General features: G+C 43.3%; 1 protein-coding gene across 7 annotated transcripts; it reads right to left on the bottom strand.

Annotated features, from left to right (window-relative positions):
• Positions 1-16232: 16232 nt before the first annotated feature.
• Positions 16233-189432, bottom strand: SYNJ2 (synaptojanin 2). Of its 7 annotated transcripts, none has more exons than XM_037820455.1 (28): positions 189207-189432; positions 143222-143308; positions 133067-133337; positions 128983-129208; positions 119988-120071; positions 109673-109734; positions 93576-93672; positions 90017-90189; positions 89224-89305; positions 88266-88415; positions 88008-88173; positions 86282-86473; positions 83245-83326; positions 81847-81987; positions 79943-80135; positions 77573-77731; positions 75644-75800; positions 74502-74619; positions 38379-38597; positions 38198-38276; positions 37425-37593; positions 35758-35928; positions 33724-33858; positions 24294-24406; positions 20999-21107; positions 19251-19447; positions 18602-18752; positions 17195-17329 (listed from the first exon to the last, which is right to left on the bottom strand). In XM_037820455.1, exons 1-27 carry the CDS (start codon positions 189331-189333, stop codon positions 18630-18632), a joined length of 3882 nt encoding a protein of 1293 aa, XP_037676383.1. In that variant the 5' UTR covers positions 189334-189432; the 3' UTR covers positions 17195-17329; positions 18602-18629. The 7 variants fall into 7 exon arrangements, with proteins under 7 accessions (XP_037676349.1, XP_037676358.1, XP_037676366.1 ...); XM_037820464.1 differs by having other exon boundaries at positions 19251-19426; XM_037820421.1 differs by lacking the exon at positions 18602-18752 and having other exon boundaries at positions 16233-17329.
• Positions 189433-228890: the final 39458 nt, after the last annotated feature.

The following is a 228890-nucleotide window of genomic DNA, read 5'->3' as shown; positions in this document are numbered from 1 at the left end:
GGTCAACAAACTCATTGCCTTTTTGACAAATTTGCTTGTGGATTAAATTCAGGTATATAAAAAAAATGAATAGTACATGAATGGGCTTCTGCTTTCAGTAATAACTAGCTGGGTAATTTGAACCAACTTTGGTGAGAACTAAAAAAATCTGAATGATATTTTTAAAAAATTTAATTGATCTAATAAGAAAATTAAGGAATTATCAACAAATGTCTAGGAAAAGACAAGAAACCAGAGAGGAGACCAACAGTCAAAACTACCTTTGCTTGTGGCAGGGATGACAGCAACATTTTTGGCAGCCGCTCTATGCATGTTTTAGTTTGCTAAAGCTGATGGAACGCAATATACCAGAAATGGGTTGGCTTTCACCAGGGGGGTTTATTAACTTACAAGCTTACAGTTCTAATCAAGGCATCAAAAGGACAATACCTTCTCCCCGAAGACTGGCTACTGGCGATCCTCAGTTCCGTCATGTGGCCAGGCAATAACATCTGCTGGTCTCTCCCAGGTTTCATTCCTTCCAGCTTCTGCCTTCAGTGGCTTCCTCTGAGCTTCTGTGTATGTCTTCGTCTCTCGGCTTCTTTGGCTTTTCTCTTTTAGCTTCTCTGTACCTCATCTCTTAGCTCCTCTGGGGATTTTTTCTGTGTCTTCTCTCTGTCTTTTATCCTCCTATAAAGGACTCCAGTAAGAGGATTAAGACCCACCTGGGGCAGGCCTCAACTGAAATAACCTAATCAAAAGGTCCCACCCACAACAGACCTATACCCACAGGAATGGATTAAGAGAACATGATCTTTTCTGGGGTACATGCAGCGTCAACTCATCATAGCATACAGTTAAAAAAAGATGCCCCCATGGGCAGACAGTTTTTTAAAAAGGCCTCCCTTCCTTCAACACCACTGGCCTGGGGCATAGAGCAGAGGCTGCATTTCTGACCTTGCTTTCTCTCCTTAGCTGGCATCTCTGAGAGCCTTTAAGATCTAAAAGAAATAGAGAAATGGAGCTGTGGTTTTGGAAATTCCTCAGAAATCAAACCCAAGTCCAGTGCTTTTGCCAAGGGAGTCTAATAACCCCACATATCCATTAAGCTGGGACTGTAAAGGATAAAGGGTTACACATACAAAATAAGGGTGAATCAGAGGTAAACCGTCCTGAGTTTGTGACTCTTGGTCGATTCAGAGAATCTCAAGCCTACCACTTGAAGTAAGAGGATCCCAGACTGGAGTGTCCCAGGTACCCGACAAAAGCAAAAGAGGAAGGTACACTCAGGCTAGCCCTTATATCTTTCCTACAAACAGTTTTTCAAACATAATCAGTGTCAAAGATGACCAGGCATAAAGGAAAGAACAAACAAAAACAGCAAAATACAAAAGACTTCAGCTAATGGAACTATTGGACATAAACAATAAAACAGCTTGCTTGACATATCTTCAGAAACAGGAAACTATAAAGTGACTTAGGTTTTAGAAAGTACCAAAAGTAACTTCTAGAAAATAAAAGTAGCTGAAAAGTAACTTCTAGAAAATAAAAGTAGCTGAAATTAGATTAGAAAGAATTCCTAAAGAAAATTAGTGAACTAGAAGACAAGTCAAAACAATTATCCAGAATACAGCATTGAAGGACAAAAAGATGGAAAACCTCAAAGAGAGGTTAAGGACATAGACAAGAAAAAAGATAAGAAAGTCTATTATATGCTTGATTAGAGTCCTAGAAAGGGGGAGACAAAAAAGTCCCAGAGGCAATATTTGTAGTGGGAATGTTTGAGAAGTTTCTAGAACTGATGAAAGACATCAATCCACAGACTCCAGAAGTTCAGTTAGTTCAAAGCAGAACAAACAAAATAAACCCACAACTACACACAACAGTGAAACTGAAAACTAAAATGAGGAAAAATTTTAAAGTTTTCAGAGGAAAAAAGTTGAAAGGAACAACTTAATACCACAGAATGGAAAGAACACTACCTCTAATTAGAAATAAATCCTGTGGCTGATATCAAGAATACAGTTAAGTATCATCGTATCAAGGCTTCTATAAAAAAGAACTTTTTTGGAAGTCCCTCTAACATATCTGAGAAGTTACCAAAGGCACTGATTACAGAACGACAGTCATGGAATTTATCTGAAAGATTCAAAATGCTTTGAAACTTTCCTAATGGGCTTAGGGTTTCTGCTGGGGTGCTGGGAAAGTTCTAGTAACAGATGGAGAGTAGCACATTATCTTGAATGTGATTAATTCTGCTGAATGGTATGCTTGGAAGGAGTTGAGATGGAAAAGTATATGTTGTATACATGTTTCCAGAACTAAAAAAAAAAAAAAATTTTAAGAGCAACTAAAGAGATTATGACCATTAAATGCAGTATGTGATCTTGGACTGGACCTAATAATGGAAAAAAGGACCAAAAGGACGTTTTTGAGAGATCTGAAAAAACTGAATACAGACTGAAACCTTTCTATCAGTTCTGCATTAAACATTGAACTTGGTAAATTGATTAGCATTACTCATTATCATTGAACTTGATCATCTTGAACTTTATAAGTAGTTACAAAAATGAATATCCTTGTTCTCAGGCAACATACATGGAAGTATTATGTACTCAAGAAACGTATACAATTTAATCTCAAATGTTTTGAAAGCTGATAGATCAACAGACAAACAGATGGACAGACAGATTGATAGACTGATAGCAAATGTGGCAAAATGTTAAAATTGGTAGATCTGGGCATCTGAGTGGGGATATGTTAGAGTTGTGGTTTTTTGTTTTTGTATTATTTTTGCAAACATCCTGTAAGTTTGAAATTATTTCAAAATAAAGGTTTTTTTTTTTTTGTTTTTTTTTTAATGAGGACAAAATAGACATTCCCAGATAAACAAAAAAGAGAAATCATCGCTATCAGACCTTCCTGAAGTAGCTAAGGCAAAAATTAGTAGGGATATAGAAGTACTGACATATAAAACCAAATCTATCTTTATCTCCCCCCCACCCCACAAACATTTTATTTTATATTTGAAATCACTTCAAAGATCAATCTTAGACTTGGCCACAAAGCAAACCTTAACTTGAAAAAAGCAGATGATTTTCTAGGTCATATTCTCAAGTCACACTCCAGTAAAATTAGGAATAAATAATTTTAAAATGCCAAAAACCTCGACTAGTTGAAAATTACATATTCTTCTAAACAGCCCTTGGACCAAAAGAAAATGAAAGCAAATTACAATCTAGAAATTAGTAAAAGACTATTTCATACCAAAATGTATAGGATGCAGTTAAAGCTATATTCAGGGGAAAATGTATACACTTAAATCTCTATTGTTAAATGAGAAAGACTAAAAATAAACGAACCCAAGATCACTTTTAATTAAGAAAATAGAAGTTGAAAAATACAAATTAAAGATAAGTTGAAATTAATGAAAAATATTTAAACAACAGTAGAAAAAACCCATAGGACTATACAACATAGTGAACCCTATTGTAAACTATGGACTATAGCTAACAGTATAATTGCAATATTGCTTCATCAATTATGACAAAGGTACCACACTAATGCAAAGTGTTAAGAATAGGGAAAACTGTGTGTGATGGGCGGCAGTATATGGGAAAACTATTTTCTGCATGACTTTCCTGTAAACCTACAACTTCTCTAAAAACAAGAATTTTTTTAATAGAAAGGATATGTAAATCAACCCTGAAGTTATTTGAAAATGCCAATATAACTGAATATCCCCTTGGGAACCTAATTAATGAAATGAGAGCAATGGTTTATTATTTAATAAATAATACCAGAGTAACTACCGCTCAGGAAGAAACATTTAGACCCCATCTTATGCCATTTATAAACTATATCCCACCTGCATCCGAAGAGTTGCTATTAACCCAGACAATAGTAACCATCCTCCCATGCAGATTTATTTAGGTATTTCTACTACCCACTACTTCCATTATGTACAGAATAAAACCCTGAACATTTAAGGTTCTCTGAAATTATTTTTTCCCACACCATCAGCTGACATACTTTTTATGTACATAAATCCACTTTGTCACTTTTCAGTCCTCTTCTCCCAAATCTTCCCAGATCCCTTGTTCACAATCACTCTCTCAATTGCACTCTCATATCTCATGGAAATACACATGATGATATCAGCACGAACAGTTTGCTTCAATTCTAGCAAGTACTGCACCAGACTGTTTTCTCCCTCCCATCTAAACCCCAGGGAGGCTGAATCTACTGTAGTACTGACAGGGAAGGAATAACCTTATTTATGATGTTGAGATTGCTGTATATTCTTTTTTTTTTAAATATTCATTTTATTGAGATATATTCACATACCATGCAGTCATACAAAACAAACTGTACATTCAGTTGTTCACAGTACCATTACATAGTTGTGCATTCATCACCAAAATCAATCCGACACCTTCATTACAACACACACAAAAATAACAATAATAATAATTAAAGGGAAAAAGAACAATTAAAGTAAAAATTGTTCGTTTTTTTCCTTCCCCCATTTTTGTACTCATCCATCCATAAACTAGACAAAGGGGAGTGTGGTCCTTATGGCTTTCCCAATCCCATTGTCACCCCTCATAAGCTACATTTTTATACAATTGTCTTCAAGATTCATGGGTTCTGGGTTGTAGTTTGATAGTTTCAGGTATCTACTGCCAGCTACCCCAATTCATTAGAACCTAAAAACGGTTGTCTATATTGGGTGTAAGAGTGCCCACCAGAGTGACCTCTCGGCTCCTTTTGGAATCTCTCTGCCACTGAAGCTTATTTCATCTCCTTTCATTTCCGCTTTTTGGTCAAGAAGATGTTCTCCATCCCATGATGCCCAGTCTACATTCCTCCCCGGGAGTCACATTCCACGTTGCCAGGGAGATTCACTCCCTTGGGTGTCAGATCCCACACAGCGGGGAGGACAGTGATTTCACCTTTCAAGTTGGCTTACCTAGAGAGAGAGGGCCACATCTGAGCAACAAAGAGGCATTCGGGAGGAGGCTCTTAGGCACAGTTATAGGGAGGCCTAGCCTCTCCTTTGCAGCAACAGTCTTCCCAAGGGCAAGTCCCGTGGTAGAGGGCTCAGCCCATCAAACCACCAGTCCCCTATGTCTGTGAGCACATGAGCAACCATCGAGGTGAGGTAGGCCAATACCCCTGCATTCTCCACCGGCTCCTCAGGGGGGCTCTGCATATTTTTTCATTGTTTTCTTAATTAACCTTTTTTTGTATAAAAAAATTTTTTTTGTATAAAAAACAAAATTTTTTAAATTAAAAAAAAAACATACAATAAAAGAACATTTCAAACAGACCATAACAAGGGAGTAAGAAAAAGACAACTAACCTAAGATAACTACTTTATTTCCAACATGTTCCTACTCTACCCCAAGAAAGTAACCTAATATAGCAACATTTCTGTGAACTTGTGCCTACTATACCCATCAGAAATTAACAGACCATAGTCATTTCTTGGCATTCCCAGAATGTTAAATTTACCCACAATAGCTTATCTGTTCTTCTTGGATTATCTTTCCCCCTTCCTTAAGTGCTCTCTATCGCTAGTTCCCCTACATTCTATGTTACAAACCATTTGTTTTACATTTTTCAAAGTTCACATTAGTGGTAGCATTTCATATTTCTCTTTTTGTGCCTGGCTTGTTTCGCTCAGCATTATGTCTTCAGGGTTCATCCATGTTGTCATATGTTTCACGGCATCATTCCTTCTTACTGCCGTGTAGTATTCCATCGTGTGTATATACCACATTTTATTTATCCACTCATCTGTTGAAGGACATTTGGGTTGTTTCCATCTCTTGGCAATTGTGAATAATGTTGCTATGAACATTGGCGTGCAGATATCCGTTCATGTCACTGCTTTCAGATCTTGCGGATATACATAGAGAAGTGCAATTGCTGGATCGAAGGGTAACTCTATATCTAGTTTTCTAGGGAACTGCCAGACTGAATTCCAGAGTGGCTGAACGATTATACAGTCCCACCAACAATGAATGAGAGTTCCAATTTCTCTACATCCCCTCCAGCATTTTTAGTTTCCTGTCTGTTTAATGGCAGCCATTCTAATTGGTGTGAGGTGATATCTCATTGTGGTCTTAATTTGCATCTCTCTAATAGCTGGTTGTTCTAGTTTGCCAATGCTGCTGGAATGCAAAACACCAGAGATGGATTGGCTTTTATAAAAAGGGGGTTTATTTGGCTACACAGTTACAGTCTTAAGGCCATAAAGTGTCCAAGGTAACACATCAGTAATCGGGTACCTTCACTGGAGGATGGCCAATGGCGTCCGGAAAACTTCTGTTAGCTGGGAAGGCACGTGTCTGGCGTCTGCTCCAAAGTTCTGGTTTCAAAATGGCTTTCTCCCAAGATGTTCCTTTCTAGCAAGCTTGCTCCTCTTCAAAACGTCACTCACAGCTGCACTGAGTTCCTTCTCTTAGAGCCAGCTCATTTATATGGCTCCACTGATCAAGGCCCACCCTGAATGGGTGGGGCCATGCCTCCATGGGACTATCTCATTAGAGTCATCACCCACAGCTGGGTGGGGCACATTCCAAGCAAATCTAATCAGCACCAAAACGTCTGCCCCACAAGACTACATCAAAGATAATGGTGTTTGGGGGACACAATACATTCAAACTGGCACACTAGTGAAGCTCAACATTTTTTCATGTGTTTCTTGACCATTTGTATTTCCTCTTCACAAAAGTGCCTTTTAATATCTTTTGCCCATTTTATAATTGGGCTGTCTGTACTATCATCGAGTTGTAGGATTTCTTATATGTGCAAGATATCAGTCTTGTCAGATACGTGGTTTCCAAATATTTTTTCCCATTGAGTTGGCTGCCTCTTTACCTTTTTGACAAATTCCTTTGAGGTACAGAAACTTCTAAGCTTGAGGAGTTCCCATTTATCTATTTTTTCCTTTGTTGCTTGTGCTTTGGGTGTAAAGTCTAGGAAGTGGCCACCTAATACAAAGTCTTAAAGATGTTTCCCTACTTTATCTCCTAGGAGTTTTATGGTACTTTCTTTTACATTGAGATCTTTGATCCATTTTGAATTAATTTTTGTGTAGGGTGTGAGGTAGGGGTCCTCTTTCATTTTTTTGGATATGGATATCCAACTCTCCCAGCCCCATTTGTTGAAAAGATCGTTATGACCCAGTTCAGTGACTTTGGGGGCCTTATCAAAGATCAGTCGGCCATAGATCAGGGGGGTCTACCTCCAAATTCTCAATTCGATTCCATTGACCAATATGTCTATCTTTGTGCCAGTACCACGCTGTTATGAAAACTGTGGCTTTATAATAAGCTTCAAAGTCAGGGGGTGTAATTCCCCCCCACTTTGTTTTTCTTTTTTAGAGTGTCTTTAGCAATTCGAGGCATCTTCCCTTTCCAAATAAATTTGATAACTAGCTTTTCCAAGTCTGCAAAGTAGGTTGTTGGAATTTTGATTGGGATTGCATTGAATCTGTAGATGAGTTTGGGTAGAATTGACATCTTAATGACATTTAGCCTTCCTATCCATGAACATGGAATATTTTTCCATCTTTTAAGGTCCCCTTCTATTTCTTTTAGTAGAGTTATGTAGTTTTCTTTGTATAGGTCTTTTACATCTTTGGTTAAGTTTATTCCTAGGTACTTGATTTTTTTTAGTTGCTATTGAAAATGGCATCTTTTTCTTGAGTGTCTCTTCAGTTTGTTCATTTCTAGCATATAGAAACACTACTGACTTATGTGGATTAATCTTGTACCCTGCTACTTTGCTAAATTTGTTTATTAGCTCTAGTAGCTGTATCGTCGATTTCTCAGAGTTTTCCAAATACAAGATCATACCATCTGCAAACAACAGTTTTACTTCTTCCTTTCCAATTTGGATGCCTTTTATTTCTTTGTCTTGCCAGATTGCCCTGGCTAGCACTTCCAGCACAATGTTGAATAACAGTGGTGATAGCGGGCATCCTTGTCTTGTTCCTGATCTTAGAGGGAAGGCTTTCAGTCTCTCACCATTGAGTACTATGCTGGCTGTGGGTTTTTCATATATGCTCTTCATCATATTAAGGAAGTTTCCTTCAATTCCTACCTTTTGAAGTGTTCTTATCAAAAAGGGATGTTGGATTTTGTTGAATGCTTTTTCAGCATCTATTGAGATGATCATTTGATTTTCCCCTTTTGATTTGTTAATGTGTTGTAATACATTGATTGATTTTCTTATGCTGAACCATCCTTGCATGCCTGGAAGGAACCCCACTTGGTCATGATGTATGATTTTTTTAATGTGTCTTTGGATTCGATTTGCAAATATTTTGTTGAGAATTTTTGCATCTATGTTCATTAGAGAGATTGGCCGGTAGTTTTCCTTTTTTTGTAGCATCTTTGCCTGGTTTTTGTTATTAGATTGATGTTAGCGTCATAAAATGAGTTAGGTAGTGTTCCATTTTCTTCGATGTTTTCAAAGAGTTTAAGTAAGATTGGTGTCAGTTCTTTTTGGAAAGTTTGGTAGAATTTCCCAGTGAAGCCATCTGGCCCTGAGCATTTATTTGTGGGAAGCTTTTTGATGACTGATTGGATCTCTTTGCTTGTGATTGGTTGGTTGAGGTCTTCTGTTTCTTCTCTGGTCAGTCTAGGTTGTTCATATGTTTCCTGGAAATTGTCCATTTCCTCTACATTATCCAGTTTGTTGGCATATGGTTGTTCATAGTATCCTCTTATAATTTTTTTAATTTCTTCAGGATCCGCAGTAATGTCACCTTTCTCATTATTTTGTTTATATGGGTCTTCTCTCTTTTTTATTTTGTCAGTCTAGCTAGGGGCTTGTCAATCTTGTTGATCTTTTCAAAGAACCAACTTTTGGTGTTATTTATCCTATTTTTTTTTTTTTTTTGTTCTCTATGTCATTTATTTCTGCTTTAATCCTTGTTATTTCTTTTCTTCTACTTGGTTTAGGATTGGTTTGCTGTTCATTTTGTAGCTTCTTCAGTTGATCCATTAGTTCTTTGATTTTGGCTCTTTCTTCCTTTTTAATATATGTGTTTAGTGCTATAAATTCCCCTCTCAGTACCTCTTTGCTGCATCCCATAGGTTTTGCTATGTTGTGTTCTCATTTTCATTTGTCTCTATATATTTAGCAATTTCTCTATTTCTTCTTTAACCCACTGATTGTTTAGGAGCATGTTGTTCACCCTCCAGGTGTTTGTGAATTTTCTAAGTCTCTGATGGTTATTGACTTCTAACTGTATTTCATTGTGGTCAGAGAATGTGCTTTGAATAATTTCAATTTTTTTTTTTCATTTATTGAGGCTTATTTTATGTCCCAGCATATGATCTATTCTGGAGAAAGTTCCATGAGCACTAGAGGAGAATGTGTATCCTGGTGATTTGGGATGTAATGTTCCTATACATGTCTGTTAAATCCAATTCATTTATCAGATTGTTTAGGTTTTCAGTTTCCTTATTGGTCTTCTGTCTGGTTGATCTATCTATAGGAGAGAGTGATGTGCTGAAGTCTCCCACAATTATCGTGGAAACATCAGTTGCTTCCTTTAGTTTTGCCAGTGGTTGTCTCATGTATTTTGTGGCACCTTGATTGGGTGCGTAAACATTTATGATTGTTATTTCTTCTTGTTTAACTGCCCCTTTTATTAGTATGTAGTGGCCTTGTCTCTCATAACATCCTTGCATTTAAAGTCTGTTTTATCTGAGGTTAATATTGTTACTCCTGCTTTCTTTTGGCTGTAACTTGCATGAAATATTTTTTTCCATCCGTTCACTTTCAATTTCTTTGTGTCCCTGTGTCTAAGATGAGTCTCTTGTATGCAACATATTGATGGTTCATTTTTTTTTATAAATTCTGTGAATCTATCTTTTAATTGGGAGTTTAATCCATTTACATTCAACTTTATAACCGTGAAGGCATTTCTTGAATCAGCCATCTTATCCTTTGGTTTATGTTTGTCATATATATTTTTTCCATCTCTCTATTAATATCCTTTAATGTACCCATACCGAATCTCTTTAGTACTGAACCTTTCTCCATGTCTCTCTCTCCTTTCTTTGTTTCTGTCTGTAGGGCTCCCTTTGGTATCTCCAGTAGGGCAGGTCTCTTGTTAGCATATTATCTCAGCATTTGTCTGTCTGTGAAAAATTTAAGCTCTCCGTCAAATTTGAAGGAGAGCTTTGCTGGATAAAGTATTCTTGGTTGGAAATTTTTCTCGCTTAGAATTTTAAATATGTCATGCCACTGCCTTCTCGCCTGCATGGTGGCCATTGAGTAGTCACTACTTAGTCTTATGCCATTTCCTTTGTATGTGCTGAATTGCTTTTCTCTTGCTGCTTTCAGAACTTGCTCCTTCTCTTCTGTATTTGACAGTGTGATCAGAGTATGTCTCCGAGTGGGTTTATTTGGATTTATTCTATTTGGAGTTCGCAGGGCATTTATGATTTGTGTATTTATGGTGTTTAGAAGATTTGGGAAGTTTTCCCCAACAATTTCTTTGAATACTCTTCCTAGACCTTTACCCTTCTCTTTCCCTTCTGGAATACCAATGAGGCTTATATTTGGATGTTTTATATTATCTATCATATCCCTCAGGTGCATTTTGATTTTTTTGATTTTTTCCCCCATTCTTTCTTTTGTTCTTTCACTTTCCTTTCTGTCATCTTCCAGGTCACTGATTCGTTGTTCAACTTCCTTTAGTCTTGTACTATGAGTATCCAGAATCTTTTTAATTTGGTCAACAGTTTCTTTAATTTCCTTAAGATCATCTTGTTTTCATTTACTCTTGCAATTTCTTCTTTATGCTCTTCTAGGGTCTTCTTGATGTCCTTTATATCCTGTGCCATGCTCTTCTTCATGTCCTTTATATCCTGTGCCATGGTCCTGTTCATCTTTAGTTCTTTGCTTAATTGCTCCAGGCACTGTCTCTCCTCTGATCTTTTGATTTGAGTTCTTGGGCTTGGGTTATCCATATCATCTGGTTTTTTTAATATGCTGTAAAATTTTCTGTTGTTTTTAGCCTCTTGGCATTTGCTTAACTTGATAGTGTTCTTTTAGGATTTGGAGACCAATTAAAATCCTTATCTCTAATTTGTCAGATCTACAGCTTCGTGGAGTACACTTTCTCCAACTAACCAGCAGGTGGCAACCACAAGCCACCTATTCCCCTCAAGCCAGTTCTTCCCCGCTTTGTCTTTGTGGTGAATGGGGAGTAAATCTTGTGGGGTCCAATTGGTGTATCAAGCTTGTGTGTGTAGTTGGTGTTGCCCGCCCTATATATTGGATGTGTGTCTGGGCGGTTAGGGGAGGGGGGCAGCTCTAACAATCAAATCTCCCTGGTGTTCCTGGAAATTTAAAGCTGCTGCAATAGTCTAATCCTTCAGTTCAGTCTTGCCAGTTTGTCTCTGCCTGTGATCCACAAGTCGTTGGTATTGGTGTATGGCCCGAGACTTGCGAGTGGGTCCCTCTTCCAGGCCGTGTACCCCCGGGTCCTCTGTTGAGGGATGACTGTGCTATGTCACAGGTGAGTGCCGTCCCCCCAGGGCAGTTCTGGGCTGCTGGGCTGTGTAGGGAGGCTCCCAGTGTGCTGAAAGGATGGCTGAATTGGGTGTTAATTCACACTGTTCTGCTTTCCCAACTCAGGGACAACCAGCTGAGGGTGCAGGGAAGGCTAATGTCCAAGTCCGATTTTGTGGTGTGCGTGTGTTATTGGAAGCAGTTCCGTCACACTGGGTTGTCTTGGGCAGCTCTAGGCTATGGGGCCGGCGACAGGCAGGAGTGTTTCCTGTCGACCAGGATGATGGCTGTGAGCAGACACCCCCCTTTTGTTGGGAAGTTGTGGTGTTTAGTGAATTTTCTCAGCCTCTGGACTTACTGCCTTTTGTCTCCAAGCTCTCTTAGTTCTGCTCTTGTCTTGCCCTGCCCAAATTGCAAGTCTTTGAGGCTTTCTGTATCGGGCTTCTTGGAGTAATTGTTTTAGAAAAAGATTGGGAAAAAAAAAAAAAGGCCCTCCTTGCAGATGTAATGGGTTATTGAAACGCTAAGAGACAAAGCAATTAGGGCCATTAAGGAAAGGACCAGGAAGCAGAGAAACCGGTTTCTCTTCTGGATTTGCATATGAACTTGACACTGTCTGAGCTCTGCCCTTCCCCTGTGTTCCTCAGAACTCCAAAAAGCCTCCGCTTTTATTTTTGTTTTTTTTTCTTGTTGTTTTTGCTATCCCTATCTCCTCTCCGCTGGGCTGGCTGCTCCCGGATTCTCTGGTGTCTGGTCTCAGTCTATCTATGATTGCGGTTTGGATCAGTAGAATGAGTTTCCAATAAGAGCTGCAACTGCAGTTCTCCCTCCTCGTTCCCAGCGCTGACGGCCCCTCCTCCCACGGGACTGAGCCTGGCAGGGAGGGGCGCGGGTCCCCTGGCCACAAAAACTTACAGATTTTGCTGATCTCAGCAGTTCCACGATTTCATGAGTGTTGTATGAAGTATGCCCAAAGTCAAATTGCTCTGCGGTGTCCAGTCCACGCAGTACCTGGCTTTCTACCTACTTCCCTGGAGGAGTAACTAAAACATACACGTCACCAATCCACCATCTTATCCTGCCTCTGCCATATATTCTTATGCCTGAAAATCATCAGAGAGCATTAATGACCTATATTTTGTATATCAGCTTAGAGCAAACTTAGAAAGAACTTGGGAGATTGTTTATTCTCATCTTTTGCCTCTGTGCAGTGATACCCAAAGCACTGCTGTAAGTTTCCTATGGAAACTAGATCCCACAATCTCCCTAGTCTTATAGATATTGTACCATAAAGTACAGCAGCATTCAAATCATACATTCTTACCAGATTATTACTTTGCTATCTTTTCAACTGAACTTGATCAAAAAAGGTGAACAAAAACCACTCATACAGAAAAATAGCTAGTAGTAATCACATTTGATCTAGAACAGAAACCTAGCAAAAGAGGATATCCCAAGGTTCTCTTCAGATCTAGAAAGGAAATAAGTCAAATTTTAAAAAAAGATATAACATTTAATAGGTATTATTTACAACTTTAGTATAAACTTTCACTTCAAATAAACATTACAAGGTTTTTATTAATTGCTAATCACCGCCTAAGTGGTTTTTGCAGCTCTCCTTCCCAGTGAAATTACTTCATTGTAAAACAAATGTAATTAATACATTTTGCTTACACTAATACACACATCAGGTTGGAACATCCACAATTTTAAAGTTTTACAGGAATGGCTTGGGCAGATGTTCTCATTTCAATCCTTTACCAGAACAAATCAAAATAACTCACAAGTCTGAGAAGATTATGCTGTAAAAGGGAATAAAACTGGGGTCAGAGAAACAATGTTGAATTGTACAGTACCTAAAATACTGCACAGTGAAGTGTAGCATCTTACAGAACAGTGGTAATGAAATAAACTAGAGCATCACAATAAAAAAGCCTGGGGGAGGGCATCAAAAGCCTACAGAGAGAAGTCTCCAAGATGGCAGCTGTTTCTTGTGTACATCATCCAATCTGACTTTGCTGCTAATTTAGGAGACCTACCAACTACTAAGCATTGATCTAAGAAAATAACACAATTCCAATTATACTCTCTTTAAAAAGAGAACACTGGTATGAGAACTTTTCATATTATCAACTCAAAATTCAGTCTATGCTGTTTACTAAGTCTGAATAACAGAATGAAATAATATTTGTTCAATTCTTAATGCTCAACTTCTTGTAATTTTTATTGGGACCCACCTCCCCCCGCTCAACACAACACTGTGTATTAATACTTACTGTCTGATTCTTAAGAGCTACTTGTATGATGTGCACCCACCTTCATTGAAATTCTGTTCTCAGCACCCTTTATCTGCTATTGGCTGTCTAGAACAAAGAAGAAACTTAAAAATTAGGCCTATTCTCCAGCATTGCAAGCAACTTTTGTGGAGCTTACATTTTCCCTGCTTCTCCAACTGTTACACGTATTGGCTTTCAAATTCACCTCCTTGGTGGGAAAACAGTTGACAGGAAAAAGAGCATTTGAATTAAGGCGGCTTCAATTGCATTCCCAGCTGTGCCTTTTAGTAGTAAAGGCAAACTTGGCAAATCAACTTCTCCAGAACTATTATCTGTCTTGCTTTCTTTCTCCCCCCAACTCTTTTAAGGATTAGGCTGTTTACTTCTTGTATTTGTCACAGAGGTAAAAATGTGATAATGTATTTAACGTATTTAATGTAGAAAGTATCCTAACCAATAAGGCCTCAAATACTATCTTTTATCTGTTTCCCTCTGTGAGTCACTAACATTGTTTTCTTATTGGTTTTCAGAAGTAATGAGATAAATGTAATTTTGTGTTTTGAATGATAAATTTAATGTGCAAAGTATCTTGATAGTGGCAATAAATAATTCTGAAATCTCAGGGATTTGATAAAAAAATAGAGTGATATATTCTAGGCAAGATAATTATTGCCATCCTAGTCTTTAGCATTTAGTACAGGAATCCCGATAAAAGACATCACAGTATCACTGCTTTTCTAATTCTTAGACGTGAAAAACTCATGGTATGCAGCACATGAAGCTTTTCCAAAGAACTTACTAGCAAAAAAATATATTATCTGCTCCAAATGGATTCTGGGCTGTGCTGGTTTGAATCTATTATGTACCCCACAAAAGCCATGTTCTTTTAATCCAGTCTTGTGGGTGCAGACTTACTGTGGGTGGGATATTTCGATTAGGTTTGTTTCCATGGAGATGTGACCCACCCAATTGTGGATGAGACATTTTCATTAGATTATTTCCATGGAGATGTGACCCAGCCCATTCAAGGTGGATCTTAATTAGTTTACTGGAGTCCTTAAGAGAGCTCAGAGCCAACACAGACCCACACATTTGGAGATGGGCAAAGCTAAGAGATGAAGCCCAGAGTTTGCCTTGGAGAAGCTGAGTACCCACAGAGGCTTAAGGAGAAAGTCACTGGAATCATAAACTGAGAGCAACACAAACCGGGAACAAAGGACCAGCAGATGCCAGCCACGTGCCTTCCCAGCTAACAGAGGTATTCCAGACACCATTGGCCTTTTCCCTCAGACATGGTATCTATCTCTTGATGCTTTAATTTGGGCATTTTCATGGCCTTAGAACTGTAAAGTTGTGAACTAATAAACTCCTATTGTAAAAGCCAATCCATTTCTGGTATATTGCATTTCTGGCAGCTTTAGCAAAACAGAACAGGGCCTTATAACATTATTTTTTAAATGCAAAATAATATGGTAATGTCTTTTCAAAATGCTCAATAGGCAAGTAGTGGTGGACATGTGCAGGAAAAATACAGAGGAAAATAATAAACCTAATAAACACTTATATAAACAAACCAACACAGAAATGCTGCCCAGGGAATCTGTATGCACCAGAACATGTAGTACTTTCCTTCATAAAGCTACAGCCAGGCAAACCAGACTAAAACAAATATTCTTCACGTCGTAACCACGAGAATCAATATTATGTGCCATTATGGTTTTCATGTTTTGTGCTTTTGCAAGGTATGGAATATAAGGGGAAAAAAAAGAATCCATGAGGTTTCATATAAGGAATAGATATAAAAAGTTGGGTGAGGGGGAGAGGGAGTTATTGCTTAATGGGTGCAGAGTTTCTGTTTGAGGTGATGAAAAAGTTGGGGTAATGAATGTTGGTGATGGTAGTACAATATTGTGAATTGAGACCACTGAATTGTGCACTTGAAGAGTGGTTAAAATGGGAAATTTTGAGTTGTGTGTATGCTACTACAGTGAAATGTTTTTCTTAAAAAAAAAAGTCAGTTTAAGTGGCATACCAAGGATCAGGCCTGTAGCTGTTTGGAGAGTATGCAGTAACTGGCGTGGGACAGGCGTCTTAGCCAGTATAAGCTGAGGTTAACCTAACAGTATATCCTTCAGAACCAACACGGTGTATCTCCCACAGGATTCCCACATCATCAAGGTTTATACAACATGTACCTAAATAAACCCAAGGGGTCAATGGAATGTAGAGCCTAGTCACTGGTTAACCTACTTATTCGTTCCAAATTTGATTTTTTTAAAAACTTGGTTTACGTGGTCCAAGTACAGCTATTCATGGTCCCAACTACCTTTTAAAGTTATCTTTACTTCACGCATCAATGTTCAAGTGGTTTGCCAGAAAGTTATTCCAAATCTGTAAAATACAAACAAAACCAAAAAACACTCCATACATATATAAGTTGAACAACCATTTAAAATTCAATGGGGGAGCATTTCTTGGGCGTTATCAGTTTGATTTCCTGAAAGCCATACACTGACTCTAGCAGAGGGTTTCCCGCACCCTGAGAGAAAATGTAAAATTGCACAAGTGTGGAATAAAACATTTTGATGGCTGAATAATCATCTTATTAAATGAGAGACACAATTTTAGTCAACTACACAAGAGTGACAGAAGTCCAGTTGTGTTTTTCAGTATGCCTTTAAACACATGCCTCTTTGGCTGTTTTCCCCCTGCTAAAGTGATGCCTGTAAGAAAAGAAGATGCACATTCCACATGAGAGTGCTGTCAAAGTCCCTCAGTCATGTTTTTGCCAGTGGATCAAACAACTGCAGTGCCATCCTCTTGTCTTTGTCACTGATTGTCACCCAGTGACCAAAGTCCTTCTGCCCATGGCCCATTGGTGGCTCCACTTCAGCCTCTGAGGCAGGGGCTGGGGCTGGGTCTGTGTATGCCCTTTCAAGGCTCCTGGTCCCCGAGTCCAAAGGATCAGAGCTCTTGGAAAGCCAGGCATTATTTGACAGTTTAGGATGATGCAGAAGGTTCCAGAAGGGATCCTGACAGTCACCAAGAAGGGCGGCTGCCTCCGACTTCACCTCCTTGGTGCCATCAGTTTCAGGGCTGGTAGCAGACGAAGTGCTAAGGAAATCTGCCTCTGGAGAGAGCGAGCCAGCACCAGGCTGGGGTCCGGATGGACAGTCGCTGTGGCTGCAGCACGTGAGACCTTGGAGGAGGTGCCCATTGCTCTGCAGAACCTGTAGGTGGAAGGCCGCCGGGGCTGACTTCTTCCTCCGTGGGGGAGCCTTGGGTGCAAGAGGCAGAGTCTCCAAAGGCGGCGGCACGAGGGCTTCTGCCCCTGGGGGGGCCTCATTTGACGTGTCCTTTCCACAGCTTGGTCTCCGCTCGGCCCCTTTCCCAGGCTGAAATGTTCTCGGTTTGGGGACAGGAGGGACTCCAGGGGCTGTCGTCAGGGAAGGGGATTCAGTGCTGGTCTCTGGGGGCCCAACTGTAAAGCGGACAGTCTGTGGCTCCAACTGCTCCTCCGGCGATGCAGGCTGAGAAAAGGCAAGACAGAGAGTGTAAATGAAAAGCAAACACTTGGGAGGCTCAGAATGAGAGAAGACACAGATGGTGGTCGGCAAAGGAACACAGATGGCACTGAGCTGACATTCTAACAAATATAAGATCTGGGAATGTCTGGGATACCAGAAATGGTGACCAGAGAGAAGGACGGGGAGAGATGCACGTTTGTCAAGTAGAAGAGCAGGTCCAATGACACGTGAATGCAAATTTTAAAACCAGGGCCATGGTAAATAATTTGACACAAATTTTTGTTACCTTAGGAAGTAGGGGTATGCTCTTCCCTTAATAAAACTGAACCTCTCTGCAAACACTCTCCTCCCAGGCAGTAGCGGTGGCAGATAATTCACCGAGTGTGTAGTAGACTTATGCTACAGCGGTAAGCTAAGTGAAGGATGAATGGAAATGACTGTCTCCTTGAATCTTTTATGTTTCAGTCTAGGAGAATGGGAAATTTCTTAATTTAGGAAGTGATATTCTTAATAAATTATTAAAGTGTTAATTCAAGTATTAATTATAAGTTATTAAAAATAGATATAAATTAAGTATAGAAGGATGGGACTTCACTTGTTTCTGGTTCAAAACCATCACAAAGGAAAAAACTGCACAGTGCAGGGTGAAGCTTTTGTGCAAAAAATGGCTATCAGTTGCTTAGCACTGGCATTTCAGTATTTCCTTTGGTTCTTTAGAAAACAAACTGGAAAAAAATGTCTTCCTCAGGAGCCTTTTACAGTGACTCCTGTGCAGCAGGCTGGAAAACAAACCCATCACTTCTGCACCTGGCTATTAAATTTCTTTTCATCTGTTTTGTTTTGTTTTTTTTTTTTAATTGTGGTAACATCTATATGACATAACATTTCCCATTTTCACCACCTTCAGTGGTATTAACTACATCCACAATGCTGTGCTGCCCTCACTAGCATCTATTATCAAAATTTTTCATCACCCCAAACAGAAACTCTGCACCCAGTAAGCATGAGCTCCCTGTTCCTCACCGCATACCTGGTAAGCTGTGATCTTGCACCTGGCTTTTAAAAGAAAAAGTACAGGAGAAAAGAGGAGGAAAGTGATCAGTTTTGTAAAGGAGGAATGAAAAATGGGCAGATGGCCATGAGCTAAAGTGGGAAAGAATAACAACGCAGAAAATGCAAAGCAAGCTCTGTAAGAATGAAGCAGCAAAGCCACCTCTCACACTTTCTATGGGTGAAAAAGCAGCAATCACCCTCCGATGACAGGCAAGGGATTACCGAGTGTGCTGTTATTACAACACTGAGATCAAACGGAAGATCCAGATGTCTCTATAGGCGCCAGTCTTTGTGCCGCTACTGTCCTTACAAACTCATGTCTTTGAAGCAGCAAGCAAGGCTGAGAAGCTTGAGAGCCAGAGCAAAAGACAATCTGCAAGAAAAGTGGCAGAGAAGCTGTCGAACCTCCAATACACCTGGGTCATGCAAGAGTTTGTCAACAATTGCTAATCTAGGAATTGGCGTTGGTTCTCCTAATGAAATAAAATCTATACACGAAAACTCGGTGCACAGACCACACGCTAATGGGAACTATTAGAACATTTGCAGAAAAGCAACCCGCAATGGTTTGGTTTGAGGACTCCAATGGAACATTTTATGAAGCATAATAACTAAGCTGTTCCTATCCCAGTGAGGATCTGTGGAGAGGCGGTCAACTCCTTGTTTTCCTGCTCAGCTGGCACCAAGATACAGCAGGGACAGGAATGAGAAAGCAGTCATTACTTATTTTCCTCACAATGCGATTGTTGGGGAGTCATGAATGTGCGTGGAGACACTATATTCAACTAGATTTTTCTCTGTGAGACATGATTCTTCTCTAACAAGACGTATGAACGACTTAGGAGTAAGGAGTTTGCTGCCAGGCTCTTACTTTGCCCGTCCTTCTCAGTGCTGGCTTCTTGATGGCAGGAACCCTGGGGGCGGGCCGACGAGGCAGGAGCGGGGGCACCTGGGAGGACTCCAGTCTGGCCGCCCCAGGTCTGAGCTCTGGTTTGGGGGGCCCTGGGTCCCCTAGGACCATGGCATGCAAGACTTCTTCTGGGGTCCCTGGAACATAACAGTGCATGGCTAAAGAATAAAGAACAAGGTAATTTGCCACATGATTTCATTTCTGGACAGTCTACCATTTAGTAATACAATGTATTTTCTTTCTTCAAAGAATGTCAAGATTGACCAGCTAAGTTTGACCCCCTGCTGTTCACACTCACCTTCTTGTCAGGGATGGTGACCAGGGTCCGTGGGCCTGAGTGAAGCCCTGGGATCACATGCAGAGTTATGGATACATGTATTTCTCAAGGAGATGATCCCCAACTCAGCAAAATCTCAGTGGGGCTCATGACAAAGAAAATGTCAAGTTGGGACCCTGGGTAGATTTCAAACCTCAAACCTCTATTAACCTCTACATCTCTATAAGCATTTATAAAATAATTTTATTGAGATACCATTCACAAACCATAAAATTTACCCTTTTTGTGTGTACAGGGCAGCAGTTTTAGTCTATTCAGCATTGTGCAACCATCACCACCATCTAATTACAGGACATTTTCATCATCCCCAAAGGAACCCCATTTTCACCAGCAGCAATTCTTCATTCCTCCCCACAGCCCTTGGAAACCACTAATCAACTTTCTGTCTCTATGGATTTGTCTATTCTGGACCTTTCGTATAAATGAAATCATACAATATTTGTCCTTTTTGTGTCTGGCTCCTTGCATCTTGCCTAAGGTCTTCAAGGTTCATCCACACTGTTGCATGCATCAGTACTTAATTCCTTTTTATGGCTAAATAGTATTCCATTGTGTGAACATACTACATTTTCTTTCTCTGTTCATCAGTTATGGACATCTGGGTTGTAATATCCATAGAATTTTAGTTATTTTTTTTTTAAATAATGAAAGAAACTCTTTGCGGTGGTGTTACCCTACAGCAGTTTCTCTCAACCTCTTGACTCATGCCCTCTCTTAAATGTTCTTTGTGAATTCTAAATAAGTTAAACATGAGGACTAAAAGCAAATTAGGTCATTTGTAATTATAACTGCATCCGCCTTTGCAAATGCCTCTCTCCCCTCTCCAAAGAGATTCTGATACAAAATCAAAATCAAAACAAAAACAAAAACTTAGCTACCAGTGCTTTTGGGAGTCTGAGGGAGATTCCAAGTCAAGGTGTGATTGCTGCCAGTTAAGTGAAGCATGTGCATCAACGGGCAGTTGGCAGAGAAGAGTAAAGGACCCACCCCTGCTGGTGATTTTTAAAAGGGGCTTTTCTGCCTGAAATGGCACCCACCATAGGTGTCTTTTTTTACAGAGCCAGCCGAATGAGTTAGCTGCTGCATCATTAACCTTTTTTTAAAATTCATTTTTGTTGATTAAGGGCCACTCAATAATCCTGGAATTGTTTTTATATAATGACTGAATTGTGGACATGTAATTTTAAGTGGATAATAAATCTTAAGAGTGGGATTTTATAAAATGTTGCTAAAGGGTACTTTCATTTAGTACTGCTTCCAGAAAAACAAAAAAAAACTTATTTTCTTGTGCCACTTTTGGTAGGAAGACGAAAAGAAAAGGGGACTAAGTTCTTTTCCTCAGCCAGGGAGGAAAGACCCAAAGGACACCCACCTCCTTTGGCTTCCATGAGACAGCGGATGGCCGCTTCTGCCTCCTGAGCGTTGGTGGTTTTGATCTGCTTAACGTTGTACGGTTTACTGATTCCAGTCCTTGCTTTGGGCTGGAGGACAGAATCAGGGAGAGAGGTGGATTACAGGTAGGAAGACAGCCTCACACAGCACACTCACTCCCTACTGGTTTGAACCTGAGTGGAAAACTTAGGTGAGTGAAACAAAAACTCCAGCAGAAATCTCCTCCCTGAATACTTCTTGCCTTCATGCCGACAAGAAGGTGGCAACAACGTTTAGAGCAGATGACTCTAGGCTCCCAAACCAGGCAGTGTCAGGATTTTGCAATGTAGACAAACCATCATGTATGTTTATTTCAGTGACCATGTGTGATGGTTGACTTTGTGTGTCAAGTTGGCTAGATTGCTGCTTCCAGTTGTTTGGTAGCACACACTGGCCTAGTTGTCACTGTGGAGGTATTTTGTAGATGAGATTAGCATCTACAATCAGTTGATCTTAAGCAAAGGAGATGACCCTCCACGAGGTGGGTGGGCCTCATCCAGCCAGTTAGAGGTCTTTAGGAATCCTGAGATCACAAGGAATTTTGCCTCAAGACTACAACCTCCACTTCTTCCTGAGATTCCAGCCTAAGGAATTTGAACTCAAGAATTCAACATCCTTCTCACCAGAAATTCCAGCTTCTGGCCTGTCCTAAGGATTCAGACTTGAGTCGCGTGTGCCAATTCCTTATAATAAATCTCTTAAAAAGTACACACACACACACTGTTGGTTCCCTTTCTCGGAGAACCCTGACTGATCAGGTAACAGCCAGAAAGCATAATGAGGCCACTCAATTTGTATTGCGTGAATGGCCTTCAGAGGGCATCATTCTTTGACTCAACCTTCGTTGAGTCCAGCTGGAGTGGCATGGCAGGCAATATGTGCTAATAATATAATATGGCAAGGTGACAAAGCTCCATGGAACCCAGAAGCAGCTTAGGGAAGCTTGTGCATCTCAACTGGGAGACTTCCCAAGGCAGAAGGGATAGTGAGCACTCCAGAGGGGACCACATGCAGTCAGCCCACTGTGTCTGGACCAGATGTAGCCAGGGACAGGGGAGGGGAAGAACATCTGCAGATGAAATCCGTGTTGAGGCCTTGTAAGCTTGAACTTGACCCAACAGGTAACGCTGAAAAATGTCAAAATTAGATTGATATTTTCAAAAGCTTTCTCAGGCAACACTGAAGGATGAATAGGGCACAGAAGTAGGAATGCTGATGAGGAGGGTAGGGGTCACTATGAGCAAGGGTTCCCTCCACGGCTGAACTGAGTTATCAAAACACCTTCCAGATACATGTTTCCTCAAAAGTGCTTGTTCTTCCTCTTTACCCAAACTTCTGGTGGTCTCGCTGGCCTACCTTCATTGTTCTAGACTTTAAAGGCCCAGTCAATGCCCTGCCCCCACTGTGCAGGTGGGCATCAGGCTCAGCACACTATCTTGTGGGGTCCTCAGCCCGGCATCCACCCAGCACCTGCACCCTGCCTTCACCTCCCTCTCCCCTCACCTCTACTCATTGGCCTTCACCCACACACTTCTGCAGTTCACCGCCATCCCCAGGAACTCCCTGCCTCTACAATCCTACACAACCCCTATTCTTACTAGTGTTCTTTCTCCACTTATCTAGGCTCACTGCATTCTTGCATCCATTCAACACGATTAAAAGGCCTTCTGGGCACGTGGCACAGAACAAGACAGACCAAAGCCCTTGCCCTTGTGAAACTTACATTTTGTAAGAGAAGCAGGGTGAGGGGTAAACAATGTGGGTGGAATGGGGGCAGGGGGAGTTGCTACTTGAGACAGAGTGCCAAGAGGGCTTCTCTAACATGGCAACGTTTGAGCAGAGGCTGGAAGGAGAGAACACCATGCACTTTGCAGGTAGCCCAGGGAGGAGCAGAGGGAACAGTCTGTGCAGAGGCCCCAGGGGGATGGGGAGAGTGGAAGGGCGAGCGAGGGCAGGAGGAGATGGGGTGGGACATGGCCTGGACCAGGTCATGGGGGACCAGGAGGCCTTGTGAAGGTCTGGGGTTTTACTGGATAAGAGGGAAGCCACTGGAAGTTTTGAGCAGGGGAATGGCGTGATCTATGTTTCAAAGAATCCCTCTGGCTGCTGTGTTGAATGAATGAGCATGAAAGAAGCAAGGCCAACCAGGGGATCCTGTGGTGATCCCGCACCTGAGTGACGGTGGCAGAGAACGGAGCAATGCAAGGCAGGGTGTTTCACCCTACGCCTCTGCCTCAGATCCTGAGACAACCCAAACATGCCTGGGACTGAGAAATCTGTCCAGGTTCCCAGAGGTCCATACGTCTGGAGAACATTGGACACAGCCCCTGGCAGGGACACCTGTGAGCTGGACAAACTCACATACTCAGGCCCAGCCCAACAGACCCCGGCATTTCCTGAGCCACAATCTCAGCATCTGTCCCCACAGGGAAGAAAGAGGTTTTACCAAGAAGAGGCAGAAAGCCATGCTATATAACAAACGCAAACTGGAGACGAACTGGAATCAACTCTCATTTGGGGGCCTGCAGGCATTGAAGCTACTGGGAGTCTGGACAAGAAAAGCCAGCCCCTAATACCTGCTTCTTCTCACCTCACTCACCACTCCCACAGTGGTGACGAACAGCAGTTAGGATTCAAAGATATGTCGTCATGCGGAAAAGGAGAGCAAGCATTCATAGGGGATCCACAAATAATTCCAAACTCTCACTAAAATTTGAGTGCCACGAGGCACCAGGCAGAAAGATCAAGCAGTCAAGAAACCAAGAACAAGTCCCCGTCCCTTGTGGAATATTTATTTCAGTGGAGAAAATAATTTTTTAGTCTCTTCTCTCAACTAACTTTACACCAGAGTGATGATCATTTTGTCAAGATGACTGACCTCAATTTCTCCTTCGTTCCCTCCCACACACCCCTGTAAGCCAAGGGCAAAGACAAAAACCAGAAGGGAAGAGAAGCAGATGGGTCTGGAAACCAAAACTCCTGCCACACGGGGACATGGGATGTTTAATCAAAAGTGATTTTCCCTTCAGTACCCTGCAGGACCGTGTAAAAGCCCCATAAAGGGTCTGCTGGGCTCAATCACGGGGCTTGGGGATGAGGTGGTGGGCAGGGGAGAGATTTAAAGAGCTGTAAGTGTATATATTCGTTGAAAAGAGGCAAATCCCAAGTGCTCCTAGGGGCTGAGGCTGGACCCTGGTTTTGAGCTGTGGCGAATTTCAGAGGAATACAGAACTCACTGGCTGCTGAGGTGCTCCTGGCAGAAGTTTTGCCGTCTGCAGAATGGAATACTGCCCGTGGGTGCCGGAGGAGATGGACACATCGGAAGCCGACTTTTTCACCATTAAACCAGCTGTAGAAATCAACAAAGCAGAGTCTAAGTCTCGGCTGAAGTCGCTGCTGCTGCAGGGTGACACTCCAGTCAACTGAAAGCAGAGGCCCAGCTAGACAAGGCTAAGTACTTACGTGGTGCCTAGAGCAGTCGCAGAGGGGGACGCCTTACAACAACTTTTACCGAGTGTCTCTTTCGGTCAGTAACAGTGTGCCTATAATGTAGATTCACTGGAGAAGTATTATTGAATGCAAATTTTAACCTGCCATACTGGGGTTCGAATTTGATATAGAAGTCAACTGACTTTTTTGTGGTTTAAAATACGGTACTGAGGCGGGGCAAGATGGCAGACTGGTGAGCTGTGTGTTTTGGTTGCTCCTCCAGGAAAGTAGGTGGGAGGCCAGGGGCTGCGTGGACTGGACGCCGCAGAGCGGTCTGTCTTTGGGCATGCTTCATGCAGCACTCATGAAGGCGTGGAACTGCTGAGATCACCGAAATCTGTAAGTTTTTGCGGCCAGGGGACCCGCGCCCCTCCCTGCCAGGCTCAGTCCCGGGGGAGGAGGGGCTGTCAGCTCCAGGAAGGAGAAGGGAGAATTGCAGTGGCTGCTCTCATCGGAAACTCATTCTACTGATTCAAACTCCAACCATAGATAGACTGAGGCCAGACACCAGAGACTCTGAGAGCAGCCAGCCCAGCAGAGAGGAGACGGGCATAGAAGGAAAACAACACGAGAAGCTCCAAAGTAAAAGCAGAGGATTTTTGGAGTTCTGGTGAACACAGAAAGGGGAAGGGCGGAGATCAGGCCTTGAGGCGCATATGCAAATCCCGAAGCAAGGCTGATCTCTCTGCCCAGGGCACCTTTCCTTAATGGCCCTGGTTGCTTTGTCTATTAGCATTTCAATAACCCATTAGATCTCTGAGGAGGGCCGTTTTTTTTTTTTTTTTTTTTTTTTTTTTAAATCCTTTTTGCTTTTTCTAAAACAATTACTCTAAGAAGCTCAATACAGAAAGCTTCAAAGAATTGAAATTTGGGCACGTCAAGTCAAGAGCAGAAATAAGAGAGCTCTGAGACAAAAGGCAATAATCCAGTGGCTGAGAAAATTCACTAAACAACACAACTTCCCAAGAAAAGGGGGGTGTCCGCTCACAGCCACCATCCTGGTGGACAGGAAACACTCCTGCCCATCGCCAGCCCCATAGCCCAGAGCTGCCCCAGACAACCCAGTGTGACGGAAGTGCTTCAAATAACAGGCACACACCACAAAACTGGGCGTGGACATTAGCCTTCCCCGCAACCTCAGCTGAATGTCCCAGAGCTGGGAAGGGGGAGCAGTGTGAATTAACAGAGCCCCATTCAGCCATCATTTGAGCAGACTGGGAGCCTCCCAACACAGCCCAGCAGCCCAGAACTGCCCTGGGGGGACGGCACTCACCTGTGACATAGCACAGTCATCCCTCAACAGAGGACCCGGGGTGCACAGCCTGGAAGAGGGGCCCACTTGCAAGTCTCAGGAGCCATACGCCAATACCAAAGACTTGTGGGTCAGTGGCAGAGACAAACTGTGGCAGGACTGAACTGAAGGATTAGACTATTGCAGTAGCTTTAAAACTCTAGGATCATCAGGGAGATTTGATTGTTAGGGCCACCCCCCCTCCCCGACTGCCCAGAAACACGCCCCACATACAGGGCAGGCAACACCAACTACACACGCAAGCTTGGGACACCAATTGGGCCCCACAAGACTCACTCCCCCACTCACCAAAAAGGCTAAGCAGGGGAGATCTGGCTTGTGGAGAACAGGTGGCTCGTGGACGCCACCTGCTGGTTAGTTAGAGAAAGTGTACTCCACGAAGCTGTAGATCTGATAAATTAGAGATAAGGACTTCAACTGGTCTACAAACCCTAAAAGAACCCTATCAAGGACAGCAAATGCCACGAGGCCAAAAACAACAGAAAATTATAAAGCATATGAAAAAACCAGACGATATGGATAACCCAAGCCCAAGCACCCAAATCAAAAGACCAGAAGAGACACACCTAGAGCAGCTACTCAAAGAACTAAAGATGAACAATGAGACCCTAGTACGGGATATGAAGGAAATCAAGAAGACCCTAGAAGAGCATAAAGAAGACATTGCAAGACTAAATAAAAAAATGGATGATCTTATGGAAATTAAAGAAACTGTTGACCAAATTAAAAAGATTCTGGACACTCATAGTACAAGACTAGAGGAAGTTGAACAACGAATCAGTGACCTGGAAGATGACAGAATGGAAAATGAAAGCATAAAAGAAAGAATGGGGAAAAAAATTGAAAAAACTCGAAATGGACCTCAGGGATATGATAGATAATATGAAGCGTCCGAATATAAGACTCATTGGTGTCCCAGAAGGGGAAGAAAAGGGTAAAGGTCTAGGAAGAGTATTCAAAGAAATTGTTGGGGAAAACTTCCCAAATCTTCTAAACAACATAAATACACAAATCATAAATGCTCAGCGAACTCCAAATAGAATAAATCCAAAAAAACCCACTCCGAGACATATACTGATCACACTGTCAAACATAGAAGAGAAGGAGCAAGTTCTGAAAGCAGCAAGAGAAAAGCAATTCACCACATACAAAGGAAACAGCATAAGACTAAGTAGTGACTACTCAGCAGCCACCATGGAGGCGAGAAGGCAATGGCACGATATATTTAAAATTCTGAGAGAGAGGAATTTCCAGCCAAGAATACTTTATCCAGCAAAGCTCTCCTTCAAATTTGAGGGAGAGCTTAAATTTTTCACAGACAAAGAAATGCTGAGAGAATTTGCTAACAAGAGACCTGCCCTACTGGAGATACTAAAGGGAGCCCTACAGACAGAGAAACAAAGACAGGACAGAGAGACTTGGAGAAAGGTTCAGTACTAAAGAGATTCGGTACGGGTACAATAAAGGATATTAATAGAGAGAGGGAAAAATATGGCAAACATAATCCAAAGGATAAGATGGCCGATTCAAGAAATGCCTTCACGGTTTTAACGTTGAATGTAAATGGATTAAACTCCCCAATTAAAAGATATAGATTCGCAGAATGGATCAAAAAAAACGAACCATCAATATGTTGCATACAAGAGACTCATCTTAGACACAGGGACACAAAGAAATTGAAAGTGAAAGGATGGAAAAAAATATTTCATGGAAGCTACAGCCAAAAGAAAGCAGGTGTAGCAATATTAATCTCAGATAAAATAGACTTCAAATGCAGGGATGTTTTGAGAGACAAAGAAGGCCACTACATACTAATAAAAGGGGCAATTCAGCAAGAAGAAATAACAATCGTAAATGTCTATGCACCCAATCAAGGTGCCACAAAATACATGAGAGAAACATTGGCAAAACTAAAGGAAGCAATTGATGTTTCCACAATAATTGTGGGAGACTTCAACACATCACTCTCTCCTATAGATAGATCAACCAGACAGAAGACCAATAAGGAAATTGAAAACCTAAACAATCTGATAAATGAATTAGATTTAACAGACATCTACAGGACATTACATCCCAAATCACCAGGATACACATACTTTTCTAGTGCTCACGGAACTTTCTCCAGAATAGATCATATGCTGGGACATAAAACAAGCCTCAATAAATTTAAAAAGATTGAAATCATTCAAAGCACATTCTCTGACCACAATGGAATACAATTAGAAGTCAATAACCATCAGAGACTTAGAAAATTCACAAATACCTGGAGGTTAAACAACACACTCCTAAACAATCAGTGGGTTAAAGAAGAAATAGCAAGAGAAATTGCTAAATATATAGAGACGAATGAAAATGAGAACACAACATACCAAAACCTATGGGATGCAGCAAAAGCAGTGCTAAGGGGGAAATTTATAGCACTAAACGCATATATTAAAAAGGAAGAAAGAGCCAAAATCAAAGAACTAATGGATCAACTGAAGAAGCTAGAAAATGAACAGCAAACCAATCCTAAACCAAGTACAAGAAAAGAAATAACAAGGATTAAAGCAGAAATAAATGACATAGAGAACAAAAAAAACAATAGAAAGGATAAATATCACCAAAAGTTGGTTCTTTGAGAAGATCAACAAGATTGACAAGCCCCTAGCTAGACTGACAAAATCAAAAAGAGAGAAGACCCATATAAACAAAATAATGAATGAAAAAGGTGACATAACTGCAGATCCTGAAGAAATTAAAAAAATTATAAGAGGATATTATGAACAACTGTATGGCAACAAACTGGATAATGTAGAAGAAATGGACAATTTCCTGGAAACATATGAACAACCTAGACTGACCAGAGAAGAAATAGAAGACCTCAACCAACCCATCACAAGCAAAGAGATCCAATCAGTCATCAAAAATCTTCCCACAAATAAATGCCCAGGGCCAGATGGCTTCACAGGGGAATTCTACCAACTTTCCAGAAAGAACTGACACCAATCTTACTCAAACTCTTTCAAAACATTGAAAAAAATGGAACACTACCTAACTCATTTTATGAAGCTAACATCAATCTAATACCAAAACCAGGCAAAGATGCTACAAAAAAGGAAAACTACCGGCCAATCTCCCTAATGAATATAGATGCAAAAATCCTCAACAAAATACTTGCAAATCGAATCCAAAGACACATTAAAAAAATCATACACCATGACCAAGTGGGGTTCATTCCAGGCATGCAAGGATGGTTCAACATCAGAAAAACAATCAATGTATTACAACACATTAAAAACTCGAAAGGGAAAAATCAATTGATCATCTCAATAGATGCTGAAAAAGCATTTGACAAAATCCAACATCCCTTTTTGATAAAAACACTTCAAAAGGTAGGAATTGAAGGAAACTTCCTCAACATGATAAAGAGCATATATGAAAAACCCACAGCCAGCATAGTACTCAATGGTGAGAGACTGAAAGCCTTCCCTCTAAGATCAGGAACAAGACAAGGATGCCCGCTGTCACCACTGTTATTCAACATTGTGCTGGAAGTGCTAGCCAGGGCAATCCGGCAAGACAAAGAAATAAAAGGCATCCAAATTGGAAAAGAAGAAGTAAAACTGTCATTGTTTGCAGATGATATGATCTTATATCTAGAAAACCCTGAGAAATCAACGATACACCTACTAGAGCTAATAAACAAATTTAGCAAAGTAGCGGGATACAAGATTAATGCACATAAGTCAGTAATGTTTCTATATGCTAGAAATGAACAAACTGAAGAGACACTCAAGAAAAAGATACCATTTTCAATAGCAACTAAAAAAATCAAGTACCTAGGAATAAACTTAACCAAAGATGTAAAAGACCTATACAAAGAAAACTACATAACTCTACTAAAAGAAATAGAAGGGGGACCTTAAAAGATGGAAAAATATTCCATGTTCATGGATAGGAAGGCTAAATGTCATTAAGATGTCAATTCTACCCAAACTCATCTACAGATTCAATGCAATCCCAATCAAAATTCCAACAACCTACTTTGCAGACTTGGAAAAGCTAGTTATCAAATTTATTTGGAAAGGGAAGATGCCTCGAATTGCTAAAGACACTCTAAAAAAGAAAAACGAAGTGGGAGGACTTACATTCCCTGACTTTGAAGCTTATTATAAAGCCACAGTTGCCAAGACAGCATGGTACTGGCACAAAGATAGACATATAGATCAATGGAATCGAATTGAGAATTCAGAGATAGACCCTCAGATCTATGGCCGACTGATCTTTGATAAGGCCCCCAAAGTCACCGAACTGAGCCATAATGGTCTTTTCAACAAATGGGGCTGGGAGAGTTGGATATCCATATCCAAAAGAATGAAAGAGGACCCCTACCTCACCCCCTACACAAAAATTAACTCAAAATGGACCAAAGATCTCAATATAAAAGAAAGTACCATAAAACTCCTAGAAGATAATGTAGGAAAACATCTTCAAGACCTTGTATTAGGAGGCCACTTCCTAGACTTTACACCCAAAGCACAAGCAACAAAAGAGAAAATAGATAAATGGGAACTCCTCAAGCTTAGAAGTTTCTGCACCTCAAAGGAATTTCTCAAAAAGGTAAAGAGGCAGCCAACTCAATGGGAAAAAATTTTTGGAAACCATGTATCTGACAAAAGACTGATATCTTGCATACACAAAGAAATCCTACAACTCAATGACAATAGTACAGACAGCCCAATTATAAAATGGGCAAAAGATATGAAAAGACAGTTCTCTGAAGAGGAAATACAAATGACCAAGAAACACATGAAAAAATGTTCAGCTTCACTAGCTATTAGAGAGATGCAAATTAAGACCACAATGAGATACCATCTAACACCGGTTAGAATGGCTGCCATTAAACAAACAGGAAACTACAAATGCTGGAGGGGATGTGGAGAAATTGGAACTCTTATTCATTGTTGGTGGGACTGTATAATGGTTCAGCCACTCTGGAAGTCAGTCTGGCAGTTCCTTAGAAAACTAGATATAGAGCTACCATTCGATCCAGCGATTGCACTCCTCGGTATATACCCGGAAGATCGGAAAGCAGTGACACGAACAGATATCTGCACGCCAATGTTCATAGCAGCATTATTCACAATTGCCAAGAGATGGAAACAACCCAAATGTCCTTCAACAGATGAGTGGATAAATAAAATGTGGTATATACACACGATGGAATACTACGCGGCAGTAAGAAGGAACGATCTGGTGAAACATATGACAACATGGATGAACCTTGAAGACATAATGCTGAGCGAAATAAGCCAGGCACAAAAAGAGAAATATTATATGCTACCACTAATGTGAACTTTGAAAAATGTAAAACAAATGGTTTATAATGTAGAATGTAGGGGAACTAGCAGTAGAGAGCAATTAAGGAAGGGGGAACAATAATCCAGGAAGAACAGATAAGCTATTTAACGTTCTGGGGATGCCCAGAAATGACTATGGTCTGTTAATTTCTGATGGTTGTAGTAGGAACAAGTTCACTGAAATGTTGCTATATTATGTAACTTTCTTGGGGTAAAGTAGGAACATGTTGGAAGTTAAGCAGTTATCTTAGGTTAGTTGTCTTTTTCTTACTCCCTTGCTATGGTCTCTTTGAAATGCTCTTTTATTGTATGTTTGTTTTCTTTTTAACTTTTTTTTTCATACAGGTGATTGGAAAAAAGAAGGGAAAGTTAAAAAAAAAAAAAAAAAAAAAAAGAAAAAAGACAAACAAGGGGAAAAAAAAAAAAAAAAAAAGATGTAGTGCCCCCTTGAGGAGCCTGTGGAGAATGCAGGGGTATTCGCCTACCCCACCTCCATGGTTGCTAACATGACCACAGACATAGGGGACTGGTGGTTTGATGGGTTGAGCCCTCTACCATAAGTTTTACCCTTGGGAAGACGGTTGCTGCAAAGGAGAGGCTAGGCCTCCCTGTATTTGTGCCTAAGAGTCTCCTCCTGAATGCCTCTTTGTTGCTCAGATGTGGCCCTCTCTCTCTGGCTAAGCCAACTTGAAAGGTGAAATCACTGCCCTCCTCCCTACGTGGGATCAGACACCCAGGGAAGTGAATCTCCCTGGCAACGTGGAATATGACTCCCGGGGATGAATGTAGACCCGGCATCGTGGGACGGAGAACATCTTCTTGACCAAAAGGGGGATGTGAAAGGAAATGAAATAAGCTTCAGTGGCAGAGAGATTCCAAAAGGAGCCGAGAGGTCACTCTGGTGGGCACTCTTACGCACACTTTAGACAACCTTTTTTAGGTTCTAAAGAATTGGGGTAGCTGGTGGTGGATACCTGAAACTATTAAACTACAACCCAGAACCCATGAATCTCGAAGACAGTTGTATAAAAATGTAGCTTATGAGGGGTGACAGTGGGATTGGGAATGCCATAAGGACCAAACTCCACTTTGTCTAGTTTATGGATGGATGTGTAGAAAAGTAGGGGAAGGAAACAAACAGACAAAGGTACCCAGTGTTTTTACTTCAATTGCTCTTTTTCACTCTAATTATTATTCTTGTTATTTTTGTGTGTGTGCTAATGAAGGTGTCAGGGATTGATTTAGGTGATGAATGTACAACTATGTAATGGTACTGTAAACAATCGAAAGTACAATTTGTTTTGTATGACTGCGTGGTATGTGAATATATCTCAATAAAATGATGATTTATAAAAAAAAAAAAAAAATAAAATAAAATACGGTACTATTACCCTGACCACGATTTTTTTTAAGCGTTTTGGGAGAAATTCTTAAAATCCTAAAGCAGAGGAATAATCTATGTTAAAGTATACTTGCAGTCATTAACGCATCATGTTTTAGTATAATATTTAGTGACAGATGACACAGTAAATGAAAGACAAATTATCAAACAAAATGGATAGCAATTTCGTTAAGAAAAGTAAATTAAAATTGTGTGAAGAGATAGATATATGTAACCAAAAGCAAACAGACTGGAAATCTTTTTGTTAACAACTAATACTACTTCTAGGGAGTCAAGTGAATTTAAAAACTGTATTCTTTGTATTTCCCTATGTAAGTCTTCCACAATAATATATCACTTTTATACTCAGAAAAGCAAAAACATGTTTAACAAGGTATGTGTTTCTGCCTTGCCAGTAGGCTACCACTGTAATATAAATGTAAGCCAGTATGACCAAATTCAGAAAGTAAAGCCTTCGGAAAACCAGTATATCTGATTGTCACATCATCTGGGTGGAGTAAACGGAAAAGGTAAAATATAGATTGATGAAAAGCATGTCACAACTTTACTTCCAAGTTAAGGGAGACAGCCGGATAAAACATTGTTGGGAGCCAGGAAGAAACCCACCATTCTATGAGACCCAGGCCAAGGAAGAGCTTGTGGTCAGGGCCCCAGGATGGCCACAGCCAGCGAACACAGAGGGGTGACATCTGGGGTGCAGGGGCATGTGCAGTCACCTTGCTTATAGAAGGAACTGGGTTTACTAGATTTCTATAATAAAGAGAAGGCTGGTTGGGCAGGGGATCCTGCCTCCAAACAACTGGGGGACAGAGAGTGGGATGGAGACTGAGACAATCTCTCGCTTGGCTGTGACCCCAACTTTCCATTCCATAGGATTTGAGCTGAAAGCAGCTTAAAGCAAAAGCAGTTAGAGGAGGATGAAGAGCAGCTTTATAAATGAATCATTCCATGTGCCACAAGAAACACAACCATCTCCGTATCAAACATGCCCCAGATTTAAGACAAAAAGGAGCCCGAGAGAGGATAAAAAACACTGTGGGTAAAAGTGCTTTTTCAGTAGCAGGAATAGGCGGTTATTCCCAGCAGGCATCGTGGTTAGCCAAAAGCAAGTCAAGTCTTACTTGGAGGGGGGGGTCTCTGCGGAGGGTGAGGTGGCCGAGGCCTACCGGGAACCGACAGAGACCTGCTTGGAGAACGGTGGCGGAAATCCCCAACTGCTTCCAGTTCCTGCTTTAACTCCACCAGGTCAGCATCATCTGGAGGACATGGTGGAATGAGTCAGATGGGCTTTTCAAAATGCAAGAATGTCAGGCACAGCTCTGTGCCCAGGAAACCAGCTGAAGCAAGCAGGAACCTCTGCGGACAGCGGGCGTTTCTGTTCAGCTACCAGCATCCCTTCTGCTGGTGTGGGAGGGAGGAGGACACCCAATGCCTGCTTGGAACAGTCAGCGGACCACAGACAAGCTTGTTTTCCAGACTGGAGGCACTGACGTATTTTAAAGTGTAGGTGTGCTTCCTGCCTAAGTAATCAATGCCACTTACACACAGAGTAGAGGAGAAAGTTGAAAACCAGAGTCCCAAAGATTCACCAATCCCAGGGAAGACACGTTTCTAATTCCTTACTCGAAAACTTGACAGCTTTTTTGGAAGCTGAGAATATTCTCAATTCTCTGCCAATACAGCAGCCTGGTGTCCAGAAGCACGTTCCTAGCATGGACTGTTCCCACTCACTCATCAGGTCCACTTACTGTAGCCCACTGTTAGCCGTCTTACAGGCATCCACTCCCTTGACTCAGCCCACACAGACCTTCTCAGGCTGCGTGGCTCGAGTAGAGGCAACTGCTTCTGTCTTGCTGCAGCCTAGTTTGTAAATGCGGGGCAGTTTTGAGTCTTCTCTCCCACACCCCAGCACAGCCTGATCCATCTCACCCATCCCACCAATCCAGGTGGCGAGACAACCAGCAGTCCTATCTTGCTCCATCAATTCCTTCAGAGAGGCAATCACACCCCTGCCCGCCCTCAGGAGACTCCTGGATTACAGCCACCCCTGGAGAAAGTGGCTGCCTCTTCTCTGCAGAGCACACCCCTTCAGCCCTCCTATCCAGGACAGGAGCCCCTGTGGACAGGAATTCCACAGCCTACCTCAATGCTCTCTCAGAGACCACGTGTCTGGGTCAGGCAGCAGGTCCCAAACCTGCCTGTGCATCCAGATCACCCGGGGAACTTCATAAAATGCCAGATTTCCAGGTCCCACATCTCACTGACCAAATACAAATCTCGATGGCCGGGCTCAGGAATCTGTGTTTAAACACTCCTGAAGGTTCCATGCGGCTAGGCTGCAGAAAGTCAAAGTGGCTTGGCGAACCAGCTCCCTGGCAAGCACCTTCATCCACTCTCACCCCTGTTCTCCATTCTTTGCCCCATCTCAAAGGGCCCTGGCCCATGGCTGGGGCTCCTGCAACTGCTGGTCATACCTCTTCTCCAACTGGGGAGACGCCGGGGCAGCTCCTGGCTGCCCAGAGCCGTGTCACAGGACCCACTGCTGAGGCACGGACCACCTACTCTCCAGCCCACAGAACTCCGGTGGGTTTTAAACTTACTCCAAGGAATGATCACACTATTTAATCTAGGGATGTGCAGTTCAATCAAGATGACCTCTCAGTCCCCTTTTATGTCTAAAATGATACAAAGAGGCTAATGTCTACTATTACTGTATATTACATCAAACATGAAAATATATCAGCAACTCAGGACATAGATATTAAACGTGTCTTTTCTGGGATTAGATCAGAAAGTTTAGGGGAAAAAAATCACAACTGTAAAACTAGTTCAGAACTATAACCATTTGAATATACAGAAGAGATAAGGATTTTCATGAATCTGATGGTTTTTAGGGGTAGAAGTTGTTGTAAAAATAGAATGAAATAACTACAGAGAATCAGTGTGGTGGTTGGGCATTACCTTTCTAGAGACCAGTTTCTACCACCTACTGTGATGATCTCTTGTTTTATGTCCCTTTATGTCTTGTTTATGTCCCTTTCATGGAACCTGCTCACTTGACTAATGGCATTAAAAGAAAAAAAAAAAAAAAAAGTAGTCGGTCCTGAGTAGAACCACATGCCAGAGGCTATTTAGAAAAGGCAGGTCCCAGCTACCTTTGTAGGTTGGGTGCTGCTTCTTGCCCAGTGCTGGCGACTTGCTGGAAGGGGCCCCCAGTACCGGGCCAGGGACATCGGAAAGGCCGTCCGCCGAGAGCTCACTGTCTGAGACCACGGGCTGACTCAGCTCTTCCACCAGGTAGTCTTCATCGTCCTCAAGAATATCCCCTTGAAAAAGGAAGCGAATCACAGGAAACAATTAGGGTGAACACAGCATGCCCTCATCTGTGGGTTTCCTCACTGTCAAGGCCTGTGGTTCCTTCAGAACACATGCAGGGACAGCTCCAGCATCTCCCAGCACCCGCCTGAAGGGCACATGAGTCATCAGTGAGGGGCCACAGCTCTGTCCACTCCTAAGCTGCAGCAGCGGCCGAGGCTGCAGCCCTGACATGCTCCAGATGCCTTTCTTAGTGTGCTAGTGTAGACACCTCAGGATACCACATCACGTGTCATTCTTACACATGAACACTGCCTGGGTTTATCACACAAAGTGCCAGGCTTGCACTTCAACTATTCTTACAATGTCTACAAGGCAGGGCTTCCAGAGATCTTTAAAGCCTCATGCTTAGGGAAATGCAATGCAAAACCAGAGTGAGATACCACTTCATACCCACTAGGATGGCTACTATTAAAATGATGGAAAATAAGTGTTAGAGAGGATGTGGAGAAATAGGAAGATTAATTTATTGTTGGTAGGAAAGTAAAATGGTGCAAGTGTTGAGGAAAAAAGTTTGGCAGCTCTTCAGAAAGCTAAGTATAGAATTACCATATGACCCAACAATTCCACTTCTAGATATATGCCCAAAAGAATTAAAGGTATGAACTCAAAAAGATGTTTGCACACAGGAGTTCCTAGTGGCATTATTCACAATTGCCAAAAGATGGAGACAACCCAACTATCCATCAACCGACGAATGGCGGCTAAATACAATGTGCTGTATATATACGATGGATTATTAGTCAGCCATAAAAAGGAATAAAATTCTGGTACACGCAACAGCCTGGGCAAAGGCTGAAGACATCATGTTGAGTGAAATAAGTCAGACACAAAAGGACAAATATTGTATGAACTCATTGATATTTTATATTTAGACTAAGCAAAGTCAAAATGTCAGAATCTAGAATGTGGGTTTACCAGGGGCTGTGATGAGGGTAGGGTATGGAGAGTTAATGCTTAAATTGTTTGGGTTGATTGTAAAGTTTTGGTAAAGGATGGTGGTGATGGGAGCACAATATTGTGAGTGTAATTAACAGCAATGAATTATATATATGTGAATGTGGTTAAAAGGGGAAATTTTGGTTGTATATATGTTACTACAATAAAACAAAAAAAAAAAACAAAAAAAAACATAGAACTGTATGACACAGACTGAACGCTAAGGTAAATCATGGTCTATATTTAATAGTACAATTATAAAAGCACATTATCATCAATTGTAACAAATGTTCTACACCAAAGCAAGGTGTTAATAATAGGGCAATATATGGCAACTCTTATTCTGTGCATGACTTTTCTGTAAACTTACAACTTCACTACTACAACTATAAAAAATTAAAAAAAAAAAAAAAAAAAAAAGAGAAAACCCTCATGCTTATTGCTCAGAGACCCTCCTGCCTGGCCCACCCCAACTTACCAAAGGAGAAGCCGTCACAGGGTTACCCACCTTCTGACTCATAGTCCAAACTTGTGAAGTCAAAGTTTTCTTCTAGCAAACAGGAATTGGCTGTGGGAGACACAGAGGCCATGCTATCGCGTTTTCGGATGATTTCCTCTTGCAAACCCTTCAGCCAGTCCTGTGTCTTTGGTCTAATCTTCACTGCTCTGCCTTTCACCTACGAGGGCAGAGCAACCATCAAAAATGTAAATGGATGAATAAAAAGGATACCCTGTGATCACACACTGCTCTCACTCAAATGCACGCAATGGGGATCAGGCCAAACTTCAGGTTCCGCCGAAGTTCAGATAAAGGCGTGGTGCAGGCCTTGGGCAGGCTGCTGCCAGGCTGGCGCACATTTGGTCTAAACAGAAGTTGAACTATCATCTGCTTTTCTTTCCAGGTGAATTTTACACTGGGATATGATTGCATTGGAAGCTACAGGTGAGCCGCCCAATCTAAAATACACACTCTAAAGAGAAAAATGAGAACACTTTCCCACATGGCAGTAGAGTGCAGGCAGACCCAGTAACTCAGTGGGAACTATGCTCTAAAACTTGCTCTTTCTCCCAAATTCTGCACATAGCCAGAGCTGGACATGGGACACTGCAGAACCAGAAGGAAGAATCCTAGCTCCCTCCCTCATGTGGTTTCTACACATAAAGGCACAGGTTGGGTACAAGCCAAGGCCAAAAGAGAGGGGAGGACATGGCCACATAAAAGCAAAATGAAGCCATGGAGGTTAATCAGCCCCACCCCACGGCGCAACCCAGCAAGCCTACCTTCATGCCATCTATGTCCAGGACACTGAGAGCTGACTGGCTGTCTGCAAAAGTCACCAGCATCTGCCCGTGGTTGATCCTGGAATAAATAAGATATGGCACATCAACTTGGAGAATGACTCGGTGCTGCTCAGGAACTCACGCCTACTTGGGAACCCACGTCCGCCAGGGCAACAGTTACCTGACCAGCACAATGGTCCCATAATTCCCCAAGGTCTGCATGAGTTCAGCCCGCACATCTTCAGGAAACTCGTTTTTCTCTTCCAAGGTTGGTGACTGCAGATTCACGACGACGGTGGCATCCAGGGGGCCCTGGAAGGAGGACACTTCCTGGAAAACTCTCTCCCGAGCATCCACATCAACTTCTTGTACTTCTACCTCCACGACAGCCAGCACAGGTCTGTGTTAAGACACGAAAGGGAAACGGATGCCAACCTGGGATGGACAGGTACATAAAGGCTCAATAACTGCCCTCCCACCTACAGCCGCCCAGAGCCCTGCAGGAAAAGTCAATATCTTAGCCCGTAGGTGTGGCCCAAGCATTCGCCAGCTGTCCTGTCCTAAGGACTCTCACTTTTATCTTTGGCCAATCTTAGTATTATCTAGGCACTTTTACTAAAAGATGATGTGGGGGAAAAATACTGTCATGCTCCAAAGATTTAAACTAGTCCTTAGAAAATAGCCAGCCACCAGCGAAGATTTCTTTAAATGGCCATACCCAGTCTTGCTGAGGATGCAGCGAAGTCTTAGCTGTCACAGGTTCGATGTTTTGGAGGGCTATTTGGAAATTTGCACTAAGAGACCCAAAAATTGTTCCTCTGTTCCTCGATTTTGACCTAGTAATCTCATGCCTAGGACTTTATTCTAAGGAAACGGCCAGAGATTCAGACAAATTTTTATACAAGGTTCTTCATTACAGCATTGTTGACAAGAGAGGAAAAAAGAAAACGATCTGATTGTTCCATTATGGGGACACAGACGTGACACATCCATGTAATAATATGCCATGAAATCGTTATGAATAAGGCTGTAGAAATCTATTTGGCAGACACAGAAAATCAGATCAACAGGAAATAACTCAACGTGTTACTCCATTTTTCACGAATCTAGGTAATCCTTTATTGTGAAGACTACAGAAACTTACTGAAGACATTCCCAATACAATATTAAGTGGCATCAAAGCATAAGACAAAATAGGTATGATATGGCAGCATGATGGAGTGATATTAGTAGCACCACATACACACACACATACACACACACACACACATTTATATTACTATTGTCAGAGTTTTTTTTGCATCTAGAAGCAAAAAAGAAGTTTGAGGAAAATCTTACAGGAATATGCACTAAATGAATTATTTTTAAAAATTCCTTTTAGCAGAAAAATCTCTCAAAGAAGCCTGAAGTATTAAATGATAAAATGAGCATCTCTGAATGAAAGTGGGGGCAGGGACAGGCAGGCAGCTTCAATGCTATAGTGGAAACCACTGTCCTGGTTATGGGGGGAAAAAAACCACAACAGAAAACCACCACAAAAAACCTCTCATTACAGGACCTTCTTTACTCCATTCTATCACTATTAAGGGAATCCAGCCAAAGAAGTGGGAATCCTCAATTTATCTAGTCTAGGGTATTCACTGTAGTCTAGAGGGTTTTAAGTTGAACAGAATTCAGGAGTTCTATGAGCTGTATCTTCATTTTCACCCATCTCTAAATGAAATACAGCATTTCCTTTAATTACAATTGTAGGAAATTAAACAGAATTATTAGTAGTCTCTGTGACCAAAAGAAATCACAGGTATTTTTACAGCACATTACAGTTGTTGTAGATACCTTGCAATATCATTTACACTCACTCCGACATTGAAATTATGGTTGAAAACTGCTGCTAGATGGTATTTAATGTGTTAATTACAAAGCACATATATTACTTTATTGCAAATGTTGTAAATATTTTGATAATTATTTCAATACAATTGTTTTCTTTTGTAATTATATATATATTATTTTGTGCATTTAAAAATATTCTGAGAAGGAGTCCATAGGAGTCACCAGACTTCACAAGGGGTTCCATGCACAAAGTTAACAAACAAACAATCTTGTCTAAAGAAAGGCTGTGGCTGTCTTGTTTACTGCTGAATTCCAGAACCCAGCACAGAGTACAATTCAAATAGCCACTAATGAATGGATGGACTGGACACTAATCCTGCTATGTGACTTTGGTTCTTAAAATTGGATCTAAATGAAAAAAACATTTTAAATGAAAGCCTTAATAAATCTCTTTGGTAAAATTTTAAAAATCATTGCATTAAAATTTTTTTGTAGGCAGAAGACATCATAAAGTACTTATCTTCAGCTTTAAAAACCACAAGATACATTAAAATCATTAACTGAGACCACACTACTTCAAAATTTGTGTTAAATCTTACTTTACATTGAGCACTTTAATAGTTAAGATTTGAGGGAATTTTTAATTTGACAAGTATTTCTAACCACTTGTAAACCACATTCACATATCCATTTGTATTCAAATTAATATTTTATTTATAAACAGTCCTTATTAAAGCAGATTCAACAAGTGATACATTGCCACCACTTAAGGAGCAGTTTTATGTATGTGAAAATGATAAATGTAAACTTAACACACACAATAATTAAGTCCCCAGTAATTCAGATTGGCTTCTATAGGCATAACCAAAATAAAGGAGTATTTCCAAATAAGAAAACACAAATCCTCCCATTCTCAAGGCTATACCATCGTTTCATAATGCCTTAGAACCCTTCCTTCACACATTCCACAAATATCAACTTCTGCCTTTAGGTATACACTATGAAACTCCTACAAATACTGAAATGATCAAACATTCAAATTAAAGTCACAGAGGTCAGGGAACTGAAGTTCTGATATGGCCTTAAGCTGATTTCTCCTCCTTGGGGTGTCTCTTTTAAATATCAGGGTAGTTCATAGCTTCATCTTCCCTCCTCTTCCATTCTGTCTCTAAACCCTCTCCCTGGATGATCCCATGGTTGGGGCTTTGAATGCCACCCTTCTTCCTAGCCCTGACAGTATTTACTTCCAGGATCCATTTCTAGCCTTGATGGTGTGTCCAAATTCCAGCCTCTTATTTCCAGCTATCTGTAGACAACTCATTAGACATAAAACCAATCTTTCTCTCTCCAAACCTACTCTTCCTCTTACAGGCCACCTCTAGGTTGTCCTCAGGTATCCAAATTAAAAACTTGAACATTATCCTCAACGATGGCTAACAGGTCCAAGTTCTTCTGATCCTATATCAGAAACCACAAGTCCAGGGTCTCCACTCCATCTTCACTGCTATGAACTTAATCAATTACTGGTAAGACTTTTTCAACATCCTCTATGGTAGGTTAGATTATATACACACACACCCCCACACACGTTCTTAATCCATTCTTTGCTGTGAACCCATCATAAATAGAATCTTCTGAAGATGTTATTTTTAATTAAGGTGTGGCCAACTGAATTAGGATGAGTCTTAATCATATTACTGGAGGCCTTTTAGGAAAGAAAACCATAGGAAGGAACTAGAAGCCAAAAGGCAACAGAACCCAGAAGAGCAAGGAGAAGACCCTGCCACATGATGGGAAGCCAGGGAACCCAAGGATTGCCAGCCAGTCAGAACACTACTGATCCCGGGAGGAAGCAAGCCTTCTAGCCTCTGAAACCATGAGCCAATTCCCACTGTTTAAACCAACACACTGTGTGGTATTTGTCATAGCAGCTAGGTAACCGAGACGCTCTTCCCACTAGTGTCCTGCCTCTCAAGTCCACTGCCCACACTGCCAGCTTAAGTGTTCTTTAATTGCAAAGACTGATTGTGTAACTCCTCCCCTTAAAAAGGGATGATGGCTTTCCCTTGTTTACAAGGCAAAATGAAAAGTCCTTAGTAGGGCACGAGATCCTTTGCAGCAGTGCGACTCTGACTGACCTCTACAGCTTGCCCTCCATCACTCCCACAGACCCCTCCATGGGTCTTAACTCGGCCTCTCACTGTTCTGCATGCCATGTGGTCCCTTTCACCACGTTACAGGCACGCCTACTGACCTTGATGTCCTTCCCTTCCCTTTGCCTGGAAAAGTCCTAACAGCACTTGTGATGCAGCTCATTGTTTCAGGTCCCAGGAGATGAATTCTTGCCTCAGCAGTGCTTCCAAAGCGCTGACGTAAATTCCTCATGTGTTTTGATTTATCTGTGTATACATGTCAGTCTCCCCTAATAGAAAGAGTTTCTCAAGGGCAAGAATGCTGTTAAAAGCCTGGCTCATAACAGATGCTCAATATATGCTTGATGAATGAAAAAAAATGATGAGTGAAAAGAACAAACACACGGCAAGCATGTGGGAAAACAGGCACTTCATATACTACTGATGAAAGTATAAACTGGTATTGCCTTCTGGAAAGAAGTATGGCATATATATCATAAAACCTAAAAATGTACATACCCACTGACAAGGCAGTTTCACTGTAGTAATTTATCATGAAGAAATAATCAAAAATATTGAAAAAAGAAAACAGACTTTTCACTACTAAAATATCACAGCAGTGAAAAAGCACAAACAATTTACATGCCTAATATAGGCACTTGATTTAATAAGTCATCTTATAGTCACAAAGCAGAATACCACAAAAACATTAAAAACATTAATGTGTGAGACTTCCACTCCTAAGAAGATATGAGTTGTTTTCCCTATTCTTCCCTCCCAATATAACTAAAAACCCAGACATTACATATAAATAAACATAAGACAACACTGAAAAGTGGAGAGATAAAGACAGATCAGCTAGGGATCTTGTGACTTCTAGGAAATATAGAGTAATTGTAAGGTAGGGTATCTAAAATGGTTACATATTATGGGGGTGTAGTCACAGAACTTACATGGTATTTTTACAAGTTTCATTTAGACTTTACAATGGCTATATGTGGAAATAATAATTTTATAGATAAAGAAACAGGCAAGATAGATTAAATAATTTGCAACCTAGGTTTTATGACTTACTGGCAACTAGGGTTCAAGACAGCTCTTACTTGAACTACATGGTGAGTTCTCTGGAATTTCTTTTTGCCTCCTATATCCTAGAAGTCAACAAACTGGAAAATGGGAAATACCAATAATCACAGACCAAAAAAAAAAAAAAAAAAAAAAAGTCCCAACAGAGGACAGTGGAAGACGGTAAGAAGCTTCAAGAATCAGTCCCTCTATCAAAACAACTTGCCAATCAAATTTTCTGAAACTCTGGAGACTAGTGGAACACTGTGCAGCACCCAGGGAAGAGCTGGATGAAGAGGATGGTAAACTGAATTTTACCCTCTGAGCAGTGGCTGCCACCCCCACCCAACCATGTGGTAGGCAGCAGTGGGGACTACAGCCCAGGCTCTTAGTGCAGCTTGCTGGCACCAGGGTGGGCTATAAGGACCTAATTCCCCAAAATCCAGGTGTATGTGGCCTGACTGCTGATCACTGTTCTTGATCAACTACTTCAGAGAGCTGGGAACTGGCTCTGAAGACAGTCATCATTCCAACAAAATCAGGCAAAATCAGCAGAGGCGTCTTAAAGGGGCAGTACATGTTTTGTTGTTTTCTCTTTTCTTTCCAGTCCCCATTTGGGGGCAAAAATAGTTTGAAAAGGTCACAAATTGATGGCTCCAGCCATCAACAATAACAATCAAAACCCTGGCAATCCCAGAGGAATGAGAGAACTACATTTCCAGAGTTCTAGCAATATAATACTCAGAATGTCCAGTTCTCAACAAAAAAATACAAAACACACAAACAGGAAAGCATTGTCCATTCACAGGAAAAAAGAGTTTGCCAGATACTAACTCAGTTGAAGCTCATATACTGGAACTATTAGTCAAAGACATTAAAAGCCAAATGTCCTAAATATGTTCAATAAGCTAAGGAATCCATATACAAAGAACTAAAGAAAACACTGAGTGAGCAAAATAAAGCAATGGAAGTTATATAAAAGAAATCAAATTTTAGAGTTGCATTATTCAGTAATAGAAATGAAGAACTCATCAGGCAGATTCATCAGATTTGAACAGGTAGAAGAAAGGATCAGTGAACTTGAAGACAATTGAAATTACCCACTCTGAGCAGCAGAAAGAAAAATTAATGAAAAAAATTGAACAGAGCCTGCAGGACCAGTAGGAAACCATCAAAGATACCAACATATGCATTATTGGAGTCCAGAAAGACAAAAGAGAGAGAAAGGGACAGAAAAATAAGTGAATAAATAATGGCTGAAAACTTCCCCAACCTGATAAAAGACATGAATATATTCACTGAGGAAGCTTAACGAACTCTAAGCAGGACAGACTCTGAGATATATATACCAAGACACAGGATAGCAAATTTAATCTAAAGACAAAGAGAGGGACTTTAAAATCAGCAACAGAGAAGTGACTTGCAACATCCAAGGTATCCCCTATAAGATTAACAGTGGATTTTTCATCAGAAACCATGGGGGCCAGAAGACAGCAGGATGGCATATTTATAGTCCTTAAAGAAAAAAGTGTCAACTAAGAATTCTGTATCTTGCAAAATTATCTTTCAAAAATGAAGGAGAAATTAACACATTTATATATAAACAAACATGGAAAGAGTTCATTACCAGAAGACCTGCCCTATAAGAAATGCTACAGGGAGCCCTTCCAGCTGAAATAAAAGGACACCAAACAGTAACTCAAAGCCACAAAAAGAAAAAGAACACTGGTTAAGGTAAGCTATACAAGTAAATATGAAATTCTTTATTACTGTACCTTTGGCTTGCAACTGTTCTTTCTCCCTATAAGACTTAATGGGCAAATAGGTAAAAGAACATTTAAAATATAATCTTAATGAGCATACAATGTATAAAGATGTAATCTGAGACAACAAATAAAGGGGGAAGGATGAGATATGTATGAGTAGAGAGTTTGTATACTATGAAAACTAGGTTGATACTAGTCAAAACTAGATTGTAATTAGGTTAAGATGTTAATGGTAATTACAGAAGTAACCACTAAAAAGATAACTGAAAAAATAGAGATTAAAGAAAGAAGGGAATCAAAATGGTACACTACAAAAAAAAAAAACACAACTAAATATGAAAAAAGGCAGTAATGGGGTAACTGAGGAACAAAGAACATACAAGACATGCAGAAAACAAACAAAATGGCAGAAGTAAATCCTTCCTTCTCCTTTATTACCTTTATGTCAGTGGATTAAATTCCCCTATTAAAAGGCAGAGATTGGCAGACTGGATAAAAATGCCATGATCCATCTATATGCTGTGTATAAGAGACGCACTTTAGGTAAAAAGACACAAAGAAGTTGAAAGTAACAGGGTAGAAAAAGGCATTCCAGGCAAACAATAAACAAAAGAGAGCTGGAATGGCTATATCATTGTCACACAAAACAGACTTCAACCCAAAAAAGATTACAAGAGACAAAGAAGGATATTACACACTGATAAAAGGTTCAATCCAGCAAGAAGATATAATAATTATAAACAAATATGCACTTCACAGAGACCCAAAATATATCAAGTAAAAATTGTCAGAACTGAAAGGAAAAATAATTATACAATAATTAACGAATTCAATATGCCACTTTCAATAATTGATAGAACATCTAAACAAAAGATCAATAAGTAAATAGAGGACTTGAACAACACTACTAACCTGTTAGATGTAATGGACATATATAGAACACTCCACCCAACAACAGAATAGACATTCTTTTGAAGTGCACACAGAACATTTTCCAGGATAGACAACGCATTAGACAACACTTCACAAATAAAATCTTAATAAATTAAAAAATATTGAAATCATACAAACTATCTTCTCAGCCCACAGTAGAGTAAAACTGGAAATCGATAATGGAAGGAAAGCTGGAATATTTATAAACAAGGAAAGTAAACATTATACTATTAAACAACCAATGGGTCAAAGAAGAAATCATAAAGGAAATTAGAGAATGGTTTGAAATGAATGAAAATGAAAACACAATATACCCAAACCATGGGATGTATTGAAGGCAAGTTCAGAGGAAAATTTAGAGCACTTCATTAAAAAAGAAGAAAAGGTTACAAATTAATAACCTAACTTTACACCAAAAGAAATTGGAACAAGAAGAGCTAACGAATCCCAAAATTAGGAGAGGAATGAAACAGTAAAGATGAGGGCAGAGATAAATGAAATAGAGAACAGAAGAATAAAGATTTAAAAAACCCAAAAGTTAGTTCTTCGAAAAGATCAATAAAATCAACAAACTTTTAGCCAGACTTAAAAGACACAGAGAGACTATATGGATAACTAAAATCACGAAAGAAAGTGGTGACATTACTAGTGACCTTGCAGAAATAAAAAGGATTACAAGAGAGTACTATGAACAATTATATGCCAACAAATTAGAAAACCTAGATGGAAAGGATACATGCCTCAAAACAAATTACCCAATCTGATGCAAGAAGAAATAGAAATTTCAACAGACTTATTACAAGTAGAGAATGAATCAGTAATTAAAAGCTTCCCAATAAAGAAAAACCCAGGATCGGGTAGCTCCACTGCTGAATTCTACCAAACATTTTAAGAATATTTAACACCAATCCTTCTGATTAATTAACTCATTCTATGAGACTAGTATCACCCTGATACCAAACCAGATAAAGACACTCAAGAAAAGAAAATTAAAGAACATTTATCATGAATACAAATGCAAAAATCTTCAAAAAAACATTGTCCAAAGAACCTAAGATGGCAGCTAGGAGAGACAGGGCAAAAAAACACCTCCATGAAAAATACTAGATAAAAGTCAGAAAGTGAGCCAGAACACCAGTTCCAGAGGTGCACCAACTGAACAAGGTCTGCTAAATCCACAGGGATGGTGCACTTGGTGAAACCAGGAGTCTGTGTTCTGACACAAGTGAGCGAGCCTGCTGAACATCTGGCAGCCACGCTGCGGTGTGGGGAAACCATGGGTTGGCGTTTGGAGGCGGAGTATTCTTTTTTAAAAAAACCCAAAAGCGGCTGCAGATACAGCAGTGAGAACCACACAGTGAAGCACGGAAGGAATGGGATGTGTGAACGCCTCAAATCCTGACGTGGAAGATACCCTTTCGTGAACCCACTGCTAATTGTCTCAGAGTGAGGAGGGCAGAGGTGAGCCAAAAGCAGAAAAAAAATCACACCCCTTGCAGCCATCTTCCCAGTGGGCTGGGAACGCTCCTGCCCAGCGCCAGAGCCACAGCCCAGAGCCGCACCAAGGGATCCAGTGTGGCCACACAAACGCCACAATATTGGGCATGGACAATAGCCTTTCGTGTACCCACAGCTAATTGTCCTGAAGCTGGGAAGGCGGAGCTGTGCGAAAAGGGGGAAATTAACATGCCCCATTCGGCCATCTTCACCTTATGCCAATACCAAGGACTTGTGGGTCAGTGGCAGAGACAATCTGTGGCAACACTGAAATGAAGGTTTAGACTCTTGCAATAGCCTTAAATCTCCAGGAACACCTGGGAGGTTTGACTATTAAAGCTGCCCTGCCTCCCTAACCGCTCAGACACAAGCCTCAAACTCAGGGCAGACTGCACCAACAACACACCCAAACTTGGTGCACAAATTGGACCCCACAAGAACCAGACCCCCACACACCACAAAGACAAAGTTGGGGAGAACTGACTTGACGGGAATAGGTGACTCGTGGATGCCATCTGCTGGTTAGAGAAAGCGTATGCCACCAAGCTGTAGATCTGGCAAATTAGAGACTGGTGTCTGAATAATCCTTCATATCCTAAAAGAACCCTATCAAGCAAAGCAAATGCCAAGAGGCCAAAAACAACAGAAAAATTTAAAGCATATGATAAAACCAGACGATATGGATAACCCACACCCAAACACCCAAATCAAAAGATCAGAGGAGACACAGTACTTGGAACAATTGATCAAAGAACTAAAGACAAACAATGAGAGCATGGCACAGGATATAAAGGACATGAAGAAGAGCACGGCACAGGATATAAAGGACATGAAAAAGAGCATGGCACAAGATATAAAGGACATGAAGACCCTAGAAGAGCATAAAGAAGAAACTGCAAGAGTAAATAAAAAAAATAGATGACCCCATGGAAATAAAAGAAACTTTTGGCCAAATTAAAAAGATTCTGGATACTCATAGTACAAGACTAGAGGAAGCTGAACAACAAATCAGTGACCTCAAGAACCACAGAACAGAAAATGAAAGAACAAAAGAAAGAATGGGGGAAAAATAAAAAAAATCGAAATGGACCTCAGGGATATGATAGATAAAATAAAACGTCCAAATTTAAGACTCATTGGTGTACCAGAAGGGGAAGAGAAGGGTAAACGTCTAGAAAGAGTGTTCAAAGAAATTGTTGGGGAAAACTTCCCAAATCTTCTACACAATATAAATACACAAAGCATAAATGCCCAGCAAACTCCAAATAGAATAAATCCAAATAAACCCACTCCAAGACATATTCTGATCAGACTGTCAAATACTGAAGAGAAGAAGCAAGTTCTGAAAGCAGCAAGAGAAAAGCAATTCACCACATACAAAGGAAACAACATAAGACTAAGTAGTGACTACTCAATGGCCACCATGGAGGCGAGAAGGCAGTGGCATGACATATTTAAAATTCTGAGAGAGAAAAATTTCCAACCAAGAATACTTTACCCAGCAAAGCTCTCCTTCAAATTTGAGGGAGCGCTTCAATTTTTCACAGACAAACAAATACTGAGAGATTTTGCTAATAAAAGACCTGCCCTACTTCAGATACTAAAGAGAGCCCTACTGACAGAGAAACAAAGAAAGGAAAGAGAGATATAGAGAATTTAAACAGACATATGTAGAACATTGCAACCCAGATCACCAGGACACACAATCCTTTCTGTTGATCACAGATCTTTCTCCAGAATGGACCATGGGCTGGGACATAAAACAAGCCTCAATAAATTTAAAAAAATTGAGATTATTCAAGGCATGTTCTCTGACCACAGTGGAGTACAAATAGAAGTCAGTAACCCTCAGAGACTTGGAAAGTTCACAAACACCTGGAGGTTAAAAATGAGGGGGAGATGAAAACATTCCCAGATAATCAAAAGCTGAGGGACTTCATCACCAGATCAGTCCTATGAAAAACGCTAAAGGGAATTGTGCAGGCTGAAAGGAAGAGACACTGAACAACTGACTGAAACCACATGAAGAAATAAAGATTTCCAGTAAAGATCACATGGTAAATATAAATACCAATACTACAGTATTTTTTATTTGTAACTCCACTATTTACTTCCTACAGGATCTAAAATACATAAAGTACAATGATAAATCAGTGGTTTTGAACTCAATGTAAAATATGTAATTTTTGACAAGAACTACATAAAGGTGGGGGAATGGAGGAGTATAGGGACATAGTTTATGGGTCTTATTGAAGTTAAGCTGGTATCAAAGAAAACAAGATTGTTATAGACTTAAGATGTTAAATTTAAGCCCCACGGTAAACACAAAGTATTAGAGAATATGATCATAGAGATGAAAAGTGGAGTATGGGTTATGAGAAATGGGGGAAAGGGCAATGGGGAGTTAATAAGAAATGAGTGGAGGCGGGGCAAGATGGCAGACTGGTGAGCTGTATGTTTTAGTTACTCCTCCAGGAAAGTAGGTAAAAAGCCAGGAACTGCGTGGACTGGACACCACAGAGCAATCTGTCTTTGGGCATACTTCATACAACACCCATGAAAACGTGGAACTGCTGAGATCAGCGAAATCTGTAAGTTTTTGCGGCCAGGGGACCCGCGCCCCTCCCTGCCAGGCTCAGTCCCGGCGGAGGAGGGGCTGTCAGCTCCAGGAAGGAGAAGGGAGAATTGCAGTGGCTGCTCTTATCGGAAACTCATTCTACTGATTCAAACTCCAACCATAGATAGACTGAGACCAGACACCAGAGACTCTGAGAGCAGCCAGCCCAGCAGAGAGGAGACAGGCATAGAAAAAAAAACAACACGAAAAACTCCAAAATAAAAGCAGAGGATTTTTGGAGTTCTGGTGAACACAGAAAGGGGAAGGGCGGAGATCAGGCCTTGAGGCGCATATGCAAATCCCGAAGCAAGGCTGATCTCTCTGCCCTGTGCACCTTTCCTTAATGGCCCTGGTTGCTTTGTCTATTAGCATTTCAATAACCCATTAGATCTCTGAGGAGGGCCGTTTTTTTGTTTTTTTTTTTTTTTTTTAAATCCTTTTTGCTTTTTCTAAAACAATTACTCTAAGAAGCTCAATACAGAAAGCTTCAAAGAATTGAAATTTGGGCACGTCAAGTCAAGAGCAGAACTAAGAGAGCTCTGAGACAAAAGGCAATAATCCAGTGGCTGAGAAAATTCACTAAACAACACAACTTCCCAAGAAAAGGGGGGTGTCCGCTCACAGCCACCATCCTGGTGGACAGGAAACACTCCTGCCCATCACCAGCCCCATAGCCCAGAGCTGCCCCAGACAACCCAGTGTGACGGAAGTGCTTCAAATAACAGGCACACACCACAAAACTGGGCGTGGACATTAGCCTTCCCTGCAACCTCAGCTGAATGTCCCAGAGCTGGGAAGGGGGAGCAGTGTGAATTAACAGAGCCCCATTCAGGCATCATTTGAGCAGACTGGGAGCCTCCCAACACAGCCCAGCAGCCCAGAACTGCCCTGGGGGGACGGCACTCACCTGTGACATAGCACAGTCATCCCTCAACAGAGGACCCGGGGTGCACAGCCTGGAAGAGGGGCCCACTTGCAAGTCTCAGGAGCCATACGCCAATACCAAAGACTTGTGGGTCAGTGGCAGAGACAAACTGTGGCAGGACTGAACTGAAGGATTAGACTATTGCAGTAGCTTTAAAACTCTAGGATCATCAGGGAGATTTGATTGTTAGGGCCACCCCCCCTCCCCGACTGCCCAGAAACACGCCCCACATACAGGGCAGGCAACACCAACTACACACGCAAGCTTGGTACACCAATTGGGCCCACAAGACTCACTCCCCCACTCACCAAAAAGGCTAAGCAGGGGAGATCTGGCTTGTGGAGAACAGGTGGCTCGTGGACGCCACCTGCTGGTTAGTTAGAGAAAGTCTACTCCACGAAGCTGTAGATCTGATAAATTAGAGATAAGGACTTCAACTAGTCTACAAACCCTAAAAGAACCCTATCAAGTTCAGCAAATGCCACGAGGCCAAAAACAACAGAAAATTATAAAGCATATGAAAAAACCAGACGATATGGATAACCCAAGCCCAAGCACCCAAATCAAAAGACCAGAAGAGACACACCTAGAGCAGCTACTCAAAGAACTAAAGATGAACAATGAGACCCTAGTACGGGATATGAAGGAAATCAAGAAGACCCTAGAAGAGCATAAAGAAGACATTGCAAGACTAAATAAAAAAATGGATGATCTTATGGAAATTAAAGAAACTGTTGACCAAATTAAAAAGATTCTGGACACTCATAGTACAAGACTAGAGGAAGTTGAACAACGAATCAGTGACCTGGAAGATGACAGAATGGAAAATGAAAGCATAAAAGAAAGAATGGGGAAAAAAATTGAAAAACTCGAAATGGACCTCAGGGATATGATAGATAATATGAAACGTCCGAATATAAGACTCATTGGTGTCCCAGAAGGGGAAGAAAAGGGTAAAGGTCTAGGAAGAATATTCAAAGAAATTATTGGGGAAAACTTCCCAAATCTTCTAAACAACATAAATACACAAATCATAAATGCTCAGCGAACTCCAAATAGAATAAATCCAAAAAAACCCACTCCGAGACATATACTGATCACACTGTCAAACATAGAAGAGAAGGAGCAAGTTCTGAAAGCAGCAAGAGAAAAGCAATTCACCACATACAAAGGAAACAGCATAAGACTAAGTAGTGACTACTCAGCAGCCACCATGGAGGCGAGAAGGCAGTGGCACGATATATTTAAAATTCTGAGTGAGAGGAATTTCCAGCCAAGAATACTTTATCCAGCAAAGCTCTCCTTCAAATTTGAGGGAGAGCTTAAATTTTTCACAGACAAAGAAATGCTGAGAGAATTTGCTAACAAGAGACCTGCCCTACTGGAGATACTAAAGGGAGCCCTACAGACAGAGAAACAAAGACAGGACAGAGAGACTTGGAGAAAGGTTCAGTACTAAAGAGATTCGGTATGGGTACAATAAAGGATATTAATAGAGAGAGGGAAAAATATGGCAAACATAATCCAAAGGATAAGATGGCCGATTCAAGAAATGCCTTCACGGTTATAACGTTGAATGTAAATGGATTAAACTCCCCAATTAAAAGATATAGATTCGCAGAATGGATCAAAAAAAATGAACCATCAATATGTTGCATACAAGAGACTCATCTTAGACACAGGGACACAAAGAAACTGAAAGTGAAAGGATGGAAAAAAATATTTCATGCAAGCCACAGCCAAAAGAAAGCAGGTGTAGCAATATTAATCTCAGATAAAATAGACTTCAAATGCAGGGATGTTTTAAGAGACAAAGAAGGCCACTACGTACTAATAAAAGGGGCAATTCAGCAAGAAGAAATAACAATCGTAAATGTCTATGCACCCAATCAAGGTGCCACAAAATACATGAGAGAAACATTGGCAAAACTAAAGGAAGCAATTGATGTTTCCACAATAATTGTGGGAGACTTCAACACATCACTCTCTCCTATAGATAGATCAACCAGACAGAAGACCAATAAGGAAATTGAAAACCTAAACAATCTGATAAATGAATTAGATTTAACAGACATCTACAGGACATTACATCCCAAATCACCAGGATACACATACTTTTCTAGTGCTCACGGAACTTTCTCCAGAATAGATCATATGCTGGGACATAAAACAAGCCTCAATAAATTTAAAAAGATTGAAATTATTCAAAGCACATTCTCTGACCACAATGGAATACAATTAGAAGTCAATAACCATCAGAGACTTAGAAAATTCACAAATACCTGGAGGTTAAACAACACACTCCTAAACAATCAGTGGGTTAAAGAAGAAATAGCAAGAGAAATTGCTAAATATATAGAGACGAATGAAAATGAGAACACAACATACCAAAACCTATGGGATGCAGCAAAAGCAGTGCTAAGGGGGGAAATTTATAGCACTAAACGCATATATTAAAAAGGAAGAAAGAGCCAAAATCAAAGAACTAATGGATCAACTGAAGAAGCTAGAAAATGAACAGCAAACCAATCCTAAACCAAGTACAAGAAAAGAAATAACAAGGATTAAAGCAGAAATAAATGACATAGAGAACAAAAAAACAATAGAAAGGATAAATATCACCAAAAGTTGGTTCTTTGAGAAGATCAACAAGATTGACAAGCCCCTAGCTAGACTGACAAAATCAAAAAGAGAGAAGACCCATATAAACAAAATAATGAATGAAAAAGGTGACATAACTGCAGATCCTGAAGAAATTAAAAAAATTATAAGAGGATATTATGAACAACTGTATGGCAACAAACTGGATAATGTAGAAGAAATGGACAATTTCCTGGAAACATATGAACAACCTAGACTGACCAGAGAAGAAATAGAAGACCTCAACCAACCCATCACAAGCAAAGAGATCCAATCAGTCATCAAAAATCTTCCCACAAATAAATGCCCAGGGCCAGATGGCTTCACAGGGGAATTCTACCAAACTTTCCAGAAAGAACTGACACCAATCTTACTCAAACTCTTTCAAAACATTGAAAAAAATGGAACACTACCTAACTCATTTTATGAAGCTAACATCAATCTAATACCAAAACCAGGCAAAGATGCTACAAAAAAGGAAAACTACCGGCCAATCTCCCTAATGAATATAGATGCAAAAATCCTCAACAAAATACTTGCAAATCGAATCCAAAGACACATTAAAAAAATCATACACCATGACCAAGTGGGGTTCATTCCAGGCATGCAAGGATGGTTCAACATAAGAAAATCAATCAATGTATTACAACACATTAACAAGTCAAAGGGAAAAATCAATTGATCATCTCAATAGATGCTGAAAAAGCATTTGACAAAATCCAACATCCCTTTTTGATAAAAACACTTCAGAAGGTAGGAATTGAAGGAAACTTCCTCAACATGATAAAGAGCATATATGAAAAACCCACAGCCAGCATAGTACTCAATGGTGAGAGACTGAAAGCCTTCCCTCTAAGATCAGGAACAAGACAAGGATGCCCGCTGTCACCACTGTTATTCAACATTGTGCTGGAAGTGCTAGCCAGGGCAATCCGGCAAGACAAAGAAATAAAAGGCATCCAAATTGGAAAAGAAGAAGTAAAACTGTCATTGTTTGCAGATGATATGATCTTATATCTAGAAAACCCTGAGAAATCGACGATACAGCTACTAGAGCTAATAAACAAATTTCGCAAAATAGCGGGATACAAGATTAATGCACATAAGTCAGTAATGTTTCTATATGCTAGAAATGAACAAACTGAAGAGACACTCAAGAAAAAGATACCATTTTCAATAGCAACTAAAAAAATCAAGTACCTAGGAATAAACTTAACCAAAGATGTAAAAGACCTATACAAAGAAAACAACATAACTCTACTAAAAGAAATAGAAGGGGACCTTAAAAGATGGAAAAATATTCCATGTTCATGGATAGGAAGGCTAAATGTCATTAAGATGTCAATTCTACCCAAACTCATCTACAGATTCAATGCAATCCCAATCAAAATTCCAACAACCTACTTTGCAGACTTGGAAAAGCTAGTTATCAAATTTATTTGGAAAGGGAAGATGCCTCGAATTGCTAAAGACACTCTAAAAAAGAAAAACGAAGTGGGAGGACTTACACTCCCTGACTTTGAAGCCTATTATAAAGCCACAGTTGCCAAAACAGCATGGTACTGGCACAAAGATAGACATATAGATCAATGGAATCGAATTGAGAATTCAGAGATAGACCCTCAGATCTATGGCCGACTGATCTTTGATAAGGCCCCCAAAGTCACCGAACTGAGCCATAATGGTCTTTTCAACAAATGGGGCTGGGAGAGTTGGATATCCATATCCAAAAGAATGAAAGAGGACCCCTACCTCACCCCCTACACAAAAATTAACTCAAAATGGACCAAAGATCTCAATATAAAAGAAAGTACCATAAAACTCCTAGAAGATAATGTAGGAAAACATCTTCAAGACCTTGTATTAGGAGGCCACTTCCTAGACTTTACACCGAAAGCACAAGCAACAAAAGAGAAAATAGATAAATGGGAACTCCTCAAGCTTAGAAGTTTCTGCACCTCAAAGGAATTTCTCAAAAAGGTAAAGAGGCAGCCAACTCAATGGGAAAAAATTTTTGGAAACCATGTATCTGACAAAAGACTGATATCTTGCATATACAAAGAAATCCTACAACTCAATGACAATAGTACAGACAGCCCAATTATAAAATGGGCAAAAGATATGAAAAGACAGTTCTCTGAAGAGGAAATACAAATGGCCAAGAAACACATGAAAAAATGTTCAGCTTCACTAGCTATTAGAGAGATGCAAATTAAGACCACAATGAGATACCATCTAACACCGGTTAGAATGGCTGCCATTAAACAAACAGGAAACTACAAATGCTGGAGGGGATGTGGAGAAATTGGAACTCTTATTCATTGTTGGTGGGACTGTATAATGGTTCAGCCACTCTGGAAGTCAGTCTGGCAGTTCCTTAGAAAACTAGATATAGAGCTACCATTCGATCCAGCGATTGCACTTCTCGGTATATACCCGGAAGATCGGAAAGCAGTGACACGAACAGATATCTGCACGCCAATGTTCATAGCAGCATTATTCACAATTGCCAAGAGATGGAAACAACCCAAATGTCCTTCAACAGATGAGTGGATAAATAAAATGTGGTATATACACACGATGGAATACTACGCGGCAGTAAGAAGGAACGATCTGGTGAAACATATGACAACATGGATGAACCTTGAAGACATAATGCTGAGCGAAATAAGCCAGGCACAAAAAGAGAAATATTATATGCTACCACTAATGTGAACTTTGAAAAATGTAAAACAAATGGTTTATAATGTAGAATGTAGGGGAACTAGCAGTAGAGAGCAATTAAGGAAGGGGGAACAATAATCCAAGAAGAACAGATAAGCTATTTAACGTTCTGGGGATGCCCAGAAATGACTATGGTCTGTTAATTTCTGATGGATGTAGTAGGAACAAGTTCACTGAAATGTTCCTTTATTATGTAACTTTCTTGGGGTAAAGTAGGAACATGTTGGAAGTTAAGCAGTTATCTTAGGTTAATTGTCTTTTTCTTACTCCCTTGCTATGGTCTCTTTGAAATGTTCTTTTATTGTATGTTTGTTTTCTTTTTAACTTTTTTTTTCATACAGTTGATTTGAAAAAAGAAGGGAAAGTTAAAAAAAAAAAAAAAAAAAAGAAAAAAGACAAACAAGGAAAAAAAAAAAAAGATGTAGTGCCCCCTTGAGGAGCCTGTGGAGAATGCAGGGGTATTCGCCTACCCCACCTCCATGGTTGCTAACATGACCACAGACATAGGGGACTGGTGGTTTGATGGGTTGAGCCCTCTACCATAAGTTTTACCCTTGGGAAGACGGTTGCTGCAAAGGAGAGGCTAGGCCTCCCTGTATTTGTGCCTAAGAGTCTCCTCCTGAATGCCTCTTTGTTGCTCAGATGTGGCCCTCTCTCTCTGGCTAAGCCAACTTGAAAGGTGAAATCACTGCCCTCCCCCCTACGTGGGATCAGACACCCAGGGAAGTGAATCTCCCTGGCAACGTGGAATATGACTCCCGGGGAGGAATGTAGACCCGGCATCGTGGGATGGAGAACATCTTCTTGACCAAAAGGGGGATGTGAAAGGAAATGAAATAAGCTTCAGTGGCAGAGAGATTCCAAAACGAGCCGAGAGATCACTCTGGTGGGCACTCTTACGCACACTTTAGACAACCTTTTTTAGGTTCTAAAGAATTGGGGTAGCTGGTGGTGGATACCTGAAACTATTAAACTACAACCCAGAACCCATGAATCTCGAAGACAGTTGTATAAAAATGTAGCTTATGAGGGGTGACAGTGGGATTGGGAATGCCATAAGGACCAAACTCCACTTTGTCTAGTTTATGGATGGATGTGTAGAAAAGTAGGGGAAGCAAACAAACAGACAAAGGTACCTAGTGTTCTTTTTTACTTCAATTGCTCTTTTTCACTCTAATTATTATTCTTGTTATTTTTGTGTGTGTGCTAATGAAGGTGTCAGGGATTGATTTAGGTGATGAATGTACAACTATGTAACGGTACTGTAAACAATCGAAAGTACAATTTGTTTTGTATGACTGCGTGGTATGTGAATATATCTCAATAAAATGATGATAAAAAAAAAAAAAAAAGAAATGAGTGTAGGGTTTCTGTTTGGGGTGAAAGGAAATTTCTTGTAATGGATGGTGGGAAAGTGATGGCATTGCAACATTGTTAATGTGTTTAACCCCACTAAATGGAATGCTTGGGAGGGGTTGGAATGGGAAGATATATGCTATATATATGTTTCCACAATTGAAAAAAAATGTCTAAATAGATAATGACAATTAAATGCCATAGATGATCCTGGACGAGATCTAAGAATAGAGGAGAAAAGGCTCAAAAGGACACAATTAGGACATAAGAAAAAAATGAACTATAGAATGTAAGCTTTATATCAATGTTAAATTCCTTGAACTTCTTAACTACACTTAATGTGATTACATAGATGAATATTCTTGTTCATAGGAAATGTATATGTGAATTATATTATTTGTTCAAGGATGTGTGCAACTTGTTCTCAATGTTCAGAAGACAGAGCAATAGATGATGGATGATAGATAGGGAGGGAGGGAGGGAAAGAAAGAAATGGTAAAGTGACAAAGTATTAAAGTTGGTAGATCATGGTATTGGTAGAGGGACGTCGGGGTATGCTGGAGTTCTATGTATGAGGTTTGTGATATTTTTGCAACTGTTCCTGTAAGTTTGAATTTATTTCAAAATTAAAAATTAAAACCAAAAAACAAAAAAACATTGTCCAACTGAATCCAACAGAATATTAAAAGGACTATACAATATGACCAACTAGGATTTATTCCAGAAATGCAAGAATGATTATTTCAAGTAATAAACCACAATAAAAGGAAAGAAAAAAGCACGATCATCTCAACTGATACAGAAAAGGCATCTAACAAAACCCAACATCCTTTATAATAAAAGCACTCAGGAAGCTAGTAAGAGAAGGGAACTTTCTCAACATGATGAAGAGCTATTACAAAAAACCCACAACAAATATCACATTCACTGGTGAGAGACTGAAAGTTCTCCCCCTAAGATCAGGAACAAGACACGGATGCCCTGTGTCACCACTGTTATTCAACGTGGTATTAAAAGTTCTAGCAGAGCCATCAGGCAAGAGAAAGAAAAAGGTGTACAAATTGGAAAAGAAGAAGTCAAATTCTCCCTACTGCAGATGACATGATTCTATACATAAAAAACCCCACAGAATCCAAAAGAAAGCTACTGTAATGAATAAGTGAATTCAGCAAAGTTGCAGGATACAAGATAAACATGCAGAAGTCACCTGGGTCTCTGTTTACATCAGTAATGTAGCATCTGAAAAGTAAATCAGGAAAACAACCCCATTTACAATAGCATCTAAAAAATAAAATACCTAGGAATAAATTTAACAAAGGAGGTGAAAGATTTATACACTAAAAACCATAAAACACTGCTGAAAGAAATTAAAGATGACCTAAATAAAAGACATGCCATATTCATGGATTGGAAGACTTACTATCAATAAGATAGCAATACCAACTGCCTATAGTGATCTACAAATTCAAAGCGATCCCTATCAAAACTCCAGCAGCCTCGGATCCTTTGAAAGTAGGTACAGAATTACCATATGACCCAGCAATCCCACTTCTAGGTAAATGTCCAAAAGAATCGAAAGCAGGGACTCGCATAGATATTTGCACACTGATATTCACAGCAGCTTTACTCACAATTGCCAAAAGATGGAAGCAACTCAAATGTCCATCAGCTGATGAATGGATAAACAAAATGTGGTAAGTACATAGAATGGAATATTATTCAGCCATGAAAAGGAATGAAGTTCTGATACATGCAACATCAGTGAACCTTGAAGACATCAGGTTGCGTGAAATAAGGCAGACACAAAAGGACAAATATTGTATAATCTCACTGATTTGAAATAATTAGAACAAGCAAATTCACAGAGTTCTAATCTAGAAAATAGTTTACCAGGGGCTGGCCTGGGGGTAGGGAATGGGGAGTCAAGGCATGATTTGTAAAGAATTACTATTTAGGTTGATTTTAAAGTGTCTGAAATGGATGGTGGTGATGGTAGCACATTATTGTTGAGTGTAATTAACAGCACTGAATAATGTATGGGAATGTCATTATAAAGGGAAATTTTAGGTCATATATATGTACTAGAGTAACAATTAAAAAATAAAATACACAACTATATAACACAGTGAACCCTGATATAAATGATGGACCACAGTTAACAGTACAAGTATAAAAATGTTCTTTCATGAATTATAACAAATGTACCACACTAATGAAAGGTGTTAAAAAGAGTGTGGCATATGGAAAAAATATATACCTAATGTAAACTATGGATTATAGTTAATACTACAACTTTAATATTCTTTCATCAATTGTAACAAAAGTACCACATTAATGCAAAGTGTCAACAACAGGGAAGTATATGGGAATGCTGTGTTTTAAACACAATTTTTCTTTAAACCTACAACTTCTCTAATTTAAAAAATATTTTAAAAAATCTTGTTAAGCCAATCCATTGTAGGGTATTTGTTTTAACAGTTAGGAAACTAAAACACTAGACATCTGTTGAGGGTTGAATGTCCAGTATATATAAAAAACTTTTACAACTCAACAACCAGAGACAACCCAATTAATAAATGGGCCAAGGATTTGGACAGACATTTCTCCAACAAGGATAAGTCAAATGGCAATAAATATATGAAAAGATGCTCAAGATCATTAGCCATTAAAGAAATGGAAATTAAAACCACAATGAGATACCATTTCACACCCACTAGGATGGCTATTATTTTGAAAACTGAAAATAACAAGTACTGTAGAGGATGCAGAGATACAGAATCCTTCACCTGCACATTGTTGGTGGTTATGTGAAATGGTACAGCCACTCTGGAAGTAGTCTAGTGGTTCCTCAGAAAGTAAAGCATATAATTACCATATACCCAGCAATCCCACTTCTAGGTATATACCCAAAAGAAATGAAAGCAGGGATTCTAACAGGTATTTGCACATCAATGTTCATAGTGGCATTATTCACAATTGCCAAAAGATGGAAGCAACCCAAGTGTCCATCAACAGATGAATGAACAAAACATATATCCATACAATGGAATATTATTCAGCTGTAAAAAGAAGTGAAGTGTAGGTACATGCTACAAAACAAATGAACCTGAAGACAAGTGAAACAAGTCAGATGCAAAAAGATGAACACTATATGATTTCTCATATGAAATAGTTGGAATAAACAAGTTTGTACAGACAGACAGGAGAATAGTGGTTGCCAAGGGTGGTAGTGGGGGAATGGACAGTTATTGATAAGTAAGTATGGGTTTTGGTTTGGGGTGATGTGAACAGTTCGGAAATAGTGGTGAAAGTTACACATATTGTCAATGTACCTAGTATCAAATAATTTTCACTTAAAATGGTTCAAGTGATTTTTATGTTATATTTTACCCAATTAAAAGTCAATTAATTAAATATATTCTAAAAGCCTGCTCTCTCTAGGTAAAGAACCAGGGAATGGACAGCATAGCAAGACAGAAAATGTTTATACAACTGCCCTACTGCTAGCCAAGAATTCTTCATCCAATACTGCAAGAAAATTAAGAACCAATTTCTTTAATGAATGTAAATGCAAAAATCCTTAACAAAATACTCGCAAATTGAATCCTATTGCACATTAAAAGAATTATACACCATATGTATGCAAATACCAGGTATGCAAGGGTGGTTCAACACAAGAAAATCAAGTAATATAAAACACCACATTAACAAATGGAAGGGGGAAAAAACACATGATCATATCAATTGATGCAAAAAGACATTTGACAAAATCCAGCAACCTTTCTTGACAAAAATGCTTCCTAAGATAGGAATAGAAGGAAACTTCCTCAACACGATAAAGGGCAAATATGAAAAACCCACAGTTAACATCAGATTCAACAGTTAAACACTGAAAACTTCCCCTCTGAGATCTGGAACAAGTCAAGGATGCCCACTGTGACCACTGTTATTCAACATATAAGTTCTAACTAGAGATAATTAGGTTAGAAAAAGAAAGAAAAGGCATCCAAATTGAAAAGGAAGAAGTAAAACTTTCATGATTTGCTGATTACATGATTCTATATATAAAGTCCTGAGAAATCTACAACAATGCTACTAGAGCTAATAAACAAGTTAAGCAAAGTGGCAGGATACAAGATGAATGCAAAAAAATCAGTAACGTTTCTATACACTAGCAATGAGCAATCTGAGCAAAAATTCCACTTACAATAGCAACTAAAAGAATCAAATACCTAGGAATAAACTAACCAAGGACGTAAAGGACCTGTACACATAAAACTAAAAAACATTGCTAAAAGAAATAAAAAATGACCTAAATAAATGGAAGGATGTTCCGTGTTCATGGATTCGAAGACTAAATATCATCAAGATGTCAACTCTACCCAAACTGATTTACAGAATCAATGCAATCCCAATCAAAATTCCAATGGTCCACTCCGAAAAAAAAAAAAAAAATGGAAAAGCCAATCACCAAATTTATTTGGAAGGGTAAGGGGCCCTGAATAGCCAGAAACATCTTGAAAAAGAAGAAAGAACTTGGAGGACTCACACTTCCTGACTTTAAAGTGTATTACAATTGCTAAATATATAGAGACGAATGAAAATGAGAACACAACATACCAAAACCTATGGGATGCAGCAAAAGCAGTGCTAAGGGGGAAATTTATAGCACTAAACGCATATATTAAAAAGGAAGAAAGAGCCAAAATCAAAGAACTAATGGATCAACTGAAGAAGCTAGAAAATGAACAGCAAACCAATCCTAAACCAAGTAGAAGAAAAGAAATAACAAGGATTAAAGCAGAAATAAATGACATAGAGAACAAAAAAACAATAGAGAGGATAAATATCACCAAAAGTTGGTTCTTTGAGAAGATCAACAAGATTGACAAGCCCCTAGCTAGACTGACAAAATCAAAAAGAGAGAAGACCCATATAAACAAAATAATGAATGAAAAAGGTGACATAACTGCAGATCCTGAAGAAATTAAAAAATTATAAGAGGATATTATGAACAACTGTATGGCAACAAACTGGATAATGTAGAAGAAATGGACAATTTCCTGGAAACATATGAACAACCTAGACTGACCAGAGAAGAAATAGAAGACCTCAACCAACCCATCACAAGCAAAGAGATCCAATCAGTCATCAAAAATCTTCCCACAAATAAATGCCCAGGGCCAGATGGCTTCACAGGGGAATTCTACCAAACTTTCCAGAAAGAACTGACACCAATCTTACTCAAACTCTTTCAAAACATTGAAAAAAATGGAACACTACCTAACTCATTTTATGAAGCTAACATCAATCTAATACCAAAACCAGGCAAAGATGCTACAAAAAAGGAAAACTACCGGCCAATCTCCCTAATGAATATAGATGCAAAAATCCTCAACAAAATACTTGCAAATCGAATCCAAAGACACATTAAAAAAATCATACACCATGACCAAGTGGGGTTCATTCCAGGCATGCAAGGATGGTTCAACATAAGAAAATCAATCAATGTATTATAACACATTAACAAGTCAAAAGGGAAAAATCAATTGATCATCTCAATAGATGCTGAAAAAGCATTTGACAAAATCCAACATCCCTTTTTGATAAAAACACTTCAGAAGGTAGGAATTGAAGGAAACTTCCTCAACATGATAAAGAGCATATATGAAAAACCCACAGCCAGCATAGTACTCAATGGTGAGAGACTGAAAGCCTTCCCTCTAAGATCAGGAACAAGACAAGGATGCCCGCTGTCACCACTGTTATTCAACATTGTGCTGGAAGTGCTAGCCAGGGCAATCCGGCAAGACAAAGAAATAAAAGGCATCCAAATTGGAAAAGAAGAAGTAAAACTGTCATTGTTTGCAGATGATATGATCTTATATCTAGAAAACCCTGAGAAATCAACGATACACCTACTAGAGCTAATAAATTTAGCAAACTAGCGGGATACAAGATTAATGCACATAAGTCAGTAATGTTTCTATATGCTAGAAATGAACAAACTGAAGAGACACTCAAGAAAAAGATACCATTTTCAATAGCAACTAAAAAAATCAAGTACCTAGGAATAAACTTAACCAAGGATGTAAAAGACCTATACAAAGAAAACTACATAACTCTACTAAAAGAAATAGAAGGGGACCTTAAAAGATGGAAAAATATTCCATGTTCATGGATAGGAAGGCTAAATGTCATTAAGATGTCAATTCTACCCAAACTCATCTACAGATTCAATGCAGTCCCAATCAAAATTCCAACAACCTACTTTGCAGACTTGGAAAAGCTAGTTATCAAATTTATTTGGAAAGGGAAGATGCCTCGAATTGCTAAAGACACTCTAAAAAAGAAAAACGAAGTGGGAGGACTTACACTCCCTGACTTTGAAGCCTATTATAAAGCCACAGTTGCCAAAACAGCATGGTACTGGCACAAAGATAGACATATAGATCAATGGAATCGAATTGAGAATTCAGAGATAGACCCTCAGATCTATGGCCAACTGATCTTTGATAAGGCCCCCAAAGTCACCGAACTGAGCCATAATGGTCTTTTCAACAAATGGGGCTGGGAGAGTTGGATATCCATATCCAAAAGAATGAAAGAGGACCCCTACCTCACCCCCTACACAAAAATTAACTCAAAATGGACCAAAGATCTCAATATAAAAGAAAGTACCATAAAACTCCTAGAAGATAATGTAGGAAAACATCTTCAAGACCTTGTATTAGGAGGCCACTTCCTAGACTTTACACCCAAAGCACAAGCAACAAAAGAGAAAATAGATAAATGGGAACTCCTCAAGCTTAGAAGTTTCTGCACCTCAAAGGAATTTCTCAAAAAGGTAAAGAGGCAGCCAACTCAATGGGAAAAAATTTTTGGAAACCATGTATGTGACAAAAGACTGATATCTTGCATATACAAAGAAATCCTACAACTCAATGACAATAGTACAGACAGCCCAATTATAAAATGGGCAAAAGATATGAAAAGACAGTTCTCTGAAGAGGAAATACAAATGGCCAAGAAACACATGAAAAAATGTTCAGCTTCACTAGCTATTAGAGAGATGCAAATTAAGACCACAATGAGATACCATCTAACACCGGTTAGAATGGCTGCCATTAAACAAACAGGAAACTACAAATGCTGGAGGGGATGTGGAGAAATTGGAACTCTTATTCATTGTTGGTGGGACTGTATAATGGTTCAGCCACTCTGGAAGTCAGTCTGGCAGTTCCTTAGAAAACTAGATATAGAGCTACCATTCGATCCAGCGATTGCACTTCTGGGTATATACCCGGAAGATCGGAAAGCAGTGACACGAACAGATATCTGCACGCCAATGTTCATAGCAGCATTATTCACAATTGCCAAGAGATGGAAACAACCCAAATGTCCTTCAACAGATGAGTGGATAAATAAAATGTGGTATATACACACGATGGAATACTACGCGGCAGTAAGAAGGAACGATCTGGTGAAACATATGACAACATGGATGAACCTTGAAGACATAATGCTGAGCGAAATAAGCCAGGCACAAAAAGAGAAATATTACATGCTACCACTAATGTGAACTTTGAAAAATGTAAAACAAATGGTTTATAATGTAGAATGTAGGGGAACTAGCAGTAGAGAGCAATTAAGGAAGGGGGAACAATAATCCAAGAAGAACAGATAAGCTATTTAACGTTCTGGGGATGCCCAGAAATGACTATGGTCTGTTAATTTCTGATGGATGTAGTAGGAACAAGTTCACTGAAATGTTGCTATATTATGTAACTTTCTTGGGGTAAAGTAGGAACGTGTTGGAAGTTAAGCAGTTATCTTAGGTTAGTTGTCTTTTTCTTACTCCCTTGTTATGGTCTCTTTGAAATGTTCTTTTATTGTATGTTTGTTTTCTTTTTAACTTTTTTTTTCATACAGTTGATTTAAAAAAGAAGGGAAAGTTAAAAAAAAAAAAAAGAAAAAAGACAAACAAGGAAAAAAAAAAAAAAAAGATGTAGTGCCCCCTTGAGGAGCCTGTGGAGAATGCAGGGGTATTCGCCTACCCCACCTCCATGGTTGCTAACATGACCACAGACATAGGGGACTGGTGGTTTGATGGGTTGAGCCCTCTACCATAAGTTTTACCCTTGGGAAGATGGTTGCTGCAAAGGAGAGGCTAGGCCTCCCTGTATTTGTGCCTAAGAGTCTCCTCCTGAATGCCTCTTTGTTGCTCAGATGTGGCACTCTCTCTCTGGCTAAGCCAACTTGAAAGTTGAAATCACTGCCCTCCCCCCTACGTGGGATCAGACACCCAGGGAAGTGAATCTCCCTGGCAACGTGGAATGACTCCCGGGGAGGAATGTAGACCCGGCATCGTGGGATGGAGAACATCTTCTTGACCAAAAGGGGGATGTGAAAGGAAATGAAATAAGCTTCAGTGGCAGAGAGATTCCAAAACGAGCCGAGAGATCACTCTGGTGGGCACTCTTACGCACACTTTAGACAACCTTTTTTAGGTTCTAAAGAATTGGGGTAGCTGGTGGTGGATACCTGAAACTATTAAACTACAACCCAGAACCCATGAATCTCGAAGACAGTTGTATAAAAATGTAGCTTATGAGGGGTGCCAATGGGATTGGGAAAGCCATAAGGACCACACTCCCCTTTGTCTAGTTTATGGATGGATGTGTAGAAAAGTAGGGGAAGGAAACAAACAGACAAAGGTACCCAGTGTTCTTTTTTACTTCAATTGCTCTTTTTCACTCTAATTATTATTCTTGTTATTTTTGTGTGTGTGCTAATGAAGGTGTCAGGGATTGATTTAGGTGATGAATGTACAACTATGTAATGGTACTGTAAACAATCGAAAGTACAATTTGTTTTGTATGACTGCGTGGTATGTGAATATATCTCAATAAAATGATGATTAAAAAAAAAAAAAAAAAAAAAAGAGCATGATACTGGCATAAAGTGAGATACACCGATCGATGGAACCAAATTCAGAAACAGACTCGCATATTTATGGACAAATGATTTTTGACAAAGCTGCCAAGTCCACTCAACTGGAACAGAGAAATCTCTTCAATAAATGGTGCTGGAAGAACTGAAGATCCATATCTAAAAGAATGAGAGAGGACACCATCCCACACCTTATAGGAAAATTAACTCAAAATGGATCAAAGACCTAAATACAAGAGCCAGAACCATAAAACTCCTAAAAGAAAATGTAGGGAAGCATCTTCAGGATTTTTTGGCAGACAGTGGTTTCTTAGACTTTATACCCAATGCACAAGCAACATAAGAAAAAAATAAACAGGACCTCCTCAAAACTGAAGACTTCTGTGCTTCAAAGGACTTTGTCAAGAGGCTGAAAAGGAGGACTACTCAATGGGAGAAAATATTTGGAAACCACATATCTGATAAGGGTTTACTATTCAAAATATAAAAAGTGATCCGACAACTCAACAATAAAAAGACAACCCAATTTAAAATGAGCAAAAGACTTGAATAGACTTCTTTCCAGAAGAAAAACAAATGGCCAGAAAGCACATGAAAAGATGCTCAATATCATTAGCTACTAGGGAAATGCAAATCAAAACCACAATGAGATACCATTTCACATCCACTAGAATGGCTACTATTAAAAAGAAAAACAGAAAATTACAAGTTTTGGAGAGGATGTGGAGAAATGCAGACACTCATTCATTGCTGGTGGCAATGTAAAAATTGTTGCAGTTGCTGTGGAATACAGTTTGGCGGTTCCTTAGGAAGTTAAGTATAGAATTCCCATATGACCCGGAAATCCCACTTTTAGGTACATACCCCAAAGAACTGAAAGCAGGGGCTTGAACACTGTTGTTCACAGCTGCATTATTCACAATTGCCAAAAGATGGAAGCAACCCAAGTGTCTGTCAACTGATGAATGGATAAACGAGAAGTATATACACAGAATGAAATATTATACAGCCATAAAAAGGAATAAAGTTCTGATACATCCAACATGGATGAACCTTGAATACATCAGGTTGAGTGAAATAAGCCAGACACAAACATAACAAATATTGTATTATATAACAAGAAATAATTCAAATAAGCAAACTATTCTAGAATAGAATAAGAGACAAAAGCTAGATGGGGTGGGGACAAGGAATAAGGAGTTAAGGCTGAAAATTTACAGTTTCTATTTAGAACAGCAGAAATGTTTTGGTAATGGATCATGGTGGTGGTGATGGTAACACAACATTAGGAATGTAATTATTAGCAATGTAATATATGTATCTGAATGTGTTTAAAAGGGGAAATGTTAGGTTGTATATAAGGTAATAGAGTAAAAATTTTAAAAAATCCAAGAAACTGCACTACACAGTGAACCTTAAGTTAAAACACAGATTGTAGTTAATAGTACAATTTATAAAAATGTGCTTTCATCAACTGTACCACACCAATGGAAGGTGTTAATAATAGGGGAGCACATGGAAATCCTGTATTTTATGCATGAATAGTCTATATACCCACAACTTCTCTAATAAAAATTTTTTTAATGAAAGACAACAGAAAAATCTCTAACCATTTGGGAAAAAAAAAACATGCTACCATGGTTCAAAGAGAAAGTCTCGAGGAAAATTAAAAATATGTTGAACTAAGTGAAAAAAAAAGGTATCAAAACTTGAGGGACACAGTTTAAGTAATATTGAGAGGAAAAATTATTTCACTAAATGCAGAGAAAAAAGGAAAAGTCTCAAATCTGTAATCTAAGTTCCTACCTTAAGAACCTAGAAAGAGAACAGCAAAATGAACTCAAAGCAAGCAGAGTTCTTTTAGTAAAGATAAGATCAATGAAACTGAAAAGATAAACCACAGATAAAAATCTATGAAACAAAGATCTGGTTCTTTGAAAAGATCAATAAGATTGACAAACCTCTGGCCAGAATGACCAAGAAAATAAAAAAGAGAAAACACAGATTACCAAGAGTGAAACAGAGGATATCACTACAGACCCTGCAGACATCAAAAAGTTAATAAAGTAATACCATGAACAACTCTACACACACACAAACTTGACTATTTAGATTTCAAACTCTAACCTCCTTCAAAACCTCCAGGCCCAGACAGTTTCACTGGAGAATTCTACCAGATGTTTGATTTATTAACCCCCCAAAAGAATTAATACCAAATCTATACAATTTCTTCCAGAAAACAGAAGAGGAAGGAACTTCCCACAAAATTTTATGACACTAGCGTTAACTGATTCCAAAACCAGACAAAACGTACCAAAAAAAAAAAAAAAAAAAAAAAAAAAAAAAGCTCTAGGCCAATATCCCTCATGAATATAGGTAAAACAATTAGCAAATAGAATTCAGCAAAATACAGTCTTACACCATGACCAAGTGGGGTTTATTCCAGGGATGCAGGGCTAGCTTGACTTTTGAAAAATCAATGCAATCCACAATATTAACAGGTTAAAGAAAGGAAATCACATAACTGTATAAATTAATGCAGAAAAGGTCTTTAACAAAATTCCACACCCACACCCATTAGTGATAAAATTCTCAGAAAAATAAGAATAGAGGGGAATTTCCTCAACTTGATAAAGAACATCTACACAAAACCTACAGCTAGCATTATCCTTAATGGTCGTAGACAATACTTTTTCCCTAAGATTGAGAAAGAGGCAAGGATATAAACTCTCACCACTCTTACTCAAAGTTAACACTGGAATTTCTAGCCAGTGCAATAAGGCAAGAAAAGGATATAAGACCAACAGATTAGAAAGAACTGTCCATAATGGGAGATGTCATGATTGTCTATGTAGAAAATCCCAAGGACTCCCAGAACTAATGAGTTCAGAAAGTTCATAGGATATGAGATAAACATTCAAAAATTATTGTATTTCTATATACTGACAATGAACATATGGACACCAAAATTTAAAATATAATACCATTTACAATCACTTAAAAAAAAAACAGAAATACATACACATCTAACAAAACATGTACAGGACTTGCATGCTGAATACTCTACAACCAGATGAATGAAATCAAAGATCTAAATAAATGGAGAGACACACCATGTTTATGGAGCAAAAGACTCAGCAAGATATCAATTCTCCCCAAATTGATAAACAAGTTTAAGATAATTTCCATCAAAATTCAAGAAAGATTCTCTTTTGTAAATATAGACAATATTATTCTAAAATGCGTGTGGAAAAGCAAGGGACTAGAATAGCTAAAACAATTCTGAATAACAAGTGGTTAAATTATGACACATCCATACCACTGTATACTAGTTGGCAACAAAGAAGAACAAATTACTGACATATGCAACAACCTAGATGAATCTCAAGAGAATCACAACGAGTGAAAAAAAACCAATCTCGAAAGAATACATATTATACGATTCCATTTGTATAACATTATTGAAGTGACAAAACTATAGAAATGGAGAAAAGAATAGTAGTTGCCAGGGATTAATGAGGAGTTGGGAACAGGAGGCAAGTGGGTTTGCCTATAAAAAAAGGCAACGTGAGAGATGCTTGTAGTGATGGAACTGTTCTGTAGCTTGACTTCATCAATGTGAATATCCTAGTTGTGAACTTGTACTATGGTTTTGCAAGATGTCGCCATTGATAGTACTCAATGGAGAGAGACTGAAAGCCTTCCCTCTAAGATCAGGAATGAGACAAGGATGCCCGCTGTCACCACTGTTATTCAACATTCTGCTAGAAGTGCTAGCCAGAGCGATCTGGCAAAACAAAGAAATAAAAGGCATCCAAATTGGAAGGGAAGAACTAAAGCTGTCACTATTTGCAAATGATATGATCTTATATTTGGAAAACCCTAAGAAATCGATGACAGCTACTTGAGCTAATAAACAAATTCAGCAAAGGAGCAAGATACAAGATTAATGCACATAAGTCAGTAATGTTCCTATATACTAGAAATGACCTAATTGAAGAGACACTCAAGAGAAAGATTCCATTCTCAACAGCAACTAAAAAAATCAGGTACCTAGGAATAAACTTAACCAAGGATGTAAAATATCTATAGATAGAAAATTATATAACTTTACTATAAGAAATAGAAGGGTACCTAAAAAGATGGAAAAATATTCCGTGTTCATGGATAGGAAGGCTAAATGTCGTTAAGATGTCAATTCTACCCAAACTCATCTACAGATTCAATACAATTCCAATCAAAATTCCAACAACCTACTTTGCAGACTTGGAAAAGCTAGTTATCAAATTTATATGGAAGGGAAAGATGCCTCGAATTGCTAAAAACATTCTAAAAAAAAAAAATGAAGCAGAAGGACTTAACACTTCCTGACTTTGAAGCTTACTATAGAGTCACAGCATGGTACTGGCACAAAGACAGACATACTGATCAATGAAAACAAACTGAGAATTCGGAGACAGTCCTCCAGATCTATGGTCGACTGATTTTTGGTAAGGCCCCCAAATCCACTGAACTGGGACATAACAATGTCTTCAACATATGGGGCTGGGAGAGCCAGATATCCATATCCAAAAGAATGAAAGAGACCCTACCTCACACCCTACACAAAAATTAACTCAAAGTGGATTAAAGACCTCAATATAAGAGATACTACCATAAAACTCCTAGAAGATCATGTAGGGAAACATCTTCAAGACCTTGTATTAAGAGGTTGCTTCTTAGACCTTATACCCAAAGCACAAGCAATGAAAGAAAAAATAGATAAATGGGAACTCCTCAAAATCAAAAGCTTCTGTACCTCAAAGGAATTTGTCAAAAAGGTCAAGAGGCAGCAAACTCAATGGGTAAACAATATTTGGAAACCATGTGTCTGACAAAAGACTGGTATCTTGCATATATAAAGAACTCAACGACAATAGTACAAATAGCCCAATTATAAAATGGTCAAAAGATAAGAAAAGACATTTCTCTTAAGAGAAAATACAAATGGCTAGAAAATACATGAAAAAATGTTTATCTTCACTAGCTATTAGGGAGATGCAAATACAGACCACAATGAGATATCATCTCACACCAATTAGAACAGCTGCCATTAAACAAAAAAGAGACCACAAATGCTGGAGAGGATGTGGAGAAATGGGGACTCTTATTCACTGCTGGTTGGACTGTATAATGGTACAATCACTCTGGAGGACAGTCTGGCAGTTCCCTAGAAAACTGGATTCCGAGTTATCCTTCCATCCAGCCATTTCACTTCTTGGTGTATACCCAGAGAATCTGAAAGCACTGACATGAGCAGATATTTGCACACCAACATTCATAGTGGCATTGTTCACAATTGCCAAGAGATGGAAACAATCCATATGCCCTTCAACAGATGAGTGGATAAACAAAATGTGGTATATACACAGGATGGAATACTACGCGGCAGTAAGAAGGAACAAAGTCGTGAAATATATGATAATGTGGATGAACCTTGAAGACATAATGCTGAGTGAAATAAGCCAGACACAAGAGAGAGATACTGTATGTTACCTCTAATGTGAACTCTGAAAAATGTAAAATAAATGTTTTAGATTGCAGAATATAGGGGACATAGAGAAAGACAGCAAATAATGAAGGGGGAACAATGATCTAATAAGAACAGATAAGCTACTGAGGGTAATCTCAATGTTATGGGAATACTCAGGAATCATTATGGTTTGTAAATTTTCTTGGGTATGGTAGGAACATGTTGGAAGCAATGTAGTTATCTTAGGTTATTTGTTTTTCTTATTCCTTTGTTTTGTTTGAATTGGTTTTTTTTATTTTTTGATAAAGTTAAAAAAAAGCTATTGCATATATTAAAAAAATGATGTCATCATTGGGGGTAACTGGGTAAAGGGTACATGGGATCTCTGTTATTTCTTACAACTGCACATCAATCTACAACTATCTCAAAAAAGGTTTAGTTTAAAAATATTAAGGTAGCAAGTAAAAAAGCAAATGTTAAAACAACTCACATAGTATAATCCTAATTTTCTTATACACATTTGTACATTGATAAGCATGTGTGCACACATACACACAGGGTATCATTTTCAGGTAAAATCTAATATATACAGAAAATGCACTGGAAAGACACATAACAAACCATTACTAGACAATGTCATCTGGGTGGGATGACGGCTCCTTTTTTTTGTTTGTTTACATATATTCTTCTCTAACTGCCAATAATCAAAATAACCTACTTTTGCAATTAGAAAAAAATCAATAAATGTCTTAAGATGCACCTTAAACTCATATGTCTAAATATGAACCTTCCCAGTCTTCCACTTCTGAATAAAGGCTACTCCATCCTTCCAGTTCCTCAGGGGCAAAAACCTTGGAGTCATCCTCAGTTCCTCTTTCCCTTACACCCCATAGCCAATCTATCAAATCCAACCACTTACCATCACCTACTACCACCCTAGTCCAAGCCACCATTTGTTTCTTCCCTCAATTACCACCATAGCTTCCTCCCTGCTTCCACCTTTGCCCCACTACAGTCTGTTTGATTGAGTCCATTAAAACCTAAGTCAGACCTGCCACTCCTCAGCTCAGAGTAAAATCCCAAGTCCTTTAAATGGCTTACAGGCTTCCAAATAATTGGGTTTTCTTGTGCCTCTGAGCCCTTTGTATCTCTTCCCCTCACCCTTTCTGCTCCAGCCTCTGTTCTCTCTGATGTTTCCTGACATGCTCTCACCGCTGGGCCTTGGCATGCTTATTCCCTCTACAGGAAATGCTCTTTCCCCAGATAGCCACACGGCCTGTATTCTCATTTCCTTCTCAAAGGGCATCTCATTGGAGAGGTCTTCCCTGAACATTGTGTATAAAATAACATCAAGCCCTCGGTTGTCCCCCTGGCACTACATTTTTTGCATAGCACTTGCATTTACTTGCTGTCTCTTTCTCACCACTAGAAAGTAAGTTCAATGAGCATGGTCTTTATTTTGTTCAGTGCTTATTACCAGTGTCAACAACAGGGGCTGAAATATTAGGTCCCTCAATAAATATTTGTTGAATGAAATGTTTTAAAACATACTCATTCAAGTAGCAAACCTAGAAGTCATATATATATCTGAAGACTTCCCGAGTGTTACATCTAGGTATGTATTTGCAATAACATGGATCTAAAGAATTTAGATGTATCTAACTGTTCACCATCAGCTTTTTCTCAATTTCTTTCCTTGGAAAAGCCAAAAATGACACAATAGTTTCGATAGTAGCCTTAGGAAGACGATTAAGCACTTCCTTATCTACACCTCTCAAAGCCTCAGCAACCGTCTCATCTCCCTCTGTAGAGAGCCCCAGGGCACACCACCCTCCCTCCCTCCTGCTTACATTCCATCCCCAATGCAGGATGCAGGAGGCCAAACCAACAACCTGGAGCATTTAAAATCCCTGGATCCAAGATAAAAACACCCTATGACATTTCTAGTAACGAAATATTAGAAAAATTATTTGTCAACAGGTAATCAATTCCATAGACAGATTTAGTGAAACACTAGACAGCAATTACAAATGAATGAACTACATCTATAATCTCAGCATGACTGTATCTCAAAAATATTAAGGAAAAAAAAGCTGCAGAATGGCATTTATGAAAACTTTAAAGACAAAATGCTGTAAAGTTGGGTCTTAAATTTTCATAAATGGTGTCATTTACGATATGGAGCAGTGACAAAATGTTAAGATTTATTAATTCTTTGTTCTTTTACCGTATCTTACGTACACATGTGTGTGCAAATCTTTTTGGGAAGAGTGTGTCGGCTCCCTTTGGGCAAGGGGAGATCCTGCCTTCTTCAGCAGTGGAGGGCCTAAGCATCCCCAGGAGAAAACATACCTGTGATCAGATGCCTGCAGCTCTGCTCGGCCATAATACATGAGCACTCCAGGAGACCAGGTATGCTTCACTCTGGTGTCAGCGTTCAGGTCGCTCTCTAGAAGGTTGAGTTCTCCAGCTGCTCACAGGGGCGCCATTCAAGAGACCCACAGATAACGCAAAATTGTATCAATAGACATCACTGCCAATTATGAAACGTCTACTCACAAAACACCACACGCCTCAGTCTCATTCACTCCACCCCTCTGGGCTTGAAAACATGCTAATGTTGCTCTGGGGACTGGAGTTTTAAAAAGTCCTCAAATGTAGATTATCCAAAACAGGAAAAACCATCACTGCAATTAACCTCCCCAGCAGGCAACTATGGGCCTGGAACACAGAAATTGCTGCTGCCAGGTTTTCTGCTCCAAAGGCCACAGGAATTAGAGCTCTGCAGCCCTTTGTCCATTGAGAGGCAGACATGAAGAATTACACAGAATCCTTCTGGCCCCCAGCTCCCAGGGAAGTGGGCCATACAGAAGTTCACTGACTTATTAGAATGAAAATTCATTTTCATTATGTGGTTTCCACATTCGAAGAACAGTTGAAAACAATGGGTTGGATCAAGTACGTAAGTACCCGTAAGGGTGTGTGTGTGTGTGTGTGTGTGTGTGTGTGTGTGTGTGTGTGTCAGGAAGAAGAGGTGGGGGCTGAACAAAAGGCAGAGGGGACAGCTCTGATGCAGGGAAGAGGACAGCCAGGAGGGTGTGTGTGTGTGTGGGTGTGTGTGTGTGTGTCAGGAGGACGAGGTGGGGGCTGAACAAAAGGCAGAGGGGACAGCTCTGATGCAGGGAAGAGGACAGCCAGGAGGGGGTGGGTGGGTGGGTGTGTGTGTGTGTGTGTCAGGAGGACGAGGTGGGGGCTGAACAAAAGGCAGAGAGGACAGCTCTGAAGCAGGGAAGAGGACAGCCAGGAGGGGGACACCCCCAAAGCACAACTTCCAAAATTTAGGGGTTAACATGCGAGATGACTTTCAGTTTGAGGTTATCAGGAAGGTTGTCATCGCTACAGTAAAGAGCACTGAGCTGCCAACTGTGATTCTTTCCTCTGGGGTGTTTATCACTCGCCCTCCACCAGCTCTCAAAAGTGCACGTCTCGCTCACCAGTTTTATCAAAAGGGTGTTTCTTCCTCCACCACAGCACCCTGTCTGTCCAGGCCGGGGTTCGGCATTTGTCACTCGTATCGTAGGCGGCCGAGCCCACATCATACTTGTAGGTGGGTCCAAAATTAATGGCTCCTTCGTGGAAGTCTTTAAAAATCTGTTTAGAGAAAGAAGTCACAAGGTCATCTTAATTCTCTAGATTCTGTATGTTAGATGCAAAAATAAAATTAAGAAGGCACATTGCAGAATGTTCTGTTCTTCAAAAAGTTAACAGAATCTACATTTGCAAATATGTTTGAAACTGGACCTAGCTGTGCTTTTACATCAGCAAAACAGTAATAACTGCCTGTTCATCTACTGACCTACACTCACCTTCCTCCAGTACCCTATTCACACCCTCCATTCCTCGGTGCATGGCAGACAGAGAAAGGACTGAGTGTGACCTTCCCTGCATTCCCAGGACCTAGAGTGATGCCTGGCCCTGACCTAACAAGGGCTTCATGAATATTTATCAACTAAGTGAACTGGGTAAGCAAAAGCACATAATTCAAGTCCAGTTTTTCTCTCTGTTGAGCTCTGGATCTGGCCTTGGTACTAAGGGAAGGCCTGGAAACAAATCCTCACCAATTCTCAGAGTGCCTTGGTGAAAGGGTGTGAGAATATTGGCCAGGGGAAAGACAAACCTGTTTGGGGAAGATGGGGTCACTTCTCTACCCACTCATCCCTCAGGGAACCATGTTACTGGCAGGGGTTGAGGAGGGAGCACAGAAAAAACCTTTCAGGACATCCACATCTCCCTTTAGCAAAGCCCTAACTCCCTTATCCTCCTATTTAATCGGCTTCATTTTCTGAAGGTAAATGGAATCTTAGCACGCTTCTCCATCTCAGCCCTTCCTGCTAACCCAGCAGGCACTGGAGCAACACTCCAGATAAGCTGGAGAAGAAGGTAAGAGCAGGTCACCTGGAAGGAGGCTAACGTGACCTTGAATAACTGAGGACAGACCCCATAGTTGAATCTTTCCTATTTACAGCATGGTCTAAGAAGTCCTAAAAACATGCCCAGGGCTCACTGAGGAGGGGAAGTATGAGCTCTGTACACTTTGAGAGTTTGGACCGAATCATGGCTCTGTGTACTGAGTGTGTGACCTTGGATAAATTATTTGACCGTGGCCTCAGTTTTCTTGTCAATAAAATGGGTCTAGTACCTTATTTGTAGGTCAGTTTTAAGAATTACATGTACGGATTGGTATGTAATACATATTGAACATTATAATTTGTGTTTTACCAACAAGAAATATCACCAAAATAAAGTATTTTGAGCAGAATCGAAACTGTCACCCAGTGGTTTACTCTATCTGAAGTAAACAGTCCCTAAACAGTCTCTTAACGTGAGGAGCTGGGGTGGAGATATGTGTTGTGGACATGTATACCTCGGCATCAACAGCTGCACACAGCAACATGCTCAAGGGCTGACATCGGGCCCGTCAAAGCAGCTGTGACTCCAGCTGAAAACAGCTACTAAATGGTGAGACACAGAAACTGAGGGCTCAGCTTGAAGGAAAGAGGAGAAGACAGTGACCCCAGCCCTAACTGCAGGAGCACTTAGGTGGGGCAGGGAGGCTTCCGCTCTGAGCTCCCACAGCTGGTCTTGCTCCCCAGTGTTCTTTCACATAGGCACGGACCCCCAGCCACCAGAAGACACACGAATCCTGTCCATTGCCAGCTAAGGCCCACTGAAGGAGAAACAGGGAGTATGTGGGATGGACTTGTGTTTCTCTAAACTCACAGGTCACACATTTTCTACAATATCAGAAACATCACCAAATCTACCCGTGGAACTTAATTTACTGAAAACCAGCATATACACTTAATATTATTCTATTCTGTACTGGAGCAGCTGCTAAAAAATATTTTTAAAGTACCACTTACTTTTCCACTTGATTTCTGTAGCTGCAGCTGATCAAATTCCAGAAGTTTCTTCCAGTCTTGGCGTTTAACAAAATAGAAGACTTCTTCGTAAGTAAGGTCAATGCGGTAGTTGAAATCGCCGCACCAAAACACATAATCATGAGAAAAAACATTTCTCCCCTAAATTGTACAGAAAATCGATTATTATTACCTCACACATTGCAAGTAAGGTGGGAGAAGGGATAAAAACAAGCTCACCACATGGATGAGGAAAACCACATTTTTCTTAAAATGTTACTTAAAAACAAAAACAAAAAACACTTCCAATACAGCATTTCATTTTCCACTAATCCCATAAACCTATCTAGACATTTTTTCATGACTTATTTTTGAATTCCAAATAATTTTGTTGGGTGGTTTGGAGAAAGCCCCAACTCTAGCTAGGAAAGCAAGAGGGCAAATACTCTCCCAACTCAGATCATGAGGGTCAGGCTGTGCTCCTGCTTTTTGTTTACCCTCTCAGAAGACTTGCCCAAACAGTCAGCATTATGAGAATGAGGTTTATGAAAAGTGTGAATGCTCAGAACATGCAGCTTCATAAAACCATGGATTTTATACACTCTCATTCTGTGCCCGTCTCCTAGTCTTGCCTCCTCCTTCTCACCCTCCAGTCCTGCCCCGACACTGGGAGCCCATGATTCCCCTGGGATGCCAGTCCACCAGCTCAGCCCGAGAGCCTCAACCCTGCTCCTGCCAGAGCTGTCTCCCCCCGGGAAAAGCAGCAGCTCTGTAGTAGCTGTCTAGAAGGGCTGGTTCTGCCCCAGGTGCATTTCATCCTCATAGCAGCCCGGTGAAGCAGACACCACCAACTCTTTTAGATTTAAACAAAACAAAACAAAACAAAACAAAACAAAAAAAAAAAGCTTAAGTAACTCACTGCAGGTTACACAGCTAGTACATGATGGAGGCAAAATTTGAACTCAGACCCCCCTGGTTCCAAAACCCATTTCTGTTCTACTATACTATGTAGCATTCTTGCTCCCCCTACTGCACAAAAATGATCTGGATAGCAGGATTTAAATGATCACAACCAAATGTGTGCACAGTGCAGCACTGTTCAAAGGATGTTTCTACAACAGCCTGAGCTGTCTGATTCGGTAGCCACTAGCTTCATACAGCTAGCGAGCACTCTAAATAGGGCCACGTTATTCTAATTTTAATTAATTCTAATAAATTTACTATTTTAATTTAATTTTAATTGATTTAAGTTTATTTGAACTAAATTTAAGTAGCTTCTTGTGGCTGGCAGCCACCTTATTGGACAGCACAGGTCTAGAGAATTAACTTATACGAACCCTCAGTATTTCTGTTGTTGGAAGAAAGAGCTGTATTATGAGCCCTTAAATTATTTTGAATGTATCCCAAGTTTACTACTTCAAAATAGCTTTTTAAGTGAAAAAGTTGGACTTTTAAAAAAATCACACACACACATATATACAAAACATGCCTAGTGTCTTTCATAATCTAGAAAACTACAAATTGAAAAATTCCAAATTCATATACGTAGTTCTTCTTTAACACAAAGGGGGAAAGACAAGAATTATGGCATTTATTAATGAAAACTAAGGAATCTTTGCTTTGAGCACTGGCATAGCCCAATATATAACAGGAGGATGTCAGTTTTAAGGGATCCATTCTCACACAGAAGAACTCCATGACCCAACCAAACTTCTCTCTGGCACTGGAAGGACATGTGGCTAGAAAAGCTGAAGTCCCTCCTCACCACTGTGGAACAGCCGAAGCTCAGTGTGCACCAGTGAAGGTGTGCCCGGAAGGAGAACATTAAAATCTTAACTTGGAAAGAAAATCCTCAGGCTTCAGAACGAACACCTCCAGACCACCACCAGAGGACAGCATTGTGCACGTTAATGGCAACCTCGAGCTCACGGAAGGACACAGCCATGCTTGAACAGAATGTGTGTTAAGATTGTGAATCTCAAACTGAGTCTTGTACCACTTGGACTCACATGTTCTTCACCAATTTGGACAAAGCATGGACATATTGGTTTTCTTTCCCCATTCCATTCACTTCAACTAGAAAATTGGAAAGTGTACACGAGAAAATTCAGGGCACCTAGGACGCTTGGAACATGTACAGATGGGCTCCTCTGGCACACTTCTGTTATACAGGTGGATTCCAAGTCTCTTCCATGGGCAGACAGAGCTGTCTCCTCCACCCTAGTGTTAAGCCCTCGAGGGCAGGGACCCACTTGTGGTTTCATCCCTGAGGCCTGGCTCATATCAGAGGCTTAAACAATCATTTAAGGGACTCAATTGAGCAGGGAGGCCACGGCATCCACTCCCGCCATCCCCCAAACCCACGCGACTCACCGCTGGGAAACTCAGCTTCTGGGTGATCTCTTTGTAGTCCTCATTCCGCTCCTTCACCTGGGACTGCCCTGCTGTTAGGTGGCTGCATATGAAGCAGAAGCTGGTGCTGTGGATCTGGAAGCGGATGCCCACGGCACCTTTGTTCCCGGCTTTTCCGCCCATTCCTGTCTTTACTGTGTCAATTGCCACCTCCCTGGAACACAGGCAAGCATGCATTTGGTTAGTTTCTTAGTGGCTGCCAAAAAAAAAAATGCAAACTTGTTTTGCTACAGAGCAGAGCCCAGCAGCAGCAAGCAGGCTCACAGTGCTGAGAGCTCCGAAATCATCAGCCACAGAGGCTGCTGCATCACATCTGCAGCTGCCAAGCAACCCAGGGACCAGCAGGACTATCATCACCTCCCCTTCCTCTCACTGTTGCCAAGTTTCCTTCTGGGAAGTACAGCAGGTCTTCTAGATGATCCCAACTCTCAAGTGCCTTGTGCTCAGAAAAGAACCCAACAAAGCACCTAATGAAGCTGATGGCACAGCAATCCCTGCTTTCTGCTTTCCTAGTCTCGCTGCCAGCAGAAGCAGAAAGAACTTCACCATCCTGCCCCCACTCCCCATGTGACATTCATGCAAAGAACAGGAGGTACCACCTGGACAACCAACACATTTTAAGGACTAGAAACAACCGGTGTTTAGGCTGGGTGAGTGGTTTCAAACTGACTTTTTGTTCAATGCAGAGTCTTGCTTGAATTACAATGCCAACTTCTAATGAACACAGGTGAGTGGGGAGGTCCAGGGAACCATGGACTAAAACCAAATTTTTTAACATTTCAGTGGCAGTGCCACAGGCAGAGGCCTGCTAGCACGTGTGCTTGCTGGACTACCATTTCATAGACAATGCAAGAGCGCTTGGTGACAGGTGTGCTAGCTCAACAAGCTCAGGGCCAAAGAGGAGAGAAGTTGGGGACACGGGGATCCTAAGGCTATGTCTGGGAATCTGGAGAGCCTCGGCACTGTTCTCCTCGTTGTAATTTGTTTCTAACCCTTACCCTAACTTTACCTTTACCTTAACCCACTAACTCTAGACCCCACCAAACTGCCAAAATAATGCATTCACAGGGACACAGACCTAAAAGTTTCCCAAAAGTCAAGAAAGAGGATTTTGCACACAGCTATCTTGCTATCCGTGTGCTGCCAGGGGGCACACCTTAGTCTTCCAATATGCTGAGGTGTTCAACCAGGTACAAGCCTACTTGATTTAGGAGGAAAAGGCTAGCTGGAAGCCTGACATCAGCTACCAGAAAGACTGGAAGAATTCAAATGCTAAGCGTAAGACCACGCAGTAATATAAGGCTGTTAGAAAGTTGAGGGAAAAGGTGAGTCCCTCCAAAATCTTAAAACACAACACACAAAAACAGCACCTTTCCTAAAAGGGAACACATTCCCAGAGACTTCTGCTTTCTGACATATAGAAAGCTGTATGCCACCTTAGAGAAACAATATGGGGTGATAGTTATAGAGGCTTTCTGCCCACAAGTCCCATTCAGAATTCTTTTAAAAAGAAAAAAAAGAATTGGCATTTCCTGCTCAGTTATTCAACTCTTAATCAGGGAGTTTCCTGTCTGTAAAATTTCAACAAGGAATCCCTTTTCTTGTGCAAAACTGAGCTTGGGTGACAATCTAGTAACTGCTCTCTCCAAAAGTGTTCAGCTTCCTGAGTTCCATTATGCCTTAATAGCAAGACAATATTCTATTCAGCCTTGTTTTCACTTAGAGGTTTTGTTACATTTATCTAGAATAATAGCAGATCCTGATTCCTGATTCAGGGGGCCGGAGAAGGAGGAAGTCATAGAACAAAGCACAGAGACTAACCATCCCTCATTTCCCCCAGATGTTTGTAAAAGAAATGTTCTTACCTGATGAACGGGACATGGTATGGACGCACAAAGATATAAAGACAGACGCCCACCAGCTGTGCCGAGGTCAAGAGAATGTACCTATGGGAGCGTGAGATGGCTTTCTGAAGCTGCTCACCCCACATCTTCCTGTTGGTGGTACTGGAAAGAAAAGAACAGAACAGTGCTCTCTGCAGTGAGCTCTCCCCTCTGTACATCCCAGCCCTCAGTTTACTCTTTTTACAGAACTGATTTCACACCACTTGCCCCAACACTGGTGTCACACCTTCATTCCTGGAACGGATCAGAAATATCTTCTTGTTAGTTGTGTCTTACTCATCACGGTACCAAACTCTTCCACCCAGAAACCTAGCAAGGGCCTTGCTCATAGGCACTCAAGAGAATTCATTGTATTGAATATGTTCAGAAAGTTCCTTTAAATAAAGCTGGGCCAATTTAGGAGGAAAAAAAAAAAGTGGTTTTGATTCTTTCCTTTGTCCCTGGTACAGAGAAGAGAAGTATCAGCTCCTTGCACTCAGCTTTCCTACCTTTCAGCTGGGGAGCACGGCCCAGCCCCTCTCCCATCCCTGCCCCTCATCCCACACACTCCAGGCTTGAGGGCCAACTCCCCTAGTCCAGCCTGAATCAACCTCAGCTCGTGGCGCAGTGTAAGAAAGGGATAAGTTTAGTTTTCACATAGAGACAGCATGGAATAAGGAAAATGGAGGCAGAACCAGCTTAAACAAGCCCTATGGTAAAGGGAAGAAAGAAAATCTATGCTAGCTCCTTATATGGAAAAGTAACCATGGTTACTGGAATGTAAAGAGATATGAGGTAAAATCAGAGGCGGGAACTCACAGCAAAAAAAAAAAATTTTTTTTTTAAACTAAATGAACTCTGATAGGCTGATCAGTTCAAAATCTCAATAATGAGCTAGTTGGCTCTCTGGGATAGACTGTACAAATTAAAATCTCAAAAGATAAATTAGTTAGTGTTCTCGGATAGGCTGTAACCTCTGTAGTACCCAGTCAATGGGGAAACAGGGGAGGGACTTGCAAATTAGAAGTAGAAGATTTAAAGATCGCCATTCTCTTCCTCTGGCGCGCCAGCCTGCCACATGTTTGGCTGGACGCCCTATCTTGCAAGATTGTAAATAAATTCTTTTCTCCTCCAGAACCGAGTGAGCGTTTATTCCCTTACAGGTACCGCTTTATTTCCGACAGCAGGCAGTAGCACCTTGTAGAAGCCACAGCACTAGTCAGCCTTCCTTTAGTTCCTTGATTAAAATAGCTGTTAGCATGGGGAAGACATGAAATCAGAAAGACCAACCTGCCCTGATCCCAGGCCCAGCTGATGCACAAGCAGAAAGGTTCCAGAAAGCCAGGCCTTGCACAACACGACCCTACACTCCTCACTTACCTGGCATTGACGATATTCCCAGCACTCAGTTCCACCATCTCTTCAAATCCCACGGCAAAAATGTCAGCTGGGCTGCTATCATCTGGGAACAGACCGGAAATAAAAGAATCAGAATCCCCAAGCCCTGCATTACGCAATTCAGGTAACATTCCCTCTTCTTGGCCACATTGTCCCACGCTCACCCAGACCTCTCAGGACAGAAGAGCCACACGATGCTCTCCCTTCTCTGCAACTCCCGCTGTAAGTGTGGCCCACAACACCTAGCCTTTGCCTTGTACATATTCGGGCAAGTGATTAACCATTCTGAATCTGTCTCTTTATCTGCAAAAATAGACATGAGCCACCACCTCCCAAGGCAGCTGAAGTGTAAATTAGATAGCCCAGGTAAAGGATATAGCACTTGGCTGGTGTGTCCAGGAGTTCCATAATGTCCACTCCCTCTTCCTTCCTGGTAACTTCAGGCATTAGCACAACCGCCCCAACTTGGAGGCAGGACCACCTCCTGCTTCTGTTTGTGCCTCTTCGAGTACTTTAGCCTGAGCTGGGCTCAGTTAACACCGACTATTGCATTCTGCCTTAGGAGCCGTCATCTTGGGGTCAGAGAAGGGAAAATCCAGCCCGAGCCAAGTCTGTGAGCTATGCCAATGAGCTCTGCAACTGACATGCCTGGTTTAAGGATCCACAGCAAGACCCAGAGGTCTTATTTGCCTGTCCTTTGTTTCCTTTAAACAGGGAAGTTTACTATAATCCCTGCAGCAACTTGCTGAATGCCACCTCTCCATCCTGTGTTTCTAACACTCAGGTACGTGAGCCATCAAGCCCAGACGTGCTGGAGCTGCTCCAGATAAGGTGAAGTGACGCCAACTCCCATCTCCACAATGAAAGCCAGGCTGTCCACTTCCCTCTTACTGAGCCCCACGGCAACCTTAAGCTTCAACTTTGCTCCCTTAAAGCTTCTTTTTTAACATTGATTCCTTTTATTGTAGTAACATGTACCACATGAAAGTCTGCCATCTTAGCCATTTTCAGGTATAGAATTCAGTAACATTAACTTCATTTACAATATAATGCTACCATCACCACCACCCATTACCAAAATGTTTGCATCAACAAAACTCTATATCTATGAAGCAATAACTCCCCATCCCAACCCAGCCCTCAGGCCCTGGTATCCTGTAATCTGCTTTCTCTCTATGAATTCACATATTCTAGCTATTTCATAATAAGTGATATCACAGAATATCTGCCCTTTCATGGATGACTTATTTCACTTAGCAGGATGTCTTCAGTTTCATCCATGTAGTGGCATGTATCAAAACTTCATTCCTATTTACAGCTTAATACTCTTCCATTGTATGGGTATAACGCATTTTGTTTACTCGGTCATCTGTCAACGGACACTTCAGTTGCTTCTGCCTTTGTGAATAATGCCACGATGAGCACTGGAGTACCAGCATTTTTTTTTTTTTTTGAAGTAAACCACCCCTGCTCCTGATTGATCTGATTGGCAGGAGTAACTAGAAGTCAGTACTCCTGAGTCTGGCAGGTCTCCAGGGCGCACTAGTGATCCCACTAATCTCTACCCCAGTAGAAGCCCCCACCAAGCAACAATCAGCTTGCTACAACCACCCACCTAGTCCCTGTAGGCAAACGAAGAGGAGTCGTTTTAAGTATCAAGGAGGAAATTTTCTTCAACCAAACTCACTGGTTCAAAGGTCTTGCTAACTGTTCTCAGCATTCCTGAGGACATTCAAAATGGTGTCTGAATGTATCACATGCGCCTGCACAGGCACCACTTACGCTGAGAATCCTATTAAGTCTGAACTGTGGACTCAAGCTCCCCTCCTCTCTGCAGGCAGAAAAGAAGGGCTGAGGCAGGGAAGACGGGGTGCTGAGCAGGGCCCCGGGGATAGCAGTTGAGAATGTTAATAGGCACAGGCCAGGTTAAGTCAGCCGGACCACGAACCATTCAACAGGCAATGAACCAGATAATGAATCTCTTCTGGAATCAAGGAAGGGGGAGAGAAGAGGGGCAAGGCTCATGGCAAATGCTGAATGGACCAAACTAATTTACTCCTCAGATTCTGAGTTCTGAAGCTATTAAATATATTGCATTGGTCTCAGACAAAAGGTAAAGTGCCAAATTTGGAATTATTTTATTCTTAAAAAGTATGCAAATTCTTTCATGACTACCTAAAGCTGATGTACATAGCTAGTTTGCAGGAATGCAGGGATCACAGATGTTCCTGGTGAGTTTGTAATATTAAACGTGTATTTAGCTTAAGCTCCTACCAGTAATGCGGCTCTGTAAGCCACATCTTTCTGCTAATGACAAGAAGGTTCTAATTATGACACCTAAAACAGCAAAATCTCTATATGTGAAAAGAGAATTCTGCCACTCTGATAACTCTTCCAAGCATTCTGAAAGAGGAAGAAGTCAAATAGTCAATTTGTTAGGCAGTGTGGCAGACTGAATTATGTACCCCAGTTTACACATGTTCTTGGTCTTGATCTGATTCCTGTGGGTGTGAACCCACTGTAAATATGACCTCTTGACAATGATACTTTAGTGACGGTGTGGCCCAAATGAACGAGGGTAGGTCTTAATCCAGATTCCTGGAGCCCTCCTAAAGAGAAAGAATCTGGAAGCCAGAGTAAGAGAAAACTGCAGGAAAAAGCCAGAAGTCAAGGGAACCCAGATGAGGAAGGAGAGGACATCGCCATGTGACATGAGGCAGAGATACAAGCCAAGGAAGCCCCAAATCGCTGGCAGCCAGGACCAGAATGTTACAGACTTTGGGGAGAAAGCTTCGCCTTGCATACGCCTCGATTTTGGACTTCTCCCAGCCTCAGAACCATGGGGCAATAAACCCCTGTTGTTTACACCAATCCATCGTGTGGTATTTGTCATAGCAACCAGGCAAACTGAGAGTGAAAATGCCAAATACAAACTCCCACAAGGCAATGGCGATTAAAAAGGTAAAATGAGTATTAAGTGGAATTTGCATTTTGTTTTCACCAAAGAAACTGCTCTCACCCTGAAATTCGGCAAGTCCAGAAAGCTTGGGCGAATCAAGCAGCCAGTCGGTCAGTTCTCCAGTCCCAAGAAGATTGCTCCTGAACTGTTTCCCTCCATTGACATTCCAGGTTCCCATGGCAATTCGGATCCGTTTGAAATTTGTGAATTCAGACTGACGCTCTGACATAGCTTTCAGGATCCTGGGAGTCACTGTGAGGAGGAATAAAAAAGGAGGAACATTTCTCTGCAGTTCCAAACCGCATGCATCCACCAAAAATATGGAAGGGGCTACTGTCACAGAAAGATGAATTCATTAGCCAATAGATATGGACAAAAATATGGTCCTTACGAATATGACAAAAGGTGAAAAACCACAACAACCCTTTTATTTCTCTGATGGCATTTTAAAAAATAAAGTCTTGAAAACACAGGACCAGAAATTCACCCCTCCACACTCTTACTCAACTAGAGCCACAGAGGCTGTGTGACATCAGATTACAGGGAATTTCATAGACATAAGTGGAAAACATCTCACCCTCAGCATCCACTATATGATCTAGCAGAAGAACAAGGCACAGGAACTTCAGCAAAGGGACAATGGCATCTCACATAGTTTAAAATATTATATTTATATAACTTTAAATGTCTTACCAAAAACCCATCTTTGCATTTTCACCTTCCATACTGTATACTTGATTTTTTTGTTTTAACCTCAGACTTGAGGCTATTAAAAAATCATTACACTGAACCATGTCCTTCCTCTAGATATCCAATATATATTCTGTTTTTTAAACTAGTGATTTCACCCAAATCTAGTACCTTGCTACTAAATAGAACTTACTGTAATACTCAGAGCTGCTTTTAACTTTTACCGAGCCAGTGTTACTTCCACAGTAGAAAACAAACATCACCTTGGCTATTGATTGGAAGCCAAAAGAGAGTTCCCCAGTGATGGAAGAACAGATAGTAGGAAAAGGCTATGAAGCCATTTTAAAAGTGGGGAAATAAATTTATCAAAAGCACCAAAAAATTCTAAGATGAAACTTATGCATCCTACTAAGGAACAAATGCTAGTCTCCCCCTTCCCCTCCATTTGCTTTACAAAGTTCACCAGCTCTACAGAATAAGAAACCATTAAAATTTCCCCAAAGCAACTTCTAGGTATTGGGAGAATCTTGACAGTCTTGCCCCTGAGACCCGAGATGCCCTCATCCCCAGAAGACAGCAGCATTCTTCTTGTTCCTCTATTTCTGCAGGCTCCTTAGGAGCTGTAACAGAAACCATGGCCACCTTCATGTGGGAAACTCCTCCAAGAAACAGGAACCAAGAGCCCCCGAGGCTAAGAAAGAGTTTCTGAAAAGCACCAACATTCCAAGAAATCAATACTTTAGAAATGGTACACTTGCTATTTCAGAGCCCCCTCGATTTCTCCTCTCCTCTCAGCATGGACAAATAGAACAAGCCAAGAAAGGAGAAGAGTGGGCACTGGTCCCAGGCCAAAAAGCAAGGGCTCTCAGGAAATACTACAGTAACAACTAGAAATTGCTTAGGTAAACTGGTCAGACCACAAGGCTCTCCCTCTGCCCTATACCTGAAGAGAATGCCTGCCATTCGCCATCTTGGATTGCACAAGAAAGAGTGAGAATGTGTGGCTGGTTAATGTAACCCACCACCAACACCTATGCCTTCCCAGTAGAAGGACAACTAGATGCCTACAAGCAAGAAGAAAGGGGTGTCCTCTTACCCAGAAGGGCTGTGTTGTCCATAAGCATCCTTCCTTTGTCTGCCGACTCCTCATTGTAGACATCCCCAACCAACAGCAGCTTGATGGCCTCCTGCTTCACCCCATCAAAGAAGTTGGACTGGATGGTACGAGACACAGACCGAGCTCCATCCTTCAACTTCCCCACCTGCCACAAGCCAACAGCACAGGCCATGAGGGGGATTTTAGGCAGCCTTAACCCCACCCCACCCCACCCACCGCACCTAAGTCTGCTCCTACCTTGGCCTTCCCTTCCAGGGCCCTGCTGCCTGTGAACACTTTGCTCAGGCTGTGCCCATTCAGAGACCACATCGTTTTGAAGGATTCCACAAAGCGGTCAATGATGGGTTTTGAATTTAACCCCAGGCTCTCAAGCTGCAGATGAAGGACCTGGGTGAGAAAAAGGGACACAGGTTGGTGACTTCTCACATGGAGGCCCTCTATGGCCACCGGTGACCCTCCAGCCTTAGCATGGACATCGCTAAGAGCCATCCCAATGAGTTCCTTATTTCAGCATGTTGCAAAATGCTCTGCGCCCTGGAAGATTCTGCAGACCTCCAGAGGAAGACAAGGTCCGACAGCAGAGAAAGTTGCTTCCCCCCATAACTATACTGACTTTATTTATGCATTCCACCCAGCCCCTCCTCTGGCCCCCCTCCTCCCTTGGCACATCCCCACCCCCACCATCAGAGGGCAGGATGGCAAGTAGGGGCAGACCACAGGCAGGGCTGGCCCCACCTCCTCTCCTCCCAGCAATGAGCCAGGAGAGGTCAACCAGATGACCAGGGCCACACGGAAAAGTTTCAGATCTTCAGATTCCCTCCTAGGTTTAAAACTAGACACTCAAAACAGCCAGTCTCCTGCTACCTTTGCCAAATGGTATGTACAATCACTATTGTTTCTCAAGGTGGCACTGGGTACCTTTGGGCCACCATGTCTGAGACACATTCCAAAAAGGTGCACAAGTGTGCTTCTCTATTACAGGGAGAAAAGGTATGTTGTAGCACAGGCAAGCCAGCCACTCAGAGAAACCTATCTTTGAACACCTCAGCCCAACCCTGTCCCACCTCCCTCAGAGCTGACAGAGGAAGCTGGAAGAAACACCCCCCTCACCACGCCATCCAATGTCCTCAGCAGCCTACCCAGGCTGCAAGCGCAGGACATGACCCAGGTGGCCTGAGGGGCAGCGGGGACTCACCTCAAGTGCAATAAAGCCCTGCACGGTGTTGGTTCGGTCCAGGCAGTCGAGGCAGTTCATCCGCAAGGTGCCTTTCTGAAAACTTGGCACAATGACAAGAATGCCAACGTTACAGGTCATGTTTGAAGGCGCGGCAACTGGAGCACAATGGCGCATGTTTAGGCTACAGACCCCCAAGGAAACATGTCCCAAGAGTGAGCCCTTACCCTGTCACACATAGCCCACCAGCACCCCTGCCATGCATCCTGCCAGGCTCCAAGCCCTGCTGTGGTAGTGGGCAGACCCTGATGCTCCTATTGCAGCCTGCAGACCATGTCATTAGAAGTATTGGGATTTGGGGGAAATGGACTCTTTTCTCCTCTGCTCTGAACAGGGCAACCCCCTCCCAGGTTCTGGGGATGGTCCGTGTCTTTGCCAGCTGTCTCAGTATATTAGTCACATACCCCTCTTTTACCTTCACAAGTGTTTCAGTTTGGATGGTTTAATCGTATGGCCGCCCTAGCTCTGTACTTTCATACAGTCTACTTTGTTATCCTCTTTTGCTAGAAAACCATGCTTTACCATCTAGCTACAAAATTAAAACGCATGTTTCTGATTGCAGGAAAGGAAAGGAGAAAGCTGGAACCTGAAATACCTACTTTCGCCAAGCTTATGACCCAGGAAACTGTAAGTGTGACTTAACAGCAAGGGGAAAGAAACAGGCACGCGCCCTTGGGTCAGGGAAGGGAAGAGCCCCCTCATTTCTCTGCTACCTCCCCCAGCGGGAAAACGAAGCACACCAGAGGAAACTCACCGTGGACTTACATTCTCGCCCTTCGTGAACACATCAAATTCATCCCAGTGAAGCTTTAACTGAGGTCTCAACAAGTTCTCCAATTTCTCTAGCTTACCACCTTTGGCAAATTGATGGAAGTCAAAATTTATCATAGGCGTGTCGCTGGCGTGGCCAGAAGCCCAGAGTAACTTCTGCAAAGGAAAACAGGGAGAGTGTCGAGAGGGACAAAGAGAAGGCAAGACAGTGACTGCCAACTTCCTCTCCCACCTGGGATTCGGGTGGCTGCCCAATGCTTCTCAGCAGAGCCTCTAAGTTTATCAGTAAAACTTGTGGGGGATAGAGTGGCTTATTAGCCCTGACCCTGAAAAGAAGGCACAGGACAAAACTCCTGGCGGGGGGGTGGGGGGGTGGTAATAAACCACCACAAAGGGCATGTTGCCTGCAAAAGAGCAGAAGGTCCACCTTGGGCAAAAGGGAGCATGTACAGGTGTGGCTCCCCAGGGCAGTGGACAGCCTGACTCAGACATCACATCCCTGCAGGCTGTAGGAAGTTGTAAATTGAGGGAAGGGTCACTCTGTGCTTCAGAGACCCCAAGAGCGGCAAGCTCCTCAAGTACAGCAGCTGCAGCAGGCTGCAGAGCTCATAATCCAGCTGGCCGTTGCCCTGGTAACCAGTCTCAGGGTGGATGTGCCCTGGCACAGCCAAGTAGCCCAGCTGGGGTCTCTGGGTGGAGGCAGGAGGTGGGCCCAGTGAAACATCAGCATGGCGAAAAGGGGGCTTAGGGCCAGGGGCCTATGCTAAAGGCTGTGCAGTGACGGAAAGTATAGCATGTGGTCCTTGGGCCCCCCTCAGCCCAGCCAGAGCTCAGCTTTCTCTCCAAACAGCCTCATGGTAAAGGAGAAACCAGCTGCCTTCCCAACACCCAGCCCCCTTTACTCTGGGCCGCCCCGTACCCACACCACTCAACTTCAGGTCACATTTAGTTCAAATTTTATCCAGCCAGGAATTCATGTGGTATCTAAGAGCTAAAAGAACTTTGGGTGACCTGGTCCCTGTGCTACTCAGAGGGCCTGTCCACGATGAGCCAGGATGTAAATCAATATCACCAAGAAAGTCTCGAGTGCAAAAGAAGCTGGCCGGACAGAATGGTGTGCTTAGTGGCTTGGTGGTTACATTCTGGAGCAAGTGCCTTGCCTAGGTGGGAACTGACAGCAACCAGGTCACAGCCTGATCACTGGAGCCGTGGCCACACTCTGCACAAGTCCCCCAGTCAGCCAGGGGCAATGAGGAGCCAGGCCTGATGCGACGACCAGGCCTTCCCAGTTCCGACTTGGCATCCCTGAGCTGGTGTGTGCTGCCTCTTGGGACTGCCTGGGAAGCAGCGCTCACCCACCTGGGCCCCCCACAAACACCACGCACGTGAGACACTGTCACTCCTGCCCCTGGTCATGAGAGGGCCTTCAGGGTTAGGAACACTCCCACCAGCTGCTGGGAAATGGGGGCACAAGGCAGCCTTTCCCTCAACTCAAGGCATAAAGTGGAGAGAGAACTTCGGGATGTATTTTTCTTGCTTAAGAATAAAAAAGACCACAGACATAGGGGACTGGTGGTTTGATGGGTTGAGCCCTCTACCATAAGTTTTACCCTTGGGAAGACGGTTGCTGCAAAGGAGAGGCTAGGCCTCCCTGTATTTGTGCCTAAGAGTCTCCTCCTGAATGCCTCTTTGTTGCTCAGATGTGGCCCTCTCTCTCTGGCTAAGCCAACTTGAAAGGTGAAATCACTGCCCTCCCCCCTACGTGGGATCAGACACCCAGGGAAGTGAATCTCCCTGGCAACGTGGAATATGACTCCCGGGGAGGAATGTAGACCCGGCATCGTGGGATGGAGAACATCTTCTTGACCAAAAGGGGGATGTGAAAGGAAATGAAATAAGCTTCAGTGGCAGAGAGATTCCAAAACGAGCCGAGAGATCACTCTGGTGGGCACTCTTACGCACACTTTAGACAACCTTTTTTAGGTTCTAAAGAATTGGGGTAGCTGGTGGTGGATACCTGAAACTATTAAACTACAACCCAGAACCCATGAATCTCGAAGACAGTTGTATAAAAATGTAGCTTATGAGGGGTGACAGTGGGATTGGGAATGCCATAAGGACCAAACTCCACTTTGTCTAGTTTATGGATGGATGTGTAGAAAAGTAGGGGAAGCAAACAAACAGACAAAGGTACCTAGTGTTCTTTTTTACTTCAATTGCTCTTTTTCACTCTATTATTCTTGTTATTTTTGTGTGTGTGCTAATGAAGGTGTCAGGGATTGATTTAAGTGATGAATGTACAACTATGTAATGGTACTGTAAACAATCGAAAGTACAATTTGTTTTGTATGACTGCGTGGTATGTGAATATATCTCAATAAAATGATGATTAAAAAAAAAAAAAAAAAAAAAAAAAAAGAAAAAAAAAGGCAGCATCACTGCCAAGACGGGTAGAAGATGCAATACTTCTTGAGCTTGTAGCTAATAGCAACAAACCAAACGAGAAAAGATTGGCCAGATAAGCCTGGCTGGCAACCAGAAAGTCTCCACCACAACCTGCAGCTTTTCTAAGCAGAGTGCAGGGAGCACCTGGCTGGCCTGGGCTGCCCAGCCAGGGGACAGCTTGGCTGTGGATGCCTCGGAGATGGGCCTGGCTTCCTGCTGAGGGGAGGCCAGATTTCAGCTCTCCCCTATCACAAGGGGCTTCCAACAACAGAGCTTTTCTCTGTTAAGCAGAGTACGTGGAGGCCACCAGGCTTACTCTGTAAAACTTTTTTACGTTGTGGTTTTCTTTGAGGAAGTGGAAGATGTGTGGGAAGAGGCGAAGTGCCCAGCCGGGCTCCGTGGATGGGGGAACCGAGGCAGGCGGCCGAGTTGGGGGCCCCTAACCCTGCCCCGGATTCCCTTGCACCTGCTCTGAGCAGGTCGGCTGGGAGCCTTGGGGAGCTCTGCACAGGAAGCAGCTTTCAAGGGCAGCCCAAACAAGAAGGGCATTTGAAGGCTGTCGAGCAAGCAGGTGGAAAACAGGTAAAACTCCTGGTTTTCACCAGAGCAGGGCACTGCTGAGTGGTGGGGAGGCCCTGCAGCATCTGAGCTAGAGCCTGGGAGAAACGGGAAGCAGAGGGCTTCCTGGGGAGGTCAGGGACATGTGGTGGGAACACAAATGTGCGTGGGGAAGGTGAGGGTGAGCCCGCCTTTCTCCCTCCCTGGACTGAGAGCAACCTCTCAGAGAGAGCTGTGAGAAGGACCAGCTCTCATAAATCCTCACTGCCCCTGCCTGGGAAGCACTAGGGGGAATGGAGCTGCTTCTCCCCAACTATCATTTCATAAACATTAAACTTAACACTTCAGAAGCCTCAATCACCAACCGCTGCCATGTTCACAGGCTGCAGTGTTGGTAAAACACTATGCCCTGAGCCTAACCAGAGCACCCATTTCTGGTTCAGTCTCCACCGGAACCCACACCTGCTCCCGCAATGTGCGCGGGAAGCTGAGGGGTGGGGGCAAGGAGGGGGTGGTGGGAGTGGGGGGCAGGCGGTTACCTTGAAGGCTCTGTTGAGCACCTCCTCTCCACCCCGGCTCCCCAGCAGGTTCACGACCACTTGCTTCCCATACTGCTCTTTCAGAAGCACCATGTGCCTGCAATGCCAACACACGGCACCATGAGGCCATTTCACTGTGACAGCCTGGCCGCCACGCCCGTGAGGGAAGGGGACCCGCGGGGCCCGGGACCAGCCACTCCCCACCATCCCAAATGGAGAAAAAGGAGTTTGGGGTGAGAAAAAAAGAAATCATCTTTCCCGGCCACCCTCTGTGTTCCTTCCCAATTTGCTGTCTGGAACAAATCTGTCAATGACTGCGTTTGCATCAAGGGCACCGAACACACAGCCAAACAGACTTTTAATCAGTTTCGAGATTTAAATGAATGATATGCTGGACTTTATATAGCGTAGTGCCATTAAGCACCAAATTGCTAATTTGGCCTTTAGTTAATAGAGCCTTTAACTGCCACATACATATCTCTGAAATTGACCTCTTATTTCACTTGGTGCATATCTGTCCTCAAAACTAGGGAAAAAACTGGGAGAAGAGACATCAACGTCAGCCCCTGAATTTTCATCAAAATGCTGCATTTCATCACGTTTAATTAAAGGTCATATTTCATCATGTTTAACCAAAACAAGATACAAGAACCTTTCAGACTTGACTTTTTTTTAAAAAACATACACACATTTATAAATACATGTACATATTCTGTTACATTTTCAACTTGAAATTTTAAGGGACAGACTCCAATATTTATCATTTTATCACTAGTTTTTAAATAATTTTAGAAATGTTTGAATGCAGTGGGGGTTCTTTTTAAACACACACACACACAGAGGGAGATGCTTCAGATATGATGAAAAAAAGTGGATGCAAAGCTGTAATTTCACAGTGCAATCCCTGTACCTAAATATAGAAAAGGGACTGGAAGGAAACACCGTGATATTAGAAGTGCTGGATGTACCTGCAATTTTTAAAGATTTTCTTTGTTAAAAAATTTGGTATTTTTATAATTTCTACAATGACCACATTTCTTTTATAAACTGATTTTTTAAAATGTTGATAGGCCAGTTATCAGAAAAGAACCATTTTCAGTCAAGAAGAGAAAAAAAAGGACATTCTCTTACTGGCTCTGAGGAGGGATAGCATCATGTGGCAAAAAGAAAACTGATTCTGCAGTGGGTAGTTTGAGTTTAGGTTCCTCTGTGGAACTGGCCATGTGACCCTACTTAGGGTGAGCCCTGGCCTCCTGGACATCCTGTTTCTAGATGGACAATTCGGCCAGGCCAAGGCTCCAGCAGCCATGCCCACCCACCCCCAGGGGAGAGGTGTGGCTGCACCAGTCTGATGCAGTCAGGACCTCTACAGGCTGGCACTGCCCTGGGGGTAGGCAGGCATGGCCCCAGGTGATGGTGGGGAGAGAGATGGAGAAGGCGGCGGCTCCACCCCTTCTTGGCTCTCTATGGCACACTCTGCCCAGAACAGGCTTTGCTTCCACGGGAGAAGCCAGAGGTACCTGGCTTGGCCAGTTGCTGGGTAACTTTAATTTTGGGGTGAAATGTGAAAAAGTCCCTGGTGGCCACACATCCCAGCCACATCCTACAAAACTGCTTATCAAAAAGGAGGCAGATGCTTGTCTGCATCTCTGACTCCCACACCTCCTGCTCAACAGGTTCCAAATTCCAGGGTTGGAAGAGAAATGATATTATTCACTGTTTCTGTCCTCTCCCCTGTTGCCAATCCAAACATCCTTGATCAGATTATTCCTCTTCTCTGAGCTAGTTTCTTCAACTATAAAATGAGGCTGAGATTCCTTCTGCAAAGAAGAGCTATGAGGACTAAACGTGAAAGTAAAATACAGTGACTGGCACATGAGGGTTGTCTTTTCTTCCCTTCCCTTTAATGTGAAAATAAGATAGCAGACTTATTATTGATAAGTTAAAAAATTTATCTCACAGGCTCCAGGGACTGTGGGAGAGAGTCCAGCAGTCCACACCAAGGTCAGCAGATGTGAAAACTTGGTGGCCAAGTGAAACCAACCCAGCCTCAGTTACTCCGCATTTAGGCTCATGTTCACTGTCTCTGACTGTTACTGTTACATGAAACTACTTGGGAAACCCTGCAATGTGTCGGGTCATGGAAGAGTGAGATTTCCACCCAGAAGCTTGCTTCCCTTCATTAGGGCATAATTAGAGGAACGAACAGTTAAACTCACACCCTGATCAGCATGCTGAGATTCCCAGGCATGAGTAGCTACATGCAGAATGAGAGGGAGAGAAGACTTCCACTGTTCCACAAAGGTAAGACCCAGGTATCACCTCTCATGAAAGGTCGATGTTTTCAAAACTCATTACCTTGCTGTGATGACCTGCTCATAATCACAGCCCAGGGCCTGCTCAAACACCCCCTCCCTTTAGATGGAGGGCCACAGATAAAGTAGTGGTCAAATATCCTGGAGTCACCAAACATGACTAAATCTAGAATTCTGTGGGTATTAAAACCACCCATGTCAGGGGAGGAAGATGGCGGTTAGGAGAGACACGGCAAAAAAAAGTCACCGTGAAAAATACTGGATAAAAGACAGCAAGTGACCCAGAACACCAGTTCCAGCAACGCACCGGCTGGTCAAGGTCTGCTAAATCCACAGGGGCCGTGCACTTGGTGAAACCAAGAGTCTGAGTTCTGAAACAAGTGAGTGAGCCTGCTGGGGAACTGGTGGCCATGCCGCAGTCAGGAGAAACTGGGGGTTGGTGTTCAGAGACGGATTAGCTTAAAAACCCAAAAGCAGCTGTGGATCTGGCAGCGAGAGCCGCACAACCCAGCATGGTGGGAAGTCCTTCTTTCAAAATGCGCACACGCCACAGTCGGTGGTGTGGATGACAGCCTTTCGCACACCCACAGGTAATTGTCCTGGAGCTAAGGAAGGCAGAGGTCTGCGAAAAGGGAGAAATTACCACACCTCATATAGCCATCTTCTCAGCAGGCTGGGAATGCCCCCGAGCGGCGCGGCGGCCCAGGGCTTCCCTTGGAGACTGTGCTCACCTGTGATACTGCGCTGTCTTCCCCCTGTGGAGGTCCTTAGAAGCAGGACCCACACAGAAGTACCAGGGATCACACACCAATACCAGGGATTAGTGGGTCCATGGCAGATAGAGACTGTGGGGAGACTGAACCGAAAGTTTGGACTCCTACAACAGCAGTGAAGTCTCCAGGAACATCTGGGAGACGTGATTGTTAAAGCCGCCCTCCCTCCCTAACCGCTCAGACCTAACCCCGCATTCAGGGCGGGCAGCACCAACTACACACGGAAACTTGCTGCACCAACTGGATCCCTACAAGATTCAGACCCCCACTCACCACAAAGACAAAGTTGGGGAGAACTGGCTTGAGGGGGAATAGATGGCTCGCAGATGCCACATGCTGGTTAGTCAGAGAAAGTGTACTCCACCAAGCTACAGCTCTGACAAATTAGAGATAATTGTTCAAATAAGCCTACATATCCAAAAAGAACCCTATCAACATAAGCAAATGCCAAGAGGCCAAAAACAGAAAATTTTAAAGCACAAAGAAACCAGACGATACAGATAACCCAAACCCAAACACCCAAAACACAAGATCAGAAGAGACACAGTACTTGAAGTAATTAATCAAAGAACTAATGACAAACAATCAGATCATGGCACAGGATATAAAGGACATGAAGAAGACCCTAGAAGAGCATAAAGAAGAATTTGCAAGAGTAAATTAAAAAAATAGACGATGTTATGGAAATAAAAGAAATTTTAGATAAAATTAAAAAGATTCTGGATTCTCACAGTACTAGATTGGAGGAAGCTGAGCAGTGAATCAGCCAGCTTGATGAGGACAGAATGGAGGGTGAAACAACAAAAGAAAGAATGGGGGAAAAATTGAAACAGATCTCAGGGATATTATGGACAATATAAAACACACAAATATAAGAATCATTGGTTTTCCAGAAAGGGAAGAGAAGCATAAAAGTCTAGGAAGAATATTCAAAGAAATTGTTGGGGTAAACTTCTCACAAATTCTAAACAACATAAATACACAAATCATACACGCCCAACTCCAAACAAAATAAATCCAAATAAACCCACTCCAAGACATATTCTGATCACACTGTCAAATGCTGAAGAGGAGGAGCAAGTTACGAAAGCAGCAAGAGAAAAGCAATTCACCACATACAAAGAAAACAGCATAAGACTAAGCAGTGACTACACATCGGCCACCATGGAGGCGAGAAGGCAGTGGCATGACATATTTAAAATTCTGAAAGAAAAAAATTGCCAACCAAGAATTCTTTATCCAGCAAACCTCTCTTTCAAATTTGAGGGTGAGCTTAACTTTTTCACAGACAAAGAAATGCCAAGAGAATTTGCTAACAAGAGACCTCCCCTACTTGAGATATTAAAGGCAGCCCTACTGACAGAGAAACAAAGAAAGGAGAGAGAGGTATGGAGAAAGGTTCAGTACTAAAGAGATTCAGTGTACGTTAAAGGAAATAGAGAGAGAAGGGGGAAAATACATCCGACAAACATAAACCAAAGGATAGGATGGCTGATTCGAGACATGCCTTCACAGTAAAAATATTGAATGTAAATGGATTAAACTCCCCAATTAAAAGATATAGATTGGCAGAATGGATTAAAAAATATGACCCATCAATATGTTACATACAAGAGACTCATGTTAGACACAGGGACACAAAGAAATTGAAAGTGAAAGGATGGAAAAAATATATTTCATGCACGCTACAGGCAAAAGAAAGGAGAAGCAATATTAACCTCAAATAAAATAGACTTTATAAATAAAAGGGACAATTCAACAAGAAGAAATAACAATCATAAATGTTTATGCACCCTATATCAAGGTGCCCCAAAATACATGAGACAACCATTGGCAAAACTAAAGGAAGCAACTGATGTTTCCACAATAATTGTGGGAGACTTCAACACATCACTGTCTCCTATAGATAGACCAACCAGAAAAAAGACCAATAAAGAAACTGAAAACCTAAACAATCTTATAAATGAATTTGAATTAACAGACATATGTAGAACATTACATCCCAAATCACCAGGATACACATTCTTCTCTAGTGCTCACAGAACTTTCTCCAGAATAGATCATATGCTGGGACATAAAACAAGCCTCAATAAATTTAAAAAAAACTGAAATTATTCAAAGCATATTCTCTGATCACAATAGAATACAATTAGAAGTCAATAACCATCAGAGACTTAGAAAATTCAAAAATACTTGGAAGTTAAACAACACACTCCTAAACAATCAGTGGGTTAAAGAAGAAATAGCAAGAGAAATTGCTAAAAACATAGAGATGAATGAAAATGAGTACACAACATATCAGAACATATAGGATGCAGCAAAAGTGGTACTGAGGGGGAAATTTATAGCTCTAAATGCATAAATTAAAAAGGAAGAAAGAGGTAAAATTGAAGAACGGAGCAACTGAAGAAGCTAGAAAATGAACAGCAAACTAACCCTAAACCAAGTAGAAGAAAAGAAATAACAAGGATTAAAGCAGAAATAAACAGAGAAAAAAAACAAAAACAGAGAACACCAAAAGTTGATTCTTTGAGAAGATCAACAAGATTGACAAGCCCCTAGCTAGACCGACAAAATCAAAAAGAGAGAAGACCCATATAAACAAAATCATGAACGAGAGAGGCGACATTACTGTGGATCCTGAAAAAATTAAAAAAATCATAAAAGGATACTATGAACAACTGTTTGACAACAAAGTAGATAATGCAGAGGAAATGGACAATTTCCTGTAAACTCCTGAACAGCCCAGACTGACCAGAAAAGAAACAGAAGACCTCAACCACCAATCACAAGCAAAGAGATCCAATCAGTCATCAAAAAGCTTCCCACACTTGCCCTTGGCAAGACTGTTGCTGCCAAGGAGAGGCTAGGCCTCCCTATAATTGTGCCTAAGAGCCTCCTCCTGAATGCCTCTTTGTTGCTCGGATGTGGCCCTCTCTCTCTAGCTAAGCCAACTTGGCAGGTGAAATCCCTGCCCTCCCCCCTATGCGGGATCTGACACTCAGGGGAGTGAATCTCCCTGGCAACACAGGATATGACTCCCGGGGAGGAATCTAGACCCGGCATCGTGGGATGGAGAACATCTTCTTGACCAAGAGGGGGATGTGAAAGGAAATGAAATAAGCTTCAGAGGCAGAGAGATTCCAAAAGGAGCCGAGAGGTCACTCTGGTGGGCACTCTGATGCACAATATAGACAACCCTTTTTAGGTTCTAGTGAATTCGAATAGCTAGCAGTAAATACCTGAAACTATCAAACTACAACCCAGTACCCATGAATCTTGTAGACGATTGTATAAAAATGTAGCCTATGAGGGGTGACAGTGTGATTGGGAGAGCCATATGGACCACATTCCCCTTGTCAGGTTTATGGATGGATGAGTAGAAAAATGAGAGAAGGAAAAAAAAAAAAAATCTAATGTTCTTTTTTACTTTAGTTGTTCTTTTTCACTTTAATTTTTATTCTTATGATATTTGTGTGTGTGGTAATGAAAATGTCAAAAATTAATTTTGGTGATGAATGCACAACTATATAATGGTACTGTAAACAATTGAATGTATGCTTTGTTTTGTACGACTGCATGGTATGTGAATATACTGCAATAAAAATGAATAAAAAAAAGTAAAAGCAAACGCGTATTGATAATCCAATGGACTTAGTTTCTCCACATCAAAAAAAAAAAAAAAAGCTTCCCACAAATAAATGCCCAAGGCCAGATGGCTTCACAGGGGAATTCTACCAAACTTTCCAAAAAGAACTGACACCAATCTTACCTAAACTCTTTCAAAACACTGAGGAAAATGGAACACTACCGAACACATTTTATGAAACTAACATCACTCTAATACCAAAACCAGGTAAAGATGATACAAAAAAGGAAAACTACAGGCCTATGTCCCTAACAAATATAGATGCAAAAATTCTCAACAAAATACTTGCAAATAGAATCCAAAGACACATTAAAAAAAAAAATTGGAGAACCTAAGATGGTGGCTAGGAGAGACAGGGTGAAAAAACACCTCCATGAAAAACACTAGATAAAAGCCAGAGTGACCCAGAACCCCAGTTCCAGCAATACACCAGCTGGACAAGGTCTGCTAAATCCACAGGGACTGTGCACTTGGTGAAACCAGGAGTCTGCATTCTGAAATGAGCGAGTGAACCTGCTGAATGTCCAGCAGCCATGTGGCGGTGTGGGGAAACTGGGTTGGCGTTCAGAGGTGGACTAGTTCTTTTTTAAAAAAACCCCAAAGCAGCTGCAGATTTGGCAGCGAGAACCACACAGTGAAGCAAGGTAGGAACGGGCTGTGCGAATGCCTCATTATCTGGCATGGAAGATTGCCTTTCGTGGACCCGCTGCTAATTGTCTCAGAGCAAGGACGGCAGAGGTGAGCCAAAAGGGGGAAAAAAACATGCCCCTTGCAGCCATCTTCCCCGTGGGCTGGGAACGCTCCTGCCCGGAGCCAGAGCCATGGACCAGAGCCACACCAAGGGACCCAGTGTGACGGGAAGTGTTTCCTGCAACACCACGCACACGCCACAATATCGGGTGCGGACAGTGGCCTTTCGCCCGCCCACAGCTGGTTGTCCCAGAGCTGGGAAGGCAGAGCTGTGCAAAAAGGGGTAGGTTAACACGCCCCATTCAGGCATCTTTACAACAGGCTGAGATTGCCCCTGCATGGCCCGGCGGCCCAGGGCTTCCCTTAAGGGACAGCGCGCACTTGTGATGTAGCACAGCCTTCCCCCAGCAGAGGCCCTGGAAGGGCACGGTTGGGAAAAGGCACCTGCTCAGAAATCCCAGAGACCATATGCCAATACCAAGGACTTGTGGGTCAGTGGCAGAGACAATCTGTGGCAACACTGAAATGAAGGTTTAGACTCTTGCAATAGCCTTAAATCTCCAGGAACACCTGGGAGGTATGATTATTAAAGCTGCCCTGCCTCCCTAACCACTCAGACACAAGCCTCACACTCAGGGCAGACAGCACCAACAACACACCCAAACTTGGTGTACCAATTGGACCCCACAAGAACCAGATCCCCACACACCACAAAGACAAAGTTGGGGAGAACTGACTTGAGGGGTATAGGTGACTCGCGGACGCTATCTGCTGGTTAGTTAGAGAAAGGGTACACCACCAAGCTGTAGATCTGACAAATCAGACACTGGTGTTTGAATAATCCTTCATATCCTAAAAGAACCCTATCAAGTAAAGCAAATGCCAGGAGGCCAAAAACAACAGAAAATTTTAAAGCATATGAAAAAAACAGATGATATGGATAACGCAAACCCAAACACCCAAATTAGAAGATCAGAGGAGACACAGTACTTGGAGCAATTAATCAAACAACTAAAGACAAATAACGAGAGCATGGCACAAGATATAAAGGACATGAAGAAGACCCTAGAAGGGCATAAAGAAGAAATTGCAGGAGTAAATAAAAAATAGATGACCTTATGGAAATAAAAGAAACTGATGACCAAATTAAAAAGATTCTGGATACTCACAGTACAAGACTAGAGGAAGTTGAACAATGAATCAGCGACCTCAAGAACCACAGAACGGAAAATGAAAGAAGAAAGAATGGGGAAAAATATAAAAAAATTGAAATGGACCACAGGGATATGATAGATAAAATAAAGCATCCGAATATAAGACTCATTGGGGTCCCAGAAGGGGAAGAGAAGGGTAAAGGTCTAGAAAGAGTATTCAAAGAAATTGTGGGGGAAAACTTCCCCAATGTTATACAAAATATAAATACACAAAGCATAAATGCCCAGCGAACTCCAAATAGAATAAATCCAAATAAACCCACTCCAAGACATATTCTGATCAGACTGTTAAATACTGAAGAGAAGGAGCAAGTTCTGAAAGCAGCAAGAGAAAAGCAACTCACCAGATACAAAGGAAACAACAAGTAGTGACTACTCAGCAGCCACCATGGAGGCGAGAAGGCAGTGGCATGACATATTTAAAATTCTGAGAGAGAAAAATTTCCAACCAAGAATACTTTATCCAGCAAAACGCTCCCTCAAATTTGAGAGAGAGCTTAAATGTTTCACAGACAAACAAATGCTGAGAGATTTTGCTAATAAAAGACCTGCCCTACTTCAGATACTAAAGGGAGCCCTACCAACAGAGAAACAAAGAAAGGAGAGAGAGATATAGGGAATTTTAACAGACATATATAGAACATTACATCCCAAATCAATAGGATACACATTTTTCTCTAGTGATCATGGAACTTTCTCCAGAATAGACCATAGGCTGGGACATAAAACAAGCCTTAATAAATTTTAAAAAAATGAAATTATTCAAAACACAATCTCTGACCACAATGGAATACAAATAGAAGTCAATAACCTTCAGAGACTTAGAAAATTCACAAACACCTGGAGGTTAAAAATGAGGGGGAGATGAAAACATTCCCAGATAATCAAAAGCTGAGAAACTTCAACACCAGTAGATCAGTCCTATAAGAAATGTTAAAGGGAATTGTGCAGGCTGAAAGGAAGGGACACTAAACAATTGACTGAAACCACATGAAGAAATAAAGAGCTCCAGTAAAGATCACATGGTAAACATAAATACCAATACTACAGTATTTTTTATTTGTAACTCCGCTATTTACTTCCTACAGGATCTAAAATACATGAAGTGCAATGATAAATCAGTGGTTTTGGACTCAATGTAAAATATGTAATTTTTGAAAAGAACTACATAAAGGTGGGGGAATGGAGGAGTATAGGAACAGTTTATGTGTCCTATTGAAGTTGGTATCAAAGAAAACAAGATTGTTACAGAGTTAAAATGTTAAATTTAAGCCCCACAGTAAACACAAAGAAAGTATCAGAGAATATGATCATAGAGATGAAAAGCAGAGTACGGGTTACGAGAATTGGGGGAAGGGGCAATGGGGAGTTAATAAGAAATGAGTGTAGGGTTTCTGTTTGGGGTGAAGGGAAATTTCTAATAATGGATGGTGGGAAGGTGATGGCATTGCAACATTGTGAATGTGATTAATACCACTAAATGGAATGCTTGGGAGGGGTTGGAATGGGAAGATTTATGCTGTAGATATGTTTCCACAATTGAAGAAAAAGACAGTCTAAATAGATAATGACAATTAAATGCCATAGATGATCCTGGACAAGATCTAAGAATAGAGGAGAAAAGGCTCAAAAGGACACAATTGGGACATAAGAAAAAAAACGAAATCTAGAATGTAAACTTTATATCAATGTTAAATTTCTTGAACTTAACTACACTTAATGTGATTACATAAACAAATATTCTTGTTCATAGGAAATGTATATGTGAATTATATGTTCAAGGTTGTATGCAACTTGCTCTCATATGTTCAGAAGACAGAGCAATAGATGATGGATGATAGGGAGGGAGGGAGGGTGGGAAAGAAAGAAATGGTAAAGTGACAAAATATTAAAGTTGGTAGACAGGGGTATCGATTGAGCAGGGTTAGGGTATGCTGGAGTTCTGTGTATGGGGTTTGTTATTATTTTTGCAACTGTTCCTGTAAAGTTTGAATTTATTTCAAAACTATAAAAAAATTAAAAATTTAAAAAAAAAGAATACAAACAAAACAAAACAAAACAAAACATACACCATGACCATTCCAGGCATGCAAGGATGGTTCAACATAAGATCAATGTATTACAACACATTAACAAATCAAAACGGAAAAATCAAATGATCATCTCAATAGATGCTGAAAAAGGATTCAAAAAAATCCAACATCCCTTCTTGATAAAAACACTTCAAAAGGTAGGAATTGAAGGAAACTTCCTCAATATTATAAAGAGCATATATGAAAAACCCACAGACAGCATAGTACTCAATGGTGACAGCCTGAAAGCCTTCCCTATAAGATCAGGAATGAGACAAGGATGCCTACTCTCACCACAGTTATTCAATATTGTGCTAGAAGTGCTGGCCAGGGCAATCTGGCAAGACAAAGAAATAAAAGGAATCCAAATTGGAAAGAAAGAAGTAAAACTGTCATTAGTTGCAGATGATATGATCTTATATCTGGAAAACCCTGAAAAATTGACAGCACAGCTACTAGAGCTAATAAACAAATTTAGCAAAGCAGCGGGATACAAGATTAATGCACATAAGTCAGTAATGTTCCTATACACTAGAGTATAGGAACTGAAGAGACACTCAACAAAAAGATACCATTTTCAATAGCAACTAAAAAAATCAAGTACCTAGGAATAAATTTAGCCAAAGATGTAAAAAGAAAAACCTATACAAAGAAAACGACATAAGTCTACTAAAAGAGATAGAAAGGGGCCTAAAAAAGAAATAGAAAGGGGCCTAAAAAGATGGGAAAATACTCCATGTACATGGCTAGGAAGGCTAAATGTCATTAAGATGTCAATTTTACCCAAACTCACCTACAGATTCAATGCAATCCCTATCAAGATTCCAACAACCTATTTTGCAGACTTGGAAAAGCTAGTTATCAAATTTATCTGGAGGGGAACAATGCCTCTAACTGCTTAAAACATTCTAAAAAAGAAAAACAAAGTGGGAAGACTTACACTCCCTGACTTGGAAGCTTATTATAAAGCCACAGTAGTCAAAACAGCATGGTACTGGCACAAAGATAGACATATTGATCAATGGAATCGAATTGAGAATTCGGAAATAAACCCCCAGATGTACGGCCGACCGATCTTTGATAAGGCCCCCAAAACCAATGAACTGGGACATAACAGTCTTTTCAACAAGTGGGGCTGGGAGAGCTGGATATCCATATCCAAAAGAATGAAAGAGGACCCCTACCTCACACCCGACACAAAAATTAAGTCAAAATGGATTAAAGACCTCAACATAAGAGACAGTACCATAAAACTCCTAGAAGATTATGTAGGGAAACATCTTCAGGACCTTCTATTAGGAGGTTACTTCCTAGACGTTAGACCCAAAGCACAAGCAACAAAAGAAAAAAATAGATAAACAGGGACTCCTCAAACTTAAAAGCTTCTGTACCTCAAAGCAATTAGTCAAAAAGGTCAAGAGGCAGCCAACTCAATGGGAAAAAATATTTGGAGACCATGTAGCTGACAAAAGACTGATATCTTGCATATATAAAGAAATCGTACAACTCAACGACAATAGTACAGACAGCCCAATTATAAAATGGGCAAAAGATACGAAAAGACAGTTCTCTGAAGAGGAAATACAAATGGCAAAAAAAAAAAAAACAAAAAAAAAAACATGAAAAAATGTTCAGTTTCACTAGCTATTTAAGACCACAATGAGATACCATCTCACACCAATTAGAATGGCTGCCATTAAATAAACAGGAAACTACAAATGCTGGAAAGGATGTGGAGAAACTGGAACTTTTATACATTGTTGGTGGGACTGTATAATGGTACAGCCACTCTGGAAGACCGTCTGGTGGTTCCTTAGAAAACTAGATACAGAGCTACCTTTTCATCCAACAATCACACTTCTTGGCACATACCTGGCAGATCTGAAAGCAGTGACACAAACAGCTATCTGCACACCAACGTTCACAGCAGCAATATTCATAACTGACAAGAGATGGAAACAACCCAAATTTCCTTCAACAGATGAGTGGATAAATAAAATGTGGTATATACATACGATGGAATACTACATGGCAGTAAGAAGGAACGATGTTGTGAAACATGACAACATGGATGAAACTTGAGGACATAATGCTGAGCGAAATAAGCCAGGCAGAAAAAGAGAAATACTATGTTACCACTAACGTGAACACTGAAAAATGTAAAATAAATGGTTTATAATGTAGAATGTAGGGGACCTAGCAATCGCAATTAGTGAAGGGGGAATGATAAACTAATACGAACAGGTAAGTTACTGTGGGTAAATTTAACGTTCTGGGAATGCTTTGTTAATTTCTGGTGGGTATGGTAGGAACAAGTTCACAGACATGTAGCTATCTTAGGTTATCTGTTTTTCTTATTCCTTTCCTGAGTCATAGTCTGTATATTTTCTTGGGTAGAATAGGTACATGTTGGAAGTAATGTAGTTATTTAGGATATCTGCTTTTTCTTATTCCTTTGTTTTGGTTTTGTTTGAAATGGTTTTTTGTTGTCTTTTTAATTTTTTGATAAAGTTAATTTTTAAAAAAAATTAAAAAAATATGCAGAGCCCCCCTGAGGAACTGGGCAAAAATGCCGAGGTGTTGGGCTTCCTCACTTGGATGATTGTTGATGTTCTCACAAACATTGAGGGCTGGTGGTTTGATATGCCAAACCCTCTATCACAGGACTTGCCTTAAGAAGCCTGTTACTGCAAAGTAGAGGCTAGGCCTGCTTATAATTCTGCCTAAGAGCCTCCTCTCAAATGCCTCTTTGTTGCTCAGATGTGGCCCTCTCTCTCTAGCTAAGCCAACTTGGCAGGTGAAATCACTGCTCTCTCCCCTTCTTGGGATCTGACACCCAGGGGAGTAAATCTCCCTGGCAATGCAGGATACGACTCCAGGGGATGACTCTGGACCCAGCATCATGGGATTGAGAATATCTTCTTGACCAAAAGGGAGATGCAAAATGAAATGAAATAAAGCTTCAGTAGCTGAGAGAATTCACATGGAGTTGAGAGGTCACTCTGGTGGACATTCTTATGCACTATATAGATAACACCTTTTTAGGTTTTGATGTATTGGAATAGCTAGAAGTAAATACCTGAAACTATCAAACTCCAACCCAGTAGCCTTGACTCTTGAAGATGATTGTATAACAATGCAGCTTACAAGGGGTGGCAGTGTCATTGTGAAAACCCTGTGGATCACACTCCGTTTATCCAGTGTATGGATGGATGATTAGAAAAACGGGGGCAAAAAACTAAAGGAAAAATAGGGCAGGAGCAGATTTGGGTGTCCGTTTTTCACTATTATTTTTTTATTCTTATCACTTTTTCAGGCACAAGGAAAATGTTAAAAAAAATAGATTGGGGTGATGAATGAACAACTATATGATGGTAATGTGATCAATTGACTGTATAATTTGGATGACTGTATTGTGTATGAATAAAACTTAATAAAAAAAAATTTTTTTTTAAACCCACCCATGTTAAATAAAGGCTCTCTGTTTTAATGGGAGGTGGGGAAGGGCTTTACTCCAGATCAAATACATCAAAGAACTGAAAAACTCTGGTATTTCCTAAAAGGTGGATTTGGGGTACCTGTAAATAGCAGGTATGCCAATCTGCCTCAAGAAGCAATAGCAAGCCACATTCCCCAGGGTCTCCCCGAAATCGCACTCCAGGGTTTCTTAGACAAAAGTGTGACCTCATGTTCCAATATTACTCTAGTAACAATAAACATGAAGACAGATAACTCCGCCTCCAGGGAATGTACACACTTCTAGTCACACATCATGGTTAGAAGGGATTGCAGAAGAGACTTTCTACAAGACGACATTTTAAACAGCAGCTGCCATATAAAAGGACCTGTGGTCCCAGAAAGTTGTTCCGGGGTTTGCAGAATAGATGGAATTTTACCCTAGATTCAGGGAAGATTTCCAAGATGTGAGAGCACTTCAGTGGGTGCTTGGGAGACAAGAGGGGTCCTTCTTCCCTCAGGTAGAAGCACACACACACACACACACACCACACCTTACCACGATTGAAAAATTTTAAGTCCATGTAAATGTGCTTAAAATATTAAAGATAATTTTTTTTTTTTTAAACAAAAGCTTATAAACCTATGAGGGTTTCTGAAACAAGCCTATGCCTGCCCTACCCCATCTTTCTGTTCAGCTCAGGGAGAATTTCCTTTTCAGTTATGTGTTTCTTTGCTAAGAACATTTAATATAGAGTGAAGAATTCCACATATATTATCCTTTGGACACATTAATAGTACAGGAAAAAGGCGGTTTGACATATTACAAAACTCTTTATAGTAAAAGCCTACGATTTGTAACATGCTAATTAGGAATTTGCAGCTGAGTTGACAATATCAGTGTCTTGTTAAACAAAATGTCTGCTCAAATTTAAAATACAAATAAAGTTCCAGGTAGAATGACTAAGATACTTTAAAAAAATTACTTTTGAGAATTTCTATTACATTCAGTAAGAAAATTAAAAATTAGTATTAGATTAAAAAGTTATGAAGTGATATTAGTCTATTTTAGGTATATATTACTAATAACAGCTTAGAAATGATTTTTCTGAAGTTGCAAAACAGTATGTTATGATCTGAGTTTTCAAAAATGAACTATACAGGTAAAAAGATTTTTACTATGATACATAAAAAACTAATAGCAATAATCTCTAGGAGTGGGGTTGGGAGGTCAAACCATGTCCCCACAAAAGGTCCTGACCCCTGGTCCCATGCGTATGGACCCATTTGTACAGAGGACCCTTGAATGAGGCTGGGCTTTAATTCAATATGGCTTAAGTCCTTATATGAAAGGAAATTGGACACAGAAGAAAAAGCCATGGGGAGCAGCCTGAAACTCTGGAAGTCAGTAGAAACAAGAAGAGAAAGGAGAAGACACTGCCATGAGAGTTGCTGTGTGACAGAAAAGCCAAGGAACCCCCAAAATTGCCAACCAGTGTTAAGCTAACCCATTGTATGGGTTTTGTTTTAGCAGCCATGAAACTAATACAAATTTATCCCTTTATACCTTCCTATACTATAAACTTATTAAACCCAGGAATATATTAATTTTAAAACAAAAACAATTACAAATGTACTATAATTTATCTCTTATCAACCATGACAAGCTAATGAAGCTTTATTTTAAGAAGGAACTGTTAAGATATAATAATTACGAAGTGTTACCTAAATATTTAATTAACCTTCAAGGAAACCGTAGAGCAAATAAAACTCCCATTTGGGAAACTCACTTCTGGCGTACAGGATCAAAGTCAACAGGCAGATTTAGATGCAGGGTTTGGGACCCTCCACTTCCTGGTGCAATCCACTGTCTGACAGAAGAAAGTCTCCTAGAGAACACAAGCTGTGACAATATCAAAGCGCCTTACCTGTCAAACGCAGGGGCGTTGGCTTCTAGGCCTCTGTTGAGTCTCAGATGGTGGGAGCCAACCTAATGGAACGAGAGATAACCACTGTGAGTCTTCCCGCCATGTGAACTGGGACACAGTGGCCTTCCTGAACTCAACTCGCGCCTGCCAGGTCGCTGCATGCTGCAGCCAGGCAGACTCACCGCTCAGGAAGGACAGGCCCCTGCTACCTCAACTCTGAACAGTGCTCTTAACTCAGGTCCCAGAGCCTCAAAGCGTCTAGCTCTCCTGCCACTCAATCTGAACTGTGGCAAGAACCACATTGGCTGGAATTCTTCCACAGGCAGAAGAGAAATTTCAGGACAACACCATGGGGCAGACATCAGATTCCCCAAATCCTTCAACAGAACGGAGGTGCAGAAACCAATTGGGGAAACAGAAACCCTTTGAAGCCTCCTCCACACCTCCAAGGACCTCCATTTCCCCCTAAAATCTGAGTTATCATGATTGCCTAATGTACTTTTTTTTTTTTTTTTTTGAGAACTACCTATTTACCCCTGAACTCAGTTTTTAAAACAAACTGAAAAATACATGTTCTAACTGGAGCCAGTCTGAAGAGCTTTTATCGGCCAAAACTGTGACAACTTGAGAATCAAACTACATAAAGACAGTAATGGATTATAACCTGACAGATAAAATAGGAATCTATGAGACTATACTGATGAATGGATGGATGGATAGGCGGGCACTGGAGAAGAGAGTGTTCCTTCTTTCAACAGAATAGTGTGGAGGGAGTGGTGGAAAATCATTTTAAAACCATCATTGTAAAGAACTGGATAGGCAAAAGTCATCAGTTGATGGTAACTCTTAAGGCAAGTTTGATGAGGAGTAGGATACATGCATGTCTCAAAGTTTCTTGCACAGATTGTTTATTAGTTGCAAAGGAAAATATTAACTATAAGTGGAGAACAGCACCTTGACTGGGTGATCAAAATTCACATCACTCCAGAAGGGTAGATGGACCCAGGTGCTTCCAGATGTGATACCCTGAGAAGGACACAGCATCATGTACATAGTATCCTGACCATGGATCTGTATCTGAATCTGATCATGATAAAACACCAGACAAACCCTAAATGAGGAACATTCTATTTATAGAAAGCCTGCAGTCTCCAAAAATGTCAATGTCATGAAGGGCAGAAAGACTGAGAAATTGATCCAGATGACAGAAGAGTAAAAGAGACTTGAGAACTGAATGGGGTCTGTGATCCTGCCTGGCTCACGTACTCAAGTGGAAAAAAGCTATGAAGGACATTATTGAGGCAATTGATAAACTTGGAATATGGACTGCAGATTAAAGTACTACATCAATGTCAGTTTCTGAACAATGTACCTGTGGAGTGGTGATATGACAGAATATAGTTGCTCTTACGAAAACACCCTGAAGTATTAATGGGTAAACAGGCCATGTGTGCAACCTACCCTCCAATGGTCCAGAAAAATAAATACCACATGTGTGTGGCAAAATGTTAAAATTTGGTGAATCTGGGTAAAGGACAGTTGTGGGTTCTCTCTACTGTTCTTACAACTTTTCTGGGGTATGAAGTTATTTCAAGGCAGGTTGTTTTAAAAAGTGCCATTTCACTTTGTTTTCGGCTCTGTAAAAGTGCTCTCATTAGCTTCATCCATTTTATTAGATGTTGCTGTTTAGTGTGTATCAAGTAAAGACAAGTAACATGGATAATGCATCCGTCCTCCTTCACGTGGAGGAAAGTACCAATCCAGAAAACTGGGTTCTCAGCAATAAATTTAGAAATTAATGGGAAAGAATTTTTTCATATGATTCCACAAATAAAGTCCAAAGTCCTTGTGGTTCTAAAACAGCTTAGTCATAAGGAAAATGAGTCTGTAAAATGAAGCATCTTTGACTTTAACGAGAGTTCCTAAGAAAGATTCAACCAAAACACCTTTGTTTTGCTGTTGGTGTTGACTCTGCCTCCTTTTTCCCTACTATCAATACTTGGCTAGGGAAATGCCAGATACCCAACTTCAAAAACTCTTATAGCCCCTGCAGTCCTGAGAAAGAAGTCCATCCTGCAACCTGGGGCACTGGGCTTAGAAGAGAGGCCTCCCCTCAGTAAACAGGTCTATGATCCTCTCCACAACAGCAACCCTGAGAGATTCCTGAGCTGAAACTCAGGAAAGGGTGCCATTTGTTCCGTAGTCTGTCACTGCAAGAAATCTCCCCTGGTTCAGGAATAAGCAGCGGCTGTTTTGAGACTAATTCCCATGGGAGCACTGCCAGCGGGAAACACGACAACAGGGTTTCAGGGGCCAGGTTCTAAGCCTGGTCTCCAGTCACAGCAGGTTCTATCACTGGACAAGTCCAACTGATCTCCCAAGTCACTCCTGAAAGTTTCTTTTGAATAGGTGGAAATTGCAGCCATAAATGACTCAGCGTTGCTGTGTCCAGTTGACGGACTCTAACTGCCCCTATTACAAACATTACCTAATCCCATTAAAAATTACTATATCATATGAGTTGACTGGGGTGATGATAGCTCAACATTGTGAATGTAATTAGCACCACTTAACTGTACACTTGAAAGTGGTTAAAAGGGGAAATATTATGTTGTATGTTACCCAACAAAATTTTTAATTTAAAAAAGCAGAAATATACACACAAAAAAAGTTAATGAGCACACCGAGTCAAGCAGAGTGCAGTATATAATGGAGAGATGGGGAGGAAATGCTCTAGAGGGCCACCTCCCAGCTGGACTCACTGCTGGAAAGGTTTGGAAACAAAAGCTTCTAACAAGTCTGCGTAACAAGGGTGTACTGGTTTGTCTATATTATGTCCCCCAGAAAAAGCCATGTTCTTTGATGCAATCTTGCGGGGGCAGACATATTAGTGGGGATTAAGTTGGAATGTTTGGGTTAGGTTGTTTCCATGGAAATGTGCCCCACCCAACTGTGGGTGATAATCGATTGGATAATTTCCATGGAGGTGTGGCCCCACCATTCAGCCTGGGCCTTAATTAGTTTACTGGGGCACTATATAAGCTCAGACAGAAGGAACGGGCTTGCCACAGCCAAGAGGGACATTTTGAAGAATGCACAGGAGCCGAGAGAGTAGCTGCAGATGAGAGACAGTTTGAAGATGGCCGTTGGAAGCAGACTTTTGCTCAGGAGAAGCTAAGAGACGACAAACACCCCAAGAGCAACTGAGAAAGACATTTTGAAGAGCAGCTGCAGCTCAGAGAGGACAAAACGCCCCAAGAGCAACATTTTGAAGAACGCACAGGAACTGAGAGAGGAGCTAGAACACAACCAGGGATCAGCATTCGCCAGCCACGTGCCTTCCCAGCTAACAGAGGTTTTCCGGACACCATTGGCCATCCTCCAGTGAAGGTACCCAATTGCTGATGTGTTACCTTGGACATTTTATGGCCTTAAGACTGTAACTGCATAACCAAATAAACCCCCTTTTATAAAAGCCAGTCCATCTCTGGTGTTTTGCATTCTGGCAGCATTAGCAAACTAGAACAAAAGGCAACTTAGTTTGATGGACATTGTGCCCCTCCACCCTGAGAGGAGGTAGGGTAGATGCAGCAGGCCCTCAACACTGCCTGCGGGCCTCCAGAAAGCCCAGGATGCAGCATGGACCGGCAGCCAGGGCGTCTCTTCTGATGCCTCGAGGCTTTGCTCTCTCACTGGGGACCTGGATAACCCTGCCGTGTGAACAGGGCCAGGCAGTGGTCCAGCACCACGGCTGCAAAAGCACCCACCTGGAAACACCTGGAGACCCACAGATGAACGAGAGCAGTATGCAGAGGACTGTGCATCTGGACCAGCTGCTCTACATGGAGGAGTCATGGACCAGCAGCATCAGCACCCCCAGGAGCTTGTTAGAGGTGCAAATCCTCAGGCCCCACCCCAGACCTCCTGAACCCCAAATGTCTGGGGGTGAGGCCATCAATCTACGTTTAACAAGCCCTCCAGGGGAGTCTTAGGTGCACACACACTAAAGTTTGAGAAGTGCTGGTTTCAACTAGCTTTCCTCCTTGGTTCCCTTTTTGCTCAGGCCGCACATGCCTGTGAAGGGACATAAGGGAGGCAGGGAAGGAGCAGCCTCGGGGACTGTGGCACTGCACACTGGGACTGCCCACTGTGCCCCCATGCCTCCCTTCATTCTTCTCCCCCCCCCCCCCCGCCAGGTGGACACTGGGCCACTTACTCACACCTGGTCCCTAGAATGAGTACAGTGCTATAAGCCACAGAAGCATCAGGCCGGGTTGGTCAATGCAGAGTCTCCATTACCACCCGAGAAACTCACGTAATCCCCCAAACACCTCAAAATCTCTCCCCAGCAACCCCCTCTGCTCCCATCCTTGTTGTGGCTGCCATGCCACCTCTCATCTGGTCTCTTTCCCATCAGTCTCCCCTCCAAACTGAAGCTTACTGGGCTTATGTTTAACCATGTCACCCACCCCTTAAAACTCTTTAGTGCGGTGGTTCAATGGGGTGATGGAGCCAGCTCCTACCAGCTCTCAAGCCAACTGAGCTAGCACCTCTTCCCAGCCTTGAGTTCAGTGCCAACCATGACGGGTGTGTTTACACCCCAGAAATGGGCAAGAGCTATAACTCAAAGCTTCCCCCACCCAACCAAGAACTGCTTTACCAGCTTGCACATCACTGAGTTGTTCCCAAACTCTGCTACACATTGGGGTCACCCAGGGGTCTTTAAGAAATACTGATGCCTGGCTCCCACCTCCAGACATTCTTTTTTTTTTTTTTTAATTCAATTTTATTGAGATATATTCACATACCATGCAGTCATACAACACATACATTCAATTGTTCCCAGTATCATTATAGTTATGCTTTCATTGCCAAAATTAATTTTTGAACATTACCACACACAAAAATAATAAGAATAAAAGTTAAAGTGAAAAAGAACAATTAAAATAAAAAAGAACACTGGGTGCTTTTTTTTTTTTTGGTCCTCATTTTTCTACTCATCCATCCATACACAGAACAAAGGGGAGTGTGGTCCATATGGCTTTCCCAATCACACTGTCACCCCTCATAAGCTACATTCTTATACAATCATCTTCAAGATTCAAGGGTTCTGGGTTGTAGTTTGATAGTTTCATGTATTTACTGCTAGCTATTCCAATTCATTAGAACCTAAAAAGGGTTGTCTATATTGTACGTAAGAGTGCCCACCAGAGTGGCCTCTCAGCTCCTTTTGGAATCTCTCTGCCACTGAAACTTATTTCATTTCCTTTCACATCACCTTTATGGTCACAAAGATGTTCTCCATCCCATGATGCCGGGTCTAGATTCCTCCCTGGGAGTCACATTCCACATTGCCAGGGAGATTTACTTCCCTGGGCATCAGATCCCACATAGGGGGGAGGGCAGTGATTTCACCTGACAAGATGGCTTAGCTAGAGAGAGAGGGCCACATCTGAGCAACAAAGAGGCACTCAGGAGGAGACTCTCAGGCAAAACTATAGGCAGACCTAGCCTCTCCCTTGCAGCAACAGTCCAGATATCGTTTTAATTGGTGTGGCATATGACCTAGGTATCAGGACTTTCGGAAGCTCTCCAGGTGATTCTAAAGCGCAGCAAAATGTGGGCACTAAGTGGATCCTAGGATAAAATGTGAACCTGTCTTGATCTGGCCCCTGCCTACCTTTTTTCCAGCCTTATCTCCTGCCATGAGCCCACATGCCCCAACTCCAAGCAGCTGAACCAGTGTAGTTCTCTGGATATGCCATGGTCTTAGGGCTGATAACATCTGCCTCTACTTTCCTCTCTCTGTGGGCTGCCTTCCTCCCCCAGCTGATTCCTCCCCATTCTCCCAAGTCAGTTCAGCCAAGAATCCTGAGGGCAGCTCTCCCTACTCCCCCCTCAGCTTGGGTGAGCTGCCACTCCCGAAAGCTGCCACGGGCACTTCAGCCCTCCTCCATCATGGCTCTGAGTGTGTGATACTGTCATGTCCCTGGCCCTCTTCTTTGAGGGCAGGGGCTACTTTTATCCCTGAGGCCCAGCATATTCCCAGCAGATGCTCAAAGAATGTCCAAGGAATGAATAAACTGCTTAGTCAAGGGGTGTTGCTTTACCATCAGTATGCAAGGGGGTTGGCAGAGGAAACACCCCAGGAAACTGGTTTTTGTGTTGTGTGTTGACAGAAGAGATGCAGAGGACATTGTCATCACATCTCAGAGTATCCTCATGAAGGCTCAGGGCAAACTCACCCTCAGTTCTCAGAATATAGGCAGCCGTGCTTCTACTACAACTTGTGTTCTTATCTCCTAGATGCTATATATATAGATATCTATAGATACATATATACACACATACACACACATATATACATACATAGGTATACACATATCTACACGTATACACATATATACATGTTACACACACACACACACACACACACACACACACACACAATACCAGCTACCATTTTGAGTACTTTCTAGATTCTAGGTACTGTGCTAAATTCTAATGTATATTTCTCCCCATAATTCTATGAGGTTGTATTTAACCCCATTTTGCAGAAGAGTAAACTAAGGCTTAGCAAAGGCAAGAATGCATCAGAAGTATATGGTTACCAAGCAGGGGAGCCAGAACTTGAACTTGAACCAAGGTCTGTATAACTCAACTTCAAAGTCCACACTCTGAATCACAATGATAAACTGCCTGGCGATTTTGTTTCTTTCTATGGTGGTCGCTAGAAAGCTCAGGAGCCAACAGGAAGCTTGCTCTATGTAGCACACAAGCCCATGGCACATGCCCTGTGTGAGCCATTTTAATAAACACTCCTGGCTTTGATTCAGCCTCACTGTATTTTTCCCTTAGTTCCTCCCTTATTTTTTTTTTTTAATCTTCATTTTATTGAGCTATATTCACATACCACGCAGTCATACAAAACAAATCCTCCCCTAGTTTTGAAATCGCTGTGTTGCAAGCCATCTCACATCTTTTTTGGAACAAAGAAAGGTACAAATGTACAAATAAGCACATAGGGTGCTGAGCATCCAAGAATGTAATAGTCTGACAGGGAAGAGGCAGATGCAGGCCCAGTGTGAATAGTAGTGCGACCAATGTATTTCACAACCTCCTCCAGTTGGTTTAATCATGATAAGCTGCAAAACATGGACTTAGCTCACCTTTGCAAGATGTATCTGTATTCATGTTAGGGGAGAGGGGGATTCTAAAGTAACAGAGAACAAGATAAAAATGATACTCTATAATTATACAGTAGAGAAATTAGTGATAAGGGTATGAGGTCCCTGTGGCTATATATAAATTAGAAAAGTGATTCACATGTTAGAGATGAAACTGTTAAAGGTACATCTTTGCTGTAAGTCAAGTCAGGGTCCAGGAGTTTGTAATGAAGGTACCACTCCTGTGAAAACATGCAAATTATCATCCCACAGCCCTCTCTGCCCTTCCCCATCCCTGGCAGAGCTCACAGGTTCCCAAGAAGGGGCAACATTGCAACTTAAAATGCAAGTTACATACCCAAAAGTCCTTGTACTTTTCAAGTGAAGAAAGAAGAGGGAGGTATCAAAATGAAGAAAAAGAACCAGAATTGATCCTCAGCTTGGTCTTACAGGTAGATGACCACAGACTCCCATTTAAATCTCTTCTCCTTGACCCCTATGGAAACTACCCAATCTTTCTTTGATCAAGCATGGTATTTGGAGGATAAACTTAGTTTATTCTTAGCAAATGCTTAATAAGATTAATAAACACTAAAGCCTTTGAAAACTTGTTTTCAAGAAAACATGGAGGCCTTGGTGAAACACAAGTATCATCAATCTAAAAGGTGACCTGGCTGCCAAAAGCCCAGGCCACCCAAGTGCCACTGACACCAGGTCAGCTCAACTCATGAGGACCATTCTGAGGCAGGGACAGGCTGCACTGGGAGCTTCACAATGGTCAAGCTGGAGAACAACAATGAAGAGCCAAATGCAAAACTTTTTCAGATGAGGGAGACCAGAGTGAGACCACAAAATTGAGAGCCTTAGATACATGATAGAAGCTGGTCACAGGGGCTGGAAGGTTCTTCCTGGAGAAGACAACATGGAGAAAGGGGGAACCACGAGACAGTCCTCAAAGATCTGAGGGCGAGTCAGGTGGGAGGACTGAACTTGCTCGAGCGCCCCGTGGAGCACGCTGCAGGGGTAATCGGCAAACAGACACAGTGTCAGGCCAGCAAGGCCAGCATAATCAGAGCTGCCTCAAACCTAGCCTAGAGGCCAGCACGTGGAGGTAGGTCACTTAGAGATCTCCTAAGGGTCCCTGAATGGACGGGGCGAGGGGATGAAATGGATGCGTTTTAAAGGGTCCTTTCCAAGTTCTGAGAATCTATCACAGCCACCCCCCCCCAATTTTTGGATTTCTTACATATTTACATGAAACTTCACATGGTCTCCCTGATTACATTTTGTACCACACTCATTTTATCTATGTCTTTTATCCTTCTAAACACAGAGCTCAAGACGTTTCAGCAGGAGAGATCCAAATTTAAAGAACATCAAGTTTCAAAATCTCTTTTGGAAGATTCAGAATAGGCAACTCTATAGCAGCTACCTGGAACCGGGGAGGGACAAGAATGAAGAGAAGCTGCTAATTGGGTATAGGGTTTTTGGGGAGTGATGACAATGTCCTAAAATTAGATTATGGGGAATGATTACACAACTCTGTAAAGACCCCAAAACCACTGAATTGTACATTTTAAAAAAGCTCTTTCAGGAAGCTCCCCAAAGGACTTTTCTAGGAAGACTGATCTTCACTATCTTTTAATGCCACCGCTGTCCTGGTGTCTTACTTGGTCCTCTCCAGTGGAAAGGCTTCATATCAATAGGTCCATTTTGTTTTCCACAGAACTCGGAGCCCAAACAAGACGTCACCCACCCATTCTTGCTCTCACAGCCAATATGATATATCACCACACTGCTAACTACAGCTCGGGGAAGCCCTGAGGATGCAGAGACCCACCAGACCCCAGTGCTCCCAAGTCAAGGGCCACCAGGTGACCCCAAGACTGGGAACTCTGAGCCTGAGTGTCAAACACCCAAAGAACCTGGCAGATGGAGCCTGACACTCTGCAGTCACTGGCTGACAACCTACTGCAGTTAACGCAAGAGCGATCGGGAAGAGCCGCCCAGAGCAAAGGTCCAGCAGAGAGGTTTTCTGAATGCAGCAACATTCCCTCAGGACAGGGAAAAGGGTCCAGGATTAGTGTTAAAAAAAATCTCAAGTCCCTGAGCCCAGAGCCCACCTCATTAGAGAACTCACTGAACAAGGTGGTATATCACTATGAATGTGTTCTTGGAAACTCTCATCACCCCCATGCGATAGAATGCCAAATACCTCTGGCACTGACCAGGCCCCTGTTTTGGTGGCAAGGTGTATTTTTAGAAATCATGGGGAAGTTCTGTGCAGTTCTCACGTGGCTCCTCCACAGGCACTACCAATGCCAGCCCTAATACCTGGACACACAGAGCCCTCAAAACCTCTCTGAAGTCCTCTAGGAGCCCCGACTCTTGGAAAAACATCCTTGGCCATTGTTCTGAATATGATGAACTTCGGGTATAACTTAAGATAATTCTAGCCAAAATACTGTGGGGTTCAGTTACTCAGCAAAGACATCCCAAGACTTCACTAGTCAACCGTGAACATGATACATGCTTGCCAACAGGAAAACGACAAACCAATGTCTATATTGTCTATATATAAACATCAATGCACACACACAAACATACACACTCTGACACCTCAGCCCAATCCAAACAGGCTGAAAAAAAAAAAAAAGGACCAGAAACGATGCCACTAACAAAACAACACAACACACAGCTAAAATAAACAAACCAAAGCTGTTTAGAAGAGAAGGGTGGGGTGAACTGTTACAAACAGACATGTCATTTTTATTTTTTAATATAACTTTATCAAAAAAATTAAAAAAAAAAAACATTTCCAAATAGAACAAGGCAAAGGAATAGGAAAAACAAATATCCTGAAATAACTTCATTGCTTCCAATATGCCCCTACCATACCCCAAGAAAATTAATGAACCATAGTCATTCCCGGGCAATCCCATATCATTAAGATTACCCTCAATATCTTATCTGTTCTTATTAGATTATTGTTCCCCCTTCACTGGGTGCTATCTCTAGGTCCCCTATAATCTGCAATATAAAACACTTGTTTTACATTTTTCACCGAGTTCACATTAGAGGTAACATACAATGTCTCTCCTTTTGTATCTAAAACATGTTATTTTTAAATTTTAAATTTTATTACATACCTGTATCCCTGGCTGCTCCCAAAACAGTGGAACTGAGCCTCTGATCTGGACAAAAGACGACACTCCATCATCCATGTAAATTGTCTGCACCGCAAGAAAACATAAAAGGGAAAGAGATTCTTCAATGAAACCGAATGTCCCCGAGGTTAGGTAACAGGATCCCATCCGAGACCCGACACCAGCCAGCAGGCAGGGCCCTTGGTGGACTGGAGCGCCCCATGCTCTCTGACCCACAGGCCAGGGGATCGCAGCGGGCGAGCTGGCTGAGGACCAGTCTCCATGGAGCTCAGCGGCCGGTGCCTCCCAGATCGGCTGCCCAGCTGCCTCCCGCAGAGCGGACTAGGTGTCCTGTCCCCAGGGTCTGCTGGGGCCTGCAAGGAACTCACACTTCTCCTTACTGACCTCCCCGAAAGTCCCAGCAAGCGTCCTCCAACAACCCATTTTAGGAACAGAAGCAAATGTGCTCTGGGATTTAAGTAAGACTTTCCTCAGAGCCCTTGTCAAGTAGCTAAGTAGCAAAGAGCTATCAGAAAAGGTTTGAATGAAATAAAATGCACATGCTACATCCAAAAGACCTAGTTGACTACACGAGTCAGCCTTTAACTTGACAAGACCATTCAAGCCTCGACTTGAACTTGTATTTGGTCCTGGCCCTATGCCACTGTGTGTTAAACACACCACTAAGTCAACACACACAGTACAAGTTTCCAGTGTAACAGCACCCGCATAGAAACAAACGATACTCACATATTTTTAAATGTTATCCCCTCCCCCAGCCATACACACAGTGGTCTCAGAGTATACACATTCCTAGTTTACCTGCAGGCTTACAGTGATGCTGCAGCATGAGGGAGTTTTCAAAGGACAAAAAGTACACTCCTGAGCGTCAGAGGGGAAGGCCACAGCAGTTATCAGATGTTCTGCCCTTTATCTGCGAAACTCTACCTTGGCCTGGCAGGGCCGGCCTGGGCTGCTGGTCCTTTCCATGTCTTACCACCCTACTCCCTTACAGGGTAGCTTTCCATGCCGGGTAGATCACGCTCGGATCACACATGCATGAGTAATTCTGCAGAGGAGGACTGGAATGCAAGACCTGCAGTTTTCCTGGACCACAGGAATTACATGAGCTTGGTGGCTATACTGTTGAAATGAAATTCTATCCTTTAATCCCCAAAGGAAGAAAGGGCTAAGAACTTGCAGCCTATTTCCAGATACTGACTTCCAGCAAATTGATTACACATGATCACTAAGAAAGCTGAACAAAATAGCATGTTGTTTAAACTTTCAGGAGTATAGTGGGCTACAATGAGATTAAGTGACTTTTTGTGTGACTGTACAGGTCCGTGTTACCGAGAAAGAAACCAATTCAGTAATGTTTTTATATAAAGACAAGTCTAAACGATGCCCAGGAATTAGGCTAGGAAACTAGTATCCCTCACTCGAACAAACCTGTGCTAAAAGAGCAACTCCCACCATTAGCTCCAGTACTTCTTGAGCTGAAGCTTCCACTGAAATAGTTTTGGAAAACACCAATAGGCAGTCCCAGTGTCAACCTCTGCCCCTGGGACAAGAAGGAAAGACGGCTCTGAATTTCTCCTCTCCTTCCTCTCACATGAAGATATTCTAATTCTATGTCCCATCCAATCATCAGGACTGTCTTCTTGGTTTCCAAGGTGATAGGACACAACCTGATCAAACATTAGTGATGGTTTTTCTGTGCTTTGCGTTCTACACAAAAGAACAAGGTTTTAACATTAGCCAGAGATGTGACACCTTACTTCACAGATGTAATTTTAACAGAGGGCAATTTGGGTCCCAAGGGAGGGGAAGTAGGATGTGAGAATGAAGCATGTAGCACATGGGCTCTAGCATCAGACCAACTGGGGTCTGACTTCCATTTTGTAAGCTCCCATTTGCCCAGCAGGATGACTCAGGTAAGTAATCACTTTCACCCTTGGCCTCCCTCTCTCTAGATGGAGTTCCTGTCACCTGGGGCACACACCTGGCACACCCAGTGGTGAAGTACTGAGGGGTAAATGATGGAACGTGACCCCAGGCAAAGAGTGGGTGCTCAAGAAGCATAGCTCCTACTCCCCCCACCCCCACCTGATCTGGACAGAATGGCTCCCACAAAGAAGGGTGGTGAGAAGGTCCGTTTTGCCATTAGTGAGGTGGCGGCCAGGGAATAAGCCGTCAACATTCACAAGCGCATCCATGGAGTGGGCTTTAAGAGCATGCCCCTTGGGCTCTCAAAGAGATCCGGGAACTTGCCATTAAGGAGATGGGAAGGCCAGAAATGTACATTGACAGCAAGCTCAACAAAGCTGTCCAGGCCAAAAGAATAAGGAAGGTCCCATACCATATCCAGGTATGTTTGTCCAGAAAACGTAACAAGTATAAGATTCACCAAACCAACTCTATATACTAGTTACCCATGTACCTGTCACCACTTTGAAAATCCTACAGAAAGTTAATGTGGATGAAAACTAAAAGAGGATTATCAAACAAAATTATAAAATACCTGCCTTAAAGAAAAGATGCATAGCCCCCCACTTCCTGCAGGGCAACAAGCTACCCCTATGGATACAGCTGAGATCACCCAGAGTGAGTAAAGAGAGAGGGGCAAGGTCAGAACAGTGGGGAAAGCAGGGTTTGAGCTGTGGGAGGAAGGGGGACGCTAAGGAGAAAAAGAGGCAGGAAGGAAAGACAGCAGGGCCAGGAAAGCAAACAGGAGAGCTTTTCAGGAATGGAGGACCCATGGTACAGTGAGGGCCAGGGCTGGGGTCCTGGGCTGGGCAACCATGAAGCCATGGAAGCAGAAACCCAACGGCCATAAAAAGAAAGGGGCAAAGCACAAATACTGCAACTGAGCACATTTAATTTTATCCAAGAGGCTTTTAGCTGAACTTCTACTTCCTGATGAGATTATCTACAATCCAGTTCTATCCAAGAACACACACAGTAATCCTAACCTCCCTGATTAGTCAGCAGCCTTATCTTCAATAGTCAAATATTTATCTTGGTTTTTTTTTGTTTTTGTTTTTTTGTTTTTTTTGGTAGACTGAAGGGACTTTCTGGTTTTGTTTTCCCAGCATGGATATGACTCACCATGGACCTGAAAAGACTCAAGGCTCCCTCTGAAGGACTGAGAATGTTATGTGTACATATGCACACACATACTCTAGTGCACATAAACATGCACACATTCACACACATAAGTGCATGCAAGCACACACACACACACGTGCAATGCAAGCACACAAACAACACACACACACACACGCAGCCTTCCTTGGAAAGAAAGACTGTTTATTCCTCTAAGAAAAATGTTAGACCAAGGTAAAAGTGAATGACGCAGAAAGCTCCTCCATTTCCTGGCTCCCTGAGAACTTGAGCAGTTTTCCTAACAAGAGCTCCCCCCAAACACAGGGAACCAATCCACTAATTAAGCCCCGAGTTGCCAAAGGATGACGACACAGACAATTAATTAGTCAGCTGCCTCCATGTGTTTACCACAGGACTTTCACTTCCAAAGGATTAGTGGGCCTGGGCCTGAAGAGCCTCATTTCCTGAGCAGACGGCCGCCAGGGACCCAGCCTCTTCCCCAAGCCAGCCTGACCGCGGGTCAGCACTGCGGCCACCAGGGCAGTGCGTCCATTGCGCTAATGCCCCAGAGCACACCCTCCTCCCTGCTGAGTGCCCAGCGCCAACTTCCTCAGGGCTATGCCGTGACCAGGAGACCAAGGGTCAAAGCCTGCCAGCTTGAGAGGTTTACTCTGGCCCGTGCTGCCAGAGTAAACCAGGGGAGCCTCAGTGACACCTCTGCAAAGGTAAATGATCATGCAGAGCATGGCCGGTCCTGGGAGCTACTCCCCCGGGATCCCATTCATCACCAGGCAAACTGCAACCGAATCAGAATCCAGGTATACCTCCAGCTCACTGTGCACCCAGGCTTTGCCCCACGTGGGCCCACCATCCTCCAATCCACCCACCTGCTGCTGGGCACAGCAGCTCCAAACTCTTCACTTATTAGAAGAACCTTTATTTATCAGCAAGGATGGGCAGCCAAGAGCTGGCAGCTGCTGCTAAGGATATTTTCCACTTAAAGATTCTTGTTTAAAAGAAAAACAACTTAGACAAACCTAAGAACCCCGGTAGCTACAAAGTACCTTGAACAGAAAACATTTGATGATTCCGGAGACAGGGAACAAGAAGCATTCTTGCTACAAGTGGAAACATGATTTTCTAACTCTCTTGGGGACAACTGCTTCACTCCCCGTCTCTGCTCATCTTGCCTCTCTGAATCTTTTAGGAAAGGCACCTGGTTAGAAACCACCCCGAGTTCGCTCAGGGCAACGGCTGACGCCACCACGCACACCACCACCACCACCACCACCAGGGTCTGCCCTGTGGGCCATGTCCCCAGCAAGAGGCTTTGGAAAGGAGAAACATGCCCGTTTGCAGAACCCTAGTCTGCAGGGGCATTCACTCATCTGCAGAAAAGCAAAGACAATGGAGCGATTTCTCATGACGCTAAACGTGCTGCATTTAGAGCAAAGTCCTTTAACACAGGAGGGTCTCCTCTTACGTTCCCGACCCTAAAATGTCCTACCTTTTAGGGAAGGGTGGCGGAGCTGACAGGCAGTTGTTTTCCGATGACTATTTAAGTTGTGTCTTTCCCTCCCACTGTCCTTTTTTTCCCTCAGCCTATCTCACCACCGTAGGTGGGGACTGCCTCTACCGCCCCAGGCCTCTCCTTGTCCTGGCTCTGGCGGGTTTCCCACCTGTCCCAGCAATGGCGCCGTGGGCACCGCTGGGAGGGGAGGAAGCCGCCCCCCTGGAGGGCCAGCCCCCACCTGTCTCGGTCCTGCCGCGTCCCCGGCACGGGGCGCACAGCCTGAAACAGCGGGGCACAACGGAGATCTACCGAAGGACTCAAGGGTTCCGGATCTGCTTCCGGGTTGCCAAGGAGGGAGGCCGCAGTAAGGTCCGGGAAACAATTCACTCCCCACCCCCTGGGGGAGACCTTCTCCCTCAGACATCACGGAGGTCACACTGGCTGGGGTCTCCCGAGGCACTGAAGTCCCTGAGCTGGGACTTCCTCACAGAGTAGAGCACCAGTTCCTAGCGAGCAGCGGAAAATGCTTTGGCGGGCCTCATCCGGGCCTGCCCGCCAATCACGGCTTTGGGCGCGAAGCCACGCCCCCCGCGGCCCTGCCACGTGGCTGGTGAAATGGCAATCACGTGGGGTTAACATGCAGCCTCTCCGCCCCAGGTGGGCAGCAGTGCCCAGCCGCCAGCAGCTCCTGGGAGGAAACCCCAGGGCTTTATTGAAGGAGGCACACTGCAGGAACAGGCGTTATTCTGATAGGGAGCCCAGAAGGAGGAAAATGGGATCCAAACCAAACCAGAAGACCCCCCGCTTATTAAAGACGCCAAGAAATCCTTCTCCCTAATCCTGAGAAGGAAGAGAGAACACAGCAATTTAAATAGCATCCATCCCTGCGGCGTGCCCCAGGGGCGGAAAGGGCAGGTTGTTCACCTCTCAGGCATTTCCCTAAGGCCTGGCTGGGCCGGCCACCAGCTGTGGGAGATTCAGGAAATGCAAGAACAGTAACCCTGGCTCGAGCCCAAACACAAGGAGCCAAACTCAAGTCTTAAGGCACACACCCGAAGTAACCAGAGGAAAGTCCCCCAATCCCTAGTCTATAGAAAGATGAGAACAGCAGAGAGCTAAATGCACTGCATTTAAAGCATGGTCTTTTAATGTAGACTCAGGCCCTATTACATGTTTGGTGGTAAAATGTCCTCTCTTTTAGGAAAGGACAGTGATAACAGAAGGCATAGTTTTTCCAATGACTTACTTGATAAGATAAAGTAGATGAGACCCCAAGTGTTTAACATTAGTTGAAATTCACAGTTCGGGGGACCACCAAACAAAAGGACTAAACAAAGTACCATTTACTCAAGGGCTGGAGGGAATGAGGCAAAGGCCGGGCTGCAGAGCTTCACTCAGCTCACCTGACAATAATCTCTTAAATTGGGTTCTGTCCGCAAGGGAAGGGGCTCTAGGGTTTTGATTCCTACCAATATACTTTGTACCTCTGGTCCCCAGTCCCTGGTCCCCAGTCCCTGCCCCATTGTGGCAGGTGATAAAAAATAAATATTGTTGAATGAATCAAAAGGCTCACAGGCTAATAACAAAACACAAGGATAAAAATCGGGAGGGAAAAAGTGGTAATCAAAGTGAGGTATGATAGCAAAAAGAAGTCATTTTTAAATCCTACATTTCAACCATGAAAAGACAAACAGCCCAATTATAAAATGGGCAAAAGACTTAAATACATATTTCTTCAAAGAAGATATACAAATGGCTAAAAAGCACATGAAAAGATGCTCAGCATCACTAGCCATAGGAAATGCAAATCAAAACCACAATGAGATATCATTTCATACCCACTAGAATGGCTATTATTAAAAAAACCACAGAAAACTACAAGTGTTGGAGAGAATGTGGAGAAACAGGAACTCCTGATCACTGTTGGTTAGAATGTAAAATGGTGCAGCCACTGTGAAAGAGAGTTTGGTGGTTCCTCATGAAGTACAGAATTACTATATGACTCAGCAATCCCGCTACTAGGTATATACCCAGAAGAATCGAAAGCAGAGACTTGAACAGATATTTGCACACCAATGTTCATAGTGGCATTATTCACAATTGCCAAAAGACGGAGGCAACCCAAGTGAGCACCAACCGATGAATGGATAAACAAAATGTGGGATATACATACAGTGAGATATTATCCATCCATAAAAAGGAGTGAAGTTCTGGTGCAACCTGGATGAATCTTGAGGACATTATGCTGAGTGAAATTAAGCCAGACACAAAAGGACAGATATTGTATGATCTCACTGATTTCAACTAATTATAATAAGCAAACTCATAGATTCAGAATATAGAATATAGGGATACCAGGGCATATATCAGGGGTAGAGAATGGGAAGTTGATGCTCAATTTGCACAGAATTTCTATTTAGCTTGATTGTAAGGTTCTGGAAATGGATGGTGGTGATGGTAGCACATTATTGTGAGTGTAAATAACAGCACTGAATTATATATGTGAATGTGGCTTAAAGGGGAAACTTTAGGTCGTATATATGTCACTAGAATGAAAATTAAAAGATAAAACATAGGACTGTATAACTCAGTGAATCTTATTGTAGATGATGGACTATAGTTAACAGTACAATTATAAGAATGTTCTTTCATGAATTATAACAAAATGTATGACACTAATACAAGGTGTTAATAATAAGGTGGTATATGGGAAAAATACACAATGTAAACTATGGACAGCAGTTAATGGTACTATTTTAATAATCTTTCATCAATTGTAACAAAGGTAACCACTGTTTAAAAAAAAATACAATTACAAAAAAGTGCTATCATTAATAGTAACAAATGTTCCACACCAATGCAAAGTGTTGGAGGTAGGGTGGTGTATGGGAATCCTGTATATGCACAATTGTTCTGTAAACCCACAACTTCTCTAATAATTTTATTTTTAAAGTCATTTTTACAGGGTGTCATGGGAGCAAGGAAAAAGAAAACAGCTTCCATTTGGGGGTCACATGTTCTCTTGCTCTCATTTTTAACCATGTATTTCTGCCCCCAGTGGACAACGTGAGCAGAGTTGTCCCAGTACTTATTTTAAGGCTTCTGTTCTAATGGCCCTCACGCTAAATGACTGATTCCAAGATGGTCTTACTCATCTTGGTATCCTCCAAAAGGCAGAATCCACGGTGGGCATTCAAATATGTGGTAAATTAAATTGGCCAACATCCTCCTAGGAAACACCTCTCACAGCTGCAGGAGTCATGTGGAGATAGAAAGCCACATCTCCACCGAGCAAACATAGCATGTTTGAAACTCGCCACCTGTGGCAACACTACACTGTATCGTTCATAGAGTCTCCTTTCTTATGACTTCTTCCACCTGTTATTCTATTCAGTGGCTTTACGCTACAAATTGCAAGTTAGGGAGGAAAAAAACCCTGACAGTTGTAAGACAGCATCTCTGGGAATAGGAACAGAGTTTAGAAAAAAGGGTCAATGAGAAATGAAACAGATGGTTCTATTCCATGGGAGCTGAAACCAACTGCCACTTAATGCTTGGATCTCACAACTCCCAGGTGCTACTGCTTGCTTCTAGGATGAAGCTTCAGCTGATTTAGAAAAAAAATAAAATAATTGTTTCTTCTCTTATCCTTGCATTGTAATTATCTCCTTATTTTTGTTCCAAAAAGATTCTCCAACTGAATTGGTTCATCCATCAGCTGCTATCTGAATAACTACCAACCTTGATGACCCAGTTCCTTTTGGCCAAAAATACCTCATGCAAAGCAATATTTTCCCATCATGGGAAGTGAATCCAAAAAAAACAAAAAAAAAAACAAAAAAAAACCCACCAAGGTGATGTAGCCCAACATTATGACTGTAATATATAATATACTGAATTATATATCGGAATGTGGTTAAAGGGGGGAAATTTGAGGTTGCATATGTTACTAGAACAAAAAATTTTAAAACATAGGACTGTATGACACAAACAGTGAACCCTAATTAAAATGATGGACTATGGTTAATAGTACAATTATGAACATGTTCTTTCATGAATTGTGACAAATGCGCCACACTAATGCAAGGGGTTAATAGGATGGTATAAGGGAAGTCTATGTTTTAAGCATGATTTTCCTGTAAATCTACAACATCTCTAATAATAATAGTAATAATAAAGATGCACCATGGAAATCAGAGGTCAAGTTCTCATGCAGAGCACCAATTAAACATTCCATTCTCCCATCAGAGTGAGGAGCCATGCTTGGAAACCCCTCAAATACTTCACGGTCACTTCTGCCCAAAAAATGGAAAGGCCCTCCTGCATGAGTCGTGCCCATGAGTCTATTGGTGTCATGGACTGGGCCTGCATACTGACCTGCTCGGTCTCCACAAAGTTGGACACGTGGCCGTCGTCATTCACACCGCGAGTATGGAAGCGAGCGCCAGTGCGCTCGCAGCTGATGCGGGAGATGAGGCAGGCCTTGGCCTGCTTGTGCGAGGCGTACACCGTGCGGACGGCCACCACGCCACAGATGACCTTCAGCAGCCAGCCGGAGCAGTCCACCTGGTGGAGCTTCAGCGGCATGTGCAGCAGCTGGTTCCTGCAAAATGGAGCCCCCATGGAATCAGGTCAGCACACATAGCACATGTGACACTGCATCCAAAGCAGCAGTTTATTAGGCACTGCTGTGGGTTGCAGTGTATCCCATCAAAAGACAGGTTCAAGTCCTAATCCCCAGTACCCATGAATGTGACCTTATTTGGAAATAGGGTCTTTGCAGATGCTGTTAGTTAAGATGAGGGCATACTGGATTAGTGTCCTAGTTTGCCAGGGTTGCTTAACCAAGTACCACAGACTAGTTGGCTGAAACAACAGAAATTTCTAGTCTTGCAGTTTTGGAGGCTGCAAGTCCAAAATCAAGGTGTTGGCAGGGCCATGCTGTTTCTGAAGTCTGTAGCGTCCTGGTGATGGCTTGCTGTAATCCATGACTCAGCCTCTGCTGTCACATGGTGTCACTTTCCCCGTCTTTCTCCTACTGTGTCCAAACTCCTTTGCATATAAGCACTCCACTTACACTGGATTAGGCCCACCCTGATTCAGTTTGGCCTCACCTTAAAGAGTAGGATCTCTGAAGATCCTGCTTACAAATGATTTCACTCGCAAGACCAGGGCTTAGGACTTGCCTGGGCAAGGAATGGAATTCAATCCACACCAGTTAAGGTGGGCCCTGAATCCAGTATGACTTGTGTCCTTATAAGAAGAGGGAAATTTGGACACAGACACAGACACCCAGGGAGACTGTCATGTGACGACAAAGCAGGGACTGGAGTGAGGCTGCCACCAGCTGGGAACACCTGGGGCCCCCAAACGCTAGGAGAGGCAGGGAAGGATCCTCACCTACAGACTTCAGAGGGTTGCTTGGGCTTGCTGACACCTTGACTTTGGACTTCTAGCCTCCAGAAACAATAAATTCCTGTTGTTTCAAGCTACCCAATGTGTGGTGCTTTGTTAGGGCAGCCCTTGGATGCTACAATGGGCACTGACGGGGGCCAGGCATCTCAGTGCAGGGTGAGATGCATGCTCACGGTTCCCCTCACATCTATTTAAGAAGGTCCTACATTTATAAGCCAACCACACATCACTGCATTTCCTACCCCTTGGACTCCTGACACCACTTGAGCTTACTGAGCAGAGTGAGCAGCAGCCGAGCCCTGGAAGGAGGTGCACAGACAGACACCCGGACAGGCCCACAGGCTGCTTTTGGTGCCCACTCGGGGGCTGCGGACCTGAGCCAGGCCATTCTGACACTCGACAGCTCCCAGGGGGCAGTCAGCACCACGTGACTCTCTCTTAAAGGGTATTAAGCAAATCTAGATCACCATGACCTACTTGTTTTAAAAAGCCAACGTTATTCCTGCCTTTGAGCCATCCTCGATAGCAGCGTTTTCTTACTGCTGGAAAACTGTGCCAAGGGATCTCAGATCTCCGAGCAGCAAGAAGTAGCTACTCCCTCCCCCTGGGCAGCCATCGCCGATTCTCCGATTCTCCATCTGGCCGCTTTTGCCAGGGCTCTTAGAAATATCCCCACCCCCGAGCCCCACCACTCCCCAGGAGCATGGGTCCCCCACATTTCAGCCTTCACAGCCACAGCTGTTATCTTGCTTGAGAAGGATGACTATGCAGCATTACTTTACAAAAACGCTTTCCCTCTTCTGAATCATGCTCTAAAAATAATCATAAACCACCATTACTCACAAATACATTCAATCTGTGCATGACATGATATTGTGCATGGAATATTCCGCAGCCTGCCAGCCACACAGCAATTGCTGCTGCCGCCACCAGGTGTCAAGAGAAGGAACCTTTTGCCAAACGGATAACCCCCAAATAAACTCTTTCCTAATCCCACATGCAAGACCCTCTGTGGGAGGACAGCTCATATCCTAGGAGGAAATACCCAAATCTCTAAAGGAAAACAGACTTCTGAGATTCCTTCCAGGACTTGATTGTAAGGGGAAGCAATTATTGGTGGGATTGATAACCAGCCTGGAAAGGTGACTCTACCCCATAGTACAACCCCTCCCTTCCCCCCGCCTCACTGTCTCGCCACGTTCAGTGTTGACCTGATTTGACTCCCGATCTGAGTCCGCCAGACCTCAAATGCTGCACCCACCCAGCCCCTGACTGCTACCCTAGGGGCTGACTCAGTTGTGGTCAGTGCTGCGGGTGCTGGCCTGAGTCCAAACACCACACCCAGGAGCGTGCTACAGCCAAGCGTCCTCCTCTGCAGCTCAAGATGAAGGGGGTGCGTGGCCACCTCTGCCTCCCCCAGCCCCCCGAGCCGCCACACCACTTGCTGTCTTACTTGCCTCGTGCTGTGTCCCTCACATCGCCAACCCCAGAGCAGGCTTCAGAAGACCCCACAGGAGCCCTCACAAAGATGAGGGGCCACTCAGATCCCCCAGTGACCTCATCCAGTCTCACGAGGCTTCCAAAGAAGGCTTCCGCCTCTGACAGCTCACCTCTGCTCACCTGCCAGTCCTGGTTTAAATGGCCTCACGACTTTGGCACAGAGACCCCCTCCTAATACAAAGCCTCTCCACATCGAGGCATGGCTACACTGAAGCTGACCTGATGATTTGCAGAAACAACACCATGCACCGCAGGTCAGGGATGCTGAATCCCGGGCTCCAGCCCACACCACGGGATAGGAATCTGCATTGTAACCAGATCAGCAGGAGAGTCACAAGAATTTTAAAGTTTGAGCATGTGACTGCCCAAAAAATCTCAGCCCAAACCCAAGAAGCCCTGAGAATTGGGTGGAGGGAACCTGGCCCTGTGGAAGGCTCTATGAGGCCTCCTGTTTCTCCAAATAGAAACCAGGAGGTCACTGTGGGAATCCCAAGCACAAGGACCATTTATCCAATGACAGAAACCTACGTCAAAAGCTTCTCTTTGGGCAAAGGGAGGAAGGCATAAATAAAGGGCACATATAAACCTCACTAATTCCGTTTTGGGGGCTGGGGAAGTGGATGCAACTCCAAAAGGCAAAAACTGGAATTGTAATAAAACTCACATGAGATATACTGAACACTTTCTGGGCAAGCTTTTCATCCCTTTTGCTTCTGACTCACTTCCCATTCACCTCCTTATCAACCTGAGGGGAGCAGTAGTGACAAGCCCTGCCTGGACACCCCTGTATGTATGCAAATCATTGCCCCCAGGCAGCTCAAAGGCAGCCCTCTCACGAGGGGGGTCAGGGTCATGACCCTGGGGCTCCCCAGAAAGGCCAGGATGATTGACAGTCCACACTTAACCATCTTCCTTAACTGGAGTAAAGCAGCAGCTCCAGACAATCCAGAACACATAGAAATCCACAAGCCCTGACCTGGGCTCTGGGACGTGTTTTATCACAGGACTAGTCACCTCAGCTAAGCTGACTCGGTTTCCCCATTTACCGGGTTGGTTTGGCTTTGTGATTGATGGCATGGAATCTGGAGCCAGAATGCCTGGGTTCAAATCCTGGCTCTGCCCCATTCTAGGTGTGTGGTATTCATCAAAATTCCTTCCTTTGTTCAAACCTCAGTATCCTTATCTGCAAAATGGGAATAGCAGACCATCCTCTCATAGATTATTAGGAGGATCATATGAGAGCCTGGAACAGTGTCTGGAACATACATCAGTGTAAACATGTGCACACTGGAGGATAACCATGAGGAGCACTTAGCACAGCCCTACTCAGTACTGGGTACTTAGGTGGTCTACTCAGGGAGCAGATTTGCTTTTCTAAATCATATTCGAGCACTTTTTGCATGTTCCCTGAGCCCACAGGGGTGGGGGGCAGGGCTTGTTTTCTTTTCACGGTGTGACAGAGAGCAGGCACAGGGCACGGCTGTCCAGAGGGATTCCACGGGTCTGCGGGTGTGACCCCACAGGGGCAGGGCGGGGGGCCGCTCACCAGAAGAAGGAGCTCCCCGCCTCGTGGTCCCCATCGTCCTGCTTCTGCGCCCGCACAGTCAGGTCGAAGTGTGACCCCTCATTGGGCCAGGAGAAGTAGAACACCCCTGAGTTGAGAATCTTCTTCAGGGCCACGAGGCGCTCCTCCTCCTTGGCTTCCCCTTGGAGAGGGTAGAAATCGGTGGCGGTGATTTTGTAGATTTCGGCATCTGGAATTCTGCCCACAGATGTGCAGCCTGTCACCAAAACCAGGAAGCCCAGGGAAGCGCCACCTGTTAGGCAGATCAGAGAAGAGAGCCTGATGTCACAACACAGCTGCAGAGAAGCTCAACTAAGTAACTCAGTGACACAGAAAAAAAAGTGACACAGTAGGAAACTGGCCCGGTTTTCAGTGCCAACAAGGCAACTTCCTGTGGCCTCACGCACACCCCCGTGGCACTCCCCATTCCTAAACTGGATGGCTCAGAAATTAACAGGTCTCAAATGTGAGCCCCTGGGGGCTTTTCAGACATGCAAATTCTTGGCCCCACCCCAGACCTCCTAAACTCCAAGCTCTGGGATGGAGCCCACGAATCTGTTTTAATGATTCCTCTGGGTGATTCTGGAGTTTGATGGAGGCGAAGAGCCTTCCCAGACCCCAGACCCTCTGTTCCACACATGCACCCTCTCAAATCCTCCCTCCCCATTAACTCCAGGACCTTCCAGCCTGGGTCACCTCTGCACAGCTGTCACTGGAGGTCCCTTCCCAAACCTGTCTGATCACAGACCTCCCTGCTTAAAATCCTTTTGCGACTTGCAGGCACCTGGAGGATTAAAATGAAAATGCCCCTCCAGACCTCCAGGCTTCACCCTGCCTACCTCACTGTCGCCTTCTCCTGTCACTCCCCCATGTGGAGACTCCACGGTGTGGCCACTTTCATGGACTGTCCTCTGCAGCTCCTCAAATGGGCTAAGTGGTCTCACACCCCTATGCCTCTGCCCACGATGTTCCTTCTGCCCGGAACACCTGACAGCATCTGCCCAGCAAGGCCCTCTGCGATCCCTTCCCATTTACCTCCTAGCCTTCTCTCTGCCCCAGCAGTACTGAAGGGCTTCAGGTGCCCCTGCAACCCCTTCTCAAGAATACCCACAAGCCTTCCCACATGGCCCATCAGGACCAGTCCGCATCTGCCCTCCCACCCTCACCAGGCTAACTCCTCCTCATCCTTCTGGGGCCAATTTGGCATCACCTCCTCCAAGAAGTCTTCCCCGATTTCCCAAGGCACGGTTAGGCATCTCTTCTATATGCCAATAACATCCCCGTCAGCACTCATCATAGGTAAAGCTAATAAACCCTTCCCCATCTGTATCCCTCAGTAGATTAAGGGCTCCTTACCGGCAGGGCTCAGGTTTGCTGTTATATCCCAACACTGCCCATAGCAAGTGTTTGGTGAATGTTTCCTAAGTCAACAAGAGAACAGCTCAAGCCTCCCTGCTTCCCACCTGTTCCTGTGAAGGCCACACCAGGAGAACGAGATGCACGCCCCTCCACCCTCAGGTGACCCTGCCGCACGGTCCCGGACTCTTGTTCTCTGCTCCACATTTTGCCGTGCTGAGCAAAGGTGCTGGTAAACACTTGCTGCATAAGTGAGAGGGTCCGTGGCAAGTCTCTGCTCTTGGGCAGCAGGGACACCTGCCCCTACCCTCCTCGATGGCAGGAGAGGCCCCATGAGACCCGCATGCTCACAGTAGTGTCACAAAGATGGGCCACGTGCAGGTGGATGACCAGCCAGGTGAGCCTCCAACACCCCCTCCTTTAGGGGCTGGCGTGGTTTGGTCCAGAGGGCACAACTCCCACCTGGCTCAGGTTTAAGGAATCTGTTCCTGGACAGATCTACTCCAAATTGTCACACGCTACTAGCTAGAGTGATGGTTTCAACGTTCTTAGGTCTCTGGACCCTCTGACAAGATAAAAGACCCCGAAGACTCCTCCCTGAAGACTGCTCACCGCGTGCTCTGCCTCTCTGTCTGCACACCGTCTCCTAATTCCCTCCTTGTACTTAATAGTGAGACGGGGGCTGCTTGTGGTGAGGGAAAGACTGGTTTTTCCTAAAGATCATGCATTCAACAAGTAAGTTGCCACTTACACCACATTACTGCAGCAATGTTGGGGGGAGGGCTCCCATGCTGGGTGGCGAAAGCAGCTTATATTGCATCTCTCCAATCTCATTCTCAGGAAACCAACAGAACCATGTAAGAATAAAGCAAGTTATGCTCAAAAAGTTTAACAGAAATGCAAAGAAGGTGTGACAGAGATGCAGCAGGGTCAGGAAATAGCTCACATCCATGATACGGGAACTGGGCCAGCGAGGATGTGCAGGCCAAGGGGCTGCAGGGTGGCGGGAGGGCAGGGGACGTCCCCGGGATGGCCACTCTGAACCCAGGTGAGTGGGGCAAGAGGCCCAAGCTGATGAGTCAGTAAGTTTAGCCGGGACAGTGTCAAAAGAGAGGGTAACAGTAATTTTAAATTTATGCCAGGAAAGGAATGAGTGGACCCACGTCATGAGCATCCTTTCCGAAAAGAGCCAGCTCATGTACCACTTTGAGATGAATCATGAATTGCTCTAGAGAATGAGCCGTCTGAGGCCTTGGGGAGAGGGGCTTTCAGTCCCCCATAGCTTAGGTAACTGTCCTCTATCCTCTATGATATAACTTCAGGCCCCTCTTCCTCCCTAAGACAAGCAGATGAATCCCTTGGGAACTTCTCTGGAGGGATGGGAAGAATTACATCCAAAATAGCTGGACAGGAACCAAGCCCCAAAGAAGACAGCGTTGAGGGTGCAGTCTGAGACACCTGGGACCCGCTGCTTGAACGCCCTGCTCCGGCCTGCCCCTCTCTTCATCATGCCCTTTGCAAAGAATTCGAAAGATCTCACTGCTCCCCATTCAGTAGGGGGCGGTTGTGGGGCGGGGCAGGGAGTGGAAAGTCCCTTGATGAGCCGGTGATATCATGAAATTACGAGCCAAGTGGACACACAGTGCTTTCACACTCCACAGTGGCAGCTGTCTGGGGGCTGTGTCTCAAGTAGGAAGGTGTCATCTCTGGAAGACAGGTGGGGGATTATGTGGGTTGACATCCTCGGAGGATGCAACTATTCCCACAGCCCTTGCTAGAACAAAATTCCTAGGCGTCTCATCTGCTCTTGCAACAGGTTTGGCACAAGAAAAAGCTGAGTCCACGAAACACTGGGGTCACCACTGGGGTCTAGGATGACAAGGCCACCTTCGATTCTTTAGGGAGTGTGTTCAAGGAGAACTGTAGAAAACGTTTCCTTTAAATCACTGCATCCAAGTTGTGAAGTTGGTTTCCAGCACCACCCCCTCAACAGCCTCTGCGTGGAGACACCCACGTCCCTGGCAAGAGTCCATCTGCTTTGAACACAGCCAACAGTTCCTGTCTGGGACAGCGGTGCCTGGGGGAGGCTTGGGGAGAGTGCGTTAGAGCAGGCACTAAAAGTCTCTTAGAATAAATGAGGAGAAAGGCCAGGCTCTGCCACCACAGAGACGTCAGGCTCCTGAGTCCCAGGAGGTGGGGCTCTGAAGCAGGTGGACCAGAATTCACCAGCTGGGAAGGGCGTGGGGGGCTGCCCCTTCCATGATGGCCGATGCTTATGACACGATGCTTATTACAGGTGCATCTTACACAGCAACTCGCTTAATCCTCCCAACCAGCCTGTGAGGAAGTACCATTGTTAAAGTGAACAGTGGGGGAGCTGGGATTCAAATCCACTTTCTGCCTATTCCACCTGGGCAAGCTCCTCAAACCAAGTCTGGCCTGGGGTGCTCTGAGCTTGTAAAGAGTCACGCCAACCTGCCTAACAACACCGCTCCTGCCAGGCTATTATTGCCAGTTTATGCACGAATGACTGCCACCCAGGGGAGCTGAATCACCTGCCCCAGTCATGTGGCTGTTTGCATGAGGGCCAAGATGCAAACCTGGAGCTCGCTCTGTCCAGCTCCGGGTCCAAAAATCTGCCATCGCTTCGGTGAGTTGTAGCTCTCTAGACTAATATGGCCAAGCAATGGACCCCTGTTCATTTAAAAACCAATGCCTAATGTTTTCATCATTAGCTTAAATAATTGCAAATATTATATATTTCCAGCATATTCTAAATATTTAAAGATAATTAAAAACAAAACTGCTAGAGCCCTCTTTACAAGTATTCAATGGAATTTAAACAGAGATCTGATATTCATCATTTTCTATTATTTAAAGGAATATATGAACGAGTTCTTCTTTAACATACGGAACTTTTACTCACAGTACCATTCCACTCCCCCCACAGAATTTTATCCTCATGTAACATATTTTGTGCTTCAATGTCTTTTATCAATCACCCTATCACACTGTGCAGCAATTTGATTCCAAAGCTTAATTTAAAAAGTTTCTTCTGGTTTAAGTTATCATTGCAATTATTTTTAGTGCACAATTGGTCAAACAATGTGAGCAGTACACATTTTGGTAAATAATCATTTAACACAAAAACTAAAGAATTGTTGGAAAGGTATCTCTTAACCGAGATGGATGGGACTTCAAGTTCATGCACCCATGGACAAATGTCATTTTTTGTCATAATGAAACTAATTTCCGTACCAATTCTAATTCTATTTTTTGTTTTTATAGATGTAAACACTGAGAAAGCTTGGTCACGTTAATACATAAATGGGCATAGATAGAAAAGTTACTCAGTTCTTCGAACTCCTTCTGAGTTACGCGCTAAAAAAATAAAAATCACAATGGTCTATGGACAGAATTACTGCTGAGGCTGTCAGCTGGCATCCCAATGAAAAGTTCTTTGATTTTATGGGAAGCAAAGAATTGGCTCTCACCTGCTGCACCAAAAAATTTGTTATCCGGGGATTAGTAACTTATTTCCTCAACTGTGTTGATAACAGTATTTTGTGCTTTGTTTCTTTGTTGTTGTCATTTCTATTTTGGTTTTAGACAACAAGATTTTGAATTGCCCCTTTGTTTGGCATCCAAAGGCTTTTTCTTGCTGGAGCAAAGCACCGTGGTGGGGTTTGGCTGGATGGAGGAAGGTGTGTCCTCCTTTTGTAATGTGGGAGAAGGACAGCACAAGCATGTTCTTGGGCACGTACCCCAGCCAGGCTACGGGACCCCAGACGGACCACTGCCTCTCTAGAAGGGGCACAGGCCACCAAACCCTGCGCAGCACTCCTCCACCCAGCACACGGTGTCCTCGTACTTCAGTGCTGGCATTACCTTGTCTACCCAAATCCTGTTTAACGGCCTCGGCATTCTCTCAGTGGTTCCAGAGGTTCTGGGGACTGACTGGCTCAGGCCCAGCATCAGACTGTTGGGGAGAAACGGGGGTCACTGCCCCCATCAGAAAGTGTAGTGGAGAAGTTGTCTCCTCGGGGACAAAAAGTAAAGTCTGTGGGATTCAGCTGCCCCAGATGTGTGAAAGCCCCCTTCCAACACCCACCTTGAGCCTAGGATCTGGGCTTTGTTTTTATCAAGACAAGATTGATTTTCTGACAGTCAGGAAGGAAACCAGGCCCAGGGAGAATCTCAGAAGTCACTGGTCAAGGGGTGACTAGGGGCTTGAAACCAGCGAGGATCTTTATACACTTGCCTTGGTTTAGGAAGACGGGGGCTCTGGTCTCTCTGTCTCCAGCAGCCTGCGGACCTCAGGCAAGGCTCCCCCCTCTCTGGGGATGCACTGGGTGGCAGCCCCATCTCTTCCAGCCCTGACTCTCCATTCTAGGGCTCAGGCCAAAGCAAGACCACGCATAGATCACAGGTAACAGGTCAGAGTTGGGGGGGTAAGGGGACGGAAAGCAATGGGTCCTAAAGCCAAACGACATGCTGGGACCCAAAGGACACACACACACACTCCATCAGAGAACAAAAGGCTCAGAGTCCAGCCAACTCCACTTGCAGCCTGAGCAAGCAGGGTGAGTAACAGCATACAACCACCTCAACATCACCTTGGAAATTCTCTCCCCTTCAAAACCCAATGCCAACTCAAAGATGCCCGATATCCTGAGTCCTGAAGAAATGACATCTATGCCGTGTCCAGCTGTGGTCATCTATCATCTGGCTGAGAAGGGTCAGCTACTGGGATGACGATGTGTCATGTGCAGACACAGGGCCCCGTGGAGTCAGGGACAATGCTGAGCACACATTCTCCCGGCCAGGCCTCCTGCTCCCTTGTGGTGCTGGCACCCAGCCAGGTGCCTACAGATCATCTTATCTCTTCTCTGATCACACAAGACACTCTCATACCTAAATCTGCAAACACACGGCCCAGGAGCTCTAGGCTTTCTCACCCATGGAGTGGGGAGCTTGGAGCAGAGCCTCCCCTACCCCCACCCACAGACTCAGAATTCTGTCTTGCACCCACAGGGCAGAGTTTCAAGTACCTCTTCACCTCCCCTTTATAGAACAGAAAAGTGGAGTAAGCGGTGGAGGGCTGGAGCCAGGCTTCTACCAGCTTATGAGGTCCGTTATGTGCCTTTTTCCCCAACTCTGCATTGGTAGCTTGGAATCAGCCATGGCAGAAGTATTCACACTGTGGAAATTGGCAAATGCTAAATACCAAGACCCCCGACCCCTCCTGCAGAGAGCTGGATGTTAACTATCTACCAGCCCACTGCTGGGTACAGATATTGAAACACATTATTCCACCACTGTCAAAGGTCATCCCATTCCAAGACTAGCTAGAGAGCACTGCATGCCCAGAATAAAGACTGGCAAACTTCCCTCTCCAGGGAATTTTCCTTCTGAAGCGAATGCCCCCAGAAATCAACGCTTGGTTAGCCCGTGGAGATTAGCAGCTGGCCAGGAGCCGACAAGCCGAGGCCTCTCAGCCTCGGCCCTTTATCCCATGGCTAGTTCTCCCAAAGCGACCCTTCGCAGATCAGCCCCTCCTCTCACAAGCCCTCTCTGTGACTGTGTGACTGGGACAGCTGGGTGGTGGTGGGGAGGGGGACCGTCCCCTCCCATCGGCCAGAAGACTGCCACTCTCATGGGCTGCACACTAGCCTGTGGCAATCCTGCCTGATGTTTGAGGAGCCCCAACCCTCTTCCAGCTACCATATTCACCCCCTCATGTAAATCTCTTAAGAACTCTTTAAGATAGAGATGAGGCAGTGTCCTGGTTTTGCAGACAGGAAAACAGGCCTGGAGAGATGAAATGAGTACACAAGGTCAGTCAGTTGTGAGGGTGGAGCTAGAGTCCAGGAGGGCTGTCTGGTGGAGAGTTTATAGGGTCGTTCTGTACAGTTTCCCAGGCTGTTCACTGCTCAATGCCAGGAAGCACAATTCATTACAGACAGCGATTTAAATCGAGCCTCTTTAGGCTATGAAACGGGCAGGACTTGAGAGCTGAGGTAAAAGAGTTATAGCCTCAAATTCAAGGGATAAATTCTTTTTTACTACCGTGTTCTTATGTTCTCTGCTTTTTATTGTGTATGCATCAGGAAGCCCAACTCAGGAACTCCGCCCCTAATCACAGGGACTCCACCCCCTTCCTGCTGGCATTTCAGGGAAGAAGGAGGGATTTCGGGCTCTCCAGGAAAAGCTAGGATAAAGTTTTTGTGCATTTATTAATTTCTAACATAAAAGGCTAATTTCACTTAGGTGGCCTGAAATTTAACAAATTGTTCCAAGTCAAGAGCCTGAGACGAAGCCACTTTCTTTGTCCAGAGGCCTTTAGCCTTCAAAAGGTCAAAAGGAGGAGACCCAGGCCCCCGCTCAGGCCCGACATCTTGTGACCACCAAAATTTGGAATTATACTCCGTGCTGCCCCATTCCAACACCCTCAACAGATGGGGCTGGGGGTGGGGACAAAAAAAACAGACAATAGTTCTGGGTTGGAGACCTACAGTGAAAAAAGAAAAGTAAGTTAAAGCCACATGCTCCTCAACGTAACCAACGGGGAACTGGAAAACTCAACTAAAAGGCTCCAGCCTTCTATCCCTCAGATACCCCAGGGCACTTTCAGAAACGTGTTGAAAACAGGCCAAGTAATCCTGACATCTCCAAAGCTACACTCATCCTCAGCACCCTCAAAGAGTCTCCCCAGATGCCCCTGGAGGTTGACCAGGGTGTTGAGAGGGCGGGAGAATGGGGGGACTGAGAATTGAGGGCCTCACCAGCAGCCACTCACCCCTCAGGGCAGGGGGAGGGCAAGGCACTGGTTTCTGGAGGCAGGTAGGCAGGAAACTGAATGGAGGGAGGAGGGCTTTGCCTCGTGGGGAGGGGGTCACCTCCCTCCACCTGCCCTGCCCCTTTGCCATCCTGCCGAAATGCCCCTGGCCCTGAGCCAGCTGAGCTTGGGACCCCTTAGACACCCTGCTTCCTTCTGTCCAATATTTTGAGGGCTTCTGTCCTCCCCACATGGGACCAAGTCCCTACAGCTGATCTTGGATCACAGCCGGGAGGGGAAAAAAAAACCACACTTTCTCCCTGGAGTGGGAAAGGTATCCATCCTCCTTGGGAGCCCAGACACTCAGGCCCTTTCAGAAGGCAGCAGAGGCTGGTGGCTGAGAGCAGACCCCGGGGCAGAAGCCACAAATTTACAGCCCAGGTCCACATGACTTAAGAGTAGTGACCCCAGACGACGTACTGTACTTTAGTGGATCCAAGTCACCATCAGTGATGAAATGAATCATTAACTGATGTACAAGAAAAACGTTGCTAATTGTAACTGCAGGATACCAACAGCCTTTAGTCTGATTTCATAGGTGTTTCAATGTAAAAGAATGTCTTAGAACAGATGCAATATAGTACTTAAAATGCTCTGTGCTTCACTCTCTGTGTCTGTAAAGCAGGAGGATAACGGTACTGACCTCAGAGGCTGCTGTGAGAGCTGAGTTATTAGATTAAAACAATTTAACCAGTGCCTAGCATGAAGTAAGTGCTATATAAGTGATAACTGTCGCCGCCACCACCCTCGTGATTGGAGGCAAGGGTTCTTTTGCAACTTTGGATTGCTGCAGGGGAAAAATCCCGCAAAAGCCTTGGAAGGCAGCGAGACCTGGATGGAATCCCAGCTAAACTTTCCGCCTGTGGCTTATTTCTTTAGACAAGTTCCCTTAATTCCGTTTCCTTTCCTGTACAATGAGGATAGAGATACATGATCACACTGGCTTACTCTGAGGACTGCTGTCAGCGAGGTAAAAGCCCTCACACCCACCTTGGAAAAGGTGCCCTTGGCTTGGATTAAGACCCTCCACGGCCATTCCCATCTCAGCCAAATGGGGCAGCAGCTAAGGACGGGGCCTGGCCACATATGCCTCTGACCACCTCCACAGCCACACCCCACAGATGCCACTGGGTGGAGACAAAATAAATCAAGTCGCCCTCGGCCCCTCTCCTAGACCTGGGAGAGGAAGAAGACAATGGTCCCCGCAGAATCAGAAGTGTCTGGAGGGCTCCCAGGCTGTGCAGGAAAGCCAAGGGAATGCCGGGGCCCCATGGACAGGCTGCCACGGATGAGCTCACCCCTCGCCTCTCCCAACTGAGCAAGGATGCCCGCTTCTCTCCCTTGTCAAGTCAGACTACATCTTCCACATTTTGAATGCAATTTCCTTTCTTCTTCCTCACACCCACAGCTGAGCTTCGCTGGGTTGGCTTTTCCCTCCACGCAAACCACTGCCAGTCCCGGCTCCTCTTCCCTCAAGATATCCTGGGGAATGCAGAGGGGACCCAGAGCCTCAGGCAGCCATCCTTGTCCCCTGTCCTTCCTTCCCCTAAGTAGGCATACTTTCTAGGGTACAGATCCCTTGTAGACTATAAACAACTACCTAAGCAGACCTCCCAGACCAGCTTCTGGAAAAACCTGGGTCCTGGTGGGAAAACAGGGAAGGCGAGCCTCCTCTGCACCCGGGACCCAAAGCCACTGTGGACCCCAATCCTCCTCCAGCCCGGACATGCAAGAATCCAGCCAGATTCGCCTTCTTTACCTCCCTCCCCTGCATTATGAGGCAGGTTCTGCAATATAAAGAAGCATTTTAAAGGATAATAAAGCATAAAATAAAATGCCTAAATCCTGCAGTCTTTCCCAACTAACACAAGAGCAGAACCTGCTCATCGCTTTAGAAGTCTAGCAAATCTGACAAATGACATTTCCATCTGAAAGGCACTTACCAGATTTTAACCTGAGTTCACCCAAGCAGCCATAAGCATCCGTGAGTTTCCCATACTGTCCTTTAATCACCTCCTTTTCTTCTGGAGCTGGAAAAGAAACACATCATAAACGCATCAACATCGGAATTCATTCATACTGCAGCTTTCCAATCTGGCTCCCCACCCACTCGAAAAAGAAAATGAAAAGGCAATAACTCAGCCCACAAATAAAATGTGTGGAGGGTTTATGAGTAGCAAATCACCGAGCTGCCACGATTTAGACCTTCCCACAAAACGCTTGCTCTCTGGGACTGCTGACAGCTTCCTGGCGGCTTGAGAGGGGCTCAAGGTAAGTCCCAGGAAAGCAGGAGGCTCTGGGATTCTGGCTTCCAGCTGGGAGCAGTTTCCTCAGGCCCCACTCTCGCTGTCACCCTACAGAGCAGCCCCGCTGCATAGGCTGCAACAGGAGTGAGTCATCCTTAACCATTTGTGAGGACTTTTCCCTGCGAAAGTATCATCCACTGGAGGCTCCCTCTTTCGAGTGTCCGCTGCTCCCAGAGGACCTGAGAACACAGTGGGGAGAGTCCAATCTGAGCCTGCAGGTGACCCAGAACCTGGGGGCAGCTGCAAACACCCCCATCCCTCACATCAGTCCAAGGAATCCCAAGGCAAGCCACCCCGCTGCGTCGCTGAGCAGCTGCTGTCAATGCCCAAGCAGTGACACAGCCTAGTTTAAAAGCAAAAATGGCAGAAGGAAGGACCATCAGAAGCAGCGAGGCCCAAACCGTTATAATGATACCAGAGATCCCTTTGCAATAAGGGAGGCCTTTGGAGCCTTCTCAGCATGCTCTAAAGTACAAACACGGATGAACCTTGAAAACATTATGCTCTGTGAAAGAAGCTGGTCACAAAGACCACACAGCGTGTGATTCCATTTATATAAAATGCCCCAAATAGGCAAATTTACAGAAGGTGGCAAGTAGCAGAATAAGGCTGGGGGGACGGGGAGGGAGGTTGGTAGACGGAATGGGGAAACATTGCTAATGGGTGCAGGGTTTCTTTTCTTAAATATATATTTTTTTCTTTTGTTTTTTGCATGGTTTCTTTTGGGAGGGACATAAATATTCTAAAATTAGATTGTGGTGATGTTTGCACTACTCCGAATACACCAAAAAAACAGTAATTTGCACACTTTAAATGGGTAAGTAGTATGGTATGTGAATTATATCTCAGTAAAGCTGTTATAGAAAACAACAAAAACAAAATGAGATTACAAAGGATACTAACTTTGTTGAAATTTAGCTGTCAAAATATTTAAATTTTTATGGTGATGTATGTGCTTTATAATTACACTTTAAATAACAAAATCTAATGGGGTCTAATAGCCACTCTAACTTGGAACTAGTGATGAGAACAAATGTTATCTTGAGATACCTGTATGAGGTAAAAATATCTATAATTTCTATTGGTGACAGTCACAGATATGGCTGATATGCTGGTTTTGTTGCCTGCCTTCCTAATTGAAGGAAATGTGAAATTTCAGTTAGAATTTATGAAAATCAAGATGTACTTTTTTCCTATCCAAGACAGCCAATCCTCAAATTCTACCCACAGATCCCTTAAGGGGCCACGGGCCCTGGGATAAGAACCCCTGAACTAGATGAACCACTTCTTTATTATTATTATTATTTTAATTAAAAAAATAGTTAGAATTTTTTTAACTTTATATAAAGGGCATTTTTCAGTAGTCTTCTGAACTTGATTTTTTTCATTCCACATTAGGTAATGAAGATTCATCCATGGTTTTGTGTTTAGCTGGAGTTTATTTGTGTTCGCTGCTGTATAATATTTCATTGTAGAAAATGTTCAAAAATTAATTTTGGTGATGGACGCACAATGGTATGGTGGTACTGTGAACAATTTATTGCACGCTTTGTATGACTGCATGGTATGTGAATATATCTCAATAAAATTGAAAAAAAAATTCCATTGCAGGAAAACACTGGCAGTTAATATCCATCTTTTGTCCCTGGCATTAAGTTATTGCCGACTGACTGTTAGTTTCTATCACAAACATGCTGTGAGAACTTCCAGGTACTTGTTTCGTGGTACACTTGGCAAGGCTTTTTTTAGGGTCTGCACACCTAGGAGTGACTTTCTGAGTTGTTGGGCATGCCAATATCCAAGTTTATAAGAAAATGGCAAATTGTTTTCCCAAGTCAGTGTACTAATTTCACTCCCTCCAGCCATTTATAAGAGATCTCTTTGATCCACAGCATCTCCAGCCCTCAGTATTGTGAGATACTTAATTTCTGCCAGGGGAAGGGGTGGAAAATCCTATCTTGTTGTGACGGTGAGTTCCCTTTTCCTAATACACGATCACTTCCACGTCGTCATGGAGTAAGGAACAGAACTGGCCGCTTCACTAGGAGGGTAACTCAGACTGCCTGCTTACCAGAGTTCAGAAATTGAAACCAGGAACTAAGACCCCAAAGAGAAATGTTACAAAGAGAGACAAATGACAGAAAACAAAAGACCCAAGAGTCAGAAAGAAGGGTACCTGGAAGGGAGCATGTCCCAGCCCTATGGGCGGGTGTACAGGGAAACTACCGGAATTTCACCACCTCCTGCTGTCTCCACAGATGTCCACTCACAGGGCTGTGTGACCCAGGCAGGAGAATAAGAAATAACGGTGCAGCAAGCTTGGGCACACCTTTTAAGTGCATGAACCTAGTTTGAGTTCATATCCCTCCTGACACTCCCCAGCTCAAAAGATCTCTCCACCCCACATATTCCAGGACAGACTTGCTTTAGAGGTTTCCATCAATCATCCATCCCCCAAAGTGTACTTGTGCTCATCAGATCCCAGGTCCCGACTTAGGTTGGAAAATGGGTCAGTCTGAGAGTCCCACCCTCCCTTCTGAAGCTCTTCCCAAACCCCAGGCACCCAGGGGGCAGCTGGGCAGCAGTGGAGCCTTCCTCGCTCAGGGGCCCACCATGACCTGCTGGTCCAGCCTTGCTCTGCTCATCCCTAGCTGGCCCGGGTGGTGGGCGGGAGGGCAGGCACTGGGCCTCAGGACAGGATGGCTGCCCCTCACCATCAGGACACAGAGCTGGCCAGGCAGAGAAGGGAAACAGATCAGAAGGCAGGCTCCCTTCCCCCTTTTCCACTTCTCTAGGCAGGACTGGTGGTCAAATGTGATTTCAATAGAAAAGCGGATTACCAGCACAGCTGAAGGGTCCAACACTTCTAAAATCACTTGGTTCAAGGAACTTGCAAATACCATTTGGGAGATTTACTAGGAAAGCAATCATTCAGATTTAATGTGAATTAATTTAATACAAGGGTTCTTGATGTGGGGTGAAAGAGGAGGGCCCAAGCCGTCACTGGAGCTTGAGTGGACACTTTTGGGAGGAATCTGTATAACCTCTAAGCTTGTATGCAAATTTTTGTATGTGTATTTTTATGGGGCTAGAATTCATAATTTTCATCAGAATCTCAAGAGTTAGTGATCCTCAAAATGTTAACCAGTTTAATAAATTACTTTTCCTCTAATATTCACATGAGTTTGTCTGAATGGTTGTTTCATTGGGGGATGGGGTGGGGAGTCAGAGTAAGCTGAAGATAATTAGGAAGTCATATACCTCATAGATGAGAAGCTTTAGACTGTAAAGGAGACGGATGAAGTTTTAGAAGTCAGAAACAGTCAGAAGCCTTGAGTCCTCAGGGCTAAGCAGAGTTTGCTGGTAGATGGGGTGTGTGTGTGTGTGTGTATGGTACCTTTGAAATAGGGTCTCAGGGTCCCTTGGAAAAGCACTGGGGGGCCACACTCCCACCTACTCCAGGGCCATGCTTCAAAGAATTCAGGGCAGCTGGGAGACGTGGTGGGATGGTGTCTTAGTTTCCTACTGCTGCTGTAACAAATTACCACAAATTTAGTAGCTTAAAACAGACAAATTTGTTATTTTAGAGTTTGGGATGTCAGAAGTCCAAAATGGTCTCACTGGGCTAAAATCAAGGTGTCAGCAGGGTTGCCTTCCTTCTGGCAACGCCAGGCAAGAATCGACTTCCTTGCCTTTTCCAGCTTCTAGAGGACGCCTGCACTCCTTGGCTTGTGGCTCCTCCCCCCATCTTCAAAACCAGCAGTTGCATCACTCTGATCCCGGCTTCCCTCATCCTATCTCATTCTCTCTCCCTCTTCTGCCTTCTTCTTCCATCTTTTAAGAACCCTTGTGATTACATTGGGCCCACCCAGATAATCCAAAATAATCTCCCCATCTTATTGTCCTTAATTAATCACACCCACAAAGTCCCCTTTGCCATGGAAGATGGCATAGTCATGGGTTCTGGGGATTAGGCCGTGGATGTCTTTGAGGGGCCCTTAATCTGCCAGCTACAGATGGAGACAACCCACTTCTTCGGGCCGGGTCCAGGTCTCCTGCCCCTGCCCCACCCTGAGGAAGGGTGAAGAGGAGGTGTCCCCTTCCAGGCCCAAGATGAAGAACTCCCTCTGCCCCAGGCAATGGCAAGAGTTAAGGGACAGGGACTAAGTCATTGTGCTACAGAGTCCTCCTGGGGAAGCATCTAGTCTCTCATCACCTATGAAATCCCAACCTTACAGGTAGAAATGAATGTCACTTCCTGGCAGGCCAGGTGCCAAACTTGGAGAGCTCTGAGTTTCTGGCACTGCAAGCAGAGCCAGGTAGAGGTAAACTGCATTTCTTGGTTCCTTATCTCAGAAGACATAAAATAATTCCGATAGACGAAAATAGATTTCAACCCCAGAAGCTTTACAAAGCCTTCAAACAGAACCCCTAAGCTTTAGTATCATCTGCTCTTGTTTGTTCACCCTAAAACAAGGAGGCCTTTGTGTCTTCAGTCACCTCTGTAAATAAAGCTGACCAAATACAACATAATATCAGGGAATTGCTAAACAAAGTTACGTGGTCAAATCCACCCTTGAAGAGTGGGAGATGGACCACAAGGGAAGCCGTGGCAACCAAACAGACCCTTGGCCCTGCAGTCATTAGAGATGATACACTTGTGTATCACATTCCCCCGCATCAAGGGAAAAAACTAAGCAAACACCTTTAAAAAAACAACATGGTATCCTCATATTAAAAGCAAACAAAACAGGGCCACCTTGTCTCATTCTAATCCTGTTAATTATTGACTCCCTAATGAAAACAACTTCATCCCCAATTTATACAACGTAATAACTCAAAATAAGGCGTGACTGTGGATGTGACAGTCATGCGGGAAGATGGCTATTTTCCCACCACAAACAGACAAACTGTGAACTCGGTAACATTTCACTTGGAACCTGAACACATCCCCTGCAAACTTCCTTTCCAGGAAACGTATTTTCTTTCTAAATGCTGTCTTCTCCCAGCTTTCCTTGGCCTCTCAATGTCTATGCAGACCCATCTGTCTATGGCTGTCCCCAGTGCCCAGGAGGCCGGGCCCCCTCGCTGCCCCCCACACCCCTCCTCCAGCTCTCCCAGAGGCCCGGCCTGTTCTAAAATCGACCCATCTCTTGCTTGCCCCAATCTACTGCATTTCCTCAGTTAAGTTTCAAGGAAGAAGTCCATTTCCCTCTCCAAAATGGAGGGCACAAATCAAATTTCCAGGTAAGGAAAAGTGCAGCCGCTGGAAGGGGCTGTGGGTGACAAGGAAACACCCCACCCTCCAAAGAGGGGTGGCCAGTCAGTTCCAGCCACGGCCACCCAGCAGGCAGGCCAGCCCTACATTAGCAAGTCTCCCATTTTCAAGAGAAATAGGACACTCCTGCGTTTTCAACATTGGCAACCAACCCGAATTTATTTTTAGCACGGTGTGGGCTGCACACACACCTCTGCAGGCTGTATTTGGCCGCTTGCAACTTCTGTCCTTCCTTACTCAATGTCTCTAAAATAGATAGCACGTTCCTACCTTCCACACTTAGAGTGCATTTCCTGTAGGCTCTTCCATGTGAGGATGTGTCTGCTCCCCCTCCCATGGCCCATGAGTTTCTGGCCTGTTGAGGAAAGTCTTCTCGGTGACCTTCCCAACCCCCATCCCTGTCCACCTCTTGCTGCTGGATTTAGCCACTCATTCACTGCGCGTGGAGTGGGTGCCCACGGTGGCTGGTGCTTCTGGGCAGGGGATTACAGCAATGAGCCAAACAGCCAGATATTCAGAGTTGAGCCAAGTCCGGCACTTGGCGGTGGCAAAGAAGGGACAGGTGTCACGAATGGAAGAGTGGGGACAGAGGAAGGCAGACCTGAGGTGGGGTGGGGGGCAAGAGCAAGGCATTGCCACAGCCATCGAGGAAGGGGGTGGAGCCCTGGGACCTCCAAGAGTCAGGCACTGTTTCAGCCTCCTGCCGAGGCAGACAGACTAGATCAAGCATGGTACAGATGGTGACAAGAGCTAAGGCGAAAAGGTCAGCAGTGTGCAGCATGGGGCTGTTTGAAATTTTAGATAGCGTGCACTGAGAAGACATCACAGTGGGGTGAGGTCTGAATCCAGAAGTGAAGAAGGAAGTGAGGGAGATAACTGGGGGGAGGTGGCAGGACATGCAAAGGTTCTGGGGCAGAAGCATCGCTGGAATGGCCAAAGATCAGAAAGATCAGTGTGTCTGGAGGTGCACAAAGAAATGGTGCACAGAGAAACGGAGCACAGGACGGTTTGTAAAGGGCCTGGCAGGTCATAAAAAGATGCCAGGCTTCACTCTGAGAGAGGGGGACCCCTGCAGGGTTTTGAGGACTACTCTGGCTGCTTATTGAGAACAGATCCTAGAGGAGCAAGGGACAAATCACGGGGACCAGGCAAGCAACGACGACAGCTTGGACCAGGGTAGCAGCAGTGGAGGGACTGAGAGGCCATCAAATTATGGAGATACACACAAATCAATACACGTACTTTTTTTTTAAATTATGAAAATTTCCAAAAGTATAGTATAATAAACCCCATACCTTCAACTGCTATCAACTCATGCTCCATCTGCTTTCATTTCTATCCCCCACCCACCCCTTCCACCTGAAATCAGCGGATCTCAAAAAGTGGTCCTCAGATCAGCAGCATCGGGTGTTAGAAAAACAAATTATCTGGCCCCACCCCAGAACCACTGTACCAGAAACGGTGGGCCTGAGGCCCAGCCCGCTGTGTCTGAATGAGCCCTCCAGGTGACGCTAATGCAAGCCAGTGTCGGAGAATCACTGCACTAGACTGTTTTGAGAAAATCCCAGACATCACATTCCATCTATAAATATTTCAGTAACAATCTCTAAAGGGACTCTTGTTAAATAACATAACCATGATACCATTATTACATCTAAGAAACTGAACTGTAATTCCTTAACATCATCAAATACCTGGATATATTTTGCAGGTAGAACCAAAAGGATTTATGGACAGACTGGATGTGGGGTATGAGAGAAAGACAGGGCTCAAGGATGAGACCAAGTTTTTTGTCTGCACAACTGGAAGGATGGAAGTGCCATCTTCAATGACAAGGAGGATGGACAGAGAGGGCTGGGGGGAGAGGGCTAGAGGGGAGAGGGCTGAGGGAGAGGGCTGGGGGGAGAGGGCTGGTGGGGAGAGGGCTGGGAGGAGAGGGCTGGGGGAGGGCTAGAGGGGAGAGGGCTAGAGGGGAGAGGGCTGGGGGGGGGAGGGCTAGAGGGGAGAGGGCTGGGGGAGAGGGCTGGGGGGGAGAGGGCTGGGGGAAGGCTAGAGGGGAGAGGGCTGAGGGGAGAGGGCTGGGCAGTGCTTCAGGAGCAGGTCAGAAGCATGGAGTGTGATGTGCCCATCAGGCATGCAAATAGAGAAGTTGAGTACAGAGCTGGAGCCCTGGAGAGAAGTCTGGCTGAAGATTTAAACTGGGGAGTCCCCAGCATCAGAAGGGAGTAAAAATCACAAGATGGGACGGCATCAGCTAAGGCAAAGGCCAGACTGGATAGAGTCTGGGTGCGGCACACAGAGTAATTAAAGGTCAGGAGGCTGAGAAGGAATGGCCGAGAAGAAATGCAAAAACCCAGAAGCATGTGGCCTCCTGGAAGCCAGGAGAAGAAAGTGTTCCAAGGGGAAAAGAGTGGTGAGCTGGCAGGAGGAGTGCAAATTCATCGTTTTGGTTATCAAGAGGAAACTCACTGGTGGGAGAAGAACGGTTTCAGTGAAGCTGAAGGACAGAAATCTAACAGGAGCAGGAGAAAGAAAATGGAGACAGTGAATACAGACATCTTTGTTTGTTTGTTTGTTTTGGTAGGGTGTGGTTTATTCCATTTTTTTTCAGAAAGACCCAGCAGGTCAATTGTTTTTGTTTTCTGGAAAATCCCTTCTTGGAAAGGGGTCCCTCCTGGCAACACCCAAAGCAGGCAGCCATCTTATTTTACTTAACAGTTTCCCCCTTTGGGTCATTTTTCCAATGATCTCATGAAACTTGACCAAATAGACAATTCTTTTGAGGAACTGCGTGCGTGCGTGCGTGTGTGCATATGTATTTGTGTGTGTAGCGGAGAAATGGGGTGGCCATTGGAAAGAGAAGTTGCATCATAGATTTTTCTAGGGTGGAGAATTAATACCAAATGCAGTACAGGGAGCTTGTGGAAATTCTCTTCTGATGACTGCAATTTTCTTAGTGAATTGAGAAGCAACACCATCAGCCGAGAGTGAGAACGGGTAGGAGGTGCAGCAGAGCTGAGACGAGGGAAGGTGTGAAATCGTCATCTGGGAAGGCGGGAGAGTTAACCGTCTGTGGAACTGTAACGTGAAGGGCCCCCCTGGACTCAGGGATCATGAATTTACAGGGAAGCCAGTCAGCTGGGTAGCGGGTCATCTCCAGAACTGCTGAGGCGTGGAGAGTAGATTTCACCAGGGCGGTGGTTTCACCGAGCGAGTAGGACCAGGCAAGAGAGGCACAGGGGAGGTAAGGGTGAGTGCAAAGGTGTTGCACGATTAACACGGCATTTAAATGGGTAAAGGGGGCAGAGAGGGCATGGGGATTGGGGGCGTAGGACTGAGAAAAGGTGACAAGGTCAAGGATCTGCAATCCCAGTAGGGTCAAGCATTCGTTAGCACTGAGGTATTGAGGATAATCTGAAAAGACGGAGGTGGAAGATAAAGAGTGGGTCACTGGCAGGTGCAGGGTCAAGGGCGTGACTGTGGGTGGGTGGGTGGGAGGGAGTGGCCAAGGCAGGACGGAGGAATTGCTTGTTGGAAGAAAGGAGGTCAAGGAACGAGAGGCCGGGGTCTCAGGAGAATCACATCATGCCAAGCTGCCAAGAATTACAACAGGAGTCAGTGACTAGGAAACGGAAAGAAAGAACATAACTTCGCCAAGGAATCAGAAAGCTCCAACTAGGAGGGGCAGTGGGTGAAACAGCTGCATCATGTGTGGGGGTCAGGGGTTAACAAAGCCGATGGATTTGACCTTTGGTGCAGTCTCCGGCCCTGTTGCCGGGGTAACCTGATAAGAGTTGTCCATGTTACTAGGCAGCATGGCTTATGATACAAATATCTCCAGCTGGGAGACGGCATCTGGACTGAGAGGAACTATGAATGAACCTTGCACACCTGATGCAGGCACGTGGTGCCTCCCTGGCCAGCATGTCCTGTGAGGAGGCCCTGACCGCTGAGCCACCCACTCCTGCACCCTGTGGGGAGTGAGCCTCCCACACCACGTGAGTCCTGCCTCCTTGCACCTGAGCTGCAGCGGGAACAGGCTCCCAGAGGCCAAATGAACATGCAGGGACCGTGGTAAGGATCACTCACTCAGAAGGAGGTGGCCCCACAATGGCCTGTGAGTGAGCCGTGGCTCCTGGCCTGTATCCACGGTGGGGCCCAAACAAGGGTCCTGTGCATTGGAATGTTTGGTGAGCCTGTTGTGGTGGGCGTTGCAACATGAGATTCAACATTCAGTACTTTCATGGAGGAGGGAAGGACGGTGGTGTGCAGGTGGCAAGGAGGAGCATGGGGGACACCACTCCCGGTCCAGGTCTGGTGGTACAAGGGGTGAGGGGTCTGCCCAAAGCAGAGACAACTCAGCCCTGGATTCTGGTTCCCAGGACAGGACTCCATCAGGCCACCCCGAGGCAGGGGCCAGTCTCATAAGAGGCAGCATTTCTGAGGGTGTATTAATTATGGTTCTCTAGGGAACAGAACCAACTGGAAAAATCTGTAAATATGATTTTATAAAAGTGTCTCACACAACTGTGGGGATGCACGAGTCCAGATTCCATAGGGCAGGCAGCAAACTGGCAACTCCAATGAAGGTGTTCAATGAACTCCCCAGGAAACACTGGCTAGCCAAAGAGAAGGTTCTCTCTTCTCCTTAAAAGTCTTCAACTGATTGGATTAAATCCAGCTGATTGAATTCTCTCATTGTGGAAGACACACCCTTCATTGATGGCGTGATACAATAGATGCAGTCAACTGACTGATGATTTAATAAATTGGCCTTCTGATTTATTAACCAGCCACTAATGTCCTTGCTTGCTTGACCAGACACCTGGACACCATCACCTGGCCAAGTTGACACATGAACCTAACCATCACAGAGGGGCTGTGACTAGTGTTAGCTCCACTTCTTAGAAACCAGGCCAAGCAGCTCTGCTCCTGGACCAGCAGGTGGCTGGTCCAGATCAAACAAACCAAAGGTACTTCTTTAATAATATTTTCCTCAATAACATGCCATAAAGAACTACCAGGACAGCCCTGCCCCAAGGGTCAGGAAAATAAATAGGTCAATTTAAAAACACTAAGGGCGAGAACCATGTGTAGCTCCATTCTTGTCCCCGGTATTAAGCCATCTTCTTGTGTTTTAGGTCTCGAGGGGATGGGGTGACGGTGAAAGCCTCCTTCGTGTGCTAGTTCTGAGCTCTGTTCCGGCTGGCTGCGGCTATTCCTTCCAGAGGTATTCTTTGGAGCTGCAGCAGCTCTTCAGAGAGACAGTGGTTTCCACAGGGCAGAGAAAGGCAGCAGGGTGGTTGCTAAGCAAAGTGGAAATCAAAACATCTGTGTGCGACAGAGGCTTGAGGGCCAAGACAAACGCAAATCGGCCAGACAGACAGCGGTGGCCCTGCTGAGAACTGTTCCCGAGCTCCTCACTGCTTCTGGCCCTTAGCAAAAAATCCAAGCCACACAGAAGGCACCTGTGGGAAGGCGCCAAAGAGACATTCCCCTGAGCAAACAAGCCACGGTCTCACACAGAAGCTGGGCTAAGGTGTACAGCCCAGCCAGAGAACGTATGAGGGAAAGTTCTAGGCTCCTATACCTGCAGGTAGAAAAACACCTGTGTGGCAGGGGCACCCCACCACCACCTGCACCCCACATGCTGAGTGGTGAGTGGGGAGTGATCGGCTGGCTCCTAGGTCCAGAGGGCTTGAGCAAAGGACCAGCCACTGATTCCTTAAAGTCAAGTCTTTTTTCCTTAAAAAGAAAGACTCCTGGAAAAGCAGTGTGCACCTTAAAAAATCCTGGCATAAGGCTAAACCTGCCTCTGGCAGAGCCAGGGACCCCCATCAAAGCCCAGACCAGACAGGATGTCTTCTCTCCAATGGGGGCCTGGTGGCCGGTGGGCCTGCCACTCAACGGGGTGCAGGAATATATCACAAAAACACTTATTTCTCTGCAAACATGTGTGTTTTTTCTTTAGATCTCCGGGGTGGGGGCTAATCCTTTGACACAAGGTTCATGGTGTGACTACAGAGGATCCCACTCCTCAGTCTTCTGTCTGTCCTCCACACCCCACCCACGGGTCCCCCTAGAGCCCTAGATTAGGTCACTTCTTTACACAACAAGCAGACCCCCTGGCCCTGTGCAGTCTCACAGTTCTGCTCCCACTTTCTTCACGCACTTCTCCCCGCACAGGCAGCGAGGCGGGCTCCGCACCCACCCTGTCCCTCCCACCTCTTCTTCCTCACCCAGGTGATCCCCCCACCTGAAAAGCGCCTTCCCCACCCCTGCCCAAAAGGTCTTCCTTGGTGCCCTTATTTACATGCACAGATGCACACACACACTCATGCACACACCACTTCCAAAGCCAGGTGGTATGACCCCATGTACATCTCCTTATCCTAGAAGAGACTCAGGGAAGCGAGAGGCTTCAGGAATTGAGGGAGCCTGAGGGACGGGAAAGCCACAGCCCCTTTCACCCTTACAGGAAACATCACTAATCACAACTGCAGCTGCTCTTTTACTCTGTTCCCCTTCCCTCATCTCCGGATAAGATGCAATCCCCTCCACCTGGATACCTTTCTCCTCTGGGCAACCCTGAGGTTCTTGGCAGCACTGCTTGGTGGCACTTCCCTCTTCTCCCCCTGAGCCAGCAGGACACCGACCCACAGGAGGTGCTCAGAAAGCCCCAGCTGGGCTGTGGGGGTGACGAGTCACTCACCTAGGATGCTGGGTGCCTGCAACAGGCAGGGCTGTTCTAGGGACATGGAGCAAGTGAGATGCTGAGGCAGGGCGCCAGGGAGAAGCCAAGAGAAGAAAATGCTTCAAGAAGGGGGTAGGTAGGTCAAACGCTGCTGAATGGAGCACAGGGATTTGCTGGCAAAAGTCTGCAATGTAGAAGTCACTGGAGACCTGGTTGGAAGAGGCTTCAAACGAGCTGTGCAGACGAAAGCCTGGCTGGAGTTGCTCCAAAGGAGAGAGAGTCAAGACAGCTGTGTAGACAACCCTTTCAAGTTGGGGAACAGAGAAATGAGGTGGAGCAAGGCTGGGAACAGCAGAGGGTTCCTAACTATGTGACATGATGGCCTGTTGGTACAGCGATGAAATGATCTGGTTGGGAAGAAAGGGGGAAACTGTAGGAGCAAGTGTTAAAGGGGAGAGGGGCAGGACCCAGGAGAGAGGTGGACAAGCTGGAGGGAGGAAGGCCATCCTTTCTAACAGAGGAAAGATGGCGAGTGTGAGCTCAAAGCAAGTCGATTTGAAGGTTCTCTTCTCAGTGAAATAGGAAGCAAAATCATTAGCTGAGAGGGGTGAGGTGCCAAAAGCTTGAGGAGATGTGAAATCATCAGCTTGGAGACCGGAAGAGAAAACTGACTAAGAAAACGCAATAGGACTGTGGCCTAGCCCTGAAAACCCTCCGTGAATTTACAGTGGACCAGGCAATATAGTGGGTGTTTTCCTCCAACCACATCCAGCTACCCGGGTGCACATATGGAAGAGGAAGAGAATGGGACTGAATCAGGGCTGGGAATTCTGCCAGAGAAATACGAAGGAGAGAGAGTGGACTCAAGTAGCTGAGAGTGTAGCAAGAGCGATTATAGTTGTGGATCAAAACCAAGCAAGGTAAGCAGGGGAGAGAGGATGTGTGGAAGATAAAGGCTAATGAGAAGGTTTAAGAGTCCACGGGTCTGGAGAATGATTCAAGTAGAAGTACAGAAGGAGTTAGAAAGCCAGAAGGCAGAAGATGGGTAGAAGAATGAGAGGGAAAAAAAGACTCAGAAGTTAGGAGGTCACGGGGGTAAGGGGCCAGCAGATGAGGGGGGTTATCTTAATGGACATGACATCACCCAGGATGGTGTATTAGTGTCCGAGAGCTGCTGTAACAAATTAACACAAACCAGGTGGCTTAAAAGAAGAGAAAGGAAGTCTCCCACAGTTCTGGAGACCAGAAATCGGAAATCAAGGTGCCAGCCAGGCCATACCCTTTCCAGGAACTATGGAGGATATCCATCCTTGCTTTTTCCAGCTTCTGGTGGAAGTAGGAGTTCCCTTGGCTTGTGGCTGCATCGCCCCAGCCTCTGTGTCCATTTGGCTGGCCATCTCCACCTTCTCTGGGTACCTCTGTCTCTTCTCTTCTAACAAGGACACCAGGTAAGGGCTCACCCTACTCCAGTAGGACCTCATCTTAACTTCCATCTGCTATTTCCAAATAAAGTCCAGGAATTCTTCAACATATCTTTTTTTTGGGGGGGGGGGGGGTTTGCAATTCAACCAACTACAGATGCTGACAAGGGTAGTGGTGGGGAAACCCAGTACAGCCAGGAGCTGAGCTCTTCAATGAATAAGGAGGAAGGTGGATTTCAACAAGGAGGCACGAGCTTCCAAAGGAGCGGTCCTTCTTAGGGGAAAGGAAGAACAATAACGCAGACCTAGCAGTGAGGAACAAGAGGGAAGGACACCTACTCCACCTCCACTAGCCAGCACTCGACAAGGGCCGAGTAAGGAGTTGGCTTAAGAGAAGGCCCGGTTTCGGGGACAGTGTGGAGGCCCAGGAGTGTTCAGGAAGAGGCTGGCAGTGGAGGGGGTTTGTTGAGTCCAGGACACGGTCCAGAGGGCCCCGGCGAAGACTCAAGCAACAGTTGATCGACCTACCAAAGATCAATTCCTGCTCTTATTTTCACCCAGAATCCAGATCATAATTCATTTTTTCAGGCTTCTTTGATGTGTTTAATTGTTGTTGTTTGGTGAGAAAACAAGCACTGGTAGGCATCTAATTAGGCCTGCAAGTTCATCTGTGTTAGATGTTCTTCAAAGATTATCACAGAACCACTGTTCACGTTCTTCACGATCTTCATGACGGACACAGTGGTACACAGGACCAGGAAAGATAAAGGAATAAATGCACCAAACTCAACGATGAATGAACATGTTAAGTCTGCTTTATTGTTCACATTCCCACACAAAAATCATAGTTTGAGATATTTATTTTTGCACCTATTTTGGCCTCTTTCTTGATGCACATCTATTAAGTAAACATGCCTGCTCGTTTACAGAAGCCCTGTCCTACATAAGGGGGAAATACGCACAATATTTTTACAAAAGGGCAGAAGACACCTTCTCAAATGACCCTGGCTGCCACCATTTCACTGATTTGTAAACTGCCTCCTCCGGTTTATCATCCAGCCAAAGGCTGTCTGTGCCTGGAATTAGCTCCAATCTTGACAAAAGAAAAGCCTCTGGTGGGGTCAGAACATGGCCATAGAATCATTATCACATCACAGCAGGGAATGGTAGACCATAAAATGTTGATAAATGTTCTGAGAACAAAGGGTTGAACTTTTCTGGGAAACATGCAGCTAACCAGGTCTGGTCACCGCAGGGCTTTGTGATCTTTTAATATGCTAACTTTCATTGCAAATCTCCAAGGGGGATTTGGTGTCCGGACTTTCCCAATGCTTTTCCCATGAAACCATTTTGCACTAGGAGCCCCTATGTGGTGAAGCTGGCCTTTACAGAACAAACACCCTCCCTGCTGCTGATCCCTGTCCCAGACTCCTTCTAGGGGCTTACCTAGGCCTTCCCAGCCCTGGTCTTTCCAGGCGGGGTGCTGTACCCACCACCTGCCCCAGCCTCTGGCCCCTACCACTTCCGCCACTCCTGGTCCTGCCATGCACATCCTGCTGTCTATGCCTCAAGCCCCTGGACCCTGTCTTCGTGTTCCCCTCGACAGAGGTGAATCTCAGGGTCCCCCTTGAACCTAAGCAAGTGTGTCCCCAGGAAGGCAAGCCCAATCTGGGCTTGTCTGGAAGGCCAAAAGAACCAAATGTCTTCATGGGAGAGGATTCCACACTAGGTGAGTGTGCCAATTTGGATGTATTATGTCCCCCAAAATGCCATTATCTTTGATGCAGTCTTGTGTGGGTGGGAAACGTATTGGTGTTGATTGGGTTGGAGACTTTTGATTGGATGTTTCCTTGGAGATGTGATCACTCAACTGTGGGCAAGATCTTTCATTGGATAATTTCCATGGAGGTGTGGCCCCACCCATTCAGCGTGGGCCTTGATTACTGGAGCACTATGTAAGCTCAGACAGAAGGAGCGAGCTTGCTATAGCCAAGAGGGACACTTTGAAGAATGCACAGGAGCTGAGAGAGTAGCTGCAGCTGAGAGACAGCTTGAAGACGGCCATTGAAAGCAGACTTTTGCTCCAGAAAAGCCAAGAGAGGAAAAATGCCCCAAAAGTAAGTAAGAGTAACATTTTTGAGGAACTGTAGCCTAGAGAGGAAAGTCCTGGGAGAAAGCCATTTTGAAACCAGAACTCTGGAGCAGACGCCAGCCATGTACCTTCCCAGCTAACAGAGGTTTTCGGGACACCACTGGCCACCCTCCAGTGAAGGTACCCAATTGTTGATGACTAACCTTGGACACCTTATGGCCTTACGACTGTAACTTTGTAACCAAATAAACCCCCTTTATAAAAGTCAATCCATTTCTGGTGTTTTGCAAAAAGGCAGCATTAGCAAACTGGAACAGTAAGTCAGACAGATGGAAGGCACAGCTATAGAGTCAGATGGGAGGCGAGACGCTGAGCAGGTGCTCTGCCCGTACCACAGGACCTCTGGTCCAGCCCCTGCTCCACGCCAGAATCACAGGGAAATGGAGAAAGAGAATAGAAAAATCCACATTCATCCACTGAACATTCATTACCCATAGACTACCTGTGCTAGGCAGTGCAGGCAGTGCTGGCAGCTCTGTTAGGGCCATTTTTTTTACTCCTTTTAACAACTACTTGTTGTAGCCTTTGCCAATTTTTCTATTGAATTATTTGCTCTTCTTCTTGATCTACAGGAGCATTTATATACTATGATTGTCAATCTTTGTCCATTTTATACATTGCATGTGGTTGTACGTCATTTCCTTCTGGCCTCCTGCTAAGTCCTTTAACTACGTTTATGGTGTCTTTTGATCTACTGGAGTTTTTAATTTTCATGCAGTCAAATCTATCAGTCTGACAAAATGGGAAACAGTTTCTGGGTGCTGCTAATGTGCTATTTCTACATCTGAATGCTGGTTACATGGTGTATTGACTTTGTGAGAATTCATGGAGCTATACACTTATGATTTGTTCATTTTTCTATAGGTAGATTACACTTCAATAAAAAATGCTTTTTAAATCTGTCAGGTTTTTCCCTTTATGACGTCTGAGTGTTATGCTTTGCTTAAAAAGGCTTTCCATACCATATGGTATATTTTTTCTAATACTTTTAAAGTTGGATTTTTTTACATTTAAGCTTTAAATCTTACTTTTATGTCTGACATAATGTAGGGCTCTAACTTAATTCATTTTTATAGACAGTTATGGTCAAAGGCTTAATAAAACCTTTTTTCCCCTCTGTATGAGAAATTTTTCCCTTTAAAAAAATAGTTTATTTTTTTAACAAAGCTGTTTATAAAATTTTTAGAAAATACATAAATGTATAAATGTACAAAAGTCAAAATAAAAACCAACCAGAAAAGGGGTGACAGTGTGATTGTGAAAACCTTGTGGATTGTACTCCCTTTGTCTAGTGTATGGATGGATGAGTAGAAAAATGGGGACAGAAACTAAATGAAAAATAGGCTGGGATGGGAGGATGATTTGGGTGTTCTTTTTTAGTTTTATTTCTTGTTCTGATTCTGATTCTTTCTGATGCAAGGAAAATGTTGAAAAATAGACTGGGGTGATAAATGTACAACTATAAGATGGTACTGTGAACAGTTGATTGTACATCATGGATGATTGTATGGTACGTGAATATATTCCAATAAAACTGAATTTAATTAAAAAAAAAACAAAAACAAAAACCCAGAAATAACCAGTTTAAATGTTGACATCTATCCTCCCAATCTTTGTCTAGCAGACATATTTTATACATACACACTATTATGCCCCAAATCAGATCAGACTGTACATACTATTGTCTAACCTGCTTGTTTTCACTTAACTATAAATTACAAACATTTTACCATACCAGTACATTTTTTGTGTATAACATTAATTTTAGAGTATGAGATCTTGTATCAAAACCACAAATTGCCTAACCAATCCCCTATGAATTCAGTTAGGGTATATTTAGTTTTTCAGTAAAACAATGCTAGAATACTTTTGTTATCTTAGTGGAACTTCCTATAAGCAGAAGTGCTAAGTCAAAAGGTACACATATTTTTTAAGGTTATCCATATATAATACAAAATTGGATTCCAGAAAAGTTACATCAATTTATACTCCCACCAGCAATGTATAAATGGGTTAATTTATTTCTCTGATTTTGAGGTAATCCCAGTTATCAAAAGTGATTCTCTAAGGCACCACCTTAAAATCTTTCTGAGGTCTTCAAGGATCTTTAAAGTTTATTCTGGATTTGATTTTTTTTTTTTTTTTTTTTTTTTAATTTGAAAGACAAAAGTTTATTTTATCACAAATTGTGATACAGCCATACCCAGTTGAGTGTGTGTTGGGGAGGAGTGAGGGTAAAGGGGCAATAGGAGGTAAGAACTTATTCATTAAAAGCTGAAAGTTGTTTCCATCAGGTAAGAAGTAGAGACTTAATACTTCTTTAGGGAGGACTGTTCTTTTTCTTCTTTTTGTTCTTTTAGTTATGCAAATGTAGCGCATATGCCCACTTCCGAAATGGAAATGTTCCTAGGAGCTCCAATCATTTAGGAAGGGAGAATGTCAGAAGGGGTCAGGAGGGGTGTGGGGGAAGTTCAGGTTTTAGGTGTGTTCCAGAGGGGGACCAGCAACTGGGGCCTATTGGGGGGGACCCTGGACTGAAGATGATAGAAATATTTAAATAAAAGAGTGGGGGACTCCTAGTTCTCGAGAAAGGACTAAATACCACATTATTAAGCCTCCAGGCAATCCTATGTGTTTTTTTTTTTTTTTTTTTTTTACAAAACAAATCGTCCTTTCGATTGTTCACAGTACCATTACATAGTGGTACATTCATCACCCAAATCAATCCCTGACACCTTCATTAGCACACACACAAAAATAACAAGAATAATAATTAGAGTGAAAAAGAGCAATTGAAGTAAAAAAGAATACTGGGTACCTTTGTCTGTTTGTTTCCTTCCCCTATTTTTCTACTCATCCATCCATAAACTAGACAAAGTGGAGTGTGGTCCTTATGGCTTTCCCAATCCCATTGTCACCCCTCATAAGCTCCATTTTTATACAACTGTCCTCGAGATTCATGGGTTCTGGGTTGTAGTTTGATAGTTTCAGGTATCCACCACCAGCTACCCCAATTCTTTGGAACCTAAAAAGGGTTGTCTAAAGTGTGCGTAAGAGTGTCCACCAGAGTGACCTCTCGGCTCCTTTTGGAATCTCTCTGCCACTGAAGCTTATTTCATTTCCTTTCACATCCCCCTTTTGGTCAAGAAGATGTTCTCCGTCCCACGATGCCAGGTCTACATTCCTCCCCGGGAGTCATATTCCACGTTGCCAGGGAGATTCACTCCCCTGGGTGTCTGATCCCACGTAGGGGGGAGGGCAGTGATTTCACCTTTCAAGTTGGCTTAGCCAGAGAGAGAGGGCCACATCTGAGCAACAAAGAGCCATTCGGGAGGAGACTCTTAGGCACAACCATAGGGAGGCCTAGCCTCTCCTTTGCAGCAACCGTCTTCCCAAGGGTAAAACTTATGGTAGAGGGCTCAACCCATCAAACCACCAGTCCCCTATGTCTGTGGTCATGTTAGCAACCATGGAGGTGGGGTAGGCGAATACCCCTGCATTCTCCACAGGCTCCTCAAGCGGCACTACATCTTTTTTTTTTTCCTTGTTTTTCTTTTCTTTTTTTTTTTTTTTAACTTTCCCTTCTTTTTTAAATCAACTGTATGAAAAAAAAGTTAAAAAGAAAACAAACATACAATAAAAGAACATTTCAAAGAGACCATAACAAGGGAGTAAGAAAAAGACAACTAACCTAAGATAACTGCTTAACTTCCAACATGTTCCTACTTTACCCCAAGAAAGTTACCTAATATAGCAACATTTCCGTGAACTTGCTCCTACTATATTCATCAGAAATTAACAGACCATAGTCATTCCTGGGCATCCCCAGAACGTTAAATAGCTTATCTGTTCTTCTTGGATTATTGTTCCCCCTTCCTTAATTGCTCTCTATTGCTAGTTCCCCTACATTCTACATTATAAACCATTTGTTTTACATTTTTCAAAGTTCACATTAGTGGTAGCATATAATATTTCTCTTTTTGTGCCTGGCTTATTTCGCTCAGCATTATGTCTTCAAGGTTCATCCATGTTGTCATATGTTTCACGAGATCGTTCCTTCTTACTGCCGCGTAGTATGCCATCGTGTGTATATACCACATTTTATTTATCCACTCATCTGTTGAAGGACATTTGGGTTGTTTCCATCTCTTGGCAATTGTGAATAATGCTGCTATGAACATTGGCGTGCAGATATCTGTTCGTGTCACTGCTTTCCGATCTTCCGGGTATATACCGAGAAGTGCAATCGCTGGATCGAATGGTAACTCTATATCTAGTTTTCTAAGGAACTGCCAGACTGACTTCCAGAGTGGCTGAACCATTATACAGTCCCACCAACAATGAATAAGAGTTCCAATTTCTCCACATCCCCTCCAGCATTTGTAGTTTCCTGTTTGTTTCATGGCAGCCATTCTAACCGGTGTTAGATGGTATCTCATTGTGGTCTTAATTTGCATCTCTCTAATAGCTAGTGAAGCTGAACATTTTTTCATGTGTTTCTTGGCCATTTGTATTTCCTCTTCAGAGAACTGTCTTTTCATATCTTTTGCCCATTTTATAATTGGGCCGATTGTAGTATTGTCATTGAGTTGTAGGATTTCTTTATATATGCAAGATATCAGTCTTTTGTCAGATACCTGGTCTCCAAAAATTTTTTCCCATTGAGTTGGCTGCCTCTTTACCTTTTTGAGAAATTCCTTTGAGGTGCAGAAACTTCTAAGCTTGAGGAGTTCCCATTTATCTATTTTCTCTTTTCTTGCTTGTGCTTTGGGTGTAAAGTCTAGGAAGTGGCCGCCTAATACAAGGTCTTGAAGATGTTTTCCTACATTATCTTCTAGGAGTTTTATGGTACTTTCTTTTATATTGAGATCTTTGGTCCATTTTGAGTTAATTTTTGTGTAGGGGGTGAGGTAGGGGTCCTCTTTCATTCTTTTGGATATGGATATCCAACTCTCCCAGCCCCATTTGTTGAAAAGACCATTATGACTCAGTTCAGTGACTTTGGGGGCCTTATCAAAGATCAGTCGGCCATAGATCTGAGGGTCTATCTCCGAATTCTCAGTTCGATTCCATTGATCTATGTGTCTATCTTTGTGCCAGTACCATGCTGTTTTGGCAACTGTGGCTTTATAATAAGCTTCAAAGTCAGGGAGTGTAAGTCCTCCCACTTCGTTTTTCTTTTTTAGAGTGTCTTTAGCAATTCGAGGCATCTTCCCTTTCCAAATAAATTTGATAACTAGCTTTTCCAAGTCTGCAAAGTAGGTTGTTGGAATTTTGTTTGGGATTGCATTGAATCTGTAGATGAGTTTGGGTAGAAATGACAACTTAATGACATTTAGTCTTCCTATCCATGAACATGGAATATTTTTCCATCTTTTAAGGTCCACTTCTATTTCTTTTAGTAGAGTTATATAGTTTTCTTTGTATAGGTCTTTTACATCTTTGGTTAAGTTTATTCCTAGGTACTTGATTTTTTTAGTTGCTATTGAAAATGGTATCTTTTTCTTGAGTGTCTCTTCAGTTTGTTCAATTCTAGCATATAGAAACATTACTGACTTATGTGCATTAATCTTGTATCCCGCTACCTTGCTAAATTTGTTTATTAGCTCTAGTAGCTGTATCGTTGATTTCTCAGGGTTTTCTAGATATAAGATCATATCATCTGCAAACAATTACAGTTTTACTTCTTCTTTTCCAATTTGGATGCCTTTTATTTCTTTGTCTTGCCGGATTGTCCTGGCTAGCACTTCCAGCACAACGTTGAATAACAGCAGTGACAGCGAGCATCCTTGTCTTGTTCTTGATCTTAGAGGGAAGGCTTTCAGTCTCTCACCATTGAGTACTATGCTGGCTGTGGGTTTTTCATATATGCTCTTTACCATGTTGAGGAAGTTTCCTTCAATTCCTACCTTTTGAAGTGTTTTTATCAAAAAGGGATGTTGGATTTTGTCAAATGCTTTTTCAGCATCTATTGAGATGATCAATTGATTTTTCCCTTTTGACTTGTTAATGTGTTGTATTACATTGATTGATTTTCTTATGTTGAACCATCCTTGCATGCCTGGAATAAACCCCACTTGGTCTTGGTGTATGATTTTTTTAATGTGTCTTTGGATTCGATTTGCAAGTATTTTGTTGAGGATTTTTGCATCTATATTCATTAGGGAGATTGGCCGGTAGTTTTCCTTTTTTGTAGCATCTTTGCCTGGTTTTGGTATTAGATTGATGTTAGCTTCATAAAATGAGTTAGGTAGTGTTCCATTTTCTTCAATGTTTTGAAAGAGTTAGAGTAAGATTGGTGTCAGTTCTTTCTGGAAAGTTTGGTAGAATTCCCCTGTGAAGCCATCTGGCCCTGGGCATTTATTTGTGGGAAGATTTTTGATGACTGATTGGATCTCTTTGCTTGTGATGGGTTGGTTGAGGTCTTCTATTTCTTCTCTGGTCAGTCTAGGTTGTTCATATGTTTCCAGGAAATTGTCCATTTCCTCTACATTATCCAGTTTGTTGCCATACAGTTGTTCGTAGTATCCTCTTATAATTTTTTTAATTTCTTCAGGATCTGCAGTTATGTCACCTTTTTCATTCATTATTTTCTTTATATGGGTCTTCTCTCTTTTTGATTTTGTCAGTCTAGCTAGGGGCTTGTCAATCTTGTTGATCTTCTCAAAGAACCAACTTTTGGTGATATTTATCCTCTCTATTGTTTTTTTGTTCTCTATGTCATTTATTTCTGCTTTAATCCTTGTGATTTCTTTTCTTGTACTTGGTTTAGGATTGGTTTGCTGTTCATTTTCTAGCTTCTTCAGTTGATCCATTAGTTCTTTGATTTTGGCTCTTTCTTCCTTTTTAATATATGCGTTTAGTGCTATAAATTTCCCCCTTAGCACTGCTTTTGCTGCATCCCATAGGTTTTGGTATGTTGTGTTCTCATTTTCATTCGTCTCTATATATTTAGCAATTTCTCTTGCTATTTCTTCTTTAACCCACTGATTGTTTAGGAGTGTGTTGTTTAACCTCCAGGTATTTGTGAATTTTCTAAGTCTCTGATGGTTATTGACTTCTAATTGTATTCCATTGTGGTCAGAGAATGTGCTTTGAATAATTTCAATCTTTTTAAATTTATTGAGGCTTGTTTTATGTCCCAGCATATGATCTATTCTGGAGAACGTTCCGTGAGCACTAGAAAAGTATGTGTATCCTGGTGATTTGGGATGTAATGTCCTGTATATGTCTGTTAAATCTAATTCATTTATCAGATTGTTTAGGTTTTCAATTTCCTTATTGGTCTTCTGTCTGGTTGATCTATCTATAGGAGAGAGTGATGTGTTGAAGTGTCCCACAATTATTGTGGAAACATCAATTGCTTCCTTTAGTTTTGCCAGTGTTTCTCTCATGTATTTTGTGGCACCTTGATTGGGTGCATAGACATTTACGATTGTTATTTCTTCTTGCTGAATTGCCCCTTTTATTAGTATGTAGTGGCCGTCTTTGTCTCTCAAAACATCCCTGCATTTGAAGTCTATTTTATCTGAGATTAATATTGCTACACCTGCTTTCTTTTGGCTGTAGCTTGCATGAAATATTTTTTTCCATCCTTTCACTTTCAGTTTCTTTGTGTCCCTGTGTCTAAGATGAGTCTCTTGTATGCAACATATTGATGGTTCATTTTTTTTGATCCATTCTGCGAATCTGTATCTTTTAATTGGGGAGTTTAATCCATTTACATTCAACGTTATAACCGTGAAGGCATTTCTTGAATCAGCCATCTTATCCTTTGGTTTATGTTTGTCATATTTTTCCCCTCTGTCTATTAATATCCTTTATTGTACCCATACCGAATCTCTTTAGTACTGAACCTTTCTCCAAGTCTCTCTGTCCTTTCTTTGTTTCTCTGTCTGTAGGGCTCCCTTTAGTATCTCCAGTAGGGCAGGTCTCTTGTTAGCAAATTCTCTCAGCATTTCTTTGTCTGTGAAAAATTTAAGCTCTCCCTCAGATTTGAAGGAGAGTTTTGCTGGATAAAGTATTCTTGGCTGGAAATTTTTCTCACTCAGAATTTTAAATATATCGTGCCACTGCCTTCTCGCCTCCATGGTGGCTGCTGTGTAGTCACTACTTAGTCTTATGCTGTTTCCTTTGTATGTGGTGAATTGCTTTTCTTTTGCTGCTTTCAGAACTTGCTCCTTCTCTTCTGTGTTTGACAGTGTGATCAGTATATGTCTCGGAGTGGGTTTATTTGGATTTATTCTATTTGGGGTTCACTGAGCATTTATGATTTGTGTATTTATGTTGTTTAGAAGATTTGGGAAGTTTTCCCCAACAATTTCTTTGAATACTCTTCCTAGACCTTTACCCTTTTCTTCCCCTTCTGGGGCACCAATGACTCTTATATTCGGACGTTTCATATTATCTATCATATCCCTGAGGTCCATTTCGAGTTTTTCAATTTTTTTCCCCATTCTTTCTTTTATGCTTTCATTTTCCATTCTGTCATCTTCCAGGTCACTGATTCGTTGTTCAACTTCCTCTAGTCTTGTACTATGAGTGTCCAGAATCTTTTTAATTTGGTCAACAGTTTCTTTAATTTCCATAAGATCATCCATTTTTTTATTTAGTCTTGCAGTGTCTTCTTTATGCTCTTCTAGGGTCTTCTTGATTTCCTTTGTCTCCCGTACTATGGTCTCATTGTTCATCTTTAGTTCTTTGAGTAGCTGCTCTAGGTGCTGTGTCTCTTCTGATCTTTTGATTTGGGTGCTTGGGCTTGGGTTATCCATATCGTCTGGTTTTTTCATATGCTTTATAATTTTCTGTTATTTTTGGCCTCGTGGCATTTGCTGAACTTGATAGGGTTCTTTTAGGATTTGTAGACCAATTGAAGTCCTTATCTCTAATTTATCAGATCTACAGCTTCGTGGAGTACACTTTCTCTAACTAACCAGCAGGTGGCGTCCACGAGCCACCTGTTCTCCACAAGCCAGTTCTCCACTGCTTAGCCTTTTTGGTGAGTGGGGGAGTGAGTCTTGTGGGGTCCAATTGGTGTACCAAGCTTGCGTGTGTAGTTGGTGTTGCCTGCCCTGTATATGGGGCGTGTTTCTGGGCAGTCAGGGAGGGGGGGGGTGGCTCTAACAATCAAATCTCCCTGGTGATCCTAGAGTTTTAAAGCTACTGCAATAGTCTAATCCTTCAGTTCAGTCCTGCCACAGTTTGTCTCTTCCACTGACCCACAAGTCCTTGGTATTGGCGTATGGCTCCTGAGACTTGCAAGTGGGCCCCTCTTCCAGGCCGTGCACCCCAGGTCCTCTGTTGAGGGATGACTGTGCTATGTCACAGGTGAGTGTCGTCCCCCCAGGGCAGTTCTGGGCTGCTGGGCTGTGTAGGGAGGCTCCCAGTCTGCTCAAATGATGGCTGAATGGGGCTTTGTTAATTCACACTGCTCCACCTTCCCAACTCTGGGACAATCAGCTGAGGTTGCAGGGAAGGCTAATGTCCACGCCCAGTTTTGTGGTGTGTGCCTGTTATTTGAAGCACTTCCGTCACACTGGGTTGTCTGGGGCAGTTCTGGGCTATGGGGCTGGCAATGGGCAGGAGTGTTTCCTGTCCACCAGGATGATGGCTGTGAGCGGACACCCCCCTTTTCTTGGGAAGTTGTGGTGTTTAGTGAATTTTCTCAGCCACTGGATTATTGCGTTTTGTCTCAGAGCTCTCCTAGTTCTGCTCTTGACTTGACCTGCCCAAATTGCAAGTCTTTGAAGCTTTCTGTATTGGGCTTCTTAGAGTAATTGTTTTAGAAAAAGAAAAAAGGATTTAAAAAAAGAAAAAAAAAAAAGGGCCCTCCTCAGAGATCTAATGGGTTATTGAAATGCTAAGAGACAAAGCAACCAGGGCCATTAAGGAAAGGTCCACAGGGCAGAGAGATCAGCTTTTCTTCGGGATTTGCATATGCGCCTCAGGGCCTGGGCTGTGGCCTGAGCTCTGCCCTTCCCCTTTCTATGTTCACCAGAACTCCAAAAATCCTCCACTTTTATTTTGGAGTTTTTCGTGTTGTTTTGTTTCTATGCCTGTCTCCTCCCTGCTGGGCTGGCTGCTCTCAGATTCTCCGGTGTCTGGTCTCCGTCTATCTATGGTTGGAGTTTGGATCAGCAGAATGAGTTTCCGTTAAGGGCTGCCACTGCAGTTCTCCCTTCTCCTTCCCGGAGCTGACAGCCCCTCCTCCCATGGGACTGAGCCTGGCAGGGAGGGGCGCGGTTCCCCTGGCCACAAAAAGTTACAGATTTCGCTGATCTCAGCAGTTCCACGTTTTCATGAGTGTTGTATGAAGTATGCCCAAAGTCAGATTGCTCTGTGGTGTCCAGTCCACGCAGTTCCTGGCTTTCTACCTACTTTCCTGGAGGAGTAACTAAAACATACAGCTCACCAGTCTGCCATCTTGCCCCGCCTCCCCTGGATTTGATTTTTGCCTAGAAGCCATTTCTTAATTTTAGAGTTGTTTGCCTTCTGGAGAGGCTGGGAATGAGACAAAGTTTTATTTCCAAACCCAACAAGTCCTAAGTTATTTATATTTCCTCTATATTTTCCTTGAAAAACTGACAGTTCCTTTTTTGTTACTCATCTCTTTCACTTGTGTACCATAGTCATGCTGCAAGATAAGCAGCACCTTTAAAACTCTGCCCCCACATTACTATAGGTGACAGTGTGGCCAAATGTTCTGCCACTAGAAATACATTGTTTAGTTTCCAATAAAATTTTCCTTGCTTTCCTTTAAGCCTTCATCAGTAATCCCCTCCAGGCCCAGCCTACCTCTACCTGCCACCCCATCTCAAAGTCAGTGCCAAATATTTTAGGATTTTGATATGGAAGCAGCCTACTTCTAGGAATATTGACTCTGGATTATCAAATAAAGCCATTTCATATTCAGTAAGCTTTAAGAAAGATGAGTAAATTTTAGAAAGGTTTCCATTAATACTGCTAAAAACTGACAATGTGTGTGTGTGATATTGTGTTTATGTTTTTGAACGTAATTCTTTTAGCAGTATATATTGAAGTATTAGTGAATGACATGATATAATTTCTGGGACTTGCTTCAAAAATATGCTGGTGGGAGTACAGATAAAATAAGATCAGCCAACCATGTAATTGGTAATTGTTGAATCTGTGTGCTGGGTACATGGAATTTCATTGTACAGTACATTTGTATATATTTAAATTTTTCCACAATAAAAAGTTAAAATAAAAAAAAAAGTGATTCTCATCTACTAGTTCACCAACTGTACTTAGAAGCTCTAAAAATCCAAAGCCTCTCAAGCTTCCCTTTTACACTACCCCTAAAAAAAGCCATATAAGAAGTACAGAATAGCCTCTCTTCAAAAACAAAACTCTTCCAATTTGCTAATATATGTCAAAGGCACAGATGTCATTAAACATCTTCACTGCCTGGCAGCAGGTTCTGTATGAGAATTTGACATTTGTTAATCTAGCTGTTTCCTGGGGAACCCCATAAGGGTTAAATGTCAACCACTGTTGGGGACTTTTGTCCCCACAAAAGTCATGTTCCAGTCTTAATCTGTGGTCCTGTGGGTGTGAACCCCATATGGAGACAGGACCTTTAAAGACAGTATTATTAGTTAAGGTATGGATTCATTTGTGAACAGGATCTTCAACAATCCTATTTAGATGAGGCCAGATTGAATCAGGGTGGACCTTAATCCGTGTGACTAAAATCCTAAAGCAGAGGAATTCGGATGCAATAAGCCAGAAGAAGCCAGAAGTCAGAGGAAACCAAAAGAGCAGACATAAGGAGAGAGAGATGGCCACGTGGCAGAGAACTGCCAGAACACTACAGACTCCAGGAGAAAGCAAGCCCTGACCATACCCTGATGTTGGATTTCTGGTCTCCAAAACTGTGAGACAATATATTCCTATTGTTAAGCCAACCCACTGCATGGTATTTGTCAGAGCAGCTCTGGCAAACTAAGATAACTATGTTACTAGAAAACATTGCTTATGGTACAAGTGACCTTGATTGGCATATTTCCTCTGGGCAGGGAGGAACCATAAATGAATTATACACCCCCGATGGGGACACCAGGCTTGGGGTTTCCTCAGTGTGGTAACCCTTGCAATGAGCACATCCCTTGCATGAACCCTGACGTCTACCCCATAGGGTTTTTCTGAGAGATGCTGGCTCCTGTGGGGCAGGAGGCTTGAGCCAGTGGATAAACTAGTTGCAGCATGGCTGTGAGCTGTCCCCTACATGAACTGCTGCAAAGGCCACTCCCTCCCCTGGCAGTTATTTCTGACACTGCCCTGCTGGCAAGCAGAGGCAAGCAGAGGTTTCTGCCCTGCTCCTGCAAGAGTGGCTGTGCCAAGCGTGACCTGGTCTCATGAGTCTGACTATTTGGCTAAACAAAGGAAGCCCCTTGCTAGGCATGGCACAGTAAACTGCACCAATACCATTTACTGACTAATCAGTCCCTCCTTTCCCAGGCAGTTTAAATCATCACCTTTACATTAATCTAAATTACTCTACTAAAGCTAAATTACTACTCTTGTACTGATTTGTGCCTTATAGCCTCTACTACTGTACGGCTTTATGGTATGTTTAGCTAACTGGTAGATCAAGTCTGTCCTTGTTGATCTTTTTCAAAGTCTTCTTGGCTATTTTTGCCAGTTTTATCTTCCAAGGCCATTTGTCCATCATTCAACAAAAGGTTATTGAGCTTCTTTTCCATGCTGGGAAGTGCTGAGAATACAGCACTGAAAACACAGACAATGCTCCTAGCTCCCAAGGAGCTTGCATTTCATGGGGGACAGCAGATGATACACATGCAAGGAAACAAATAAGGTTCTAAACAAGGTCATTTTGGGTAGTGATAAGTCTATGAAGAAACTAAAAAAGCAGATGATGGAACCGAGACGGCTGGTGTGTGGAGGCCATGGGCTGGAATCCAGAGTGAAGAGGAGGTAGCCAGGCAAAGATCTAGGGGAAAGGGCATTCCAGGCAGAAGAAACAACAAGGAGGACGATTCCAAGGCAGAAAGAGATGCTCATGTGGAGGAAGTGCAGGGAGTGGTGGAAGATGAGGTTGGAGAACTAGCCAGGGGACAGAAGACATAGGTGCCCCGTGAGACGAGACGGCCCATCGTGCAGGATGAGGGGAGGGGTGCGGAGAGAAGCAGGAGGGAGACGGGTCAGCGGCTGCTGCTTCGTCCAAGTGAGAATGGCAGCGTTTGGACAAGCACTCTAGCGACTCCAACAATGGGGACTGCTCAGATTCATTATGTATTTTGAAAGTATAGTGGTTAGGACTTGCCGGTGGATTGGATGGGGTTGAGGAAAAGAGAGGAATCAAGGAGGACTCATAGGTTTTTGTCATGAACACTTGCTTGGATGGACCTGCCATGAGCAAAAAATCAGGAGGATTAAGATAAGAACAGGTTTGATGGAATCCCACCAAGAAACTGTGATTTGGTGGCTCTGGGGGAACTAGGGAATTGGTGCATTTTACAAGCGTCCCCAAGTGATTCTGATCTAAGGTGGTCCTTGGATCAGACATTGAAATAGTCTCCTAGAAAGTAGGAACCAGTTGTATTAATCGTGGTTTCTCCCAAATTGCCCTGCTTTTAGAGAGAATAATTTTTTTAAAAAAGTATAGGTTTGAGTGGAAGAGGGAGTTATCATGAGCTCCAGATATACTTTAAAATGAATCCATTAAGTTTTATATGAAACTCCTATTGGAATTTAATTGGATTCTACTCATAGGTACTTGAATTTATAGATTATTTTGAGAATTAAGATCTTTGCAATATTGATGATTTCATCTAAGAACATGGTATACCTTTCCATTATGCAGTAAAGTGCCATGTCTGGGCTTTTTTTTCTTTTAGGCCTGTCACTGGGAGTGGAATCCTTTTTTCCCATTACATACTCTGATTAATGATGGTATATGGGAAAGCTATTGATATTTATCTGTTGAGCTTGAAAAGTAGCCAATTTATTAATTCAAGTTATAGTCGAATGAACCCCCTATACACCTATCACCCAGCTCCAACAATTATCAACAGCTTTACAATCTTTATTTCAATTATTCCCCCTCCCCACTGTGTGTGTGTGTGTGTGTGTGTGTGTGTGTGTGTGTGTGTGTGTCTGTCTGTCTGTCTGTCTGTCCGTCTGTCTGTCTGCTGGAGTATTTCCACACAAATCCCAGACATGATATCATTTCACTCATAGATAATTCAGGATCTATCTCTTGGATTTTCAAGCGTACAATCTTATCATCCATACTCAAAAGACTTCAGAGTGTTTTCACCAGAGAAACCACAAACTGGAAGACTCTCCTGGGAAGGCCCAGGAGAAAAGTGATAAAAAAAAAAAAAGTCACAAAGTCCATTCTCTAAACTCCTCAACTTCCTCATAGATCACCCTTCAAACCTTTGTTCTAGGCCTATTTTCTCTTTTAAGACAAAATTAGAACAGGCAAATTCATAGAATCAGAAACTAGACTATGGGTTACCAGGGGCCGGGGTGGGGGTAGGGAATGAGGAGTTAAGGTTTAAATTGTACAGAGTTTGTATTTAGAGCGATGGAAAAGTTTTGGTAATGGATGGTGGTGATAGAAGCACAACATCATGAACGTAATGAACAGCACTGAAATATATATTTTTGAATATGGCTAAAAGGGGAAATTTTAGATTGTATATATGTTACCAGAAAAAAAAATTTTTTTTAATCTCTAAAGGATTGTATAACACAAACAGTGAGCCCTAAGGTAAACCATGGACTATAGTTAACAGTTAGAATTCTAAAAATATTCTTTTATCAGTTGCAACACATGTACCACACTAATGCAAGATGTCAATAATAGGGTGTTCTATGGGAAACTCTATTTTATGCATGATTTTTCTGTAAACCTCCAACTTCTCTCATAAAAAAAAATTCTAATAAGTGCTCAGTAACCTAATTTTTCTGAGAGCAAACTGAAGCAGGAACTTCAAAGGAGAGGGAGCTGCTCAAGTCAGACACACACTCAAAAACCCCAGAAGTCTGGAGACTAGTAGGTAGACCATGTGACTTAATTATGTTTTCTAATTTCATATGTATGGTCTTATGTAAATATCCATATATTTTAGGGGTGAGCTACAGATACCACTTTCACAATTGGATTAAAAATTTCATCATTACCACACTGTTTAGGAAAAGACATTTATCAGCAGATTCTCTCCAAGGCAGCCTTTAGCCCATATGGTGCCTTTATGTGAATTAGAAAAAAGTGCCCCCTTTGGACATACTGCAACACAGAATCACAGCTTGGACAGCAAGTGGGGACAGGGAAGTGGGATTCTAGGCCCTCCTTGAGGCTGGATTGTCGATATTTTTAACAACCTAATGGAAATCTACCTTTTCCTCTGTCAACAAACAGCAAATTAAACACAAATAAAGTCAAGTTTGAAATCAATTTATACCATTGTGCTGGTTTGAATCTACTAAGTACCCCAGATAAGCCATGTTCTTTTAATCCACTCTTGAGGGGACAGACCTTCTGTGGGTGGGCTCTTTTGACTAGGTTGTTTCCATGGAGATGAGACCCACCCAATTGTGGGTGGGGCCTACTGATTTGATTATTTCCATGCAGACATGATCCTGCCCGGTCAAGGTGGGTCTTAATTAGTTTGCTGGAGTCCTTAAGAGAGACACAAATGCCCCTGGAGAAATTAAGCAGAGAGATGACACAAACAAGACGCTTGGAGAGAAAACGCCCAGCGATATTTTGGTGACAGCCATTTTGAAACCAAAGCCCAGGAGAGAAGGACCAACGGACATCGCCATGTGCCTTCCCATGTGACAGAGGAACCCCAGATGCCATCAGCCTTTCTCGAATGAAGGTATTTTCTTGTTGATGCCTTAGTTTAGATGCTTTTATGGCCTTAGAACTGTAAATTTGTAACCTAATAAACCCCCTCTATAAAAGCCAATCCATTTCTGGTATTTTGCATAATGGCAGCTTTAGCAAACTGGAACAACTACCAAACAAAATCTCTCATGCCTCACCCAAGGCATTGTCCACATCGTCTGCTTGGAAGAAGATGCAAGTGGCCCTTGGAAATGAGAAATGCAAGATTCTGGATGTCCACTTTGGAGACATAAGATCACAGAGTGGAGTTTCATTCTTGCCCGCTCCATTGCAGGGCCCTCCCATTTGACCAATGCAGACGTGGTCCCAACCACTTAGCACCTTCTTCTCCCAGTCCCAGAAGAAAAGAGAAGCAGATCCTCCTTGTCAGAAGGGCCTGACTCAAGCCTAGGCTGGAAGCAAGTTCCTTCCAGCCCTTGTTTCTTCAATATTCCTTTCTCTATCCGTAATGTTTAAATAAAAACAAACTGGTCCCCTATTGTGCGGCTCCATAACCATCCCAGTGTGTTGTGACACTGCATGCCACTGTTCAGCCAGAGCACACGGACAGCCACCCACTTCCGAATCATGCATCTCTGCTGGGAGGAGCCAGCCTGGTTTCACAGGAGCAGCAGAAGATGCAGAGAGCTGTCTCCTCTTCTTAAAGAGAACTTTCCCAACATACAAAATTTATCAGCCATTGATAGGATTTGTGGCAAAGCTAAGTTTGGGCCACGTATGGTCAGGTATAGCAGATAAAACAAGACCGCACATTCCCAGAGACAGAAACAACCCTCCTCCCTAACCAAATGGCAGTCCAGATTATAAAATAAAATGCTATGCAATATGATGAAAAATACAATTTTAAGAACATCAATGGATGTTAATAAGTATCTGCTGAAGCAGCCACTGAATTCTCATAGTTATGATATTTTAATAAATAATGTAATTCATGTTCCTAATTTAATTTGCTATTGCTTTCAAAACCTTTTTAACTGGTTCTAGGAAGGGGGCAGAATCAAAGAGAGAGAATCTCATGCATTTTAATTAATTCATAAGCATCCAATAAAAAATGTATAGCATCAGCTTGCTAGGTTTAGTTCAGACTTCAAAGCCATCTTAGATTTTACCTTGCTGGATCACTTAATGAAGATTTGAATTTCTGGAGAGTTTATAATTTTAGGAGTGTGAAGTAATGGTGTGGCTGATGCTAAGTGTTTAAACTTGTTTTGTTTTTTTTTAAAAGACACATGGGATCTCAGAGTACGAAAGGCAAGACAGGTTGTAATGTATTTGTTTTCAGATTAGGATTCTGAGGCCTGGAGGGAATAACTAAATTCTCCCGAGGTAAGTAACAGCACCAGGATGCAGAACTAGAATTCAGATCTTCTGTCTCCTAAGCCAGTGCTAGGCCTGGATACTCACAGGGTAGTCCAGGAACCAGCATCACCTGGGAGCTTGTTAGATGTGCAGAATCTCAAGCGCTGCCCCAGTACTACCAAGTCAGAATCCACATTTTAACAAGATCGCCTGGTGATCCTGTCCCCGGCCTGCTGATCTACAGTGAGCAGTCAGTCCCCTGAAAGCTGGCCTGTCCCTTGCCAGGCCACTGTGGTCACATGCCATCACCACTTTCTCTAGCAAATGTGTGTGCCAGGCGGTAATATGCCTTCTTTCTCCCTCCCTTTTTTTCTCCCAATAATTCAGACTATGAGGTTAAGGTAAGTGCTTTTCATTTCTGATAGACCCAAAACTACAATATTTCGTTCTCTGGAACTGGTTCATGCCGCCTTCCTGAAGGAAGAGGTTTAACAACAGGTGAACAGGTGAGCTGGGCCACAGGGAAGGGGTCCTGACATCCCAATGCCCAAGGCTGTTTCACTAACGTCAGCTTTGCCCACATGGGGCAGCACCCCTCGTTCCCCATCAGATCCCGGTGGGGCGAGGAACGTTTCCTGGTAGAGGGCCAGGGAAACAGGCAAGGTTTAGAGAAGGTATCCCTGCAGGATTCTAGGTTAGACGTGAGGAAAGGAAAGGAACTAGTTTGCTCTGAGTCAAGAATTACCAGTCTTGCACACACATTTGCTACAGAAAGTGGTGACGGCGTGTGACCACCATGGCCAGGCAACCAGCGCCAAGTCTATACGAGTTGCCCCCCACTGGGGACCTCGCCTTCGTGTCTACATATCAGCACATACAAAAAGGCAGGCAGCCGACAGGGACAAGGAACTGTGGGTTCTGTCCTGGTCCCCTTGAAGAGACTGGCCACGTCCCTAGATCTTCACAGACTTCTCGGTCCTTCTCTGGCTCTCTGAGCGTCAGCTGTGACAGCCCTGCCCCCTCCCCATCCCACTCCCCTCAAATCCTACATTGACCCTGAAGCTGCAACGGCATTTGGTGGCCAAAGGCCTTTTCAATGCTCTAAAGGGTAACAGGGACCTCCATCCTCATTTCCTGTCACCTCTATGCCCTGAGCATTGTCGCAAACCCTGATAAGGAGAAGAGGGGTACAAGGGAGGCCCTGTTCTCAGGGAGTTTACAGTTTCAGTGAAAACATGCAAGAAATCATCAGAGAACAGATGGCAGTCACTCGCTCTCATGTCCCTCACCCCCCAACCTCCCTTCAGATCAGAAAAAGACCAGGCCCCACAGCCTCAGGGAAGGGAGAGTAGAATGGAGATATGCACAGATGCAGGAACACAAAACTGTCTAAGTACCCAGCACCCAAGAGACTATGAGAAGCCTCTCCAGGAAAGTCCCAAATCTTCAAAAAACAAAAACAAAAGCAAAAGTGCCTTAATGCTTTCTTGCAGGCACTGCCTGGGGATGCAGCCAAGCATCTCCTTCCCAGCCACTGGCTGCCAGACGCTCACTGACTCAGACAAGGAACACAAACTTATGGGAAGCTACAGCCACAGAAGCGGCTGCTGCCATGTCAGGTGAAGAGGGGAAGGGTTCTGTCATCTGAATCAGTGGTGGAAACGACAAACGAGGTTTCCCCATGAAGCAGGGTGTCCTCACCGATGGCCATGTCACCTGTTACTGAGTCAGGGGCCATTCCAGTTCCAGAGCAAGAAGAACCGTGGAAGAGAGAACGAATCTGTGTGGGGTTGCCTTGTGATGCCAATCCAAGTGATATCAAAAAAAGAGAGAGAGAGAATATTCTTGGACTGACAGGTATACTGTGCCTTGTGGCCTGGGGCCCAAGAGAGGGGGCATAATCCACAAAATTTTAACCTCTCTAAAGAAGACAATATGTGCCACCATGTCACAAGAAAGCCCCTAAATAAAGAAAATAAGAAACTAGGGACCCAAGTGCCCAAGATTCAGCATCCTGTCATCCCACGTGTCCTGCAACACAAATGTTGGCACATTGCTCTGAAGAAACAACATGCTAAGAAAAATAAAGAAGAGGCCTCAGAATATGTTAAACTTTTGGCCAAGAGAATGAAGGAGGCCAAAGAAAAACACCAGGAACAATTTGCCAAGAGACAGAGATTGTTCTCGCTGACAGTTCCTACCTCAAAGTCTGAGTTCAGTGAAAAACGAGATTTTCTAAGAGTAACAAATAAGTAAGATGAGGCATTTAAAAGAAAAAAAAAAAAAACTGCCTTAAAGTTAAGTCCAGACTTTCACACTCTTCCCTTGGACTTGTCATTTTCTGTCGACAGTCATTTTCTGAACCAGGAAGTCCTGCGTGCAAATGGCACTCTGCCAGCCAGGCACACCCACAGCACAGACTGCTGCTCCCCACATACCTGCCCGGATGAACACGCCTCCTGGAACAGGGCTCTTTGTCAAAGCGCTTGGCACAGCCCTGGGCAAATGACAGGTACCCGGCACCCACTCCGGGCACAAGGCATGTTTCTAGCCACACCCTTGGCAGAAGCACCCCCAGTCCCCAGAAGAAATCAAGCAGGACCGGAGGAAACACTCCCAGAGGGTATCACAGCATACTCACTTAGGAACTCCTCCCAGACGGAAAATAAGGAGGGCCGGGCGGGGTGGAGGGGGTAGAGGGAGTTAGTTCTTGATGGGTGCAGAGCTGCCATTTGAGATGATGGAAAAGTTGGGGTCATGGATGGTAGTGGTGGTAGCACAACATCGTGAATGCAATTAACACCACTGAACTGTACACTTGAAAGTGGTTAAAATGGGTATTTTGAGTTGTATATATGTTACTAAAAAAAAAAAAAGTTAAAAATTAAAAAAAATAATAATAAAGGAGCTCTTTGTTATGACCCAAGTCCAGCATTTTACTTATCTGACGGTCCTCACATTCAGAAGCAGCCCAGGCGAGCCTGGCGTCCACTGCCTCCTCTGAGTTGGGAAATCTAGTGCTTTCTTCAGCAAACACTCAACATCCTTTCAGTCCACCTCGGGCTCTGTCCTAGGTGCTGGGGTCAGCCACCAAGTTGAGTTAAGATGTGGCTCAAGGCCCAGGTCTGCCCTCAAGGAGCCGGGGACAGAACCCATCCAAGGAGCTTCCTCTCTGTGTAACATGACAGGCTCTGCTCAGCAAGTGGGTAATGGGTTCTCTGAGTCTAAATGCTCCTCTCCAAAAAAGCGTGTGTCCACTGAAAAACCCGTTACAAGGGGAATGTTTTTACTGATGCTTTACAACTCACCGGGGACCCTTATCTTCCTTGAGCAGAACCTGATTTTTTAAAACCAAAGATAAGCACCAAGACAACCGGCAAAACCAGTCTTTTTCCATGTAAGCGGATGTTTCCCCCCACACCCGCAAGAATGAAATTATGAGATTTTACTGAACATGCTGTTCTCTTAAGCCACCAGCTTTATTTACACCATTGCTATACCACTAACCTCAGGCAAGTTCTTAAGCATCTCTTAGACCTCGGTTTCTCCAAGTATAAAATGGAAATTGTTAGTGCCTGTCTGGCCGTGAGGACTAATTAACTCAATCACGTAAAACACTTAGAACAGTGCCTCGTATGTGGGAAGTGTTCTGCAAATGTTAGGTATTATTATCAAGTTGAACCAGTTTATTGAACCAGTTAAAAACTCAAAACAGCTTGCAATGAACATCCTTGAAGCAAAATGGGCTTCTGAGCTGCGATCATTTCCTTAGATAAATTTCTACAAGTAGATTACTGGACCAAGGACAAGAATGTTTTTAAAGATTTTGAGTCATTTGGCTAAATTTTCCTCAAGAAAGAAAGAATGGCTTCTGTTTACATGGACAGAGACATCTAGTGAGTCTCCAAAGAGTCAGGAAGTGCCCTCAATTCGGCCATTTGTACTGACCACGAAGGAGGATTCTACTGCCTGCTGGGAGCAAGGGTCCTCTCGTCAACTTCTCCATTCACTTGCGTGTGAACAACAGAACTGTGTGCCTGCAACAGCAGCCCGGAAGTGCTGGAGCAGGTTTGGGGGCTTTATTCCTTAATGCTTATCTTTATTTTTTAGAGCATTTGTGGGTTTACAGAAAAGCCAAGCAGGAAGTACAGAGTTCCCATTTATTACCTGCGGTGATTTGGAGCTGTATCTACTCCAGAGAAGCATGTTTTTAAACTGAATCCATTCCTGTAGATGTCAACACATTGTAAGTAGGACCTCTGATGAGGTTATTTCAGTTAAGGTGTGTCCCACCTCAATCAGGATGGGTCTTAATCCTATTACTGGAGTCCTTTATAAGTAGAAGAAATTCAGACACAGAAAAAGCCACGGGAAGCAAGAAGCTGAAATTCAAGGGAGACCAGAGGAGAAACAAGAGACCAGGAGAGGCCGCCACGTGCACTGTCATGTGACAGAGGAGCCCAGGACTAAGGAGCTCCAGCAGCCAGCCCCAGAGCGCCAGTCTCCAGGAAGAAAGCATCGCCTTGATTTAGACTTTCTTTCATCCTCAAAACTGTGAGCTAATAAATTCCCATCGTTTAAGTCAACTCATTGCATGGTATTTGCTTAAGTAGCCTAGAAAACTAAAACACACCAACCTCCACCCCAACACACAGTTTTCCCTATTATTAACATTTTGCATTAGTGTAGTACCTTTGTTACAACTGATGAATCAATATTATTATAATTTTCTTATTAACTGTATTCCACAGTTTACATTAGGGTTCACTCTTTGTGCTGTACAGCTCTTAGGGTGTTCTTTTTTTCTATTTGTATTGAGATGACATACATACAACACAACATTTCTCATTTTGACCCCTTTCAAGTATACAATCCCATAGTGTTAGTTAACACTCACAATGTTGGGCTGCAATCAGCACCTTCCATTACCAAAGCTTTCCCATCACTGGGGGCTTTGCTCTAAGAGTTTGGCTTCATGGGGCATAGGCACCCTCACCAGCCTGAATGATTTTCACCTGCAGTTGCTCTTGTGGGTTGGCCACTGTTCCGGTTTGCTAATGCTGCCTTTTTGTAAAACACTAGAAATGGATTGGCTTTTATGAAGGGGGGTTATTTGGTTACACAGTTACAGTCTCAAGGCCATAAAGTGTCCAAGGTAACACATCAACAATTGGGTACCTTCACTGGAGGATGGCCAGTGGCGTCTGGAAAACCTCTGTTAGCTGGGAAGGTACGTGGCTGGCGTCTGCTCCAAGTTCTGGTTTCAAAATGGCGTTCTCCCAGGATGTTCCTCTCGAGGCCACAGCTCCTCTTCAAAATGTCACTCTCAGTTGCTCTTGGAGTGTTTGTCCTCTCTTAGCTTCTCCAGAGCAAGAGTCTGCTTTCAACAACTGTCTTCAAACTGTCTCTCATCTGCAGCTACCCTCTCAGCTCCTGTGCATTCTTCAAAGTGTCCCTCTTGGCTGTAGCAAGCTTGCTCCTTCTGTCTGAGCTTATGTAGTGCGCTAGTAAACTAATCAAGGCCCATGCTGAATGGTTGGGTGACACCTCCATGGAAATTATCCAGTCAGAGTCATCGCCCACAGCTGGATGGGGCGCATCTCCATGGAAACACTCAAAGAATTACAATCTAATCAACACTGATAGTCTGCCCACACAAGATTACATCAAAGATAATGGCGTTTTGGGGGACATAATACATTCAAACTGGCACAGCCACCTACCACCTGGCCAGGAAATGCTTAGAGACCCCAAGATTTGGGGTCTAATTCCCAGTCTGAGTCTGGGTCAGTTCACCTAGGGATTTAAGGACAATTCCACATGTAAAGAAGACAGAAAAGATTCCCCATCCTCAGGCAGAAGGCGGAAACCGTCCAGCAGCAGGAGCTGGGCAGCCAAAACTCACAATGGAGAACCTGAGAGCTGAAGGAGCACTGCAGAGGTCACACGTACACAAACGTACACAAACACACGCACACACACATGGTGCCCAGAGCAGCATCACGCCACCTTTACCACAAACGTGTGGCTCTGGGGCCACAGTCCAACTGGAGGTCTGCGCCCCATATGTCTAATGATTTTTAAGCTTTAAATCAAGCTAATAAACTGTTCAGGAAGAGCCGCCCCAGCCTGGCCCCATTCTCCCCACCCTACCCGGGCTTCACGCCACCCTGAGAGGCCTCGTGCCCACACGTGACGACACTGCAGCCTGCACGTCTCCACTTCCACCCACACCCACACCCCAACATGCTCCGGGCCTGTGGTGGACACCCCAGCTGCCCATTCTCCTCAGGTGACCGGAAGAGGCGTCTGAGGGCCTGGAAACGGCCTGGGGACGATTTGCGTAGGAATTCCAGGGTCCCGTGTATCTGGAGCAGAGTCTAGAAAGGGGAGCACGAGCGCCAGGGAGACTCAGCCCCTGTGCTGCAAGGAGAGGCTCAACCAGAGGAGTCAGCAGGCGGGACAATGTTCAGGGCCCCAGGCCAGGCCCTCTCCTGCCCGGGTCCTAGGGTAGTGCTGCCAGTGAGCCCCAACTGTGTCATCAGAACCCATCAATACTGCCCCAAGGAAGGCCATGGGGAGACTCACTCAGATCACACCCTGTTCTTCCAGGCTGTGATGTACTCTTTCTGAATGGTCAGGTTGCTTTTCAAAATGTATGTCGGCTGGTGTTTATGGAGGCAGTATTCATGGTTTGCAATGGGTGGAGGTGGCCTAAGGGTACACTGACTGAGGAACAGAATTGTGAACTGTGGTGTATGCATACAATGGAATACTGAACAACTACGAGAAGAAGTGAAGTTGTGAGACACACAATGAGGGGAATGGATCCTGTAGACAGCATGTTGAGTAAAGTACACCAGAAACCAAGGCAAACACTATAATGCCTTACCAATGTGGACTAACTACAATGTGTAAACTCAGAATTAAATCTTCGAGCACAGCCTAACAGGGAAATGATTATTGCAATGGTCCCCTAGATTGTAAGCTCCTACAGCAGTAAAATCTGTTCCTGAATTGTAATGGCTATCTCCAAACTCTGAGATGTTGATCCCTTAATGTATAACCTTATTGGTCTCTGGAACATTGGGTATCTGTGTCACACCTGAAACTGAGAGATAGAGCTCAGCAGACATGAATATCAGTATTTACGCATACAGCAACTGTTAAAAAAAAAAAAAAAAGCTGAACTAGAGCCCAGACTTCAATTAGAGATATGAATGAAGCAGATCTGGTTAAGACTAGAGCAAATCAGGCCAAAGGGTAAAAGGTTGAAACTGACTGTGTTCAAACTTCAACTTCCACATGAGACCAAGGGAAGAGATGTTTATTTGGTGTAGGATCTATATTTTCTAAACAATATAACTTCTAAAGTCAGTTTGTTCAAACACTACAATTACATGGAACTTTGAATAGGAAGTGAGCTATGGTAGGTCTGTATAGATTAGAACGAAATAGCAACGCATCCTAAAGTATTTTGAGTGGAGAATAAAAATATATTCGGGGCCCCCCTGAAGAGCTGGGGGAGGATGCAGAGGTGTTGGACTTCCTCACCTGGATTGCTGCTGATGTTCTCACAAACATTGCGGACTGATGACTTGATGTGCTGAGCCCTCTGTCTTGGGGTTTGCCCCTATGAAGCTTGTTACTGCAAAGGAGAGGCTAAACCTGCTTATAATTGTGCCTAGGAGTCTCCCCCTGAGTGCCTCTTTGTTGCTCAGATGTGGCCCTCTCTCTCTCTCTCTCTAACTGAGCCACCTTGGCAGGTGAACTCGCTGCCCTCCCCCCTACATGGGACCCGACTCCCAGGGGTGTAAATCTCCCTGGCAACACAGGATGTGACTCCCAGGGAGGAATCTGGACCCGGCATCATGGGATCGAGAATATCTTCTTGACCAAAAGGGGGATGCAAAATGAGATGAAATAGTTTCAGTGGCTGAGATTTCAAATGAAGTTGAGAGGTCACTCTGTTGGACATTCTTATGCACTATATAGAAAACACTTTTTAGGTTTTGATGTATTGGAATAGCTAGAAGTAAACACCTGAAACTACCAAACTCCAACCCAGTAGCCTTCACTCTTGAAGATGACTGCATAACAATGTGATTGTGAAAACCTTGTGGCTCACACTCCCTTTATCCAGTGTATGGATGGATGAGTAGAAAAATGGGGACAAAATCTAAATGACAAATAGGGTGGGATGGGGGGGTGATTTGAGTGTTCTTTTTTTATTTTTATTTTTATTTTGTATTCTGATTCTGATTCTTTCTGGTGTAAGGAAAATGTTAAAAAATAGATTGGGGTGATGAATGCACAACTATATGACAGCACTGTGAACAGCTGATTGTACACCATGGTTGACTGTATGGTATGTGAATATATCTCAATAAAGATGAATTAAAACACACACACACACACACACACACACACACACACACACACACACAAAATCTATGTTGGGTACATGCTACGACATCCGTGAACCGTGAAGACATCATGTTGAATGAAATAAGCCAGAGACAAAAAGACAAATAATGTATGATTCCACTTAAATGAAATATTCAGGATATGCAGATTCATAAAGACAGAAAGTAATCAGAGGTTACCAGGGGTTGGAGGAGGGGGAATGGAGAGGAACTGTTTAATGGGTACAGAATTTCTGTTTGGGGTAATGAAAAAGTTTTGGTAATGGATGGTGATGATGCTAGCACAACATTATGAATGTAATTAATGCCACCGAATTGTTAAAAATGGTTAAAAATTTAGGGTCATATATGTCAGTAGAAGGAAGGCCAGAGGATGAAACATGGGACAGTGTAACAGTTAACCCTCTTCAGAGATAAAGTGTTCTAGAATTGACTGTGGTGATGAATGAACATCTCTGTGAATATACTAGAAGGCACTGATTGTGCACGTTAGATGGACTGTATGGTATGTGAATTTATCTCAATAAAACTGCTTTTAAAATGGTTAAAATGGCAATTTTATATATATATATAAACAAAATGTAAATAAATTGATAACTACTTTTAGAAGGTTACTTTTTCATTTAAAAATACAAGGGCAGATGAAATAAAATTGACAATATTTTGATAAACTATTAGTGGCAAGTGACAGATACATTGCTGAAGGGGTCATTTTTCTCTCGATCTGAAACTTTCCACAATTAAAGGTTAAATAAAAAACATTTTGGGGCCACACAGCCAAAACAAGAGCCTGGCAAGACTTGAAATCATGATCTTATCAATGAGTTACAGAAAAGACGGGCAGAAGCGCACACTAACCCACTTCGGATTTTTGTAAATATTATCCTGAGAAAACCGACACCGGGAACAGGATTTGTGCATGACTCAGGAGAGGCCCAGGGTCACCGCTCATGTTTCCCAAATCAGGAGTCCAGAACTTTCCGCCAGCCTCACCAGCTCTTCAACCTTCCTCCAGGAGAATGTGTAAAATGGCAACTCAATCCATTCTCTCAGGCACTCTCAAGCAGGTCAAACTTCAAGTCCCTGACCAAATACACCAGGGCCATAAACACTGAGAAGGAGCTAACAACTACAAAAGTCCAGACACAGCTTGGCTCCAGCTTTAGAACCATGTCATCGATGACAAACAAAGCCGACTTTGTGGCTGTCCCACAAATACAGCAGCAGCTGAAGAACCCAGAGGGCCTGTGTTTACAAAAAACTTTTCCCAACAGAAGCTCAAAGCAGTTTAGGGACACTCACTAACTTCCTTAAGTCTCTCAAGCCGACTTTCCCACCCCTCATCCCCTGCTCAACAGCCAGCAAGATTGGGTGAGAAAGACAGGGTGTCGCTCACTGACAAACACATTTACAATCTCTGGAAATTCTCCAGCTGCCCTTCTTGGTGCTCTGTGATGGCCACACATGGGGTCAAACATGCCCTGAAAACGGATGAAATCCATTACCCATAGGCACATATCCATCCATCTGTTCCATGCTAAGTCTAAAAGAGGCAGAGATGTGGATGGAGAGGCAGAGCGAAAGATAGCAGGAGCTTTTTGTCCCAATGTGCAAATAGAGCATCTGTGTGCTATCCATGGACCGTGGCCGAGGGAGATCTTTACATGCTAAGGCTTTTCATCTCCACCAAAGAGCCTCCTACCTTTGAATCGGTCACCAAGAAAATTTTATAAAAACCTTTTGAATTGGTACCAATAAGTCTGGCTTTTCTGCCTCTGGAATTCCACCTCCCACTGAGTCACATCAAAGACTGATTCTCAACCCAATTCTTTTAGAAGAAGAAATGTGGAATTATTCCTTCAACGATCCTACTAGCAGGCTAGATGGCCCGCTGTGGAGAAGTATACACGAGGACTCTGCCAACACTCAACAAATCGTCAGTTTTTCCTAAAAACGCAATCCAATTCCAGCTGAGTCCCTTCCAGGGAAAGGCATTTTTCAAAGTTAGGATCCTTCGGGGGTAAAATGTGCCCTGAAGATGCTGGCAGCCAGTGTCGGAAGAGCATGTGCTTTTGGTTACTGGGCTGACTCACCTAATTCTCTGCTGCTCCCCGCTAAAGCAGCAATGCCATCTGCACTGGAGCTGGGCAGAATTTAGGATCACTCAGCAGCCAGAGGAGAGACCATTTCCCATGTGGGAATATAATTCAGTCTCCGCAGCCCGTCGTTACTCATTGGAGAGACCCATCACAGGAAAAAACACAGCCAAAGTGAAAAGAAAGCTGCCTCAACCTTTCACCTCATGGGAAGGGGGAAGGGTCAGTTTTAGGCTGGGAGCCAACAACACTGGTTGCCACAGGGTACTGTCCCACAGAAGTGGAGGCAGCCACCACCTTCTTAAAAAATGAACAACTACTAACCTTGTCAAGGGAAGGAAAGCAATAAAAGCCAGCCCTGCAGACATAGATGGGAATTTCAGGTTCAGGTATTTGTGGGCCATTCTGTATAATGGAGACATGTTCAGGATATTTTAGAAGTTTAAAACAACTTTCTAGTAAAGAAGGCTCTTACCAGCCTTCTCTAGGCCAGCAACACTGCCAAATGCTACAACTGCTTTTAAGGAGCATTTAAGAAAAACAGATTTTAAAAATTAAGTATTCAGCCTGAGGTCTACTGAAAAATGAATGCTAGGATAAGTGACAAACACAGATGCACGTGACTTGAGGACCCTCTGTTCTAGAATGGATTGTAAGCACCGATGTAATGTAATATATATACATCTCAGCACAACGTGACTTCTTGATGGAAAACATGCATGACATTACTCTCACTAGTTATTTTTAAATCTTCACTTTTGAAAAAGTATTTTTTTTCAAATGACTTCAGAGGAACTCTTAAAGGTGTGCAAAATTTGCTTAGTTTTGTGTAATCCAAGAGGACATTTTAATATCTTTGATGAAGCTGTGGTTTTGTACCATGAAATTAATCTCTCTGTTCTGATAAATATGCTATAAAGTAGATATCTAAAATGGAATGGAAATTTTCAAGACCTTACCAAATGACCAGATTTGGACTTCTCAGAACACAGCACAAATCAGAATATCTGATAATAACCTGATCCACAATTCACTGCATATTTTTGATGCTGAGGATACTGGAGACATTGTATCAGTCATCAAGTGACTGAAAACAAGCCAGATAGCTGTATGTTAATGAAATGATCAAGGAAGGGGAAGTAAAAGAGACGGTCCTTTCAAGACCTGAGTCAAAGCATACAAATGCAAAAAAACAAAAAAGAGTGGGGACGTTTGTAAAGCAAGTGAGCGCACTTTGTAGTTCTCCACCAGCTGAAGTAAGTGACTTTCTCCACTTTCTTTAGCTACAAACACTAGCAAGATGGTGCCGCTGGAAACCAGCCGGATGCGTAGTCTCCAGTGTCAAAAGTTTAATAGTCTAACAATTCCATCTGTTTTTGCTCACTTTGGTATTACCTAAGCCTTCCCCAGGAATTTCAGCGACAAATCAAGGCGGGGGGAGGAGGGGTGACACCAGGAAACCATGCACTGGATGACATTACAGATGCAGTCATATGGGAGTCATGCAGGCAAGGGTTGTGTCATCTGGGCAAGTAAATTTTCTAGCCTCTTCAGGTCTCAGTTTACTCATCTATAATATGGGGATGATAATAATAGCTCTTTCACATAATTGTGAAAAGTAAATGAGCTTATGTGTCTAAAGTCCTTCACACAAGTCTCAAAACTTCTGAACCCCTTACGCAAATACACTGGTTTAGCAACCGTCTAACTTCATATACACGCAGCTGAAAGGTACAGTCGCCAGGGAGTATATGTGCTTCCAAGTTCTGTACTTTGCAGTGCCGGCGCTCCTGGGCCAAGTTTTCACTCTAAACAAAGAAGTAAGTGTACATTTACAAGGCAAAATCCATCAGCGGTTTCTCGGAATCTGCAAGTTAAGGATCCCCTGCGGGAGGTGAATCCGCCCTCAGACAAACCAAAGGGCAATCAGTGGTTTCATCCGCTATTAAGTGCAAAAGAAAAAGAAACGCCAGTCACACGTTCCCACTGCTAAGTCACCGCCTCAACAATAGGTAGCGCGTCCCAATAGGGCTAGAACCTGGCTCTCCCAGAAGTGATCCCAACGGCGAGCGCAGGGCCGAGCGAAAAGCGGGGCGCGCAGAGAGGAGACCCCAGGGAGGGGCTGCCGGCCGCAGTGCGGGACCCACTCCAACCCGAAGAGCTCTCGGACGCCCCCTGCGCCATTTCATTCAAAAGAGCCACCTTCCTCCGCGCCGCCCCGGGACCGGTCACCCAGGGGAAGGGAGGTTCCCATCTGGGTGATTCTCCGCAAATCCAGGCGTCCTCTCCGCCGCACCTACTGGCAGTGGGGCGCGGGGTCGGGACCCGGAGGTCCGGCAGGCGCGCACTCACCGAGCGTAGCCACCGTTCCGGCCTCGAAGAGCAGGCAGTCCCCGCGGCCGCGCGCCTCCAGGAGGACGCTGATTTCCCCGGTGGCGTCCAGCCGCTCGAGCAGCCGCAGCCCTTTGCTCAGAGCCATGGGCGCCCGGCCTGGCTCCGGGCTGGGGACCCGGGCGAGGGCGCACAGCCGGCTGCGGCTCTCCGCGCTCCACGCGCCGCCACTTCCAGGAGTTTCACTTTGTGGCTCGGCTCCCCGCCCGGCGCAGGCTCCTCCCCAGCCTCCTCTTAACCCTCCTCTTCCTCCTCCTCCTCCTCCTCCTCCTCCTGGTGCGGGGCAGGTGAGGAGAGCCCTCGGCCGCTCTGCCGCCCCGGACCGCTGTCCGCGAAGGCGCCGCGCTCCTCCCGGGAAGGCAGCTGTGTGCGGCCGCGCGGGCTCCTTGGAGGCCCAGGCCGCTGGGAGTCCCGCTCGCCGGCTCCTCGCGCCCTGGGGCTCGGGCCGTATGCCGGGCTGTGGCGTGGAAGGGAAGGAGGAAGATGCCGCACATTCCTCGCAGCGGAGAAGGATGAAATCTGCGGAGTGTGCTATGGCGCATGCAAGAGTTAAAGGACACACGCAGCCTTATAAGGGATGCCCTGGCCTGGCTGGAAACCGTAGGAAGGCGCCAGGGGCCGTGGGGCCCTTCTGTAGTCTGTTGCGACCCTGGGCGAGTTCCTTCAGTTCTCCGTGCCTCAGTCTCCCTGTCTGTAAAATGGGAGTACTATCTGCCTTTTTAATAGGGTTGCGGTGCCGATCGAAGGGGTTAATTTGGGCAAGGGCTGGTAAGTGCCTGGCACGTGGAGTGTTCACAAGTTGCTTTTACTAGTTTTCTGTAATTAGTGCAGTCCATCCGCACACCAGCAGCAGGGAGATCACCGTGGGTTGTCATGGATAAAACAGAGAACTGAGACCTCTAAGTCTGAGATGTAAGACTCTTAGAAGGTGTGGCAGGTTGAGGTTGAATCACCTACTCCATTGAAAGACATATTCTCAATCCTAATCTGCATCCTTGTGGGTGTGACTTTCCCCTTTTGAAGATGTCATTTATAGTTAAGGTGGGGCCCAATTGAATCAGAGTGGACCTTACTCCATATAACTGGTGTCCTTTATAAGCAGAAGAAATTAGAAGATAATCAGAGAAAGACACACAAGAAGAAGCTGGAAGTCAGTGGAAACTGGGAGAGAAGACACTAGAGAGAGGTCGCCAGGCAGGTGGGGGCAGGGATGGAAGCCAAGGAACCCCAAGGATGGGGGAAGCCAGCACCAGACCACCACAGACTCCAGAAGAAAGTGTGGGGCCTGTTGAGGCCTTGATGTTGGACTTTAGCCTTCAAAGTCTTGAGCTGATGAATGCCTGTTGTTGAAGTCAACCCATTGTGTGCTATTTGTCACAGCAGCTGTGGCAAACTAAGAAGGAAGGCATGGGAGCGGGAAGGAGAGGAGGTGAGAACAGAAGGAAAATCCGGTTCCATCAGGCCCTGGAGTAGGCCACAGCAAGAAATTTAAATTGGCTATATTGTGGGGAGTTGATCAAGAGTGGGGGAGCCAGAGAGCCCTGAAAGTTATCAAAGCAATTACAAAGAAAAATAGGAAAGAGCTTTCAAATAATAAAAAAGCCAGTTTTGGTACCTGATGGCCTGAGATGCAAAAAGGGCTGTGAGGAGTCAGAAACAACCCCGGCATCTGGAGAGTGGGGCAGCGGGGGTAACATTGGCAGAGAGGGAATTGGGGAGGTCATTGGTTGACTGGAAACAGGAACTGGGAGTGGGGAAGGGTGTCTGATTTTGGTTATGTTGAGTTTAAGATGATGTTTTAGTTTCCTAGCTGCTAAAACAATGGGTTTAGCTTAGCAACAGGAATTTATTGGCTCATGGTTTCGGAGGCTAGAAGGTTTGCTTCCTCTTGGGTCAGAATCTTCTGACTGGCAATCTTTGGGATTCGTTTTCTCTCACATGGTGATGCACGTGGCGGCATCTTCCCCTTTCTCTTCCGGGTTCCGATGACTTCCGGCTTCTGGCCGCTCCTGTGGCTTCTCCTTCCATGCCCAGTTTCTGTCATCCGTATTGGATTAAGGTCCACCCTCACTCATTTTGGGTTCATCTGAACTACTAACATCTTCAGAGATCCTATTTACAAATAGACTCAAACCCACAGGACCAGGGGTTGGACCTGACCACACGATTCAATCCCCAACAGATGACGAAGGTCATTCAATGAGAAATGGCTGCCTACGAGAGCCAGAGATGAATAGTGGCAAGAGAGTAGAAAGCAAGGGTTTGAGCATGATGAGGGCAGAAAGAAAGACTAAAAGAAGTATCCAGAGAGATTGGCAAAGTCATGTGTGGGGAAGCTAAGGGCCTCAAAAGCCTTGAGAAGGAGGGAGTAGTCACGATTTGAACACCTTAGAAATATCTGTAAGAATGAGGAAGCAGAAAAGAACCTTGGTTTGGTAAGAAGGCAATGGTGGCCTTTGAGTGGGCAGTTATATTCAAGTGTTGGGTGAAAAAGCCAGGTTGCAAAGAATTAAGGTAGGAATACAGGCAGGAAGTGTGGGCTGCTAGCTCTAGAAGTCTGGCTGGGAGAAACACCAAATCAGGTGGAGGGGGCAGCAAAGGCTGTTTTAAATTAGGCTAGGCTTGCAGTGTCCTTAGAGGGCAAGCAACAAGGGGAGCAGAGAAGGAGTCAAAGATGTTGATGTGGAAGGGAGGGGTCCAGTCTCCAGAGGTGAGCAAGGAAAGCCGGTGAGGCAGAAGGCTCAGCTCTTCGTGGGGAGGGACTCAACTTCTTTTGCCTCAGGGGGGAGGGGAAGAATGAAAGGCCTGTGTGGAGAGCAAAAGGAGGAGAAGGTGCCAGGGCTGGGGCAGCAAGTGGAGGCTTCAGGCTCTCGGAAAGGTCAGACAGGACCATTGTTCTGGAGACTGGCCCTTGGTGAGCCCCAATAAGCAAAAAAAAAGGGGTGGGGTGGGGTGCAAGGGGAGGTTGGGGTGAGCAGAAAAGACCCAGAACAGTTGCTGTGGGGAGTGCTTTAGAAGAATCTAGAAGTTACCTTAAAATCCCTTGGACCTGAGAAGACACTGGCATTGTAAGAAAGGGTTAAGTTTAACTTTCACATAAAGGCAACATGGGATAAGGAAAATGGTGGCAGAACTGGCTTAAACAGTCTCCGTGGTAAAGGGAAGGAGAGAGAGAGAGCCATAACGTAAGTCTAGAATCACCGCCAACTCCTTATATTGGAAAAATAACCAGGGTTACTGGGATGTAAAGGGATATGAGGTATAATCAAAGGTGAGAACTCTCAGCGGGAAATTTAAACTAGTTAACTCTCTCTGATAGGCTGTACAGTTCAAAATCTCAAAGGCAGACTAGTTAGCTCTCTCAGATAGGCTGTAACCTTTGGAGTACCCAGCCAATGGGGAAACACGGGAGGGACTTGCGTTTTAGGGGTAGGATAAAACTATCACCATGTTCTTTTTCTGAGATGCCTGCCATGTGTCTGGCTGTGCATCCATTCTTGCAAGATCGTGAATAAATTCTTTTCTCCTCCACAACCAGGTGAGCATTTTTAAGGTATAATGCTCGTTTCTAACAGCATCATAGAGCTATGGGTAACCTTGGCTGATCATTTCTCTCTTTCCTCTTTCTGAAATGAGGAGAATGTCTCAACCCCGTCAGCTCTGCCTTAAGGATGCATCCGGGATACCCCAAAGAATTGGAAGAAGGAACTCAAACAAGTACCTGTACACGCAGCATTATTCATAGCACATTACTCACAATAGCCAAAAGGTGGAACGGTCCAAATGCCCATTAACGGATGAATGGATAAACAAAATGTAGTTCATCCATGCAATGGAATATTACTCATCCATAAAAAAAGAATGAAGTACCGATAATATGCCATGACATGGATGACCCTCAAAAATGTTATGCAAAGTGAAAGAAGCCAGACACAAAAAGACACATATTGTCCGATTCTGTTTATGTGGAATATCCAGAATAGATAAATACAATGCAGATTGGTGGAAGGGGGAAGGGGAAAATGGGAAGAAACTGCTTAATGGGTAAGAGATTCTACTTTGGAATGATAACAATGTTTTGGAATGAGATTCGTTGCACAATATTGTGAATGTACTAAATGCCACTGTATTGTTCAATTTAAAAATGGTTAATTGTATGTTCTGTGAATTTCACCTCAATGAATTATATTATACACACACCCACACACACACACACCCACCCACACACACACACACACACATCCCACATTCAAGATCTAACTGTTCACCATTCCCATTGTTTTAGGTTTGGGTCCCCGTGACATAGACTCTGAGCTGGAAACTGGCAGAAGGTGTATTGGAAGAGCTCTCAGGACCAACACCAAGAGGGAGTGAGGGGAGCGAGTTAGGGACAGAACAGCTCCCTTCAGCCAAGAGCAACCTTCCTAGCAGCTGAGGGAATCAGTGCCTCTTTTGGGGACAGGGGTCTGGGTAGAGAACCACAGTGTCCCTACATCCACTGGCCCCATCCTGGTCCAAACTGGAATCTTAATCCTAGAGCTAGTCACCCTCCTTCCACCCATGTCCCCTTTGGGTATCCAGAGTGATCTTGTTAAAACAATAAATCTGACCAGGTCACTCGGCACATCTCCCTCAGTAGAAGCCAAAGCCTTCCCTGTGACGCAGAGGCCCTCCGTGACCTGCCCCCAGCCACATCTCCGATCTCATCTGCCTCTACTTGGTTCTGTGTTCAGCCCACCACAGGCCCTTTGCTCTCCTCCTCTTTCTCATGCACCAGGCACGCCTCCACCTCAGGGCCTTTGCACATGCAATGCTGCTCCCCTAGGTGTCTATGTGACCTGTGACCGGTTCTCTCACTTCTTTCAGGTCTGTTGAAAAGTCCTCTTCTTAGCGAGGCCTTCCTGAGTTCCCTATCTAAATGTCCTCAGGTAGAGAGACAAGAGAGAGCAGCCTGGTATGTCCAAGGAACAGTAAGGCTGGTGCAACTGGAACACAGAGAGCCAGGGGGAGGTGGCAGGAAATGCAGACACAGTGCTGTAGGCCACTGGATAGTAAGGAATTTGGCCCCCAAAAAGAGGTCCCCCTTTGTCCTGGCTCCTGGAAGGGTAACTTCTACATGCTTGGAATTTCCCATGATTGAAATATCTTTTGCTGTTCATGGAGGACCCAGGACCACACCTGATCGTTCAGATGCTACTGAGATGACAGCCTGGGGCGGCCACCCCGGAAAGCTTAGGGCAGGGGCTGGCCCCACCAGAAAGACCATTAGTGAGGTTGGGGAATTGCAGCTTTGGGCTGGAGACTGGATCAACCACGGGAGCATCAGTCAAGCCAAGTAACGAAACCCCCAAAAAATTCTGGACACCCAAGCTTAAGAGAGCTTCCTTGATTGGTAATAGACCTCAATGTACCAGGAGGGCGACGCATTGACTCCAATTAGAGAATACATGGACACGTGCATTGGAGAACCTCCCAGACCTTGCTCTCAAAGTCTCTTCTTTTGACTTCTGATTCGTCTCCTTTTTAGCTATTAAAGAACAAAACAAAACAAAACAAAGAACAAAACCCTGTTATCCTAAGTATAGCACTTTCCTGGGTTCTGTGAGTTGTTCCAGCACATTATTGAATCTGAGGGCCTGGTGGGAACCCCCACATTTGTAGCCAGTTGTTCAGAGGGATGGATGACCCAGGAACCCCCAAATTAGGAGGTGGTGACTGAAGGAAGGAGGCTTGTGCCCTTAGCCTGCGGAGTCTGAACTAACTCCGGGTATCTAATGGCATTATATTTGGTGTCCAAAGTTAACTCAGTCACTGTAATGACTTTGGCTTCCACTCCGAATGAGGGGGAAGAGAGGAATGGCATCAGGTGTGTGTTTTACGTGGCTCCCTCTAACTGCGGAATTGGAACTTGACTGAAGGGGGAAGGCAGAGGGACAGAGACCGGCGAAGACTAGGTGGGAGGCTGCTGCAACAACCCAGGGGGTTGCTGGTGGTGGTTGGACAAGGTGACAGTGGAGCGTGGAGGAAAAGAGTCTGGTTCTGGATAGATTTTTCAAGGATGAGTTGACAGGGTTTGCTGAGAGACCAGATATGGAATGTGAGAGAAAGACAGGTGTTTGGGATGACTCCAGATTTGGGCCAAAGCAGCTGAAAAGCCGGAGTTGCCATCAGGTGAGGTGGGGACAGCCGTGGGAGGGCAGGTGGGGCATGTTAATTTTGAGAGGCCTATTGAAAATCCAGGTGGAGGTGGTGCGCGGGCAGTAGGTTAGTTAAGTCTGGGGTTCAGAGGTGAGGTCTGGACAGATATGTAGACATAAGGGTATTAAGCGTGTAGATGGTGTTTAAGTTTACCAGAGCATGAGGGCTGATCAGAAAGGGAAGAGGGCCGAGTCTGAGCCCGCAGCATGCTGACATTTGGAGCTAAGGGAGAAGAGGAGGAAGCATCAGTTAACTGAGGAGAGTTCAGTGAGGCAGGAAGGCAACCAGGAGCCTTAGAATGTCCTGGAGTCCAAGGGAAGGAAGTGCTTCGAGGACACAGTGGTCAGCGATGGCGAGGGCTGCTGACGGGTCCAGGAGGATGAGGGCTGAGCCTTGTCCTTTGGATCTAGCCCTGTGGAGCTCACTGGTGACCCTTACAAGGGTGGTTTTAGAGGACTGGCAGGGGAAAAAGTAGTTGTTTGTTACAGCCTGTTTCTTCTTGTTTGGCCCTTTGTATTCATGAAGATCTAGTTATTAACTTCAGGTTATTTAAAAGCGTGCAGTATATTTGGAGACAGTGATTTTGACACACACACACCCCCCCACACATAGACACCCACACTAGCTTCTCCAGATGAAACACTCAAATTCCTATAAATGCCCCTCATTCCTATTTTCCATTGCATTAATTATACTTGTAATTTTCCTTGGACCATCTTCTGGTTTCCCCACTTCTGAAAATGTGGAGCACAACTGGACACAATTCTCTAAAAAGGGGAGCATAATTAAGGGGGCGATACAAATGACTTCCTCAATTGGTTTCATGTTCATGTAACTTGGTACTTGCCTTAAAAAGGAGTCATTACAGTGTGATTGTGAAAGCCTTATGGATCACACTCCCTCTATCCCGTGTATGGATGGATGAGTAGAAAAATGGGGACAAAAAACTAAATGAAAAATAGGGTGTGTGTGTGGAGGGGGTTGGGTGTTCTTGACTTTTATTTTTCACTGTTTCTGGTACAAGGAAATGTTCAAAAAATCGATTGGGGTTATGAATGCACAACTATATGATGGTACTATGAACAATTGATTGTACACTTTTGGATGACTGTATGGTATGTGAATATATTGCAATAAAATTGAATAAAAAAGGAGTCATTAGACGTACAACTAATTATGATTTAATTTTTATATCTTAATGAGGGTTTTCATCTAAGTGCATTCATAAGTTAGAAAAAATCCTTTTGTCAGACCACATGCCCTTTTGGGGGTTCAAAACAATATTCCCGCATGTACACTGGCAAAACAAATCAACCCATCAGCAAATAATATATTTATTGGGTATCTATGTGTAATGAATTTCTTGCATTCAAAGATTTCTAGTCCTAATTAAAAAAAAAAAAAAACTTCATAGTTTTTAAGGTATTTTGCTATATACAATATTTCATTAAATATTAAGAACACTGTGAGTGTTTAAGGCAAAAACCAATATTCTCCATTCATTCTTTGATTCATTCAATCAAACTGTAACCTTCAGTGAATTAATTCAATTAAGGATCCTTGTCTTCCCCTAAGTCCAAATTACTTAACATTGCTGGGGAAATTGTATAACCATCTATACTGGTGTCATTTTTAAAAACAATAATCATTTTATTATTTTTATAACAGTATGAGATATAATTCATATACCAAAACAATAATTATTTAATATTATATTCAGTTAGTTTTCAAATTGTCTCATAAATGTTGCAGTTTTTTTTCCATGTTTTGTGTGAATCCGACTCCAAATAAGGCTAACACACCATGACTGATACGTCTCCTAAATCTGTTTTCATCTACAGGTTTCTCCTATGTTTATTTTTCCTTCCTTTCCATTTCTTTGTAAATCACATGTCCAGTAATCCTTTGCATGCTGGATTTTGCTGAGTGTGTTCTTGTGGAGTACTGTTTCTCAGTAGTTGGATCTAGAAGCCTGATCAGAATCTGTTTCATGGCTAGGGGTGTGCTCTCAGCCCATCTCCCCTCTTGGCCAACTACCAACCTGTCACCTGGACGTGGGCAGAGACTGACTGCTTCCTGCTTCCCCTCCCAGCTGTCACCACCCTCTCATGGCTCTGCTCGCACTCAGGGTGAGTTGCATTACCCCACCCCACCCCCCAACGGCTTCCGCTTGCAGTACGCCCTCACGTGGCCGACATGGCTCTGTAGACCTCTCCCTGCTGGTTCTCCCCCTTCCTGTCCCTCCCTTCTTCTCTCCCCCGTGGGGTTCTAGCCACGCTGCCTCTGTCTGGATCCCGGACTCTGTCCTGTTTCCACCAAACCATCTTCCAATGGGCATGTCCTTCTCTGCATTGTTTTCCAGCTTACATGTAACCTGTTCACTGGGATCTGACCACACTATTTTCCTGGCCACATGATCCTATGCTTCTCCTTCATGGCAGCTTCACCGCTTGTAATCATGTATATATTTGTGATTTACTTGTGTATTAGGATTCTCTAGGGAAAAAGAATTAGCAAGAGATATCTGTAAATATAAGATTTATAAAAGCATCTCATGCAACTGTGGGGATGCACAAGTCCAAATTCTGTAGGGGAGGATGCACGAGTCCAAATTCTTTAGGGCACGCAGCAAACTGGCAACTCCGATGAAGGTGTTCAACGAACTCCTCAGGAAATGCTTCCCTGGCTAGCCAAAGAAGTGAAGGTTCTCTCTCTTTCTCCCTTAAAAGCCTCAACAGATTAGATTAAATCCAGCCAACTGAATTCTCTAAGACACACCCTTTGTTGATGTAATCAATCACAGGTGCAGTCAATTGACTGATGATTTAATAAACCAACCTTCTAGTTTATTAGCCAGCCACAAATGTCCTTGCAGTAATGGTTAGGCCAGTGCTTGCTTGATCAGACACTTGGACACCATCACCTGGCCAAGCTGACACATGAACCTAACCATCACAGTCCACCTCTTGTCAACTTGGCAGTTATACGCATCACCTTAAACCATACTTAATCTCTAAACAGAGCACAATAACAGACATATATTTCGCCTAACAATACTCAGCTGTCCTGCGTACAACCGGAAATGCACTAAATCTCTCCAGAATAGAGTGCAAGTCCTTGGGTAACATTGACTCCTAAACTTGATTTTCTATAACTTAAATACTGCAAAATGAACACTACAGCTTATGTCATATGATAAGGGAATAAGATAGAGAAGAAAACAAAGATATTTGCTTTACGGACAAATACAAACATACTCATAAAAAAAAAAGAGGAAATATTCATGCCAACATAGTCCTCCTTTCTGTAACTGGTTACATGGTCATAGTTCATATTTATCACTACTTTCTTCCACTACCCATTCCGTGTTCCCTTTACCCTCAGCAAGCACTACAGCTGGCCATGATTCTTTGCCTGGTGGAGTGACCAAAACCTTCATTTCTGAAGTTTTAGGGCAATTGGTAGTCCTGCCTGGATTGAGTTGTTACCATTTTCCATTGACTTTAACCACAGGGCATGGTAGTACTAAGAGACACCCCAGGGGATCTCCTGTATTCCAGGAAAACTCTTCTTTACCTCCATTGTGTAGTTGCAGTGCTATTTCCCCTTGATAGTCAGGATCAATCACCCCAGCCAGTACAGTAATCCCTTTCCTTGCCTGTTGATTCAGAGGCATAAGAAGCCCAAAGTGGCCAGGTGGAACTCTTAACTTTCAGTTCAATGGGATTATTGTTGTGTTTCCCGGTGGAAGCACTCCTCCTTTTGGAACACAGCTTTGTAGACAAGCAAAGCTTAAACTTGCAGGGACAGGAAGCAAAAATTTACCTAGAGTATCACTAGGAGTGATAGTGAATGGTGCCACTTCTGTTTCCACCCCTGGATTCCTGGACCCATAAATCCTGGCTATAGGAGAAACAGCACCATAGAGTGGACACTGATTCAGAGCATACACAGCCTCCTGGAGAACACGGCCCCAGCCCTGCAAGGTATTGCCAACCTAGTTGGCGCCGTAATTGTGTCTTCAATGGGCCATTCCACCGTTCTATCAACCCAACTGCCTCTGGATGAGGGCAACATGGGAAGAGGAAAGAATTCCATGAGGATGTGCCCATTCCCTCACTTCATTTGCTGTGAAGTGGCTTCCTTGGACAGAAGCAATGCTGTGTGGAATACCATGACGGTGGATAAGGCATTCCATAAGTCCATGGATGGTAGTTTTGGCAGAAGCATTACGTGCAGAGAAGGCAAACCCATATCCAGAGTATGTATCTATCCCAGTGAGAATAAATCGCTGTCCTTTCCATGATGGAAGTGGTCCAATGTAATCAACCTGCTAGCAGGCAGCAGGCTGATCATTTCGGGGAATGGTGCTGTATCAAGGACTGAGTGTGGGTCTCTTCTGCTGGTAGACTGGGCACTCAGCAGTGTGGCCAGGTCAGCCTTGGTGAGTGGAAGTCCACGTTGCTGAGCCCATGCATAACCTCCGTCCCTACCACCATGACCACTTTGTTCATGAGCCCATTGGGCAATGACAGGAGTGGCTGGAGAAAGAGGCTGATTGGTATCCACCAAAGTCATTTTATCCACTTGATTATTATAATCTTCTTCTGCTAAAGTCACCCTCTGGTAAGCATTCACATGGAACACAAATATCTTCATGTTTTTTACCCAGTCAGAAAGGTCTAACCACATACCTTTTCCCCAGACTTCGTCACTACTTTTCCAATTATGTTCCTTCCAAGTCCCTGTCCACCCAGCCAAACCATTAGCAACAGCTCATGAATCAGTATACAAATGCACCTCTGGCCAGTTCTCCTTCCAAGCAAAATGAACAACCAGGTGCACTGCTCGTAGTTCTGCTCACTGGGAGGATTTCCCCTCACCACTGTCCTTCAGGGACAACCCAGAAAGAGGCTAAAGTGCTGCAGCTGTCCATTTTCGGGTGGTACCTGCATATCAGGCAGAACCATCTGTAAACCAGGCCTGAGTTTTCTCTTCCTCAGTCAACTGATTGTAAGGAACTCCCCAAGAAGCCATCACTCTGGGCTGAGAAAGAGAAGGTAATGTGGCAGGAGTGGGGGCCATTGGCAGTTTGGCCACTTCCTCATGTAACTTATTTGTGCCTTTAGGACTTGCTTGAGCCCTATCTTGTACATACCATTTCCATTTTACGATGGAGTGCTGCTGTGCACACCCAACTTTATGGCTTGGTGGGTTGGACAACACCCAGCTCATGATAGGTAACTCAGGTCTCATGGTAACTTGGTGGCTCATGGTTAAGTGTTCTGTCTCTGCTAAGGCTCAATAGCAGGCAAAAGCTGTTTCTCAAAAGGAGACTAGTTATCTGCAGAGGATGGTAAGGGTTATTTCAAAATCCTAAGGGCCTGTGTTGTGATTCTCCTATAGGAGCCTGCCAAAGGCTCCAAACAGCATCTCTATTTGCCACTGACACTTCCAGCACCATTGGATCAGCTGGATCATATGGTCCAATTGGTAGAGCAGCTTGCACAGCAGCCTGAACCTGTCACAGAGCTTCATCTTTTTCTGGTCCCCACTCAAAACTAGAAGCTTTTTTGGTCATTTGGTAAATGGGCAAGAGTAGCATACCCAAATGAGGAATGTGTTGTCTCCAAAAACCAAAGAGGCCAACTAGGCATTGTCCCATTTTTTTGGTAGTAGGAGGGACCAGATGCAACAGCTTATCCTTCACCTTAGAAGTGATACCTTGACATGCCCCACACCACTGGACACCTAGAAGTTTTACTAAGGTGGAAGGCCCCTGTATTTTTGTTTATCTCCCATCCTCTGACACGCAAATGCCTTACCAACAAATCTATAGTAGTTGCTACTTCTTGCTCACTAGGTCCAGTCAACATATCATCAATATAATGGACCAGTGTGATGTCTTGTGGGAGGGAGAAATGATCAAGATCCCTGCAGATAATACCATGACATACGGCTAAAGAGTTGATCTACCTCTGAGGTAGGACAGTGAAAGTATACTTCTGGCCTTGCCAGCTGAATTCAAATTGTTTCTGGTGGTCCTTACTAACAGCTATTGAGAAAAAAAGCATTTGCCAGATCAATAGCTGCATACCAGGTACCAGGTGTATGTTGATTTGCTCAAGCAATGGTATAATATCTGGAATAGCAGCTGCAATTGGAGTCACCACCTGGTTAAGCATACAATAATCCACTGTCATCCTCCAAGATCCATTTGTTTTCTGCATATGCCAAACAGGAGAGTTGAATGGGGATATGGTGGGAATCATCACCCCGGTGTCCTTCAAGTCCTTAAGAGTGGCATTAATCTCTGCAACCCCTCCAAAATCTGGTATTGCTTCTGGTTTACTATTTTGCTAGACAGGGGCATTTCTAATGGCTTCTACTTGGCCTTTCCAACCATAATAGCCCTCACTCCATGAGTCAGGGAACCAATGTGGGGATTCTGTCAGTTGCTGAGTATGTCTATTCCAATTGCGCATTTTGGAACTGGGGAAATAACCACAGAGTGGGTCTGTGGACCAACTGGACCCACTGTGAGACAGACCTGAGCTAAAACTCCATCAATCACCTGATCTCCATAAGCTCCTACTCAGACTGGTTGACAAGAGTGATGTTTTGGGCTTCCTGAAATTAATGTCATTTCTAAGCCAGTGTCTAATAATCCCTGAAATAGCTCAAATATTCTTTCTTTTTTTAATCTTCATTTTATTGAGATATATTCACATACCACGCAGTCATACAAAACAAATCGTACTTTCAATTCTTTACAGTACCATTACAAAGTGGTACATTCATCACCCAAATCAATCCCTGACACCTTCATTAGCACACACACAAAAATAACAAGAATAATAATTAGAGTGAAAACGAGCAATTGTAGTAAAAAAGAACACTGGGTACCTTTGTCTGTTTGTTTCCTTCCCCTATTTTTCTACTCATCCATCCATAAACTAGACAAAGTGGAGTGTGGTCCTTATGGCTTTCCCAATCCCATTGTCACCCCTCATAAGCTACATTTTTATACAACTGTCTTCGAGATTCACGGGTTCTGGGTTGTAGTTTGATAGTTTCAGGTATCCACCACCAACTACCCCAATTCTTTAGAACCTAAAAAGGGTTCTCTAAAGTGTGCATAAGAGTGCCCACCAGAGTGACCTCTCGGCTCCTTTTGGAATCTCTCTGCCACTGAAGCTTATTTCATTTCCTTTCACATCCCCCTATTGGTCAAGAAGATGTTCTCCGTCCCAAGATGCCAGGTCTACATTCCTCCCCGGGAGTCATATTCCACGTTGCCAGGGACATTCACTCCCCCGGGTGTCTGATCCCACGTAGGGGGGAGGGCAGTGATTTCACCTTTCAAGTTGGCTTAGCCAGAGAGAGAGGGCCACATCTGAGCAACAAAGAGGCATTCGGGAGAAGGCTCTTAGGCACAACCATAGGGAGGCCTAGCCTCTCCTTTGCAGCAACCATCTTCCCAAGGGTAAAACCTATGGTAGAGGGCTCAACCCATCAAACCACCAGTCCCCTATGTCTGTGGTCATGTTAGCAACCATGGAGGTGGGGTAGGCGAATACCCCTGCATTCTCCACAGGATCCTCAAGGGGGCACTACATCTTTTTTTTTATCTTCTTTTTCTTTTTTTTTTTTTAACTTTCCCTTCTTTTTTAAATCAACTGTATGAAAAAAAAGTTAAAAAGAAAACAAACATACAATAAAAGAACATTTCAAAGAGACCATAACAAGGGAGTAAGAAAAAGACAACTAACCTAAGATAACTGCTTAACTTCCAACATGTTCCTACTTTACCCCAAGAAAGTTACCTAATATAGCAACATTTCTGTGAACTTGCTCCTACTATATCCATCAGAAATTAACAGACCATAGTCATTCCTGGGCATCCCCAGAACGTTAAATAGCTTATCTGTTCTTCTTGGATTATTGTTCCCCCTTCCTTAATTGCTCTCTATTGCTAGTTCCCCTACATTTTACATTATAAACCATTTCTTTTCCATTTTTCAAAGTTCACATTAGTGGTAGCATATAATATTTCTCTTTTTGTACCTGGCTTATTTCGCTCAGCATTATGTCTTCAAGGTTCATCAATGTTGTCATATGTTTCACGAGATCGTTCCTTCTTACTGCCGTGTAGTATTCCATCGTGTGTATATACCACATTTTATTTATCCACTCATCTGTTGAAGGACATTTGGGTTGTTTCCATCTCTTGGCAATTGTGAATAATGCTGCTATGAACATTGGCGTGCAGATATCTGTTCGTGTCACTGCTTTCCGATCTTCCGGGTATATACCGAGAAGTGCAATCGCTGGATCGAATGGTAACTCTATATCTAGTTTTCTAAGGAACTGCCAGACTGACTTCCAGAGTGGCTGAACCATTATACAGTCCCACCAACAATGAATAAGAGTTTCAATTTCTCCACATCCCCTCCAGCATTTGTAGTTTCCTGTTTGTTTCATGGCAGCCATTCTAACCGGTGTTAGATGGTATCTCATTGTGGTCTTAATTTGCATCTCTCTAATAGCTAGTGAAGCTGAACATTTTTTCATGTGTTTCTTGGCCATTTGTATTTCCTCTTCAGAGAACTGTCTTTTCATATCTTTTGCCTATTTTATAATTGAGGCGTCTGTACTATTGTCATTGAGTTGTAGGATTTCTTTATATATACAAGATATCAGTCTTTTGTCAGATACATGGTTTCCAAAAATTTTTTCCCATTGAGTTGGCTGCCTCTTTACCTTTTTGAGAAATTCCTTTGAGGTGCAGAAACTTCTAAGCTTGAGGACTTCCCATTTATCTATTTTCTCTTTTGTTGCTTGTGCTTTGGGTGTAAAGTCTAGGAAGTGGCCGCCTAATACAAGATCTTGAAGATGTTTTCCTACATTATCTTCTAGGAGTTTTATGGTACTTTCTTTTATATTGAGATCTTTGGTCCATTTTGAGTTAATTTTTGTGTAGGGGGTGAGGTAGGGGTCCTCTTTCATTCTTTTGGATATGGATATCCAACTCTCCCAGCCCCATTTGTTGAAAAGACCATTATGACTCAGTTCAGTGACTTTGGGGACCTTATCAAAGATCAGTTGGCCATAGATCTGAGGGTCTATCTCTGAATTCTCAATTCGATTCCATTGATCTATATGTCTATCTTTGTGCCAGTACCATGCTGTTTTGGCAACTGTGGCTTTATAATAAGCTTCAAAGTCAGGGAGTGTAAGTCCTCCCACTTCGTTTTTCTTTTTTAGAGTGTCTTTAGCAATTCGAGGCATCTTCCCTTTCCAAATAAATTTGATAACTAGCTTTTCCAAGTCTGCAAAGTAGGTTGTTGGAATTTTGATTGGGATTGCATTGAATCTGTAGATGAGTTTGGGTAGAAATGACATCTTAATGACATTTAGTCTTCCTATCCATGAACATGGAATATTTTTCCATCTTTTAAGGTCCCCTTCTATTTCTTTTATTAGAGTTATGTAGTTTTCTTTGTATAGGTCTTTTACATCTTTGGTTAAGTTTATTCCTAGGTACTTGATTTTTTTAGTTGCTATTGAAAATGGTATGTTTTTCTTGAGTGTCTCTTCAGTTTGTTCATTTCTAGCATATAGAAACATTACTGACTTATGTGCATTAATCTTGTATCCCGCTACTTTGCTAAATTTGTTTATTAGCTCTAGTAGCTGTATCGTCGATTTCTCAGGGTTTTCTAGATATAAGATCATATCATCTGCAAACAATGACAGTTTTACTTCTTCTTTTCCAATTTGGATGCCTTTTATTTCTTTGTCTTGCCAGATTGCCCTGGCTAGCACTTCCAGCACAATGTTGAATAACAGTGGTGATAGCGGGCATCCTTGTCTTGTTCCTGATCTTAGAGGGAAGGCTTTCAGTCTCTCACCATTGAGTACTATGCTGGCTGTGGGTTTTTCATATATGCTCTTTATCATGTTGAGGAAGTTTCCTTCAATTCCTACCTTTTGAAGTGTTTTTATCAAAAACGGATGTTGGATTTTGTCAAATGCTTTTTCAGCATCTATTGAGATGATCAATTGATTTTTCCCTTTCGAGTTTTTAATGTGTTGTAATACATTGATTGTTTTTCTTATGTTGAACCATCCTTGCATGCCTGGAATAAACCCCACTTGGTCATGGTGTATGATTTTTTTAATGTGTCTTTGGATTCGATTTGCAAGTATTTTGTTGAGGATTTTTGCATCTATATTCATTAGGGAGATTGGCCGGTAGTTTTCCTTTTTTGTAGCATCTTTGCCTGGTTTTGGTATTAGATTGATGTTAGCTTCATAAAATGAGTTAGGTAGTGTTCCATTTTCTTCAATGTTTTGAAAGAGTTTGAGTAAGATTGGTGTCAGTTCTTTCTGGAAAGTTTGGTAGAATTCCCCTGTGAAGACATCTGGCCCTGGGCATTTATTTGTGGGAAGATTTTTGATGACTGATTGGATCTCTTTGCTTGTGATGGGTTGGTTGAGGTCTTCTATTTCTTCTCTGGTCAGTCTAGGTTGTTCATATGTTTCCAGGAAATTGTCCATTTCCTCTACATTATCCAGTTTGTTGCCATACAGTTGTTCATAGTATCCTCTTGTAATTTTTTTAATTTCTTCAGGATCTGCAGTTATGTCACCTTTTTCATTCATTATTTTGTTTATATGGGTCTTCTCTCTTTTTGATTTTGTCAGTCTAGCTAGGGGCTTGTCAATCTTGTTGATCTTCTCAAAGAACCAACTTTTGGTGATATTTATCCTCTCTATTGTGTTTTTGTTCTCTATGTCATTTATTTCTGCTTTAATCCTTGTTATTTCTTTTCTTCTACTTGGTTTAGGATTGGTTTGCTGTTCATTATCTAGCTTCTTCAGTTGATCCATTAGTTCTTTGATTTTGGCTCTTTCTTCCTTTTTAATATATGCGTTTAGTGCTATAAATTTCCCCCTTAGCACTGCTTTTGCTGCATCCCATAGGTTTTGGTATGTTGTGTTCTCATTTTCATTCGTCTCTATATATTTAGCAATTTCTCTTGCTATTTCTTCTTTAACCCACTGATTGTTTAGGAGTGTGTTGTTTAACCTCCAGGTATTTGTGAATTTTCTAAGTCTCTGATGGTTATTGACTTCTAATTGTATTCCATTGTGGTCAGAGAATGTGCTTTGAATAATTTCAATCTTTTTAAATTTATTGAGGCTTGTTTTGTGTCCCAGCATATGATCTATTCTGGAGAAAGTTCCATGAGCACTAGAAAAGTATGTGTATCCTGGTGATTTGGGATGTAATGTCCTGTATATGTCTGTTAAATCTAATTCATTTATCAGATTGTTTAGGTTTTCAATTTCCTTATTGGTCTTCTGTCTGGTTGATCTATCTATAGGAGAGAGTGATGTGTTGAAGTGTCCCACAATTATTGTGGAAACATCAATTGCTTCCTTTAGTTTTGCCAGTGTTTCTCTCATGTATTTTGTGGCACCTTGATTGGGTGCATAGACATTTACGATTGTTATTTCTTCTTGCTGAATTGCCCCTTTTATTAGTATGTAGTGGCCTTCTTTGTCTCTCAAAACATCCCTGCATTTGAAGTCTATTTTATCTGAGATTAATATTGCTACACCTGCTTTCTTTTGGCTGTAGCTTGCATGAAATATTTTTTTCCATCCTTTCACTTTCAGTTTCTTTGTGTCCCTGTGTCTAAGATGAGTCTCTTGTATGCAACATATTGATGGTTCATTTTTTTTATCCATTCTGTGAATCTATATCTTTTAATTGGGGAGTTTAATCCATTTACATTCAACGTTATAACCGTGAAGGCATTTCTTGAATCAGCCATCTTATCCTTTGGTTTATGTTTGTCATATTTTTCCCCTCTGTCTATTAATATCCTTTATTGTACCCATACCGAATCTCTTTAGTACTGAACCTTTCTCCAAGTCTCTCTGTCCTTTCTTTGTTTCTCTGTCTGTAGGGCTCCCTTTAGTATCTCCAGTAGGGCAGGTCCCTTGTTAGCAAATTCTCTCAGCATTTGTTTGTCTGTGAAAAATTTAAGCTCTCCCTCACATTTGAAGGAGAGCTTTGCTGGATAAAGTATTCTTGGCTGGAAATTTTTCTCACTCAGAATTTTAAATATGTCGTGCCACTGCCTTCTCCCCTCCATGGTGGCTGCTGAGTAGTCACTACTCAGTCTTATGCTGTTTCCTTTGTATGTGGTGAATTGCTTTTCTCTTGCTGCTTTCAGAACTTGCTCCTTCTCTTCCGTGTTTGACAGTGTGATCAGTATATGTCTCAGAGTGGGTTTATTTGGATTTATTCTATTTGGAGTTTGCTGAGCATTTATGATTTGTGTATTTATGTTGTTTAGAAGATTTGGGAAGTTTTCCCCAACAATTTCTTTGAATACTCTTCCAAGACCTTTACCCTTTTCTTCCCCTTCTGGGGCACCAATGACTCTTATATTCGGACGTTTCATATTATCTATCATAATCCTGAGGTCCATTTCGATTTTTTCAATTTTTTTCCCCATTCTTTCTTTTATGCTTTCATTTTCCATTCTGTCATCTTCCAGGTCACTGATTCGTTGTTCAACTTCCTCTAGTCTTGTACTATGAGTGTCCAGAATCTTTTTAATTTGGTCAACAGTTTCTTTAATTTCCATAAGATCATCCATTTTTTTATTTAGTCTTGCAATGTCTTCTTTATGCTCTTCTACGGTCTTCTTGATTTCCTTTGTATCCCGTACTATGGTCTCATTGTTCATTTTTAGTTCTTTGAGTAGCTGCTCTAGGTGCTGTGTCTCTTCTGATCTTTTGATTTGGGTGTTTGGGCTTGGGTTATCCATATCATCTGGTTTTTTCATATGCTTTATAATTTTCTGTTATTTTTGGCCTCGTGGCATTTGCTGAACTTGATAGGGTTCTTTTAGGATTTGTAGACCAATTGAAGTCCTTATCTCTAATTTATCAGATCTACAGCTTCGTGGAGTACACTTTCTCTAACTAACCAGCAGGTGGCGTCCACGAGCCACCTGTTCTCCACAAGCCAGTTCTCCCCTGTTTAGCCTTTTTGGTGAGTGGGGGAGTGAGTCTTGTGGGGTCCAATTGGTGTACCAAGCTTGCGTGTGTAGTTGGTGTTGCCTGCCCTGTATATGGGGCGTGTTTCTGGGCAGTCAGGGAGGGGGGGGTGGCTCTAACAATCAAATCTCCCTGGTGATTCTAGAGTTTTAAAGCTGCTGCAATAGTCTAATCCTTCAGTTCAGTCCTGCCACAGTTTGTCTCTGCCACTGACCCACAAGTCCTTGGTATTGGCGTATGGCTCCTGAGACTTGCAAGTGGGCCCTTCTTCCAGGCCGTGCACCCCGGGTCCTCTGTTGAGGGATGACTGTGCTATGTCACAGGTGAGTGCCGTCCCCCCAGGGCAGTTCTGGGCTGCTGGGCTGTGTAGGGAGGCTCCCAGTCTGCTGAAATGATGGCTGAATGGGGCTTTGTTAATTCACACTGCTCTACCTTCCCAACTCTGGGACAATCAGCTGAGGTTGCAGGGAAGGCTAATGTCCACACCCAGTTTTGTGGTGTGTGCCTGTTATTTGAAGCACTTCCGTCACACTGGGTTGTCTGGGGCAGCTCTGGGCTATGGGGCTGGTGATGGGCAGGAGTGTTTCCTGTCCACCAGGATGATGGCTGTGAGCGGACACCCCGTTTTCTTGGGAAGTTGTGGTGTTTACTGAATTTTCTCAGCCACTGGATTATTGCCTTTTGTCTCAGAGCTCTCTTAGTTCTGCTCTTGACTTGACCTGCCCAAATTGCAAGTCTTTGAAGCTTTCTGTATTGGGCTTCTTAGAGTAATTGTTTTAGAAAAAGAAAAAAGGATTTTAAAAAAAGAAAAAAAAAAGGGCCCTCCTCAGAGATCTAATGGGTTATTGAAATGCTAAGAGACAAAGCAACCAGGGCCATTAAGGAAAGGTCCACAGGGCAGAGAGATCAGCTTTTCTTCGGGATTTGCATATGCGCCTCAGGGCCTGAGCTCGTGCCTGAGCTCTGCCCTTCCCCTTTCTATGTTCACCAGAACTCCAAAAATCCTCCGCTTTTATTTTGGAGTTTTTCGTGTTGTTTTGTTTCTATGCCTGTCTCCTCTCTGCTGGGCTGGCTGCTCTCAGATTCTCTGGTGTCTGGTCTCAGTCTATCTATGGTTGGAGTTTGGATCAGTAGAATGAGTTTCCGATAAGGGCTGCCACTGCAGTTCTCCCTTCTCCTTCCCGGAGCTGACAGCCCCTCCTCCCCCGGGACTGAGCCTGGCAGGGAGGGGCGCGGGTCCCCTGGCCGCAAAAACTTACAGATTTCGCTGATCTCAGCAGTTCCACGTTTTCATGAGTGTTGTATGAAGTATGCCCAAAGTCAGATTGCTCTGTGGTGTCCAGTCCACGCAGTTCCTGGCTTTCTACCTACTTTCCTGGAGGAGTAACTAAAACATACAGCTCACCAGTCTGCCATCTTGCCCCGCCTCCCAGCTCAAATATTCTTTTCCCCAGTGCAGTTACCTGGTAAAAGGCCATAGGTCCCCTTAGGTAAGGCTGGGAAGAAGATTAACAGTATAAATTTGGGGCAATGTACAGGGTCCTTTCCCAAGAGTACCCAGCCTTCCCCTCATTCAAGGGGCTCTGGGTCTCTAAACTGTCTCAGGTCTGGGAACTGATTAAGGGGCCATGACTGTTTTTGTAATTCAAGGTAGACTTTTGTTCACTTGACCTAGAATTCTTCTGTTTATACATATCAAACAAGAATTTAGTAGACTGCCCATCTATTTTACTTGTAGGTACTACCCATGATCTCGTAGCCAACACCATAAGTCTCTGTGAGTCAGATTATTTTGACTGCTGCTTTTAGTGTGTTCTCCATTATGGTAGCCACACCCACCTTGTGTTTCTCCTGAGGCTGCAGCATTCTGGCGCTGGCTGGCCAGCGATCACTGGTGCGTGGATGCACTTCTGCCTCCTTCACGTCACTCTCTCTCTCCTGCTTTGGCTGTTCCTGACTCTGTCCAAATTTCCTCTGCATGTAAGAACTCCAGTCATACTGGATTAAGGCCCATGCTGATTCAGGTAGTCCTCATCCAAATGGCATCTTTGAGGCTCCCATTCTCAAATGAGCCCACATCTTAACTAATAATAGCATCTTGAAATGTCCTATTTACAAATGGGGTCACCCCCACAGGACGTGGGGTTAGGACTTAAGCATGCTTTGTGGGAGACATGATTCAGTCCACCACACAATGTAAATGGCAATTCAGAAGAGATAAGCCTGTTTCATCCCCAACATCTAGAATCCAAATATTATTATATGGTGTCTTGATAGAACAAGAGGAAAATGGAGTACCTGCGGCCATCAGAGGTTGCCTTTTACATTCTCTTAGGATGTGTAAGGCCTGGAAAAAACAAGGAGTTGCCCATAAGACTGAGTTGACATATGCCTGTTGTGAGGAAAGCAAGTTAGTCCTATTCCATTTCTCTGGTGTCACTTGCTCAGGGGCAGCTGTGTGTGTGTGTCCAGGCCCACCCATCAGGGCCAGGATGACAGCGCTGGTGCAGGTGAGGACTGAAGCTGTCAGACCCCGCTCCTTGGGTCCACTTCTCTGGGCCTTGCTGTTGTTTGTGCTGGGAAGGAAAGGTGCTGAAGGACTCTGCTTGGAGGCTTCCTGGGAAATTCTTTTCATTATTTTTTGCAAAAAATAAATGTGAGGAAATAACTGAAACTGTCGAACTGCAACCCAGTAGCCTTGACTTTTGAAGATGATTGTATAGCTGTGTAGCTTACAAGGGGTGACAATGTGATTGTGAAAGCCTTGTGGATCACACTCCCTTGTCCAGTGTATGGATGGATGAGTAGAAAAATGGGGACAAAAATAAGTGAAAAATGGGGTGGGCTGGGGGGGATGATTTGGGTGTTCTTTTTTACTTTTATTTTTATTCTTTTAGTGTAAGGAAATGTTCAAAAATTTATTAGGGTGATGAATGTACAACTATATGACGGTACTGTGAAAAGTTGATTGTATGAAATGTGAATATATCTAAATAAAACTGAATTAAAAAAAAGAAATGTGGGGCACTAATCTCTATCTGTTCATACACACACACACACACATGTGCATGCACACCTATGGCCTCAGGTAGAGATAACTGGATATAGGCTCTCAATTTTTCCCCAGTGCTCCTCAAGCAGCAAACCCCTCAGGTCTCTGATCCCTAAGAGAATCTCACCAGAGTGGCCCAGGGACCAGAGGCTTCTCAGACACAAGGAAGCAACTACCACCCAGTGAGCCCTGTGGCTCCAGGTACACCGTGCAGACAGTGGGGCACTCAGGTAACTCCAAAACGCAGAGATGCAGAGACGGCCGTTCTCCACACACGTCTCTATGGAGCCTGCCTTCTGTCCCAGGTTCCCAAGGCCTTCCTTTCCTGCTGGCCTATAGCTGAAAATCAACAATACCTCCATTAGGTGGGTTGATAAGGAGTCTGTGGCTCGTATGGGCGCCTGTGGGCTCTGGTCCATATCAGTGGCTGCAGACCAAGCTCCACACACAGGCGTGCTGCCCCGGAGCGGGCCTCAGGCCCAGCCCAGCGTCACAGCTGGAAAAACACCCCAGAGCACACCTGCCGCAGTTGGAGGGCAGCAGGGCCTGTCACATGCCAAGAATGGCAAGTGTGCACTCGTTCGCAGGACATTGCTCAATTCAGTGCCACGTTAGGGAGAGGGGCAGGATGATTTTTTTGGACTGGAATCTCGCCGTTACGTCATTCTCACCTGAGGAAGCTTGGCAGGGCCTGCGACAATGAAGGCCAGCCCCCAGTACCTCGTTCCCGCTCTCCCCGACATGAGCTGGACAAATGGACTGGCAGGGGGAAGGAGGGAGCACATGGCTGTCAAACTCCTGCTCCCCAGCATTCCCTGCTGAAGAGGGAGCACAGGCCTCCCAAATGTGCTCTGATTTCAGGGCAGGCTCGACCCCTTCCTTAACTTTCTCCAGAAATGCCCCTTTTCTGGTTGAGTTTCAAGATACAGAGATAGGGAAAATGACATTAAGTGTTTTATTAAAAAGTCAGAGAATCCTCTTCAAAGCATGATTAAACTGATTTACCCGGCAGTAAGTGGGGGAGGCATTGGAGAAGGGTCATCACAGACTGCGGCATCCTGGGGAGGGTAGGTTGGCAGTGGACATCCACAGTGCTTGACCGCAGGAGTGAGACGGAGGAGGAGGGCCGAAACAGACCTTCCACGGCTCAGCCCCAGGGCTGAGCTGTCAGCTGCCTTTTCTGAGCCTTCTTGGCTGGCCTGCCAGGCAGAGGGGAGCCCTAGAGGAGAGCCCACTGCTGCCCTGAGCTAGACACCCTATCAGATGCACAGATGGGGGTGGTAGGAGCTCAGAAGAGGTCATTTCAAGATCCCAAGCAGTTTACCCCCTTTCAGGAGGAGGGAAATTATGAGCTTCAGCTCCAGACATCACAAGTATATTCAAGGTGCGAAGAAGAGAGGAATTAATTCATGGTGCCAGTCATGTCTGCCTCGTTTGTAAGGAAAAAGCAAAAGCTTCTCCAGAAGCCCCCAACAAATTTCCACTTAACACTCATCGGCCAGAATGTTGTCACATGACCTCCCTTAGCTACACAGAGACTTTTCCAGTCTCTCCAGTTGAGATGGACAAAAGAGTTGGGAATGAATGTGTTTTGGGTCAGATGACCAACAGTGTCTGCCCTTAATAGCACAATGAGCATCTGACATCAGCCTTGTGTCTTCTAGCATCAGGATTAACACTCCCTTGGAAACTTAGTTATAAATTAATTCCCCAAATTTATAATAACAATAATAATACAGCATATTCTTTTAAAATAAACTTATTTTCATTTTACCAAATGCACTGGTATATCATGTATAACCTTCCTAGGACAACTGTGGTAAACTGATAGCTCAGGAACAGTTTGATTCACTCAAGAGAACACTAAAACTCTAAAAGGATTTGTCATTTATGAGATACTAGCAGGTCTCCAGGCTTCTCACCAGTGATTTTTCTGTTGGCTACACTTCCTCTCTGATTTCATATTTTATCTATTTGAGAGAACTTGTTTTTCTACTGTGTTGCTGGGAGTTCAGCAGGCTAAGATGGCTTTCCTCCTTTGCTGACTAATGCACCACTTGTTGGTGTTTTCAACATAGCTTAGAACAAGAGGCCAACTTTATCATTTTACCCGCGGATATACCTCTGCAGGGTAGTGTGAAATTAAAACCTGATAACAACTGAAAAAAATTTACTGCATTTTGCAGATCAAGCCATGTGACTCCTGCAACCACAAAACTAAACATGAATCCATGTGAGATGTAACAAACATGAGAGTTAAAAAGAATCTACTGCAGTTTAATGGGCACAAAAAAAAGAAAAAGAGCTGCTCTCTGAATCCAGTTGGCTCATACCCATCTCTTGAGTCCTTCTCTTTTTGCTTCCTAAAGAACCTCTTGTTAAAAGAGGTAATTTACTTGATTCTCAATGAGGAAATGGCTTTTGTATTGTAAAAAATAACCCATACGTTTGTGTTTTTAAGCATACTTGTGTATTAAAAATCTGTGACATGTGAGCAGGAAGCTTCCACGCTTGGCTCTGTCTAAAGCCTCCACAGGCTGGCAGTATTCTCAGTAACAGCAGCTGTTTTAAAGCACAACTTGCTTCCTGGCTCAGCGAGGCCCAGCAGACCATCGTTAGTCTACACATATTTATTTAGACAATAATATTGACTAGACAGTCGGATATTTTTCTCTCTCTTTACATCCAGAAGGATTTGCTCATCATTAGTTAAATAAGCTTTCTCTGCTTTTCAGTGCCAAGATTCTTCACAAAGTAGATTGGATGTGTCTAAGTATGTGTGTGTATATATATATGTGTGTGTGTGTGTGTGTGTGTGTGTGTGTGTGTGTGTGTGTGTGTGTGTGTGTATATATATATATATATATATATATATATATATATATATCTTCCTCTTTGCCACAACTTTCCCCCTTCTTTCCAAAACCCTTCATTCAAAATCTAAAACTCCATACCAAGCCAAACAGGGCAGTGAGTTTTGAAATGAAACACATATTCAGAAGAAGGACTTTCTCCTCAAGGCTTAACTACTTTCCGTTTTTCCCCTCCTGTGGCCAAAGGGTGAGAGGAAGTCTCTGATCTTATCCACAGTAGTTCTGAGCATAAAGAGCCTGTGGGTGTTCTTCAGAATGACAGAACAGATTAAACTGTGTTTTATGGAGACAGCAGACATGGAGAACCAGCCTGAACCTTTGAGGACTAAGCGGAAATTGACTTGCAATGTAAAAACAAACAAATGATACATATGTATACGCCACCCATTCGGGAAATTATTCATCTCTCCCTCTTCACTGCATTCCTTCAGTTTATGTGTTGTAAGAAAGAGGAACAAGATGGAAAAGAACAGGATGTGGTTGGGGAAATGAGACATGAAAGTCTGGTTAGGTATGGAATTAGACCTTGTCTTTAAAAGCAGTACCTCTTAATCTTATTTGAGTCAATCAAAACTTTTAAGAATCTGACAAAAAGTACAAACTCTTCTTCCCAGGAGAAAAAAATGATATACATGCATATGAATGATTTGCCTACAATGTCATGCAGTTCATCGACCACCTCTCCAGCCCCCTGTAGTACCATGGGTTAAGAATTCCCATTTTAGAATCAAGTTAGAAGAAGCTCCTAGCAAAATTACCTCTAAAAATGGCAAAGGGCTCTGAATAGCCAAAACCACCTTGAAAAAGAAGAACAAAGTGGGAAGACCCATGCTTCCCAATTTCAAAACATACTACCAAGCTATAGTAATCAAAACAGCATGGTACTGGCCAAGGACAGACAGACAGACAGACAGACAAATGAAATAGAACTGACTGTACAGAAATAAACCTATACATCTAGGACCAATTGATTTTGACAAGGGTGTTGTGCCAGTTTGAATGTATTGTGTCCCCCAAATGCCATTATCTTTGTGGTCTTGTGGGACAGACGTTTTTGGTGCTGGTTGGATTTGCTTGGAATGTGCCCCACCCAGCTGTGGGAGATGATTCTGATGAGATGTTCCCATGGAGGCGTGGCCCCGCCCATTCGGGGTGGGCCTTGATCAGTGGAGCTATATAAATAAGCTGACTCAAAGAGAGGAAACGGAGTGCAGCTGGGAGTGATGTTTTGAAGAGGAGCAAGCTTGCTAGAGAGGAACGTCCTGGGAGAAAGCCGTTTTGAAGCCGGAGCTTTGGAGCAGACGCCGGCTGCCTTCCCAGCTAACAGAGGTTTTCTGGACGCCATTGGCCATCCTCCGGTGAAGGTACCCAATTGCTGATGTGTTGCCTTGGACACTTTATGGCCTTGAGACTGTAACTGTGTAGCTAAATAAACCCCCGTTTTATAAAAGCCTATCCATCTCTGGTGTTTTGCATTCTGCAGCATTAGCAAAGTAGGACAGATTTTGGTACCAGAGGAGTGGGGTGCTTTTGCTGCTGAGTCTGCAAATACCAAACATGTTGGAAAGGCTTTTCAAATGGATAAGGGGAAGATTCTGGAAGAATTGTGAGGAGCTTGATAGAAAAGGCCAAAACTGCTTTGAAGAGACTGTTTGTGGAAATATGGACTCTATACTTCTGATGAGGTCTTGAACAGAAACGATGAACATGTTGTGAACTGGAAGAAAGGTGATCCTTGTTTTAAAGTGGCAGAGAATTTGGCAAAATTGAGTCCTGGTGTCAGACGGAAGGAAGAATTTGAAAGCAATAACCTGGAATATTTAGCTGAGGAGATCTCCAGACTACGTGTGGAGGATGTATCCTGGCTTCTCCTTGCAGCTTATAGTAAAATGCGAGTGGAGAGAGATAAACTTAGAACTGAACTCTTGGGTTCAAAGAAACCAGAAGCTGATGGCTTGGAAAATTATGAGCTTCCAGGGGGTGGAATCCCAGAAGCTACAGCCCAACATGAGGATGTAACCAAACATGGAACCCAGCCGCCATTTCAGTACAAGCCAAGATTGGAGATGGAATTATCCAGAAAGGATTTGTGGAAAGTCCTATTGTCTGATGGCTTTGATCCCTGTGTGCTTCACGCAAAGCCAACAGAATTTTTGCGAGATCTTTATAGACAGAGCCATTGCCAGTCTGGACTGGAGGAGACAGACAAGGAACAAATTGAAGGAAAAATTTCTTCAAAGACAGAGCCATGGAGGTTGAGGTCTGGAGTCAAGAGGTTTGGGGCTGGGAGAGCGGAGCAGCCCACACGCATGGAAAGGGTGAGTTGCCCTGGAGGTCGAGGGCGGGCTTTCCGCCTCGATGCTCTGGAAGAGTTTTGCCACCTCAGGTCCCAAAGAGGGTGGAGCACATTTCCAGGGAATTGGGGAGAGCCTGGCTGCCACCACACTGTTCTGAAGGGGTTGAGCGTGTGCCCCGGAGATGGAAGGGAATCCGGGAGCTGCCCCGATGTTTGAGGAGGGCGGGGCCGAGAAGGTGGTCTCCCCAATGTGTGGATATGTTGGAGCACTCACCCAAGTGTTTGGAGAGGAAAGGGCTGCCACAAAGGCACTTAGGAAGCGTTAGACTCCCGTTCTCTCAAGCCCCAAGGATGCAACGTTGTTCTGTTAATGACTCTCAGACTTTGAAATCTAATAGAGTTTGTCCTGCGGGTTTTAGGAACTGTTTTGCTCCTGATAACCGTTTTCCTTACTGTTTCTCCTTATGGCAATGGAAATGTTTATCCCATGAATGTCTCTCCTTTGTATCTTGGGAGCACATGACTTGTTCTAAGTTCACAAATCCACAGCTAAGGAAAGATTGTGCCTTAGGACTGACCATGTCTAAATTGATTTTGATGGGATTTTATACGTAACTTTTGTTACTGAAATGATTTAAGTTTTTGTGATATTGTGATGGAACGAATGTATTTTGTATTTGGAAAGATAATGTCATTTTGGGGTCCAGGGGGTGGAATGTGCTGGTTTGAATGTATTGTGTCCCCCAAATGCCATTATCTTTGTGGTCTTGTGGGACAGACGTTTTTGGTGCTGGTTGGATTTGCTTGGAATGTGCCCCATCCAGCTGTGGGAGATGATTCTGATGAGATGTTCCCATGGAGGCGTGGCCCCGCCCATTCGGGGTGGGCCTTGATCAGTGGAGCTATATAAATGAGCTGACTCAAAGAGAGGAAACGGAGTGCAGCTGGGAGTGATGTTTTGCAGAGGAGCAAGCTTGCTAGAGAGGAACGTCCTGGGAGAAAGCCGTTTTGAGGCTGGAGCTTTGGAGCAGACGCCAGCTGCCTTCCCAGCTAACAGAGGTTTTCCAGACGCCATTGGCCATCCTCTGGTGAAGGTGCCTGGTTGCTGATGTGTTGCCTTGGATACTTTATGGCCTTGAGACTGTAACTGTGTAGCTAAATAAACCCCCATTTTATAAAAGCCTATCCATCTCTGGTGTTTTGCATTCTGCAGCATTAGCAAACTAGGACAGGTGTCAAGCCCCCTCAATGGGGAAAGAATGGTCTCTTTAGCAAATGGGGCTGGGAAAACTAGATAACCACATGCAAAAAAAAAAAAAAAAAAAAAAAAAAGAATGAAGTTGGACCACTACCTCAAACCATATACAAAGATTGACAAAGATTGGATCAACACCTTAAATATAAGAGCTAAAATTATAAAACTTTTAGAAGAAGACACAGGAGAAAATCTTCAGAACCCATATTAGGTACTGATTTCTAAGATATGACACTGAAAGTAAGAGCAATAAAAGAAAAAAATAAATTGGATTTCATCAAAAAGATATGGTGGGAGAGTGTTCCAGTTTGCTAAATGCTATCATTATGCAAAATACCAAAAATGGATTGGCTTTTATAAAGGGAATTTATTAAATTACAACTTTACAGTTCTACAGCCATAAAAATGTCCAAACCAAGGCATAAACATGAGTATACCTTCACTGGAGAAAGGCCATTGGCGTCCAGAAAACCTCTGTTAGCTGGGAAGGCACGTGGCTGGTGTCTGCTTGCTTCCAGGTTGTGTTTCAAAATGACATTCCCCAGAGTATCTCTAGCTTTAACTTCTTGGGGCAAACTCCGGGCTAGTGTCTCCAAAGCGTCTGCTTTCAACGCCTATCTCCAAAATGTCTCTCTAAGCTGCAGCACTGAGCGACTTCTGTCTGAGCACTTACAGGACTCCAGTAAACTAATCAAGACCCAGACTGAATGGGTGGGGCCACACCTTCATGGAAATAATCTAATCAAAGGTATTACCCACAGTTGGGCGGGTCACATCTCCATGATAACAACCTAATCCAAAGATTCCAACCTAATCAACACTAATACATCTGCCCCCACAAGATTGCATTAAAGAACATGGCATTTTGGGGGACATAATAAATCCAAACCGGCACAGAGAAGACCCAAGATGGCTGAAAGGGAGAGGCTGGGCTCCCCTCTCTCCCAGAAAAACTACTATGGAACAGGCAAAAACTGTATGGAGCAATGAGCAATGGTTCTGGACCTCTGGAGATGGGGTGGAGTGGGGTACGGTGCAATACCCAGGAAAGTGCAGGACGAACAGATGGAGAAGCTGTGGTGAGAGATTGTGAGTAAACCCCTCAGCCCCAGCTCCAGGTGTCCACCCCCTACTCTCAGGACAGAAAGCTTCAGGGTGTCTGATACCTGGTGGGTGGGCAGCAGCAGACTGAAAGGGCAGTGGAGGCCTATTCTCCCAGTAACAGGGCAGGACATGGTCTAGCATGGTTCCAGCTTTTGGCTGGCAAATTTGGACTGCCAGGATTAGCAGTCTCAACCTGCCCAACCCCACATCGCTACCTCATTGTCTGGAACTGGTAGCTAACAATAGTCTGCCTTTTGAGGGCTGAGACGAATAGGTTGCCAGCAAGCACCACCTGCTGGCAGACGAAAAAAGCACACCTCCAGGAAGGTATCTAAAAGGCATTTGGGTGAAGAGGGCCACGTGCTGGGCAGGCCCAGAAGGTGCACCCTTGGGGAGTGGAATTAAAGGCTTTTAGGCATTTTTTTTTTTTAATCTTCATTTTATTGAGATATATTCACATACCACGCAGTCATACAAAACAAATCGTACATTTGATTGTTCACAGTACCATTACATAGTTGTACATTCATCACCTAAATCAATCCCTGACACCTTCATTAGCACACACACAAAAATAATAAGAATAATAATTAAAGTGAAAAAGAGCAATTGAAGTAAAAAAGAACACTGGGTACCTTTGTATGTTTGTTTGTTTGTTTCCTTCCCCTATTTTTCTACTCATCCATCCATAAACTAGACAAAGTGGAGTGTGGTCCTTATGGTTTTCCCAATCCCATTGTCACCCCTCATAAGCTACATTTTTATACAACTGTCTTCGAGATTCATGGGTTCTGGGTTGTAGTTTGATAGTTTCAGGTATCCACCACCAGCTACCCCAATTCTTTAGAACCTAAAAAGGGTTGTCTAAAGTGTGCGTAAGAGTGCCCACCAGAGTGACCTCTCGGCTCCTTTTGGAATCTCTCTGCTACTGAAGCTTATTTCATTTCCTTTCACATCCCCCTTTTGGTCAAGAAGATGTTCTCCGTCCCATGATGCCAGGTCTACATTCCTCCCCGGGAGTCATATTCCATGTTACCAGGGAGATTCACTCCCCTGGGTGTCTGATCCCACGTAAGGGGGAGGGCAGTGATTTCACCTTTCAAATTGGCTTAGCTAGAGAGAGAGGGCCACATCTGAGCAACAAAGAGGCATTCGGGAGGAGGCTCTTAGGCACAATTATAGGGAGGCCTAGCCTTAGGCATTTTTAACTGACCCTCTCCCCAGGACCCTGTGGAACTGGTGTGTACCCCTTTCATGGGTCACTGGCCCAGCCCTGGTGGGATAATACTGATGAACCAAATGTCAAGAAGAACATTAACAAAACCCAATCAACAACAAAAGATTTGAGAAGAGAGAGAATCCAAGCTTCAGAGTAAACTCTCCAAGATAATCTGTTGCCAAGACATCATCAAAAAATAACAAGCCATATAAAGAAACAGGAAGATATAGCCCAAAGGAGCAAATCAAAAAGTCAGAGGAGATACAGAATCCGTAACAACTAATCAAAGATGTTCAAACAAATCTCTCAAATCAATTCAAGGAGATGGCTAAAGAGATAAAGGATATTAAGAAGACACTAGGTGAGCACAAAGAAGAATTTAACAGCATGCAAAGAAAAATAATAGATCTTATGGGAATGAAAGGCAAAATAGATGAAAATAAAAATACACTAGAGGTACACAACAGTAGATTTGAAGAGGCAGAAGAAAGGATCAGTGAGCTAGAAGACAGCATCCACATTACAACAGACAAAAGGACAGAGAGAGAAAAGAATGGGAAAAATTGAGCAGGGTCTTGGGGAACCGAATTACAGCATATAGATCACAAACATTCATGTCATGGGTATCACAGGAGAAGAGGAAAGAAAAAGGGTGGAAGGAATATTTGAGGAAATAGCCCAGAACTTCCAACTCTCATGAAAAGCATTGATATCCATGTCCAAGAAGTGCAATCTACTCCAGACCATATAAATCCTAATAGACCTACTCTGAGACACATACTAATCAGAATGCCCAATGCCAAAGTTTGAGAATTCTGAAAGCAGCAAGAAAAAAACAATTCATTAAGTACATGGGATGCCTGATAAGACTAAGCCCCAATTTCTCTCAGAAACATGGAGGTGAAATGGCAGTGGTATGATATATTCAAGATACTAAAAGAGAAAAACTGCCAGCCAAGAATTCTCTATCCTGCAACGCTGTCCTTCAAAAATGGGGGCAGAGTTTTAAGATATTCACAGATAAGCTGAAGATGAGAGAGTTTGTTAACAAGAGATCTGTTCTACAAGAAATACTAAAGGGAGTCCTGCAGGCCGAAAGGAAAGGACAGGAGAGAGGCGTTTGGAAGAGGCTGTGAAAATGAAGAGTATCTGTAAAGGTAACCAAAAGGGCATAAAGAGAGACAAAAATAAGATATGACATATAAAAGCCAAAGGATAAAATGGTTGAAGTAAGTATTTGCCATTAGAGTAATAACACTGAATGTTAATGGATTAAACTCCCCAATCAAAAGACACAAACTGGCAGAATGGGTAAATAAATATGATCCATTTATATGCTATTTACAAGAGACTCACCTTAGGCCCAAGGATACAAACAGGTCGAAAGTGAAAGGCTGGAAAAAGATATACCATGTAAACATTATAACAAACAAACAAAAAGATGCAGTAGCTATGCTAATATCAGACACAACAGTCTCTAAATGCAAAGCTGTTATAAGACACAAAGACATTATATATTAATAAAAGGGGCAATCCAATAAGAAGAAATAACAATCACAAATATATAGGTACCTAACAAGGGTACCCCAAAGTACATGAGACAAACACTAGCAAAACAATTGAAGGGAGAAATAGATGTTATCTATAATAATAGTTGGAGACTTCAATACACCACTCACATTAATAGATAGAACATCTAGACAGCGAGTCAATAAGGAGACAGAGAACTTGAATAATTTGATTAATGAACTAGACCTAACAAACACATACAGAACGATGCACCCCAACACAGCAGGATATACATTCTTTTCAAGTGCTCATGGATCATTCTCCGGGGCAGACATGTTGGGTCACAAAACAGGTCTCAGTAAATGTAAAAAGATTGAAATTATACAAAGCATAACTGTATACTTTGTTTTGGCTATTCGGGGCCTCTTACCCTTCCGAATACATTTGGTAGAGTTCATTCAAATGAACCCTTCAGGCCTGTAGAAGTGGTCCCTCTTCTCTGTTTAAGTCTAGCACGCATCTCCTTCCCCACTCCATTGCTTGAAGATGCCTTACATGAGAAGACACGCCCCCACAGGATGCATCCTTCCCTCCCCTCCTGGCCACACCAGTAACTAGAGTTGAATCTCAATATAGCCTGGCTGAGGCAGTGTAGGTCTGCCAAGGGAGAAAGGAATTGTGCCTTGAAAGGGCACAACACACAGGAGCCTAGAAAGTATATATCTGAGACTGAATCGTGAGGGTGCTGCATCAAAGGTGTGATGGTGAATTTTGTGTCAACTTGGCTGGGTTAGGTGTCCAGCTGTCTGGTTGGACACTGACCTGGCTGTCACATTTGGAGGTATTTCATAGATGGGATTAGTATCTACAACCAGTGGACTTGATGTAAAAGACATTACCCTCCATAAGGTGGGTGGGCCTCATCCAATAAGTTGGAGGTCAGGACATTGAGGGATCAAGACGACACCCTCCACTGACTCAATACCACCCTTACTGGAATTTCCAGCCTGTATTTTTCTGTGGAACTTGGATATATATATCCTGATGGTTCTGTTTCTCTGGAGAACCGTGATACAAAAAGGTAAGAGTATAAAGCTGGATAAGAAAGAGTTTGTCGATGTGGTGCACTCTTTCATGGTACAGGACCTGGAAGCTGGTGCTGATATGCACTGGGAGGCTCCTGGAAGCTTGGAGAAAGTGTTGGCACACACTAATTGAAATAGAAATACCAGAACTACCATGGCAGATGGTAGGAAAGGGGATCGAAAGGCTCAGTGATGTGAGCAGGCAAGAGAGGACACACTACGTAAGGTGAGAAATCCCACCAGCCAACTATGTTCCACGGGAGGCCCAGGGGACAGGGCAGTTTGTTTATTCAAGCAATAGAGTATGTGTGGGTGAAGATTCCAGCACTGAGAAATTCAATAGTCACTGTCCTCTGTTGGCCAGGGCCAAAGGTAGGAGATACTGTTATGGAACTTGGTCCCATAGTGGCAATAGGATCCCTGGATCCCCAAATGTTAAGGGTAAAGTGGGTTCTTAACCATCAGAAGCAAGGTGCTGGTAATTATTATCATAAGAGGCAAGTTGGAATGGCAGTTGGGGGCCTACTCTGCAGTGAGCTAGGAAGACGGTTAACAGAACTTAGTGTTTTGGGGGGCAAGGTGGTTAAGCTGCCAATAAGGGAGTGGTAGGTAGAATCCTAAAATAGGCTTCAAGATTCCCCCACCTCGAGTACATGCCCTTATAACCCCCTACCCTTGCGTGCAGGTGGGACTGTGATAGGATGGACATCACTCTTGTGATTATGTTACCTTATGTGACTGAAGGAATTTTGCAGATGTAGCTAAGGTCCCTAATCAACTGACTTTGAGTTAATCAAAAAGGAGCTCCTGGGTGGGTCTGACCTGATAAAACGAGGCTATAAAAGAAGCTGGAGGCATTAGAAGTGAGAGATGCCCCTGCTGGCTTCGGGGAAGCAAACAGCTATGCTACAGACTGTGAATTCAGGGAGCCACATGGCAAGGACTTGAACGTGGCCTCCGGGTGGTTGAGAGCAGTCCTTGGATAAAAGCCACTAGGAAAATGGACACTTCAGTGCTACAGCTGTGAGGAACCAAATTCTACCAACAAACAGTGAGCTTGGAAGAGGACCCCAGACCTCAGATGAGATCAGTCCCTGCTGACTCCTTGTCCCCAGCCTTCTGAGAACAAGTGGAGGCCCTAGTTAGAACCATGAGGGACTTCTGATCCATGGGAACTGTGAGATCACAAATGGGTGTTGTTTTAAGCTGCTAGATTTGTAGCAATTTGTTACACAGCAAAAGAAAACTAACACAAAGGGTACTGTTTGATCCAATCAATCAAAAGAACAAGGATGAATTATCAGGAGGGCAAGGAGGCCCTTGGACCTGAGCCGTTTTTCAGGCCTGGAGCTCAGCGACTGAAGGGGATGTGAGCATCTCAGAATAGAGGGCCCTTGAGGACCCCAGGAAGCCAATGTGGTCATGCTTCCTCCAGTCCTCCTGAGGGACCCACAGCACTGGTCCTTAGTCTCCCAGGGCCGCTGTCACAAAGTCCCACAAACTGGGTGCCTTCAAACAACAGAAACTTACCATCTCACAGTTCTGGAGGCTAGAAGTCTGAAATGAAGGTTTCAGCAAAGCCATGTTCCCTCTGAAGTCTGTAGGGGAGGATCCTTCCTGGCCTCTTCCAGCTTCTGTGGTGAACAGCTATGCTTGGCTTTCCACAGCTTGCAGCTGCCTCACTCCAGTCTCTGCCTCCAGCTCCATAAGGCCTTCTCCCCTGTCTCTTCTCTAAGGACACTAGTCATATTGGATTAGGGACCACCCAAATCCAGTATGACCTCATCTTAACTTGAATACAAAGACCCTTTTTCATATGTGGTCAAAGTCTTACGTACCAGGGGTTAAGGCTTGAACACATCTTTTTGGGGGACTCAATTCAACCCATAACACTTGAGTAAATTCAAACTGGGGAAAAGTTAAATACCCAAACATTTTAAGGCTTCTTGGACACAGGGTCAAAGGTGACACTGATACCAAAGGACTTAGAGCATCATCAAGGATCCCCTTTTGGGGCACGTGTGTGTGTGTGGGTGTGTAGGGTCTAGATTATAAATGAAGAGACCAGTAGTCAGTTCCTCAGTTCCCACAATGTATCACTGGAAAGGTCACACTTGGTAGTTGGCAGAACTCTCTCAAGGATTCCTTGGTCTGTGGAGTAAGAGCTGTCACAATGTGGAATTCCAGGTAGAAGCCTCTGATCTCCCCCCTCACTCTGCCCAAACTAGTAAATACACAATACCATATCCTGGGAGGTGGGGTATGGTAGGGACAGTGTCCCCCTTAATAACCTAAAGGAGCAGGAGTGGCAGAAACCATCATATGCCAATTTAATTCAAGTCTAGCCCCGACAAAAGAATCAATGCTGAAGGATGAGTGCTGACTACAGTGAACTCAGCTTCTGTTCAGATGTGGTGCAGTGTGTGGATGCGAGAAAGAATGGACTACTCCTGCTCCCCAGTCCTGGGAGTCCTGAAAGACTTGCACTAAGGGGAAATCCGCCTACTGGGCGAGCTTGGGGCACTGCACCTGGTCTTTCTTGTCTTCCACTTTGTGGTCCAAAGTAATGATGGTTTGGCCCTCCCTAACATTGCTCCCAGCGTGTTTCCTGCCCCTGCAACTCCAGGCTCTGCGGGGGACAGCTCTCCACGGGGAAGGATCACTGCCACCAGGGGGCGCAGCATAAGCCCCGTTACACTGTGAGCTGTGGCTGCGGCCAGTTCTCAGCCTTCTGGTTCCAAGAGACCCGAGGCGAGGCAAGGGGTTGCCGTCACATCAGAGGTGATGAGCTTATCTCAGGAGCTGGTGGAGCTGCTGTCACAGAATGCGGGCAGGGACCAATATGTTTGGTATCACGTAATCTACTGGGGTGTCTCTGGGGACTCACGTGCACAATTTTGATGACACATGGGTAAGTGTGTACTTCAGAGGGCACACAGGAAGGCTCTAGCCAGCATGTGCCATTATTAGTGATGCTCAGTTTAATCATTACATTCAAATTGCACAGTAGCACATTACCACTCTTGGAGTCACAGAGACTAACAAAAGCTCTCCATTGTACAAGTATGTTGTTGTTTTTCCCCTTTGCACTTAGCAATAATCTGAAAACATATGGTCCCAGATGGGAAACCATCTACCTAATTGTTTAGCATTCATTAATGATTCCTGCTTGAATCCATTTATTCCATTGGTGGTTGCAAGTGTTCTGTCATTTCTTCTACATAAATTATCTAACATTCTTCTATAACAAAGAGCTTTCCCTCACTGACTAAGATGAACTGATGTTCCTCATAAAAGGTAGGACAATGCTTAATTCTTTCTCTTTACTTACTACTTCTCAGGTGTAACAGTCATCTACAATGGGGGCAGGTGATTTTTTTTTTCTTTTTTGAGTATCTTACAGATGCATGGATTTTGATTTATTTGATGTATCACGATCTTTTATAGTCATAATCTTTGTATCCTCAAATGTGTCCCAAATCTGGCCAGTGGTGGCACCTCCCATGTGAATACAAGTAGTTTTGTATTCTGCTTTTCTTCCTATGCAATACTTGATGAGCACTTTCTATGTTATGAGTGCCTATCAGTCTGTATACCAATTTCCAACAGCTGGATATTTAGACATTAAAAAATTTTTTTTCTTTAGTTGCTTCTGACTACATCAACAAGCACCAGTATACCACCATCATGGTGGAATTAAGACCAGACAGTATTTTTAAAAGTGAAATAGGCATAGCATAGGAGAGAAGCACCTAGGCTGGGCCTGGGAATCCAGGGACCGAGCTATTTCCAGTGGCACTGGATCCCTGGCAGGCTACTGAGTCCATGGGCCTGCTCAACATGCCATTGCTCACACCTGCGCTTATCCCATTGTTCACAACTGTCTGGTTATGACTCTGCCAACCTACCTTAAAATACAGGTTCTCAAAGATACAAAAAAGCATTGTGCAATTATGCAGCCACTAAAAATGTGTTCATTCTCAATCCTAGTTGCCCTCCTGTATACTCTGACTTGCTGAGTGGTGCCACCATCCAGTGCATTAGCCAGAAACCTGGGTGTCATCCTCTATATTTTCTCTTGTCCTGCTTCCCATGTATCTTCAAGCTTTACCAGTTCTACCATATAAATATTTGTCTAATCCATCTGCTCTGCTCTGTCTCCATGCTGCCATCCTCACCTATCATCTCAGGCCTAAATCATTACAATAGCTCCTTAACTGGTCTCTCTGCATCCAAACTTGCCCTCTATGATCCATTCTCCTTCCTGAAGCCAGAGAGGTCTACTTCAAATACAAATCCAACCGTATCACTGGTTACTCTCAGGAGAAAGATGGTAATTGTTAACGTGGGGGACAGGTCTTCCTGCAGGCTGGCCTGACTTCAGTTCTTTGTTTCCACCATGCTTTCCCCACCCCATGCCCTTCTCCCTTGCGGCCCCTATAGGTCCTTTGTGGGCTAGGAGGTGGCATCTCCTTGAAACCCAGATGAATCAGTAATCTTAATAGCTAACAGGTATTAAATGAAGGAGAGAACTGAATTTAGCCTGAGACTGTTTTCATGATCTGTATTATGAAGGGACAGGGAATGTGATAACCTCTATTGCATCCTATGTGTGATTCTAGGTAAATGTAAATTACTGACCACCTTTACCCTCTTCACTCAAGAGTCACTGCTGGCTAAGAAACAAAATGGGAAACTGTTATTCAAATCCGACTGCCAAAAATGTACTGGATGCTGATCAGAGAACAGAATCAATTTTAAAAATAATCTCAATTAGGCAAACAAGGAATGAAAACTGGGTGGACATGACAGCTCGCTCCAGAAATGAGAGTTGGGGTGGGAGCCCTCTGCGATCCCTCACCTCTCCCTGACGCCAGGACTAAGGGTTAAGGAGGCCCTGGTCCTCACTCTTGGGATCTGCCAGGTGCTTTGGTGAACTTGCCAGCCAAGTACATCACATGATACTGAATTTAGCATTCAGACAATAAGCTCAAAGAACCTCTTTGCTGACTTGGACTTCCCTGACAGACTATACTGATGAGAATGTATCTGGCAAGGCCATGGCAACTCCATGCCAAAGAGCCAGGAATAACCTTCTAGCGTCTTGGAGGACTGGCATCCTTTCCTGTAGACTAACTGACGTCTACTTTAAGGAAGTAGAAAGCTCTCAGAACTCTCTGATTATTTAATAGGCTCATCAGTTTGTGAAGGATGAGTGTTAAACAAGGCAAAGGAAATCAGTAAATACGTGCTGAAGCTCGTATTTTACAAGGTGCTCATGAGGCTCAGAGCAGAGGAGCTGGCCCTCCTGAGCCTTAATTTCCCCATTTATGAAAACAGTGGCAATGGTTATTATAGAAGAGAGAGCTGGCAACCTCCATCCCGACTAACAGTTGTGGGAGTCAATTAGTGCTCGCTGATCGCTTTGAGATTAAGAAGGGCGATTGAGGAAAAGAGTCTCCCTGAATCCACCTGGATCAGAACTAAATCTTTTCAATTGCTTTAAAATTTTTAAAAATTATAATGTAAGCTCATTACAAAAAAGTCAGAAAAATATAATTTTATAATAAAGATCAGTCATAATCACATCCCCAAAGAACAGCACAACTCTGGTTTGAAAGCAACACATTTCCACCTCAGTCAGTGGATTCTCTCTGGAGTTAATGATGCACCACCACCATCCCCCCTCCCAGCCTTCCCCAGCCTCAGGCCAGGCACCCCCTCTGTAGGGCAGCGCAACAGGGCAGGAGCCACAGTGCCTTTTCCTCTCCTCTCCAAATATTTATCTATTATTTTTACATTGCCAAGATCTGTAGAAGTTACATTTTATCTGATAATTATACCTCTCCTGTGATGTTTGAAGGTTGATACAAATAATGAAAAATCAAACCATTAACATATGCTCATGAAAGAACCAAGTGGTGTGTTTGAACCCATAGAGGAAAAAAAAACAATTTATGTCATTAAATTT

This window comes from Choloepus didactylus, chromosome 2 (genome assembly GCF_015220235.1).
Source record: "Choloepus didactylus isolate mChoDid1 chromosome 2, mChoDid1.pri, whole genome shotgun sequence".
In the NCBI taxonomy this organism is placed as follows: Eukaryota; Metazoa; Chordata; class Mammalia; order Pilosa; family Megalonychidae; genus Choloepus; species Choloepus didactylus.
This window is presented reverse-complemented; position numbering and strand designations above follow the sequence as displayed.

Coding starts and splice junctions, on each gene's coding strand:
- SYNJ2 (XM_037820421.1), bottom strand. CDS start 189,333: ATGGCTCTGAGCAAAGGGCTGCGGCTGCTCGAGCGGCTGGACGCCACC. Junction 21,108..24,293: donor CAGGAGCACCTCAGCAGCCA/GTGAGTTCTGTA, acceptor TCTGTCCTCCAG/CCCAAAGCAAGGACTGGAAT. Junction 17,330..19,250: donor CACTGAGAAGGACGGGCAAA/GTAAGAGCCTGG, acceptor GCCTTTTCTCAG/CCTGCATCGCCGGAGGAGCA.